The sequence below is a fragment of the Sus scrofa genome, chromosome 6, assembly GCF_000003025.6.
Source record: "Sus scrofa isolate TJ Tabasco breed Duroc chromosome 6, Sscrofa11.1, whole genome shotgun sequence".
Lineage (NCBI taxonomy): Eukaryota > Metazoa > Chordata > Mammalia > Artiodactyla > Suidae > Sus > Sus scrofa.
Genome location: NC_010448.4, coordinates 48,502,704 through 48,781,222, shown reverse-complemented (window position 1 = coordinate 48,781,222; position 278,519 = coordinate 48,502,704). Strand labels below are relative to the sequence as shown.

Below are 278,519 nucleotides of genomic sequence, written 5' to 3'. Positions count from 1 at the left end.
TATGGAGGTTTCCAGACTAGGGGTCGAACTGGAGCTACAGCTGCCAGCCTACACCACAGCCACAGCCATGCCAGATCCCAGCTGCATCTGTGACCTACCCCACAGCTCATGGCAACGGCGGATCCTTAACCCACTGACCGAGGCCAGGGATCAAACTCACATCCTCACGGATACTCGTGGGTTCGTTATCACTGAGCCACAGTGGCAGCTCCTGTGTCAAGTACTTTTTAGGCAGAAGGTGTATCTGAAGGAGTGGCAAAGAGTCGTGAGAGCTGGATCTGAATCCAGGCTCTGCCACTTGCTACCCTGAACCAGTAAGTTCACCTCCGAGAGCCTCAGGTGCTGTTCCTGGATCATAGAGGCAGGAGCCATCACACCCTGGGAGGAGAGACGCAACACCTGTGTTCCCACCTCCAGTCAGTGCATCACACGGATGGATACTGAGCATCCACCGGCTGCCGGGCTAAGAGCAAAGACAAGGCAGACTCTGCGTCTGTTCTCTGAGAGCTGCTGTTTCCTAAGGGAGATGCTGGCTAGCTGTGTGTCCTCGGGCCAGGTACTGTTCTGTGCCTCAGTTTCCCCATTGGTCTCGGGGGGATAGTAATAGTACTGATCTCTCAGGATTGCTGAGAGGAGTCAGTGAGAGCTCAGCGCAGAGGCTGCTAGAGGAAGTGCTCCCTGAATGTCATTACCACTCTGTGCAAAGCCATTCTCCTACCTCTGAGCTGTGGTTTCTCTATCCAGCAAACAGGTGTCAGGGGCTGTGAAACCCTCAGTGTGCTGGTTCTCGACCTACTGTTCTTGGCTCTAAATCCTTCCTCCTCCTTTGCACCCTAAGCTCTAAGGGTGGTGGCTGCTTCCAACAGTGACTACTCAGTTTTTCCTTTCTGCTTCTAGCCCTTCTAACACACTTGAAATAAACCCCTATCTTAAAATCCCCTCTGTCTGAAATACCTCCAGGGGGATCTGGCCCTGCTTCGGGCCCCCCTGTGGCTAGAAAGCCCCCACCTATGTCAGCCAGGCCATACCTGCAGCTTCTTGAGTTGGCTATTGACGGTGGCCAGGTCCCCTCCGGGGTCCACGTCTTGTAGCTGGCTTTCCATGTGAAGGAGCTTCTTATCCAGTTCGGCGAAGCTCTGAACCAGCTGGTCGGCCTTGCTGGCTTCAAAGAGCTGCCTGGCCTTGGCCTGGGTGGTGCTCTCCAGCTCTGCCCAGCACTGCCGGATCTCTCCCAGCTTTTTTCGCACCGAGGCTGCCAGCTCCGGTTTCTCTTGCATCAGTTGCTGGCCCTCCTGCCCCAGACGATGGGAGGCAGGAAATGAAGGGGAGGGAGTGGATGGTGGGGCAACAGAACACAGGGAGAGAGGTGGAGAGAGACAGAGGCAAGGAGTTGGGAAACAACCAGAGAGACAGAGACATGAGGAGGGGAGGCAGAGAAGGGAGCAACCACGGGAAGAGACAGAAGGAGAGACAGACAGAGGTATGGGGAGGGAGACAGAGAGACACACAGGCGTGGGATAGAGACAAGGAGAGACAGACAGCCAGAGAGGGATGGACACAGAGACACGCACAAAATCAGAAACATGGGAAGAGGACCATAAGAAAGAGAAGGGGAGAGAGAGACAGATAGAGAGACAAAGGCAGAGAGAGCAAACCTTCATTAAACTCAAAGTCAAGGAGAGGGGCTCGGAGTTCCCATGGCTCAGCAGTTAAGGAATCCAACTAGGAACCATGAGGTTGCAGGTTCCATCCCTGCCCTCGCTCAGTGGGCTAAGGATCCAGCGTTGCCATGAGCTGTGGTGTAGGTCGAAGATGCAGCTCGGATCCCGAATTGCTGTGGCTCTGGCGTAGGCCGGCGGCTACAGCTCCGATTCGACCCCTAGCCCGGGAACCTCCATATGCCACGGGAGCGGCCTGAGAAAAGGCAAAAAGACAAAAAAAAAAAAAAAAAGGAGAGGGGCTTTACCACGTACCACCATTTATGGGGTATCAGTAGCCATTTAAGGGTTTAAGGCCCACTTGGGAGTCTCCATTTGCATCAGAAGCGCGGCGGGGGGTGGGGTGGGGGGGGGATCCAGGGCTGCAGGTCTAGGGGGCAGTTTTGGGGGTTGATGCTTAAAGCAAAAATCTGCCTGCGTCCCTCTAAAACTGAAGTCAAGCTCCAATGTGTGTTGGCCTAGAGCTGCATATATTATATTGCATATTAAAAATAACAACACCATAGCAATTATAGCTCGGAGTGCTTGGCCTTGTGTTAAACACTTTATGTACACGAGCCCAGGGAGGTAGCTCTATGTATTGTTTCCTTAATTTTGAAGCAGAGCAAACTGGGGCTCAAAGAAGTTAACACACTCCTCCTAAGGCCCCAGAGCTGGTAACTGGCATAGACACAGTGAGAACCCAGAGATCACTGTAGCTAACCAGGGCTTCCCCGACCTGTCTACCTGACTTTCTGGTTTATTTTATTTACTTATTTATTTATTTGTTTAGTCTTTTTAGGGCCGCACCTGTGGCATATGGAGGTTCCAGGCTAGGGGTCAAAGCAGAGCTGTAGCCGCCGTCCTACACCACAGCCACAGCAATGCAGGATCTCAGCCATGTCTGTGACACCACAGCTCATGGCAACATGATCCTTAACCTACTGAGCAAGGCCAGGGATTGAACCCACATCCTCATGGCTACTAGTTGAGTTCGTTACTGCTGAGCCACAATGGGAACTCCTGACTTTCCATTTCAGATGCTCCAAATGGTGTGGAAGGAAGCCTGGTGGGGGAGATTATAGGAAGGGGTGAAACAGTCATCCAGAAAGATGTTGACCATTTCACAGACGGGCAAACTGAGGCTCAAAGAGGTTACATGAATTGCCCTAGGGCACAAAGCTAGAAACAGACATGGAAATGATCTGAACCAGTTCAGAGATATGAGAACAGCAGGCTGGTGGTGAAGGAAGTGAGATGTGGGTTCCTGAAGGCCTCTGGCACCGGGCATGAGCAGAGGGGCCTTCTGCATCCTCACCCTCTCAATCTTCTCCAGCCACTCCTTATTCTGAGCCAGCTCGGCCATGAATGCCTGGTGCCGGAGCCATCTCTTATGCAGCTTGTGGCCGTCTTCCCGAGTGCCGTCCCGCGCCATCAGCATCTTCTCATGGATCCAGCCATCCAGCTGTGCAGACAGGGGGAGGGGCTCAGCCAATCCCCCCAACCTGGCACAGTCCCCCATCCCCTCCACCAGTCCCAAGTTCAAGGCCTAGGCTTGGAGGACTGGGAAGGGAGAAGAGGGTGGGATGGAAAAACCTTTGCAAGTGAGGCCTTTCTGGGGGATGGGGGGTATGCAGCTCAAGCCCTTTCCTAGGGGGTGGAGGATGGATAGACGGGCCACCGGAATGCCTCATCCCTTAGCCCCCCAGTCCTCAGGGCAGCCCTTCTCGACTTCCCATAAGCCCTAAGCCCCAAGGCAAGGTTCCTGAGCCAGTCAGCGTCCTCCCACCTTCAGCCAAATCAGTTCTCCAAAACAAGCCCTCCAACCCAATTTTGTTCATTTCCAGTTCAGCCTTGCACCCGCCCTGGCAGTGACACTTAGACCCTTCAATTCAGTCTCAGTTGTGTCCAATAAGGACCAATTCAAGATCTCCAGCACCTTCCCAAAGGTATCAGGTGAAGCTCCCATATCTAGTCCCAGACCCCCAATATGGCCAGAGGAATACCTTAAAAACCTCCCAACTAGTGTATAGTCCAGTTCCCGCCAAAACCATCCCTCCAGTCTGGGGTAGACCCGTCCCATCCCCCACAACCCAGGTCCAGCCTCCCTACTGGACCCAAGGGACTCTCCAAATCTAGCCTTGAGGATCCAGCCCAAGACCACAGTTCCCCCAAACCACGATGACCCTTCAAATGCAAGCGTCAGGGTTACCTTCTGGTTCCCCAAATGAACCTACCCCCAAATCTAGCACCAGACTCCCCAACATGGACCAGATAGAACCTCTCCAGCCAGCCCCCCTCCCAAACTAAAGCCAATTCTAGAGCCCACACTCACCAACAAAACCAGTCATCCAAAATGCAAGCAGCCAAGCGTGGGTCCCTCTCTCTACCCTCAGCAGGACCAATCGCAAGGCTGCTTTCTGAGCCACCCCTCCCTCTCAATAAGACTTGTCCCCATGCCGGAACCTCTCCACTCATAACCAAACCTGGCACCTGGGACAGTTTGCTCCTCCCCTTTCTCCTCCCTCCCTCAGTCACAAGATCCTCCTCCTCCCTCCTGGAAAAAAAAAAAAAAAAAAAAAAAAAGCAGGGGACTCTAGCTTGCAGGCGTAGCCAAGGACAAATTCCCAGTCGGCCAAACCCCACTCCTTGTCCCCTGAGCATGTATGTGCTCCCCAGGGGTCCAGGACAGCTTCAGACTTCCTCATATGCACACACATACTAGAGCCAAGTCAAAGGCTGGATCCCCCAACGCAATTCACAGGTTCCGACAAGCAGGGAAGAGTTCGCCAATGGCAGCCACGGCTCATAAGGAAGGCAAAGCCCCTGAAGGAGAGGTACTCTGTCATCGAGGTAAAGCCCCCCAAACGTGACCGACCCTTACCACTCAGGGCAAAGCCAGAGTCCCCAACAACCTAGTGAGAAACCCCCAAAGTCAGAACTCTCAAACCCAAAGCAAATCCAAGACCGTCATCGTCCAAGGCAAACCCCCCCGCAAAAGTGATTCGCCCCGAATATCTAAGGCTAAATACAGATTCCGCAAGAATCAGAGAACAGCCCCTCCAAAGACTGAGAGTCCCCCGATCCCTGGGTAAATCTCAGATGCCCCACTGCCCAGAGGAGAGCCTCCTGGAGAGGTTGAGACCCCCTTAATCCCGAGGGCAAGCCCGCACTACCCCGAGAGTAGCCTTGAAAGTCCTCCTTTTTCCGCTCCCCTCCCTTGGGACCGGGGCCCTTAGTCCCGCCCGCAGCAGCACCGCGGACAGCTCCCGGCGCCCGGGCCCCTTCCAACGCTGGGGGCTCCCGCCCCCGCGCCGCCCGCGCCCCTCCCTCCCGCGGCAGGTAGGCGAGCACGCGCCCAAGCCCCTTCCCCCGCCCGCCTCGGCGGGGGCGCGCATCAGCCCCCTCCCCTGGGCGCTCCCGAGACCTGAAGTGGTGGAGGCGTTGGCGGGGCGTCCCTGCGGCGGGCGGGCGGGGTCTCGCCCCTCCACTGCGACCGCGGCGGCAGTGGTGGTGACGGCTGAGGCTCTGGCGGGCGCGCGCCCCCCTTCCCCGCCCCCGCGCCGCGGCAGCGCGCCCGCCCGCGCGCGCCCCCTGCCTGCCTCTGTGCCCGCCTCCGTGCCCGCCTCCCTGCCAGGCCCCAGTTGCGGGTTGAGAAGGAATCGCCACCCTCCCTGAGGCATGGCGGGGGCGGGGGGGGGGGTTCTGCGCCATCTCAGATGATTGCTGCTTGGTCCAGAACAATCTAAAGGGAGAGGGGCCTCTGGGCCAAATCAAAATGCAGGGCAGGGGTAGGCGGTGAGAGGAGGGTAGGCTGGGGCCTGAGCTACCTCCGTTACGTGAAGGAGGGTGGGGTGCGGTGTGCTCCTGAATCATCTCAGATGGGTAGAGGCTCAGATTCCTGGCTACTTCAGCAATACGGGGACAGGAAATATGGGAGGGGGGTTGGTATCTCTCTTATAAGACTTCAGTCCAGAATGATCTCCAGAGGGAAGGAGGGGGACAGGGGGCTCCTGAACTCATCTCTAACGGGCTCGAGTTCCACACCCAACTCTCATGGATGAGTTGGGAGGGGGCTATGAAAGCCATTGACCATTTCATGTGTGGGAAGAACAAGCTACCATGGGGGTTCACCATGGAGGGAATCAAATCATCTTTAACTGGGGGGATTGGGGCCTGGTTCCGGAACCATCTTTGGGTGGGGGAAACTTAAGAACGGTATCATTGCGGAGGGGGTGCTAATGATCCTGGGTCAGGTAGACAGATGCGGCCGGGACCATCTCGGGTTGGGGCTTGGAAAATATTTACTGACCATCTATCTCTTCCTGGGGCCATAGCTTATGTGCTTGGAGCCCAGAAGAGTTTCTTTGGAAAGCAGGGAACGGAGAGAGAGGAAGTGTGTCTCCTCAACCATCTCTAATGCGGAAAGGGACCTGGACCACTTCTGACATGGGACCATCCTTATGGTCTACTAAAAGGGTAGAGCTTGATTCCTGGACACTTTTAAAGGGGTGACGTCTCGGTCCTGGACTATCTCTGACTGAAGCTGTCCTCTGGGCTGCTGACCCACCAGTGCGTGCCCCCACCTCTCTCCCACCTCCAGTCCTTCTCCCCAGCAGGGCGCTTCTCACTAATCTCCCGAGGAAAAGGTGAGATCAGCGCGCGTCCCCGCGGACCCGTATGCGCGGACGCGCGCCGTTGCCAGGGGCGCCCAAGGCCCCTCCCTCCTTCCCCGGGCGCCCGCGTGGGCGGTGGAGCCTTGGGAGGCATGCGCACTGAGGCCAGGCTCCGCACGCCTCCTGGCGGCACAAAGTGAACATCGCTCCGCGACCCACTTAGACGGGGCGTCCCCGCCCCCACCGGCCTCAGACCAGGAGCGCTTCCCTCCTTACGAAAGAAGACCCTGGGTCCAGCACAGCTGGAATTCCTACCTCGTGGCAGTCTCGGAGGAAGTGCTGCAGCCCAAGTTGGTCGTGAAGCTTCTGCATCCATTGTTGGGCCCGTAGTTGGTTTTCTTGGCTCCTGGGGATGGGGAGATAGGAGTTGGGGGAATCCTGGGGCTGGGGGCGCTGGCAGTAGGGCTGTGAAGGCATTGAGTTTGGCAGGGCTAGGAACCTGGGACCTTTGAACAGGCAGAGCCAGGGACAGAGCTGGAGAGAAGATGGGGAGGGAGAGAGAGAGAGTGGGAGAGTGAAAGGGAAAGAATGGGAGAGGGACAGAGGCAGATATCTGGAAAGAAAGAAATACAGACACTTCGAGAGACACAATCCCAGAGAAAGAGATAACAGACCTACAGGCAGAGTAAGAGACACAGAGACAAAAACTTAGAGAATGAGAGACAACTAGAGAGAGGCATCAGGAGGGAGACAGACTCAGAGTTGGGGAGGATGGGACAGGACAAAAGCTTAGAGAGGAATTCCCGTCGTGGCGCAGTGGTTAACGAACCCGACTAGGAACCATGAGGTTGCGGGTTCAGTCCCTGCCCTTGCTCAGTGGGTTAACGATCCGGCGTTGCCATGAGCTGTGGTGTAGGTCGAAGACGCGGCTCAGATCCCGCGTTGCTGTGGCTCTGGCGTAGGCTGGCGGCTACAGCTCCAATTTGACCCCTAGCCTGGAAACCTCCATATGCCGCAGGAGCGGCCCAAAGAAATATCGAAAAGACAAAAAAAAAAAAAAAAAGAAAGAAAAGAAAAAAAAAATTCCAAAGATAAAAAAATTAAAAAAAAAAAAAAGCTTAGAGAGATGAACAAAAACACACACAGACACAAGACCAGAGACAAAGAGAAGCAGAGACCTCAAGAGGGAGTGATTGACAGAGACAGAGAAAAAGAAAGAGACCCAGGGATACAGAAAATAGGAAAAGACAAGGAAAAAAATAAAGTGAGGGTAGTGCGAAAGAGAGAGAGAGAGCGCTCAGTAGAGAAGGAAGCAGAGGGAGGGAAAGTGACAGAGAAAGTCCAGGGAGGGAGGGAGGGACAGCCCAGAAAGGGACAGGTACAGATGTAGTAAGATGCCACCAGTAAAAGACACCACCAGACAGAGATGGCTGCAACCGATCTGGAGAGAGGGTATCAGCAAGGTGTGGGGACATGGGGCTGGAGTCACAGGAAGGAAGCAAGGCGCAGGCCCTTGACCTAAGTGAACTGGTCAGGCTGGACCCAGGCCACACCGTGCCAGAGCTGGCAGGTACTGCAGCCCCAGGCACCCTGGCTTCCTGCCCACAGTACAGGGCAAAGTGCCCAAGAGGCCTGGTGGGGAGGGCTGGGGTCGGGGGGGGGGTCCCACTTTGCTGTGCCTTGAACTAGTGACTCCCAGCTCAGGGCCTTGGCACTGGCTATTTCCTCTGCCTGGAATGCTCTTCCCCCCAAAGAGTACTCAAATGTCACCCTCTTATGGAGACCCCTCCTGACCACTCCCCCACACTTTCTGGCTCTCTCTCCTTTAAGGTTCCCCTTCACACTTGACACTGTCTAACACACTGTGTGTGTCAGGTACTTATCTCATCTGTCTCCCCCATTTGGATGTCATTCCATGAGGGCAGGGACTCTTGTCTAGTTTCTTCACATCTGTATCGCCAATGCGTAGAATAAAGGGCTGGCACACAGTAGGTGCTCAATACACATTTGATGAATGACAGAAAGCAAGAGAGGAGTTCCCGTTGTGGCGCAACAGGATCAGCAGCACCTTGGGAGCGCTGGGATGCAGGTTCAGTCCCTGGCGCTGCCACAGCTGCGGCTTAGGTCACAGCTGCGGCTCAGATCAGATCCCTGGCCTGGGAACTCCATATGCCATGGGGCAGCCAAAAAAGGAAAAAAGAAAAAGAAAGGAAGCAAGAGAGACGTAGAGGCAGAGAGAAAGGGAGAGGGCAGAAACAGCTGTAAAATGTCTGAGAGGGAGAGAGGCAGAAGAGAGAGATGCAGGTGGAAGCAGGAAAAACAGAGAGAGAGGGAAAGAAACAGACATGCGTAGATGTACAGAAAGATGGAGGCGAAGAGGCGGAGCCTGTGAGAGAAAAGTACCAAGAGCACTAGGGGCGGAGCTGAATGCAGAGGCGGGAAGGGGTCGAGACAAGCAAAGTACCAACTCCCTGCCCAGACTCAGCCCGGGAACCAGGAATGGGAAAGGCCTCTGAAATTGAACTGAACTCAGTCCCTCCAGGCCTCCACTGGCCAGTTTGTCAAGCATCCGTCCCAGGGATGAGGAAAATCCCTTGTCTCCGGGAGCTGACCTCTGGCAAGTCTGTTTCCCTCTCTGAGCCTCATGTGCCAAATGCACACAAGAGCACCCTGCATGCTGGGCTGGGCCAGGTTCCAGGAGAGCTGAGGCACATGGAGAGAGAAAGGATGTGCCCTGAATCTCACAGGTTGAAAGGACCAGCTGGGACTAAGACTTGGCCCTGTCTGACCGCAGGGCTCCCACAGCCCCCTGCGTCTCTTCCATCCCACTGCCCGCTCTGCCTGTGCTTCCCACATCCCAGCCCTGACCATTTCTGGCCCATCCTTGTCAGACAGTGTGCAAGCTCCCTGATGGCAGGAATCTGCCCTGGTCAGTGCTGCATCACCCCACACGAGGGCCTGAAACACTACATGGACTCAGTACCTGTTTAACTGGCTGAAGAATAAATGAATAAACAATAGAATGAAAGGAGCAATTACTGACCAAAAAGGAATGGAGGGGTGACTCAGAAGGAATAGCCCTCCATCCTCCTCCTCCTTATTCTGCAGAGCCTGATGTCGAGCAGATACTTAAGAAATGTGGGGAGTTCTCATCATGGTACAGTGGAAACGAATCCAACTAGGAACCATGAGGTGGCGGGTTCGATCCCTGGCCTCACTCAGTGGGTCAAGGATCCGGCATTGCTGTGAGCTATGGTGTAGGTCACAGACGTGGCTCAGATCCTGCGCTGCTGGGCTGTGGTGTGGGCCGGCAGCTGGAGCTCCGATTCGACCCCTAGCCTAGGGACCTCCATATGCCGCAGGTGCGGCCCTAAAAAGACCAAAAAGAAAAAAAGAAAAGAAAAGAAATGTGGAGTGTAGGAAGGAAGGAGTCAGGCCTGGAGCTGGGGGCACTAGATCATGAATTTGCATCTTCAGAATGAGAATCCCCGTAAAAGTTTCCTCTAGAAAACTCCAGCCTTGTCCTACGTGAATTTAGGGGAAAAGGACACCTGATCCCCAGATTGAAGAGGGGCTGGGGTCTCAGGGCTGCGGCTGGTGGTGGCAGGGCCGGATGTGATTTCCATCAGGAGACAGAAGGCAGAAGGAGGGGTCCTGGGCTCTCTTCCTGCCTCACTCATGCCAGAGAGGAGAAAGCTGAGGTCATCAGGAAGGGCAGAAACAGTGACAATGACAGAGAAAGAAGTGAATAAAACCCTATAAAGGACTCTGCTTGAGGGCTGGGATTTTTTTTTTTTTGAGGTGGGGGTGTGGTGGGTGTTGCTGTTTTGCTCATGGCCTAGAATAGTGCCTGGCACACAGTGGATGTTAACATTTTAACAACTAATCAGGCCATCCCAGGCTGAGGGCAGGCCTGGAGAGAAACTCTTTTTTTTTAGGGCTGCACCCACGGCATGCGAAAGTTCCCAGGCTAGGGCTTCAATCGGAGCTGCAGCTGCCAGCCTACACCACAGACACAGCAGCACCAGATCCAAGCCACATCTGGGAACTACACCACAGCTCGGCAACGCCAGATCCCCACCCACTGAGTGAGGCCAGGGATCAAACCCACATCCTCATGGATCCTAGTCAGTTTCGTAACCACTGAGCCATGACAGGAACTCCAACAAACTTCACTGTATATCCTTCTGCAGCTTTCGGGTTACCAAACCCAAGTTACCTGTCCCCAGAACATCAGTTTAAATCAAATCTAAAACAACAGGGAATTGAACAGAAATCAGAGAGGGGCAGAGAAGCAGAAAAGTGATGGAAAGGAAGGGAATTCTAGCCCCCTCACCCTCCCCTGTGCCGAGATTCCACCCCCTATGCCCCTGGGCTCTGAGGGACCTACTTCTCCAGCAGCAGAGCCACGGCCTCCTGGGCCTGCTCCCCGTAGGCATTGCCCTGCCTCAGCAGGCTCTCGGCAGCCTGTACGGCCACCTGCATCTTCTGCTGGTTCAGCTCCATCGTGGTCAGAAAATTCCGGTGCCGTTTCAATGCCTCCTCCACCGACTCCACGGTGCCGGGCAGATCCAGCCCTGACAGTGCCACCTCCTGGGAATGGGGGAGGGGTGATTTTCAGGTCAGCCCTGTGCCAACCCAGGGCCCGGGAGACGCCACCAGCCTGCCTTGCCGTCACTCTCCTCTCCCTTGCTCATTGTGTTCTAGCATCGAACATGCCAGGCATGGTCCCAAATTGAGGCCTTTGCCCATGCCGGTCCCTCTGCCCAGTAGTCTCTCTTCCTGCAGATAGCCCCATTCTTGGCTCTTTCGCCTTCTTCAGGCCTCTGACCATCAGCCAAAAATATCCTCTTCCTCCCTCGGCCACATCCCTTTACACGCCTTTGTTATTTCTTGTAGCATATTCCCGACATGACTTTATACATGCATTTACTTGTTTATCATCTACACACACACACACACACACACACACACACACAAATATCAGCTCATGAGGGTGGGATTTTGTGTTTGTTTCCTGTGTGCTCAGCCCCAGAATAGGACCTGGTACAGAGGGGGCAGTCACTATTTGGTTAATTGATGAAGGCTGACCTGGGTGCTGGATGACTACAAGGGTGTCCTCTCCCTCTCTGGGGTTCATTTTCTGAGTCGTAAAATGGGCGGGTCAGCTTTCTCTTGATCACCAGTACAGGGAGCCGCCCTTTCAGAAATGATCCCCAAGAGTTGGTACCTACTCTTGGAAAATCTGAAAACTGCGTGTTCTATCTTGTCCAAATGCTCATATTCCGTTCCCATCCCAGAAAGATCTCCAAACCGGATCAGCTGACCCAGATTGCCTCTGCACTTCATTCCTCAAGCCATCAACCTTTCCAGAAAATCTGCAAATCGCCCTCCCTAATAAGAAGCTAATCTATTGGGCCCCCACAACCACATAATCCACAGTCACTCACAGACTCTCAGAATCTCTCAGGCTGAATTACCTACTACTGCAACCTTTATCCTGTTATCCACCCCAAGATCTTCTCTGAACCCCATTAACCCGTCACCAATCGCATTCTTTTCTTTCCTTCCAGACAATCCACAAACCCAGGAAGCTGCTCCAATGAACATCCAACCGTTCATCCTCACTCGGAATAATCCACAAACTGTCCCGTCAGATAAGATACCAGCCCACCCATCATGATCCTCAAATTGTTACACGCACCCCCACAAACCCAGCTACCCGCAGATACCCCGACATCAGAAGCCGCGAACCCAGGGGTCCCCGCAAACACACTCCTCCATACATCTCCCTGTCCCCCAAATCCCCCGAGGCCTCAGACCCCACCCGCGTGAGCCCAGAAGCGGGCACCTGGTTGCGCAGCACGGCGCGCGCCTGGCGTAGGTCTCGCAGAAAGAGCTGGTAGACGTGCGCCTGGACCAACGCCTCCCTGCGCACGTCCCACAAGCCGAGCAGCTTGTGCCAACCAAGTTCGAGGTGCGGCAGCCACTCGTCGAGCGCCAGGCCTGGGCCCAGCTCGCCGCCGTCGCCCGCCAGCAGCGCTTCGCTGGCCGCCACGATGCGCGCATAGTCCTCTTCGCGCCGGTCCACTTCCTCCTTGAGCGCGGCGTGGCGCGCCAGCAGCGCGTCCGCCTCTTCCAGGCTGCCGGGCAGGGGCCCCTCGCCGCCGCCCGCCGTCTCCTGGGCCCGCACCAGCCAGTCCAGGAAAGCGTCCAGGTCGTGCAGGAAGCGCTGCAGGCGCCCAGCCGCTGCCACCGCCTCGCCACAGGCCTGAGCCGCGCTGGCCAGAGCGCCCCACTCAGCGCCCAGTTCCTCCGCACCCTGCTGCAGCCTCGCAGCCTGAGCCGGGAAGCGCACAGCCAGCAGGGCCGCCTCCTCCAGGAGGGCCGCCTGGCGCGGCTCTAGCGCTTGCAGAGCGGCCTCCAGGCCGCTAAGGCGCCACTGCAGGGCGCCGCCGGCGCGGGGCGCGCTCTCCACCGCCCTCCGCTTCTCCCGCACCTGGGCGCGCACCTCCGCCACCTCCAGCACGTGGTTCTCCACCAGCAGCACTGCGCTCACCTCCTCTTTGCGCTGTTCCACCAGCTCCACGATGCGGTTCCACCTGCCCAGGGGAAGCAGGGCGGCTTAAGGAGGACAGGGACCCTTCTTGGGTGTGGAGGGCCCACAGAACTCCGCCCTTGTGTGACCTTGGAATGTCACCTTATCTCACCGAGCCCCAGTTTCTGCCTGTGTAAAATGGACTCGACCCAGCACATTTGCTTAGAGCAGCTGTTCTCAAAATGTAATCTGAGCAAGGACAAAACTATCTTCATCAAAATGCTAAGATGCTATTTGCCTTTTCACTCTCATTTCCTCCCCAGTGTACTGTGGAGTTTTCCAGAGGCTGCCGTACAAAGACATGGCAGAAGCAGACCTGAGACCTCAGCTACCTGAAGCCAGACATTTAAAAGGTTTGCAAAAACGCCCAGCAACCCTACTCTTCTCACTACTTTTTTGTTTTGAAAGATTGTTATTTTTTTAATTTTAAAATGTTAGTTACGTTAACATAATAAGTTTACTGTTGTTATTTTTAACAGCTTCATATTTTAAAATTACTCAGTATTAATTTTTAATATAGTAAATAGTGATGGATAGAACCCACTAAAACAAACTCTTCGGAGTCCTTAATAGTTTTTAAGAGTGCAAAGCATTGTGAAACCAGAGTGTGAGAACTGCCAGCTTGTGACATCTGTCCCCTCTAGAATGGACGTACCACAAGGACAGAGATTAGGACTCTGGAATCAGAAGGACCCAAGCTCAAGTTCTGCTCTGCCTGGATAATGCCACGTGAACTTGGGCAAATGATTTATTTCCCCTCTCTCATCCTGTCTCCTCATTTGGAAGATGGGGATAATTATGTCCAGTTTCTTTCTTTCTTTTTTTTTTTTTTGCTTTTTAGGACCGCACTTGCGGCATATGGAAGTCCCCAGGCTAGGGGTCAAATCAGAACTACAGCTGCCAGCCTATACCATGGTCACAACAGCTCAGGATCCAAGCTGTGTCTTCGACCTACACCACAGCTCCTGGCAATGCCAGATCCTTAACCCACTGATCGAGGTCAGGGATTGAACCCGCATCCTCATGGATACTAGTCGGATTCGTTTCCACTGTGCCACGACAGGAATTCCTAAGTCCACTTCGATGCATATTTAATGGGATCATGAGTCTAAAGCACTTGGAACATAATCTCACTAAATGCTGTAAATCATTCTGGCTGTCATTATCTCTTAAGGCCCTGGCACCCTGGGATTGTTGAGGCTGCAGAGGCTTGGAAATCACTGGGTATTGGGATCTTAGAGCACTGCAGTTAAAGGCAGTCTTTGGAGTCAAACAAATCCCACTTCAGAACCAGGCTTGATCTTCTCTAATTTGCAGGGTGACCTTGGGCTACCCTCGCTTCTCTGAGCCCCGGTTTCCTCCTCCCGAACATAGAACATAATTTATACCCCTGCAGACTGAATATATGTGCTCAAGAGCCCCAGCTCTGGAGCTCCCACTGTGGTGCAGCAGGTTAAGGATCTGGTATTGCCACAGCTGTGGCACTGGTGTCAGCTGTGGCGCAGATATGATCCCTGGCCTGGGAGCTTCCATATGTCATGGGTGTAGCCATTTAAAAAAAAAAGAGAGAGAGAGAGAGAGGCCCCACTCTGGATTCAGGTATAGCTGGGTTTGACTCCTACTTACTAGACTGAGTAAACTTGGATAAAGATTTCACCCCTCTGGATCTGTGTTGTTCTCTATGAACCCTCCCCACACCGTAAGAACGGCGGGTGGTGTTCTAGGGGGAAAATTTAATTTGTTACTATTGTTAAAGAGTTCTGAATTCTGGAAACTTTGTCATGGAAATTGGGGTTATTTGGGAGATAAAACAAGTGCTTGGAAAAATTTCTGGCAGATAGTAGATGCTCAATAAATCATTTCTGAACAAATAAGTTCATAGCTCATTGAAATCTACTGTATCCTCATTTTACCACATCATCACTAGCACTGGGTATTAACATTTTTTTCCAAGATTTTGCTAATTTACTAAGTGCCCTTGCCATCTCAGGGATTTGAAATTGCACATTTTTTTTGGAGTTCCCGTCATGGCTCAGCAGAATAAATCTGACTAGCAGCCACGAGGACATAGGTGCAATCCCTGGCCTCACTCAGTGGGTTAAGGATCTAGCGTTGCCATGAGCTGTTGCGTAGGTTGAAGACGAGGCTCAGATCTGGCATTGCTATAGCTGTGGCGTAGGCCAGTGGCTGCAGCTCTGATTTGACCCCTAGCCTGGGAACCTTCATATGCCATGGGTGCAACCCTAAAAAAGACCACCCCAAAAAAAAGAAAAAAAAAGAAAAAGAAAAGGAAATTACACATTCTTTTATTTTTTATAAATTTCTTTTGAAGAGTCTAATATACTGAAACTACACTTTTTTTTTCTTTTTCTTTATTGCTTTTTAGGGCCACACCTGCGGTATATAAAAATTCTCAAGCTAGGAGTCTAATTGGAGCCGCAGCTCACAGCAATGCCAGATCCTTAACCCACTGATAGAGGCCAGGGATTGAACCCTCATCCTCATGGATACTAGGCGGGCTGGTTCCCATGAGCCACAACGGGAACTCTGAAATTGCCCACTCTTGATTTCACAGTTGAGTGAATGAGGAATGATGGGAAGACCTGGTATGGGATACCCACAAGGACTTCCAGCCCCAGGCCCCACCCCACCTACCTGCTGTTGAGATGGTCCTGACAGGAGCGCACCTCATCTGAGCTGGGATGACCTCCTTCCACCAGCTCTTGGACCGTATGGTTCACGTCCAGGACACGGCCCATCAGACTATTCATCTCCTGGTCCAGACTCTCAAATCTGCAGAAGAAGGATGGACACACTCAGAGAATCCTGGACCCTTGGGTCCTGTTCATGGGTTTTTGTGACGCTGCCTTCTCCTGTTTATCCTCCTAATTCTTCAACCTCACCTCCTCAGGCTCCTTTGGTGGCTCCTCTTCTTCTACCTGCCACTTAAATGTTAGATTCCTCAGGGCTTTGTTCTGGGCCCTCTGAGTTTCCCTCAACCCTGCCTGGGCCACCTTACCATCCCCACAGCTTCAGTCCTTAACCCTGGCTCATCACTCGATACCTGACTCCAGCCTCAACCTTGTTCCTTTTGAACCTGTCTCCAACCTTGAAGCCTGCTGTGTACCTCCTCGGGGCTTCCTGCTGTGACTCAAACTGGCTTCAGCATCTCTCCCAGTTTGTTCTTCCTCTCAGTCCCCCCCACCTAGGGACCCGTCTCAGGGACAGCCCCATCTAGGGAGGCCAGTGCCCTGGGCTCTGTTTTGGACAACTCCTGTCCATCTCCACCAAGCCCGTCTGCCCCCATGGCCTATCCACTCGGGCTTCTGCCCTGGTCCAATCCTGTCGCCTCCTACCTGGGTCCACACCCCAGCTGCCTCTCCGGGCTCCCAGCCACCATTCTCACCCCCTCCAACCCACCCTCCACACAGCAGCCAGGGAGATCTGTGTTAAGCTCGCTGTGGTCCTCCCTTGTTTAAAACAATGCCAGTGCTGTGGCTTGGGTAACTGTGGGCACAGCCATGGCAGCAACCAAGCCTGTGTCTCCAGCAATGCCCAGCCCAAGACTTGGAACAGAGCAAAAGCTCAATAAGTACCCACTGAATGAGTGGATGGGTGAACACGCTCAGAGAGAGAAAGGCAGAGGTTCATCCACTAATTTAACAATCCGTTACTAAACCTGCCAACAGACAAATCTGGATGGTAACGTGAGGAAATGTGAAGTGAGGTGAGGGAAGAGAAAGGGACAAGGGCCAAAGCAATTTTATGAGCTAGGGAGGCCACATCTATGCAAGGGCAGTGGGAGTCCCAGGGGAGGGTTCAGGCTGGGGCATCCTTGGAGGAGCTTCAGTGAATTTCTTGCCAGGTGACTCTGAGCCTCACAGTAATAACAGCAAAGCTTCTGGAAGGCTCCCTGGACCCAGGCATTTGCTAACTATTTTCCTGGAATGAAGTCATTTACTGCTCTCCAGAAGCCTGTGAGATCGCCATTGGGATTAATATCATTCCCATTTTACTGGAATCCCTGATTCCGGGTGCGTGAACGTGGAAACTGTTGAACCAGGAAGGCGAGGCTGTGCGTGAGGAAGGGGACCACTGCACACTCACCGGTGCTGCACCACCTCGACGTCGTCGAGTGAATCGGGCACACGCATGGCGAGCAGCCACTGCTCCTTCTCACCGATCCACAGCTCACACGCGTGCACCTCCCCGAACATGCGGTAGACAGCGAGGGCATCCCGAAGCCACTGGCGCCGCAGGGCAGCCACCTCAGTCACCTCGGCGAAGAGCTGCTCGGCCTCTACCACGCGAACCTGCAGGGCCACCACCAGTGGCCCGGCGCCACTGGCGCCCCCCAGGGACGCGAGCTGACGCCGCAGGCCGCCCACCGGCCCCCGATGCGCCTCCACCTCCCCGGTGAGCGCGCGGTGTTGGCGGGCCAGGCGGCGGCTGGATGCCTCGTCGTGGCCGAAATCGCCCGCGGCTGCTAGGCGATAGGCGTCGCGAAGCCAGTCCAGGAGGCCGTCGAGATCAGCGCCAAACTGGTGCAGCGCCCGTGCTTCCTGCAGCCGCCGTTCGCGCCGCGCCGCCGCCTCTTCCAGCCGCTGCCAGCGCCGCCGCGCGCTCGCCGCGCGCTCCGCCAGGCCGGCTAGCCGCACCGTCTCGGCGCCCGGGCCCACGGCGCCACCAGCCGCGGCCAGCTCCTCGCCACGCCGCAGGGCCTGCTGCAGCAGCGCCCGCCGCCCTCCCAGCTCGCCCTGAAGGATCTTGTGCTGTGCCAGGAGGCGCGCGGTGCTGGACAGGTCGTGTGCACCGCCCGCCGCTCCCGCCGCGCCCGCCGCGCCCGCACCGCCGCCGCCCGCCGCCTCTAGGAGGCGCTCCTTGTCACGGGCCCAGCTCTCGGCCTCCTCCAGCTCCTGCAGCAGAGCCCACAGGCTGCGCGAGGCCTCCAGCTCCGCGCGCCGCCTCGCCGCCTGCTCCTGCAGCTCCGCCAGACAGCCGTGCACGTGGTTCACACGGTTGCAGATGACCTGCGGATCGCAGGGCTGGTAACCTGGGCCAGGAAAAGGGGGAAATCCGGGTTGGGCACGGGCCAGGAGGCGCCCGGGAGAGGGTGGTGCGGACCACCTGCCTAGACGTTGGCCCGATTTCACCAAATGCCAGGTTACACGTGCCTTCCTCCGGGCAGCCTTTCCTGACACCCCAAATCTAGAGTAGACGCCTTCTCTGGCTCTCCCAGACTTCGCTTCCCACATCCCAGCCTAGACCACTATGCCTGTTTCTTCCTCATCCCAGCTCTGACCCCTCCCGGCTCTCACTGCCAGTCTGTCTCCCCCACTGGACTGGAAGCCCCATAAGGGCAGGGCCTGGAGCTGTCTCCATCACACAGTGTCCCCACCACTGCCCAGCACAGGGTGGAGCCCACAGCAGTGGCTAAATGAAAACACTGACTTATCGATTGAAAGATGGGTAGAAACTGAAATTTAGAGAATCCTAGAATCTGCATGTTTTGGTGGAAATATATATTGTGTGTTTCCTTCAGAAATGGATCAAATGAAACGTCTCTACCCTTAGGCTATGCTGGGTTCCTTCTTTCATCCTCTGTTGCCTAATCTATTAACCTAGTGATGACCTAAACTCTTTTTTGTCTTCAAATATTTCAGCTTCCTCCTGGACCTCTAGTTTGAGACTGAGAGCTGTGAGATTAACTTAAGGAGTCGCAGCCCCCATTTCCTTAATGAAACAGAATAAAATGAATAGAAAATATCAAAGGCATGGGAAAGCATTGTTTTTTGTTTGTTTGTTTGTTTTTTAGGGCTGCACCTGCTGTATATGGAGGTTCCCAGGCTAGGGATCAAATCTGAGCTAGAGCTGCCTGCCTGCACCACAGCCACAGCAACACCAGATCCAAGCCGGGTCTGCAACCTACGCCGCAGCTCACGCAATGTCAGATCCTTAACCCACTGAGGGAGGCCAGGGGTCAAACCTACAACCTCATGGTTACTAGTTGGATTCATTTCCACTGGGCCACAGCAGGAACTCCGGAAGCCTTGTTTTATAAAGGCTTTGTGTCTGTATGTGTGTGTGTGTCTGCCCATGTGCCTGTGAACTCTGGGTCATGAGGTAAATGTATATTTCTTACTGGGTCAAAACAGTGTGAGAGACACTGTCCTAGATGGCGGGCAGGATTTCTGCATTTCTGGACATTCACTAAAATTGACCCAAATACCAAGGCATCCAACTGAATCATAAACATCAACCATCAACGGTGACTATGTATCCAGGCTTTACTCGGACACAATGTCGTTTAATGCTGATAACCATCCTATGAGGCTAGTACCCTCTTGACCCCCTCTTGCAGATGAAGAAACTCATGCTCAGGGAGGGAAGCTGCTTGTCCTGGATCAGCTAAGAAGTGGTGGCTCAGGAGGCTACACTCTGGACCACTTATCAGGCAGCGCTGCCTCCTGTCACCATGACAACACACACCCTACACTTGCTTCTTTGCTGTTTCCATGGTGCTGCTGATGCCCTGTCACCAGGAGCCAAGACCTCACAAGGAAAAGACAGAGGGGAGCCTCCTGGACAAAGACCTGTAAGAGCAAAGGAAGGACGATGGAGAGGGTCACCACTAATGTCGTGAGGTTGGTGACAGGCTGAGCTAGGATGGGGATGTCTGCACTGGGGCTTGGAAGCAGACCTCAACATTTGCTCTTAAGCTACGACCCAGCCCATGAGGGTGAGAACCTCGCCAACCATCCTGCAAGCCCGACAGCCTCTGCCTTTTCCAACAGTGCCTCAGGATTCCCCAGGGTTGTGGCTCCAGAGAAAGGAGTGAGACAGACCAGTCTCAAAACCCGTGTATCAGCTCTACGGCTCTAGGCCCCGGTTTCCTCATCACTGAGAAAAAGAGCAGCCCTGATGCTGCCAGCGCTCAGTCACAGTTGCTTAGGACACAGCATCAGACAGGGCCACCTGCGATCGAGACGGCCATCCGTGAAGACAGGATTGTTCCCCCATCACGTCTGAGTGCACACAAAACAAGATCACTGCGCAAACCACAAAACAGCCACCCACCTCCCCCCACACACCCAAGGTAAACCACTCCTGCCAACCCCGTTCCTTCCACTACCTGGATTTTTCTCTTTAATTTTTGGCCACATCCACGGCATATGGAAGTTCCCTGGCCAGGGATCGAATCTAAGCCACAGCTGTGACCTACGCCACAGCTGCGTCAATGCCAGATCCTTAACCCACTGTGCCTCCTCGGGAACTCTGCATGATTAAAAATGATTAAGATGAGCAATCATCTAATTACCTCCACTTCCTGACAGCATCCAATCTTCAGCAAAATACAGAACAATAAATCATCCCACATCACCTAACACAAGCCCACATCCTATAACGAGCCCTTCTTAACATCTTCTTACTGGGATGCTTCATGGTTCCCCCTGGTGTCTGCAAAGAGGCAACAAACTCAGCTTGTGGTATTTGGCTGGAGGGCAGTGACATCAGCAACATGAGAGCCTCATGTTTGGGTTTTGGTCTGGGTTTTGCTTATCGGCATCCATGCCCCTGCTTCTGCTCATGGCGCCCCACCTCCCTCCTCAGGTCATGTCTTCGGAGGGAGCTTACCCCATTCTTGGCCCTCAGTGGGCATGTCACATAGATGTGGCCGATTAGATCACCGTATAGCCTGGGGTGATCTTATAATGCTTGGCTGTGGGATGGGAATGGAACCCACAGTGGACTCATGAAAGCTTTCCTCGGCCCTTTTGCCAGAATATTGGGAGAAAGGGACCTGTCCCTTGCTGGGTCTGTGAAGCTGCTGGGATGTAAACATGGGGATGGATGAGCCCAGATTTACCCCACAAGGGGACAGACTGCCCAACATAAACATAAAGACTAGAGTCAGAGAGAGATGGAGTCTGAAAAGTATCACTGAACTATCCCTGGATCCAGCCATACCTGAAGCAAAACTCATCCCTTCCTGCACATTAAGGTACATCAGCCGATACATTCACCTTTCCTCCTTAAGTTAATTGAATTGGGTTTCTATTGGTTGACACTGAACAGGCCTTGACAACAATTACCTTATCCAGCCTTTTTATGGTATTCACCGAGAACCACTTGTGAAAGCCTTAGCACATAACAAGTGCTCAATAAACACCAACTATTACTGCAGCATCTCAAAGCAGGAAGAAGTCACATGGTCCACCCTCCCACCCAAGACACTGATTCCCTTCCCATAATATCCCTGATGGAGTGTGATCCTAGTTTGTGCTTGGATGCCTCCCAAGACAGGGAGCTCACTCCTTCATTCTGTCTCTCAGGAGACATTCTACTTCTATTAGCACCAGCCCTGAAAGTCTCCACCCCGATCTCCAAACCCAGACTCACCCTGCAGCTGGGAGAAACGCAGGGCAGCAGCGTTGAGAGCCTCCACCCGCTCACTCTGGGCCGCGATGTCCCCCTCCAGCAGTCCATGCTTCTGCAACAGGTCCTCAGCCTCCACCAGGTGCTGCCCACACTCCCGGGACAGCAGCTGAGCCTACAAGAAGGGGCAGCCCTGAGCAGATTTTCGGCATCAGCTCTCAGCCCCCCATTGCCCATGCCAGCCCTCTGCTCCGCCGCTTGGACCCTGATCTCTGTCTCTGTGTCTCTATCTCTGTGTTTCTATCTCTGAATGTTCCATCTCTTATCGTCGCCACAATGCTGAGCTCGGTCTCCGCCATGGCATCTCCCTCTCTACGCCTCCACTTCTTTCTTCTGTCTCCCTCTGCCTTCACCCCTTTCTCTTCTCCATCTCTACCCCTCTTTCTCTCTAGGTCTCTCTTTGTGTCTGTATCCCTCTTTCTGCTTCCATCCTTCTTATTTCCAACTTGTTCTGTATCCCTCTATCTCCCGTAGGTCTCTCTCTTTCTCAAATGAATTCCATCTCCTTGAATCTTTCTCTGTAGCCATTTAGATTTCTGTTGCTACCTTTGTTTCTGCTTCTCCAGCTCTCTCTCTCCGATTTCTCTTTTTCTCAAAGGGTCCTAATTTTCCTCTGATTTAATCTATCTGTCTTCCTATTTCTGCTTTTTTTGGCGGCTTGATGTGAGATCTCAGTTCCGAGGCCAGGGATTGAACCCTGGTTGTAGTGGTGAAAGCACTAAATCCTAACCACTAGACCACCAGGGAACTCCCCATGATGTCTCTTTATCTGTTTCTCCAGATATTTCTCTGTCTCTCACTCTTTTTCTGCTTCTCTGTCTCTCTCTGTATCTTCCATCTTCCCCTTTGTTTCCCTTTCTCTATATCTCTTTCTGTCTCCCTCCCCTTCCCTCTCTATCTTGGATTCTTTCAGTATATACCCCTCCCTCCCCGCCTGGCCCGCCATCCCCATCCCTGGCCCTCAATCCGGTCCCCACCTGCATCTCCTCCATCCAGTCCACCATGTACACCATCTCCTGGAAGACTTTCTGCAGGGCCAGGTTCTGCTCGAGTCGTGTCCGCCGGGCACCTACCAGCCCAGTCAGCAGGGCCCACTGGCGCAGGACACTGTCACGCTGGGCTGCCACCCGGCGGGCATCATAGTAGCCTTCAGTCGCCAATGCCTGGGCCAGCTCCGCCACGCCCTGCACCCGCTCCTCATAGGCTGCAATGTCTGCCTCAATCGCTTCATGCTTCTTCATGGCTGCCTCCACTGCTGGCAGCTCATACCCAAAGTTGTCCTGGGGCAGGGCAGGCCACAGACACTCATCCATGTCGCCTCAGCAGTCAACCTGTTACCTGGACCCTGGGAGACCCTCAAAACTCCCCCACCTGCTCCTGTTAGAGCAGTCCCGGCCTTCCTTGTTACCCTGGAGACCAAGCTCACCATGCCCAGTTATCCTGGAGACCAGCCCCATCCATCCTTGTTACATCTCTAACCCTAAAATTGTTACCCAGGAAACAGGCCCCATTATTCTATTCCATTCCCTAGAGACTAGGGACCAGGCTTACCCTATCCTGTTACTTCGGGGGTTTTTGTGTGTGGTTTTTTTTTGTTGTTGTTGTTGTTTTTTAGGGCCACATCCTTGACATACGGAGGTCCCCAGGCTAGGGGTCTAATCAGAGCTACGGCTACCAGCCGACACCCACAACCACAGTAACGCAGGATCTGAGCCATGTCTGCGACCTACACCATAGCTCACAGTAACGCTGGATCCTAACCCGCTGAGAGAGGCCAGGGATCGAACCCGCAACCTCATGGGTCCTAGTTGGATTCATTTCCGCTGCACCACCACGGGAATTCCCTATCCTGTTACTTTGTAGGCCAATTCTGTCCTCCTGAGTTACCCTGGACACACCAGATAACAACATCCTTTGTCACCTAAGAGATAATTAAATCCTCTGCCTATTTCTGAAGAGACTAATTCTGCTCCTCTAGTTACCCTGGAGACCAGCCTCACTCTCCTATTACCCTGGAGAGCAAGCCCACACTTCATGTGTCACCTAGGAGACGAATCCAACACTTCTCTGTTGCTCAGGAGATCAAGTCTCCCTCCCCAGGCCCAGGGCCTAGCCCCACCCTCCTCCCTTTCCCCCGGAGCCAAGCCCTACGCCCTGGTACCTGGGACACCAGGCGCTGGTTCTCATTCAGCCAGCTCTCCCGCATAGCCACCTTGTGGTCAAACCTCTGGGCCAGGAGTTCCAGCTTCTCCTGCCGGATCAGCTCGGCCCGTAGGGCAGCCTCCCGCTCATGTTCTGCCTTCTCCAGCTGGCCCCATGCCTAGGGAGGCAGGAGGAGGCAGTCAGACTCCAACTCGCCCCAGTTTAATGGCCCTGTGTCTCTGTCTGAGGTCAGTCCCAGCACTTATGGCACCTTTGAACAAACTTGGAAGGAAATGCTGCTTCCTCATGAGCCTTTACTGCTGGAAAGCCCTCAGAACGCATTTCCAATCCATGTTCTTGCAGTGTGAATGGCTCCCTTGAGCAGTGCACAACCTACACAACTACACAGAGCAGCCCTTCATCTCCTCTACCTCCTCGGCCTCACCTTGTCGATATCCCAGATGCCGCAGCCTTCCCGGGGCACAAAGAGACGACGGTTGCAGGCACGCAATTTGCTCTGGATGCTGAAGAGCAGCACCTCCAGGTTCCCCTTCTCCTGGAACCTGAGGAGCCTGAGCTCAGGAGCCTTGCTCCCCGCCCCAACCTGCCCCCCTCCCTTCCCAAGCGGGGCCTCACTTGACAGGCTTCTCCAGTGTGCAATAGGCCGTGAAAGCCTGAAGCTGCTGCTGCACCCCACTCAAGGAGTTGGCAAACTTCTGGTTGCTGATGAGGCCCACGGTGCGATGGATCCAGGCCAGCAGCTCGGCCGCCAGCTCCTCATAGCGCTCCATGATCCTGCCCACCTCCAGCACCTGGTCCAGCACCTGACCCGACAAAGGAGGATGGGCTTGGCCTCAGCCCAGACATGCCCCTGTGTCGTTCCCAGGCCCCACCCACCCCGCTCCTCAGCTCCTCATACCTTCCCAATCCGCTTCCCCTCCACGGCCAGAGCCTTCATCTTGGAGAAATAGTGGTAGAAGGAGACCACATAGGTGATGATGGACTTCTCATCTGGAGCCTCCATGTTTACATCTGGCGGGGAAACGAGAGTAAGGGAGAAGTTCCGTCATGGTGCAGTGGTGAACGAATCTGACTAGGAACCATGAGGTTGAGGGTTTGATCCCTGGCCTTGCTCAGTGGGTTAAGGATCCACAGCTCGGATCCGGTGTTTCTGGGTCTGTGGCATAGACGGGCAGCTACAGCTCCGATTAGACCCCTAGCCTGGGAACCTCCATATGCGGTGGGAGGGGCCCTAGAAAAGACAAAAAGACAAAAAAAAAAAAAAAAAAGAGAGAGGGAGTAAGGGAGCAGGACAGCAAGCACCCTGACAGAGGGACTGAAGGTGGAGGGGGGGAGAACTCACTAGCTGTGTGACCTTGGATAAGATAACTAACCTCTCTGTTCCTCAGTTTTTGTATCTGCCCAATGGGAATCCTCCTCACAGGATTAAGTAAACTACCTGGAGGCCAGCAGCTACAGCTCCCAGTGGACCCCTAGCCTGGGAACCTCCATATGACGTGGGTGTAGCTCTAAAAAGAAGAAGAGGAGTTCCTGTAGTGGCACAGTGGTTGACGAATCCGACTAGGAACCATGAGGTTGCGGGTTCGGTCCCTGCCCTTGCTCAGTGGGTTAACGATCCGGCGTTGCCGTGAGCTGTGGTGTAGATTGCAGATGCGGCTCGGATCCCGCTTTGCTGTGGCTCTGGTGTAGGCCAGTGGCTGCAGCTCTGATTCGACTCCTGGCCTGGGAACCTCCATATGCCGCGGAGCGGCCCAAAGAAATAGCAAAAAGACAATAAATAAATAAATAAATAAATAAATAAATAAATAAATAAAATAAAATAAAAAGAAGAAGAAAAAAATGCAAAGGAGGAGTTCCCGTCATGGCACAGTGGTTAACGAATCCGACTGGGAACCATGAGGTTGCGGGTTCAATCCCTGACCTTGCTCAGTGGGTCAAGGTTCCGGCGTTGCCATGAGCTGTGGTGTAGGTCGCAGACGCGGCTTGGATCCCGAGTTGCTGTGGCTCTGGCGTAGGCTGGCAGCTACAGCTCCGATTCAACCCCTAGCCTGGGAACCTCCATATGCCGCAGGAGCAGCCCAAGAAATGGCAAAAAGAAAAAAAAAGAAAAAAACGCAGAAAGAATAGCCTGGCACAGAGGAGAAACTCAATAAATCTTATTACTATTATTTTTTTGGCCGTGCCCATGGCATGTGGAGGTTTCTAGGACAGGGATCAAACTCAAGCCACAGCAGTGACAAGGCCAGATCCTTAACCTGCTAGGCCACCTGGGAACTCCAACAAATCTTTTTTTTTCTTTCTTTTTTCCGCTGTACAGTACAGGGACCAAGTTACACATATATGTATACATACTTTTTCCTCCCATTGTTGTGTTGCAATGTAAGTATCTAGACATAGTTCTCAATGCTACACAGCAGGATCTCATCGTCCAATAAATCTTGATTATCATTTTAATTTCCTCATTGAATGCACCACATTATACCTGGCCCTTATTCTTCCCCATCTCATGAACTGACATCTGATAAATACCCACTATATGCCAGACACTATAAGAAGCAGAATAGGAGTTCCCGTCGTGGCGCAGTGGTTAACGAATCCGACTAGGAACCATGAGGTTGTGGGTTCGATCCCTGCCCTTGCTCAGTGGGTCAAGGTTCCGGCGTTGCCGTGAGCTGTGGTGTAGGTCGCAGACGCGGCTCAGAACCTGCATTGCTGTGGCTCTGGCGTAGGCTGGCAGCTACAGCTCCGATTCAACCCCTAGCCCGGGAACCTCCATATGCTGCAGGAGCGGCCCAAGAAATGGCAAAAAAACAAACAAACAAACAAACAAAAAAAAGAAGCAGAATAGACGAATGATTAAGACCATGAATTCTGGGAGTTCCCTGGTGGCAGGGTGGGTTAAGGGCCCTGTGTTGCTGCAGCTGTAGCATAGATCACAGCTGTAGCTCAGATTCGATTCTCCGGCCCAGGAACTTCCATATGCCATGGGTGTGGCCAAAAAAAAAAAAAAAACACACAAGACTATGAATTCTGAAAATCTTGTTTACTGGGCTTTCACTGTGATGCTGGGCAAGTGACTGCACATCTGAGTCTTCGTTCCTATCACTTTAAACAGGACTTCTAGCCAATCAGGTCAGCGTGAGGATGAAAGGGAATAGTGTTGATACAATTCCCAGCCATGTCCTTGGCACACAGTAGATGCTCAGGAAAAGGGAACAACATGCTGGATTTGGGGGATGGGTGGGGTACGATCGTGGCAACTATTCCAGAGACAGGGGATTGGTATTGAATGTGGTCATGGATTGGGAATGAGGTTGAAGTCAGTGGTGGGATTGGGGACAGTTGAAAATGGGAAAGAGGTTGAGGATGAGGACAGAACTGTGGATGGGGACACACATAGGGATGGGCTGGGAATGGGGCTGGGGTGGGATGGGGATAATGCTGGGGATGGGGCTGCGGTTAGGGAGAGAGGGAAGTTGGGTTTTGGGGGGAGATGACTAAGGATGGGTTAGGGAAGGGGGTCAAGTTGAACACAGGACTAGAGATGCAGTTGGGTTGGAGACAGAGATGGAGAAAGAGAAGGACGTAGGGATGGGAAGGGGGTGGGATTGGAGATGAGGAAGGGGAGGGGCTGGAAGGGAGCTGGAACTGGAAATGCCAGTGTGGCAGGAGGATGGGGTTGAGTGTGGGATGGCACTGGAGTCCCCCCAGAGGAAATCTGGGCTGGGGCCATGCCGGGCTTACCCTCAGGATCCAGCAGGCGTGCCAGCCCCAGGTGCTGCTCAGCTGTGCGGAAGGCTCTCTGCAGGTTGTAGTTGGCATTGGACTTGGTGAGTTTGCTGAAGTCCACGAGATCAGGCCTGAGCAGGGGCACAGAATGGGCAGGCAGCAGGCAGGCTCCAAAGCCGGTGGGCAAATGGGTGAAATGACGTCCTTGTCCGAGTCCCACCCAGGACGAGGGCAAGAGGAATGCGATCCAGCCAAGACCAAAGCCGTGTGTGCCTGTGCATGTCTGTGCAGCATTTAGCTGTGGTGTGAGCACTGCACAAGGGCATGCGTGTGTCTGACTTCATGTTGCACGCGTGTCTACGTGGGTGTGTTTCTGTACACTATTAAGTAGAACTTGTAAGTACGAGGTCTGGAGCCGCCCCCCGGCTCAAACCCCAGCTCAGTCATTTCCTGGCCGTTGCTCTGGTGAGCAGCCGCAGCTCTCTGTGCCTCAGTCTCCTCGTTTATAAAATAGGGAGAGTAATAGGGTCACCCTGTAGGGTCACCGAACATTAAGTGACTTGTCAGAAAGCACCTAGAACAAGGCTGGGCACACTCAGGAAATGTCCCTATTGTTAGCAGGAGCCCAGTTAAGAGCTCGTGCGTTTCTGGGGGTGTAGGTGGGGCTGGGTCTCCCCCCACGTGCATGAGTGTGTGCGTGTGGGTTCTGGCTTTCCTCACACCAGAGCAAGTGGCCCCCAGTCTCTAGGGCTCAGTGTCCCCAGTCTGTCACATGGACAATCATGATGTGGGTGCAATCCAGGGGGCTCCCCTCCGCGGGCAGCTCAGCGCCAGGCCCTGAGGTGTGAACAGGCAGGTGTGCAGGGAGCCCGAGGGGGGCCTGGGGGCTCACCGTGAAGAGCCGCCCACTTCCTGCACTGGCCATGGCACTGGACCATCCGTGGGGAGTGAGTAGCCCATCCTGGGGGCAGCCAAGCTGTAGGCACAGGTATAAGCTGTATATATATATATGAATATATGTGTGCACACACATCCGTGCCAGAGCACACGTGTGTTTCCATGTATGCACAGGGTATGCGGCCTGGCTGGGGCCTGTGTGTGTGCATCTGTGTGTACGTGTGTGTAAGAGCATGTGTGTGAACAGGAATGTGCATGTGTGCAGAGAGGAGGGGGCGGGGCCTGTGTCTGGGTGTGTCATCCGTGCATATCCTCATACAGGTGTGTACCCGAGGGATGAGGGGTGGGGACTGGGGCCGAGCTGCCCCAGGCCAGGTGGTACCTGTGCCGGTGAATGAGGGCATTGAAGGCCAAGCCGTCCCGCCAGCTGGTGGTGAAATTCTGGATGTTGACCTCAGGGTAACTGACAGTGTGGAAGGGAGAGACAGAAGCAGAGATGGAGAGAGTCAGGAGGAAACAGGGAAGGAGGGAGAGAGGAAGAGACAGACAGAGATGGATTGATGGACAGATAAGGGAAGACAGATGACAGATAAGAAGGCAGGCAGGTGGATCAGTTGATGGATAGACAGATGATAGGTAGATAGATAGAGAGGGCCAGGCAGACGGAGAGAGAGAGAGATTGACAGCGAGAGAGACAGGAGAGGAACAAGAAAGAGAGGGAAGCAGAGGGAAGAAGAAAAAGAAGGAAAGACGAAGAAGGGAGGAAGCGACAGAGAGCAAGATACAGACAGAAGCGGGGAGAGGAGGAGGGGAGAGAGGCCGGGAGGGAGGGGAGGAGAGGAACAAGGAAAAGCAGTCCCAAAGGCAGAGACAGACACACAGAAGAACCAGAAGAACAGTCAGACAGACGGACAGCCCCAGGAGGGCCAGGGCCAGAGAAAACCCCGCCCCCATCCACACCTGCCCCTCCCTCCTGCCGCCCAGGGCTCCTCTCTGGAGGGCACTTGAATCTCAGGCCAGGCCCCTCTCGACTGGGCGGAGAGTTAGGGGACCAGGGGACATGCCCAGTGGTGTCTGTGCACCCCTCTTCTCAACCTCCTGCAGGCACCAGGGCCCTGAACTTCCTACCTGAGCTGTCTGAGCCCGGCCGCGTGCCCCCGGGCTGAGGGGGTGGCTATTTCAGGGGTGGGGGCGAGGCAGAGCTCGGGAATAGGGCTGGGGGTCCACACAGGTGCACAAGAGGCCTCTAGAGGTGCGGGATGAGATGGGGGAGAAGAGGGCACAGGCTGGGGACAGCCCACCACCTCCCGGCACTGTGCTCTGAGGAATCTAAGTTTGAACCTGGCCCTTCCACACAAGTGTATTTGTCAAGGTCAGAAGAGGTCATTACCAGCTCATTAACTTCAGATGACACTTCTGACCCTGAGGACTTGGTTGGGGCCCGGCTCTCCGGGGCGGGGGGACGGCAGGCTTACCCAGCCGTCTTCATCTGACACCACAAGAGCAGTGCATCCTTGGCTGAGCGAGTCTCCCTGTTGTCCTCAGTCTCGATTTTGATGACTTGAATCTGTGAGGATACAAAACAGGGCTGCTGGGGCCTGGCACCCCAACCCAACCCTGGCAGAAGAGTTGGGGGTGGGGGCACCACCCCTCTCCCTGTCCCCATCCCCTGTGGCACGTCCACGCCCCCTCCTGAGAGAGTCTTTCCTGTTGGGCTCCCTCTTCACCTCCCTGTAGCCCTACTCTGGTCTAGCTCCAGTCTCTTCCCAATTTTTTCAACCACCCCCAATCCAAGGGGATCTTTCTAAATGTGAGTATGCCCTCCTCTAGAGAACAGCTCTTGAATTTCTCCCCGTCTTAGAATAAAATCCAAACTGCTAATTACAGATCACTTAGGCCCGGCCAACCCTCCTGGCCTCATCTCGGGCCTGCCTGCCGCAACAACCCCCCTCTTCTCTAACCATAAGTCTCTAACCTGGTCTTCTTTCTTTCTTTTTTTTTCTTTTTTTTCTTTTTTTTTTTTTTTTTCTTTTTAGGGCCGCACCCTCTGCATATGGAGGTTCCCAGGCTAGGGGTCATATCGGAGCTGTAGCCACCACCAGCCTGCACCACAGCCACAGCAATGCAGGATCAGAGCCTATGTGCAATCTCCACCACAGCTCACGGCAACGCCAGATCCTTAACCCACAGATGGAGGCCAGGGATGGAACCTGACTCCTTATGCATACTAGTAGGATTTGCTTCCTCTGTGCCACAATGGGAACTCCCATCCTGGTCCTCTGTACCTGCAATACGCCAAGCTCATTCCCACCTCAGGGCCTTTGCATTTGCTGTGCCCCTCCTGCGATGCTTTCTCCCTTCATCACATGTCATTCAGCCATCAGCTTCTCAGAAAGCCCTTCTCTGGTCACCAAGGCTAAAATCTCATCACCATCAGCTGCATATTTTCTATCCTTTTTACTACTTTACATAATTTATTCTTTTCAGAGTTCTCATCGTAGTGCATCGGAAACGAATCTGACTAGGAACCATGAGGTGGTGGGTTCAATCTCTGTCCTTGCTCAGTGGGTTAAGGATTCGTCGTTGCCATGAGCTGAGGTATAGGACGAAGACGTGGCTCAGATTCTGACTTGCTGTGGCTGTGGTGTAGGCTGGCAGCCGTAGCTCCAGTTAGACCCCTGGCCTGGGAACCTCCATATGCTGCAGGTGCGGCCCTAAAAAAAGGCAAAAAAAAAAAAAATTCATTTTTGCATAATTCTTTTTACTTCTCTGCCTAGAATTGGTCCTTTTCCCATATATGGCTTATTTACACATTGGTTTATTTATTATCTATCTACACACCCACCCCCATGTCTTGCTACCTAAAGACAAAATTGGTCTATTTTGTTTCTGAACTGCAGCAAGACTTCCTGGATTTGAATTCCAGCTCCACTACCCAGCTGTGTGACCTTCAGCATATTACTTCACCTCTTTGGGCTTTGGTTTCCTCCTTGGTAAAATGGGATAATTAGAAGTACCTAACTTATGGGGTTGTTGTGTGTATTAAATGCCAAGTGCTTAGAACAGAGTAAAAAATACGCAAAATCATAATGATGTTGGTGATAATGAATTTTTAAAAATCATCTTCGTCCCCACCACCTGGACCAGGGTTCCTGGAGCACATTAGGAATATTTTTGGAGGGAGTTCCCATCATGGCGCAGTGATTAACGAACTCGACTAGGAACCGTGAGGTTGCGGGTTCGATCCCTAGCCTCACTCAGTGGGTTAAGCATCCGGCGTTGCCGTGAGCTGTGGTGTAGGTTGCAGACGCAGCTCGGACCCGAGTTGCTGTGGCTCTAGCGTAGACCGGCGGCTACAGCTCCAATTAGACCCCTAGCCTGGGAACCTCCATCTGCCGTGGGTGCGGCCCTAGAAAAGACAAAAAAAAAAAGGAATATTTTTGGAATGAATGAATGAGTGGGTGAGGGACACCCTCCTGAGTCCCCACCCCGGGAAGGGGGCTGAGCTGGGGCTGGGGTCATGTGGGGATCACCTGGAAGCGCAGAATGATAGTCCAGACCAGCCCCAGGGTCAGCCGGTGGTTCCCGTCCACGATGTCATGCGAGCCCACGTTCTCCAGGTGCACGCGCTGCTCCTTCAGGAACTGCAGTGCCTTGTCCACATTTTCCAGCGAGTGGATCCTCATGCGACCACGTGTGGGCCTTGGCTAGGGAGACAGGGACATGAGGAGATCTGGGGCCAGGCCTAGGGCACCTTGCCCTCGACCTCGCCCCTTCCACCGCATAACTACGCCCCCACCAACTGCACAGCCAAGCACAGGCCACGCCCCTTCAGTCTCATCAAAGACCCAGGACCCAGTCCTTCTAAAGAAGCCCTGCCCAGTTCAGAGCCAGATCCTTTCCAGCCAAGTTATTTTCACAGCTTATTCAAGTTCCTGTTTCGACCCCTTAACCTGAAGCTCCACCTCCAACCTGATAGTCACACCTTTTATTATGAAGCCCCGCCCCCTGCCTGTAGCCGTATTCCCACCCCTTCCATCAGATCTCTGCCCCAGGCCACCAATGTTTTGCCACTAGTTCCATGGCCACATCCCTCACTTCCTTCTCTTCAGGTCCCTGCTTAGCGCCACGCCCTTTTCCATCAAGCCCTGCCCCACCCCAGGACTCCCCTCCTTACTTTTTTTTTTTTTTCTTCCTGCTTTTTAGGGCCGCACCTGCAGCATATGGAAGTTCCCAGGCTAGGGGTCGAATCGGAGCTACAGCCACAGCCACGCCAGATCCGAGCCGCATCTGCGACCTACACCACAGCCCACGGCAACACCAGATCTGTAACCCACTGAGTGAGGCCAGGGATCGAACCCGCATCCTCATGGATGCTAGTCGGGTTCCCTAACTGCTGAGCCACCAAGGGAACCCCTCCCCTCCTTTCTTGTTTAAAAAATTTGTATTGGAGTATAGCAGATTTACAATGTTGTGCCAATTTCTGCTGTACAGCAAAGTGACCAGGTTTTCTATATATGTAAAGAGCATTTGTACCGTCTTTTGTTGTTGTTGTTGTTACCACTCCCTTTCTTATATCACATTCCCTTTCTTATAGTATCTTCCATCTTGTCTATCCCAAGAAACTGGATAAAGTTTCCCCTTGCTCATAGCTCTATTCCTTCCAAGGGCGTTAGTTCCTATTCTTTGGTCATGGCCCTCACAACTTTCTGGTCTCCAGGCTCTGATCCTTTAATCCATCTCTAGCTCCATCAGAAGCCCCTCCTTTGCCATGAAGCCCCATTCAAGCCCAGAAATAAAACTGCAACTCGTACAACGCCCACACAAAGGTTCTGTTTGTCTCCCAGACTCCCGCAACCTAAGGCCCCCGCACCTGATGAGAACCGCGCCCTCCTGCAGGGACCCCCTGAGCTCCACCCAGTTTTACAGCCACGCCTGCTGCCACTGCACTATGGAGGCCAGTCCCTTCCGACAAAGCTCCTCCCTTCTCCAATAGCCCCACCCCTGCCAACGGAGCCCCACCCAAGCCCAGAGTCCCGCCCCGAATCACCGCCCTCCTTTAGGTCAGAATCCCGCCTCCATCTCCATTCGCACACCCCAGGCTCCCCACATCCAAGCGGCACCCCTGTGCCATAGCCCTGCCCACCCGAATGAGGGCCCTTTTATCCACCCAGCTCCAGGCCCCATAATAGCCCAGCCCGTGACCCCAGGTCCGGCCCCTTCCCCGGGCCCTTCTGGCCCCCTCACCAGCTGCTCCCCGGACAGCACTTCCAGGAGCCGCGTGAGCACAAAGCCGTCCCTGAGGTCCGCGTAGAGGTCCCCGATGTGGCAGCCGACTCGGGCGAGGTGGGAGTTCACCCACTTAGTGAAGGTTTTCTTCTGCACGGCCTCCCGCTCATCTGCAGGACAGGCCCGGATGAGCCCCAGTCTGCTCCAGGAACTCCCCTTCCAGCTTCACCGCAGCCCTCCACCGCCCAGCCCGACCCGGCTCAGGCCCACTTTGCAGCTATCAGGGCTTTCTTTGGGCAGCGGCTCCTCCCAGCTGGGAGCCCCCCCCCCCCCGCCACTGCCCACCTGGCGATGGCCTCCCTGTCCTTTAAAGTTCTCCTGAGACATCACTTCCTCCCTCAGGAAGCTTTCCCAGCATCCTACCCTAGTCGGTTCTGTTCACTCGTTGAATAAATATATGAGCGCCCACTAGGTGCCCTGCCCTATTCTAGGCGCTGAATATGGACCGAGCTCTTCTGGGGCAGAGCTCAGTTTGGTGGGGACACAGGTGATGCACTTGGGAGCCACAGAGGGTTAGGAGGGAGAAGGAGAGGATGAGAGTTGGGTCTCGGGAACCTCTCTAGCTACCGCGAGGAGGATGCATCAGAGAGGGCAAGAACGGGAGCCTGGAGCCCAGGGGGAGACAGGGGAAAGGGCCCAGGAGAGAGAGGAAGAGGCCGGACCACGGCAGGAGCTGAGGGGGTGGGAGAAGAGGGCAAATGGAGAATTAGTTTGAGATGAAACAATAAGAGATGGCCACTGACAGGCTGTGGGGAGTGAAGAGGAAGGATGTCGGATGGGAGCGGGCTGGGAGGATGTGCCCAGCTTCCACCTGGATTGCTGACAAAGAAATTGTTTGGACCATTTTTACAGTCCTTTGTTGTTGTTGTTACCATCTCTGTTTTTCGGCCATACCTGAGGCATGTGGAAGTTCCCAGGCCAGGGATCAAACCCAAATCACAGAAGTTCTTGTCCTGGCTCAGCAGAAAGGAATCTGACTAGTATCCATAAGGATGCGGGTTCAATCCCTGGTCTTGCTCAGTGGGTTAAGGATCTGGTGTTGCTGAGAGCTGTGGTGTAGGCGTAGGTCAACATCTACAGCTCTGATTCGACCCCTAGCCTGGGACCTTCCATATGCCACCCTAAAAAGGCCAAAAAAACCCCACGAAACACAAAAAACAAAAACACCTGCACCACAGCAGTGACAACACTGGATCCTTAACCTGCTGTATTACAAGGGAATGCCTGTCTTTTTTTTTTTTTTTTTTAAGTAACAATTTTAGGAGTTCTATTCTGACACAGTGGGTTAAGAATGAGACTGCAGCAGCTTAGATCACTGCAGAGGCACGGGTTTGATCCACAGCCCTGTGCAGTGGGTTAAAGGTTACGGCATTGCTGAAGCTGTGTCACGGCTGTGTCTCAAATTCAATCCCTGGCCTGGAAACTTCCATATGCCATGGGTGCAGCCATAAAAAATAATCATAAAAAAAGAACAGTTTTAGTATGAGCTGTAATTCTCCTACTATAAAATTCACCCCTGTAAGGGGTAAGGGCAGTGGTTTTTAGCATATTCACAGAATTGTGCAACTATCACCACTATCTAATATCAGATCATCTTACCACTCCAAGGAGAAACCCCGAACCCATGAGCAGTCACGCCCCATTCCCCCTCCTCCTGAGTCCAGGCAACCATTCCTCTACTTTCTGTCTCTGAGGATGTACCTTTTCTAGAAACTTCACATAAATGGAATTGTGTAGTATGTGTCCCTTTGTGTCTGGCTTCTTTCACTCAGCCTAACGTTTTCAAGGTTCATCCATGTGTGACATGTGTCATGTTATTTATTCCTTTATACAGTCAAATAATATTCCATTGTATGGATATACTACTTTTTTTTTTTTTTTTGGTCTTTTTGTCTTTTCTAGGGCCACACCCATGGCATATGGAGCTTCCCAGGCTAGGGGTCTAATCAGAGCTGTTGGTGCCAGCCTACGCCACAGCCACAGCGACATGGAATCTGAGCTGTGTCTGTGACCTACGCCACAGCTCACGGCAATGCTGGATCCTTAACCCACCGAGCAAGGCCAGGGATTGAACCCGAAACCTCATGGTTCCTAGTTGGATTCGTTAACCACTGAGCCACGACAGGAACTCCTACTTTTTTTTTTAAGGCCACACCTGTGGCATATAGAAGTTCCCAGGCTAGGGGTCAATGGGAGCTGCAGCTGCCAGCCTACCCCACAGCCACACCCACAGCCACAGCCACGCCAGATCCCAGCTGCATCTGGGAACTACACTGCAACTTCCAACAACACCAGATTCTGAGGCCAGGGTTCAAATCTGCATCCTCATGGATACTAGTTGGGTTCTTAACCTGCTGAGCCACAACGGGAACTCCAAGGATGTACTGCATTATTTTACCGCTCTATCCATCAGCTGATGGACATTTGAGTTGTTTCCACTTTGGGGTGGTTAGGCACAATGCTGGAATGAACAATCAGGTACGAGGTTTTGTGTGGACACGTTTTCAGTTATCGTGAGTATAACCCAGGGAGTAGAATGGCGGGGTCATCTGGTAACTCTGCCAGACTGTCTTCCCAAGCGGCTGAACCATTTTACATTCCCACCAGCTATGTACAAGGGTGCCACTTTCCTCACATCTTCACCGTTACTTGTTTTTTCCCTTTTTTTGTTGTTTATTATGGTCAACCTAGCAGGGAGGCAGTTGTTTTCTCAAAGTGTGTTTTTTTTTTTTTTCAGATTCATAATTGATTGCACAAAATGAGTATCACATGATGAGGTGACATTAGTTTCTCCAGGGATGGGAACTTAACAGATGAGGTACACAGTTTGGAATCCATTTATGGGAGTTCCTGTCATGGCTCAGCAGTAACGAACGCAACCAGTATCCATGAAGACACGAGTTTGATCCCTGGCCTCTCTCAGTGGGTTAAGGATCTGGCATAGCCATGAGCTGTGGTGTAGGTCACAGATGCTAATCAGATATGCATTGCGTAAGCTGGCACCTGCAGCTCCGATTAGACCCCTAGCCTGGGAACATCCATATGCCATGGGTGCAGCCCTAAAAAGATTAAAAAAAAAAAAAAAAAGAATCCATTTATGCTGCTTTCCCAGCTGCAGTTTTTTGGCCTTTAACTCAAAGTATAAGACTCTCAGAGCAATGCCTCCATACGTGGCCAGTACACAATTCATTCCCGCTGTGAGAGTATAAGAATTAAATTTTTGGGGGGACACCAGCGAAATGGAATCGGACCTCCGTTCCTGAACCTGCCATGATTTTGATTTTCCAAAATGCGCAAACTCAGCAGCCTGTCTCAATATGGTTTCGATTTGCGTTTCCCTAATGACAAACGATTTCATGTGCTCATTGGCCATTTGCGTTGCTTCTTTGGTGAAATTATCTATGTAAATCCTTTGTCCATTTATTTTTCTTTTTACAGCTGCACCAATGGCATATGGAAGTTCCTGGACTAGGGGGTGAATTGTGTCTGCAGCTGCTGGCCTACAGCAATGCCAGATCCAAGCCAAATCTTTGACCTATGCTGCAGCTCAGGGCAACACCAGATCCTTACCCCACTGAGTCAGGCCAGAGATCAAACTCGCATCCTCATGGATACTATGTTGGGTGGTTTTTTCCTGTCTTTTTAGGGCTGCACTGGCAGCATATGAAGGTTCCCAGGCTAGCGGTCAAATCGGAGCTATAGCTGCTGGCCTATGCCACAGCCACAGCAACATCAGATCTGAGCCATGTCTGCAAATGACACTGCAGCTCAGGGGCAATGCCAGATGTTTAACCCACTGAGCAAGGCCAGGGACCAAACCTGTGTCCTTATGGATACTATTCCGTTTCGTTACCATTAAGCCACCACGGGAACTCTTACATTGGGTTCTTGACCAAATAAGCCACAACGGGAACTCCTGCCCATTTTTAATCGGGCTGCCTTTTTAATCATCTGTACTACATTTGTAACTTTCTATGCATCTAAAATTATTTCATAAGTTAAAATTTCTCCAAAAAAAAAAAAAGGGAATTGCTGCCTAGCCTTCCTCCCTCTTCCACTGACTCCCAAAGCTTCAGAACCAAGGTACAAAGAGCACTGGACGGAAGGAACTTGGAACCTACACTGACTGCCTGGAGCAGAGCCTCCTTGCCAATGAGGCTGCTCATATAGGGGCTATCAGGAGGGAGAAATAAGCTTCTATCTCCTTTAGGCACCGTATCGTGGGGTCGCTTTGTTATAACCGCTTAACCAGTACAGATACTGCTTACATTTCATAAGTAAAAAATTTAGCAATCACACTTTTTAAGTTTCCCACGAGTATAGAAACCCTGATTTATATTGCCAGTTTGTTTCCATTTTTAACCATTTGAAATTTCCGTATAACTTTTTCCCTAAAATTTACCATTGGTAACATTATCAACTACTGCATTTGACTCTGGCAGTAGAAAATACACATTGCTATGGAGTTCCCTTGTGGCACGGTGTGGCGTTATCACTGAAGTGGCTCAAGTCGCTACTGTGGTACAAAATTGATCCCTGGCCACAGAACTTCCATGTGCCACAGGCATGGCCCGAACAAAACAAAACAAAATACAAATACTGCTGGAAAACATACACTGACTGACCTGTCAGTTTTTGTGCGTCAAGTTGGATCTTGTATGTTTGCCTCTAATTTGGAAGTGAATAGACAGAAACAAAGAGTAAGTCCAAATGGCATATCTTGTTTGTTGAAAGGTGGGTTTTGTGCCGTCGATGATCAAGGATTCTAGTTGGGTTCTTAACCTGCTGAGCCACAATAGGAACTCCTGATTTATGGTTTGTTTTGGGGTTTTTTGTCTTTTTAATGGCCCCACGCATGGCATGTGGAGGTTCCCAGGCCAGGGGTCAAATCAGAGCTACAGCTGCCAGCCTACATCACAGCCACAGCAATGCTGGATCTGAGCCATGTCCGCAACCCACACCACACCTCACGGCAACGCCAGATCCTTAACCCACTGAACGAGGCCAGAGATGGAACCCGAGTCCACATGGATATTAGTCAGGTTTGTTGCCACTGAGCCATGACAGGAACTCCCCTGATTTATTTTTATTTTTATTTTTTTTAATTTTTTTTTTTTTTTTTTGTCTTTTTGCCTTTTCTAGGACTGCGCTCGTAGCATATGGAGGTTCCCAGGCTAGGGGTCTAAATGGAGCTGTAGACACTGGCCTACACTAGAGCCACAGCAATGCGGGATCCGAGCTGAGTCTGCGACTTACACCACAGCTCAGGGCAATGCTGGATCCCACTGAGCAAGGGATCGAACTCGCAACCTCACGGTTCCTAGTCGAATTTGTTAACTACTGAGCCACGACGGGAACTCCATTCCCTGATTTATGTTTTGATGATGAAACACAGTTGGGCTGAAATCAAATATGTCCCAGAGGGCCCCTTCTGACCCAAGCCAACACTGTTTACTGTGTTGGTGAGTGTGGGTGATACTTTGCTGAGTATCTTCCACGGGGCCCCCTGGAGCCACTTGCCCTCTTCTGTACCTGCTCTGGGCCCAGGGAGGGCCCACTGGGAGGCTGGCCCGTGTGGTTTATACGAATGGGCTTCCTGGCCCTCAAAGGCCTCAGACGTTTGGTTGGGTTTGGCTATCGGGAGAGGCAAGAGAAAAGGGCTGAGGAATTAATCCCCCCCTTGCCTGACCAGCTTCCGCCAGGGCCTGGTGTCTCTCTACATCCTCCACTCCTGCTGGGGCGGCCTCTCCCCGATTCCACCACTCCCCACCCCTCGGGGGTCTCCTCTGGCCCCATAGGCTCTCCTAGGCCTGCCCACACCTCTGTACATAGTCCCTTCACTAAACTCTCCTCAATGCTACCTCTCTGAGGGGGCCATCTGCTTCCTCCTGGCACTCTAGCAGGTACACAGACCTTGGGGTTGTCAAGACTCCAAGCCAAATGACAACTGTCCTACCTCTGCCATTGTGTGCATATTATTTTACCATTTATCTCTTCTTTGCCGCTGTGGTCCTCACCAATCACAAGTGAAATGCACTTCCTGAGAATAAGACTTGAATTTTGGCGTTCCCATTGTAGCTCAGCAGATTAAGAACCCAACTAGTATCCATGAGGATGCAGGTTCAATCCCTGGCCTCACTCAGTGGGTTAAGGATCTGGCACTGCCATGATCTGTGGTGTAGGTCGCAGACGTGGCTTGGATCTGGCATTGCTGTGGCTGTGGTGTAGGCCAGCGGCTGCAGCTCAATTTCGACCCCTAGCCTGGGAACCTCCATATGCCACAGGCATGTTTAAAAAGACATAATAAATAAATAAATACATTTTAAATAAAGACTTGAATTTTTTCGTTTCTTCAGTGTATTGACATTTTCCTAGTGCAGGGAATAACGACTTCTTCATCCACTACTGGTTAAGGAGAAAGGATAGAGAGAAACTTAAGAGGTAAATGACATGTTTGGCTATGGGTCTGGGAAAAGTTAGGAAGCCAGAGATGCTAAGTACTGGTAGAAATGTGGGGACTCCAGCACCCTCAGGCCTGCTGGCGAGACCGCCATTCAGAAGGCAGTCTGAGTCAAACTGAACAAGTGCATCCCTGCCACGACCTGGCCGCTCGTTCGCTATGAATGTGTCCTGTGAACGTTCTCACACAGGTTTAGAAGGCGCATGCGTGATGACATTCAGGGCAGTGCTACTGATGGCGTGGGGGGGGGGGGCAGGCTGGGTCTTGCCCACAGGCTGGTCATCTGTCACTGGGAAGTGGAATATGGCAAGTGCACACCACTGATCCCAGGCGGCAGCGACAAGCAACAGGGCAACAGGGTAGGAGTTCCCACTCTGGCGCAGTGGGATCGGAGGCATCTGACTCAGCTGACACAGCTGACACAGCTTACTCAGCTGCCGCACAGGTCGCAACTGCAGCTTGGATCTGACCCCTGACCTGGGAACTCCATATGCTGTGGGGCAGCCAGAAAACATTTTAAATAAATAAATAAATAAGACCATTGTTTTTTCTTAGGCAGCAGGGTAGAGACACACAGAGCCACATGGATGAGTCTTGAGGCGCTAAAGCGTAGGGCTGAATGAGAGAATAATGTGAACATGTGGTTGAGAATATGATAAAACTTGTATCAAGTAACAATACACACAAACATGAACCCACACATATCAGCCTCCCAGATGCATGACAAAGTAAAACTGCAGTTCAGCAGGGAAAGGGAAGTCTTGTCAATAAATGGAGTTGAGGAGTTCCCGTCGTGGCGCAGTGGTTAACGAATCTGACTAGGAACCATGAGGTTGCAGGTTTGATCCCCGGCCTTGCTCAGCGGGTTAAGGATCCGGCGTTGCCATGAGCTGTGGTGTAGGTCGCAGATGCAGCTCGGATCCCATGTTGCTGTGGCTCTGGCATAGGCTGGCAGCTACAGCTCTGATTAGACCCCTAGCCTGGGAAGCTCCATATGCCGCGGGAGCAGCCCTAGAAAAGGCAAAAAGACAAAAATAAATAAATACAATAAAATAAAATAAATGGAGTTGAGTCAACTGGATATCCATGTAGGGAGAAAAGAGAACATTGACCCACGCTGTATACAGTAATAAATATAATAAATACCATTCAGGTTATAAATCTAAATGTGAAAGGAATGCAAAAAGTCTTTTAGACAAAACATCAAAGACCATCCCATCTCCATGACCTTGGAGTAGGCAGATTACTTACCCAAGAAGAAAAATGTTAGCCATATGGGAAATAATGATTAAATAATTATCAAATCAGGTGAATTTAAATTAAGAAATACTGTTCATCAAAAGGCCATATTAAGGACTTCCCGCTATGGCACAGTGGGTTAAGAATCTGACTACAGGAGTTCCCGTCGTGGCGCAGTGGTTGACGAATCCGACTAGGAACCATGAGGTTGCGGGTTCGATCCCTGCCCTTGCTCAGTGGGTTAAGGTTCCGGCGTTGCCGTGAGCTGTGGTGTAGGTTGCAGACGTGGCTCGAATCCTGTGTTGCTGTGGCTCTGGCGTAGGCTGGCAACTACAGCTCCAATTCGACCCCTAGCCTGGGAACCTCCATATGCTGCAGGAGCAGCCCAAGAAATGGCAAAAAGACAAAAAAAAACAAAACACACACACACACACACACACACACAAAAGAATCTGACTACATGCAGGTTGCAGCTGCAGCTTGGAGTCAATCCCTGGCCTGAGATGTCCATATGCCACAGATGCGGCCAACAAGGATGGGGGAGGAAAAAGACAACATTAAGAGAATGAAAAGGCAAGCCATATAGTGGGAGAAAATAGTCACAACCCATATATCTGACAAAGGACCAGTACTGACTTCAGTCCATACTACAAAGCCACCGTAATTAAAACTGCATGGTACTAGTACAAAAAGAGACACACAGATTAATGGAACAGGATGGAAAGCCCAGAAATAAGCCCATGTCGTGTGGCCCTAAAAAGCAAAAAATAAATAAATGAATAAAATAAGACCAGATAGTATAAAAAACTCCTAGAGGAAAACATAGGTAGAACATTTTTTTTTTTTTTTGGCTTTTTAGGGCCATACCTGGGGCATATAGAAGTTCCCCAGGCTTGGGGTCCAATCAGAGCTCCAGCTGCTGGCCTATGCCACAGCCACAGCAACACCAGATCGGAGCCGTGTCTGAGACTTACACCACAGCTCATGGCAACACCAGATCCTGAACCCACTGAGCAAGGCCAGGGATCAAACCCGAGTCCTAATGGATACTAGACAGATTCATTTCCACTGAGCCATGACGGGAACTCTGGCAGAAAATTCTTTGTCATAAATTGCAGCAATATTTTTTTGATGTCTCCCAAAGTGATGGACATAAAAACAGAAATAAACGAATGGGACCTAACTAAACATAAACACTTTTCCACAGTAAAGGAAACCATAACCAAACCAAAAAGGCAACCTACAGAATGGGAGAAAATATTTGCAAATGATGTGATCGACAAGAGATTAATTTCCAGAGTATACAAACAGCTCATATAGCTCAATATTAAAAAAGCCAACAACCCAATCAAAAATGAGCAGAATACATAAACAGACATTCTCCAAAGATACACAAATGGCGAACAGGCACATGAAAGATGTTCAACATCACTAACTGTTAGAGAAATGTAAATCAAAACAACCATGAGGTACTATCTCACACCAGTCAGAATGGTAGTCCCTAAAAGGTCTACAAATAACAAATGCTGGAGAGGGTGTGGAGAAAAAGCCACCTTCCTCCTCTGTTGGTGGAAATGTAAACTGATACAACCACTATGGAAAACATTACGGAGGTACCTCAGAAAACTAAATTCAGAACCACCATATAATCTAGCAATCCCACTCCTGGGCATATATCTGGAGAAAATTCTAAAAGATATGTGGAGTTTCCTGGTTGCCTAGCAGTTAAGGATCTGGCATTGTCACTGCTGTGGTGCAGATTTGATCCCAAGCCCAGGAACTTCCACATGCTGCAGGCGTGTCTAAAAAAAAAGAAGGAATAAAATATACATGCACCCCCAAGGCTCACAGAAACACTGTTCACAAGAGCCGAGACATGGAAGCAAGCTAAGTGTCCATTAACACATGAATGATAAGATGTGTGTATACATACACAGTGGAATATTACTCAGCCATGAAAAAGAAGGAAACAATGCCATCTGCAGCAACGTGGATGGACCTAGAGAATCTCATATTAAGTGAAGTAAATCAGGCAGAGAAAGACAAATATGATGCTGCTTATATGTGAAATCTGAAAAAAATGATACAAATGAACTTATTTACAAAACAGAAATAGACTCACAGACATAAAAAACAAATTTATGGTTACTAAAGGGGAAGGGGAATGGATAAATTAGGAGTTTGGGATTAAAACATAATATATAAAATAAATAACCAACAAGGACCTACTGTATACAGGGAACTATACTCAATATCTTGTGATAACCTTAATGCAAATGGAAAAGAATCTTACAAAGAATATGTATGTGTGTATACAGATATCTATCTATATTGAATCCCTTTGCTGTACCCTTGAACTAACAAATTTTAAAGCAGCCATATCTCAATAAAAATTTTTATTAAAGTTTTTTCTTTCTTTTTATGGCTGCACTTGTGGCCATATGGAAGCTCCTGGGCTAGGAATCGAATCAGATCTGTAGCTACTGGCATATGCCCCAGCCACAGCAACGCTGGATCCAAGCCTCATCTGTGATCCACAAGCTACTCTGCAGCTTGTGGCAACACCATATTCTTAACCCACTGAGCGAGGCCAGGGATGGAACCCACATCTTCATGGATACTAGTTGGGTTCTTAACCCTCTGAGCCACAACGGGAACTCTAATAAAAAAATTTTAGGGCGTTCCCGTCATGGTGCAGCGGAAACGAATCTGACTAAGAATCATGAGGATGCAGATTCGATCCCTGGCCTCGCTCAGTGGGTTAAGGATCTGGTGTTGCCATGAGCTGTGGTGAAGGCTGGCAGCTGTAGCTCCAATTCAACCCTTAGCCTGGGAACCTCCATATGCCGCGAGCGCGGCCCTAAAAAGCCAAAAAAAAAAAAAAATTCTAAAGGTAACATTAAAAGAATGAAAAGGCAAACCATACAGTGGGAGAAAATATTCACAACACATATATCTGACAAAGGACTTGTACCCAGAATATATAAGAACCCCTATAAAACGATCAGCAGGGAAGAAAATTAATAAGAAAATGGGTAAAAGACTGGAATGGGCACTTACAGGAGGATATCCAAATAGTCAGTATATGAAGAGGAGCTCCACTTCATTAGCTGGTTTTTTTTTCATATTTTAAAGTTTTACTGAAGTATAGTTGATTTACAAGGTTTTGATAATTTGTACTGTACGACAAAATAATTCTGTTGTATACATAATGCTTCATGAGTTGCTATTAGTCATCAGGAAAACGCAAATTAAAACCGCAGCAGAGGAGTGCCCATCATGGCACAGCGGAAACGAATGCGATTAGGAACCATAAGGTTGAGGGATCCGAGCCACATCTGCGACCTAGACCACAGCTCATGGCAACATGGGATCCTTAACCCACTGAGAGGCCAGGGATCGAACCCGTGTCCTCATGGATACTAGTCAGATTCGTTTCCTCTGAGCCACGATGGGAACTCCAGACAATTTTTTTTCTGCTGCCCCTGTGGCATATGGAAGTTCCTGGGCAAGGGGTTGAATTCAAGCTGCAGCTGTGGCATAGGTCACAGCTTAACCCACTACGGCACAATAGGAACTCCCAGACAAATTTTAAAAATATCTTCATGCACAAGTTCCCATCAATGGCTCAGCAGTAATAAAACCAAGTAGGATTCATAAGGATGCAGGTTCCCTGGCCTCACTCAGTGGGGTTAAGGATCCTGTGTTGCCTGTTGTGAGCTGTGGTATAGGTCACAGATGTGGCTCAGATCTGGCATTGCTGTGGCTGTGGTGTAGAATAGCACCTGCAGCCCCAATTCAACTCCTAGTCTGGGAACTTCCATATGCCTTGGGTTCAGCCTTAAAAATCAAACAAAACAAAATAAAATCTTCATGCAAAAATAAGTTACAGAAGACTCTGCTCAAAGGTTTGGGTTTAGCCTGAACAGATAAAACCATGAGAGAAGCCGGCAAAAGGATGCAAAAGAAAATGTACCCTAGAGATCTAGTCATATTAGCATTTTGAGCAGCAGCAGCATCCTGAAGTTATTATTAAGCTGAAGTCGCTGCTTTTGTGGTTTGGGTCTGGAGTCCAATATAATGTGTTTAGAGGGAGAGAACTGCAGGCATAAGAGATATAGAATTGTGTGTTTGTGTGCACTTAGGGAAACCATAGGAGTTTCCTGGTGGCTCGGGGGTCAAGAGTCCAGCATCATCACTGCTGTGGCTCAGGTTGCTGCTATGGCACAGGTTCCATCCCTGGCGCGGGAACTTCCTCATGCCATGGGCTCGGCCAAAAGGAAAAAGGAAAACCATAGTTCTAATAATTTAAGTAGACACAAGGAAGTTTTGAGAAATGCTTTTTTCTCCAAGGGATTTCTGTGGACTAGATGCTGTCTGAGGTATCTGGGGCTGGTGTACGCAGAACCAGTGGTTCTGAGAGATGAAGAGTCCTTGATCCTCAGGTTACCACATCCCGCCTCTGTTTAAAATCTCACCAAAGCTGCCCTGTGCCCTCAACACTCTCTGGAATGTCCTACAAGGCCCTTCAAGATCTGGATTCCACTGGCTCCTCTCCCATCATCACTTACTCACCACCTCGCTCCAGCCACTCCCAACTTCTGGAGGTCTTGCCTATGCTGTTCCCTCTCTCTGGAACACTGTTCCACTCTCTTCCCCCGGCTTCACTCCTGCTGGTCTCTGAGGGCCCAACTTAGCCACCTCCTCCTCCAAGGGTTACTCTGATTCTTTAGACGGGATTAGGCCCCTCCTCTGGGCTCCCATAGCCCCTGGGCTCCCACACCTGGCCTCTGCCCTGTGCCCCTCCCAGCCCCGCCCTGGTCCCTGTGGGTCCTCACTGTCTGGCTGGATCTAACTTTCCCACTGAACTGGGAGCCCTGGAGGAGCAGGACCAGGGCTGCCTCAGTCACCACTATGTCCCTCACATTGTCTGATACAGGCTAAGCACAGAGCAGGCACTGACTAAATATTTTGTGGATGAAATAATACAAATTCAAGAATCCTCAGTTGATATGCTCCCAAGTTTTTAATTCTAAGAGGCCCCAGGAATTTCTGCATGCCACTGGTGTGGCCAAAACAAAAACAAAAACACCCATAAATACAAACAAACAAAAGTTTGTTGGATGTTTACATCACTCCAGGTGTCTAAACCAGAGGAAGCTAGCAATCCATGGGCTGAATCTGTTTCAGATATTGCGGCTGACACATAGATTTGGTTTGTGGGGGGTGTTTGCTTGTTTTGTTTTAGTTTGTTTGTTTGTTGGCCATTTCTGTGGCACGCAGAAATTCCCAGACCAGAGATAGAACCTGCACCACAGTGGTGACAAAGACCCAGCAGTGACGACTCTGGATTCGTCACCCATTGAGCCAAGGAAAAAAACTCAAGTAATTTTTTTTTAATTGGGAAATTGCAGGTAAACATCAGAGCTAGCAGCTCTGGGCCCACATTTCCCCAAGACTAGAGCTGGCGACCAGGATGCTGTTCACCAGTTGACCGCAGCCCCCAGGCCGCCCACATGTGTGTCACCTTGCTTTCCAGGAGGCACTTGAGTTCACCAACCTGCTCATCATCTTATAAAGTTCTGGGAACCTTAGTATTAAAGAGCACATGACTGTCAAATGCAGAGTCACCAAATTCTGAGATTCTGAGGGAACTGATTCTGACCTCTGGATTTTAAGATTTCATAACTCTGACAATACACATTTTATGTGTATAGCACCCCATGTTTCTGAGATACTAATATCCCAAGGGTCAACGTGCTGGGGTCTAATGGTTTTTTTTGTTTGTTTGGTTCGGTTTTTTGTTTTTTTTTTAGGGCATATGGAATTTCCCAGGCTAGGGGTCGAATCGGAGCTGCAGCTGCTGGTCTACACTCCAGCCACAGCAACATGGGATCCACGCCACGTCTGTGACCTATAGCACAGCTCACAGCAACGCCTGATCCTTAACCCACTGAATGAGGCCAGGGATTGAACTCACATCCTCATGGATGCTAGTCCTTTCCACTGAGCCATGACCAGGACTCCAGAGTCTAATGTTTTAAAAGCTTACGATTATGGAGTTACATGTCTCTGAAGTCTCGTTGCTCCTAAAGCTTTAATGCTGATGATTAAAGACTTCTGAGGTTCTAAGCCTCATGAATACAAAGTCCTAAAGTTTAGGGCCTACAGTTCCATAAGTCTAAGGTCCCAAAGCTCTATATGTAACTATACAGTTCTCTGGTCTTTGCTTATATTGTTTTAAAACATCAAAATAGGAAAAAAAAAAATTAGGAGTTTCCATTGTGGCGCAGCAGAAACGAATCCGACTAGGAACCATGAGGTTGCGGGTTCGACCCCTGGCCTTGCTCAGCGGGTTAAGGATCTGGCGTTGCCGTGAGCTGAGGTGTAGGTCGCAGACTCGGCTTGGATCCTGCACTGCTGTGGCTCTGGCGTGGGCCGGCAGCTGTAGCTTTGATTCAACCCCTAGCCTGGGAACTTCCATATGCCACGGGTGCAGGCCTAAAAAGACAAAAAATAAAATAAAATAAAAACTAAAAAAGAAAACATCAAAGTAGGGGACCAACCATTCCAGTTGTCCTGAGACTGAGCGTTTCAGTGGGGAAAGCATGAAGCTGTGGTCTTCGTACCTCCAAGTTCTCAGCATCTACATTTTGAAACTGAAATTCTGAAAGTGCATGATTACAAAGCCCTATGTGCGTTAGAGTTCAGGTTTCTGCAGTTCTCAGATTCTAGGAGCCAACGATTAAAATGCCTAAGGTCTGTGAACCTTATAAAGTTCTAGTTACAAGAGCCTTCGTTTTTAAAGGTCTCAGCTTCGAAGAATCTCGGTGTATGACATTCCCAGGTCCGAACATGCAAGGCTTCTGCATTTCGGGATTCTAAGGCAGTGTGCTTCGAAAGTCCCACATTTCTGGAATTGTACCTTCCTAAGGTTCTACGGCGACACTGCTTCATACAGCAGCTACAAGCCACTTCTGGCTATTTAAATTTAAATTAATTAAAATGAAATCAATTAAAAATTCAGTCCCTCAAGTAGCACTGGCCACGTTTCAAGTATCCGCAGCCACAAGTATTAGTGGTTAGGATATTGGATATCACAGACAGAGAATATTTTTCCATCATCTTGGAAAGTTCTACCGGACAATGCTGGTCTAAAGATTCAAGTTCTAAGGGTCTATAACCCTCCTCCCATCCTCTAGGCCATCAGGTTCTCAGGGATCAAGGTACACAGATGCCACCCGGGCATCACCCTCCCTTCCCATCCTCCCACCCCAGCCCACCACCTCCAGGTACCTGCCAAGGCCTTGATCCGGGAACACTCAAAGAGCGAGGCAGCCACGGTGGAGGCTGCTGGTTGCTCCCGCTCCCAGCCCCGATCGGGACTCTCCCAGCGGGCTGTAGGGTTGTTATTGTTCGGGGCTGGTAGCCCCTCCATGTTATCCACTTCCCCTGGTACCTGCGCCATCGGGGAAGATGAGGCCTGGAGATGGAGAGAGGCAGGTTAGGGCTAGAAACAGGGCCTGAGTTCACAGATTCCACTTCTAACAGTGACTGGCTGTGAGTCCTGTCCCTTCTCTCACCTTCAGTTTCTGTCTTCAGAAGGACCTGATAATAATGACAATAATAATAGGCTGAGGTTAAGCACCCAGCTTATCACCTGGCACGGGATAGGGGCTGGAAAACTGTCACTGTTATTATTATTTCTGTTTTGTTTTTGTTTTTCAGGGCCACACCCATGGCATATGGAGGTTCTCAGGCTAGGGGTCTAATTGGAGCTGTAGCCACCGGCCTACCCCAGAGCCGCAGCAACGCAGGATCTGAGCCGCGTCTGTGACCTATGCCACAGCTCACAGCAACGCCGGATCCTTAAACCACTGAGTGAGGCCAGGGATCGAACCTGCGTCCTCATGGATACTAGTTGGGTTCCTAACCCGCTGAGCCACAATGGGAACTCCTGTCACTGTTATTACTGTTAGAATGATAACCTTGTTATCAACAGAACTCTATAATGCAGTAAGAACAATAATTAACATTTATTGAGCACTTGCACTGTGCTCAGTACTTATATGCACAATCTTTTTTTTAAATGATTTTTATTTTTTCCATTATAGCTGGTTTACAGTGTTCTGTCAATTTTCTATTGTACTGCAGGGTGACCCAGTTACACATACATATACACATTCTTTTTCTGACATTATCCTCCATCATGCTCCATCATAAGTGACTAGACAGAGTTCCCAGGGCTGTATGGCAGGATCTCATTTCACTCCAAATGCAATAGTTTGCATCTATTAACCCCAGATTTCCAGTCCATCCCACTCCCTCCCCCTCCCCCATGGCAACTACAAGTATATGCACAATCTTATTTAATTACCTAAAGAAAAGTATTCTTAAGCCTATTTTACAGAGGAGGAAACTGAGGCACAGAGAGGTTAATTCACTTGCCCAAAGTCACACAGCTAGCGAGTAGCCAGGATTCAAATGTAGGCACTGTGATCAAATAACTTCATTAGCAGCCTCAATTCTTCATCCTTTTGGCCACACCCTTTGCCATGTAACTCTTCGGTGTTCTGCTATGGAGAGGAGAGGAGCAGAAGAGGGAGAATAGGGGGACATGCCCTATCCCCTGACTCTGGGTTTGGCCAGAGACCGGCTTTGGCCAACAGAATTAGATGGAAATGCTGGTGAGCTCTGAGCCCAGGACTCAGGAAACCTTGCATGTTTTTGCTTGTGCTTGACCTGTGGCCATGAGAACAACACTGCTCAGCTAGTCCATGTCCGAGGCCCTCATCACAGCCAAGACCAGCCAAGACAACCAACATCCCCCTTCCCATCCCAACTTGTGCATCAGCTCAGATGAGCCCAGCCCAAGTCACTGACTTCAGACTTGAGGCGAAATATATGCTTAGTGTTTTAAGACACTGAGTTTGGGGGTGGTTTCTCATGCAGCATTATTGTGGCAATAACTACCTGACACACTGAACACTGTCTGATTCCAGAGCCATGTTCTAGAACACTGCCAGATTGTAAATATGAAATTTAAGGGGGTGGGAGACATTAGATTCATCTCCTCCACCCTCTGGGACCCCAGGCCTGATTCTAAGACTAAGAAAGAGGGGAATTTGGAGGAGGTGAATGTCCCCCTTCTCAAAATATCCAGACAGTTGCCACCCCACCAGATTTTTAGGGAGGCAAGGTCTAGGTCTTGGTCAGTGTAGTGGAGATTGTCCCTTTCGGTGGACTCTCCGGAATCCAAAATTATTCTTCCCTTCTTCCCTGGAAAGCTGGAAGTGGGCACATGGTTACTCACCACCTGTGTGACCTTGGCCAAGGCACTTCCCCTCTCTGGGCCTCAGTTTGTTCATCTGTAAAATGGTAATAATAGTGCCCATTTCCTAGGGGCGTTTGAAGATGAGAGCATTACTAATGCAGGGAACATGGTATCTAGTACACAGCAAGCCCCCGATTCAGGGGCCTTGCTATTATTATCCATCCTCTAGTCACATATCTTAGCAATTAAAGTGTCTGTGCTGGAGTCAGACAGAAATGAGTTCAAGCCCTGCTTTATTCTTTCTGTATCTTTAAGCCCCATCATTTTTGACTTGGCTTCTCTGTGCCTCAGTTTCCCTCCCTGTCAAATGGTGAGCACAGCTGTTTCCTCCATGGAGGGTACTTGGGAGATGGAGAGACACTTAGCACTTTGGGAGCTCTCAGGCCCGCGAGGAACAGCCTTGGCCATTACGTGATTCAACAGAGAAGGAAGGGAGAAGGCGGTGGGGGAGGTGGACGGGGGTGTCCAGCAGCCCCAGGAAAGCCTGGCCCGGTGCGAAGCTGGGGATGGGACCTGGAAGCGGATGCTTTAACCCTTCCAAGGCCGCGCCTCTCTCTCCCTGCAGTCCAGTCACCGTCCTCAAGGAGGGGGCCTGGGAAGGACAAGGCTTGGGTGGAAGACCCACGCACGGCGCGGAGGCTGGACGGGGTTGAGGGCTGGGGGCTCCCTCTGCCATTGACCCTCCACCTCCCCCAGCCGTGGAGACCCTGAGGGGTCAGGCCAAGCCCAGCGTGCGCGGGGAAGGGATGCTCGGGCAGGTGGGGAGATGCCGGAGGGAGGGACTATCCGCCCCCACGCCACCGCTCACCTGGGCCCGCGGCGGCCGGTGCCGCTGTCCCCGCTGCTGGCAGTGCCCGACTGCCCTCCCTGTTGGTGTCCGCGGCCCGGCCCGGCCCGGCCCGGCCCGGCTCTGCTCGGCCCCACCAGCCCCGCCGCTCGGCCAGATCCGCATGCGCCGCCGCCGCCGCCGGCGCGCCTCCTCCGGCTCGCGCGGCCGTCGCGCTCGGCGCGCCCCCGGACCCCCTCCCGCCCGCGGTCTCCCGCCAACCCCGGCCGCCCGCGGCGCTGGCCCACGCGCGGTCACACACCCGGCCACAGCGTGCGCTGCACAGCTGCAGGGGCCGGTGGTAGCGTCACACACACACATTCCCACGGGGTCGCACACTCCCACACGGCCACACACATACGGGGTCACATACAGCGTCACAAATACTATTCATATCCACACGCTCACGCTGTTACCCCCTTACATGGGGTCACGCAGGGTCAAATATTCAAACTGTCTCACGCAGTCACAAGCTCACACGAAGTCGCGCCCTGGAACAGTGCCCGACAGCGTCACACACTGTAGAACACTCGAATAGTGCCACCACCATTCACTTGGAGTCATATACAAACACACATATGTCACACACTAACATGGGGTCACAAAGAGTGTCATACACATCACACACAGCTTCACCATCACACAGTGTCACACACTTTTTCACACTCAAACTTGTCACATCAGTTGCACACTCACATGAAGGTCACACATCCTGCACCGTCACACTCATACATCACATAGAGTTCACAAATAGAAACACAACAGTAACACCCACAGCCACACTCAAATGGTGTCAGTGTCACACACCTCACATGACACATGCAGTGTCACACACTGTCACACTCTGAGTCACATACTCGCATGTAACACATCGCACACGTGTTCCACACTCACACAATATACCCCAGAGTCATGGATGCACACAGCATCACAGACTGACACACTGTCACTTAGTGACACTACAAGGTCACACAATAACTTGCCACACGTAGCGTCACACAGTCTCACACTGTAATAAGGTGTTGTACACAGCAGATGGCACATGGTGTCACCCACAATTATGGTCTCCCTTGGGGTTGTTTACAGAGACACTCAGGGTCACATGGGCTCACAGACACGCAGTTACACAGTGTCACACCCACACCGTCCTCCCTCCCTTTCTTCCCTTGCAACCTCGAGGAGGCCCTGGGGCTTAGTGTGAATCTCCGATCTGCCTTGTGGCCCAGAGAGAAGGGGCGTGAGTGAGGAGAGAGCGGTGGGCGTGGCCCGAGCTCGCCCCGCCTCCCCCTGGGAGGCTGGAGCGCGGAGGCGGAGCCCCGGGGCCACTTGAATCGATGGCCGGATACAGCCACGCCTCCCAGTCTAAGTGGCGGGCCCAGAGGGCGGTGCTGGCCCGCCCCGCCCACCCTATTCTTAGCTGGAGGCGTGGCCTTTTGGACTCGCTCCTCAGCCTAAGCCTGAGGCTGGAGGTGGGCTGAGGCGTGGCCCTCGGGGCGGCCCCGCCCCGTTCCTCCCGCTAGGGAAGGACGCAGAGGGCGGCCCAGCAGCCAGTCGGTTCCCGCGCGTCCTGTGACTCCGCGGCCTCGCAACCCTACGTCCCTGCAGCATGTCTGTCAAGAAGATTGCGATCTTCGGCGCCACTGGCAGAACCGGGCTCACCACCCTGGCGCAGGCGGTGCAAGCAGGCATGAGCTGGGGCGGGCATGGGATGTCACCGGGTGCAGGGCCAGAACTTTAGGAAGGGACATCATGGGACCCGGTGTGCCTTGGTGTGTGAGGACTCAGGGGCAAAGCAAGTGGCCACGGGGGCAGAGGTTGGGGACAGTATGAGGTCCAATTTTATGTGAGTCCAAGGGAAAGGAATTGGCCCTGGGAGGCTAGGGGACTGTGGTGACAAGTTTAAATCCAATGCTCTTATGAAATGCTGTTATGGTGGTGGTGGTGGTGATGGTGGTGGTGGTGGTGGTGGTGGTGGTGGTGGTGGGCGGTAGTGGTTTGCACACCCAGCAAGGGCTTAACTAAGCCAGGCATGGGACTCCCAGCTCTGCCTTCTCTTCATTTGTATTAAATAGTCCCAGCTCTCAGGTGAGATGGGAACTAGTATCACCTCACTTGACAGATGAGAAAACTGAGGCCCAGAGAGTGACTTGTCCACTGTCACCCAGCCAGAAAGTGGCAGTGTTGTTATTTGTACCCAGCACATGCTCTCAGCTGCTAAAAGTTCTTGGTTTGGACACCAAGGCTTAAAGTTCAAGAGGCTGGGGAGTGTGTTGCCGTGAGCACCTGATGGAAGGTAGGTCACTGAAGACTTGGGGACACTGGTCCTAGGAAAGCCAACGAGGGCTGAAAATATGGAGTTGCTCCAGGAAAGGGGATAAGCCATCCCCTGCCCCCACCTTGCAGAGTTCACCAACCCCCAGTGGAGGCTGGCTCTTCCAGATAAACGGTCCCACCCTTGCTGGTCTTGGTGATGCTGAAGATATTGACTATCTGGGTGCCCCCAAAGGGTGGAGGCTGCCAGGATCCTACTCTCAGCTGTCTCCTAGCCCAGCTCTCCCTTGCAGGGACTCTGCCTGAAAGTTCCCCATTAGGCCTGCAGCTCTCCCCCTTCCCCAGGAAGACCTAGGGAGGATCTTGACTTGTGGGGAGAGGGGAAACAAATTTGCTGATACACGTTTCTAGAGGAGGAAGTAGAGGACGAAGTTGAAAGGTGCTGAGTCACCCTGATGATCCAGATTTCCACGTGACTACCTCTCCCTTAAACCAGGATTCTGTGGAATTTCATTTATCCACACTGCTGGTCACAGCCGGAACTACACCTGCCTTCTCAGTGACTCTGCCAGGTCCCTTCAGAGCTACGGGCGAGCCAGAACCTCGCTGTCCCCATCCAAAACAGGAGGGGCTTAAATGAGCTGAGCTTTTATTTAGCTCATTGATTCTGTAGGGCTGAGTTCTGACTAGCACAGACTCTGGTGCCCATCTGTCCACTTTCAAACCCCAGCTCTACTGCGTACCACCGGTGTGGTCGGATGCCTTGTCATCTGTGTACCTAGATATCTGCAAAGAGGGGATGGAACTAGTGGAACTTGACCTTGGGCTCTTGTGATGATGAAATGAAGTCATATATGGAAAATACCTCAAAGGGTGCCCAGCATATAAAGGGCACTTAATAGGCACTCCTTGGCTGAGTGAACTCAGATTATAGCTGTGTGGTCCTGGCCTGATTACCTAAAATTGCCTCAGTTTCCCCCATCCTCAAAATGGGCATATAATACAACCTACTTTGTGGGATCGTTGTAGTCTGCAGCTTTTCAAACTATGGATCCTAGTGCAGTTCTGAGATATATTTAATTGGTCACAATAATATCAATGTATCACATGTTAAAATGGGTTTTATGAAACTTTTGTTTGAGTTATATACATAGAGTTTTTTTGGATACTGGATTAGGCAGTGAAATCTATTTTGTACTGAGGGTTGAGATAAAAATGGCTTAAAAGAGGCATAATCTACAACTTACCCTCACATAATTAGGGGAACATTTTGTACACATATATAATTATATATGTTATGTGTATTATTATATACACAAGGAAAGAAAGATAAAGCAAATATGAGAATCAAGATCGTACAACTTTCCTGTAGGTCTGAATTTATTTCAAAATAAAAAGTTAACAGGAGTTCCCTGGTGGCTCATCAGGTTATGGATCTGGTTTGTCACTGACATGGCTTGAGTTCCTTCCCTAGCCTGGGAATTTCTGCATGCCCTGGGTGTGGCCAAAAAAAAAGAGCCAAAAATTAAGAGAAAAATATGAAGTAAAGGATTTGGAAAAAAAAGAAAAGGAAAAGGTTTGGAAATAAGTCTTTGCAAATGTTGTTTTCTTTGTAAAAGGTAAAATCTGCAAATTCTAAAACTATAGTTTGTGATGGTAGCCATTCGCCACATGTGGCTATTTAAATTTAAATGTGAGTTGTTATTAAAATTTTTTGGAAAAAAAATCATTTATCTGTGGAAAGAGCATAGCACAACACTTGGCACATAGAAGGCTCTCAATAAATGCCACTAATCGCCAATAAGGTAACACTAATGGGCACTCTTGTGCCCGGCCCGTGTCAAAACTCTCACTGTTTGCGAGAACATGTTTCTCCTCCAAAATACCCACAATTTATGAACCTGACTAGTATCCTTGAGGACGTGGGTTCAATCCCTGTCCTCACTCAGTGGGTTGCGGATCTGACGTTCCCATGAGCTATGGCGTAGGTCGAAAATGTGGCTCGGATCTGGCGTTGTATGGATTTGTTTGTTCCGGGCCATTCACATAAATGGAATCATACACTACGTGGCTCTTTATGACTGACTTCGTCACTAACTAAAAAATATTTTTTTCCAAGTTTGTGCATGTCGCAGCATGTATCGGTGCGACGTTTCTTTTTATTGCCGAATACCATTCGGTGGTATGGCTATACCACATTTTATTTATCCCTTCGGTTAATGGAAATTTGCATTGTTTCCCCTTTTTGGCTATGATGAGTAATGCCTCTATCACCATTCACTTACAAGTTTTTGTGTGAACCTAATGTTTTCATTTCTATGGGGGGCATACTTAGGAGTGGAATTGCTGGGTTGCATGTTAACAGTATGTTGACCCTCTGGAGGACCTGCCAGGTTGTTTTCCAAAGCAGCTGTATCATTCACCATTCCCAGCAGCAGTGGATGAGGGTTCCAGTTTCCCCATGTGCATGCCAGCATTTATGATGGCGTTTTGGTTATGCCATCCTCATGGGTATGAAATGGTACTTCACCCTGGTTTTGATTTGCATCTCCCTGATGGCTGATGATAATGAGTATCTTTTCACGTGTTTAGCGACCATTCATTTATTTTCTTTGGAGAGATGTCTATTCAGATCTTTTGTCCAGTTTTGAATACTCATCTTTTACCATCAAGCTATAGGAGTTCTTTATATAGTCTATTTATTTTTTATTTTTCTTTTTTTAGTCTTTTGAGGGCCGCACCTGCAGCATATGGAGGTTCCCAGGCTAGGGGTTGCATTGGAGCTGCAGCTCCCAGCCTACATCACAGCTCACGGCAATGCCGGATCCTTAACCCACTGAGTGAGGCCAGGGATCGAACTTGCATCCTCACGGATGCTAGCTAGTCAGGTTTATTACCTCTGAGCCACGACACGAACTCCTCTTTATATATTCTAAATAGAAGTTTCTTGGAGAAGATTTGATTTGCAACCTCCCCCCCCATTCTGTGGATTGTCTTTTCACTTTCTTGTCTTTTTTTTTTTTTTTGGCCTAACCTGCGGTATGTGGAAGTTCTCATGCCAGGAATCAAACCCAAGCCACAGCGGTGACAATGTCAGATTCTTAACTGCTAGGCCACCAGGGAACTCCTAGAGGCTGTTTTAGCTCAGGCTGCTATAACAAAATGCCATTGACCGGGTGGCTAAAACAATAGACATTTATTTCTCACAGTCATAGAAACTGGGAAGTTCAAGATCAATGGACCAACAGGTTTGGTTTCTGGTGAGGGCCCTTTTCCTGGCTTATCGATGGCTGCCTTCTTGCTGTGTCCTCATGGTAGAGAGAGAGCCCTGGTCTCTCCTCTTTGAAGGACACTAATCCCATCCTGGGGGCCCTCCCCTGGTGACTTCATCTAAACCTAATTACTTCCCAGAGGCTCCATTTCCAAATACCATCGCATTGGGGGTTAGAGCTTTAGCGGATGAGTTTTGCAGGAAAAGGGTAGGGGGGAGAAGCATTCAGTTCATTACAGAGACTCCAATTATTTTTTTTTTGGAGTACAAACAAACAATATATTTTGCCATTGTTTAAAACAAAGGAAGAAATATGTTGGTTGTAAACTTGAAAAAGAGTGGGAAAAAAAAGTAAAAAATTAAAAAGGGGTGTAGGTATGGGAGGTGGGGACACAGAGTCATCCAGAATTCATTTGGGAGGTGACATGCCGAGGTGATGTTTATCATCTTTAGCGATCACTTAAGACAGTGCCTTGGAGTTCCTGTTGTGACTCAGCAGGTTAAGAACCCAACTCGTACCCATGAGGACGCAGGTTTGATCCCTGGCCTCACTAAGTGAGTTAAGGATCCAGCATTGTGAGCTGTGATGTAGGTCGCAGGCGCGGTTTGCATATGGTGTTGCTGTGGCTGCGGTGCAGGCTGGCAGCTGCAGCTCCAAGTGGACCCCTAGCCTGGGCATGTGCGTCCCTTAAAAAAAAAAAAACAAAAAAAAAAACAAAAAAAACAGACAGGGCCCAGACCTTCTGAAATAAGGCCAGGGGAGCAAACCCAATGATGGACAACCTTTGGGCAACTCATGTCCTTCTCTGTACCCCAGCGTCCTCCAGGACCTGAGGGTAGGGGCCATAGACCAGCGGGAGGCCAGGCATTAACCCTTTAGTTGCTGGAAGGTGGGGAAGTTGAGGTGGGGGCATGCAGAGGAGTCCCCCAGAATCATAAGGGCAGGTTATCTATGACCCAGCATGAAGGTATCACCCTGTTTTAACAACCAGCTGAATATCAATTGTGGGGATGCCGGCAAAAATGTTTGAAGACCATCATCCCAGTACAGGAGACCCGGGCCAGGGATTTGGGGGTTCATCGCACCCTCCAGGACCCAGCCCCTGGAGCCCAGGAGTACCCGCCCACAAGCCCACTGACCTGCCTCTCTGCCCTCTTTGCCTGCAGGTTATGAGGTGACGGTGCTGGTGCGGGACGTCTCTAGGCTGCCTGCAGAGGGGCCCCAGCCGGCCCACGTGGTCGTGGGCGACGTTCGGCAGGCGGCCGATGTGGACAAGACCGTGGCCGGGCAGGACGCCATCATCGTGCTCTTGGGCACCCGCAATGACCTCAGTACTGAGCCCCCTCTCTGCCCACGGCCCACCCCTACACCTCGGCCCCAGCGCCACCCCCTCCCCAGCCCCGCCCCTGCCACCCCGCCGCCGCCGCCGCCCAGCAGTGACAGCCACTCTCTGTCTCCTCTAAGGTCCTACCACAGTGATGTCCGAGGGTGCCCGGAACATTGTGGCGGCCATGAAGGCCCATGGCGTGGACAAGGTCGTAGCCTGCACCTCGGGTGGGTGGCAGGGTCATCCGGGTGGGGCTGAAGAGTGGGGCTTGGGTACCGGATGGGCAGTCCCAGGGGGCTTCCACGAGGTGGCATGGGAGCCACCCTAAATTACTGTGCATTTATTGAGCACCAACGGTGTGCCCGAATCTTGCTGGGTAATGCCAGAAACACAGTACAGCCCTGGGCCCTGCCCTTGTGAGTCTCACAAATAGGAGGGAAGTGGCAGAGGAGCCCTCATCAAACAGTGACCGGCCAGAGCAGTCAAGGCCAGGGTTGCCGGGTGCCTGGGCAGAGGCATCAGGGCTGGGGTGAGGGAAGCCTCGAGGGCTCTGGGGGCCCAGAGGAGGTGTCTGACCCAGGCTGAGAAGAGGTCAGGGAGAGCGTCATAGAGGAAGTGGCAGAGCCCTGGCTACACCGGCCAGTTCTCTACCCTCAGAGCTCCCAATTTATGAGGAGATCGGATTATACAAATAGTTGCCCTGCTAAAAATGAAATGCAATAAAAATTTAGAAGAAGGAGTTCCCATTGTGGCACAGCGGAAATGAATCCAACTGCTAACCATGAGGTTTCAGGTTCGATCCCTGGCCGTGCTCAGTGGGTTAAGGATCCGGCATTGCCCTGAGCTGTGGTGTAGGTCACAGATGCGGCCAGGAACCCGCGTTGCTGTGGCTCTGGCATAGGCCGGCAGCTGCAGCTCCGGTGAGACCCCCAGCCTGGGAACCTCCATATGCCGCGGGTGCGGCCCTAAAAAGAAAAAAGACAAAGAAAAGAGTTCCCTGAATAATCTGAAAGGAAGCCTTCAGGGTACACAAGAGGAGCAGTCAATGCTACCAGCATTTGTTTATTGAGCACTTACTGTGTGCTGGGCACCCAGTGCCTAACCAATGAATGCCACTTAATCCTCTCAAAACTCCTTTGAGTAGTACTTCACTCACAGTGGCACATAGTAGGTGCTCAGTAAATAGCAGCCGTTCTTAGTGCCTCCCTTGTATGGTAAGGGAGTGGAGGCACAGAAAGGCCCATCAGCTTACCCGAGATCACACAGCTTGTGGCTGGTGGTGTGTCTCCACAGTCCACACGTCTCACCTCTGTTTCATCACACCAGTTGCCTCCCAGGGAGGGGAAGTGACACGAAGGAGGAATGCGGAGAGCAAGGGGACTCCAGGCAGAGGGCTCAGCTTTTGGCAGGGCTGCGCGGCCAAAGCGTGGCTGTAGCAGACTAAGTGAAGGGGCGTGTTCAGCCGCTAGGTCAGGGAGCAGATGGGGCCGGGTCAGGTGGGGCCTCCTTGGGCTCCTTTGCTTTTATCCTGAGGAAGAAGGGGCCACAGATGAGTTCCAACCCCTCTGGGTGTTCACAGGCCCCCTGTGGCCGTGCCCAGGGAACAGAGGTGGCAGTAGGAGCAGGGAGACCAGGCAGAAGGTAGGTAGGAGCAGGTAGGATGAGAAGTGATCACAGCCATGTGAGCCGTGAAGAAACTGGAGCCTAGGATGGCACCTGTGTTTCTGCCTGGAGCAACTGGAGGGTGGCAGGGAGCCCCAAAGGGGCTTGTCCTGGAAGGAGACCTGCAGGCTGTGGCCTGGCCAGGCTGTCCTCAAGCCTTGGCTGATCCTGCCCTGTGTCCTCCCCCACCAGCCTTCCTACTGTGGGACCCGTCCAAGGTGCCCCCCAGACTGCAGGACGTAACGGATGACCACATCCGGATGCACAAGATACTGCAGGAGTCGGGCCTGAAGTATGTGGCAGTGATGCCACCACACATAGGTGAGTGGGCAGGGACCCAACTGCGGGGACCACCAGCCTGCCCCCTCCTGTCCTCTGGGGAGATCTGCCAGCCCTTCCTGGCCTATTGAAAACTGCACACCTGGAGTTCACTGGTGTCAAAGAGGGTTAAGGATCCTGTGTTGTCAGAGTTCCCGTTGTGGCTCAGCAGTAACGAACCAGACTAGTATCCATGAGGATTCGAGTCCAACCCCTGGCCTCACTCAGTGGGTTAAGGATCCGGCATTGCCGTGAGCTGTGGTGGAGGTGGCAGACAAGCTTCAGATCCCACATTGCTGTGGCTGTGGTGTAGGCCGGCAGCTGCAGCTACAGTTGGACCCCTAGCCTGGGAACCTCCATATGCCCCAAGTGTGGCCCTAAAAAGACCCCCCAAAAAAAAGGATCTGGTGTTGTCACTGCAAAGCTCATGTTGCTGCTGTGGCTCAGATTCAATCCCTGGCCCAGGAACATCTGCATGCTGTGCACTTGGCCAAAAAGAAAATAAATTTAAAAATAAAATAGCAAACCTTCCCTTCACAGTGTTTGTTCTCTTTCCCACTTGATTTTATCTTGTTTTTGTTTTTTGGGTTTTTTTGGTCACGCCTGTAGCACGCAGAAGTCCCTGAGCCAGGGATCGAACTCACACTACAGCAGCAGTCCAAGCCACACACCAGTGACAATGCCAGGTCCTTAACCCACTGAGCCACCAGGGAACTCCACACCATTTCTTTCTTATATAGTGTGTGTCCCCCTCACTAGAATTTTGAGGTTTGAAGTTTTGTTTGAAGGCATGGATTTTGTCTTTTTTTGATCACAGTTGGGTTCCTAGTGCCCAGAAGAGGGCTTGGTGGGTAGTAGGTGCCCTGTAAGTTATTTGTCCAATGAACCAATACCAGGGAAGACGCCTCACCTCTAGGTGGTGTTGTGGAGGGAACCCTCTTTTCCCCTCCCAGGCCTGGCCTCCACGTCCAGAGAGACACAACATCCGACTGGGAGACATTCATTCATTTGCAGATGTCCCTTGAGTGTGTGCATTTCTAGTGTGGGCCTGGCCACCAACACCAGGAACAGCGATGTCATCTCTGCTCTCGTGAGGCTTCCATTTCTAGCAGGGGAGACAAACGAAAGATGACTCATATTACCGCTGTGGGCTGCTCTGCTGAGTACAAACACGCAGCTCCGTGAAGAGAGTCGTGGCGCGATGCTTTTAGCAGAGGCTCCAAGAGATGGCTTTGCGGCTTTGCGCCCTGAGGGAGGGGATCAGGTGAGCGTCTGGGGGAAGGAAGAACATTCTGGCATGAGGGAACAGCCGTGCAGAGGCCCCAGCCCGGCGCTTATATCTCCCTCACGTGTGTTGTTTTTGTTTGTTTTAAGATCTGGGCAAAGTGCTTTTTTTTTTTTTTTTTTTTTTTTTTTTTTTTTTTTTTTACTCCATGAATTTATTACATTTATAGTTGTACAATGATCATCACAATCCAGTTTTATAGGATTTCTATCCCACAACCTCAGCATATCCCCCGCCCCCTCTCCCTCACATTTGCCTGCCCACTGGACGGAGCAGTTCTGCTGTGGCCTCCGCCTTCTGCCTGGAGGAAGGGGAGGCCTGTACACCTTCTAAAGGTTCAGAGAAGCTCCGGTGATGAGGTTCAATGCAGGACCCTGTTGGGAGGGCATCCTAAGCTTTGACTCAGCAGGGAAGCTGTAAGGTGGAAAAGCTGGGGGGAGGTCCCAGTCCCAGCCCAGTGTGGACTTGAGGCCCATGGCCTGAGCCTCAGTTTTCTGATCTCTGAACAGGGCTTATATTACTTCTTGACCTCCCAGGTGTGAAGTGAATATCCAGAGAGATCAAGCCTAAAAATTGTTCAACAAAGAGGAACCCCCCCTTTTTTTTTTTTTTTTTTGGCTTTTTAGGGCTACACCCACAGCATATGGAAGTTTCCAGGCTAGGGGTTAAATCAGAGCTGCAGCTGCTGGTCTACACCAGAGCCATAGCAACAATAGATCCGAGCCACGTCTATGATATACAGCACAGCTCACAGCAACACCAGATCACTGATCGGGGCCAAGGTTTGAACCCGCATCCTCATGGATACTGGTCGGGTTCATTACCACTGAGCCACAACAGGAATTCTGAATACCTTTTTTTTTTTTTTTTTTTTTAATTTTTCTTTTTCGTATGTGTGTGAAAAACTTTGGATTTGGTGGTGGTGGTGGCGGGTTTTTTTGTTTGGGTGGTTTTTTTCTTTTTTTTGCCTCTCCCAAGGCATATGGAAGTTCCCAGGCCAAGGCTCGAATCCACACCACAAGAACAACCCCAGCCACTGCAGTGACAACACCAAATCCTTAACCAACTGAACCACAAGAGAACTCTAGTGTGTGAAAACTGTGAAACCTCCAAAAAAGTTAAAGATAGTAAAAACGTTTATTTATTTTTGTCTTTTTGCGTTTTCTTTAGCCACTCCCGCGGCATATGGAGTTCCCAGGCTAGGGGTCGAATCGGACCTGTAGCCACCAGCCTACACCACAGCTCATGGCAACGCCAGATCCTTAACAAGGCCAGGGATGGAAACCGCAACCTCATGGTTTCTAGTCGGATTCATTAACCACTGAGCCACGACGGGAACTCTTTAAAAACGTTTATGAATGCCCATAAGCTCTTTGTCTAACACATCCATTTTGGCCTATTTGCTTTCTTTCTTTCTTTTTTTTTTTTTTTTTTTTTGGTATATGGCCACACTAGTGGCATGTAGAAGTTCCCAGGCCAGGGATGGAATCTGAGCTGCAGTTGTGATCTATGCTGCAGCTGTGGCAACGCTGGATCCTTTAACCCACTGCCAGGCAGGGGATTGAACTCACACCTCTGCAGGAACCCAAGATGCTGCAGTTGTATATTTTTGTTGTTGTTGTCTTTTTAAGGCCACACCCTCAGCATATGGAGATTCCCAGGCTAGGGGTCCAATGGGAGCTGCAACCGCCGGCCTACGCCACAGCCACAGCAACACAGGATCTGAGCCATATCTGCGACCTACACCACAGCTCACAGCCATACCAGATCCTTAACCCACTGAGTGAGGCCAGGGATCGAACCTGCATCCTCATAGATGCTAGTTGGGTTCGTTAAGTGCTGAGCCACGGGGGAGCTCCTGCAGTTGGATTTTTAGCCCACTGCACCAGAGCGTGAACTTCTGGCCTGTTTTCTTTCTTCCTATCTATCTATCTATCTACCTACCTACCTACCTATTGTCTATGCCTGCATCTAATGTGTATATATGAATACATATGTGATATATATATGCATTTTTAAATAAGTTTGTGTCTGTGTGTCTGTTTCCTTTTTCTTTTCTTTTTTCTTTTTTTTTTTTGCTGAACCATTCGAAAGCAGGTAGCAGACATCAGCACACTCTACTCCTAGAACCTCTTGACAGGCATCTCCCAAGAAGAAATATTTGGGAACAAACCATGGTACCATTATTGCACCAAGGGGATTGAATTAACTCTATCACATCATTTAGTATCCATGCCCTATTCAGATTTCCACAATTGCCAAAAAATATCTTTCAGTCTCCCCTTTCCTCAAAATCAAGATCCAATCCAGAATTATGTGTTGTTTTTTTGTTTGTTTTTTGTTTTCACTTTAAATGCATGAATTGTCTGGTATGGGAATTCTATCTCAATAAAGCCTTAGTTTTTTGGGGGTTTTTTTGTTTTTTTGTTTTTTTCTGGCTGCCACATGCAGCAGCTTGATGTGGGATCTCAGTTCCCAGACCAGGGACTGAACCAGAGCTGCAGTGGTGAAAGGGCCAAATCCTCACCACTAGACCACCAGGGAACTCCCTATTTTTTTTTTGAAAGTGATTTTCATAACATCAAACATAATAGGCCAGGTGTCTCTCCTTTTTTTTTTTTTTTTTTTTTTTTTTTTTTGACTTTTCTAGGGCCACTCCTGCGGCATATGGAGGTTCCCAGGCTAGGAGTCTAATTGGAGCTGTAGCCACTGGCCTACGCCAGAGCCACAGCAATGCAGGATCCAAACCACATCTGCGACCTACACCACAGCTCACGGCAACGCCGGATCGTCAACTCACTGAGTGAGGCCAAGGATCGAACCCGCAACCTCATGGTTCCTAGTCATATTCGTTAACCACTGCGCCATGATGGGAACTCTGGCCAGGTGTCTCTTAAAGTATCCCACATTCTGGGAGTTCCTGGTGGCCTCGTGGGTTGAGGATCGGCATGGTCACTGCTATGGCCTGGGTTCGTTCCTGTCCCCAGAACTTTGCATGCCTCTGGCTTGACTAAAAAAAAAAAATCCCACTTTCTGGATTTTTGTGATTGTTTTCTCACAGACTAAGTTTAAACATTTTTGGCAGGGATGCCATATGAGTAAGGGTGTGTATTTCTTATTGCATGTGATTCCAGGTTGTCCCTGTGCTGGGACACTGCAGGTCACTCTCACATATTATTATTTTGTCCTTTTGGCTGCACCTGCAGTATGTAGAAGTTCTCAGGCCAGGGACTGAACCTGAGCCACAGCAGCAACCTGAGCTGCTGCAGTGACAATGCTGGATCCTTAACCCACTTATCAGATGCCCCTGTAGCTGCCAGGTCATGCCTCTGGAAGGGCAGGGGATCCCAGAGCCACTGGGAAGTAAATGACCCTTTGCAACCCTGGGATGTGACTTCCTCTCTCTGAGACTGTTTGCCCACTTGTAAGATAGAATTAATAGGTCCTAGCCCATTCTCTGCTTCATTTCTCTCCATCTAACATATTTCTCACCATCTAACATATTCTACTTTTTACTAGTTGCCTTGTCTATTTTGTCCCTTGCTGCATGCCCAGCACCTGGTACATAATAGGTCATCAATAGGATTTGTTGAAAAGGAGTTCCCGTTGTGGCTCAGTGGTTAATGAACCTGACTAGTATCCATGAGGACGTGGGTTCAATCCCTGGCCTCGCTCAGTGGGTTAAGGGTCTGGTATAGGTTGCAGACATTGCTGTGGCTGTAGTGTAGGCCGGCAGCTACAGCTCCGATTCAACCCCTAGCCTGGGAACCTCCATATGCCGTGGGTATGGCCTTAAAAATAAAAAAAATAAAAAAAAAAAGTATGTGTTGAATGAATGTAGTAAAGGGTACAGATTAGCACCCTGCACGTGGGAAGGGTTTCATGGCTTTTGGCTCGTTCACCATCTTCTACCGTCTGGACTGGGCACACCGTAGACGGTCACTGGTGTGACCCTGCGCAGGGTGACGGGGGAGGACATCTGTTTACCTGGCCCCTCAATCTTTACCTTACAGGAGATCAGCCGCTGACCGGGGCCTACACGGTGACCCTGGATGGACGAGGGCCCTCTAGGGTCATCTCCAAACATGACCTGGGCCACTTCATGCTGCACTGCCTCACCACTGATGAGTACAACGGCCACAACACCTACCCCTCCCACGAGTACGAATAGGGCTCTGACCCCGTCCAGGAAGACAGCATCCTGTGGCTACAGCAAAGGATGGGAACAATAAATCTCAAGCTAAGAGCTTCAGTTTATTCAGGAGGACCCAATTCTATGTCTCTTCCTCTCCCTGGCTCTGTCAGGGTGTCTTCACTGTCCTGTCTGCCTCTGTGTAAGGTTTTCTAGGCAGGAGTTCCCATTATGGCTCAGCGGGTTAAGAACCCGACGAGTATCCATGAGGATGCAGGTTTGGTCCCTGGCCTTGCTCAGTGGGTTAAGGATCCAGCGTTGCTGCAAGCTGCAGTGCAGGTCTTGGATATGGTTTGGATCTGGCATTGCTGGCTGTGGCGTAGGCCAGTAGCTACAGCTCCTTAGCTTAGGAGCCTCCATGTGTTGTGTGTTTGGCCCTAAAAAGACCAAAAAAAAGAGAAAAAAGATTTTCTGGGCATTCATCCATTTGTTTCCTCACCTGGCCCTGTGCTGGGGAACCAGTGAAGACAGTGGGGACCCTGTCTTCATGGATCTCACTGTCCAACGTGGAAGACAGCCCTGCCCCTGACAGTGACAACACAGAGTGAGTGGCCAGGGCTCTGATGGAGGAAGCAGAGAGAGCCGAGGGACCCAGCTTGAGGAAGGTTCTGTGGAAGATGAGCTGTCCCACCTGAAACCTGGTTTAGTGAGAATGAGCCAAGGGAAGGTTCTAAGGCGTGATGGCGTTCCAGGCAGAAGAGGCCACATGAGCACATGGCCCCTTTGAAGAACTAAAGCCCATCCCCTACAGTTAATACTTTGGTCAGAGGGGAGGAGCGATCAACCCCAAGAGGCTGTTCTATGGTGCTAAACCGGCCAGGGTCCTTGTAAAAGTTTGAGCTTTAGTCTAAGTTTTTATGCAAAGAGTGGAGCAAGGGAGAGGTGGGGAGGGGGGATCACACTCAGGTTTGTTTGCTTGTTTAGGGCCGCACCCACGGCATATGGAAGGTCCCAGGCTACGGGCTGAGCCCAAGCTGCAGCTGCCATCCTACACCACAGCCACAGCAAAGCCAGATCCTTCACCCACTGAGCAAGAGGCCAGGGATTGAACCTACATCCTCATGGATACTAGTTGGGTTCATTACTGGTGAGCCGCACGACAGGAACTCCGGGTTTGTGTTTTATGAAGCTTCCCTGGGCTACTGTGTGCGGGTGGATGGGAGGGTGCAGAAGTAGAGACTGGGAACCCAGAGGGTGTCCTGGGACCTTGAGGAAGAGAGGGAGAGTGGGCGGGAGCCTGAGTGGACAGTTGGGAGGGGAGGGAGGCACCAGAAGGAAACCTAGGACTGAATCCTGAAAGTGGGGTTGCAGTAGGGCCACCCTGAGACAGGAAGCCTGAAGGGGCTGATTCGGCACGGGGAGGGGAAGAACTGCCTCTTCCTAATCATGTCCCTTCTTGGAATCTACTCTCCCCCACCTTTGTCCCCCAGAGACACCTTTCCCAGGACTGAGCAAACCACTCCTCGCTTACCTAACCCCCAAAGCTCTCCCCCAACCCCAAATCCATTCCCATCCTATACTCTTCTCCACACAGCTGGACTACATGACTGACAAATTCCAACCGGCGAGGACTGGTCCAAAGAGCCTTAAACCTTCCTTCTCCGGAGCGGCCTGGAGAAAACTCTCTCCTCCCGTGGGCGGGAACGTGTTGTGGGGGTGGGGCAGGGCTGGTTCAGGCTTTCTGGGCACCGGCCGCACTCATTTCCTCCCGCTTTATTTCTTCTGTTACAGTGTCTGCATTTAACAAACTTTCTTTCACTGGGCGCCTGCCTTGTGTCCGGCCCTGTGCTAGGTGATGCTGGGGACCAAGCAGTGAGATAACATTGGTACGTGTCCCCAGGAGGCCCACAATCCAGTGACGGCCAGGGCCAAGGTCGGGGAGACTCAGGCAAAGGAGTCAGGGTCGCGATGAGGGAAGCACAGGACCCTGTGGGAGGCCAGAATGGGTCTGGACCATCCCTGGAGCCTCAGAACTGAGAGGAAAACTTTGAGAAGAGTTCTGACTCAAGAGGCAGCCTGGGAATTGAGGGCGTATTTTCAGGATGGGAAAAAGTTTCAAGATCCAGAGGTCTTTTTAAAAGTATCCTTGATTTTGACTTACAATGTTGTGCCAGAGGTCTTTTTTTTTCCCCCCTCATTTTCGAGAACTTGATACGAACCTGGCATTGTTGTAGGCACTGAAGATAAGGCAGGGAAGAAAACCGAATCTCTGTTCACGGCGGTGGAGCCATTTTAGAAAGAGTGAGTCAGTCGGTGCGGCAGGATTGTAGAGAGCAAGGGAGAGTGCATCAAGCCAGACCTGAAGGGCTTTAAGGCAAAAAAAAAAAAAAAAAAAAAAAGTAGTTTGGACTTTGTCCCCACGACAGTGGGGAGCCAAGAGCGAGTTTCCCGCAGCAGGGGTGCCATCCTGAGGGAGGAAGGGCTAAGATCTCCCAGGCAACACAGGCCGCACCAAACTATTGGCTGGCCTTCGGTGCGTCATCCTCCTCCTCCGCAGGGTCCGCCCTCCAAAGCTAGGGGCGCGGCCTTCGTGAGAGGCGCAGCGGGGTCCTCCCGGTAAGCGGGGTGGGGCCGGGCGTGCCTGTCAATCTTCCTCCGCGACTGGGTCCAGGCTTGGTATAAAGGGGTCGCAGAGAGCAATGAAGACGGTCTTGGAGCGAGGACAGTAGCCGAGTTGAAAGAAACAGTTTTGGTGCAACATCCACCCTAGAGAGGTGGCCCTGCCTCCCGGCAAGTCAGAATCCTTTAAAAGGTCCGCGGAGCGAAGGAGGGGAAGGCGGGTCCGGCGTCTCCAGGCGACAGGCGGTAGCTCCGCCTAGCCAATCCGCGCCCTGCGGTGGGCAGGACTCCAGCCAATCATGGTTCGCGGCTCGGCTCCGGGCGGAGCTGGGTGGGCCTGAGGCCAGACCGAGAGGCCCCGGGGTGGTGAGCGCGGCCCCTACCCAGCACTCGCAAAGGAGGGTCGCAAAGCCGCGGGCGTTCCCGGAGGTAGTTGTTGCGAACCTGGCAGTTGAGGTGAGGTGTGGCTGCCTGGCTTGGGATCCGCCTTGGGTTGAGGGAAGTGGAGGCGCTCCGGAGAGTTGTGGAGGCGGGGTATGGGTGGGAGTAGGGGGCGCAGGTTTGGAGAGACTGAGTTTCGAGATCCTGAAAGGAAGGCGAAGTTTTGGGGACAGGGTCTTCAAGTGGAGGGAGTCTGAAGCTGGGACACGGGGTGTTTGGGAAGCGAGAGAACTAGGGAAGGAACTTTTGGGGGCAGGAAATCTGAAGATTGGGATAATTCAGGTCTCCGGGACGAGTTAAAGTCGGGCACTACTGTTCAGGAAAAAGTTTGAGGCGTTGCGCTGTGATCCCGAGCATTTGGAGAAGCGAAAGAAATAGGGGCAAGGACTCGATCTCCTAGACGCAGTGGTGGAGAGGGGTCCTGGGGAGAGGAGAGTTCCCAGTCAGGTCTTGGAGCCGGAGGGGGAGTCGGAGATGAGGTTGAGAAGCATTTGAAAGACCGGAGAATAGGGGAAAGTTGACGGGGAGGGTCTCAAAATTCAGATACCTAGCGGCCCGAACAGAGCGCATCGGAGAGCATTTGTAAGTCTTTGAGCGATGTGTTGGGGCCTGGGTCTCTGGACCCGAGAGTAGTTTGATGGAAGAATTTGGGACTTTCTACGGTCCGCAGGACCGGTAGAAAGCAGTTTAGAATCGGAGTCGGGTGGGGGAGGGGTGTTTCGGGCGTGGAGCTCAGACCCGCAGCCCTGAAGGCAGCGGAGGGCGGGGCTCGGCGGGCGCCGGGCAGCTGGACGTCCGGGTTCCCTTCCCCCACCCACCACGGGCCGCTTTGCGCATGCCCTAAGGGAAGGCGGGGAAGGTGCGTCCCTGCGGCTTGCTGAGCCCTCCGGGGGTTGTAGTGCGCGTTCAACGTCAGTACGTGTACCTGGAGGCTATTGGCCCACATTTCCCATAAGCCCCAAGGACCAAGTTGGGGCGTGTCTGGGTTCCGAACTCGAACTTCGTCGAGGGGGCGGGGCCTGTAGAGAGCGGGGGCCTGGTTGGATGGGCTGGTCGGGGGCGGGGCTTGGCGTGAGTAATGTTCTGGCGAGTTTTCCTACCGGACTCATGCTGGAGAAACCTGAAGGCAACCACAGAGGGAGTGAGGGAGGTATTTTCACTGTTGTTGCGAGAGCTCCCAGTCAGGAAAAATATTTGTTCTCTGTAAAAGAAGAGTCTCCACAGATAGGTTCCCTATCAGGGTTCCAGGTGGCTAGAATATAGTAGACATTCAAAAAAAAAATTTTTTAAGTGATTGTGGACCTGTATTTTATTTTTTGTTTCATTTTGTTTTCAAATTAAAGAAATATATATATTTTTGTCTTTTCTAGGACCGCACCCGCGGCATGTGGAGGTTCCCAGGCTAGAGGTCTAATCCGAGCTATAGCCGCCGGCCTTCGCCACAGCCACGCCAGATCCAAGCCTTGTCTGCGACCTACACCACAGCTCAAGGCAATGCTGGATCCCTAACCCAATGAGCAAGGCCAGGGATCGAACCTGCAATCTCATGATTCCTAGTCGGATTCGTCGGGAACTCCTCAAATAAAAATATTGAATGAGGAATTCCCGTTGTGACTGGACGGTAAGGAACCCAGCTAGTATCCATGAGACTGGTGTTCAATCCCTGGCTTTGCTCAGTGGGTTAACGATCAGGCGTTTCCGTGAGCTGCGGTGTAGGTCACAGATGTGGCTAGGATCTGGCGTGGCTGTGGTGTAGGCCAGCAGCTGAAGCTCCGATTTTGACCTATAGCCTGGGAACTTCTATATGCCACAGGGTGCCGGCCTAAAAAGAAATTTTTTTTCAATAAATAACTGGCAATGAACTCTTGTTCATTGTGCGTGTAGTATCACTTCCCAAGATCTCACAGCTGAGCAGTGTGAAAGGCAGAAGTCAACCCTAGGAATCTCTACTTGCAGGCCAGGTGTCTGTACTCAGTATCTGTCTTGTGTGTGTCGTGTTTGAAAATAAGAGTATTGTGAAAGAACAGCCTTAAGACTCCAGAACTTGAATTAAGATTCCTTGTAGATGAGGAAATTGAGTCTCAAGGAAGTAAATTCACTACTGGAGGCCACATGGGCCAGTAAGTGGGATTCAAACCCAGCTGTGTCTTGCGTCCAGATCTTGTTTTGTTAATCACATACATATACTCTCTTCCTTAGCCTTGTGAGATTTATTTGGGCCATTAAAAATCAACAGCCATACAGGAGATTCAGGATTTGAACTAACCCTGCTGTGTCTCACTTGCCCCTCTTCTTACCACAGGGCATCATGGTAGGCTTGAAGAGGAAACACTCAGATTTGGAGGAGGAAGAAGAGGATGAGAAGTGGGACTGGAGTCCCACAGGCCTTCGGAGCTACCAGCAAGCCCTGCTCCGCATCTCCCTAGACAAAGTCCAGCGAAGCCTGGGCCCCCGAGCACCCAGCCTTCGAAGGCATGTCCTCATCCACAACACCCTCCAACAACTCCAAGCAGCGCTTTGCCTGACGCCTGCACCTGCCCTGCCCCCCGAGCCCCTCTTCCTGGGCGAGGAGGACTTCTCCCTGTCGACCACCATCGGCTCTATTCTCAGGGAGCTGGAGACCTCCATGGATGAGACTGAGCCCCCTCCCAATCCAGTGGCTCCCCCAGGTCCCCAGAATGAAGTATTGCCCCAGCCCGATCCGGTCTTCTTAGAAGCTCTGAGCTCCCGGTACCTAGGGGACTCCGGCCTGGATGACTTCTTCCTGGACATTGACACATCGGCAGTGGAGAAGGAGCCTGCACTGACCCCACCCGAGCCTCCTCACAACCTCTTCTGTGCCCCAGGTTCCTGGGAGTGGAATGAACTAGATCACATCATGGAAATCATTCTGGGATCCTAAAACTTTGATGGGGAGGGGGCGCTCCTTCCCCATCTCAGCCTTGGTGGGCTGAAATCCCTGGATGCAACTCTGTGTGTGTGTGTTTATATGGAGGCTTTAAGCAGTAACTGTGGCCTCCTTTGCTCCCATTTCAGGGTTCCACAAACTGTCTTGCATGTGTGTGTGTGTCTGGTTATCGCAGCCTTCTGTGAAGGTGGGTCTTCCTGAATTAATTTATCTGTTGCAAATGCCTTAATGAGACTCTGTTTCTGGGAGTCTGATTTCCCACGTCCACATTTCTTCTGCCTTTCCCTCCAGTTCCTACTCCCCTCGTGTCCCCTGGGGCCTCAGGGAAGATAAGCTGGGCCTGTCAAAGGATGACAGGGAGGTGCTGCCTGGTTGCTATGGAAACCCAGCTTCTGCCTCTTGCACCTCTAGGGAATGGGAGGGGCTGGCCTCCTCCCCAGGCTGAACCCCACCTCCTTCATAGGACCCCAGTCCCAGCAGCCTCCTGATTCATGACCAGGCCGGACCACGTGCAATAGGGTGGAAACCAAACTGCTCCATGCCGCATTATTTAATAGAAAGGCAGGTTTTGTGGTGGGTTTTTTTGTTTTGTTTTCTGATTGTAATTTTTTTTTTTTTAATAAAAGTATTTTGGAAGGGGTGGTGTTGCCTAAAGTTTCTAAACTTTAGTGGGTCAGTGGGAGGGACCTGGTAAGTTCCCTAGACTCCTGCATCTCTGCCCTGTCAGAGTTGGAGCAGGGATACGAAATAGATCCTGGAGTTCCCGTTGTGGCTCAGTGGTTAACAAATCTGACTAGGAACCATGAGGTTGCAGGTTTGATCCCTGGCCTGGCTCAGTGGGTTAAGGATCTGGAGTTGCCGTGAGCTGTGGCGTAGGTCGCACACGCGGCTTGGATCTGGTGTTGCTGTGGCTCTGGTGTAGGCGGGTGGCTACTGCTCCAATTCGACCCCTAGCCTGGGAACCTCCATATGCCACTGGGGAGTGGCTCAAGAAAAGGCAAAAAGACAAAAAAAAAAAAAAAAAAAAAAAAAAAGATCCTGTTGCCATGTTTTCCATGGGAGGAGCCTGAGGTGAGAGGCCAGGTCACTTGCTCAGGGTCGCATAGCTAGGAAGGAGCAAGGAACTAGAACTCAAGTTCAGTCTCCCTCCAGAGACTTCTTAACTATTGTATTTGTTGCTTCGTGATAGATTTAGACACCTCAGCCACATTGGTGGACACAGGAGGGCAAAACGGGCCCATGGGTTACATGTCAAAGGCTAGGGCTCTCTGACACTTAAAAGTCAACACTTTCATTGTAGAAAATGTGCTGCTGAGGCCCAGAGGAGAGAGAAATGCCCAGAGACCCCATGTTACTAAAAGCAGATCTTTCTAGAAAACTGTTGGCTAGGAAGCAGAACCTAGGCTAGAGTGGTTCTGATGATTTATTTAGGAGATGTGAGCCAGGCTGCTGAGAGGGAGGGAGCGAGGCCAGGGAAAACACCCTGTGACAGACTGTTGCACTGGCTAGGCGGCCACAAAGACCTTCAAAGACAAGGCAGCAGGTATGTACACAGCATTAGGGACTTTTCTGGAAGGCGTGCGAGGAGGAACCTGAGTGTAGTCCACAAGCAGGGAGAGGAAGGGGATTTTTGCCCTTGCTTTCTGGCTTAAAGGCAGGTCCTCCTCCTGAGCATCGCATCTAAGTCTAAAAACAAGTCACTTACCACGAACAGGTGGGGCGGTCTGGAGAGGGGCAGTCTCCAGCCTGGAGAGAGAGCAGCTGGTCAAGGGCATCTCAAGAAGGCGCGTGAGGTCCCCGTCTCAATGTGGATGCCCACTGGATCATGTCTTCCTCCAACTTGAAACTGGTGACTTCTCACACTCAAAATAAAACCCCGACTTCACCGAGGCAGGCAAAGCCTGACAATCTTGCTCCTGACTTACCCACTTTAATCTCATTCTCCCCTCCCCACTCAGCTCCCTGCAGGGCTTTTGCACTTGCTGTTAGCTGCCCAGAGACACTTCCTGGCTAGTTTCACCAATCCTCTCCTCTCACAGAGATCTTCCCCGCCCTTCCCAGCTCAGCACGTCCGGGCACACCTCCCCACCGCCACCACTTCGCATGGTTGGATTTTCTTTGTAACATCAATCCAGTCTCAAATTATGACCTTTTTATGCTTAGCCTCCTGTTGGAGTCCTCGAAAGGGAGGTGTTATGTTGTACTGCATAAAGAACTATGCTTGGGGAGTTCCCACCGTGGCTCAGCGGTTTATGAACCCAAGTTGTATCCATGAGGACGTAGGTTCGATCCCTGACCTTGCTCAGTGGGTTAAGGATCCAGTGCTGCCATGAGGTGTGGTGTAGGCCGGCAGCTGCAGCTCTGATTGGACCCCTAGCCTGGGAGCCTCCATATGCCATGGGTGGGGCCCTAAAAGGACAAAAAACAACAACAAAAAAAGAACTATGCTTGGTACAGGTGGGCACAATTTTTTTTTTTCCTGTTATTAAGAAGTCCCAACCTTGCAATGGCCAACCCTCCCTTCCACCTGTTTCAACTCATCTCTACCGACACTATTTTCTGATGTTCTTCAAACACACCATGTCCTGCCTCAAGAGTTGGAATAGGAGTTCCCTGGTGGCTCAGTGGGTTACAGATCTGGCAGTTGTCACTGCTGTGGTGCAGGTTCAATTCCTGGCCTGAGAACTTCTGCATACTGCAGGTGTGGCCAAAATTTTTTTTTTTTTTAATAAAAATTAGGGCATTCCTCTTGTGGCTCAGGAGTACCTGACTAGTATCCACGAGGAGACGTGTTTGATCCCTGGTCTTGCTCAGTGGGTTAAGGATCCAGTGTTGCTGCAAGTTGTGGTGTAGATCACAGAGGCAGCTCAGATCTGGTGTTGCTGTGGCTGTGACTCTGGCTTAGGCTGGCAGCTGCAGCTCTGAGTCTACCCCTAGCCTGAGAACCTCCATATGCTGCATGTGTGTCCCCCCCAAAGGAAAAAAAAGTAAATAAAAATTAAAAAATAGATGAGATGGGCAGAGAAGGCCTCACTGACAAGATAACACTTGAGAAAGACCTGAAGGAGGTGAGAAGTGATCCATGTGAATTTGTGGGAAACAATCCTGGCAGCAGGAGGAGCCAGTGCAAAGGCCCTGTGGTCAGAGTGTGAGTGGCATGTTCTTGGGACCATTTGGAGGTCTGTGTGGCTGGAGTAGAGGAAGCAAGGGAGAGAGTACTAGGAGAGGAGGTGAAAGTAGAGGGGGCAAATCACGTAGGCTCTTGTGGGAGTCCCTGGGGGACTCGAGGTTTACCCCAGTGAGCTGGAAGGCACGGGTGGACGCTGAGCAGTGGAGGAAGTAGAGCTGACTCACTTTTACAAAGACCGTCTGCCCTAAAGAGACAGGAGTGAAGAGGAATCCTGGAGCTTGTTGGTACCACGAGGCCAGTATGAGGAGCACCCCCACTTTCCAGATGATCCAACTGAGGCTGAGAGAGGCCCGTTCCTGCCTTGTCAGAGAACGGAAGAGAAAAGTGGAAAGGCTGGCCCTTCAGAGGGAAGCGGGTCCCTGAGGGCAGAGTCCACAGTTCCCCAATCTGCCCTCCCCCGCTGTCCGCGGTGGGGGATGGGCCCCGGCCACCTCGGTCCCTCCCACCTGCCCACCCTCCGTGGAGGGGGGGGCTCCCCGGGGAGCCCGGCCGGCGCGGGGCGGGGCGCTCCCCCGGCCCCTCCCTCCCCAGCTGGCGGAGGCTCCTCCCCCGGCCTGCCCGGCCCTTGGCTTCGCTTCTGGTTTCATTTCCCAAGGCCCGTGCGCTCGCCTTCTCCCTTCCCCCAGCCCTTTGAATTCCTGGCTCCTTCTCCACTTTCTGGTCTCAGCTTCAATGTCACCTCCTCAGGGAGGCTCTCCCGGACCACCTCGGCTACAGGGCACCTGTCCTCCGGACTATGATCACGTCTTATTAATTTCCTTCAAGTCACTGAACAGAAGCAGAAATTATCCGCATTTGTTCATCTTCCTGGGTCTTCTCATGCCACTCAGAATGAGAATAAAGGCCCATAGAATCTCTAAAGGGCTGAAAACTTCTTGACCTCCTACCTCCCTCCGGTCTAAGACAGCTAGCACCTCCCACCTCAGGGCCTTTGCACTGGTCCTTCCTTCTGGCTGGAACACTCTTCTTCCAGAGTTTTACTGTCTCTCTCGTTTCATCAGGTTTCTGCCAATGTCACCTCTTCAGAGAGCCCTCCACTACCATCAGCTCCCTGTCGCAACTGCACTCGCTTTCACTATTCTCCTGCTCAGCCTTTCACTTGTCACCTTCTAAGACATCAATAATTGCTTTATTACGTTTATCGTCCACCTACTCACAACCAGGGATTTTTTTCTTTTCTTTTCTTTTCTTTCTTTTTTCTTTTTTTTTTTTATGCTGCAGGGGCATGCAGAAGTTCTTGGGCCAGTGATGGAATCCGCACCACAGCAGTGACAAAACCAGGTCCTTAACTCTCTAGGCCACCAGGGAACTCCAAGAGTTATTGTTTATAATCCTACTGCCATAACTTCAGTGCCTAGAACACTGCCTAACACAGAAAATGCTCAATTAATTCTTTTCCATATTTCCTTTTTTTTTTTGTCTTTTGTCCTTTTAGGGCCGCAACACAGCATATGGAGATGCCCAGGCTAGGGGTCGAATCAGAGCTGTAGCCACTGGCCTACGCCAGAGCGACAGCAACACAGGATCCAAGCTGTGTCTGTGACCTACACCACAGTTCATGGCAACGCAGGATCCTTAACCCACTGAGCGAGGCCAGGGATTGAACCCCCCTCCTCATGGTTCCCAGTCAGATTCATTTCCACTGCGCCACGACGGGAACTCCTCCATATTTCTTTTCTTTCCACGCTGTCCCTTTATCCATGAGAAGAGAAACTCTGTGAGGTATAGCCAGTGATGTACCCTCATTGTTTACAACTGTACCTCAACACAGTAGGTGTTCAATACACATTAGTCAAACTCCTCAGACTCCTAGGAGCTCTTCTTCCCTGTATGACCTGGAAAGAGCCACCTGGAGACTCCTTTTTTACCAGGCCCAAAAAATAGGTTGTGAGAGAAATTATGTGAATTTGCCTAGCAGGGATCTTGTTGTAATTAGCATTTCACCTTTTTATTAGTAAAAATTTCGAGTACATAGAAGAGATGGGGAAAAAACCGCATGTATTCTGTGCACCTGAATATTCTCCCATCTAGATTTAACATTTTGTCTCCTTTATCTTCATTTGTGTATCTGTATACGTACTTTTTTTTTTCTGAACCAAAGGAGAGTAAATTGGAGACATTCTACCCCTAATATAGTAGTTCAGCAGGCATCTCTTTTTTTTTTTTTTTTTTTTTTTGTCTTTTTGCCATTTCTTGGGCTGCTCCCACGGCATATGGAGGTTCCCAGGCTAGGGGTCGAATCGGAGCTGTAGCCACCGGCCTACGCCAGAGCCCCAGCAACGCGGGATCTAAGCCGCGTCTGCAACCTACACCACAGCTCACGGCAACGCCGGATCGTTAACCCACTGAGCAAGGGCAGGGACCAAACCCGCAACTTCCTGGTTCCTAGTCGGATTCGTTAACCACTGCGCCACGATGGGAACTCCAGGCATCTCTTTAGATTAAGGATGCTCACTTATTAATCCATTTCACATCTAAGAGAATTTAAAATTCCGCGATATCATCTAGTATCCAGTCTATGTTCAAATTTCCTCAATTTTCTCAAGAATATCTCTCATAGGAGTTTCTGCCCACCCCAGCCCCCAATCATGATTGAATGCAGATTCAGATGCCTATTTGGTTTTAATAAAGAAATTATATAGTCTCTGGTATTCTGAAATATCTACCTCCCCCAATCCCTTCTTGTGTTTTCTTGAAGTTGAATTTCTGATAGGATAACCCTGTGGTGCTGTAGGCAGCCTACATTGTGTATTTGCCTGATTGCCTTCGTGTTTAATTTTTCACTCTCTGTTCCCTAGAAATTGGAGTTGGATCTAGACACTTGAGATTGAGCATCCATTGATAATCGCTGTCTGAATCAACCAGTCTAGTTAGCATTTTTGATGGCTTACTTTGGTCAAGGGCTTTATTCACAAACAGTTCTTCCCATAGGGCCTGAAGAGTTAGCAAACGAGCTACTGAAGAAGGTAAGACCCATTGTCAGTTTAGCCAACAAGTATAAAACTGCTGTCTACCTTCATCCCATCCGGCGTGTCTCCCCTTGAACTGTGCTATTACCACAACAGCCATTACTACGAAAGGACACGTTGTCACACACCACTTCCAACGTTTTGCACCAATTGTTTTTTAATCCTTAAAACAACCCTCTGGAGTTCCCGTCGTGGCGCAGTGGTTAACGAATCCGACTAGGAACCATGAGGTTGCGGGTTCGATCCCTGCCCTTGCTCAGTGGGTTAACGATCCAGCGTTGCCGTGAGCTGTGGTGTAGGTTGCAGACGCGGCTCGGATCCTGCGTTGCTGTGGCTCTGGCGTAGGCCAGTGGCTACAGCTCCGATTCGACCCCTAGCCTGGGAACCTCCATATGCCCAAGAAATAGCAACAACAACAACAAAAGACAAAAAAAAAAAAAAAAAAAAAAAAAACAACCCTCTGAGCCAGATGCTATTTGTCTGATTTTAGAGGTGGGGAAACGGAGATGCTCCTAAGAAACTAAAACATTTGTGCAAAGTCACACAGCTACTTAGGGAAGGGAGCCCAAGAAGGGGCTCCAGGGACATCCCACCCCTCCCTTCCTAGTTCCTGTAACCACAATTGAGTACACCTGCCCAGCATCTGTAGCGTCTGATATAGTGCTTTTACAGAGACGACCTTATTTTAATTTTACTAACTCTCAAGAGCTAGGCAAGAAGATCTCCCATTTAACAGACTCAGAGATGTCAAGCGTCTTTCCAAGTTCTCGCATCGAGTGAGAATTTGAACCCCGGGTCTATCTGGCTTAGAGTGTAGACCCCTGTTGGGGCTGGGTGAGTAAGAAGTTCAACTGCTGGAATTGGCGGGGCCGGGGGTAGGTGTGAGGGGGCAGCACAAGGAGAGACACAAACGCCACCCTCTACCGTCCCACAGGGCAAAGAGCCACCCCACCTTCTCTCCCCGGTTCCTTCACGAAGCTGCCCGGACATGCGCCCTGAAGACCACTTCCCCTCCTTTCGAACCTGCCCCCTATAGGCCCCGCCCATCGCCATCTAGGACCAATCCCTGAGTGGAGGGCGGGGCCTCCAGGGGAGTGGGCGGTAGCTAAGAGGAGTGGAGAGCCTGAAGTCGTGCGCTGGAGTCAGAACTCCGTCTCTCAAGCCAGGCTCCGGTTGCTGGAGGAGAGTGAGCGAGCAATGCTGCCGCCACCGCTTCCTGATTGGCTGCGGGTGGCTCCCTCTTCGTCCTGATTGGCAGTTTGTGAGCTGGGTATGTAAATGAAGGGAAGAAACCAGGGGAAAGAAGGGGTACTGGCCGCGGGGTCCTTTGGCAGGTTCGATCCCTGCGTCCGGCAGGTGCGAACCAGGGCTGTCTGGAATCGAGACGCACGGGCCTCTAAGGGCCGTCCGCCCCGGCCGGGCCGGGTGAATCACGCCGCAGCCCGGGAAGGGGGCGGAGGCGCCGGCTCTCTGGCTCCGGCTGTGTGACTCACCCGCCCCCGCCGCCGCCGCTTCGGGAGGAGTCGCCTCCACTGCCTTCCGGAAGCGAGCGGAGGCCGAGAGAGCAGAACAGCTCTCTGGGTATTCCGGCTCGCACGGTCCCGGGCGGCTGGCAGGAACGTTCACGTCCCGCGCGGCAGCATAAAGGGTCCGGGGGGGTCTGAGGAGCCGGAGTCCCCGGAAGAAAGCCGTCCTGGGGCCGCTAGGGGGCGCCGGAACACGGGGGAGGAGTCGGGGGTGGGGGCTGAATTCCTGCGGTTCCGGACTCCCGGGTCGGCTGGGAAGGAAGAGAGGACCCAGTTTTGAGTAGTGTGAGCGGTCCGTCTTAAAGTCCTGCTAGGCAAGGATCCCAGTACCCACTGTACCCTGCAGGCTGCCCGATTTAAAAAATCAGGTTGGGCCAGGGCACCACCCCGGGCAAAGTGTGGGTTCTCAAACTTCTCTCGGTGACCCCTGTGCCTATCAGGATTGTCCGGCAAGCTCTGTCCATTCTGCCTCTCAAATAAATCCTGAATCGACCAACTTCCTTCCATGGCCACTACCGCCTTTTACTCCCAAGTCACCATCATCGCCCACCCCAAGCCTCCAATGGATCGCAGTGCCACACTCTTCCAGCCTCCCTCCCTGTCCCTGCTCCCCAAAGCAGCCTAGGGGATCTTCTGGAAACCTAATCAGTCCACAACGCGACTCTCTTCCCTGCTCAGAACTCTTCAGTGACTGCCCACCACACTCACAATAAACTCCAAGCTCCTTGCCTCTGCCTCCTCTCCAACTCGCTCTTCTCCCTCCCTGCCCCCATGTCGCCCTGTGTACTGACCTCAGAGTTTTTTTTCAGTTCAAGCTGTTCCAGCCTCTAAGACTTTCTTTGCCTTTGCGGTTGTCCTTTATTCCCGGAATGCCTTCCCCCAGGTTCTTCCATGGCTACTTCCTTCTCATACTTAAGGGCTCATTTCAAATGTCACCTCAACATGCCACAGGCCCAGCCAACAAACAAACAAAGATTGTCAAAGTCACCTCGGAGGGGGAGCCTTCCCTGACTATGCTCAGATCCTTTTGGTATCTTCCTAGCACCTTCTAACACTTCCTGTATTTGTTTATGTATTGGTTGTCTGATACTATTAGTAGGCACCCCAATAAATATTAGATTAAAGCACGTGAAACAGCTGCCTCGCAGGTTAAAAGAAAGTTTAGACTATTGGACATTTTACATGTTTCACTGAAGAAATAAATAATAGTTATATTAATAGTATTATTTATGGGAGTTATTGTATACGTATTCACTGTTGTAAGTTCTTTTCGTATCTCACTTATTCCTTAAAACACCTCTAGGGGAGTTTCTGTCATGGCTCAGGGGTAACAAACCCAACTCTTATCCATGAGGATGAGGGTTCCCTCCTGGGCCTCGCTCAGTGGGTAAGGATCCAGGGTTGCTGTGACCTGTGGTGTAGGTCACAAATGAGGCTCGGATCCCGCATTGCTGTGGATGTGGCCAGCAGCTACAGCTCCAATTCAATACCTACCCTGGGAACTCCCATATAATGCTGGTGTGGCCCTAAAAAGACCAAAACCAAACAAACAAAACCTCTTGGAAATAGATACAAATATCATTCATATTCTAAAGTTTCCCTAAGAAAGGCTAAGGTCAGAGAGGTTAAGTGATTTGCCCAAGATCACACAGCAGTTGTCAGAACTTCACGTTGGCTTTCCATAACTGACTGACTGTCCTTCCTTGCAGATGATGCTGAGCAAGGGCCTGAAGCGAAAGCGGGAGGAGGAGGAGGAGGAGGAGAAGGAAGCCCTGGCAGTTGACGCCTGGTGGCTGGATTCTGGCCACCCAGCAGTGGCACAGGCACCCCAGTCGGTGGCCTCCAGTTCCCTCTTCGACCTTTCGGTGCTCAAGCTCCATCACAGCCTGCGGCAGAGTGAGCCGGACCTGCGGCACCTGGTGCTGGTTGTGAACACGCTACGGCGAATCCAGGCGTCCATGGCACCCGCGGCTGCTCTGCCACCTGTGCCCACCCCGCCTACATCCCCTGGTGTGGTGGACAACCTGCTGACCAGCTCGGACGCCGCCCTCTCGGCCTCCATGGCCAGCCTCCTGGAGGACCTCAGCCATATTGAGGGCCTGAGTCAGGCCCCCCAGCCCCTGGTAGATGAGGGGCCACCAGGCCGCCCCACTGGGGGAGCCCCACCCAGCCTGGGTGCCTTGGACCTACTGGGCCCGGCCACTGGCTGTCTGCTGGACGATGGGCTTGAGGGCCTGTTTGAGGACATTGACACCTCCATGTATGACAGTGAACTTTGGGCACCAGCCTCTGAGGGCCACAAATCCAGCCCGGAGGGTGGGCCAGGCAAGGAGGAAGCTCCAGAGCTGGACGAGGCCGAGCTGGACTACCTCATGGACGTGCTGGTAGGCACACAGGCACTGGAGCGGCCACCAGGGCCGGGGCGCTGACCCCCAGGGATGGAGTGGTGAGCTGGTGTCGAAACTGAGCCTGGTGGCTGGACCAACTCTCCTTAAAGACACAGCCGGCTTCCCTAGAGAGGGACTTTGGAGAGAAGGAATCCTGTCCTGGGCAAGTTTACCTCCACCCTCCATCCCCTTCACTTATGGCCGATGGGGGGAGTCTGGGATGGGCTCCTGTGATGAAATGCCAGGACCTGGTGGCTGGAATGTGATTGGACCAGGCCCAGTGTTGAATTCCCAGAGGTCAAAGCCTAGTATCCCTTTTCACTGATGTGGGAAGAGACCCCAACCAGTTCTGTGAAATTAAAGCCGGTCCTGGGAAGTCTCAAATCTGTGTACTGCTTTGTTTCTGGGCTAAGGCGAGGGTAAGATAATAACCTATAACATGGATCAAGCGTGGACTGCACACCCAACCCCAGCACCGTTCTAAGCCCTTGATGTGTGTTAACTCATTTAATCCTCATAACCAGAGGGGCATTATTATTATCCCCATTACACAGCTGGGAAAATTGAGGCTCCAAGAGGTCCTCTCTTGAAGAGCTAGGTTTCAAACTGTACTGCTTTTTGGTCTGAGAAGTAGACCAGTTGGGTCTGGTAACTGGTCCCCTTAGAAGACTCCTGGAATATACTCAGCCAGGTCTCCCTGATGTGCCTGTGTGTGTACGTAACAGAGGTGGCGGCAGCAGGGGAGAAGCCCCAGGCCACTGATTAAAAATGAAATCTGGTCCTTGTCTGGAATCTACTTCTGTGTCTTGGGGCCTGGGGGTGGGAGCAGAAGGGACCTTTCAGAATGAGCCAGAAATTCAAGCACAAACGCTGGAGGCTGGATGGAGTCTCTGAGGGCCAGCTCTCCAGGAAAATGGTGAAAAAACCAAGAAGACCAGCGACTTTTGAACCAAATCCACTCCCAGGTCTCCAGTCTCTCTTTGGGCAGGGGATAAGGGAGCCTGGAAGCTGATTCCGCAATAAAGCCACCGGAGGTTGGTGCTGACTTTATTTCGGAACGGCAGGCGAACCTGCTTTCCTTCCAGAAGAAGCGCAGGCCCCGGCGAGCGGGGGCCACCTGCCTGACAGCCTGTGCGGCAGGGCTGGCCTGAGCGCCGGCTGTCTGCGCCGCCCCCGCCGTCCAGCCGCATTCCTGGCCCGGCTGGGAGGGGCCGCACACTCAGAGGCCTGGCACGGGACCCAGGCGGCGTCCTTCCTGGCGGCCGTGGGGGCAGGGCAGCGCCCCGGGTACGGGTCGGGGGAGGGGCGCGGCGAAAGCCGCAGCGGGGCGGGGTTCGGGGGGCGAGGGGCCCAGGGTCGGACCTGGACCCCAGGGACGGGCTGGACCGCGAATGCGGGAAACCTCGCCAAAGGGACACTAACATCGCGGGGCCCCGGGGCCTCCACTCTGGCCGGAAGCGTCGGGGAGGCTGTAGCAGGGGTGGGACGTGGAGGGGGGGAGGAAGGCGGGCAGCTTCGATCCGCCCCTCCGCCTGGAAGGGGCGGGCAGAGGGGAGCTTCCTGGAGGAGCAGAGGAAGTCGTGACCATTTCTGGAAGTGGATGAGGTGGCCCCGGGAGGGGAGTGGAAATGACCCAAAGGGAGCTGGTGCCCAGGGTGAGGGTCTTCCGAGTGCCTGACTCCAACACCTGGTGACCGTAGCCCCTGGGCAGTGGTGTTCAGATTCGGTTTTGACCCAGGCCCAGACTTTGGGAGTTTAGGCTGAGCTCAGCAATGCCCCCTGGTGCCCAGTCTGGGGGGTCTGTGTGCCCCTGTCTTAGATTCTCTGGAGATCTGACCAGTGGTCAAGAAGTCCCTCGTGTGAGGTCAAGGATGCCTTCTCTTTACAAAACCCCGACGACCTGTTTCTGATGTCTCTGGGTGCTAAACAGGGATAATCTGTGATACCCACTGATGCAGACAGCCTACCCGTCTATCAGGGAGGCTCCCCTCTTCCCAGAGCCTCTGTGTACAGTTGCACGGGTTGTGCACTGTACATAGGCTCCGTATTGAAGGGGCTACCACATGTCTCAGGCACCATGCATTTCCACATTTATTAGGACAGTTTCTTAGCAGATGGAGGTCAAGTGCCTTGGGGAAGGGGCATGACTTTTGCACAAAAATACCATATGGGTTAGATCCGCCCTGGTCCCATCTCCCTGGTGCCCTCAGGTTTATGACAGCTCATGCCTGAGGACCTGGCCCACTCTCCCGTGTCTGACCCTTTGATTGTGCAGGCTCCCTGGCTCTGGTGTGCCCCTCCACCCTCAGGCTCAAGCCCAGGAGGCCATGCTACCTCAGCCAGCAGATTCCAGGGCCCACACCATTCCTAACGGAGCTGCCAGCCTTGGCACTGGGGCTGCTTTTCACAGAGCTTCTGTGTGTTCCCACCGAGACTTTCCCCAAGCCAGTTCCCCTCCATGCGCATTCTCGGGGAACCCCATCACACATCCGCTTGCTTCTCTCCTCCAGCACCTGGGAGAGCCGGCCTTGGTTTCCTTCTTCCCCTCCCCCTCTCCTTCCCTCATTCAGCAAAGATTTATGGGTACCTACCTTGTGCCAAAAAGTTAAATCTGATCGCATCTTTCTCCTGCTACAGGCCCTCAGAATGTATCCCAGTATCCCAGTCTTCAGGGATCTGAACCTTGAAAACTAACCTTTTTTTTTTTTTTTTTTTTTTAGGGCCGCACCTGTGGCATATGGAGATTCCCAGGCTAGGAGTTGAATCAGAGCTGCACCTGCCAGCCTACATCACAGCCACAGCAACGCAGGATCCAAGCCATGTCTATGACCTATACCACAGCTCATAGCAATTTGGGATCCTTTAACCCACTGAGCGAGGCCAGGGATCGAACCCACATCCTCATGGATACTAGCTGGGTTCGTTACCGCTGAGCCACAGTGGGCACTCCAGAAAATGAACCTTTCAAGGCTCACCTTCCACCCCTGTCCCACTCACTCATTCAGTGAACACTGTCTGACACCTATGGTTTGCAGTCCCAGTGCGGAAAACTAACAATACTTAGTCAATGACACCCTAAGCCACAAGATGATTGCTGCAACAAAACCTGAGGCTGTGTTGAAAGCCAGACCACCTGTGTCTGAAACTCTGCTTTGCTGTTCTGTGGCTGTGTGACCCTGGGCAAGGTACTTAACTTCTCTGGGCCTCAGGGACCTCACCTGTAAGCTGGGACTGGAGCAGTAACCACCTCAGAGGGCTGTTGTCCTGAGGGGAGAGTGTTCCAGGCAAAGAGACAGCCTTCTGTATGCCTCGGATGCACCCCAAAAAGGGGGGGAGGGAAAGAATGAAGAGCTCAAAACGAGACACTCACGTAAGCTGGATAATGGAGGATGTGAAGGAGCTCCTGCTGTGGCGCTGTGGGCTAAGAACCTAACTGCAGTGGCTGGGGTTGCTGTGGAGGTTCGTGTTCCATCCTTGGCCCAGCTCAGTGGGTTAAAGGATCTGGCATTGCTGCAGCTGTGGCTCAGTTTCAATCACTGGCCCGGGAACTTCCATGTGTCGTGGATGTGGCCATTAAGAAAGAGATAGAGAGGAGAATTTCCGCCGTGGCTCCATGGTTAACGAACCCAACTAGTATCCATGAGGACGTGGGTTCGATCCCTGGCCTTACTCAGTGGGCTAAGGATCCCTGTTGCTGTGAGCTGTGGTTTAGGTTGCAGATGTGGCTCGGATCGTGGCGTAGGCCAGCGGCTGCAGTTCCCATTCAACTTCTAGCCTGGGAACCTCCATATGTCAAGGATGCGGCCCTGAAAAGCAAAAAAAAAAAAGAGAGAGAGAATGTGAAATGGAGTGAGGAACACCGAACAGATGAAATTGAGTCCACAGAGATTTGTTCAAACAGTAAGAGCAATTCCAAGTTTTCAAGGCATAGTCAGAGAAAAAATGGAGATTGATATTTGTTTTCAAAGAAAATATTAAAAAAAAAAGAGCTAGGGTGCAAGGGTTAAGGGGTGAAGGACCCTACAATCTTTTCAAGAATCTGGAGGTTCTGGGTTTGATTGGAAAGAAGGAGGAAAGCGGTGAGTGATGGAGCTGGCGGGGCTGGCAAGGACCAGGGCACACAAGGCCCTGGATGGGGGACTTTCTTTTGTCTTTTTAGGGCCTCATCTGAGGCATATGGAAGTTCCCAGGCTAGGGGTCACATTGGAGCTGCAGCTGCTGGCCTAGGCCACAGCAACACAGGATCCTTAACCCACTGAGCAAGGCCAAGGATCGAACACATATTCTCATGGATACTAGTTGGGTTTGTTACCGCTGAGCCACAGTGGGAACTCCTGGATGGGGGACTTTGCAGGCATGGAGGTAAAGGTCTAGACGTCAGTGGATCTCTTTGGCTGCCGTATGGCTGTGGTGGTGGGAGGGTGAGACTGGAGGACCCAAGTCCAGCGGGGAGGCGCTGGGAGACGCCGGGAGAGATGCCAGAGTGGACAGGCTGTGGGGGTGATGAGCTGTGATGGAGGAGGGGCCTAGGTGAGGCCCAGGGCTCTAGCTGGGGGACCTGGGGACAGTGGGGCCACTCTGGGATGGTGGCTGGGAGGAAGAGCAGCTCTGGGGTTGACACTGAGGCCAGAGAAGGGCACAGCGGGTGCGAGGGATGGGGGACAGCCAGGGGAAAGCACCCAGGCACCAGGCCCCCAGGGCTGGAGCTGAGTAGGGCGGGCAGGGGACCGGAGCCCACAGAAAGGACGGGGCGGAGGGAGATATCAATCTCCCTGGGCTGCACTTGGTGGGACGGGGCTCCTGCTGGGCTCAGACTGGGTTGGGAGAGGGTGGTCCCTGAGGACAGCCTTCCCCCTCCTTCCCAGCCCTGCAGGATGTCCTGTGTTTATTGAGGTGGCCTTGGCCGGAACCCAGACCCGGGTGCCACCCCCTAAACTCCACTTCCCATGGCCACACCCCCCTCGGGTGAGGAAAAGCAAGAGAAAGAGGAAGAGATGAGAAACAGAGATGCAGAGAAGGAGAGGTAAAGAATGAGAACAGAGACAAAGGGAGAGAGAGAGACACAGAGGGAAACACAGACACAGCGAGAGACGTTGTCCTCCGCAAAACTCACAGCAACACAGCAAACTAGCAAAGGAGGCTTCCTTTGCCTGCTAAAGGGCAACTACAAAAAAAAAAAAAAGTACAGCTAGGAGTTCCCTGGTGGCTCAGAGGGTTAAGGACCTGGTGTTGCCACTGCTCTGACTCAGGGTCACTGCTGTGGTGTGAGTTTGATCCCTGGCCCCAGAACGTCTGCCTGCTGTGGGCACAAAAAATGTACAGCAAACATCTTCCTTTGTGACAAAAACTGAATGCTGGTCCCCTAAGACTGGGAACAAGCAAGGATACCTGCCCTCTCAGACACGGAGAGAGACAGGATAGCCTGTTCCTTCCTCCTTGTCTGTCTGACTCTGAACTGTGAGGGGTGAATTTTCTTCCCAGCTCCAGTCTGGCCTGTAGTCAGACTCTTCCCACCCTCAGTTATTACAACTTAGCTCTGACTTTGTCCCTCCTGTGGGTACCCAGGGCCCTCAGGACAAAGCCTCAGTACCTCCTCAAGGCCCGGCTGCGGCCCTCCCCTCAGCTTCCCCTCACTCTCACATTCACCAGTTTCTCAAAGGGACCCTTTGCACGGGCTGCTCCCTCTGTATGAAACCCATGCTTATTTATCAACCACCCGTGGCTTTACATGAACTCCTATATATCATTGTTTTTCTTTCTTTCTTTTTTTTTTCTTTTTTTTGTCTTTTTAGGGCTGAACCCATGGCATAGGGAAGTTCCCAGGCTAGGGGTCGAATCAGAGCTGCAGCTGCTGGCCTACACCACAGTCACAGCAACCCGGGATCTGAGCCGCATCTGCAAACTACACCACAGCTCACGGCAACGCCGGATCCTTAACCCACTGAGTGAGGCCAGGGATCAAACCTGCATCCTTATGGATACTAGTTAGGTTCTTAACCTACTGAGCCACAACGGGAACTCCATCTTATATATCCTTCGGGTGCCTGCTCAAACGTCATCTCTTCCAAGAAGCCCTCCTTGCCCTTTCTGACAGTATCAGAGTGCCAGGCCCCTCTTACAGACCTGGATCCATTTCTCAGAGCACTCGGCTGAGTGTGTAATTACACACTCGCTTCACTGGTCATTTCTTTAATGTATGCCCCCTTGTGGACTATGAGTCCCGTGGAGGGCACAGTCACAGTCTGCTGTGTCCCCAGCACCTCCCAGCCCAGGGATGGATACAGAGGAGGTGTCTGCGAATAGCTGGTGAATAAATGTACAAATGAGAAGGAGATACAGGAATTTCTGTCGTGGTGCAGCGGAAACAAACCTGACTAGGAACCATGAGGTTGCAGGTTCAAACCCTGGCCTCGCTCAGTGGGTTGAGGATTTGGCGTTGCCCTGAGCTGTGGCATAGGTCACAGCTGCAGCTTAGATCTGGCGTTGCTTTGGCTGTGGTGTAGGCAGGTGGCTACAGCTCCAATTCAACCTCTAGCCTGGGACCCTCCATATGCTGCAGGTGTGGCCCTAAAAAGAGAGAAAGACCAAAAAAAAAAAAAAAAAAAAAAAAAAAAAGAAAGGAGACACAAAGGAAAGGGCGCTTGCAGTTGTGGGGTCATAGCTATGACAGCTCTCAGCTCCAGGAAATTTCCTATGTGCCAAGCCCTGTCTGGATTCAGATCCTTTGCATGGGCTGTTCCCTCTGCCCATAAAGCTGTTCCACTCCCTCTTCTCTTACCTAGCTCCTATGGGTAGTTCAAGTCTCAGCTCATAGGTTCCCTCCTCCGGGAAGCCTTCCCTGACCTCCTTCCTAGAGTGAAGCAGGTAGCTTTCCTGGGCTTCCCCAGCCAGGTCCCGACCTCTCAGCCTGTGATTCCTGCACCACAACCCTGGCCGCTCTGGGTCTGCCTCCCTGTTGGACTGTGAACCCTGAAAGCGGGCCTGGGCTATCTTGGTCACATAGTGTCCTAGCACCATCCACCGTGGGGCTGGGCACAAGACCAGGTGCTCACTGACTGTTTGCTGACACTGGATAAATGGGCTGCTCCCTCTCACCCCTCTGGTGCTTGGCTCCTGTTCCTCCCTCCACGCGGAAGCCCCTTTGACCTGGCTCCCTCCTCCTCCAGTTTGATGCCAGATGTCACCTTCTCCAGGAATCCTGTCCTGAGCCTGCTCCCCACTCCTCGTGAATTTAGGTTTGTCAGTGTCCCCAGGGCCCAGCAAAGGGCCTGCCACCAAGGCCTTGTGAATGTTTGTTGAGTGAATAAGTGAACAGAGGCATGTTTGGATGACTCAATCAGTGAGACAGAGCGAGTCCGCGATGGGGGAAGGGTCTCCTCAGGCCCATCACAGTCCTGACCACACTGTCCCTTTTACCCTCCCGGGGAGGAGGGTTCTGGCTGGGTTCTGGCCACACCCCAACCCTTGGTGGCTGCCAAGCCTGGAAGGCATTTCGCAGAGCTCAGCACATTCCTGCCTTCCTCGGTGGCTGAGAGTGGGCCGGGGGCATTTCAGAGAGAAGTGAGGAGGCCCCTAGCATTCTGGGATCCTGCCAGCCCCTTCCTGGTCCCCTGTGGCCTCGGAGTAGGCCCCAACTGCTCAGTGGTGGGGGGAGGGGGGCTGGTTCGCAGAGTGGCCAGCTGAGCTGATGTGAGGGGCGAGGTGAGGGCATGGTGGCCGCGCCTGGCTGGACAATGGGACAGAAGCTGCTGACATGCATTTTGGGGGTAATCCCAGCCTCATCCCAGCCCCGGCCCCGGGCCCAGGCTCAAACAGCCAGGAGCGTCCGAGGCAGCGCCGGGTGGGTGTGAGGGGCATGTGGGAGTACCTCTGCTCCCTCTGCCGCCCCCCGGGGTCTGGTGAGTCAGGGCAGGCTGGGGGCCGGGGACCAGGGGATCAGGGTGAGGCCCAGGGGCCTCGGTGTGGGAGTTGGGCAGGTCTGGGTTGAAATCCTAGTGTTACCAATTACCTGCTGTTGGTGACCTTGGGGGGGCATTACCCTCTCTCAGCCTCCTTGTCTGTCATATGAAGGGGACAGAAGAGTGTCGCAGCGTCTCTGGGATCTAGAAGAACTGGGGTTCGACCCCAGCTCTACCACCTCCTGATTGTGTAGCTAAAAACTAGGCATCTGAGTTCCTGTTGTAGCTCAGCAGGGTAAGAGTCTAACTAGTATCCATGAAGATGCAGGTTCGATCCCTGGCCCCAGTCAGTGGGCTCAGTGGGTTAAGGATCCGGCTATGCCGTGGCTGTGGTGTAGGCTGGCAGCTGCAGCTCCAATTCGACCCCTCACCTGGGAACTTCAATATGCTGCAGGTGTGGCCTAAAAAAAAACCAAAAAAACAAGACTAGTCATCATCTGTCCACCCACCTCCTTGATTCCAAGAGCTGAGCTTTGGGTGTCCAGCAGAGTATTTAGTACATGATAGGTGTCCCCCAAAACGGCAAGTCCATTAAACAGAGAAGCAGGACTCCCCCATGCCCTCTTCATTTAGGCTAAAAGCCCTGGGACAGGTCTAGCTGGTCCCCTAATTTGTGTGAATCCCAAAATATGTGTAAGTAGCATCCTCTCTGTGCCAGGCATTTTTCAAAGTTTTTAGTCTCTTTTAACTCATTTTATCTTCACCAAACCCATAAGGTGGGCACTTTTACTAAGCTCGTTTTTTTCATTCAATTATGTATGGGTTTATTTATTTATTTATTTGTCCTTTAGGGCCAAACCTATGGCATATGGAGGTTCCCAGGCTAGGGGTCTAATCAGAGCTGTAGCTGCCACCTATGCCACAGCCTCAGCAACACTAGATCCGAGCCGCATCTGCGACCTACACCACAGCTCACGGCAATGCTGGGTCCTTAACCCACTGAGTGATGCCAGGGATCGAACCCAAAACCTTATGGTTCCTAGTCAGATTTGTTTCTGCTGCGCCACGACGGGAACTCATTTATTTATTTTAATGTTTTCCCCCACACCTTCGGCACGTGGAAATTCTCCGGCCAGGGTTTGCACCTGCACTGCAGCAGTAACCTGAGCCACAGCAGTGACAACGCTGGGTCCTTAACTGCTAGGCCACCATGAAATGCCCCCATCCTTGTTTTAGAGATGAAAAACTGAAGCCCAGAAGTATGCTTTAACTTGCTGAAGATCTCACAGCCAGGATATGGAAGTTTATTTTAGGGGCCCCAGGAACCAGTGGGGGCCTTGCTTGGGTCTGGAAGCCAGGGAATAGTGCTGGTGGGGTGCTGAGTCTCCAAGCGGCACCAGCAACGTGCAAACCCTGGGAGCGGGGCTCATAGCAGAGGGTTCAGCTCAGGCGATGGAGCGGCGGCCGGACTGCCCGACTGACCGCCTGACCGACAGACCAGACCGACCAGGCTTCTCTTCTGTGGATCCCACCCCCTTGCGGGTGGATGTAGCTGGGAAATGGGGATGTTTGTTTCCCCACCACCCACCTCCTGATGATGTCACACCTCGGCAGCCAATGGCCTGGGTCTCCCTCTCCTCCCCCTCCCCATTCCTTTTCCCCCCCAGCTTGGGGCTGGGGCTGAGCAGACCGACCGGGAGCTCTCGAGGTGTCTGGAGGCCCAGTGGTAAGAAATCAGCCGGCCAGTTCCCTTTCTGGCCAGGCTGAGAAGCCATGGGAATGAGACGAAGGAGCCTGGGAGAGGCTGGGAGGGTGCCTGGGGCTCAGGAAGCACAGTGGTGTGGGAGTGAAAGGCACAGACTTTGGAGCCAGACCCCGGGTTCAAATCCCAACATTCTCCTCTTTCTGGCTGTGGAGCCTTAGGCAAGGTACTTGACACTTTGTGCCTCTGCTTTCCCATCTCTAGAATGGGCTGGTGGAGGCCACCTCTCGGGCTAACGTGAGAGTCCATAGTTGCTGCTTACAAAGATCTGTGGCTCAGTGCTAATGAATCTGACTAGAATCCATGAGGACACAGATTCGATCCCTGGCCTCACTCAGTGGGTTAAGGATCCGGTTTTGCTGTGAGCTGTGGTGTAGTTCGAAGACGTGGCTCAGATCCAGCATTGCTGTGGCTGTGGTGTAGGCTGGCAGCGACAGCTCCAATTTGACTCAGTGAGCTGGGACAGGATGCCTTGGTTGGGATAGGCTTTTTGGTCCCTGGAAGAGAGTGGTGAGGAGGCCATGTTGATCCTGTTGGTCAGAGGCTGACACCTGCGCTGGATTTTGTCCCAAAGTTCCTCTTTGGTAGAGGAAAAAGTGGGGCCGCTGTGAGCAAAGGCCGAATATGAGATGCTTTGAGCTGCCCAGCCCCCTGCTCCCCCCACACCTGCTGCCAGAGAACGTTTCTACTACCTGAGCACGTACTATAGCTCGGGATCTTCTGAGCACCTGCTATTAGCTCACAGATCCTCTTACTGGCTCCACTTGACAGATGAAGAAACTGAGGCCCTGAGAGGTGCAATACCTTGCCCAAGTATTCATTCAGACCAGAGAAGGGCTGGAGCAGGGCCTGACTGAGGTAGCCAGAGGCCAGGGTGGAATGCCTCCCCTCTGCCTCTCTAGAGGGTCTCAGACAGTGTCTAGGGACTTGGATGAGGCCGTCAACCCCCTACTCCCATTGCTGAGGGCACCAGATCTCCCGTAGTTGGGGTGGCCGAGGGTCTGAGTGGGGGAAATGCCTAAGCGGGGCTGGCGTTAGTCACGGGGAGAAGAGGGTACAGCGAGGCAAAGCTGGGAGATTCCTCAGCAGGCCCAGCGGGGGTCCAGAGGGGCCCAGGGTACAAACGACAACCCCTCCCCCCAGCTCCCCTGAAGGGCACGGGTGACATCTTTAAGAGACTTCTCAGCTGGGCTTCCCCAGGGGGGTGTTGTGGGGATTCATGAGCCAAGGCAGGGAAGGTGCTTGAGCACATGCTAAGTGCTCAAGAAATGGGGACTCAGAATTCTAGCAGCTCAGGAAGCTACGGGGCGGGGGGGCGGGGTGTGTGTGTGTGTGGAGTGGGCAGTGCCACTGGACTCACTCAGGCAATGGGCTTTTGGCTTCTGGAGGGTCCTGGTTGGCCTCGATGCCCCAGGGGAGCCCCACCAACACAACACGAACCCCTCTCCTTCTGTGACCTAGACCTGATGGGACAGGCTGGCGGGAACACAGAGTGCCTGGGGTGGGGGAGGGGGGCTTCCTTCCGAAGCTGCTCTCACCCCACCCCACCCCAGGAGCTGGGTACGTGGCTCAGGAAGGGCACAGCTGGGCTAAATATAACCTGGGCTGGGCAGCTGTCCCGGGCAGAGATGAAGGAGGGCACTGGCTCTTGCCCCCACCCCGGCTGAGCTTCCTGTGCCAGCCTCTGGGTGTGACCTTCTCTGGCCCGTCCTGGAGCAGGGCGCTAATGGCCCCGGCCCATCCTCTCCTCCATCTCCTCCGCCTCCTACAAGCACCAGGCTTCTCTCACTTCCAGTTCAGTATGCTACCTGGGGCCAGGGACTCAGAGTTAGCTTTTCAGACCTGGGTTCAAGTCCTGACTCTGTCCCTCTGATCTTCTGTCTCTTAAACTCTCATCCACGCATCATTAAAATGGGGCACCATGCATCATTAAAACGGGGTACCAGGAGGCCATGTCTGTGAAGTCTGTAAAAGTCTGCAAAAGTCTGCAAAGTCTGTAAAATCCCCTCAGCCCAGGATTGGCATCAACAAGGTCCCTCTGGAATGCCTCTTTCAGGCACCTTTTATCCCCTCTGCTTAGGCCCAACTCCTGCCCCAGTCGTTTTGCTGCTTGGGCCTCTTCTGGTGCTCAGAGCCACCAATGCAAGTTAAAGCTCAGAGTTGGGGTCAAGGGCACAGGTCCTAGCTGTGTGATCCCAGACAGGTCACTTCCCCTGAGCCTTGGTCTCCAACCCTAAAATAGCTACCATATCCAGAGGGATTTCGAGGCCTAAGGATGCCAGCATACGGGCCAATGCAGAGGAAATACCCCAGATGTGGGCGCCAACACTATCTGGAGGGTCTGGGGGCTCACGAGAGAGGCCAGGGAAAGACACGGAGCCCTGAACACCCAGGAGAGCTGGAGAGGAGCCTTCTGCCACTGTGGATACAGCTGGAGCATTGAGGAGGGGCCCCGTGTCCTCTGTCCTGGCCAGTGGTGGGCCATGAAGGGCCATTGTGCGGCTGGGGGTGGGTGGGCAGGGGCGGAATGTGACCAGGCACAGCAGACAGGCCATTGTTTGAGGGAATGTGCCGCGTGAGGCCTGACCTTTCCCTGTGGAGTGGGGGTTGGCAGGCTGGCATGCCAGGTGGGGGCCGGGAGGGCAAGGCCAGAGTGGGGGGCGGTGGTCCAGGGAGGGAGACAATATCCATTTCCTTTTCTACAGAAGGGCCTGCTGGGGAGGTTGCATGCGAACCCCAGCTCTGCTTCCTTCCCGCTGTGCTGTGTGACCTTAAGCAAGGTGCTTGCCCTCTCTGAGGGGCTGAGGTTTTCTGCGGTAAGGTGGAAAGTGAAGGTCTTAGCACAGGCCTGGCAAAGAGTAACCACTCAATGCCCGTTAGTTATTATTATCTGTATAAACGGCTGGAGCTTTCAGACAAGTTCAAGACCTGGCTTGGCACTGGTGACCCAGGCAAGTGACCTCCCTTCTCCCAGCCTCAGGTGTCGTCCATGTAACAGGCTCAATAATTGTATTTATCTCACAAGGGTGTTCTGCAGTCCACATGCAATGATACCGGTCAGACATTCGACACAAGATCAGGACCACAGGGAGTTCCCACTGTGGCCCAGTGGGTTAAGAACCCAACCAGTATCCATGAGGATGCGGGTTCAATCCCTGGCCTCAATCGGTGGGATAAGGAGCAGATGCAGCTCGTATCCTGTGTTGCTGTGGCTGTGGCATAGGCCGGCCGCTGCAGCTCCGACTGACCCTTAGCCTGGGAATTTCCATGTGCCACGGGTGCAACCCTAAAAAGGAAAAAAAAGATCAGAACCACAGCAAGTTCTTAGTAAGAATCATAACAAGTGCTTATGAAGCGCCTCCTGGGTGCCTAGCACTTTACATTTACAAACACACTTGACCCTCCCAGCAACCCTGTGAGCTGGGCACTCTCCTCATTTTACAGATGAGGAAACAGAGGCACCGAGAGGTGAAGCAATTTGCCCACAGGGAGGTCAGGCAGTGGGTACAATGACTTTATAGCAGATGTGGCCCCTGGGTGAGCTGAGCTGGGTGATGTAGGGGCACTGACGTCAGAAAGGCCTAGGAGCCTTGTTCTGGCCACACTCTTGTTGTGCAGCCATGTCACCCTTGGATAAAGGTCTTCAGAGCCTCCTTTCCCCACGCGTGCTCTGGGGGTAGAGTATTGAGCTCAGTACTCAGGAAGCCAGCCGTGGGGTGAGCTGAAAGTAACGCGTATTATTCTCCTTAGAGCCCCGGACCCAGGAGGCCCAAGGAGCTGGAGGTGACCCTGAGGTGAGCACTGGCTGGTGCCACACGCCCCTCCCTGACCGTCCCTGGCCTGCCTGGAGCCTCATGACCTGGTCTCTCCCTGGCAGGCAGCAAGACCCCAGAGGAAGGGCGCCAGCCCCGCAGACGACTGTGTGCCACCCCAGGCTGGGCTCCTGTTAGGAGGAGGTGCTTGTGCCCAGGCGGCGGTGAGAGGACAGCCCTTCTCCCCTCCCCGTACCCAGCTTGAGCTCCCCCTTTTAGCCTGGCCTTCTCCCCTCCATCCTCTCCTGGCCTCAAGCCTCCGTCCCTGCCCCGGCAGGCTCAGAGGCAGCTGCTCCATGCAGAGCTGAAGCTGGTCCTGCAGCAGAAGGGAGAGAGGAAGCAGGAGCCTGGGGCCTTGGTGACTCCCAGCAGCGCCATGGAGGCCAGGAGCCGGAGTGCTGAGGTGAGCGCCCAACACCTCCTGCCGGGGGACTTGTGGGGCCTCGGTGGGGGAACACAGCCTAGGGCAGCAAGGGGACACGTCCTGGCTTCTCTGCGCCTCACTCTGCCCATCTGTGAACTGGAAATAGCCACAGGGCTACTGTGGCCCTGGGTCACTGCGGTGGTGGTGGGGGGCAGAAATGGTGGTGGAATTAGCATTTGTAATGTGCTTAACACGGTACCTGATACAGACAAAGATTCAAAGAAGCTAACTCACTGAACATAATGGAATTATATTAATAATCACCTAAGGAAAATAGAGTAGAAACTCTTCATCAGAAGAGGAAGGGGCAGGGAATGCCCGTCGTGGCACAGCGGAAACGAATCCGACTAGGAAACATGAGGTTGCTGGTTTGATTCCTGGCTTTGCTCAGTGGGTTAAGGATCCGGCGTTGCCGTGAGCTGTGGTGTAGGTCGCAGATGTGGCTTGGATCTGGCTGTGGCTGTGGTGTAGGTCGGCAGCTATGACTCTGATTAGACCCCTAGCCTGGGAACCTCCATATGCCGTGGGTGAGACCCTAAAACAACAACAACAACAAAAAGAAGAGGCAGGATGGTGTAGGGTTAAAGGCATGGGCTTTGGACCCATGAGCTTAAATCCTAACTCTACTTCAGCTGTGCAGCCCAGAACAGATGGCCTGACATTTCTAACCATCGGTTTCCTTGTCAGTGAGGTGGGGAGTGGTCCTCACCTCTGCGGATGCTGAGGACTCACCTTGTGTCATTTGCACAGGGCCTGGTGCCTACCTAGGAGGCTTCCTTGAATGGTAGCGGCTTTCACTGTCATGGAGATAGAGCACTAGCACTGGCTGCGTCCTATAGGATGCCAGGCACAGAGTGGGTCTCTTTTTACAGGAGCCGAGGGATGGCAGGCAGGGCGTTAAATGCACAGGGGTCACTGCCTACAGGATGGCCTGTGGGCTCTGAGGTCACAGATCTGAGGTTGAGCCCCTCTGCTTAACCTGCAGTACAGCATTAAGCAAGTCAGTTCCCTTCCCCGGACCTTCGTGTCCTCCTCTGGGACTGCCCAAGCTGCGGGACATAATGAAATGAGATCTACACATAAAATGCTTAGCCCAGGGCCTAAGGGTGCTGGGTAATGGTAGGTCCTTTCTCTGCAGCTCCTGCCACAACTCTTCCTTCTCCTTCTCGCCATGCTCTGCCCAGGTCTCTGGTCTTGGGGCCACTGCTGTGGGGCATATAGCCAGACCTGCTTTCCCCTCTCCAAGCCCTGGGCTCGGCCCCATTCGGCCAGCCCCGATGCACTGCCCATGACGGTATCCCCTCACATTCCTGTTGCTTCAGGTCTCAGCTCACAGTCACACACTCCTTCCACTGTGTCCATGTTACCCAACTTGACAGTATGGAAATGGGCCCAGAGAGGGCAAAGTTCTCCCCCAGAGACACACAGCAGACTGGGTTCCTAGACGGCTGTGGAACTGAGGTCTTTCACTGCCTCTTTTGGGAAGCCCAGATGCGGATCCCACAGTGCTGCTAGGCCAGGGCCAGGTCAGCACCATTTACAGTAAATACCAGGAATACCATGTCTGCCAGGCCACCACTCGTTACCCACGCACCCCTCGTCACTGAATTCCCTCTCCCACGAGCGTTATGCAGGGCTTGGGGTCAGAGAGTCCACAATAGGGCACAGTCTTGCACACATTCAAGCCTTCGAGGGGGCCAATCCCGCCCCCACTCCTCCTCACTGCACCATTTAACGGTCAGCCCTTTCTTCGCGACCACCATTCTCAATCCCACCTCTGTTCTGCTGTTATTAAAGCCCCTCAATCCTGTCCTTGGATTATGAGTCCCCTCTGCGCCTCCAAAGGCACACTCCAACTACACGTACCTCTTCCTGGCCGCTGCCGGGTATCCGTGCGTGCTGACGGGGCTCCAAACCCCTAACCCCGCCCCCCGAACTAGCCACGCCCCTCTGGGAAGCACAGCCCCCTCCTCTCAGTGACCCTCTTCCTTCTGGCCTCCCCACCCCGCCCCTCCTCTACAACACCGCCCCTCGCCCCGCCCCTCCCGGCAGGGGCCAGGTGGAGGGGGGCGTAGATCCTCGAGGCCGCTGAGGCGGCTGAGCCGTTGACCCCTTCCGCGAATCTCACAGAGCGAGCGGCCCTCGAGCTCACTTAAGTGGAGATGCCGGAGAGGCTGGGCCCACACCACCTGCCTGAGCCCCGCCGAGGCGCCTGTGCCCGGAAGACCTGTTTAAGAGCCTCTTTAAGCGGCATGGCGGACTCGGGGCGAGGTCGGGCCCTAACACGCCATGGCGACCCCTCGCTCGCCTTCGCAGGAGCTGAGGCGGGCGGAATTGGTGGAGATCATCGTGGAAACGGAGGCGCAGACTGGGGTCAGCGGCATCAACGTAGCGGGCGGCGGCAAGGAGGGAATCTTCGTCCGGGAGCTCCGCGAGGATTCGCCGGCGGCCAAGAGCCTCAGCTTGCAGGAAGGTGGGCGGGGCAGGGCCATGGGGCGGGGCCTCCTTGCGGGGGCGGGGTTAAGAATCGGCCCTGGATCCCGAGCTCGGCCGGGGTCCCGGAGGCGGGGTTAGAGGGACTTGGGGCGGGACTTTGTGTGTTGGCTTTGCGGTTGCTCTGAACTGGGGTTGGGGTTCATTGTTTCGGTTCAGCTCCCGTTCTGCACTTTACTATCTTGTGATCTTTTTGTACCTCGGTTTTCTCGTCTCTAAAATGGGAGTGATTCTAGTTATTATGTGGATAGGGTTATTATGTGGGTTAAATGAGTCAGTATTCGAAAACAGCATGTAGCTATGTGGCTCATGGTAAGCACAATTTAAGTGCTGGTTACAGTTTTGTTGTTGAAGCTGAAGAAAAGAGGCGGGGTTAAGTTGGAGGGGGTGGGGCGGGAGTTTAGTAAGTAAGGGATGTTTAGGTAACATGGATGAGGCTGATGTGATTTATTCATCCAACAACTATTTACTAAGTGGCTTCTATTTCCAGAGATTATTCTGGTGCTTGGGCTATTGCAGTGAGCAAAACAGACAACATTCTCTGCACTTGTGGGACTTACATTCTAGCGGGGAGAGTCATATTTAAGCAAAATATGTAAAATACACAGTAAATTAGAGGGCAACATATGTTTATGGATGCCAGAAGGGAAGCTGTATTTTTGTTTGTTAATCTTTTCTAGGGCCGCACTCACGGCATATGGAGATTCCCAGGCTAGGGATCTAATCGGAGCTGTAGCTGCCGGCCTGTGCCAGAGCCACAGCAATGTGGGATCCGAACCGTGTCTTCGGCCTACACCACAGCCTACACCACAGCTCACAGCAACGCTGGATCCTCAACCCACTGACCAAGGCCAGGGGTCAAACCCGCAACCTCATGGTTCCTAGTCGAATTCGTCAACCACTGAGCCATGACGGGAACTCCGGGAAGCTGTATTTTTATTTTGTATTATTTTTATTTTTATTTATTTATTTTTTTGTCTTTTTTTTGGCCGCACTCACGGCATATGGAGGTTCCCAAGCTAGGGGTCTAATGGGAGCTGTAGACGCTGGCCTACGCCAGAGCCACAGCAACGTGGGATCCGAGCCTCGTCTGTGACCCACACCACAGCTCACAGCAACGCCGGATCCTTAACCCACTGAGCAAGGCCAGGGATTGAACCCGCAACCTCATGGTTCCAAGTCGGATTCATTAACCGCTGTGCCACGACAGGAACTCAGGGAAGCTGTATTTTTAAAAGTGTGAGCCAGGAAGGCCAGAAAGGCCTGCAGGGGGTAAGGGAATGAGCTACGCGGCCATCTGGAAGGGCATTCCAGAGGGAGAGAACAGCCAGTGCAAACGCCCCAAGATGGGAGTGTGCCTGGCCTGCTGGAGGAACAGCAAGGAAGCCAGCCTGGGTAGAATAGATTTAGTGAAGAGTAGAGTAAGAGATGAGGCCAGAGAGGTTTTTTGAAAGAGCAGTTTTTAGAGGACTTTGACTTTTAGTGTGGAAGGGTTGTGAGTGGAGGAGGAACATGAATTGGCTGCTGAGATGCTCTTTTAGCAGTAAACAGTCCAGGGCAGGATGGGGAGCAAGGAGACCAATAAAGAGGCTACTGTGATTATCCAGGTAGGACAAGGTGATGCATGGGAGTTCTCATCGTGGCTCAGCGGAAATGAATCTGACTAGCACCCATGAGGACATAGGTTCAATCCCTGGCCTCGCCCAGTGGGTTAAGGATCCACTGTTGCTGTGAGTTGTGGTGTAGGTCGCAGATGTGGCTCAGATTCCATGTAGGCCAGCAACTACAGCTCCAATTTGACCCCTAGCCTGGGAACCTCCATATGCTGCAGGTGTAGCCCAAAAAAGACAAAAAAAAAAAAAAAAAAAAAAAAGGGAGAGAGAGAGCCGGTGATGCTTGGAGCCAAAACAGTGTTACAGGAGGTGAAGAGAAGGGTTTGGATTCTGGATATAATTTGAAGGAATAGCTCGCAGGACTGGATATGGTTTGTGATGGAAAGAGATGGGTCACGGATGTGTCTGAGGATTTCTCGACCTGAGAATGGGGTTGGTGGTCCCACCCATGGGGAACATTTAGGGCTGGAACTTGTTTGGAGGAAGATCAGGAGTACAGTTTGGATCTCTTAAACAGGAAGTGAACGCCAAGGTGCAGGTGTGGAGGGACGTGAGTCTAGGATGGAGGAGGCAGTGCTGGGCTGGAGAGATACACTTGGGAGTTGTCAGCAGATTTATGATCCTTGAACTCCTGAATCTGAATGCGCTTCCCAAAGGGATGAGTGTAACATGTAGATGGAGAAGAGGTCTGAGGCCTGAGCTCTGGGACCGTATGTCTTTAACAGGTCTAGGAGGTGGGGAGAAACCCTCCCGGGAGGCTGAGAAGGAGCCTCTAAGGGAGGTTCCAGATAGTGTGGCACCCTGGAAGCCAAGCCACGCAAGCAGAGAGAGAGCGAAGCCAGGTTTCAAAGCAGGGGTTCGAGCAGAGGAAGTCTGGGACTTGACCATTGGATTTAGCTACACAGAGGTCACCAAGTGGCACCTTTCGAGGAGCAGTTCAAGGCTCTGGGAGGGGGGCGTCAGAAGTGTGATGGGAGAAGCGGAAATAACGCAGCTGGAGAACTCGATGCGTTCTGCCACTAAGGCGAACAGATAAACAGGGCAGAAGCTCCAGGAGGAGTGAGGTCAAAGACACCCTTTCTTATGGGAGAAAGAATGCTCTGTTGTTTGCTGATGGGAATAATGTGGAAGGCACACTGAGAGTGTGGGGAGAGAGGGGAGAATGGCCGGAGTATGTCCCTGAGAAGGCATTGGAGGGACTGACCCGAGTTAGGACTGGGGACAGTTCCTTCCTAGCATCTGATGGAGAGTAAATCCTCACAGGAGCCCGGGGCGGGGTTGGGGGGGTGGTGGTGAATAATGGGGTGGGAGCTTCTGGACGGTCTCTTCTGATAATGCGAGGAAGGGGGAGGAGTGTAGAAAGGGGGCGTGGCCTGAACGAACTTGGATTTGTTCAGTGAGGGAAGCAGGGCTAAATCCTTGGCTGTGGCCTTGTGCTTAAGTGTCAGAACCTCAAACAAGGACGAACTTTGCATCTCGAGCCGGTGCTCGGGTATAGGCGGGGCCCACATTTGGGGCTTGCGCATGCGCTTTGCTTCGCTCTTCTGGCTCTAGGGAAGTGGGCGGAACAGGCCTGGGCGGAGCCGGGAGATGCCCACGCCCTGCCCACCTCCACCTGGCCTGCAGGGGACCAGCTGCTGAGCGCCCGCGTGTTCTTTGAGAACTTCAAGTATGAGGACGCACTACGCCTGCTGCAATGCGCCGAGCCTTACAAGGTCTCCTTCTGCCTGAAGCGCACTGTGCCCACCGGGGACCTGGCGCTGCGGCCCGGGACCGTGGCCGGCTACGAGATCAAGGGCCCGCGGGCCAAAGTGGCCAAGCTGGTACGCGTGCTTAGCCCGGTCCCGGCCCTGGACGGCCCTAGTGATCCCGTCTCTGCGTCGTGAGCCCCACTGCCCCCACACCGTGGGCCAGCCTTGCCCTCTGTCTCGTCACTAACCCAGAGCTAATCCCACCCTCTCCCTCCTGTTCTCTGTCCCTGAACTCCTCCCTGGGGAGGGGGACCCACCCATCCCAGACCTGGACCCTCACCTACCTCACCAGGGGTCCTGAACCAGAGAGGCCAGGTTCAAGCCTGAGCGCTGCTCCCTTATGTGACCCTGGACAGGTTTCTCTCCTTCCTTGGGCCTCAGTTTCCACATCTCTAGAATAAGGATATTGGGGAAAATTCTGGAATGAGGAGCTAGAAGTCTTGGGTCAGTTTCTCCACTCTTGGTGATTCACTGTAAGGTTCTAAATGAAAGCCCTTGCCTTCTAGGGTGGTAATGGTGAAAGTGACAGGCAGGAAGTGGGATGATGTTTTGAGGACGAGATGCTCAATGCAACACATGCCCAGCCTGGTACAATAGCACACGGGGCTCCCTTGGTCCACCCCAGGCCTCCCACTGTCCTACCGCCTCCTGCCTCTCTCCTCTCTCCCCAGAACATCCAGAGTCTGTCCCCTGTGAAGAAGAAGAAGATGGTGGTGCCTGGGGCCCTGGGGGTCCCTGCAGACCTGGCCCCCGTTGACGTCGAATTCTCCTTTCCCAAGTTCTCCCGTCTGCGTCGAGGCCTCAAAGCCGAGGCTGTCAAGGGTCCCGTCCCGGCTGCCCCCACCCGCCGGCGCCTCCAGCTGCCTCGGCTGCGTGTCCGAGAAGTGGCCGAAGAGGCCCAGGTAGCCCGGCTGGCCGCCGCTGCTCCTCCCCCCAGGAAGGCCAAAGCAGAGGCCGAGGTGGCAGCAGGAGCTCGTTTCACAGCTCCCCAGGTGGAGCTGGTTGGGCCCCGGCTGCCAGGCGCCGGGGTGGCTGTCCCCCAGGTCTCAGCCCCCAAGGGGCGGGAGGTGGCCCCTGCAGCAGAGGCCGCCGGTGGCTTTGCCCTCCACCTGCCAACCCTTGGGCTAGGAGCCCCAGCAGAACCTGCTGTGGAGCCTGCGGCTGTAGGGATCCAGCTGCCCCAAGTGGAGCTGCCCTCCTTGCCCTCACTGCCCACTCTGCCCACACTTCCCTGCCTGGAGACCCGGGAAGGGGCTGTGGCAGTGACGGTGCCCACCCTGGATGTGGCAGCACCTACAGTGGGGGTGGACCTGGCCTTGCCTGGTGCAGAGGTAGAGGCCCCAGTAGAGGCACCTGAGGTGGCCCTGAAGATGCCCCGCCTCGGTTTCCCCCGGTTTGGGGCTCGAGCAAAGGAAGTCGCTGAGGCCAAGGTGGCCAAGGACAGCCTTGAGGCAAGGGCAAAGGTGCCCAGACTTCGAATGCCCACCTTCGGGCTTTCCCTCCTGGAGCCCCGGCCCACTGCCCCTGAAGCCGTTGAGAGCAAGCTGAAGCTGCCCACCATCAAGATGCCCTCCTTTGGCATCGGGGTCTCGCCGCCTGAGGTCAAGGTACCCAAGGCACCTGAGGTGAAACTCCCCAAGGCCCCAGAAGTCAAGCTCCCCAAAATGCCAGAGGCAGCCCTTCCAGATGTGCGACTCCCAGAGGTGGAGCTCCCCAAAGTGCCAGAGATGAAACTCCCAAAGGTGCCCGAGATGGCTGTGCCAGAGGTGAGGCTTCCAGAAGTTCAGCTGCCAAAAGTCCCCGAGATGAAGCTCCCAAAGGTGCCCGAGGTGAAACTCCCGAAGGTGCCCGAGATGGCCGTGCCAGAGGTGCAGCTCCCAGAAGTGCAGCTCCCGAAAGTCCCCGAGATGAAGCTGCCGAAGGTGCCCGAGATGAAGCTCCCTGAGATGAAGCTCCCCGAGATGAAGCTCCCTGAGATGAAGCTCCCGAAGGTGCCCGAGATGGCCGTGCCAGAAGTGCAGCTCCCAGAAGTGCAGCTCCCGAAAGTTCCTGAGATGAAGCTCCCTGAGATGAAGCTCCCGAAGGTGCCTGAGATGGCTGTGCCCGAGGTGCGACTCCCAGAGGTGCAGCTGCCGAAAGTCTCGGAGGCGAAACTCCCGAAAGTGCCGGAGATGGTCGTGCCGGACGTGCACCTCCCAGAGGTGCAGCTGCCAAAAGTCTCCGAGATGAAAGTCCCCGACGTGAAACTCCCTGAAATGAAGCTCCCGGAGATAAAACTCCCCAAGGTGCCCGAGATGGTCGTGCCCGATGTGCACCTCCCAGAAGTGCAACTGCCAAAGGTATCAGAGATGCGGCTGCCGGAAGTGCAGGCGCCAAAGGTCCCAGAGGTGCACCTGCCAAAGGCACCTGAGGTGAAGCTGCCCAAGGCTCCAGAAGTGCCGCTAAAATTTGCTGGGGCAGAGCAGGCAGAGGGGCTGGAATTTGGCTTCAAGATGCCTAAGATGACCATGCCCAAGCTAGGGAGGCCAGTGTCCCCATTGAGAGGGAAGCCAGGTGAGGCAGGGGCTGAGGTCTCAGGGAAGCTGGTGACACTTCCATGTCTGCAGCCGGAGGTGGGCGGCGAGGCTCGTGTGAGTGCCCCCTCTCTCACACTGCCCTCAGTGGAGCTAGACCTGCCTGGGGCCCTCGGCCTGGAGGGGCACGTCCCGGCCGCTGAAGTGGGTAAGGGGGAGCAGGCAGGGGCCCCTGGGGTGGTAGCAGGGGTCGGGGAAGTGGCCTTCCGGTTGCCTTCTGTTGAGATTGTCACTCCACAGCTGCCCACAGCGGAAGTCGAAGAAGGGCAGGTAGAGGCGACGGAGATGAAAGTCAAACCCTCCTCCAAGTTCTCGCTGCCCAAGTTTGGACTCTCAGGGCCAAAGGTGACCAAGGCAGAAGCTGAGGGGGCCGGTCGGGCCACCAAGCTGAAGGTGTCCAAGTTTGCCATCTCACTCCCCAAGGCTCGGGTGGGGACCGAGGCGGAGGCCAAAGGGCCGGGGGAGGCAGGCCTGCTGCCCGCCCTCGATCTGTCCATCCCACAGCTCAGCCTGGATGCCCATCCGCCCACGGGCAAGGTGGAGGTGGCGGGGGCCGATGTCAAGCTCAAGGGGCCCAGGTTTGCCCTGCCCAAGTTTGGGGTCAAAGGCCGGGACACCGAGGCAGGAGATCTGGTGCCAGGGGTGGCCGAGGTGGAGGGCAAGGGCAGGGGTTGGGATGGGAAGGTGAAGATGCCCAAGCTGAAGATGCCCTCCTTTGGGCTTGCTCGAGGGAAGGAAGCAGAAATCCAGAGTGGGCGCGTCAGCCCCGGGGAAAAGCCAGAGTCTATAGCTGGGCAGCTGAAGATCCCTGAGGTGGAATTGGTCACTCTGGGGGCCCAGGAGGAAGGGGGGGCAGAAGGAGGGTAGCTGTCAGTGGAGGACAGCTGTCAGGCCTTCAAGTGTCCACAGCCAGGCAGATGGTCCCTGAGGGCCAGGCTGGGGGACCGAGGATGCCGCTGGGCCTCTCCCTGCCCCAGGTGGAGCTGACCGCTTTGGGGAGGCTGACCTGGGCACCACTCCAGGGCAGCAGGCTGAGTGTGCAGCCCCTCCAGCAGAGGGCACAGCAGGGTACAGGGTCCAGGTGCCTCAGGTGACCTTGTCTCTACCTGGAGCCCAGGTGGTGGGTAGTGAGCTTTTGGTGGGCGAGGGTGTCTTTAAGATGCCTGCTGTGACAGTGCCCCAGCTTGAGCTGGATGTGGGGCTGAGCCGAGAGGCAGCCACAGGTGAGGGTGGGCTGAGGCTGAAGATGCCTACGCTGGGGGCCAGAGCTGGGGCTGGGGGCGAGGGGCCTGGGGACCAGCCCCCAGGGGCCGAGCGTACCTTGCATCTCTCACTGCCTGATGTGGAGCTCTCCCCGCCCACCGTGGGTAGCCGCGCTGAGTACCAGGTGGCAGAGGGCGAGGGCGATGCTGGACACAAGCTCAAGGTACGGCTGCCCCGGTTTGGCCTGGCACGGGCCAAGGAGGGAGTTGAGGAGGGCGAGAAGGCCAAGAGCCCCAAACTGAGGCTGCCCCGCGTGGGCTTCAGCCAGAGCGAGGCAGTCACCGGGGAAGGCTCCCCGAGCCCGGAGGAGGAGGAAGAGGAGGGTGGCGGGGAAGGGGTCTTGGGGCGCCGAGGCCGGGTCCGAGTCCGCTTGCCCCGAGTGGGCCTGGCTGCGCCTTCCAAAGCCTCTCGGGGGCAGGAGGGGGAGGCAGCCCCCAAATCACCTGGCGGGGAGAAGTCACCCAAGTTCCGCTTTCCCCGGGTGTCCCTAAGCCCCAAGGCCCGGAGCGGGAGTGGGGACCAGGAAGAGGGTGGATTCCGGGTCCGGCTGCCCAGCGTGGGATTTTCGGAGACCGGGCCCCCAGGCCCTGCCAGGATGGAGGGGGCTCAGGCTGCCGTTATCTGAAACCCCTGAGCAGAGAGAGACTCCCCTCCCATCTTTCCCTCCCCGTCCCCCTTGTTTGTGTGTGAGATAACTAGCACTAACCCTCAGAGGGCTGGGAGGTGGGCGACTGATGGGGGCGGGGCCAGGGAGGCCGTGCCCAGCGCCTTGGCAGGAGTGCCAAGCTATGTGAATAAAATAATCCAGAGGTAGCTTGTGTCAGCTCTCCTCTGTGTGTGCGTGATTGAGGGGGGCCAGGGCACAGAGAAAGAAGTCCCTTGAGGTCAGTCTAAGGGGATCCTGGGTGCAAGGAGACAGGCTACCCCGGGAGCCTCTGAGCTGAGGAAGTTCCCCAGCAGAGCTCAGCTGCAGGACTCCTCTGCTGGGGACTCTGCCTGTCCTAGGGGACCGACTCTGGCCAGGACAACCCCAGGGGCCTAAGAGAGCAGACAAGGATGGCTGGATTGCCACCTACCTGCCCTCTGCTGGCCACCTCCCCACCTCCAGGAGCACTTCTGCATCCTGGCCTGTCCCCTTCCTGTCTGGCTGGTTTGACTGCCCCGTCCACCCCAGCCCCACCCAAGGAGGCCCCTCCCGATCCCCTCTCCAAGCTCAGGGCCTCAGAGCCTTCACTCCAGACACTCGGCTGCCTCTTAGGACTCAGTCCAGGGTCCTCAGTTCCCTACTGAGGCTAGGCCTCAGCTTCCAAGGACCCATCCCCGCTCAGGAGCTAAGCCTTGGGAGTTCCTGTTGTGGCTCAGCGGGTTAAGAAGCCGACTAGTATCCATGAGGATGCGGGTTCGATTCCTGGCTGCAAGCTGCGGCATAGGTCAAAGATGCAGCTCAGATGTGGTGTTGCTGATGGCGGTGTAGGCCGGCAGCTACAGCTCTGATTCGACCCCTAGCCCAGGAACTTCCACATGCTGAAGGTGCAGCCCTAAAAAGAAAAGGGAAAAAAAAAGGATTTAAGCCTCCCCACTCCCCAGACTCCCCATGCTTTTTTTTTTTTTTTTTTTTTTTTTTTTTTTTTTTTTGTCTTTTTGCCTTTTCTAGAGCCACTCCCGCGGCATATGGAGGTTCCCAGGCTAGGGGTCGAATCGGAGCTGTAGCCACCGGCCAGAGCCATAGCAATGCGGGATCCAGGCCGTGTCTGCGACCTACACCACAGCTCATGGCAGTACCGGATCGTTAACCCACTGAGCAAGGCCACGGATTGAACCCGCAACCTCATGGTTCCTAGTCAGATTTGTTAACCACTGTGCCACGGCAGGAACTCCCAGACTCCTCATGTCTGTGAGGTGCCCTAGAGAAGCTGTTCTGTCCCAATCCCAAATCGCGCCTTGGTGCCGCTAGTTTCCTCTCACTCTCTCCATTCTCTTCCTCCCATTCAAGAGGATGAAGGGGTGTGCCCTTGAGTGCTCAGACTCCCCACTTATTCCAGCACCTTCTCCCTTCAAGCCAGCCCCCCTTCCTCTTCACCCATCAAATGAGGCAGGAGTCCCCTCCCTTCCTGGTGCACAGCCCCGGCCCGGGCCCCCAGCATTTGAGGATTTCCTCTCCCCACAGCTGATCTGTCAGTGGCTTCGGTGGCCTCCCTGTGGCCACGCTCCAGGCCTCTTCTGTCTCCTGTGTCGTGGCTTCTCAGGCTCCTTCCTGAATGCTCTCTTCTCTCCCCCACTCCTCTCTCTCTTTGTGCCCCTCGGGTCCCCAGGGCTCCTCGCCACCCCTCCCTGGGTCACGCCACCCTCCCCTTAGCTTCCACGCCTCACCTCTGTGCTGACAATTCCCCAGTTCTCTCCTGGGTCCACGTGGGCATCCAGTGCATGTCTGGCATTTCTGCCTACCTCCCCTGACGTCCCGGGGACCCTGGGAGGCTGTGTGGGGGCATGGTTCAGAGCTCTGCTGTAGAGCCAGACTGCTCAGGGTCAAAGCCTACCTCTGGCTTAGGCATTTTGGGGGTCACACCCATGGCATGTGGAAGTCCCCAGGCCAGGGACCTATGCCACAGCTGCAGCAACACCGACAGATCCTTAACCCACTGCACCACAGTAGGAACTCTGACTTTAGGCATTTTTTTTAATTTTAACTTTAATTTTATTTGTCTTTTCGCCTTTTCTTGAGCCGCTCCTGCGGCATATGGAGGTTCCCAGGCTAGGGGTCTAATCGGAGCTGTAGCCACCGACCTACACCACAGCTCACGGCAATGCCGGATCCTTAACCCACCGGCAAGGCCAGGGATCGAACCCGCGACCTCATGGTTCCTAGTTGGATTCGTTAACCACTGAGCTATGACGAGAACTCCCAGGAGCCCGTGTTTTCTGAACAGATAGGCCCACACAAACCCCTGAGCTTGGGAAGCTCGCCTCTTCTCACCTCTGCTTAGGAGTGTCTCATCCCTCTGTGCCCAAGGGCCATGATCAGACTCCCCTCTCTGTTGACCCTTCCCCTGTCCAGCCTCGCCAGGGTTCCGCCACTGGGCGGGGGAGGGGGCACTACCTGCCACCCCATCCCCCATTCCAGCCGGGGGCTCAGGTCTCCAACAACAGAACCAGAGCCACTCAGCAACACTGGAACCCATTCGGGGGGGCCTGGGGCCCCTCGTCCCAAGCCAGGAGGGCTTTGGGGGAGGGGTGCAGGCCCTGGAAGACTCCCTGTGTGGCCCAGGGGTCTGGGGGTTGCCAGGGAGGCAGGGGTGAACCTCGCAGGGCAAGGCACGAGAGCGGTTCTCTTTCCCCCACGGTGGGGACCCTCGGGGCCGGCGGCAGGGCCGGAGGCCTCGCAGACAGAGCCCGTGGGGCGGGGGCGGCGGAGGCGGCCGGGCAGTGTCTGTTGGCAGGGGCGCCATGGCCACCATCCAGTCGGAGACCGACTGCTACGACATCATCGAGGTGCTAGGCAAGGGCACCTTCGGGGAGGTGGCCAAGGGCTGGCGGCGAAGCACGGGAGAGATGGTGGCCATCAAGATCCTGAAGAACGACGCCTACCGCAACCGCATCATCAAGAACGAGCTGAAGCTGCTGCGGTGCATGAGGGGCTTGGACCCGGAGGAGGCCCACGTCATCCGCTTCCTCGAGTTCTTCCACGATGCCCTCAAGTTCTACCTGGTCTTCGAGCTGCTGGAGCAAAACCTCTTCGAATTCCAGAAGGAGAACAACTTCGCGCCCCTCCCCGCCCGCCACATCCGCACGGTCACCCTGCAGGTGCTCAGAGCCCTGGCCCGGCTCAAGGAGCTGGCCATCATCCACGCCGACCTCAAGCCCGAGAACATCATGCTGGTGGACCAGACCCGCTGCCCCTTCAGGGTCAAGGTGAGTGTGGCGGCCCAGGGGTGGCAGCGTCCCTCCATCCTGTCTTCTCCCAGCCTTCCTCGCACGCTCTCCTGATGCCGAGGCCCTCCCAGCCCTGAGGTCCCTCCCCACCCCCAGCAGCCACACTGTCTCCCCACCTCCTAGCTCTGAAGTCCCCATCGCCCCATCTCAATTCTGACCTCCTTTCCCAGTCAGACCCGCAATCTTCCCATCCTTGCTCAATTCTTAGCTCAGCTCCTCTGGCCCAGTCCTGTCCTTGTGGGGCTGACATTCTAGTGGGGGAGACAGAGTTGCCAAGATTAATGAATAAAACCTGGTAGGTGAGTGAGAAGGAGACAAGATCCCAAGGATGGAGGAGGATGTGGGGTGGAGAAGAGGAAAACCTGAGACACTGTGGTCGGGGAGGCCTCCCTGAGAAGGTGACATCTGGGGGAAAGCAGCTGGGTGGAAGGAACAGCCCGTGCAAAGGCCCTGAGGTAGAAGCGGGCTGGGTATCTGTGTCTGAGGAGGCCAGTGCGCCTGAGGTGGAGTCACTGAGCAGAAGAGGGAGGACATGGAATCAGGGAGGGGTGGGGCCACAGAGAGGACAAGCGCTTTATCCTAAGTTAGAGGCAGCCGCAGGAGTTCCCGCTGTGGCTCTGTGTGTCAAGAACCTGATGTCTCTGTGAGGATGCAGGTTGGATCCCTGGCCTTGCTCAGTGGTTAAGGATCCGGCATTGCTGTGAGCTGCTGTCTAGGTTGTAGACACGGCTTGGATCCGGTGTTGCTGTGGCTGTGGCGAAGGCTGGCAGCTGCTGCCCTGATTCTACCTTTCTACCTTTGGCCCGGGAACTTCCATATCCTGCAGGTGCAGCTGTAAAAAGAAAAAAGTAAAAAAAAAAAAAAAAAGCTGGAGCCACAAAAGGATCCTGGGCAGAGGAGAGATGTGGTCTGGCACAGGTGTTCACAGGCTCTCTCTGGCTGCAGGAGGGGGACAGACCGAGGGAGGCGGGCACAGAAAGACAGTGGGGGGTGACTGCTTCCGATCCAGGTGGGAGCCTGGGCGGGTGGGACTAGAGTCTGGGGAGTGGAAGGAGGAGAGGCGGGTGGGGCTTTGGAACAGCATTTGCTGGGAAATCTTTCGTGACGTGTGAGAGAGGAGGGAAGCTGGGAGCCTGTTGGGCTGAGCCCCTGGAAGGATGGTGGTGGCGTCCTCATCATGAGTTTTTTCATCAACATTTTCTGGGAGTTCCTATTGTGGCTCAGCGGAAACAAACCTGACTAGTGTCCATGAGGATTCGGGTTTGATCCTTGGCTTCCCTCAGTGGGTTACGGATCTGGCGTTCCTGTGAGCTGTAGTGTAGGCCTGCAGCTACAGCTCCGATTCGACCCCTAACCACAGCCACAGCAATGAGGGATCTGAGCCACGTCTGCGACCTACACCGCAGCTCACGGCAATGCCAGATCCTTGACCTGCCGAGTGAGGCCAGGGATCCAACCCGCATCTTCATGGATACGAGTGGGGTTCGTTACCCCTGAGCCACGATGGGAACTCCTAGGCATAAGTTCTAGTGGAGAGAACAGAGACAGAAGCATACAGACCAGAGACAAAGGCTGGAGTAGACAGACAGGGACATAAATAAAAGATAGATTGACAAATGCAGCGACAGTCAGGTGGCGGATGCAGAAAGACCCCTGGGAGGCTCAGATCTGGCCTCCCGCCCCCGCTCAGGTGATCGACTTTGGCTCGGCCAGCATATTCAGCGAGGTGCGCTACGTGAAGGAGCCGTACATCCAATCTCGCTTCTACCGGGCCCCAGAGATCCTGCTGGGGCTGCCCTTCTGCGAGAAGGTGGACGTGTGGTCCCTGGGCTGCGTCATGGCCGAGCTGCACCTGGGCTGGCCCCTCTACCCGGGGAACAACGAGTACGACCAGGTGCGCTACATCTGCGAGACGCAGGGCCTGCCCAAGCCTCACCTGCTGCACGCCGCCCGCAAGGCCCACCACTTCTTCAAGCGCAACCCCCACCCCGACGCCACCAACCCCTGGCAGCTTAAGTCCTCGGCTGACTACCTGGCTGAGACCAAGGTAGGGGGGCAGGTGGGGTGAGGGCAGTCAGTGCGGGGCTACCGCATGAAGAAAAAAAAACAGTCTAGACTAGATCTCAGGACTGGAAGCTTGGGGCCAGCTATGAGAACTGTCACAGCAGGAGGGGAGCCCCGTTGGGACCAGAGGTAGGACTGAACGTATATGGCAGTTCCTCTGATAACTCCTGGGCTGGTGGTTATCAAACCATTTGGCAAGAGGGTCTGGGCTTGAAGTTCCTGTTGTGGCACAGCGGAAACGAGTCTGACTAGGATCTATGAGGATGCGGGTTCTATCCTTGGCCTCGCTCAGTGGCTTAAGGCTCTGGTGTTGCCGTGAGCTATGGTGGAAGTTGCAGATGCTGCTCGGATCCCACATTGCTGTGGTGTAGGCCGGCAGCTGTAGTTCTGATTCGACCCCTAGCCTGGAACTTCCGTGTGCCATGGGTGAAAAAGTGAAAAAAAAAAACAAAAAAGAAAAAAAAAAAAAAAACGGTCTGGGCTTCACTCCTGTGAGGCTTGACTCCTGGGAAGGCTGAGATTGGATGTGCAATCAAACTGTAGCAGCAAAGAGGGATCTGGATTTTTTTTTTTTTTTCACTTTTTTCCACCCCACAGCATATGGAGGGAGTTTCCGGACCAGGGATCAGATCTGATCCACAGTTTCGACCTATGCTGCAGCTGTGGTGACTCAGGATCCTTTAACCCACTGTGCCAGGCTGGGGATCGAACCTGCATCATGGTGGTGCAGAGATGCCACTGATTTCGTTGTGCCAGAGCAGGAACTCTAAGGGATCTGGATTTGATTGCAAGGAGGACTAGAGGTTCAGGGCAGCCCTTCTGCTAGCCTCAGAAGGGATCTGCAGAGCTGGGGCAAGGTGGGAAACTTGGGTGGGTGGGAGCACTGGTTAGGTGACAGGAGGACCAAAGATCACAGTTGGCTGTCTTTCCTGCAGCAGTAAGAGAGCTCTGGATAGACCAAAGGGGGTCCAGGTGTGGCCCTCCCAGCAGCAAGAGAGCTGCAAGTCAGATCGTGGGCAGAACTGGAAATCTGGGTTCCAATGTGCGGGGTTCATAACCACGAGAGAGCTCTGGGCCGGACTGGAGGGCAGACTAGAAGGTGGGGGTCCTATGTGGGCCCCTCAGCAGGAGAGCCTGGGGCCCAAGGCCCAGACTGGAAGTCAACCCCTGCACCACTGTGTCCCACCAGGTGCGCCCACTGGAGCGCCGTAAGTACATGCTCAAGTCACTGGACCAAATTGAGACAGTGAACGGAGGTGGGGCGGCCAGTCGGCTGACCTTCCCAGACCGCGAGGCGCTAGCCGAGCTCGCCGACCTCAAGAGCATGGTGGAGCTGATCAAGCGCATGCTGACATGGGAATCGCACGAACGCATCAGCCCCAGCGCGGCCCTGCGCCACCCCTTCGTGTCCATGCAGCAGCTGCGCAGCGCCCACGAGACCACCCGCTACTACCAGCTCTCCCTGCGTGGCTGCCGCCTCTCTCTGCAGGTGGAGGGCAAGCCACCCACATCTGTTGTGGCTGCTGTGGAAGATGGGCCCCCCTACTACTGCCTGGCGGAGGAGGAAGAGGCTGTGGGCCTGGGCAGTGCAGGGGGTAGCGGGCCCTTCTTCCGCGAGGAGAAGGCACCGGGCATGCAGAGGGCCATCGATCAGCTGGATGACCTGAGTTTGCAGGAGGCAGGGCGTGGGCTGTGGGGTGAGACGCGCGCCGAAGTGGTCCCCGACATGCTGGCCCCGCTCAAGGCAGCCGCTGCAGTGGGCCGCCGGGTGCCCGACTCTGGCCCGGAGCCCATCCTGGCCTTCTATGGCAGCCGTCTGGCGGGTCGCCACAAGGCCCGCAAGCCACCTGCAGGCTCCAAGTCTGACTCCAACTTCAGCAACCTGATCCGGCTGAGCCAGGCCTCGCCCGAGGATGATGCGCCCTGCCGGGGCAGCGGCTGGGCTGAAGGGGAGCGCCGAGGGGCCTCTGCCGAGCCTCCCGCCATCCCGCAGCGGGAGGGGGATGGGCCGGACATCAAGGACTTGACCATGGACGCTGAGGTGAGCCGGGGGGTGGCCAGGGTGCCAGTGGTTCTGGGGTCAGGGGCCTCCCGCCCAGAGCTCTAAGGATGCGGGCACAGTGAACCAGCCTCGCCTCCCACCCACCTGCATGGCCTGCAGCTGGTTCAGTGTCCAACACACACTAGCTGCCTTCAGGATGTGACAAGGCTCAGCAAACACTCACTCCTATTCAGGCTGTGTTAAAACTCAGATCATGAGTTCCCATTGTAGCTCAGCGGGTTACAAACCCGACTAGTATCCATGAGGATGCAGGTTCAATCCCTGGCCTTGCTCAGTGGGTTAAGGATCCAGGTAGCCATGAGCTGTGGTATAGGTCACAGATGCCGCTTGGATCTGGCGTGGCTGTGGCTGTGGCTGTGGCGTAGGCTGGAGGCTATTGGTCCAATTTGACCCCTGGCTTGGGAACCTCCATATGCTTCGAGTGCGGCCCTAAAAAGCAAATCAAACAAACAAAAAACCACTCAGATCATGGTAATCCACACCTAAGAAGTGACAAAGGCCCAGTAACTCTGAACAAGGCTGTAGCACAGCTCACCCACCCTCAGGAAGACGTGACAGAGCCCCGGCAAACACGCCTTCAGGACACAGTAAGTTCTCAGCACACACACCATTTAAGCTTCCAAACATGATGAGGGTTCAGGATGTACAAAATTGTCCTCAGGAAGTGACAAGGATGATATAGTTGGGGCCGGAAGGAGTTCGCGAGGGGCAGGCTGGCTCTTCCTGGGGTGGGGGATGGGGGGGCGCTTCTTGGCTGATGCCCATCTCTTCTCTCCCCAACAGAGGCCAGGCCCTGAGCTCTTCGACCCCAGCAGCTGTCCTGGGGAATGGCTAAGTGAGCCAGACTGGACCCTGGATGGCATCCGGGGGCCACGGGCTCAGGGGCTCCCACCACGCCACACCCACCCTCATGGTCCACCCAGGGCCACCAGTTTTCTGCAGCACGTCGGTGGGCACCACTGATGGTGACCCCAACCCCTGCCCATCCCTGGGGGCTGCTGGAGTGGGGCTGGCATCCCCCACTCAGAGCCATCCCCTGACCTGACAAATTATTCTTACAGAAAGATAGTTATCCAGAAATTCCCCATTTCCCCCACCCGTAGAGAAGGGCACACACACTCCCCGAACACAGGAGGGCTTTGGGGTCTAGCCCATGTCCCCCTCGGCCAGAGGGATGCAGGAAGGGGGCTGTACCCCACTGGCCCTGAGCACGCCCTTGGCCCTGCTGCCTCTGTTTATTTCAATAAAGAACTTTTCAGCAGTACTGCCTCATGCTTGTTCTCCCTGCCTGAGGCCCGGACTGGTGGGGGGGATGTCGGGAGGGGGTGCTCCACTGCTGTCCCTAGCCTGCCACTGGCTCAGGCTGGAGGCTGTGCTTGGCATGCTGACCCATCCCCTAAATATGCTCCGTGCTTGGCAAGCAAGAATCCACCCTCAGAACATTCTCAGTGTTCAGCAGGTGCCCATCTGAACTTGCCAACTGCCAAGTTCATCATCTGCTGACCTGTCCTGGCCACAGGTTTACAGGCTTGGCATGCACTCATCCATGCTCCGGACATGCGAAGTGTAAGTTCACATGGCAGGTGTAAATTCACGCTTGGTGCATGCTCCAGTGCCCAGACGTGCAAATCCAGCCCTGGGATATGGCAGGGGCTTGGCACGTGCTCATCTGGCTGGTAACATGCAGAGCGTACGGCACACACGGCCACAGGCTGGCTACGTGAGGCTCAGTTCATGCCAGCCCACGAGGTCACAGGTGTCGGCTCAGCACTCTGTGGTCACCCAGGAGGGCTCAGCCCAGACCGGACACATGCTGAGTGTTCAGTACGCACCAAGCCACCCTGGTCACAAGCTGAGGGCTCGGCACACGGGAAGATGTCCCCGCCAAAGGTCCATGCCAGCTGTGCCCTGCTTGACCCCCCTCACCCCTCACACACTCAGTCAGGCCCAGGCTGTACAGACAAGTTATTTACTTCTTATGACCTTGGGCCCTCTATGCCCTGGAAAGTGGGGTGGGCCAGGGGGCCGGGCCCAGCATGCACCCCCACTTCTTCGGGGGCTGACCCCTCCCCCAGCTCAGCTGGGCCCTCTTGGGGCCACAGCGTCAGGCCAGTGGGGGCGGAGGTAGAGGTGGGAGAGCGGGAAGGAGCCTGTTGGAGCCGCAATGAGGCAGACAGAAGCAGGGGGCACGGGGACAGGGACAGAGACCCAGAACACCTGTGGGGGGCCTCGCGGGCGCGGCCTGTCCACTGGACCGGGCCTCAGAGCAGGCGACAGGCGTTGCCCACGCTGTCGGCAGGGGTGTCGAGGTCATGGCTGTAAGGGGAGTCCCAGTCCCTCAGAAAGACGACCTCTAGCTGGCTCCGCAGGCCACCCCGCCCGTTCTGTGTCACCAGCAGCGAGGTGCCCGCCGTCTCAGTAAAGTAGCTGCCAGACCAGTTGGAGGTTCCTAAAGGGCGGGGGGTCCAGAGTGTCAGGGCCCGTGGCGGGGCCTGGACCCCCGTCCACCCTCCCCAGCAGTGCCCGGGACACTCACCAATGTAGGTGGCACGTTCAGTCACCATGTATTTGTTGTGGTTGACGCGGGAGTAAGGGATTCGGGCCTGGGCCTCATCCGCAGGGACCACGAAGAGTTTCTGAGAGGGAGGGGGGGATACAGGCGGGCTTAGCGAGGCCCCAGGGTGTGGGGTGGGGTGGGGAACCAAGCTGCTTCCCACCGGCCCTGGGGGCCAGAACAGGGCCCAGAGGAGTGGGCACTCGTATTCCACGACCCCTCAGTCTGCAGCAGGCACTTCCTCTGGGCTCCCCTATCCCGGCCCTGACCCCTCTGCCTGTGCCCTTGATCTTGACCCTGACCCGTGGTCTCCCCATCAAGGCACTGCCCGTTCTGGATCGTCCATCGCTGTCGGATGACAGGGGAGCCCCATGAGAGCCATGCCTCCGTCCTGCCCTGCACAGGGGCTGAGGGGTGGGCGCTTACCACCTGGATGTCAGAGTGGGTGTGGTTGTCCCGCAGGGCAGCCAGGGAGAGCAGGAAGGCCCGCATAGATGGGTCGGAGTGTCCCCAGCAGCTGACCAGCAGGCGCACCCTGACGCCCCGCTCGTAGGCAGCCCGCCGCAGCCCGTCGTCGATGGCCGGCCAGAACCTGAGGGAGGCGGTGCAGGGCATGGGGGCTTCCCTGGGAGCCAGGCCTGGGCCCCACCTCAGCTTCCCAGAACCCCCAAGCCCCAAGCCCACCCCATCTCTGGCTCCCAGTCCTGATCCCCCACAAACCCAACCTTCCTGTCATCTTGTCTGCCGTCCCCAGACCACCCGCTCTGAGCCCCTGGAGCCCAAGCACCCCGCTTCCTATCCCAGACCCCAAACCCCAACCCTGCCGCCCCCAAACTGCATACTCTTAGTCCTGTCTCCCAAGCCCCTCATCCTGTAACCAGCCCGTACTCCCTGCCTACCTCCAGACACCCCACATCCTGCATCCTCTGCCTTAAGCCTCCAGTCCCCCGTCTCCTCCCCCCACCCCGGATTCTCATCCTTTTTTCAAACCCCTCTTCCCTTTCCCGAGCATCTGCACTCACCCTCCCTGGCGCGTCTCCTCTGCTTCTCACATGGCTTCCCCGCCATCTGTCCCCTGGCCTTGGCCCCCTGCCTGCTTTCTGGGCCCATCCCTCCCTCTCCTTCCCACCCATGGGGACTTCCACACGCCCGGCAGTACCTGCGCGGGTGGGAGAACTCCATGGTGGGCAGGTAGTTCATGACCGCAATATAGATGAAACTCCGGGCGTTGTCCACCACGTTGAGCAGGGCCTTGAGGTCTGGAGTGCGGCCACTCGGACACAGTGGTGGGGGCGCGCTCTGGGGGGGGATGAGGGGACAGTCAGGACATGTGACTTTCAGAGTGGACCCCAGCTATAGACAGCTCATCATGAGCCAGGTCCTGCGGGTCTCACCGAAAGCTCAGCCTCCGTAAAAGGGAGGGATAAATACCAAGTCCACTTTGCAGGTGAGCAGACGGAGGCTCAGAGAGGGTAAGTGATTTGCCTAAGGTCACACAGCTGATAAACACAGCCTGGATTTGAACTTAGGCTGCCTGGGTTCAGAACTTATGCTCTGACCCAGGGGTTCTTGACATGAGGTCCCTAGGTAGACAGCCACAGCATCACCTGGGAACTTGTTAGAAATGCAGATGCTTGGAGTTCCCGTCATGGCCTCAGCAGTTAACAAACCTGACTAGCATCCACGAGGACGCAGGTTTGATCCCTGGTCTCACTCAGTGGGTTAAGGATCTGGCGTTGTCGTGAGTTGTGGTGTAGGTCACAGACGTGGCTCGGATTCTGCATTGCTGTGGCTGTGGTATAGGCTGGCGGCTACAGCTCCCACTAGACCCCTAGCCTGGGAACCTCCGTATGCTGCAGGTGTAGCCCTAGAAAGACAAAAAATAAAAGAAAAGAAAAGCAATGCAAATTCTTGGGCTTCACTGCACATGGCACACAGAATCAAGGTGCACCCCTCATGTGCTCCCCCAGCCCAGGCCCTTCCCCCAGCTCCCTCCATCCTCACGACAGAGGAGCAGACTCAAGCTCTGAGAGTGGAAGTGGTAACAGGGGAAACTTGGATCCCCTGCGGGCGGCTGCTGGGGCAAAGGGCTCCAGGGAATGCTGTCCCTCCATCCAGGCATTAGTGAGGCCACCCTCCGTGACGATGCTGAGCTTGGCCAGGTGACTTGCTCAGAGGACAGAAGGGGACCCAGGGTGGCCACCCCCCACACCAATAGCTAAAACCAGCAGTGCCTTGTCCAGAGCGCCACAGGTGCCAGTCAGTGCTGTCCAACAGGACTTTCCACAGTGAAGGAAATGCTATCTGCACTGTCCAGCCTGGTCGCCACTCACTGTATGTGGCTAAGGAGCCCTTGAAACGTGGTTCCTGGGACTGAGGAACTGAAGTTCTAGCCGTGTTTCTTTTCTCTTCTTTCTTTTTTTCTTTTTTGGCTGCCCCACAGCATGTGGAGCTCCCAGGCCAGGGGTCAGATCCAAGCTGCAGTTGATCTATGCCGGCGTTGTGGCAAGACCAGATCCTTTAACCCGCTGTGCCAGGTTAGGGATCGAACCTGTGTCCTAGTGCTACAGAGATGCTGCTCATCCCATTGTACCACAGCAGGAACTCCCCATTTCATTTTAACTGTTCGAAAATGCAACATGCAGTAGTTTCCTGGTGGTACAGTAGGTTAAGGATCTGGTGTGGTCACTGCTGTGGCTCATGTTGCTGCTGAGTTGTGGGTTCGAGCCCCAGCCCAGGGCATTGGGTTAAGGATCGGCATTGCAGCAGCAGGGGCATAGGCTATAGTTGCAGTTTTCGGATTTGATCCCTGGCCTGGGAACTTCCATTTGCCAAAGGTGTGACCAAAAAAACCCCAAACAACTTGGGGCTATACTAGACAGCTACAGCAAGGGCTCTGCCTGCAGGGACCCAGTCATGGCCCCTCATTAGCCCTAAGAGGTTATAAATATTATGACACTTACTGCCCAGAGAAAACTAAAACGTAAGGAGGCTGGGACATAGCCCAGGCCCCTGAGTGAGCAGGAGCGACAGCTAGTGGTCCGGAGCCCCCATCCCCCCCAAGTCACTGGGCAGGGCTAGATGGAGGCCTGGAGTGAGGCTCTGTGGCCGGGATGTGACAGCCCCTCTTCCCTCGGACTCACTGCCAGGAAGGCCAGAGCAGGGGTTCCATTGAGGCAGATTTCCATCGGTGTCTCTTGATTGTAGCGGGTGTCATAGGGCCGGGGCCAGGTTGATGGGATGGAGCTGCCCGCCTGGCCCAGGTACCAGTAGGCCTCGAAGATCTTGGTCAGGTCTCGAGCCAGGCAGCTGCAGTTGTACATGACCACGCCCAGCTCCTTGACCTGCCAGAGGGGGCGCGGTGCTCAGCCCGGGGCTGGCGGAGGCGCCTGCAGCCCCTCCCCGGCCCCCAAGTCCTCTTTCCTGCCTTTTGCCATTCTACTCCCCCTCTCTCTGCCATCTCCCCTCTTTCTGCCCCGTGGCCCCCTGCTTCTCCCAGCCAAAGTCCTGGGATGGACATGATCTTGGGTCAAGACTAAAATCTTAAGTCTTGGTGAACATCATTCAGTTATTCCAAAGCTCCAGGTTTGAACGTCTGCATAGGCTGTGGCTTCGACCCTCTGCGGAACTCCTACTCAATCTTAGGTCTCAGCTGAGAGTTTCCTCCTCCAGGAAGCCTGCCTTGCCTGCCCAGCCTGTGCCAGGCATTCTTTGAGGCTCTCAGGAGGGCTTTCTTTATCACTCTGTCGGGTGACAAACCCGTCTCCCCACGGGGCTGGGAGGACAGGCCCTGGGGATGTCTCAGCCATGGCTGTATTTTCAGCATCTCCCCGCAGAGCTGGTGAGATTAGGGGCTTGGGAAATATTTGTTGAGCAAATGATTGTTGCCTAAGATGTACCCCTTCTCTATCTCATGCTGCTCATTTCTACAGGTCCTCTAGGTATCAAATTAGCTGTCCCCTCCACTGGGAAACGTTCCTTGATACCCCAGGCTGGGTCTCCCATCCTGGTCCTGACCCCTCTATGTGCACTGCCCCCCCATCTCAGCCTTGACCCTCCTGAGCTGACACTGCCTGGTGACAGACCCATCTCTGCACTGGACACAGGAGGTCCATCTGTTACCAACATGTTCCCAGCAGCAGAACGGGGCTGGGCTTACAGAAGGCAGAGAGAGTGAGTAACAAAGGTGAAATGGATGGACGGTGCCTAGAATGCCCCATAGCGGGGCTGGCGGCTGCCATCAGGGAAGAGAGGGGCTCCCGTGAGCAAGGGGAGGGTGGAGGAGGGCTGGATTTGGGGACCCTGAAGGAGGCCTGGAGGAGGCGGGAAGGAAGCCATTGCAGAGACTGGAAGAGAGGACTCTGGGGTTCAAGTGGGGTACAGCTGGAGTCTGGGTGCCCTGTGGGGCAGGGAGCCGGCAGACCTGGGTCAGGGAGCGCCAGTCCATGTTGGCGCTGCCGATGTAGAAGTGGGTCTGGTCCACCACCCAGAACTTGGTGTGCAGGACGCCATGGGTCAGCTTCTGCATGTCCACCATGCGGACCTGGGCACCTGGACGGGCAGGGGCAGGGGTCAGGAGCAGGCTTGGGCAGCCCCAGGCCCAGCCCACCCCCAGCCGCCCTGTGCTCACCGCTCTGCAGCAGGGCCTGCAGGTCCGCCTGGGGCTGGGGCCCGTTGGGCTTGCTCACGGCAATTCGGACCTTCACACCTCGGGGAGCCAGGGTCTGGAGCTGCCGGAGGACCTCCTCGCCCTGGGAGGAGGGGAGAGCCTCTGAGGGGCTGGACCAGTCAGCTCTCCAACCCCACACGGCACCCCCATGAGTTGTTTGTCTTATTTCATTAGCCAGTGCACTCAGGGAAGGCTTGAATAGGCTAAAATATTAAACCCTTTCTTTATCTTTTTCTTTTAGAGCTGCCCCCATGTCATATGGAGGTTTCCAGGCTGGGGGTCCAATCGGAGCCTCAGCTGCAGGCCTACACCACAGCCTCAGCAACGCCAAATCCAATCCGCGTCTGTGACCTACACCACAGCTCACAGCAATGCCGGATCCTTAACCCACTGAGCGAGGCCAGGGATCGAACCTGCATCCTCATGGGTCCTAGTCAGATTTGTTTCTGCCGAGCCACGAGGGAAACACCTTTATCTTTTATTTTCTCTCTTTTTTTTGGCTGCCCTGCAGAATGAGCGGCAGCTGCTGCAATGCTGCTACAACGCTGGATCCTTAACCCGCTGTGCCGGGCCGGGAATTGAACCTGCATCCCAGCGCTGCAGACCCTCCGTGGATCCTGCTGTGCCTCGGTGGGAACTCCTTCTTTCTCTGTTTTAACAACCGACTTCTCTGAGCCCTGCTAGGGCCTCCCTACCACTCCTGCCTTTGACAGGACTTTTCCAAGATCCTGACTTGCGACAACGCCAGGCACCTCAGGGGCCTCTGGGCACCTTACAGGATGCTGGGGGCAGAGTGCAGGCTGGGGTCTGGGAAGGTTTGGGTGAGGCATGATGATGCCACCCTCGGCACTAGTAACAGCCAGACTCCCTGGTTTGTCCTGTGAGCGGGGCCCCCTCTAAGCCCCTTTTACCTCTGAACGCACTGAATTCTCACTGCTCTCATGGATGAGGCAGGTCCCAGGGTATCCCAAGCTGAAGATGAGCAAACTGAGCATCGAAGAAATCACCGGTGAAGAGAGATTTGAACCCACCCCGTCTGCCTCCTAAGTCTGCACTTGGTGCTTGGAACCACTCCAGCAGGAACCAGCAGAGCGTGTCAGCTTCTACCCTTTTTAAACTAGTGTATATTTTTCCAAGCAGTGCTTAATGAACCCCACAATTTTAATAACTTTTAGGCCTCCTTCTGATAAAGAGAGGCAGCAAGAAAAGGGGACAGATTCACTGTGTCTTTCCACGAAGGGCTTATCCATCTAGGCTTTTCCTTTCCACCTCTTGAAGTTTTATGTGTTTTAACATGTCTGCACACCCTCCCGGGGCTATAATAGCGAACGCTTATAAAGGGCTGACTCTGTCAGGCACTGTGCTGTAATTGGCGGGGATTAGCCTGTTTCATCCTCACAGCAGGTGGCTGCTAGATACAGGCCCCATTCTACAGATGAGGAAACTGAAGGCTGAGAGGAGAGGGGACCCAGTTGGGTCACACAGTTGGCAGGTGGCAGCCTGGCTGGAGGCTGGGCTGGTGCTCACTCCGCGCTTTCTTTTCTTTGTGTGACAGGGTCGGGGCAGCTTGCGGGCGAGCGACATCTGTCAGCCTAATCCCCCGTAACCAAACCCACACCCTGACATTCAGAGGCCTCCCGATGACCGTGACAAAATGCCCCTGGTCCAGAAAGCCGTGTGAAGACAGCTGCTTCCAAACACCCGAGTCCAGCGTGCGGTGTGAGCCCTGCTCCCCTGCCTCTCGGGCTGCCGGGGAACACCTTTCCCTCCCCCCGGGCCTCCCACCACCCAGGTACCTGCTGAGCAGAGGGCTCCTGAGTGCGGGTGTCGTTGTTGGTGAGGGTCCAGTAGAAGGAGGCGATGTCCAGGCTGCTGTGGGCACCGGCAAGCAGGCCCAGCCAGGCCTGGCTGGTGGAGGGGTTGCCCATGGAGGCATTGGGGAAGTCCAGGCCCTCGGGAATGCTCTCCACCAGCACTGCTCTGGGGGGGCAGGGGAGGCAGAATCAGCCATAAGGGGCTGGAATGTGAGGGCTCACTTGTCTGCCCAGAGAGGGCGGAAGACTGGGTGTGTGTGGGAGTGTGTGCCTGTACTATGACTCTCTCTGTCTGTGCCTGCATCTCTCTACAGGTATGAAAGGAAGGATGTGGAGGTGGATATCTCTGTGTGTGTGTGTGTGTGTGTGTGTGTGTGTGTGTGTGTGTGTGTGTGTGTGTGTCTGTCCACAGATGTGGATGGAAGATGCCATGTGTGTCTGTGTGCACCTCTCTGTTCACAGACTGATAGAAGATGATGCTGTGGCTGCCATGGCAACAGTGTGGGGGAAAGAGGGTGGGCATGGAGAGAGGAACCTGTGACGTTCATTTGTGAGTCTGTGATCACCTCACTGTCTCAACCACTGGGTGTGTGTTGAAGTGTCCCTGGCCTGGCAGGGCCCCCCACACACACCTTCTGAGGACCGCCCCCCCCCACTTACTCGCAAGGGTCATAGCAGGGGGCTGGGCGCTGGTTGGGCCCAAAGAGATGCAAGTCGCCGTATTCCCATAGAAACAGCTGAGTCATCAGGGCACCGAAGCCCACAACCGCCAGGATGAGGACCAGCAGGACCCAACGGGCTTTCTGTGGGGAGGAGGAGGAGGAGATCAGCCAGCCCAAGGGGGGCAGCCCAGCCCCTGTCTGAGACAGAGGGTGGAGACGGGCTCCTACCTTTTCTGCAGCCTTCCATGCCTCGATCTCATTCATGGGAAGTTCATTGGCGGGCTCCTCAGCAGGCACCTTCAGCTGGGGGGATGGGGGGATGGTGGGGGGTGACAGGGCAGCTCAGCAGGGCCCCCAACCTCTGCTGGGCCTAGCCCCTCCCCACTGGGTCCCCCCTCCACCTACCTCCTGGTACATCAGTTTAGGCTTCATCTTGCTAGGCAGCCAGGGGATACGCAGATCCCAGGCGGGAAAGTGGGTGTGTCAGGGTCTCCAAACTGCGGGAAACAAAATCGGGCGCTGGGAGGGGTATTCTAGTTTTGGGGGGACATCATAGAACACAGATCAGTCTCAAGCTCACGGGACTCACTGGGTTGCCTTGTCTGTGATCACGGGGGCCACTGGCACTCTGCCCGCCATCCCTAAAGGAGGAAGCTGACTGCTGGTCAGCAGGGATTTCGAAATCCCTCATGGTCAAACGTCTCTGCTGTCCCTTCCCTCTATGGTGCCCCCAAATACCCCTCTGGGTGCCCATGCTGCCCCGCATCAGCGTCCGCGCTATTCCCCATTAGCACCTTCCCTTCTCTGAGCTCTAACCTATACATTCCCCAAATGACAGCTCCGGATGGGGTCAGCAGAGCCCCAAATTTTTGTGCCTGGCTTTTCCCAGACCTGGGATTACCCAGAAGTCATTTTCCAGGTGGCTCCTTTGCCCTCACGCTCAGGTACCCAACAGACAGCTCAGGCGGGAGCCCAGGACCCTCGGGGCCTCCCCGCCAGCCCATCCCCCCCAACCATCCTCCCTTCTCCTACCCCAGCAGGGCCTCGGTGTTACTCCGCAGGCGGCAGCTGCTACCTCCACGGGGCCCCAGCTTCTGCCCCAACAGGCTGAGCAGGGGCGGGAGGAAGGAGGGGGCGGGGCTAGAGGAGGCCCCGCCCATTGCAGCAGGGAGTTTGCGCAGTGAGCACGCAGGTCTGGGCTCACTGCAGGGAGAAGGGGGGTCCGGCCCCCCAGATACGGTCCAGCCAACCTGGGCTGGATAGGGGGAGAGTACATGGCAGAGCGATTGGCTTTGCTATACTCCATCCTAGAGCCCCCGTGTGGGAAAGGGAGCCCACAGGGAAAGAGAGAAAAGAACCCCACATCTCTTGTCTACGAACCTTGTGAATATTTGTACCATGGACATGCATTACCTAGTCAAAAATAAATACATGAATAAAATTAATGATCAAAAAACTTCCGAATGATTAAGGCTGAATAACATGACTCAGAGATGCAGTGAACAAAATCAGCTTAGAAGACACAGCCCACGCTATGGGAGGGGGAGAGCGAGGTGGGGGAAGAAGATGATGAGTTTTCGATGGGAGTCTGTTTGGATTGCAGTCAGTATTTGACTAAAAAAAAAAAAAAAAAGGCAACTGATATTTTGATAGGGATTTAAAAATTTTTGTTTCTTAAATCCAGGCTCTGATCTAAAATCTAAAATCTCCGAAGCAGGATTTAAAGCTACAGCTGGAGAAATAAATTATAAGACCGCTCCTCGCCCACCTTTCTCAATGAAAGACAGGCAGGACCCCCTTCCCCACACCCAGGCAGGAAGTTAACAGACAAATGCAGAAAAGATTGTTGAGAGAAGCTGCAGCGTCAGAAGTGGTTGCCTTGACAGCGGGATTTGGGGGTGGGTCTGGATTGCTTTTTATTGTACGCCTATTTTCTCTTTTTAAAATTGCGAAATATGAGCGACTTACAGAAGGGAAAACATCTCTGTAAGAGTTAAAAAAAAATTATAAAGCGAACACAGGTTCCCAGATTTAGCTACGTTTCTAAAAAATTCATGCGCATGCATGAATGTGATTTCAAAAGAGAAGGCAAGGAGAAGAAAAATCCAAAAGGGAGCTGGGTTGTCCCCTCAGCGCAATATCCAGCCTAGATCAGAAAGAATAATCTGGAAACCCCTTCCCCCCAAAGTCCAGTCCAAGATTGGCAAGGGCAGAAGGGCACAGCTAGATCCCCTCCTCTCACTGCAGGGAGCCAGTCAAATGGGGATGGGTCCAGCAAGAAATGGCAACAGAGCAAGACTACCGGCTCCAGAGGTCACCCAGAGAGGCACAAGATAACAGTCTTAGATGTGGCTGACCGCAGGTTTGGAGGGTGGGGGAGGGGAGGCGTGAGGGCAGGAAACAGGTTTGCCGTTTGTTTGTAAGGCCTTGGTGAGAAAAGTTTTATTTTGTTTATTTACTTACTTTTAATTTTTTAGGGCTCCATGTGGAGGTTCCCAGGCTAGGGGGTCAAATGGAGCTGCAGGCACCAGCTTACGCCACAGCCACAGCAATGCTAGATCTGAGCCTGGTCTGTGACCAACACTGCAGCTCAGGGCAATGCTGGATCCTCAACCCACTGAGTGAGGCCAGGGATCGAAACCACATCCTCACTAGTAGGGTTCGTAACCCTCTGAACCACAACAAGAACTCCTTAATTTTACTTCTGTTAGCAGTCATCACTGTGGCTTCCAGAGCCAGATGCCTGAGTTTTTTCCCATCTTTTAGGGCCACACCTGCGGCACATAGAGATTCCCAGGCTAGGGGTCCAATGGGAGCTGTAGCCACTGGCCTACGCCACAGCCACAGCAACACCGGATCTGAGCCACATCTGTGACCTACACCACAGCTCACAGCAACACCAGATCCTTAACCCACTGAGCTAAGCCAGGGGTCGAACCCATACCCTCATGGATGCTAGTCGGATTCGGTAACCACTGAGCCATGAGCAGAACTCCCAGATGCCTGATTTTTTAATGAGCCTCAGTGTGTACGTGACTGACTTCTGAGAAGTGACAACGCATCTGGGCCTTAGTCTCTTCATCTGCAAAATGGGCATGGTAACAATAGTACCTCCTTTACATAAAGCTGTTCATTAATTTTGCACACATTCATTTATTTATTTATTGGCTGCACCCACAGCAGGTGGAAGTTCCTCAGGCCAGGGACTGAACCCCAACTGCAGTTGGGACCTGAGCCACAGCTGTGGCAATGCTGGTTTGTTATCCTGCTGCGCCACGCGGGAACTTCTTTGCACACATTACCGAGTGCTTGTGCACCAGGTATTGTTTTAGGCACTGGAGGTATCACTGTGAACAAAACAGACATGAGGAAAGACACACCAAAACCATTATCTGCCAGTTTCCATTGTGGCTCTGCAGAAACAAACCCAACCTGTGTCTGTGAGGGTGTGGGCTTGATCCCTGGCCTCGCACAGCGGGTTAAGGATCCGGTGTTGCTGTGAGCTGTGGTGTAGGTCGCAGATGAGGCTCAGGTCTAGCGCTGCTGTGGCTGGAGGCTCCAGCTCTGATTTGACCCCTAGACTGGAAACTTCCATATGTTGCAGGTGCGGCCCTACAAAGGAAAAAAAAAGCTCACCCACAAATAAATAGTAAATTATATGTTAGAAAGTAATAAATGCTATGAAGACTCAGGGAAGGACGGGGGCGGGTGTGGGGCTGGGACTGTCTGCAATTTTATTCCCTTTTTTTGGCCTCATCACTGGCATGGGGAAGTTCCCCGGCCAGGGATCTAACTCACACCATAGCAGTGACCTGAGCTGCTGCAGTGACAACACCAGATGGTACACTCACTGCGCCACAAGGGACCTCCTGCAATTTTAAATGAGGCCATGGAAGGCCTCACTGAGAAAGGGATACCTGAAGAAAAAGACTTCAAGGAGGGGAGCCAATGAATGTCTCAGGGAAGAGTGGTCTAAGAAGAGGGAACAGCCAGTGCAAAGGCCCTGTGGCAGAAGTGTGCCTGTGTGGATAGGGAAGAGCAGGGACACAGGCATGTCTGCAGTGGAATGGCCAGGTGGGGGGGGTGAGTCAGAAAGGTGACAGAACCAGATCACACAGGATGGGGCCTCTGAGCAAAGGAGAAAGAGTGATCTGCTTTAGAGGGTTGTACTGGGTTGAATAGTGGCCTCAAAAATCTATGTCAGGAGTTCCTGTTGTGGTGCAGTGGAAACGAATCCGACTAGGAACCCTGAGGTTGTGGGTTCGAACCCCGACCTCAATCAGTGGGCTAAGGATCCGATGTTGCCGTGAGCTGTGGTGTGGTTGCAGACACGGCTTGGATCCTGTGTGGCTATGGCCGGCGGCTGTAGCTCCAATTTGATCCCTGGCCTGGGAACCTCCATATGCTGTGGGTGCGGGCCCTAAAAAAAAAAAAAAACAAACTATGCCAGATGTGGTCATCACTCCAGGAACTTGTGAATGTGACCTTATTTGGAAAAAGGGTCTTTACAGATGTCATTAGATCAGTGACTTGGAAATGAGATTATCCTGCATTATGCAGATGGGTCCCAAATCCAAGAGCAAGTGTCTCTAAGAGACAGAAGATCACAGGACCCGGGAAGCAGAGAGTGGAGGGGCTGCAAACCCAAGTACAGCTCGAGGAGCAGGGGGCAGAATCTCCCCTGGAGCTTTGGGAGGAAGCATGGCCCTGTGAACACCTTGATTTTGGACTTCTGGCCTCCACAACTGTGAGGAAATAGTTGTTTTAAGCCTCTCCGTTTGTTGTAATGTGTTACAGCAACCCAGGAAGCTAACACAAGTGTTTGCAGGCTCCCCCTGGCTCTGTGGGGAAGAGACTGCAGCGTGGGGTATGTGTGTGTGTGTGGGGGGGGTGAGCAGTGAGCCCAGGGGGGAGACAGGATGGACAGGACTATGGGGGGAGGGGGATGCCAAGGGCCAAGGGTAGACAGAGTCTGGGTACAACTTGAAGGTGGGACTGATGGGACTTCTACATAGACTAGACATGGATTCCCGAAGAAGAAAGGAGTCCACAGTGGGAGTTCCCACTGTGGCACAATGGGATCTGCGGCATCTCTGGAGAGCCGAGACACAGGTTCGACCCCCTGTCTGGCACAGTGGGTTAAGGGTCTGGTGTGGCCACAGCTGCAGTGTAGGTCACAACTGTGGCTTGGATCTGATCTCTGGCCTGGCCTGGGAACTCCATACGACTTGTGGCGACCAAAAAAGAGTCCAGGATTACTCCAAAGTTTTTGGCTTGAGCAATAGCAAGGATGGAGATACCAATAGCTGATTTGGGGAACACTGAGAAGGAGCAAATTTGGGGGAAAGAGCAGTAATAAGTTTTTAAAAAGATAAATATGTGGGGAGTCCCCACGATGATGCAATGGGAACGACGGTGCCTCTGCAGCAGCAGGGATACAGGTTCAGTTCCCAGACTGGGAACTCCGTATGCTACAGGATGGCCAAAAAAGAAAAAAAAAAAAAAAAGTGTGTGTATGTGTGTGTGGCCAGCAGCATGCAGAAGTTTCCAGACCTGGGATCGAGACTGGGACACAGGATAAGCGATGAGGTCCTGCCGTACAGCACAGGGAATTATATCCAATCACTTGTGACAGAATATGATAGAGGATAATAATGAGAGAAAAAAATGTATATATATGTACAACTGGGTCACTTTGCTGTACAGCAGAAATGGACAGAACACTGTAAATCAACCATAATTTAAAAAAATAAAAAAAAAAAACCTGCCACAGCAGCCACCTGGGCCACAGAAGTGACAATGCTGAGCCACCAGGGAACTCTATGTGGGTGGTTTTGAACATATAATATTTGAGATGTCTAAAATCCATCCAAAGGGCTCCTTTGAACTAAAGGCCTTAATACATATCAGGCATATAGAATGGGCACACAGGAGGTTCTCCGTACCTGTGATTGTGTTCAGGGTTCCAAGAGCCAAAAAGAAGAGGCACGATTCCCTCTACCCGAGCCCTCCCCACCCTTCCTCGCTCGCCAAGGCAAGACGGTTGCTTTTTATTATGGGTCTTTATTATTTTTATTTTTTGTCTTTTTAGGGCCGCACCTGTGGCACATGGAGGTTCCCAGGCTAGGGGTCAAATCGGAGCTGTAGCTGCCCGGCCTACACCACAGCCACGGCAACATAGGATCTGAGCCGAGTCTGCAACCTACACCACAGCTCACGCCATGCGGGATCCTTAACCTACTGGGTGAGGCCAGGGTTTGAACCCAGGTTCTCATGGAAACTAGTCGGGTTCCCTACTGCTGAGCCACAATGGAATTTCTACTTACTATTTAAAAAAATGCACATAAGACTTCCATAGAAGTTAAATTATGAGGCTCATGCTCCTGGCTGGGGGGCCCTTTCCCCCACATCCCCGGTCTCCAAAAAAGGACTGTGAGCCCAAGTGGAGAAATATTGAGCAGCCCCGACTCCCAGATCCTGAGGGGAAGCCGGGGATGGTGAATTGGAAGCGGGCCTTAGGCAGCAGGGCTTACAGAGCCAGGCTGGCGGGTGCTGGCCTTCTCAGCTCACCTCAGTTCTCAGGAACCTAGAACCCACCCTGGGGCTCTGGTGCCATGTCCAGGCTGGTCCCACGCTCTGCTTCCTCGCTGGTACACCTCCACCTCCAAATACCTCACTGTCCCCTTGGCTTGGGCCCTGTCTGACTTGGGGTGTGACACCACAGCCCACAGAGGAGGAAGCAAAACCCACTGGGCTTTTGAGACACGTGTTGGGTCACAGCTCCCTGAACACCCTACCCCTGGGGAAGGTGGGGTGGCAGATTCGATCCCTCTTCTATAGCAGTGCTTTGGAATGGAGGATCCAGAGTTCAAATCCCACCTCTATCACTGACATCAGGCACAGGGCTTTCTTTCTCTGAGCCCTGCTGACCTCATCCATAAAATGGGGATCTTATATTCACCTAGGGACTGGTAGCTGGTGGATCGCTGATTGGTTTAAGGGGGTGAGTCTCGCAGTCCCAAAGCCCCGGGTTCGGATCTCAACTCTGTGTGAAAGGGAGAAGAGGCGTCCTTCTCTGAGCCTCTTTTTCTTTTTGTCCTTTTTTTAGGGCCACACCTGTGGCACATGGAGGTTCCCACATCTCCAGCAATACTAGATCTGAGCCACATCCATGACCTATGCTGTAGCTCGTGGCAATGCCAGATCCTTAACCCACTCAGGGAGGCCAGTGATTGAACCCACACCCTCATGGATACTAGTCAGGTTCTTAACCCACTGTGCCACAATGGGAGCTCCTCTGAGCCTCACAGTCATTCTCAGAGCAATGGGGGAGACTAATATAACAATGTCACATTTGTTGGGAAGAGTCAATCAAATGGTCCACGGCAGGCAGGTAGCACAGGAAGCCACTGCTACAAGCTGGCTGGTGAGATGTCTGGATACACCCATGTCTCACAGACAAACTTACAAGTGTCCCCTGAAAAGCTAAGGCTCTGATTTATTCCTCTCCCCCTCAGGGCCTGGCACTCTGGGACTGCTCGATAAATGTTGATTGAAAACCGAAGAGATAGCAGCAGCATAGAAGCCTTGGAAAAAAGACTTTCTTAGATGTCTCTTGATCTAGTGACACTTGGTTTAAACACAATGGTATAAGTAGCTTGAGTTCCAAGCCCAGAGCAATAGGGTAGGTGCAGATAGTGGCACCTCAGCCTGAGGGTAAAGTTCAAGGTCAGTTCAAGATTGAGTCAAGTCATCTGAAAGTGCAAAAGAGGATGTGGGGCTGATTCCTAAGGGAAGCACCAGACAGGCCATACCTCAGGGAATGTTTACGAACCAAGGTCCTTCCAGATGGTTCAAAACAGACCTGTACTTGGGTTTAAAGGAGCTGATTGTCACTTGATTGTGCACTGATGGAACCATCAATTGCCTGGGGTCAAGTCTACAGAAAACAGAACAGAGCACTGGTTCTGTACACTCTTTTTGTTTGTTTTTATTATTATTATTAATTTTATTTACTTTAAAATTTATTTTATTATTAATTTTATTTATTTATTTTTTCCTCAGCATATGGAAGTTCCCAGGCTAGGGGTGGAATCGGAGCTGCAGCTGCTGGCCTACGCCACAGCCAGAGCAACGCTGGACCCTTTAACCCACTGAGTGGGGCCAGGGAATCGAACCTGCATCCTCATGAACTCCCTTGTTTTCAGCAGCAGAATGTTTTTTTGCAAAGGACCCCTAGGAGGTGCCCCTTTTAGGGAGAGAGGATGCTTGGTGTGAAAAACAAATAAGTAAAATAAAATAAAACCAAACAAACCACCCCATCATGAATGGTAAATACTTCTGAACTGAACTTAAAAATCTAAGCTAGGAGTTCCCGCTGTGGCTCAGCGGGTTAAAAATCCAGCACTGCTGCAAGCTGCGGCGAAGGTCACAGATGTGGCGTGGATCCTGCATTGCTGTGGCTCTGGTGGAAGCTGGCAGCGGCAGCTCCGATTTGAACACTAGCCTGGAAACCTTCATGTGCCAAGGGTGCGGCCCTAAAAAGAAGAACTGTTCTCCCTCGCCTTTTCCACTCCTTTTCACTTTTTTTCTCCCCTCCATGGTTCCCAACTGGCATCTCCCACCCAGGTCCCCACTCCAGGCACATCCCATGGCTCCCGACCTCCACTCAACCCTTCCGATTCCCCCTCCACAGAGTCTGACTTGTCCCTCCCCTGCTCAGAACCTCTCTGTGGCTCCCCAGAGTCCACAGGACAAAGTCTCAGCTCCTCACTGTGGCTCCCAGAGCCCTGAATGATCTCCCTTAATAACCTCTCGGGCTTATTCTCTTCCTACCCTTAATGCCCCAGCCATATTTAATATCTTTCGGTTCCTTGAATTGAAACCACACATTTTACCACCAAACCTGCCCACAGCTGCTCCTCCTGCCTAGCATCTCTCTCTCTACCTCCTGTGGCTCATCTCTATCAGTGCCTGTACCAGCTCCTCCAGGAAGCCCTCCCTGACCCCCTGGCTGATCCAGGCATCCTTTTGGGGGCGCTGGCAGTACCCTGGGCTTCTCCATCCTAGCCTGAATCCCGTTTGTGCTTCTCCCAACCTGGCCCTGACCTCACCAGACTGTCACTGCCTGGTGATGGCTCTATTTCTCCCTCCGGACTGTGAGACCCATGAGGGCAGGGCCGGGCTGGCTCAGTCACTGCTGAGTCCCTTGTGTATCAGCTAGCACAAGGACAGTACATGGCAGATGCCCAGTGGTTAACTCATTCATCTATTCATTCAACTAGTATTTGTTCAATGGCTACGGCTGGCAAGCCCTGTCTAGAAATTGGAGATGGCACAGAAAAACAGAAAAATAAATTATCTCTGGGAAAGAAGATATTCTTTCGAGGGAGTGAGACAAATGATGAATGAGTGAAACATACAGTGTGTGCCCTGGAAGAAAATAAACCAAGTGACGAGGACAGTGACATCACAATGAAAACTGCTGACATCTCAATTCAAAAGTTAATACTGCAACACATCTGGGGAAAAGAAGCATTCTTTTTTTTTTTGCCTTTTCTAGGGGCGCTCCCGTGGCATATGGAGGTTCCCAGGCTAGGGGTCTAATCGGAGCTGTAGCTGTCAGCCTACGCCACACCTACACCACAGCTCAAGGCAACGCCGGATCCTTAACCCTCTGAGCAAGGCCCACAACCTCATGGTTCCTGGTTGGATTCGTTAACTACCGAGCCACAATGGGAACTCTGAAAGAAGCATTCTTATCTCTGTTTTTCAGATGAGGAAGTAGGGCTCAGGAAAAGTACTGCCAGGTCACACAGCGTTGGTTTGGTGGCTGGGCACCTGAACCCAGAGCTCGGTTCTGTGCCAGGACTACACTGATTCAGGAACACAAAATGAGGCAGGATGCCTCTGCTCTGCCACCATGATGGAGGCCTGGGCCTGCGAAAGGGTAGGATGTGAGAGAGGGTAGGGCTTCTTGTGTTTATCGAACCAGGCACTGTTCAAAACACTTTACATTCAAGGCTCACAACAGTGTTTTGTTGTTTTTCGGTTTTTTTTTTTAAGGCCACACCTGTGGCATATGGAAGTTCCCACACCAGGGGGCGAATCGGAGCTGCAGCTGCTGGCCTATGCCACAGCCACAGCAACGTGGGATTGGAGCTGCATCTGCGACCTACACCACCAGGATCCTTAACGCACTGAGTGAGTCCAGGGATCAAACTTGCGTCCTCATAGAGACTAAGTCAGGTCCTTAACCCACTGAGCCACAACAGGGAACTCCATAATAGTGTTTTTTTTTTTAGCCCCACTTAATAGATAAGGGAACTAAAGACCCAGGGACGTGAAGTCCTGGCGTAAAGGGACACAGCCAGGAAATGGTGGGGCCAGGATTAGAGCCCAAGCTGCCTCAGGGTCTCGGGTGTAGACAGCTGCCTTTCCTGTTGTTTAACATCTGGAGATCTGTGGCTCCCTCCCTCCCCAGCCCTGTCAACAGCGGCTGAAGCCAGTGGTGGTGCTGGCCTCTCAAAACCTCCACCAACACCCCCACCCCCTCCGAATCTTTGAGAGGGACCCTTGCAGCTCTCTCCAAATACAAAGGATATGTGAGGGCAGCTTTAAGAAGAGGACTCTGGCTGTGCTTCCAACCAGGCTGCTCTTGCCAATCCATCCTTGGTAGAGGTTCTCCAGCTGCTGCTGCTGCTTCATGTCGCATCAGATCACGTCCCTTCTCGCCTCCAAATCCTCCCCTGGCTCCCGCCCCACTCAGAGTAAAGCCATAGTTTTCTCCAGGGCCCACGCCCGCCCCCCATGATCTGCCCCCATCACTCCTCTGACGTCAGCTCCCACCCCTCTCCTCCCTCACTGGCCTCCCTGTTCTTCCTTAAATGCTCCTATCTCGGGACCTTTGCATTTGCTATTTTCTCTGCCTAGGATGCTGTTCTACCTCCAGGCAGCCATGTGACTCTCTCCCCTCCTTCAAGTCTTTGTTTAAATGGTGTATCTCAGAAAATCTTCCCTGACCACTCTTTTTTTTTTTATTTTTTATTTTTGCCATGGTATTCAGAAGTTCCTGGGGACAGGGATCGAACCCTCACCAGGGCAGCGATCGGAGTTGTGGGATCCTCAACCCGTTGAGCCACACGGGAACTCCCCTGATCGCCCTATTTAAAACAATGATCTTTGTATTCCCACCCCTCTTCTATCATGTGACATAATCTACTTACCTGTTTGCTCACTGTCTCTTAGCCCTGCTAGAATGTAAACTCCACCGGGCCTGTTTTGTCCACTGATGTGTCCCCAATGCCTAGCACAGTGCTGGGCATGTAGAACACGCTTAATAAAAATCTGTTGAATGAATAACTTGTGTTTTCATTCCCATGTTGCAGATGTAGCAACTGAGGCACAGAGACCTTAAGCTACATGCCCAAGGTCATGCCACTATTTAAGTACTAAGAACTAAGATTGGAAATGGGGTGTTGCAGCCCATGGAAATACATTGCTAATGACTCTCCTACGTGGCCATGCTGAGCAAGCTGAGGGACTAAGATACCAGCTCTCCCCCTGGGGATGCAGGGTTGCTGAGGTTTGACGACGGTGTGGTGAGCCCTGTCTCTCTCTCTGTACCTTCAATTCTCTGAGTCAAGGGAGGACTCGGTCTAAGCTACCTATAACCGTCCCCCCACCAAGCCCTCCTGGACTCCTGCCATGGCTAAATGCTCTCAATTTGGGGGTGGTTAATCAGTCAATCCAACAAGGTAAAGAGAAAGGGATTATGTATTTACATGAACAAGGTGCGTGATGGTTGATGGGTCACCCCCTCAGATGTGGTGACGTGGCAGAGGTGAGGACAGCGTGGAGATTGCCATGTGGGGTAGCATGGGTTGGCTGTTGTGGCATGAGCATCAGGATACAGGAAGTGTGATGACATCACCAGAATGATGAGGGCAGTTGGGGGTAGGGGGAGAGTGACAATGAGGTGATGAAGGTGACTGGGTGAGGGTGACATGGCTAATAATATTAGCCCAAATCACCATATCAAGTTGGGCATATCACTAGAATAATGCAGAATTCTTAACAATCATCCCTGATGTTGGTGTCCTTGTGTGGATTTTACAGATGAGGAAGCTGAGACTGCAAAGGTGTGATTAGGTCAAGGTTACCCAGAGGTTTAGTGGTGAAGTCAGAATCCTGGCACGCCCTGAGTAAAGGGCTTTCATACCCGGAGTACATGAGAGGTGACTTGGGGAAATGACAGAGACACGAAGAGAAGAAAAACTGTAGGGCAGGGTGGCTCTTCATGGTGAAAACTAGAATCATTAGACGTGGGCAGTGACTGTCAGAGGAACAAAGGTGACGACGAGGAGGGATGGCGACAAAAGGGGTGAGCATGACCTAAGGGAAGCCAGAGAGCGACTTAAGGAGATGGTAACAGGAGGCATGCGAAGGTGACACGGAGGTATGACGACGATTTCTGAGAAGAGTGATAGCAATAAAAGAGGGGTGCAGGCGACACGAGACGGCGACTACGACTTAACGGGTGGGGCGACTTCAACAGGTGCTGATAATGGGGGCTTAAAGCGAACGAAATCTTGTCAAGGGTGATGATGGCGACATAAGGGGAACGGTAACGATTTAAGCAGGATACAACATGCGGAGGAATGGCGACATACAGGGACAGAGGTCGATGTGCAGAGAAGAGATGCATTACAGACGAAGGATAACACGAGGAGGACGGCTGAGGCGCCGCGCCCCCAGATCGCACATTACCTGCTCTCCACGTCTCCCACTCGGGACCCAGCCCAGCACGCACCTTTCAGGCTGGAGCCCCGCCCGACCGCCCCCCGCGGCGCGCAGGCGCACTCCGGCTGGACTGCGGGCCGGCGGGGGCCGGGAAATTACCTTTCTCATTGGCTGCGCTCCTCGCCAGCGAGGGGCGGAGGGAAGCGCCTGGGAGACGGCGGGCGGTCACGTGACAGTTGCAGCTGCGCCCTCGCTGGTGGCTCCCCAGCGGGCTAGAGAAGCCGCGAGCGGGTGAGTCCGGCTTCCGGCGGCGAGGGCGGCGCTTCCGGGGCGGGCAGCCGGGCCAAGGGAGGAGGGTCTGACAGTTGGCGCCGCCGGGAGGGCGGGCAGGTGGGCAGGTGGGTGGTGCGAGTGGGCGCGTGCCCAGAGGGCCAGGTGAGGCGCGGGCCGGGGGTGATGGGGTAGGGCTGGGTGAGGTGGGGATGAATGGCGTCCAGGGTTCCGGAGTCAGTCCTGGCGCCGCTGTACGGCTCTGGATTAGCGAGTTCTTTCTCTGAAACTCAGTTTCCTCCTCTGTAGAATGGGGGTCAGAATCTGACTGTAGCATCTTCTTTATGGGTTGTAGTGAGAAATCAGTTCGTGCATGTCGGAGCTCCTTAGCTCAGCGCCTGGCACACTGCTCACTTCGTTACTATACTATTATTGTTAGTATTGTTGATGATCTTTGCGCTTGGTGTGGAAGATCAAGGTGTGGGAGCGTGAAATTGGGGGCCACAGATTTCAGCTCAAGTCCTAACTACACTTTGTGGTCGTGGACCTATATCTTCACCTGTCTGAACTGAATTTTCCTCGTCTCTACAATGAGGGCTAATAGTCTCAATATCATAGCATCACTGTGAGGATGCTGATGAAATGTGCGTGTTGAGTCCTTAGCACAGGGCCTGACACAGTATTAAGTAGGAGCTCAAAAGATTGAGACGCTAATAATGATTCTCAGAGTCATTGGTGTAAATGGGACTTGCAAGGATGTAGAGAGGAGGAGGAAGCTAAAAGATGGCAAAACTTGGAAACTGGAGTTGGGCAAATTGACATCCTGCCATTCTTTTTTTCTTTGTTCTTATGTCTTTTTAGGGCTGTACTCGCAGCATATGTGAGTTCCCAGGCCAGAGGGCGAATCAGAGCTGTGGCTGCTGGCCTACGCTACAGCCACAGCAACACCAGGTCTGAGCTGAGTCTGTGACCCTCACCATAGCTCACAGGAACCTTCAGTCCTTAACCCACTGAGTGAGGCCAGGGATTGAACCCACGTCCTCATGAATACTACTCATTTCCTTACTGCTGAGCCACAACAGGAACTCCCCTGCCACTTACTATTTGATCAGTTTTGCTTAATCCCATTGTGTTAGGTTTTCCATTTTCTTTAAAACCACGGATGCATTTTCCTCCAGTCAATTCAATTGAGAAGGAAAATTTGTGTTCTTTCCTAATGGAAAAGTAGCATTGCTGGCGTGAGAAGAAGGAAAACAACCTGAACACCAATGGAAGCAGAATGGTCTATTAAATTGTAGACAGAACCTGGAAGAATTGAAAACTTACACTGTGTGATTCCATGTTGTCAGATCCCATGGACCCTGTCAAGTTATCTTATACTCTGTTCTCAGCTCACACTTTGCATATGACTGATATCAGCTCAATGACTGTCCTCTCCTTTCCCTAGCTCACTGAAGGTTTATTTATTTTACTTAATGCACATATGCATAACTGCTGAGCACTGTTTTAAGGGCTGGGTGCTTATGAACTCATTCAACCCCACTAAGCACTTTAAGAACAGATACATTTGGAGTTCCTGTGGTGGCACAGTGATTAACGAATCTGACTAGGAACCATGAGGTTGCAGGTTCTATCCCTGACCTCGCTCAGTGGGTTAAGGATCCGGCGTTGCTGTGAGCTGTGGTGTAGGTTGCAGATGCGGCTTGGATCCCACGTTGCTGTGGCTCTGGCGTAGGCCGGTGACTACAGCTCCGATTGACCCCTAGCCTGGGAACCTCCATATGCCACGGGAGCGGCCCTAGTAAAGGCAAAAAGACAAAAAAAAAAAAAAAAAAAAAAAAGAACAGATACGTCTATCTTTTTTTTTTAAATCTTTTTATGCCAGAACTCTTGGCATATGGAGGTTCCCAGTCTAGGGGTTGAATCGGAGCTGTAGCTGCTGGCCTGCACCACAGCCACTGCAATGCAGGATCCAAGTCACGTCTGTGACCTACACCACAGCTCACGGCAATGTCAGATCCTTCACCCATTGATCCTTCACCCATCGAACCTGCGTCCTCATGGATTCTAGTCAGATTTGTTGCCACTGAGCCACAATAGAAACTCCACACCTATCATTCTTTTTTTTTTTTTTTTTTATAACTGGAGTATAGCTGATGTACAGTAACTCCTCTATCATTCTTATTTTAACGTCGAAGGGAGTGAGATCCAGAACAGTTAAGCCATTTGCCCCAGAGTCAGAGTCAGGAAGTGGTAAAATTGAGACTTGGAGCCACACCTCCTATGGGCTTTAGCACAGGGAATCTGGTGCATGGTAATTACTTGAATTTTGGGAGCTATCATTTCTTTATTATTATTATTATTATTATTATTATTATTATTATTATTTTGTCTTTTTGCCTTTTCCAGGGCCGCTCCCGTGGCATATGGAGGTTCCCAGGCTAGGGGTCAAATCGGAGCTGTAGCCACCGGCCTACGCCACAGCCACAGCAACATGGGATCCAAGCTGTGTCTGCGACCTGCACCACAGCTCATGGCAACGCCGGATCCTTAACCCACTGAGCGAGGCCGGGGATCGAATCTGCAGCCCCATGGTTCCTAGTCAGATTCGTTAACCACTGCACCACGACAGGAACTCCCTATCATTTCTTTATTATTAATGTTTTATAATTTTCACTGTTTAGAAAGTCAGCGCTGGAGATGGGCTTTTAATGGTGGCGAGAGGAAATTGAGTCCAGCAGGGAATTCTGCGGCTGTGGTGGGAGGATACCAGTACGTAAAGGCGTCTAGTAAGTATCAACTGAAACTTTGCAAAGACAGACCACATCACCTGCCTAATGGTAATCCCTTGACCAGTGTTAATCAGAGCCATGGGACTGACTTGGGTTCAAATCCTGGCCCTGCAGTTACTTGCTGTGTGACCTCGGACCTGCCACTCTCACCTGTAACTGGGAGATCATTTCTTCTTTTACTGCTGGTGGTTGTGAGGAGTTGCTAAGATGTGTACACACTCAGTGCCTGGCATGGAAACATTTCGACAGGAGCTACCGAATGAGCTTTGCGATCAGGGAGAACTTGTTTTAGAATCCTAGTAGAGCTGCTTGCTAGATATGGGACTTGGCAAATGACTGCACCACAATGAGTCGGTTTTTCATTGATTAAAATGGGGCTAATTATAGTCCTCACTCATGAGCAGGTTGTGAGGCATCAGCGTGATGCCTGGCACTGGTCCTGGTGCCTAAGTTAGTGCTTGGGATGTGAGATGTTGTCCTTGTGTCTGACTTAAGGGAGCCTCTCCACGCCTTGCTCTGTGAGACAGGCTGGTTGTGTTCTTTTTATCTAGCGGTAAAATTCAGACTGGAGAGGGGAGCTTAGGAACCAAGTGCAGGGTGGAGTGATGCCTGCAGTGATACTCATCACCTGAGTTGGGGCAAAGGAGAGAGTCCCACATCTGGGGACTCTGGGAAGGTGTCCCAAAGCCAGTGGCAGCCAAGCACTGTGAAGGAGAGCTTGTCAGGAAGATAGGAAGAGAAAGCATCCCAGGCACAAGAGACCTTGTGTGTAAAGAATGGGAGGCAGGCCACGCACTTGGGTGTTGGAGGGAAGGCTGGGGGGCACTGGAGGATAAGAAGAGCCGGCATTTCTGGAATACTTACTTTGCACCAGCTACTCTAGAGTGACTTTTTCTTTTCTTTTCTTTTCTTTTTCTTTTTTTTTTTTTTTTTTGTCTTTTTGCCTTTTCTAGGGCCGCTCCCACGGCATATGGAGGTTGCCAGGCTAGGGGTCTAATCCAAGCTGTAGCTGCCAAGCCTACACCAGAGCCACAGCAACATGGGTCTGAGCCTTGTCTGCAACCTACACCACAGCTCACAGCAACGCTGGATCCTTAACCCACTGAGCGAGGCCAGGGACCTAACCTGCAACCTCATGGTTCCTAGTTGGATTCATTAACCACTGAGCCACGACGGGAACTCCTCAAGTGGCTTTTAAAAAAAATTCTTACACTTATTATTATTTTGGCCATGCCCAAGGCATGGGGGAGTTCCCAGGCCAGGGCGTTCTCCCATGGCACAGTGGGTTAAGGATCCAGCATTGTCACTGTTTGCTGCTGTGGTGCAAGTTCAATCCCTGGGCCCGAGAACTTCCATCTGCTGCTTCATGGCCAAAAAAGAGAGAGAGAGAGAGAAGAAAAGATATGTCCCTAGAGGGAGTTCCAATCATGGCGCAGAGGAAACGAATCCGACTAGGATCCATGAGGACTCAGGTTTGATCCCTGGCCTCGCTCAGTGGGTTAAGGATCTGGCATTGCCATGAGCTGTGGTGTAGGTTGCAGACTCGGCTTGGATCCCGCGTTGCTGTGGCTTTGGTGTAGGCAGTGTATCCAGACCTAGCAGTTAAGAATATGGCACTGTCACTGCTGTGGTGCAGGTTGATCCCTGGCCTGGGACCTTTTTTTTTTTTTCTTTTTTGGCTGCCCTGCAGCATATGGAGTTCCTTGGCAAGGGATCAGAGCCGAGCCATAGTCTTGATCTAAACCTCAGCTGTGGCAATGCCAGATCCTTTACCCACTGTGCTGGGCTGGGGATCGAACCTGGTGTTCCCAACCTGTGTTCCCAAGATGCCGCCAAACCCGTTGCGCCACAGCAGGAACTCCTTTTTTTTTTTTTTTTTAATATCCCGGGAGGTTTTTTTTTGTTTGTTTTCTTTTTAGGGCCGCACTCATGGCATGTGGAGGTTCCCAAGGTAGCGGTTGAACCGGTGCTGTAGCAGACGTAGGTCTGTGTAGGTCGAAGATGTGGCTCGGTTTTTGTTTTTTTTTTAGGGCTGCACCCACGCCATATCAAGGTTCCCAGGCTAGGCGTCAAATTGGAGCTATAGCTGCTGGCCTTCACCAGTCACAGCAATGTAGGATCCGAGCCGTGTCTGCAACCCACACTACAGCTCATGGCAATGCCGGATCCTCAACTCACTGAGCGAGGCCAGGGATCAAACCTGCAACCTCAGGTTCCTAGTCCAATTCGTTTCCACTGTGCCACGACGGGGGCTCCGCAGACGTGGCTTGTATCCCGAGTGGCTGTGGCTGTAGTGTAGACCAGCAGTTTCAGCTCCGGTTTGATCCCTAGCCTGGGAATTTCCACAAGCCTCAGGTACGGCCCTTAAAAAAAAAAAGAAAAAAAAAAACAAGAAAAGAAAAACAATTTACTGTATTGAAGTGATTTACAATATTGTGTTAGTTACTACCTTATAGGAAAGCGATTCAGGTGTACACGTATGTGTATTTATATGTATATGTGTATGTGTATACATTCTTCTTCACGTTCTTTTCAGTTCTGGTCTGTCCCGAGAGAGTGAATACAGTTCCCTGTGCTACACAGCAGGACCTTGTCTCTCCACCCTCTAGATAATAGTTTGCATCTGCTGGTTGCAAACTCCTAATCAAGTGCTTTGTACATAGAAACTCATCTAGCCCCGCAGCGGTTCTCTGAGGCAGGTAATATTTGTGCCATTCCAATTTACAAATGGGGACACTGAGGCCTGGCTGGTGAAGTAACTCGCCAAGGTCACATAGCTAGTAAGTGGTAGAGCCAGATTTGAACCCTGCAAGTCTGGTTCTCTAATCCTTATCTTTTACCACCTCTGTTATACCATCAAGATGGGAAGCGGGGAGTTCCCCTTGTGGTGCTGCAGAAATCTGACGAGTGTCCATGAGCTTGCGGGTTCGATCCCTGGCCTCGCTCAGTGGTTAAGGATCCGGCGTTGCTGTGAGCTATGGTGTAGGTCTCAGATGAGGCTTGGATCTGGCATTGCTATGGCTGTGGTGTAGGCTGGCAGCTGTAACTCCAGTTCCACCCCTCGCCTGGGAACTTCCTGATGTCATGGGTGTGGCCCTAAAAAGTGGACAAAAAAAAAAATTACTGCTATTAACGTCCAGGAGAAAATCTCCGTTATGTGCTGGTATGTCTTTAATACTGTTCTGGCACCTGCTGATCTTATCTGAGTGAAAATTGGTTTTCTGTTTCTTCTCTGGGACCCCTCCTGACTGGTGCCCCAGGGACACCCCCTCACCCCCGCACCCCGCCCCGGCTGCTGTTCTCACTGACCTCCTCACTCGCTCCACTGCCCACGGGCTCCCTGCTGCCCTGCAGACATGCCAGATGGGCCCCAGCTCAGGGCCCTGTGCTTGCTGCACCTCCCGGCACACTGTTCCGCTGGAAAACTGCGTGGCCCCATCCCTGACCTCCTTCAGGTCTCTCTGCTTGTCCCTCTAGCGAGCTCTTCCCTGACCACCCATTTAGCATCGGCAGCCTTCCCGGCCCGGGCCCCCTGCGTTTTCTCCGGACGCCGAAGGCTTTCTGACACACGGTAGAGGCAACGGTTTTGCTTGTTTACTCTCTCCCCCCGTCCCATGTCCCCACCTAGATGCCGAGCTCTGGGGTTTTGTTCCCTGCCCTCTCCCCCTCTCCGCCTCAAGTAGGTTCTCAGGAAAGAGGTTTCTCGTGCTTTGCTTTAAATTTTATTGAAGAATCGTTGTTTTACAGGAAAGAGGTTTAGAATGGATGAACGAGTGGGTATTTACGGTTCAGGTCTTGGACATGGGGTGTCTTTTTTCTGTCCTCCTCTTATTCCAGCCAGAATCTTTTTATTTTTTCATTTTTGAAAATTTTTTAGGTGTACAAAGTATTTATTTCATACACTTATATTGCAGAATTATTACCAGCATAGCATGAGCTAATGCTTGGATCCCATTACATACATAATTATCATTTCTTCTAGAGTCTTTTGAGGTGTGTGGGAATGGAGCCGTGGACATGTGCTCTCCCTGAGCCTTGTCCCAGGCAGAAGTGATCGCTCTGGTGGCAGCTCTGCTCCAGGCTGACTTCCTGCCAGCTGCTCCAGGCTATTCCTGGGCTGTGAGCCCCCAGCCCAGGAACTTGCCTCTGGCAGGCAGGCAGGCAGACAGACGGACGGGCAGCCAGGAAGGGACAGACCCGGAGCCGGCGGCCACTCATGGGCGCTCTCCTCTTGTTCTCTCCTCCAGGCTCCAGGGAGCAGCGTCAAGGCCAGGGCCACAATGGTCTCAGTGACAATGGGTGAGTCTTCTCTCCAGGGGGCCCCCTCTCCCCACTGCCCTATTTGAGGTATGACCTTGGTGGGGGAATGGGGTGGGGGAGGGAGGGCCGGTCACTGGCAGGAACAGCTGTGCCCTGAGGAACGTGGAGGCAGGGCCAGGGCCTGCGCAGGACCTGCTGCCTCATCTCTGTGCCTTGGCCTCCTGACAGCCTAGTTGGGCCGTGAAGAATTTGAGTTCTGAAGCCGGCAGAACCCCCACGTGTCCTCTGGAGCCTCGGTTTTCTCACCCGTAAAGTGGAGATACTAACACGCCCAGCATCTGGGGATGCTGGAAGGATTAAAGAGTTTATTGTGTGTAAAATCTTGGGTGCAGTTCTCCACAAATATTAGCTATTGTTATTCTCACAAGCCTATCACCACATTCTCTTTTTAAACTCTCTATTTGGGTCTTGCCAAAGCACAGAGATTAGCTGGTAGCTTTTACATTTTTGGAGATTTGTACCCATAGAAAAGTACATAGAACATATTTGTGTGCTCAGAAGAGCAATTAAAAAGCAAACGTTGGTGTACTTCCTTTAGGATTGCATTTATGTAAAGCACAGAGGCAGGCAGAATCAATCTATGCTGCTAAAAGGTGTCGGCTGCCCTTGTGAGGCAGGGAGAAGTGACTACATAGGGAATGTGAGGCGGGGGATGCTTCTGGGATGCTTGAAATGCTTTATTTCTTGATTTGGGTACTGGTTACGTGAGTGTGTTGGTTTATGAAAATCTGTCAAACTTGTGTGTGCTTTTGTGTGTGTAAATTAATAAAAAAGGTTTTAGAGTTCCTGTCATGGCACAGCGGAAGCAAATCCAGCTGGGAACCATGAGGTTGTGGGTTCGATCCCTGGCCTCTCTCAGTGGGTTAAGGATCCGGCATTTCCGTGAACTGTGGTGTAGGTCGCAGTCATGGCTCGGATCTGGCATGGCTGTGGCTGTGGTGTAGGTTGGCAGCCGTAGCTCCGATTGGACCCCTAGCCTGGGAACCTCCATATGCCTAGGGTTCGACCATAAAAAGCAAAAATAAATTTAAAAATTAAAAAAAAAAAGGTTTGAAAAAGCAACTCCCTGGGAGTTTCCTGGTGGCCTGGTGGTTAAGACTTAGTGGTTTCACCACTGTGGCCCGGGTTCAATCCCTGGTCTGGGAACTGAGATCCCAGACCAGGCTGCTGCACTCTGTGGCAAAAAAACTTATAAATAAATAATAAATAGATAAATCCATAAACAACTGCCCTCTAACCATCCAGGTCAAAAAATAGAATATTACCTGCCCCCCTGAGGGTTCCTCCCTAATCACAACCCCTCCCTCCTCCAGATGGAATAAAAAAATCACTCTCTCCTCTTTGTGAGAACCTCTCCTTACATTTCTTTTTCTTCCTTTTTTTTTTCAGTCTTTTTAGGGCCTCACCTGTGGCATATGGAGGTTCCCAGGCTAGGAGTTGAATTGGAGCTGTAGCTGCCGGCCAACACCACAGCTCACAGCAACGCTGGATCCTTAAGCCACTGAGCAAGGCCAGGGATCGAACCTGTGTCCTCATGGATGCTAGTCAGATTCGTTTCCATTGCGCCACAACGGGACCTCCTCTCCTTACCCTTCTACATAGTTGTCCCACTAGTGAAAACATTCCTATTCTGTAGACTTGGTTTTGAACTTACGTGAATGAACTCGTGCCCTGTGTTCTTTTCGCGTCTGGCTTCTGTTGCTCAGGGCCATGTCTGAGAGTCATCCGTGGTGCCGTGGGTAGTGGGAGTTCTTTCCTTTGCGCTGCTCTCTAGTATTTACCATGTAAGGGTGAGCCACCTCCCTTTGTCTGTGGATGCTGTTGTCAGTGGGTGTTGTATTTGGGTTGTGGCTGTTGCAGACAAACTGCCATGACTATTCTAGAGCATGTCTCCTGATGTGTACCGCAAGCGACACCTCTTTGAATCCAAGACACACATTGTGGCCCAAATTAGTGTTTTGGAAATGTGGGTGCATCTTAACCGCTGGTGCCTTTTTTTTTTTTTTTTTTTTTTGCTTTTCAGGGTCTCACCCATGGCATATGGAGGTTCCCAGGCTAGGGGTTGAATCAGAACTGTAGCCGCCGGCCTACACCACAGCCACAGCAACATCAGATCCAAGCCACATCTGCAACCTACGCCACAGCTCACAGCAACCCCGGATCCTTAACCCACTGAGCAAGCCCAGGAATGGAACCCTCAACCTCATGTTTCCTGGTCAGATTCAGTTCTGCTGAGCCAGGATGGAACTCCTATAGCTGGTGCTTATGATTAGTTACTTGGCAGCATGTTTCTTCTTCAGTAGGACACAGATTGGTGGTGAGGGCTGGACATGGGACTTTTGCAGTTCCTTGACTTTGCTGTAGACAGTTAGCTACTCCTAATCTATGTGGTGCTTGTCCCTCTTAACAGCTTCATTGAGATACAGTTCACTAAAGTGTGCAATCCAGTGGTTTGTGGTGGTTTTTTTTTTTTTTTTTTTTGGCCGCTCCTGCAGCATGTGGAAGTTCCCAAGCTAGGGACTGAACCTGTAACAGCAGTGACAACGCTGGATCCTTAACCCTCTGAGCCTCAAGGGAACTCCACCAATGATCGTATCTGATACCTGGCCTGATAGGTCAGGATCAGTTTGAAAGTCATAGGCAAGATCTTGGCCAAGAGGTCAAGAAACAAATTTGGAAACAATAAAGCTACACAGGTGGAGTATGCTTAGTCTTGGCCTCGGCTCCATGTAGAGTAGTGGCAGAATAATAATAATAATAATAATAACAGCTGCATGGGTTGAGGCTGTCCCCGGGGCCAGGCAGCACTCAAAGCTCTTTATGTAGACCTGGTCTTTCGTCTGCACAATGACCAAGGGCATCAGTGCTCTTTTTACTAGAATGTCTGCTCTGTGAGGGAAGGGACTCTGTCTGTGCCAGGCTATATCCCCAGTGATAGACCAGGGCATGGCATCCGCCACATGCTCAGTACATGCTTGTTGAACGCGTTACCCCAAAATTACAGCTGAGTAAACCGAAGCACCAAGTGATAACCTTGTCTACAGCCCCTCAGCCCGGAGATGGCAGAGCCGGGATTAGAACCCGTGCTCCAAAAGCCTACGCTTATAAACGCCATGCCTTACTCTGAGTCCTGGCTGCTCCTCTGTGTGTGTTGGGCGTTGGGGGGTGCTTGGTGACACCCCTTGGCCGGCTCTGCAACACTTCTTTCTGTCCACCAGCAGATCCTGTCGCTCTCAGGACCTGCCCTGCACATGGAGAGCCGGGTGGCGAACCCAGAGTCCTGGCTGCCCAAACCAGTCATGGGCCGAGCACAGGGCTGGTCCCCGCGGGGCACACTCCAGGGCAGGACGGAGCTGTGAGGACAAGGGCAGTACAGCAGCAAGCAGAAGGGATTGGGGAGTCCACTTCTTGTTAGCAGTGTGGCCTGGGCTGAGTCACCCAGCCTCTCCTTGCCTCAGTTTCCTCACTGGCAAAGTGGGGGCGACAGCGCTCCTGAAGTCACAGGGTTGTCAGGCCCGCTGAGTTTCATCACGTGTGCAGAGCACTCAGACCTGAGGCCGGGCATTTGATGAGCATTTAGTTTGTGGGAGCTGCTGCTATTGTGGTTTTGTTGTTGCTATTCTCTAAAGAAAGTAATGAGAGTAACAAGTCCTATTCCCCCGATCCCCTCCTCCCAGCCACTTCCGAGTGGATCCAGTTCTTTAAGGAAGCCGGCATTCCTCCAGGACCTGCTGTCAATTATGCCGTGATGTTTGTGGATAATAGGTAAGGCTGCTGAGGGGAGCCAGGTTGAATGTGGGGGAAAGGAGGGGAGTCGGAGCTGGCCCACTTGTGGCCTCACTGTTGACCCTCCCCCATAGGATCCAGAAGAGCATGCTGCTGGACCTCAACAAGGAGATCATGAATGAGCTGGGCGTGACCGTGGTGGGTGACATCATCGCCATCCTCAAGCATGCTAAGGTGGTGCACCGCCAGGTGGGTGCTCCGCTTGACCCCTCTGTCGCTGGGTTTAGGGTAGGGTGGAGGGACAGTGGCAGAGCCAACAGGCAGCTTGGAAGCAAAGGCAGGTAGACCTGGATTCTGAGGTCAGTTCCACTGTTTGCTGTGTGACATTGGGCACATTGCCTAACCTCTCTGAACCTTACTTTCCCCACCTGTAGAATGCACATAGGCAAACCTATTTTGCAGCGAGGTTGTATTAAGTTATATGAAGCCCTAGGAAGGTACGAACCGCAGGGCCTCAGCAAAGGCTCTCTGTAAGACTATTATTTCTAGTTCTCATCTTCCTCATAATTATCCTACCAGGACCCTTCTCTGTTCCTAGAATGGGAGCTTCCTACGTGGGACCCATTTGGTGACTTGGCCAACAACATGGTTGCCCCATTCTTGGCCTCTCTGCTGACAGCCCCCTTAGACTGGTCTGAGTGCTCTGCACACGTGATGAAACTCAGTGGGCCTGACAACCCTGTGATTTCACCTCCCCGAGCCTCTGAAGCAGGCGCTTCTCACACCCCTGCTGCATAGGGGTGCTGCGGCTTTCTACCAGCTCATGTATCTGGCACCAAGTGCCAGGCCCTGTCTTCATTCTTTACACATGTTAGCTCATTTCCTTCTCCCTCCACTTGACTGAGAAGGCGACTTAACCCCAGAACCGCGCTCTCAGGTACTCCCCTTTACCAAGTGCTGGCCACTGGGGTTATTCCGTCAATTTTAATAGCTTCCTCCCTCCCAGGGGCAGCGTCATCTGCCCATCATCCAGCACAAGACATCCAGGACAAGTGAGGACTTTCTCAAGCCAGGGACGTTATCTGAGTATCATAGAGGTCACTGAGCAAAGTGTTTGCTTTAGACTTTTAAATTTGAGACCAATTTTGAATTTGTGGACACGTCCCGATGATTGTACAGAAAGTTTCTTTATTTCTTACACCTAGCTTCCCTTACTGTCAGCATCTTACATAACTAGGGAAGGGGCATTAGTGTGCTATTATTAAGTACGCCTCAGACTATTTGGATGTCATCAGTTCTTCCACTATTGTCCTTTTTCTGTTCTAGGATACCACGTGGCCTTTACTTGTCATGTCTCCTTACTCTCTCTGGATTGGGGACAGTTTCCTGGTCTTCCCAGGCTTTGGATGACCTCTGCGGTTTGGGAGAGTACTGGTCCAGGGTTCTGGAGCATGTCCCTGCTTGGAGTTTGTCTGATGCTTTCTTATGATTAGGAGTGAAAGGTTCTGAAATCTCTTCTCTAACAGCTCTGATCTCCTCCAGTTTGGCTCAGATTTCTGAATCCCCTCTTCCCCCACCTTATGTTCTTGTACCCCTGGTAACCCAGGCACCTCTTATTTTTATTTCTACTTTTTATAGGACATGTGCAAAGCTGCCACTGAGTCGGTGCCCTGTGGCCCCAGTCCCCTCCCAGGCGAGACTCGCCGAGGCACCTCTAGCGGTGAGTCCTGTCTGCTCAGGCTTCCTTCCTCCGTTCTTAGCCTCCAGCAGTGACAGGGATGCACCTCCAGCTTGCAGGGGTGGAAGCAAAGCCATCTGAGGCGCTCTTCTCTTAGGGAAAAGCAAACTGGGTAGAGAGTGGCTGTATACATGGTGGATTTTTGTTTGTGGTCATTCTGTTCTGCAAGCCACTATGAACTCTGAAGCAGTGAATGCTGAATCACTGCTCCCAGGGGATATGGGGTTAAGCTCCTGCGAGCCTCTGGTCACAACATTTTCATCATCTGGTAGATACTCAATCTTCTTTTATGTGTGTTTCTCTTTAAAGACACATTACTTAGTATACATTGTTGATTCATTAACATTGAACCCAGCCCATGGCACTAAAACTCAAGCCTAAACGAAGCTTACCTACCACACCTATTTTTTTTTGGTAAAGCACATCACAGCTTTCTTGAACTTAGGACACTAGACAGCCCCTTGTCATCATGCTTGGGGGCCATTTTATTGCATTTTATTTTTTAAAAATTCTTTGCAATTTTTATTTTTTCTGTCTTAGTTGTTTTACAGTGTTCTGTCAATTTTCTATTTCTACTGTACAGTGAAGTGACCAAGTCTCTCTCTCTCTCTCTCTCTCTCTCTCACACACACACACACACACACACACACACATTGTGGGGGGCATTTTATCTATTTGTTTGTTTGTTTCGGCATATGAAAGTTCTTGGATCAGGGATTGAATCTGAGCCGTAGCAGCGGTAGCACCAGATCCTTAACCTGTTTCGCCAGAGCAGAAACTCCCTTGGGGGCCACTTTAAACACCGGGATCACTAATGAGAAGCACAGAAATGACGACAGCACTAAAGAGACCGCAGCACTAAGACCTATTACAGTGCGAGAGCTGCGGCAGGAAGGCAGGGGATGGCCTTGTTTGAGCTCAGTTGGGAACGTGTGTGGGGTGACTCAAGCTTTTTGTTTCTCTGTGCATGTCTGAATGACGGCAAAGCACCACAGGTATTGCTTTTGAGGCTCCCAATGCGTTTATAAGTCTGGAATCTGAATGGTAAGAATCAACTGTATTTATGATACTTTAAAAATTTAACAATCACATTAATTAGCCTTGGCTGCTTCATAAGCCACCCTAAAGCTGACTTAAAAACACAGATTTGGAGTTCCCGTCATGGCGCAGTGGTTAACGAATCCGACTAGGAACCATGACGGTTGCGGGTTCGGTCCCTGCCCTTGCTCAGTGGGTTAACGATCCAGCGTTGCCGTGAGCTGTGGTGTAGGTTGAAGACGCGGCTTGGGTCCCGCGTTGCTGTGGCTCTGGCGTAGGCCGGCGGCTACAGCTCCGATTAGACCCCTAGCCTGGGAACCTCCATATGCTGAGGGAGCGGCCCAAAGAAATAGCAAAAAGACCAAAAAGAAAAAGAAAAAAAAAACACGCAGTTTTTTTTTTTCTTTTTTTTTTTTTTTGGTCTTTTGAGGGCCACACCACGGCATATGGAAATTCACAGGCTAAGGATTGAATTGGAACTGCTGGCCCACACCACAGCCACAGCAACGCCGGATTCAAGCTGTTTCTGTGACCTACATTACAGCTTGGGGCAAAGCCAGATCCTTAACCCACTGAACAAACCCGAATCCTCACAGACACTCCATTGGGCTCTTTTTTTTTTGGTCTTTTTGTCTTTCCTAGGGCTACACTTGCGGCACATGGAGGTTCTCAGGCTGGGGGTCTAATCAGAGCTGTAGCTGCCGGCCTACACCACAGCCACAGCAACGCAGGATCCAAGCCGAGTCTGTGACCTACACCACAGCTCAGGGCAACATGGGATCCTTAACCCACTGAGTGAGGCCAGGGTTCGAACCTGCAACCTCATGGTTCCTAGTCAGACTTTGTTTCTGCTGCGACACGACGGGAACTCCCCCATCGGGTTCTTAACCTTCTGAGCCACAGCAGGAGCTCCCGCTCACTGCCCTGATTTCTAACAGCTTAGGTTGGTTTTGTTAGTCTTTCAAGTCCATATAAATGAAATTAGATAGTATGTATTTATCTCAGTATAGACCTTCTGAGTGTCTTAGTTTAAAACATGTTAAAAAAATTAAAACAGGGAGTTCCCATTGTGGCATAGTGGAAACAAATCTGACTAGTATCCATGAGGATGCGAGTTCAATCCCTGGCCTTGCTCAGTGGGTCAGGGATCTGGAGTTGCTGGGGCTGTGACATAGGCCAGCAGGTACAGCTCTGATTCTACCCCTAGCCTGGGAACTTCCATATTGCCACAGGTATGGCCCTAAAAAAGCAAAAAAAAAAAAAAAAAAAAAAAAAAAATTAAATTGAATTAAAAAAATACTGGTTGAAAATAAGAAATTAAAAGAGAAGGGGAGGAATTCCCTGGTGGTCTAGCTGGCTAAGGATCTGGCCTTGTCACTGCTGTGGCTCAGGTCCTTGCTCTGGCATGGGTTCAGTTCCTGGCCAGGGAGCTTCAGCATGCCACAGGCGCAGCCAAAAAAAAAAAAAGCAAGTAATATGTAATTATAACCATGCCGAGGGTCATTATGAAGGACATCCGGAGGCTTTGAGAGCACAAAGAAGACTTTTGGGGGGGCGGGCGTCAGTAGGACAGAATACCAAAGTCTGGAAGCCATCGCTTTCACTGAGAGCGGTGTTGCTGGGTCTGCTACACAAGGGATGGAAGCCAGCCTGCCTGCTGCAGCTCCCAGCTCCTCCCTCCTGACTGCCCTACCATCCCCCCCCCCCCCCCGCCCCCCGGAGGTCACTTCTTTTCTCGCCCCCGCCCAACTGGAGCCAGACCCACATGGCCCAGGGCCCCGGCTGAGCGACCCCTCCCCGAACCCCAGCTTCCTCATCTCTAAAATTGGTTTGCGTTGGATCCTGCCTGATAGGGGTGTCGGGAGGTCCGAGACAGTGTTCATCTTTTGCATTGATGTTTGCTCAGGGCCTGTGAGGCACCAGAAACCACGGTAGGCACTGGGGACACGGCAGTACCCGACACTGTCTCCTCATGGCGCATGCGTGCCTGCGGGCCAGTCCGCAGTAAACAGGCGTGATTTAATGTCAAGTAATAATAAGGGCTATGAAGAAAAAGAAAGCATAGCCCAGGGTAGAAGTCGTAGAGGTGGAGGGGTGGTCAGGGGAGTTTTCTCTGAGGAGAGGAAAGATAGAGCAAGCCCATTGGTACTGAAGCGGGGAAGAGCTCCGAGTTGGGTGGGAAACTGATGGGAGAAATGTGATGGGAACCAGTCACAGGTGGGCCCCCAGGGCAGGGAGCGGTGGGCTGGTTGCTGGGAAGGCAGGCCCACCCCAAGCATCCCCGATTTTTTTTTTTTTTTTCTTTTTTCCTTTCTTTCTTTTTAGGGCCGCCCCAGTGGCATACGGAAGTTCCCAGGCTAGGGGTTGAATTGGAGCTCCAGCTGCTGGCCTGCAGCACAGGCACAACCACACAGGATCCTTAACCCACTGAGCTGGGCCAGGGATCAAACCCGCATCCTCATGGATACTAGTTGAGTTCTTAACCCACTGAGCCACAGCGGCAACTCCCACCATCCCCGTCTTGACAGTGAAGCCGCAGGGGAACTCTGGCTGCTGCTTTCCCATTCAGCCCCTGGGTCACCTCCCCAGCCTGACCTTCTCAGGGCCCTGCCCCACTGGCCTCTCCTCTTCCCTCCTGGCAGCTGCCTCCCGAATGATCACCAACAGCCTGAACCGTGACTCCCCACCCGGCACTCCCCCCAGGCGGCCAGACACCAGCACCTCCAAGATCTCTGTCACTGTGCCCAATAAGATGGCAGCAAAGAGCGCCAAGGCCGCTGGTAAGGGGACTCGGGAGTTGACGGGGGTATTGGCAGACGGGACCATGTCCCCAGCGCTGCAAGGTGCTTTGAAGGCCCCAGGGTGTCTGCAGTGTCCGCAGCGGGTCAGGTCACTGCGCCTCAGCGGGCCTCACGTTGCATGTCTGGAGAGTGGGGCTGTGACACTTTCCCTGGAGATGGTGTCTCTGAGTGGTTCTCCCACCGCGGCTGCTTCAGTCTTCTTGTATTTTTTTGTTTTTATCCTGGTAAGAACACTTGACAGGAGATCTCCCCTCTTCACAAACTTTTAGGTATTCGATGCAGTATTGTTGACTCTGCGTGGGTCAGTCTTTTGTAACAGAGGTTCCGTGAGCCCTGCCCTGGTGCCTGGCCCTGGGCTTGATGCCTGGGGTCAAAGGTAAAGAAGCCACCAGAAGGATCCTTTAAAGCCTTCAATCTGATCCTTTCATACCTTTGTCTAGAACTTTCCAGGGTTTCCCATTGTTCCATGAATAAAGTCATCTTCCCACGTGGCCTCACTGGGCCCTGCACCATGTGGATTCGTGTCTCGCTTGCCGCCCTGGGCCCCCTCCTGAGGGTCCCTTCTCCCAGCCCTCTTCCTCCACTGGCTTCTCCAGGCTTGGCCACTGTTCCTCTTCCAGGTCTCAGCCCGTGAGAGCTGGGGATGGCATGCTGGCCTTTGGACTTCCAAGCCCTCGTCCTGCCCCTGTCACGCTCTCCTGTGGGCCCATCCTCACAGCAGTGACCTTGGCCCAGGAGGAAACTGAGGCCCAGGGAGGGGGCTTGGCTGTTCGTACGTCCAGCTCTCACGCCCTGTCTGCCTCCCATCACACGTGCTCCCTTTTTGCCGTGTGTGTCATCCTCCTTCTGACCTTTCGATGTGTGTGCCATGAGCAGGAAAATTAGAATTCATTTCTAAAGTATTGAAAAGACGGGAGCCTGGGAGGGACTGACTCTCTCACCCCTCAGCCCCTTTGAGAAGATTCTTTTAACTAATTGAGGTGTAATTTACTTATGCACAGTAAGTGAAACTTACGCATAAATTGGAGGTATGAAGCGTAATTATTTTATTTTATTTTTTGTCTTCTTGCCTTTCCTAGGGCTTCTTCCTGCGGCACATGGAGGTTCTCAGGCCAGGGATCTAATTGGAGCTGTAGCCGCCAGCCTACGCCAGAGCCACAGCAACGCAGGATCTGAGCCGCGTCTGTGACCTACACACAGCTCATGGCAATGCCGGATCCTTAACCCACTGAGCAAGGCCAGGGATCGAACCCGCAACCTCATCGTTCCTGGTCAGATTCGTTAACCACTGCGCCATGACGGGAACTCCTCGATTAATTTTTGAAGAAAGATTTCAGATGTGAAACCACTACCTGGATGGCCTTTCCACTACAGCCTTTCCCCATCTGAGGGCATTCAGGCTGGGCTGGAAGGTGAGCCTGCCAGGGGCAGGAGCAGAACTGCTCTGAGCCTGGGAGGCCCACCACAGCCTTCTGTGACCCCTCTGAGCCCAGACCCCTGAGTTTCCCGGTGCTTTAGTCATTGGCCACAGGGCGTTGGGAAGATAAGGGATTCAAGTCATGTGGACACATGAAGATAAGGGCACATCTGTGCCCTTTGCAGGGCATCTAGCCCCGACCCCAGGAGAACATTCCAGTCCAGGAGGTGCTTACTATCTCTCCCCCCCCAGCAGCCCTGGCCCGCTGCGAAGAGGAGAGCCTGGCCGTGCCCACCAAGCGGCGCCGGGTCACTGCCGAGATGGAGGGCAAGTACATCATCAACATGCCCAAAGGCACCACCCCCCGGACCCGGAAGATCCTGGAGCAGCAGCAGGCGGCGAAAGGTACTGTCCTGGCAGGGGTCACTTTGGGGCAGAGACGGTGTCCCTTTTGCTGCATCTTGCAGGGTTGGTCACATCCTATAGGCACTGGCCCAGAAGCAGGCTGTGATGGGATCCTGGGGGCCTTGGACCAAGGGCACAGTGAGGGCTACCGTAGTGGAGGGGAGTGCATCACCACCTCTGCCCTCTGGTCCTGCACTTAGCGTAGCCTCCGTGGCACATCTCCCACAAGGGACGGCGGCGCAGATGCAGTGCTGGCCTGCCTCTTAAGTGAGTGACCGTGCCCCAACCACAAGGCACTGTTGTTATGAGCCAGAGCACTCTAGTTGAGATTCAGCCTGGAGTTCCCCTTGTGCACAGTGGTTAACGAGTCCGACTAGGAACCATGAGGTTGTGGGTTCGATCCCTGGCCTCCCTCAGTGGGTTAAGGATCCGGCATTGCCATGAGCTGTGGTGTAGGTCGCAGAGGCGGCTTGGATCCTGCGTTGCCGTGGCTCTGGTGTAGGATGGCAGCTACAGCTCCGATTAGGCCCCTAGCCTGGGAACCTCCATATGCCACAGGAGTGGTCCTAAAATGCAAAAAAAGAGAGAGAGAGAGAGATTCAGTCTGGAGTCGGGGTTTGTTAGTATGGAGGTGCTCTTCCTTGCGCTCTTCCTTTCAGAATATTGTATATGTTCTTCTGGAAAAACATTCAGCAGTTGCAGAAGCATATACGGTAAAAACAAACTTTCTCCCCCCACTCCCACGTCCCACACCTATTGTTAACCTTTCCAGGCCAGTATTTTTGAACTTTAATGCAACTCTTTGTATGTTTACATATATCTAGGCATTTCTTTTTCTTTTTAAGCCCAAAGCGCATCATCTGATATGTATTGTTCAATACTTTTTTGTTGAGATCTTTTCCCATCAGTGCGTGTGGCTCTGCTTCATTCTTTTTAACTATGTTCCATTTCCGTCGGACTTCGCCATCATACGGTCATGACCATTCTCCTGTCGATGGCAGTTTAGGCTGTTATTTAAGGAGCGGACTCATTTCCATTCATCAGAGCCTCTTAGAAGCCCATGGACCCAAAAAAGAGGGAAAGGACCAGAGGGATTAAGAGCTCTTCCCGCGCACACGGCTCATGCACGTGTTCTGAGGTGTGAGGGCCGCAAGTGTTGTGTTGGCCAGCGGTCCGAAGCGTGGGGGTCAAGATCAGTGTTGGCCGGCGACAGAGACCGCCAGCCTCGCTCGGCCCAGTGCCAGCCTCTTGGGCCAGAGCTGCTGGCCACCCTGATAGCTCCCTGCCCCGTGCGCACCGTGCTCAGCCAGGCCTGGGCCCCCAGGGGCTCCCCGGCAGGCGCTGGCTGATGGCCTCACCTCCCGCCTAGGTCTCCACAGGACGTCCGTGTTTGACCGCCTCGGCGCCGAGACCAAGGCAGACACGACGACAGGGAATAAAGTGAGTTGGAAATGGGGCAGCCACTCGGGACTCTCAAATTCTTGTCCTCCCAGGATGTTGTTCCTGGCACTTCCCATATCCACCTCACCCCGAGTCACCCACTTTTCCAGGCCCAGGGCCCTTCTCCGAACTGGTGGTTTCCCCGTCTGTCTTCTCGCCTGAGCTCCCTCCCCATTTCAGGCCCCGGGGGCCCGGCAGACTCCCGGATGCCGCCCTTGAACCCTTCCCACCACCACAACCCCAAGCTGGCCTCAGCATCTGCCCCAGGCCCTATCTCGGGTGTCCCGCTGCCCCCATTCCAGGCAGTCAAGCGTCTGATGGCCTGTCTGCCACCTCTCCCTGTCCAGAGAGGACAGTGGCCTCCTCGCTGGTCTCTGCACAGCTCCCGTGTGCCACCCCCAGGACAGGCCTCCTGCCCTTGCCCCCCTTGAAACCCTTCTGAGGCTTTTCACCATGCTCGGGATGAAGCCTGCTCTCCTTGCCCCTGCCTGCCGACCCCAGGCGTGGATCCGGCTCTGCCATTGCCTTGACTGTGTCACTTAAGCCCTTTGCCTGTCAGTTTCCCCCTCTGTGTAGAACCCCCCTCCCAGGGTGGTCACGAGGACCAAGTGGGGTACACATGCAGGGCGGGCGCGGTCTGTCTGCTGTGTGGAAGGCATCTTTAAATGGCACCTTTGATGCACTCTAGCGGAGCTCCCCAGCTGTACTTCCTGCCTTGCTCCCCAGGTCGCACCCGCTCTGGCTTTTCTTGTTTCCTACATCTTATCCTGAGCGTGATAATGACGCTCGGGCTCCGTGGCTTGAAGATGCCACCGTGGGAAGAGCTTGGCACATGGGGAGTGTGCTGTAAATATGATCCCTGTTCCTGCCTTGGGGACCCAGAGAACACAGTTTACTCTGCCAGCTCTGCCTCGGGGGCCCAGCTTAGACATTGATGCCTCCGGGGAGGCTCCCCTCGACTCCCAGGGACCAGAGGCTTCCCTGCGCCTGCTCTCCAGCGCGGCCCTCTCCTCCCGAGAACTGTCTTAAGTAGAGAATTCCTTGTGCCATTTCCATGCTGGGTCTGTCGTCCCTGCTGGACCCTGACTCCCCTGTCTTCGTCACCACTGGGTCCCCAGCGCTCCCCGACACAGGGCCGGGTATTGAGTTGGGGACCGTCTGCCTCGTGAGTGACCAGATTGGTCTTTTCACCCGTGTTCACCTGTGACCTTCATGGTCTTCCCTGCCCCTCCCCCTCTTTATTCCACTCACTTCCTCTTGACTTTCAGATGTCCCTTCTCCAGGGAGCCTTCCCGAGCTTCAGGCAAAGAGGGGGCATCTTCCGGGCTCCCCAGACTTGCCTTCTCAGGGCTCACCACTAGCTAGCATGTCAGGATGGGTGTTTTTCCCAGCCGCGAGCTCCACGAGGCAGCTCTCCGTGAATGCCTGTTGAGTGACTGACTGACTCACTTGTCCTGTCTCTGACCTTCACAGCCCACAGGAGTCTTCAGCCGCCTGGGGGCCACCCCAGAGATGGATGAGGATCTGGCTTGGGACAGTGACAATGACAGCAGCAGCTCTGTCCTGCAGTATGCCGGGGTCCTGAAGAAGCTAGGCCGGGCCCCAGCCAAAGCCAGTCACCAACCCACACTGACTGTCAAAGCCAAGGCCACCAGCTCAGCACCAACGGCTGCCACCCCGACGCTGCGGCGCCTGGCCCTCTCCTCGCGACCCGGGCTGGAGAAGAAGCCAGAGCCCCTGTCCAAAGTCAGCGTCATCCAGAGACTGGGCAAGACTGCCCTTGTGCCTGAGGCCCAGGATAGCCAGGTCACGAGCACCAAGAGTAAGTCTTCGGCCGAGGTCAAAGTCACCATTAAGAGGACTCTGGTGGGGCCCCGGGGGAACAGCTCCAGCGAGGGCCTTGGTGCCCAGATGGACCACGCGGGCACTGTGAGCGTGTTCAAAAGACTGGGCCGCAGGACCTTCTAGCCCACGGGCGGGGCGCAGGCCCCTCTCCAGACTCCTGGCTCGCTCAGAGTCTTCAGCAGGGGGCGCCACCCCCCCCGCTGGCTTCTGGGTGACACTGCTTGTCTCCCTCAGGCATTCTGCCCGCCTGAGCTTTCTGGGCAGGTGCTCGGTTTCTCTGAGTCTGAAAGGGTCCTGGAGGCCCGGCCTTGCTGCTCTGGGATTTTCCCTTCTCTCCGGTCCTCCGTTCTCTCCTCTCTGACCTTGGCCTTGGCAGGACTCACTCCCCTTTCTACCTGTCCAAGCGCCAGACGCCCTTTTCCTCTCCCCCTCTCCCCACCCGCCCCCTCAGCAGCATCCGCTGCCTCAGATCCCACCTCCTGGGCCTCCCTGTCCCCAGAGTGGGTGTCACCTGCGGGAGCTCCCTTACCCCGGCCTCTGACTCCCCAACTTCCTCTCCTCACTCCTCTGCCCCCACCCCCTGCTCTAACGTCCATCTTCCCTCTCTTCACTCTGTTCATTTCTTTTCTGCTTTCCGTCCCCGTGGCAAGGCCCGACTCTCCGCTGCGTCCTGCCTGGCGCTCCTGCACCTCCGGCCTCCCAGCGGCCCCCTCGTCGGCGGTGGCGTCGAGCCTGTAGAGACTGTTAGCCGCCCGCACTCCCAGGCTGGAGGGACCACCCCAGGCCCTGGGCTGCAGCTGGGGCACCTGCCTGGGCACCTTTTCCCCTGAAAGGCTTGGCAGGTAGTGGGGAAGGGGCACTGAGAAGGGAGGCCAGCGCCGAGAGTGAAGAAAACCGCTGTTTTAATATATTTTTGTCTTTGAAACAGTTTCTCTCCCCTCCTTCAGGGTGGGGTACAGGCTGGAAGCCCAGTGTGGGTGGGGGCGCCCCCGGAGGGTTGGGCTCTGTCCTGAGTGTCAAGCTCCCCATGCACATGTGGGCCGCGTCTGCACTGCAGGCCCCGAAGCAATGGGAACAAGGGTCGTGGTCATCATCCAGGGCCTCCTCCTCTTCTCGGCACCTGCAGGGCCTCTGTCCCTCTGCCTCCGCTTTTCTGCCACTCCGCGTGTGAAGGGCTTTCCAGGCTGCAGCCTCCATTTCTGAGACCGTGGGCGCCTGTGGATTTGGTTGTTAACCTGCTCACTGCCGCACCCCTGCTCTGTGCCAGGCTGTTGTAGGAGCTGGGGATCTATCTGTGAGCAAGGCAGACAAGCCCCTGCCCACGTAGCCGACCTCTCTAGCCAGGGAGACGGTTGGTAGGGTGATCACGATGCCCAAAGAATTGGAGGAATGGGAGTTCCTGTTGTGGCTCGGCGGAACCCAGCACGGCGTCCTTGAGGATGCTGGTTCAATCCTGGCCTCGCTCAGTGGGTTGAGGATCCAACGTTGCCAAAGACTGCGGCACAGTTCACAGATGCAGCTTGGATCTGGCATTATGGTGGCTGTGGCATAGGCTGGCAGCTGCAGCTCTGATTCAGTCTCTAGCCTGGGAACTTCATAGGCTGCAGGTGGGCACTAAAAAGACAAAAAAAGGAGTTCCCGTCGTGGCGCAGTGGTTAACGAATCCGACTAGGAACCATGAGGTTGCAGGTTCGATCCCTGCCCTTGCTCAGTGGGTTAAGGATCCGGCGTTGCCATGAGCTGTGGTGTAGGTTGCAGACGCGGCTTGGATCCCACGTTGCTGTGGCTCTGGCGTAGGCCGGTGGCTACAGCTCCGATTCGACCCCTAGCCTGGGAACCTCCATATGCCGCAGGAGCAGCCCTAGAAATGGCAAAAAGACAAAATAAATAAATAAATAAATAAGTGGAGGGACCGGCAAAAGTGAGCAGGGTCTCTTTAGGTGTCGTGGGTCAGAAGGCCTTTCGGCAGAGGTGACCTGTAGGCTGAGCTGTGTGAAGTCAGGAGGAGAGCGTCCCGGCAGAGGAAACAGCCGGGCAGAGGCCCTGAGGTGGGACGGGGAACGTGGAGAGCAGTGTGGCTGGTGAGCCAGCAAGCGAAGGGCCTGAGGAATTTGGACATCCTCCCGAGAGCGTTGAGTCCGGGAGGGTGTGAAGCAGGCCAGTGATGCCTTGATGCCTTTTACGAAGATGGCTTGGGCCACAGCAAGGAGGCTGAATCGGTGGGAGGGCAGGGGCAGGGAGGTGCATGGGGTGGGGCGGTGGTGTGGGGAGGAGGGCAGCAGGTGGACCGGAGAGGGGGCAGCAGATCCTCCCCCTGGACAGACTGGAAGTCGAGGGGGGATGGGAGGCATGGGCCACGCCTGGATGGGGCCTGAGCATCTGAGGAGCGGGGTGGGGTGGGAGGGGGCTCAGCTTTCACAGGGCTGACTGAGGTGAGCAGGCTGCTGGGGCTTGGGGGGCCGCCTGGGCCGGAGCGAGCAGCTTGAGGGGGTGCTCACAAGCATGTTCAAAACTGGGGGCTGGAAAAGGCATAGAGAGAGGAGGAGCCCCAGGAGGCAGGTGGGGTCCTCTTCCCACGAAGAGAGCAGGGTCTGATAAGGAGACTGCCACGGAGTGGTCAGTGGGGCCAGAGGAGAGCTAAGCAGGAGAGCAGGTAGAGGTTAGACGTCATCTTTTTTTTTTTTTCATTGTGGTAAAATACACACAAAATTTACCACTTGAAACTTTTTTTTTTTTTTTTGGCCACCCCTGTGGCATGTGGAAGTTCCTGAGCCAGAGATTATGAACCTGTGCCACAGCTATAACCAGAGCCACTGCACTGGCAGTGCCAAATGCTTCACTGCTGAGCCACAAGGGAACTCCTGAACCAGTTTTAAGTGTACTTTTCAGGGCTGTGAGGTACATTCATGTTGTTGTATATCCATCACCGTCAAAGTCTCTAGACCTGTTTTTTGTCTTGCCAGAGTGATCATTGGATTATTTTTAGTTTTTCAGTAACATTATATCGGGAGGCTACTGTATGTTGAGCATTGTCCCAATCAGTGGGCCTGCGCTGGGAGGGGACAGTGGTAGGGGAGCTGCCAGAGACCCCCTTCCTGGTGAGGGCCCAGGCCAGACCCTGGTGGGACTGGTTGAGGTTGGACCTCAGAGGGACAGCAAATGATGTCAGGAAGATTCCAGAGGCTGCCCTTTTATGTCAGGGCCACAAGGAGGCGCGCACGGGCAGGGACACCCACGCTTTCCTTGCTGATCTTCAGCTCTTTCTTCCCCTCTAGTAGTTTCTTCGAGTTCAACGTCATGTGTAATGTTAGCCAGGGTTCATTGGAAGAGCTCCAGTTACTAAGTTTAAGGGCACGGGGTAATTTCTTCATGTGTAACAGGAACTAAGGTGATACGGAAACATGTAGAGCTCACTCATCATGAAAAGCCTGCCTATCGAGAGGTAAGTCGTGTCACGGTCGTGCCTCACGGAGGCTCAGGGGAAGGAACTGCCAGGTCCTCACCAGCCGGGCTGGCGGCGGCCCTGGGCGTGACGTCAGGGAGGAGACGAGGACCCTGCCCCTTAATCCCCGCCCTGTGCTGCCTCGGTGCAGGTTTGAAACAGGGCCCTTTTGGAGAGGGGAGGGCGGGGTCTTAGGAGAGTGACTTCAGATTTTCCAGAGTCGTCTTTGGGTACCGTTCCGCGGCCCCTGTCAGCTTGCTCTCAGGGGCATTGCAGCCCTTGAAGGCCTCGGGCCTTGAGAGGTGCCCACCCTCCCCGCCTGCTGCCAGACAGACCAGAGCCAGCCGCCTCCCCCTCGGCCTCTCAGCTGCTCCGCAGTGTCCTACCCTGTGATTGGGTGAATCTCCCAGACCAGCCCCAGCCGCTGTGACCCACCGGGGTGTGTGGTTTTCTCTCTGATTCTACCACTTTTGTAAATACAATACACATGGTTCTAAATGCAAAGATGCGGAGGGCTTCGTGGTGAAAATTCTCTTCCCAAGCCTAGCTCCTCAGTCCCCTTCTCAGAGGCCACCAGAGTTACCCATGTCTGGAGTAACCCTTCAGAGATGTGGGTGAGTGAGCGGAGACGCCCACGCGTGCGTGCCTGCGTATAACCAGAGGAACACAAGTACACACAGGCCAGCGTGCACACCTGTGATGGCCTCTCTGACTTAACCAGTCCTTTTTGGTATTTTTGTTTTGGCTGCACCCACGGCCCACAGAAGTCCCTGGGCCAGGGAGCAAACCCAAGCCATGGCAGTGACAGTGCCAAATCCTTAACCACTAGACCACCAGGGAACTCCAAACGTACTTATTTTTCCCTTTTTGGATGTCCCACAGCGTATGGAGCTCCTGGGCCAGGGATCAGATCTGAGCTGCAGCTGCAACCCACACCGCACCGTGTCATCCTTAACCCACTATGTCAGGCCAGGGAGCAAACCTGCATCCCAGTGTTCCAGAGACACTGCTAATCCCGTTGCGCCACAACAGGAACTCCCAAGCAGTCCTTTCTGGACGGGAATGCGGGTGGTTTCCAGTTCCTTGCTGTTACAGCCAGTGCTGCAGTGGAAACCCTTGTTCACAGGTGGGGTCCCTTCCAGGTGAATTTAAAGAACTCCTTTATATCGCTTCGCTTCAAATACTGATACTGGGTCAATAACAAATTGGAATGAGGTGCTCCCCCCAGATTATTGGCATCTTTCAGATGAGTTAGTTATACGTATGTCACCCCATTCCAAAAAGAATTAAGAGCAGTTGGACTCTTCTACCTGGAGACCGCTAGAGGACATGGATCGGGGGATGCTAAGAGCTATACTGGCCACCACCTAGATGCCAAGAAGTACAAAATACAAAATATGTGCTTTGCCAAGTTGCCCTTCGGTTAAGGGCAACGCCACAGAAGGCAGGAACTTCCATTTGCAACCCATAAACAAATGTGGAAATGGAAGTGCAGTGAACCCAAGGCTCCAGCTAAATTGCAGAGCCGGATCTGGGCCAGTCCAGATGGGTGATTCTGTTTGGATGGTGGCTTGGGGGATGAGGTCCCCTCCGGATATATCACCGCCTCTGGTAGTTTACCCCAGTGGGTGCTAAAGCAAGATGGGGACTTGCAGTAGCTGCGGCTGGCAGCCAGGGTCCAGGCCAGTCCCACCGCTCCTTCCTCCAGTGCCCGAACCTGCTGCCACAAGATGGGCCAGGAGTTGGGTGGCCGCAACTGTGACCTCTCCTTTGGGCATCTGAGCTGTCTTGGTTTCGTAAGTGCTGCTCCTGCAGTCCTGCCTGTGAAGACCTGACATGAGTTTTACCTGGGTGGCGAACTCCAGTTTGGGCCTTTGCAAACCTCATCAATTAGACAATACCTCCTCTTGAGGCATCTTTAGATTTACAGAAAAATCAAGTATGCTAAGTGCAGAGTTCTGTATACCTCCCGACCAGTCCCCGCTGTGGTTAACACCTTACATTAAAATGATACATCTTTGGAGTTCCTGTCGTGGCTCAGTGGTTAATGAATCCAACTAGGAACTATGAGGTTGCGGGTTCGATCCCTGCCCTTGCTCAGTGGGTTAAGGATCCGGCGTTGCCGTGAGCTGTGGTGTAGGTCACAGACGCGACTCGGATCCTGTGTTGCTGTGGCTCTGGTGTAGGCCGGCAGCTACAGCTCCAATTAGACCCCTAGCCTGGGATCCTCCATATGCTGCAGGAGTGGCCCTAGAAATGGTAAAAAAAAAAAAAAAAACCCAAAAAAACAAAAAACCAACCCTCCCAAAACCCCAAAAAAAACAAAAAACAAAAAACGATACATCTGCTCCAATGAACAAACTAATACTGATACATTCATATTAACTGAATTCCACAATTTTTTGAGATTTCCTTAGTATTTTACTCAGTTTCAATGTCTTTTTCCATTCCAGGGCGCCGTGTTAGATTTAGGTTGTCAGGTTTGACAGCAGTATATGGCCACATATTTGTGTCGACAGATGAGGGGTTGTCATGTCTCCTTAAGCTCTTCTTGGCTGTGACGGCTTTGTGGACTTGTTTTGATGACCTGCAAAGGTTTGCCCTGCCCTGGGCACGTGTATTACAGGAGGTCCCTCGGCCGCGATGTCTGACATTTGCCTCATGATGACACTGTTCTTCAGAGGAAGTGCTCAGAGGGAATGTGCCATTCTAGCGCATCACAGCCAGGGGCCATAGATTCGTGTCAACGTGATTTACCAGTGTTTACATTAAGCTTGATCACCTTCTATTTGTCAGGCCTCCCCACTTTCTAGTTATTCTTTCCGAGTGGGACTCTGAAAAGAAGTCAGTCTGCGCAGCCGCCCCCGAGGAGTGGGGTGCTCCTGCTCCACCCCCTTGAGGGCACAGCACCAACAGCAACTATTTGGAATTCTTCTGTCTTTTCTCTCTATTCATCTATTTATTTATTTATTTACTCTTTTTAGGGCTGCACCCGCGGCATACGGAAGTTCCCGGGCTAGGGGTCGAATCTGAGCTGCAGTCACTGGCCTCCACCACAGCCACAGCAATGTCAGATCCTAAGCCTACACCACAGCTCATGGCAACGCCGGATCCTTAACCCACTGAGCAAGGCCAGGGATCAAACCCATGTCCTCATGGGTATTAGGCTGGTTTGTTTCTTCTGAGTCACAACAGGAACTTCTCAATCATTAATTTTTATCAGCATGGACTCATGGATATTTTATACTTTATACTTGGGATTGGAATCCTATACTATATTCTGTTGCTCACCTTATTCCAGCTTTGGCCATTGGGAGCTCTTTCAGTTGGCTCATGTGTCCCTTTGACGGACCTTCATTATTGGGGTTGATTTGAAGTTTTTTGTTTGTTTTTTAGCATTTCCTTACTTTCTGGTGCTATGGATACTCCAGGCTCATTTTGTACATTTCCAGCCCTGGTTGTGGAGTCAGCCATTTCTCCTAGAAGCTCTAGTCCCTTTTATTTTAGGATGGCATTAGAAGCCAAGGTTGGGAGTTCTCTGGTGGCACAGTGGGCTAAGGATCCAGCATTGTCACTGCTGTGACTCAGATTTGATCCCTGGCCCGGGAAATTCCACATGCCTTGAGAGCCACAAAAAAAAAAAAAAAAAAAAAAAAAGCCCCAAGATCTAAGCACAAAAAGTGCTTGTTTGCTTGCTGCTACTGGGGCAATACCTCCTTTCAAAAAATTAAATAATCTTGGAGATCCCATTGTTGGGCAGGTTAAGAATTTAACATAAAGTCCATGAGGATGCGGTTCGATCCCTGGCCTTCCACCCTGCTGGGTTACGGATCCAGCGTGGCTGAAAGCTATGGCGTATGTCACAGATTTGGCTCAGATCTGGCATTGCTGTGGCTGTGGCATAGGCCAGCAGCCGCAGCTCCAATTCAAGCCCTAGCCCAGAAACTTCCATATGCTGCAAGTGCAGCCTTAAAAAGACTATATATGTGTATATAGTCTTACGTTTGAGCATGTATTTGTTTATTTTGAATTCATGCATACAATACGAAATTGAAAGGTACAAGAGGATATATACAATAAGACTGTTTTGTGCCTGGCAGACTGGCAAAAAAAATTAGTCTCAAGCACTGGGGAAGGTTTGGAGTCATAGGAGTGTATATACTGCTGTTGGAATGTAACTTGGTATCAACCACTTTGGAAAAGAGTTTGGTAGGTTGTAGTGTAATTGAAGATGGCATACTCTCTGGCAGTTACCCTTCTGGAGAACCTGGCACATGCACATGGCACGTGCATAAGAATGTTCACAGGATCACTGTTGCAACAGCATAAACTTGGAGACAACCCAAACATGCACCAGTTGAAGAATGGAGAGATTATGGCATAGATGTTCTGATTATTTAATGCATAATAATGAATTACCTTGAAACTTGGTGGCTTAAATCAATAATCATTATCTCTCATGGTTCTGGGAGTTGACTGTGCTCAGTTAGACCTGGGTTGTACCTCGGGGGCTCTCATGTGCTTGCTATAAGATCTTGGCCAGGGCTGGTGTCCTCGTGGAAACCTCCTCGGGTGTCTGGTGGCTAACTGGTACGGGCACTTGGATGAAACCTCAGCTTGGGCTGGCAGCCAGAATGCCTACTTGTGGCTTCTTCATTTTGCCTGGGCTTCCTTGCAACATGGCAGCTGGGTTCCAAGAGCAAGCTTCTCGAGAAAGCCGGGGAAAACTCTCACCTTTTCTAACCTAGCATGGGAAGTCACATTGCTTCATTTCTGCCACTGTCGCTAGCCCACCCAGATTCAAGAGGAGGGGCCCTCCTTCTCAATGACAGGAATGGCAGTGTCTCATTGTAAGAAGAGCATAAGGGGTGAGAGATCACCGTGTGGCCATCTTGGAAAATTATACATCAGTATTGGATGTATTTTATATTTGATGTGGACTATTATGCTTCATTGAAAATGAACTAAAGTTGCACCTATCGACATGAATAAAGCAAAACGTGGAGTGATAAAAGCAAACTGCAGAAGAATGTAGTTTTAAAGATGTCAAATAGGAGCTCTCTTGTGGTTCAGTGGGTTAAGGGTCTGGCATTGCCACTGCTGGGGTGTAGGATCACTCCCTGGCCTGGGAACTTCCACTTGCCACTGGTGTGGCCAAAACAAAAAGCGTGCAGAATAATGCATATTGATTATAGATATTTGGAGTGTAGTAAATGTATGAAAGACGTGGGCACGATAAGATCCAAATGTAAGTAAGCGGATCCCTTCAGGGTGGAGTGATGTGACTGGCGAGGCACATGTGGGCATGCAGCAGTGTGGTAGTGGTTTTTATGCTGGGTGGTGGGCGCATAGGTGTTGTGTTCAACTTTTTTTTTTTTTTTTGCTTTTTATGGCCGGACCCATGGCATATGGAGGTTCCCAGGCTGGCGTCGAATTGTAGCTTTAGCTGTTGGCCTACACCACAGCCACAGCAACATAGGATCTGAGCCGTGTCTACAACCTATACCACAGCTCACAGCAACGCTGGATCCCTAACCCACTGAGCAAGGCCAGGGATTGAACCCACAACGTCATGGTTCCTAGTTGGATTCATTAACCACTGAGCCATGATGGGAACTCGTTGTATTCATCTTAATGCTTTTTTGGAACCTATTAATTAAAAAAAAATGATTCTGAGAGTTTCCTGGTGGTGCAGTGGGTTAAGAACTTGGTGTTGTCACTGCTATGGCACAGGTTCAATCCCTGGCACTGGAATTCTACATGCTGAGGGTGCAACAACAGCAACAAAAAATAAATAAATAAAAGGAGTTCCCATTGTGGTGCCCTGGGTTAAGAATTCGACTGAAGCAATTTGACTAGGAACCATGAGGTTTTGGGTTCGATCCCTGGCTTCGCTCAGTGGGTTAAGGATCCATTGTTGCCTTGAGCTGTGGTTGTGGTGTAGGCTGGCGGCTACAGCTCTGATTAGACCCCTAACCTGGGAACCTCCATACACCGCAGGAGCGGCCCTAGAAAAGGCAAAAAGACAAAAAAATAAAAAATAAAGAATTCAACTGAAGCAGCTCAGGTTGCTGCAGAGGTGCAAGTCTGATCCCCTGCCCAGCGCAGTGGGTTAAAGGATCTGGCATTGCCAGAGCTGCGGCATAGATTGTAGCTGTGGCTCAGATTCAATCCCTGGCCTGGGAATTGGGTGCATCCATAAAATTTAAGTTAGAAACCAGGTCTCTCTCCTACTCTGCATCTCTCAGCCATCCAGTTCCCCTCTTTATTTTTATTTATTTATTTTTTTTTCTTGAGCCGCTCCTGGGGCATATGGAGGTTCCCAGGCTAGGGGTCTAATTGGAGCTGTAGCTGCCGGCTTACACCAGAGCCACAGCAACACAGGATCCGAGTCGCGTCTGTGACCTACACCACAGCTCACGGCAACGCCGGATCCTTAACCCACTGAGCAAGGGCAGGGATCGAACCCGCAACCTCATAGTTCCTAGTCGGATTCGTTAACCACTGAGCCATGACGGGAACTCCCAGTTCCCCTTTTTAGAACCAACCAATGTTCCTTTTTAAAACCAACCAAGGTTTTATGTGTCCTTCCAGAAGTATTTCATTTACAAACATAACTAAATTTTCCCACTGAGATGGTAGCATATATAATACTTTGGCACTTTGCCTTTTTTTTTTTTTTTTACTTAACATATATCCTGGAGATCATTTCCTATCAGCACATAAAGGACTTAAAAAAGGAGTTCCCGTCGTGGCGCAGTGGTTAACAAATCCAACTAGGAACCATGAGGTTGGGGGTTCGATCCCTGGCCTTGCTCAGTGGGTTAAGGATCCGGCATTGCTGTGAGCTGTGGTGTAGGTCAGACATGGCTCGAATCCTGAGTTGCTGTGGCTGTGGTGTAGCCGGCAGCTGTAGCTCCGATTGGACCCCTAGCCTGGGAACCTCCATATGCCACAGGTGCGGCCCTAAAGAAAAACCCAGAGAAACACTTTATTGAGATGTAATCCCCATACCCGACAAGTCACTCATTTAAAGTGCACATTTCAGTGGCTTTTAGTTATTTATAGAGTTGTGCATCCATCACCACAACTGTGGAAAATTTTCTTTATCCTACAATTTTAGAAAAGTTTCCTTACTCCTTAAGCATCAATCCCCAAATCCTCTTATGCTCTGCCCCTGACTCCAACCCCTTGGCAACTGCTAATTTGCATTCTCTCTCTATAGATTTGCCTCCACTGGGCATTTCCTATAGAGGAAATCATACAATATGTGGCCTTTTGTGTCTGGCTTCTTTCTTTTTTATGATTTTTATTTTTTCCATTATAGTTGATTTAAAGTGTTCTGTCAGTTTCTATTATACAGCAAAGTGATCCAGCCATACATATGTATTCTTTTTCTCACATTATCCTCCGTCATGTTCCATCTCAAGTGACTGAACTTAGTTCCCTGTGCTATGCAGCAGGTTCTGGCTTCTTTCACTTAGTAGTTTTTTCAAGGTTCATCCATGTTGCAGTGTGTGGCAGTCTTTTATTCCTTTTAATTGATGAGTAATAGTGCATTGCAAGGACGTATCACATTTTATTTACCCAGTTGACGGGTATTTGAGTTTCCACTTTGTGGCTATGATGAATAATGCTGCCATGCACATTCACGTACAAGTTCTTGTGTAGACAGGTGGTCTCAGTTATCTTGGGTATATACGTAGGAGTAGAATTGTTGGGTTGTAAGTTGGTTTTATTTTTAACCAGTTGAGGAAATGGCAGACTATTTTCCAAAGCAGCTGTGCCATTTTTCTTTCCCACCAGCAGTGCATGATGTTTCCAATTTCTCCGTGTCCTCACCAACACTTTATTATCTTTCTTCTTGATTACTGCATCCTTATGGGTGTGAAATAGTATCTTGTTATTGTGGTTTTTTTTTTTTTTGTCTTTTGTCTCTCTTTTTTGTTGTTGTTGTTGTTGCTATTTCTTGGGCCGCTTCGGCGGCATATGGAGGTTCCCAGGCTAGGGGCTGAATCGGAGCTGTAGCCACTGGCCTACACCAGAGCCACAGCAACGTGGGATCCGAGCCGCGTCTGCAACCTACACCACAGCTCACGGCAACGCCGGATCGTTAACCCACTGAGCAAGGGCAGGGACCGAACCCGCAACCTCATGGTTCCTAGTCGGATTCGTTAACCACTGCGCCACGACGGGAACTCCTTGTTATTGTGGTTTTGATTTGCTCTTCTCTGATGGCTAAGGACGTTAAATATCTTTTAATATCCTAATTAGAAAGAATTTCCTTTTAAAGTAACTGCACAGGAGCTCCTGTTGTGGCTCAGCAGGTCATGAACCTGACCAGCATCCATGAGGATGCGTGTTTGATCCCTGGCCTCGTTGAGTGGGTTAAAGGATCTGGCGTTGCCACGAGCTATGATGTAGGTCATAGACGTGACTAGGATCCAGCATTGCTGTGTAGGCAGGCAGCTGCAGCTCCGATTTGACCTCTAGCCTGGAAACTTCCATATGCCACAGGTGCAGCCCTAAAAAGCAAAAAAAAAAAAAAAAAGGGGGGGGGATATACCTTTGAACCACAGCAGTGCCTCTTGTGTACCCAACCGTTTGCTCACATGGGAGCCTATCCATAGGGTAAACATTGAGGAGATAAATTGCAGAGGCAAAGGGAATGCATCTATGTTTTATAAGTTTGAATTTATGTCATTTATATGTTTAAAAGTAAATATTGAGACTAATCGGATTTGTCTGAGGAACATTCTAATTTTTCCTCCAGTATTAATGGCCAGCAGGTTCAGTCAATCAGAATCAGCAGCCATTTTATTTCCGTACATCATTTTGGCTAAATCTTGCAGAGTTCAAGACTGATTTTTACATAGACTTGAATGTCAGGTTGAGGTGGAGGTTCAGAGCACACAGACTTACATTCATTTTTTCCAAAGTTTCTCCCTAAAGCTGCCTTTTCTGCTTCCTCATATTTAATGCAGCGCTTGTTCCTCAGTGATCAACATAGTATATTCTGGGGACTGGTTGGTTTTCGTGATGGTCCGTTATGATTGATAGCTTGAGCTCTGCAGCTGTGTGATCTTGAGCCAGTTACTCAACCTCTCTGTGCTTCAGTTTCCTCTTCACTGAGATGGGAGTAGATGGACAGCATCTACCTCACAGGATGATTGTGAGGATCAAAGGAGTCATGTGAAGGGCTTAAAACAGTGCCTGGTGGAAGTTCCCATTGTGGCTCAGCGGTAATGAGCTCGACTAGTAGCCACGAGGTTTTGGGTTCAGTCTCTGGCCTCGCTCAATGGATTAAGGATCTGACGTTGCTGTGAGCTGTGAGGTGGGTCACAGACACGGCTCATATTTGGCGTTGCTGTGGCTGTGGCTGTGACTGGCAGCTGTAGCTCTGATTCGACCCCTAGCCTGGGGACGTCCATATGTCCCACCTGCAGCCCTAAAAAGCAAAGCAGAAACAAAAACAGAATAGTACCTGGCACAACATGCTTTTCTAATTTAGCTCTGAAACTGACAATATTCAGGGAAGATTTTCAGCACCTGCATTAGAACCACCACTAAAGACCCCTTTAATGACCTTCTCATTGGCTACAAAAAAGAACTCTTGGGGTACTTTTTGTTGTTGTTGTTTTTGTTTTTTTGCCTTTTCTAGGGCCGTTCTTGGGGCATATGGAAGTTCCCAGGCTAGGGGTCTAATCGGAGCCGTAGCTGCCAGCCTATGCCAGAGCCACAGCAATGCAGGATCCAAGCCAAGTCTGCGACCTACACCACAGCTCAGGGCAACGCCGGATCCTTAACCCACTAAGCAAGGCCAGGGATCAAACCTGCAACTTCATGGTTCCTAGTTGGATTTGTCCACCACTGCGCCAGGACGGGAATTCCTTTTATTTTTTTCTTTCTTATTTCTATTTTTTCCTTTTTTTTTTTTTTTTTTTTTTTGGGGGCCACACTCACAGCATATGGAGATTCCTAGGCTAGGGGTGGAATTGGAGTTCCAGCTGCCAGCCTACGCCACAGCCACAGCAACGCAGGATATGAGCCCTGTCTGTGACCTACACTGCAGCTCACAGCAACGCCAGATCTTTAACCCACTGAGTGAGGCCAGGGATCGAACCCTCATCCTCATGGATACTAGTCCGGTTTGTAACCCACTGAGTCATAACAGGAACTCCCCACACATGTTTTTGAACCATTTGAAGTTGACATCATGCCCCTCTACCTTGCAGTACTTCCATGGGCATTCCTTAAGAACAAGAATAATTTATTTCATAAGCACAGTGTCATTATTGAAACCAAGAAATTTAACACCGGGTCTCTTTTATAAATCCCAGTTCCTATTCCAGTTTCATCAATTGTTCCAATAACATTTGTTGTTGCCATTTTTCCCCTGGATCAGAATCCAGTTCCAATCATGTTTAGGTGTCATGTCAGAATTTTCCTTTTGTTGTATTATTTTTTAACTGGTTTTTATTTTTTTCCATTATATATTTCATGATTATTATTAGGCCACACCCACAGCATGTTCCCAAGCCAGGGATGGAACCCACAGCACAGCAGTGACCTAAGCAACGCTGGATCCTTAACCCACTGCACCACAGGAGAACTCCCAGAGTTTCCTTTTAAACAGTGAATGGTTCAGTAACAGCACAAAGGTCCGACTTCCTCCGAGAGGGTCTGAGGCCTACAAGTCCTCTAGGTCCCAGCAGGGCTGGGCAGCACACATGCTGCCATCTTGTGGCAACAGAATGAATAGCGTTTCTGAATCATCAGGTTGGGCAGCTGTGAAATTAATACACTTTCTTAATGACCAAAAAAAAAAAAAAGTGACATTCATATTATCTCAATTTTTCTTTTTTTTAAGGGCTGCACCTGCAGTGCCTGGAAGTTTCCAGGCTGGGGGATGAATCAGAGCTGCAGCTGCCAGCCTACACCACAGCTACAGCAACGCTGGATCCTTAACTCACTGAGCAAGGTCAGGGATCAAATACGATTCCTCACAAATACTAGTTGGGCTCTTAACCCGCTGAGCCACAACAAGAACACCTTATCTCAAATTTTTTTTTCGTTTTGTCTTTTTAGGGCTGAACCTCTGGCATATGGAAGTTCCCAGGCTAGGGGAGCTGGGAATCAGACCTGCAGCTGCCAGCCTATAACACAGCCACAGCGACACCAGATCTGAGCCACGTCTGCGACCTACATCACAGCTTATGGCAACGCCAGATCCTTAAGCCACTGATCAGGACCAGGGATCCAACCCACATTCTCAGGGATACTAGTCAGGTTCATAAACTGCTGAACCACAATGGGAACTCAATTTTTCTTAATAATGTGAGAAACTATGTTTTAATCATTTCTCTGATTCAAATCCACATACTATAATTTAGCATAAAATGAGATTTTGCTGTGTTTCAAATCTGAACCCATGCAGATGAAGTTCAGGGCGAAAGTGTGGGCTTGGCCTGAGACATCTTTGGGGAATGGATTTGGGCGCCGCATTCTGGCTATGTGATATTTTGCAAGATACTTCCCTCTGTTTTAATTGTCCTAATCAAAATCACGTTCCATCCAAACAAACAAAAAACAGAAACAAAGTGGAGTTCCCGTTGTGGTGCAGCGGAAACGATTCCGACTAGGAACCATGAGGTTGCAGGTTCGATCCCTGACCTTGCTCAGTGGGTTAAGCATCTGGCCTTGCCGTGAGCTGTGATGTAGATCTCAGACGCCACTTGGATCTGATGTGGCTGTGGCTGTGGTGTAGGCCGGCAGCTGTAGCTCTGATTTAACCCCTAGCCTGGGAACCTCCATATGCCGCAGGTGCGGCCCTAAAAAGCAAAAAAATAAATGAAAAAAAGAAAAAAGGGCTTTGAGCACATTTCAGAGAAGCTACAGGCCCTTCTCCCCAGAAAGGCACATGTGCAGCTCATATTTATAGCCCTAGGCGGGAAGTTCACAGAAGAGATTAGAAGGTAGAGAACAATTTGGGGTTTCAGGGAATTTTCTCCTCAATCACCCTTGATGTGGAAATTGAGAGACTGAGGCCCCCAAAATAGTAATTAAGTGGTTTGCCAAAGCAACGCAAAGGACAGAATTGGGGCCATTACTTTCCATTTGTCAGCATACGAGTTTGAACCCAGGCTCTTGTATCAGATTGCCTGGGTTCAAATCCCACCTCCTCCCCTTACTTGTCCGGGGACCCTTGCAACTCCCTTATCATTACTGTCGCACGTAACCTCCAAGTTGGTGTTGACAGCAACAGGATAGCATCGGTGGAACTATGTCAAGAACAAAACGTGGTCTGTAACAATAGCTAAATAAATTCTATTGCTGTTACTTTGCAGTGAGGAAAGGCAGGCTCAGAGAAGTAAAGTTGTCTTGACAAGGACACAGGAAAGGCATGATTAGCACTAAGGCCTTAGGAGTTCTCTTGTGGCGCAGCGGGTTAAGGATCCAGCATTGTCACGGCAGCAGCTTGGGTTGCTGTAGGTGCGGCCAAACAAAACAAAACCCCAAAAAACTAAGCCTAATCTATTTCCAAAGTCAGTGAGTGTTGGAAGTTCCAGTGTGTCTCAACAGGTTAGGGAGCGGGTGTTGTCATTTCAGTAGCTCTGGTCACTTACTGCAGCCAAAAAAGAAAACCAAAATGATACCAAAAAAAAAAAAAAAAAAAAGAGTTCCCCTCATTGGCTTAACGAACCCAACTAGGATCCATAAGGACTCAGGTTCGATCCCTGGCTTCGATCAGTGGGTTAAGGATACAGCGTTGCTGTGAGCTGCGTTGTAGGTCGCAGACCTGGCTTGGATCCCGTGTTGCTGTGGCTGCCTGAGGACCTCCCTATGACACGGGTGCAGCCTTAAAAAGACAAAAACAAACAAAAAACAACCCCTCCCAAACAAACCCACAACCAAAACCAAACCAATGAGTGTTGTTCGCCCCCAGACTAGTATTTCTCAAACTGCATGACCCATTAGTAGGTCAGAAAATCAGTTCAGCAGGGTCTCAAACAACACTGAAAGAAAAAAAAAAAAAAAAAAAGAAATATCAGAGTGCCTCTTACATAAGGGTAAGTTATGCAGAGTTCCAAGATGGAGACCCAGCATGGATCCAAGGACTAGTTCCAGCACCAGGTCTACCTTTGGAGAAACTACCTCCGGGGAAACTACCTCCACTGAGCAGAACTTGCCTGAGACACTCTCACAGACTTAGGTAGACCCAGGATTCTTCAACTCCCAGCCAGGCCTTCTAGAAGTATACACTAACCAATGCATACTTGCCAAGCTGCGTAGTATTACTGGAACGCAAATTCAGAAGGTAGGAAGCCCCACCCAACCTATGAGAGGGAGCCAGATGTTTTAACAGCTTCCCCGGTATACTAATAAACGGGCCAGCATCTGTGCAAAGTTTTTTTTACAAGGCGATTTTAAGGCCTTGGTAAGCCCAAGTTACCCTGTAAAAAAGTTATATCCCATATTTAATTGCGTACATATGTCGTGCAAATAGGATCTTAATATTCTGGAGTCATAGCATGTCTAATTGATATAAATCATTCTGTTTACATAAAATAGCCCCATAGCCCAGAGACAGGGCTATGATTATTTCCATTTTGCAGATGTGGTTACTGAGGCACAGAAAATGGTCACAGTCACCGGCAAGGAAATACAAAGCTGGGTTTCTGTGACTTCAGAATCTGTGCTCAACCATGAGAGGCTATACAGAAAAGGAATCCCTTTCTAACGCCCGCTCCCCGGCTCGGAACCGGGACCAGAAGCGAGAGCAGAGTAAAAAGAGATCAAAGCCTATGTAATTAAGGACCAGGGGCTGCCGGGAAATATCACAGCTGTAGCCTCCAGGGAAAGCAGGCGTCAAAGTCCTATTGAGCATGCGCAAATTCTAGCTCGCCTTTCCGTCTGGCGCACGCGCGAGGCACATCCCTTAACCACACCGCCTCAAACTTGCCTAAAGTACGCAGGCGCCCGGCTCTGAATCCGCCACAGCCCCTGCCCTGCGCTTGCGTTCTTGCGCTCCCCGAGTCCCTCTCGCCTTCTCTTACGTCAGTTCCTGTTTGTGGCGGGAGAAGGCGGTATTTCCGTCCAAAGGGTGGGAGGGGGCGGTAAGCGGGGGCTGGGGGAGGGGGCGGGGGGGCCGCGCCGCGCGAGCCGTTGGGCCTGGCTCCGCGAAGGCGTTGCTGTTGCCGCTGCCGCCGCCAGGAAATACAGGGAGAGGGATCAAGCGCAGCGTGGCGATGGGCAGGAGTAGAACCCCGCCAGAGGGGCTGGGCGGCCGCCGGTGACAGGTGAGTGCGCCAGCGCGTGTCCCCGAGCGCTCCCTGCCCCGCGTTGGTCGCGTCCCGACCCCCCGGAAAGCCGCGCTGGGCCGAACCACCGGTACTCTCCGGGCGGGAACCGTGGTCCTTAAGCCCCCCCCTTCCGGGACTGAGTGGGGGTGGCTGCGCGGGGGCGGCTGGACTAGCCCTGAGGGGGCGGGGGCGGAGAGCTGTACCACCGAAGCGGCAGGCGGCGCATATCAAAGTGCGGCGACGGAACCACGGAAGGGCTGGGGGCGCAGACCCCAACGTGTCCGGGCTGTGGGTTGAGTCAGTGGGGTTAGCGGGGAGAGCGCGCCCGGCGTGCGAGAGCTAAGCCTGTGAGGGGGCGCGTAGCGTAGGGGGCTGGACCTATTCGGGGCTGTGGGAACAGCTCCTAGAGCGTGTTTAGAGAGGTGGGGGCTTCTGGGGAGGGAGCGCTATCAAGTGTGGCTCGGGGAGCGCCCTCTGGGTTGTACCACTGAGGTCCCGGGGGGAGCCATCCTTAGAACGTAGAGCTGAGCTGTATCAAAGGAGGGTTGTGATGTTAATCTTGAGGGACCACGCGGGGCGGGGGGACCGCGGCAGTACTTGGGGAGCGCTGTGATGCTGGGTGATGAGGAGGGGGTTCTGCCTCCTGTGTTTGTTGGGTGGAGCCTGGGGGTTTACACTGAGCCGGAGAAGGGAGGATCACCCTTTATTGAACTTCTTACTGACTTTGGGGAGAATTGGATGGTCAGTGGGACTGCTGTCTACTCTAGAACCTTTTCATGATATTAAACCTTATTTTAAGGTGTGTGGGACACCTCTGTGGCAAATTCTTCCCGTGGTTTTGGCGGGGAAGGAGGAGGGGAGTTATCTTAGAAGCCACTTAAGTTTTTCTGAGCTTTTGGCTCCATATTAGGGAGGGGAGACGATATCGAGCTTAGATTTGAGGTTTTGTGCCCCTGGGCCTGCTTAAGACTCGAGAGGAAGGAGTTTTTGAGGGACACTGCTCCCCGAGGGTAGGGTGGCTGGGGACATCTTTATCCTTGGGATTCTGGGGACCCCTTGCCTCTCATTTGGGAGCCACTGGGCTCAGCAAGAGCCCTGGGCTTAATTAGGTCGTCTTTGGTCTGCCTTTCAACTTTGTTTACTCTTCCCCTCTCAGAGAAGCATTGCGAGCCTTGCACTAATAGTGGTTGGTGGTGGATGCCAAGGGTCCAGGCACTACCCAGGCCCCTCCATTCTGGCCATAAGGCCACACACACATGTTTGTGTCTCCTTGGTCAGCAGTCCAGCCGCCCATCATGTTTACGCTCCCCACCAGGCGATAACAGTTGGCTTCACCATTAGGCGGCAGTGAGGCTGAGTGCTGTTTTCCCAGCTGTTCCCCTCCGCAGAGGCCAGGCGGACTTGGGCGGGAGTGCCCCTGGCCCACACCAACCCAGAGAGGAAGGCTGCTCTGAAGGACTGGGGGCAGCCAAATCCCCTATGGATCTAGTTTCTCGCTGTGGTTGTTGGGGGGAGCTGAGCAGCTAGGCCCAGTCGTGAGGCCGCTACCCCTGCTCCCCTGGTGAACTTGTGACCTTGGCTTGCTCTGTCACCTTTGCCCTGGGTCTGGAGTTCCCAGAGGGCTGGCCACAGTCCCTGATTGACCCAGCTAGTGTGGGCTGGTGATGCGGTCAAAGGAGGCAGACAGTCCCTCTGGTCCACACCATTGGCTTCCAAGCCAACTGGCTTCCATGGGTTGTTGCTGGAGAGAAGGGTCCCTGAGTCTCTGAGGCCATGGTAGCTCTGTAGAATGTTTCTACTCTAGGGATTTGTTCCTTGTTTCTGCTGCCTTTTAGAGGGTTTGCCTGATGGGGTTAACAGCAGCAGTAAAAGCAGTAATCATGAGATCAATGGCTGATCTTTATTGAGTGCATTCTGTGTTCCACATGCTATTCAGAATGCCTCACATGGATTAACTTGCTGAATGCTAACATCCTAGAGCTTTGGATACTGTTGTCATGATCTCCATTTTAGAAGGGGTGACTGAGGCACAGAATGGCAAATCATTTCCAGAGCTGGTGATTTTTTTTTTTTTTTTTTTTTTTGGCTGCACCTATGGCATGTGGAAGTTCCCGAGCCAGGGATTGAACCAGTGCCACAGCAGTGACCCAAGCAGTGACAGCACTGGATCATTAACCTACTGTGCCACAAGGGAGCTCCTAGAGCTGTGTGAATTTTATTCGACATTTCCCGTATGTCAGGCATATGACAGACCTTTTATACACATGACCTCATTTAAATCTCAAAACACACCCATAGGGTAGGTATGGTTATGCCCACTTTACAGACTCCGTGAGCTAGGTAGAAGTGTGTACCCATTTTGGGGTTCCTGTGGCTCAGTGGTATCCATGAGGACGCGGGTTTGATCCCTGGCCTTGCCCAGTGAGTTACCATGAACTGTGGTGTAGGTCACAGATGTGGCTTGGATCCTGCGTGGCTGTGGCGTAGGCCGGCAGCTACAGCTCCAATTCAACCCCTAGCCTGGGAAATTCCATATATTATGCTGTGGCCTTAAAAATTAAAAAAAAAAGGGGGGGGAATTGGGGTTCAGAGGAGAAGTGGCTTTGTCCTAGGTCTCTCTGATGCTAGAGGGCCAGGCTGGGGTCTGAAGAAATTTTTTGTTCACAACATCCCAATCTGGAATGGGGTCTCTTGCGTTGGACCCTGCCAGCTGCACCCTTGAGCATTTCCTTCCAACCCTTGGAGCCTTGGGCTGCCATGAACACATCTGCTGGCAGCCAGTCCAGGAGTTCTGGGCCTGCTGATAAAACTTGGTCCCTTCTCAGAGTTGAACCAGGGCATCTTTTAACCTGGGGCAGAGTGTTTCCAGGAGGAAACAGTGGGAGAGACATCCAGGGAGTGACACAGCTACCAGGGGCCCATGTATGATGTCCCTGCACTGGAATGGTGTGGTGGGCGTGTGTGCAAGTTCTGGTGCTTTCACGTTCTGGCTGTGTGACGTGACCTTGCACCACAGTGTTCACCTCTGTGCAGTGTGCTCCAAATGGCATCCACCTTGGGCTCTCTGAGGATTAAATGAATTAAGCCAGGAGACGCTCCCGGAATGGGGCCTAGCACCATGTGCTCTGATGGCAGTCCGAGGGCATGAGTCCTTCCTCACCCCCACTTCAGTCCTCTCCAGGTATCCTGGAATCCAGCCCACCACCCTCACCCAGCCAGGATCCAGGAATCTGGTGGGTTTTTGTTTTTTTTTTTGTTTTTGTTTTTTGTCTTTTTAGGGCCCCATCCATGGCATTTGGAGGTTCCTGGGCTAGGGGTTGAATTGGAGCTGTAGCCGCTGGCCTACACTACAGCCACAGCAACGCGGTGGGATCAAAGCTGTGTTTGTGACCTATGCCACATCTCACAGCAGTGCTGGATCCTTAACCCACTAGCGAGGCTAGGGATCGAACCTGCATCCTCATGGATGATAGTCAGATTCGTTTCTGCTGAGCCACAACAGGAACTCCTGGTGTCCTGGTTTTTAACTCTGTAAAGAGCTGTGCTGAGGTGCTTCCCAGCACACGGTTCAAATGCAGCCCTACCACTTACCGCGTGTGTGCTCTTGATTAAGTTCCTCAGCCCTCGGAGCACCATTCATCATTTTGGTCATGGGATGATGATAATTCTCTCCTGAAAGGTTGTTTCGAAGGTTAAACAGGTTAACTTGTGGAAAGCATTTGTAACTGTGTCGGCATAACAGTAAGCCCGCAGTAAAGGTTTCCTATTCTCACTGTTGAAGAAAGAGCACTTGGCACATGGTAAGGCTTCAGGTTATCTTAGCACTTGTAGTTCTTGTTATTTCTGCTAGGATTATTATTATTATTATTTTTAGGGCCGCACCTGTGGCATATGGACATTCCCAGGCTAGGGGTTGAATCACAGCTGCAGCTGCAGGCTTACGCCACAGCCACAGCAACCTACACCACAGCTCACGGCAACGCCGGATCCTTAACCCACTGAGTGAGGCCAGGGATCGAATCTGCATCTTCATGGATACTAGTAAGATTCTTTTCCACTAAGCCACGACGGGAACTCCTCTGCTAGGATTTTGAAGACCCTTCCCAGGTTACAGAGCCTTGGCAGGTAACACCAGGAAGAGGGCAGGACTGAAATTAGCCTATTTTCCAGCTGAGGACATGGAGGTTCTAGAGGCTTGAGGGGTGGGGGACATATAGTGAGAGACTGGCAAGTGCAGTCCTCAGGCTCCCTTGCTCTCCTACACAGTTGCTGCCTGGAGCCCCTCTGAGGTTGAAATTCTAGCTCCTTTTGATGTCAGGCTCTGCTAACCCCTTTTCCTATATGTACTTTCTTTAATTGACTCTCCTCTGTAGCTTCCAGGAGTGGTGGTAAGGTGAGAACAGCTCGGAAGGCCCAGCGGCAGAAGGGGGGTCCCAACCAGAGAGGCCCCCAGAAATGCCTGTGGGAGTCAGGGGCCACGCTGCCCAGTGCCTCATGGGCCTGGGCAGGAAGTGTGGCTTGGATCCTGAAGGCATTGCAGAGCTGAGGAATCCACCACCAGTTATTGAACACCTGTTGTGTGCCTGGCATTGCTTCAGGTGCTGAGGATATAGGGGTGCATTCCACAAAGGCCCTACCCCTGTGGAGCTGAAGGAGACAAACCCCAAACCTGGGGAATAAACTAGGGGCTTGTTAGAGGGAGGTGCTAGGCAGTTAAGATCAAGTGTGATGGGCTGTGGGCAAGGTCTCTGAACTGATCCCAGATTGACAAGGTGACCTGAGGAGAAGGAACAGCCTTGGGGTGATGGGTGGTGGTGAGGGGGAGCCATAGTGCAAAAATCGAAGGTAGGCCTGAGCTTGGTGAGGGATGGGCTGCATGGAGGCCCGTGGGGCCACCCAGGGTGAGCAAGGGAGGGGGTGGGAGGACAGGCCAGGGGCTGGGTCCCTCAGAGCCTCGTAGACCGCCTTGAAGAGCAGCTTGGTCAGATTTAGGCTTTTAGAAGATGCCTTTTGCCATAAGAGAGGTTCTCAGGCTTTTGCTTGGGGTGGGGGTAGATTTTAGAGCTGGTCAGGGAGTTTCACATGCCTCCCACTTCCCCCTTGAGTAGAATCTCTGCCGTAGAAACAGTGAAGGCCTGATGGTTGCCTCCCTCCTCTGTGGTTTTCACACCGTGTTCCCCAGGGCCCATGGCTGTTCCCTTTAGGGACAGATGGGGGAGGCTCAATGGGCTGATTTTTCTGCCTACCCCTCCCCAGCCAACAGCTGGGCTGATAGCAGATAACTGCACAGAACAACAGTAATTCCTGATAAAAACTGTACTTGCTGATTCTACCTGCATTCAGCCTATGTGCCTAAGGGCCTGCAGCATTCCTGGCACTGCTCTAGAATTTGGAAGGCTGGGCCTCCTGTGCCTGCCTTCTAGTGCAGGCAGGTACCCAGCAAACAAACCTATGAAAGGCCATGAGGGTGTGATTGATGTTCCAAAGGCAAAATGAATGAGGGTCAGGGAGGGAGAGGGTGGGGATATTATGTTTTAGCTGGAATGATCAGGGAGGGCCTCCCGGAGGAGGTGACATGTAGTTAGGGGCTGGTGTGCAGGGAAGAGCCATGGGAGGACTTGAGTGGAGGAGGAATCGGCTCTGGTTCCCACCTTCCAGGAGGCTCTCGGTAACTTGCACTGGGTCCCCCAACACTGACCAGCTTCGAATTTGGGCAGAGTGGCTCCAGAGTCCCCCCAGCCCAGGAAGGCACTTGGTAGCCATGGATGAGGGTGACTTCTCATCCAGCACCTGAGCCTGGGACTTGAGGGTTAGTGCAGTAAGCAGAGCCTTGATTTTCCCAGGCTCGTTCTGGAATGTCTTCCTGGAAGGAGCAGAGCCCTTCAGAGCAAACCTCCTCGGGCTTCCAGAAATCCCTTGGGATAGGGAGATGGACAGGAGTGTCTTTCGCAGTTGATCTTCAAGCCCCTGGGGGCCCCAGGGACACCCCTCCTTGCGCCTCTCTCCAACTTTCAAGAGCTCTCGGTGGAGGGCTCTCAACCACCAGGCCTCTGGGCTGCACGGTGGGGTGGTTCCGTGGCAGGCTCTTCTGGACAACCAGCCAAGCAGCAAGAGGCCCAGCGTGGGGAGACAGCCCTGGGAGCAGGACCAGGAGGGAGGGAGCAAGGGAGCAGTGTGGGAGGGGCGGCCGAGTGGGAGCTCAGCCTGGCCCCTTGGGGGCAGGACCCGCTGCCAACTCGGCACCCACGTCAGGGCCCGGCTGCCCTGGGTGCGGGAACAGGGGACAGCAGGCCAGGGCTGGCCGAGAGGAGACCGCTTGTCAGAGGTTCCCGCAGGAAGTTCCTCAGGCCCAGCTGTCCTGTCCAGGAAGCTCATCTGCAGATGTTGTTTCTAAGGGTGAGGCCAGAAATCCAAGGCTGCCTTGGTTTGCCACTTTGCGGGCCCTTTCTGAACCGGCGGGGGTGGCCGCCACTCCCTTGCCCCCTCCTCAGGCCTTTCTGGCCTGGTTAGAGAGTGTTCATCATTGGGCGGGTGGGTCATTGTGTAGTGGCCCCGGCTGGGGCGGCCAACCTGGGTGTAAGTCCTGCTCCTGGCTCCTCTCTTGGTTGCCATGCAACCCCGGGGGCTTTGTTTCATCTCGCGAGATGCGTTTTGCTCAGCTGAAAGGGGAACATCTCTGCCGAGAGGAACTGTAGGGAGGCTTCAGGGAGCTAACGTGTCAGAAGGTGCTTGGCACAGGGCTTCCAGAGAAGGTACGCAATGGACCTGAGCTGCTGTTGCTAGCGATGGTGAGGCCAAGCACCTGAGAGCAGAGAAGGGGTTCTGGGTGCAGCCAGCCTGGGTTTGTGGGTGACAGGGAGGGGGTGGTGGGTGGATTGGTGGAGGTTCCTGCCGAGGAGGGCACCAGACGGGAATATTCATCACACCCTTTGCTGAGCCCTTGCTTGGCCCGACGCCCCGAGCACTCCGTCTGTGGAATAGGCAGCAGCCACCCATTTTGTGGATCAGAAGCTGAGGTCCGGAGTGCTCCATGGAATGCCGGGATTGTTGAGAGCTGGCAGAGCAGGCTCTCTGTGCCAGGCCCCGCTCCAGGGCTTTAGGTGTCTGCTCTCACCAGTCCCCACCATGACCCGGGAGCTTGGTGCAGCTCTTCTCCCCATTTCGAAGATAAGGAAATGAAGGCCCGGGAGGTTATTGGATTTACCTAAAGCTAAAGTGGGTGACAGACATGATGTTTGAACCCACCTCTACCTGGGGTCAAGTCTGCCTTTTTAAGACTGGCTCATCTGGAGTTCCTGCTGTGGCGTAGTGAGCTAAGTATCTGTAGCAGCTCGGGTTGCTGCAGAGGTGCCGGTTCAATCCCTGCCGCTGTGCAGTGGGTTAAAGGATCTGGGGTTGCTGCAGATGTGGCTCAGATTCAGTCCCTGACCTGGGAACTTCCATATGCTTCAGGCATGGCCATTAAAAAAAAAAAAAAAAGACCTGCTCTTCTGCCTCTGATCAAGGCCATAGCCACTGTTCCTGGGGTGGTTACTGCTTTTCTAATGGTCCTTTCTGCTTTCTCTTCTTCTAGTCAGAGCTGACACAAAGTAGGCCTCAGTTGTCTCAGAAATGACTGTATTAGATCCATTTGATGCCTCCTTGGGAAATGAGGTGTGTCTGCCTCTCTCTACCTTCTAATGCCCATGAGGCGACTTTGGCCAGCCCCATCCTTCCCCAGGGGCCAGGGGGAAGGGGTGAGGGTGGAAGGCACTCCCCTACCTTCAGCCTTGGAGCCTGATTCCTGAATGGCCTCTGGAGCCTGCCCTTGGCCGTTTCTGGTCATTGGTGTTTTCCATTCTTTCACCAAATAACTTACTGAGTACTTGCTCTGTGCCACACGTAGTTCTGTACACCAGGGAGCAGTAGCTGGGCTAGGGGAGGGAGCAGCCATCTGGCAGGACTTGGTGGGAGGGGGTTTGAGGAAGTCTCCCGCGGCAAGGCGTTCAGGCCGCTGCTGCAGTGTGAAAAGCCAGAAGGGTGGGCCGGACTGGGGTAGAAGGTGAATTAAGGCCTTGAGGTGGGAGATGCTTCAATGTGGGGGTGACACTGAGAGTGGGCCACTGTGGTGGAGCTGAGGTGGGGGAGGAGGGTGGCAGGGCCCAGGTCCAGGCAGGCCTGGAGTCCCCTAGGGCGGTGTTTCTCAAACTGGTGTCCAGAGGCCTGGAGCGCAGTGGCGGGGAGGGTGTTGCGCGTGTTTTGGGGTGGTGTCTGTGAGGCGCCTGCTGTTTTTAGCTGTGTGTTTTCACTTAGATGATATTTTCAGAAAGTTAACATGGGCATGTCGTGGATCATCGGAATGATTCTTTTCAATCCGCCAGCGACAGCATTTACATAGCTGCCACTTGCTTAGCTCTCACGGAGGCTCAGGCTGGCCCTTGCCTTTGGGGTTTGCCTTGGTCTACTTGCTGCCTGTCTTCCAAAGCACTGGCCTCATCGCCAGCTGTGCTCGAAGCACGTCTCATTGGGTCCCCCAACGACCCAGGGGTGTCAAAAGAAAGAAAAGGGCATCTTTTTATTTTATGTGTTTTATTTATTTTATTTATTTATTTTTTTTACGGCCGCACCCGCGGCACACGGAGGTTCCCAGGCTAGGGGTCAGGTCGGAGCTGAGGCCATTGGCCTACGGCACAGCCACGACGATACCAAATTCCAGAGGATTCCGTACACTGCGCTGCTCAACCCGACAGTCCCCTTCTCTCTCCAGGCCGCAGCCGCTCGCTCGTGCCCGGCTCCCCTCCACCGCCTCCCGACGGTGTCTCCCACAGGCCTCTCCGTGGCGCTGCTCTTCTGCAGCAGGACCCCAGGTCTTCCTGTGGCCACCTCGTCTCCGTCAGCTTCCCGCTCAGGTCTCACCGTGTCAGTGAGCCCTTCTCTGACCACCGTCTCTAAACTTGGAACACCTCGTCCCCTTCCCACACACCTAGTCCTCTGTGTGCTGCTTTTCTCCGTAACATTGGTCAAATCCTGATGTACCGTATAACTTAGCTGTTGATTTAACGTACTTGTTTTAATGCCTTTGCTACCCCCGCCCTACCCTCTGTACCCTCCCCCAGGGCAGGGAGTTCTGTGTTGGTCACTGCTGCCTCCCCAGTGACCAGAGCAGTGCTGACGCAGCACGGATGCCGTGTTTGTGGAATGAGTGAATGCAGGATTTTTTGTTTTGCCTTCACGTCACAGAGCTCAAAAGCTCTGGTTCTGTTTGCCACCCCACCCTGCATGAAGGAAAGCTCTGGGCTGGGTAGGGCTGAGGACACAGTGTGGACTGAGACAGTCTCTGTCCCTGCCTTGTGGAGCTCCCAGTGTGGTGAGGGAGGCACCATTACCCAGGTGATTATACGGGTGACTGGGCACAGTTGAGGTAAGTGCCGTGAGGGGACAGGAAGCTCCATGCCTCGTGCAGCATGGCACAGACGGGGCAGGCTTCCCTCAGGAAATGAGGATTTAGCTGGCAAAGATGGGCAAGTCGTGTGCCAAGCAAGCAACTAGCATGTGCAAAGGCCCTGGGGTGAGAAAGCATGCAAGAAATTAAGGGAAAAGTGTCGGGGGTGGGATGGGGAGTGTCTGACCAATGAGGCTGGAGAACAGACAGGGGGCACCTCAGGTGGGGCCTTGAAGCTGCCGTAAAGGCCTGTGATGTGATCCTGGAGCAGGGGAGGGTCAGGTCAGAGCTGTGTTTGGAGGGTCCTCTGGCCGAGGCGTGGTGCTCTCGGAGTGTTTGGTGTCTGCGGCCAGGCAGACTCAAATTTGGCATGATTTCTGTAGGTGCTGTAAGAACCCGAGTGGGGATGGGGGGGGCGGCATCGGGTGGTGGCAGGGAAGAGAAAGAAGGGCCTTGTTCAGGTGCTTTTTCTTGTCCCAGTGTCCTTTGCAGCCCACTCCCGTCTTCAGCCTGCCTCCAGTCTTACCTGCTCTGGATAGACAGATGGGGCACTTGGGGGAGCATGTGCTATTTAAGAGGAAAAAAGCGTCTTCAATGCCACCTTCTTTTTTTTTTTTTTTTTTTTATGCTTTTTCGCTCTCTCTCTCTCTTTTTTTTTTTTTTTTTTTTTTTTTGTCTTTTTAGGGCCACACCTGCAATATATGGAGGTTCCCAGGCTAGGGGTCTAATCGGAGCTTTAAGCTGCCGCCCTACTCCCGAGCCACAGCAATGCCAGATCCGAGCCGCATCTGCGAACTACACCACAGCTCACAGCAATGCCGGATCCTTAACCCACTGAGTGAGGCCAGGGATCGAACCCTCAACCTCATGATTCCTAGTTGGATTCATTTCCTCTGCACCATGATGGGACCTCCTCAGTGCCACCTTCTTGCCAAGGAGGCACTTCGGTAAAAATTCACATTACAGAAACGGGTGATGTAGGAAGTGATGGTCCCCATGTCCCTGCCTTCAGAAGAAATGACACCTTATAGGTGTTGAGCCTTCAGTTGCCGCATTGGGCTCTGTTCGAGGGACTTCAGGTGGGTGAACTCGTCTGCTCCTCACAGCAGCCTTGGCGCCTTGTTCTGTTGTTTGCTGAGGAGGAAACTGTGGTGGGGAGGGGGGAAGTGATTTGCCCAGGGTCACAGGTAAGTGGCGGAGCTGAGGTTGAAATGCATTTGGCTCCCAAGGCTACCTTGACTCCCGCTCCCTTTATTCAGCCTCTGTGGGCTCTTTGGCACGGTTCCTTCTCTGTACGTGATACTTCACGTATACCGTGGGCCTCTGGTGGAAGATCCCATTCCCTGAAAGATCCGCTGATGGTCGTATGTCGCTCTTCTGAAAAGGGTGCTGTAGGTGAGGTTTGTTCCGGGATTGGGAGGTGCGTGTCAGTCTCAGCGATGTCAGCCTGTGAAAAGAGAAGTGGATCAGAATTGAGGCGACGTGGTGCGTATGTGCTTCAGAAAGGGGACGGGGCTGTTCTGTTGTTGTGCTGATGGGCAGCATTGGCCTGTTGGGGTGGATTCTGTCTGGTGGGTGGACCCTCACTGCGGCCGGGTGCTGTGCTTGGTTCTCCCCACACAGGAGCCTGTGACGGAGGCACTGCTCTCATCCCCTTGGCACGGAGGAGGGAACTGAGACTTAGGGAGGCCAGAAAGTCCAGGGGCAGGGACCTGAATCCAGGTCTGCTCAACTCCACAGACGCTGCCTGTCAAATGATGGGTTCCTGTTGTCTTTGAATTTCTCTCCTTAGCACATCCTCTGCTGGGAGCTGTAGGTCAAGTGCAGATTACAGGGCAGGTGACAGAGGCTCCTGTGGGTCCTGAGGTGTCAGGAGGGAACCCCCCCACCCCACTGTCTGCAGCTCCAGGAGACGCAGATCCTTTGCCTCCCCCCCTGCCTCCTCTGTCCCATCTGTGCTGTCTGGCGTAGAAAACAGGTCAGGGAGAGGGGGCGAGAGGAAAAGGACTTGACAAGTGGCAAGGAAAGGAATTTAACTTATTTCGAGCCTATTCTGGGCACAGGGCTTCACTCTTGCATTCATTTAGCAAATATTTATAAAGCGCGCACTGTGGACCCAGCACCGTGCAAGGTTTTGAGGATGGAGCAGGCCAGAGCCCCTGCCCTTGCCATGCTCACATCACAGTGCGGAGGGGTGACAGTAAACTGGGAAACAAGGAAGTGTATCTGGTTGCGCTGGCCATGCTATAAATAAGCACCTCTGGCGACAAGTAGAGGATGAGGGAGGTCAGGTAGGTGCCCTCTGGACCATGGAGGGTAGGGAGGCTTCCCCAAAAAAGATTGTGAGCAGAGGCTGTAGAAAGTGGGGTGGGGCCCCACAGCTGCTTGGAGAAGAGTGTTCTGTCGGGCAGCATGTGCCAGGGCCCTGAGGTAGGGGTGTTACTGTGTTGAAGGCACCAGTGCCAAGGAGTGTGTTTGGAGAAGTGAAGTGGGGTTGACGCAGCCCTCACGGGGTCCCAGGGCTCCTGTAAGGACTTGGGCTTCTTTTACTGTGGGTGACATGGGGACATGAGAGGGTTTAGCAGAGAGGGTGTGCTCTGACTCAGGTGGCCTCAGACTGGGGGAGGGGCGAAGACAGAAGCACTAGAGCACTGGCCGCATAACCCCTCTGAGGTGGGGGAACCACAACAGCCCTGATTTTACAGGTGAGGAAGGAGGTTTGGAAGGACCCTTTCTAGGAGCCAGTCTGTCCCCAGGGCTGGCCGCCGGGCTGAGGCAGTCCTCTGAGGGCCTCACTCCTTGGCCCTGCGTCATCCTGTAAATCACCTCTAATGGATGTGACCCCAGCAATGTGAGATGAAGCTCCTGAAGGAGCTATGGTTTGGAAACCACTGAGAGGAGATGGGCTGGTGGAAATAACTTAGTAGAGTGTGTTTGAGACATGCAACTGAATGAGTCAGGGATACCCACGTCCCTAGCAGCTGTTTAGAGAATCAGGAGTTCCCTGATGGCCTAGGCCTTAAGGACTCAGCATTGTCACTGCTGTGGCTTCAGTTCTAGCTAGCTCGAAAACTTCCGCATGCCACAAGCACAGCCAAAATCAGTCAGTTGCATCCTGCCGGTATGGTCACAGGCCCCCTTCTCAGCCCCTCTTCGGTCACTTCCCCTCACCCTGCCCAGCTGACCCCTGCCTGTGATTTCCATTCCCATTCAGCTTTCTTGTGTAAACATTCTCACCAAGACTCCAGCCCCCCTTCTCCCCACCCCCCAGGGGGGATCATTGTACAAATGGGAGCAGAAGGCACAAAAGGGTGTCACTTGGCTGCAGCCACACAGCTGAGAAACAGCAGAACCTGGGGTTGAAATTCGGAACCTCTGGACCCCAGATTATTCATTGGTGCCTGGCCTTGAAGTGGAAATCTAGGCAAGCCAGCCTTGGGGTTGGGGGGAGCCCTGGAGCCAGGAGGCCGGGTTTCAGCTTCCCTGTATCTTTTGAACTCCTAAATGCAGGTTCTTTTTTATTGTTACTTTGTCATAAGATACACAAAACAATGCTTTTTAAGCCGTCACCCAGGGCATATGGAGGTTCCCAGGCTAGGGGTCAAATTAGAGCCATAGCCACTCAGGATCTGAGCCGCATCTGCAACCTACACTGCAGCTCACGGTAACACCAGGTCCTTAGCCCACTGAGTGAGGCCAGTCCTCATGGATAATAGTTGGGTTTGTTAACCTTGAGCCACGACAGGAACTCCCTGTTCAGTGTGTTTTATACTGTACAGTGTAACAGGTGACTGTAAAGCTGGGGTTCCTTGTGACAGTAGAACATTATTAGCTCCCAGAAACCCCCCCCCCATTACTCCCAAATGTAATGACTGTCCTGACTTGGATGTTCGCATTTTTGATTTTCTGCACAGTTTAACTAGTGAAAAACAAATCGTGTCCCGTTGCCTGTTCTGAACTTGCTGTCCATGGACTCCTACTGGATGTGTGATTGTGCATCTGGCTTCTTTCACTCCATGTAAGGGTAGGTAGCAGTGGTTCAGGCCTTTTTCTTACTGAGCAGTGTTGTCATGTATGAGTTTACCTTGGTTTGTTCATTCTCCTGTTGGGGGACACCTGGTCTGGTTCCAGTTTTGAGGTTACTGTGAGTGTTGCTGTTGTGAACATTCTAGCATATGTCTTTTGCTCAACAAATAGGCTCATTTCGTTGTGGGTGTGGTGGAATTGCTGGGTCATAGGTTAGGCACAGGCTGAGTTTTAATTCTTATTGCCAAACAATTTTTCATAGTGGTCGAACCATTTTATTTTATTTTATTTTAGTCTTCTTAGGGCTGCACCTGTGGTATACGGAGATTCCCAGGCTAGAGGTCAAATCAGAGCTGTAGCTGTTGGCGTATACCACAGCCACAGCAATGCCGGAGCCGAGCCATGTCTGCGACCTATACTGCAGCTCACAGCAACACTGGATCCTTAACCCACTGAGTGAGGCCAGGGATTGAACTGCATCCTCATGGATACTAGTCATATTTGTTTCCACTGAGCCATGACGGGAACTCTGATGAGCCATTTTATACTCCCACCAGTAATGATTCCTTTACCACCTTTTTTTTTTTTTTTCTTTTTTGGCTGCACCCATGGCTTGTGGAAATTGCCAGGCCAGGGATCAAACCTGTGCCACAGCAGTGACAATGATGGATCCTTACCCACTAGGCCACCAGGGAACTCTTACCTTTACCTTCTTGACTGCATTTGACATTGTCAGTTTTTTAAATTTTAGCCATCCTAGTGGATGGTTTCAGGTTTTTGTTTTTACTGCTGCACCTGTGGCATATGGAGGGTCCCAGGCTAGGGGTCAGTTGGAGCTGCAGCTGCAGGCCTATGCCACAGCCACACAGGATCTGAGCTGCATCTGTGACCTATGCTGTAGCTTGCCGCAGTGCTGCATCTTTAACCCACTGAACAAGGCCAGGGATCAAACCCTCATCCTCCTGAGCCACGACAGGAACTCCTTGGGTGGTTTCAATTTGCATTTCCCTGATGCTAATGAAACTGTCTTCATTCCTTGGTTGTGTGGTTGTCCTCTCCTATAAGATGCTCTCTTTTCACCTTGCCTCCCAGGTGGCTCACCTCTAGCCCACTGCTTTATCTCCTGCTCGGACCCTCAGCCAGTTGAAGCCAAACACCCTAGGGAGCAGCGAGTGGGGCTGGGGCCCTGCAGGCCCTCCCTGCTGTGGGGCGTGCTGCCCACGAGGCAGCCAGGCAGGCCCCTGTGCTGACACCTGAGGCAGGTCTGGGTGTCCTCCCTTGGCAGCTCCCCAGGGAGCGGGCCATCTTCTTGGCTGTGGTGATGCTGTTTCATCACTGCAGGACTGTGTCACAGACACCTCGGCCGAGGACAGGCAGGATCCAGGCAAATGCAGGGTATCTTCCAGTTCCTCCCCCTGCCCTCGCCCAAGCTGCCGCTGGCTTTTTAGTCGCTGAAATGAGAATGTAAAAAGTGGCTCTGGTGTGCCCAGCAGCAGCCAGGGCCTCCCACTCCTCAGCTGGGAGACCCAAGGTTAATGCCTCCCCTCTCTCAGGCCCTGCCCTCCCCCCCGGCATGGTCACGGCCCTCTGGTGGGGCAGTGGGGGGTGTTCAGGAGAGACTGGGAGCACGGGTGCACTCAAGGCTGCCCAGCTGGCATTGGCGCTCGCACTCTGTAGCCCTGACTGCTCTTGGCCCACACCTGGCTGCCTTTACTTGTCTTTCTCTCTCTGACCATGGGAGCCACGTGTTTGGGTGTTCGCTGGGGGCCAGGCAGTGGGCCGAGCCTCTGCTGACCGCCCTAGTGCTCCTGAGTCACAGAGGCTTGCGGGAGGAGAGAGGAGGGGCGGGGAGGGGCGGGGAGAGCCGAGATTGGACGCAGGCCCCTGGCCTTCCCTTCCACATCCACCCTTCCTCGGGCCTCGGCGTTCTCCATCCCAGCCCTGTTTGAGAACCCATCCCCTTTCTGACCCGAGCTTGTACCAGGGGGAAGCGTGGTGGCGGCCTCTGTGTTGGAGAGGAAGTCCTTGGTCCCTGACTCCCCACCTCCTGCCTCCAGACCCTAAGCCTTCCCCCTGCCCACCATGGCCAGTGCCTTACCCTGAAGCCCCGCTGGCCTGGGTGGCTCACCACACTCCCCAGTCTCCTTCCCAAGCTTCTTCAGGGGCTTTGCACTTGCTGTTCCCCTGCCTGAAATTCGTTCCCTGCATGTCGGCCCTCCTGGTTAATTCGGGTGTGGGCTCACATGTCCCCCGTGCTGTGTGGCCAACACGGCACCTGTTCCCTGTCGGCCTGCCCCCTGCTTTATTTTACTTCACCACTTGACATTGTGCCTGTGTGTTGTCTACCTTCCTCACCGGAATGTGAGCTTCCTGAACGTGGGGGCTGTTTCTTAGTGACACTCCGTCTCTGGCACCCAGAACAGAGTCTGGAGCTTTGAACGTACTCAGAAAAAAAGATTGGTGACCTGAATAAGCTTGGGACTGTTTCCGTGGCTGTGTCTGGTCCTGGGCTGGGGGTCTGTGGAGGGGACTTGGGTTCTTTCATTGTTCACTCAGCGGAGAACCAGGCGCTGGGCTGGTGCCCTGAATGAGAGTGTTGACCAGAGGGGCACCCAGTGCAGCCTCTGAAGTCAGGAGGGCACCCCGGAGGAGGCACGGGTTCAGCCGAGACCTTAAGGAGGAGGGAGAGCTCACAGAGGGCACTGGGGATGGAGGCCAGAGAGAAGGGGCCGAGTGACAGAAGCCTGGCAGAGAGTGAGGGTGAGGGAGGAGGGGTCATTAGCCTCTCGGCTTGAGGGCTTTCTAAGGTGCCTCTCGGCTTATACAGGGCATTCTCATGGTGGAATGGGTGGTGGTCTGTGTTCTGAACACACTAGGGAGCCATGGGAAGGTTTTGAACAGAGCGGGACAGGGTTGGATTTGGATGGAGTATAGGAGTTGAGAGCAGAGGTTGGGAGCCCAGGGAGGAAGCCAGTGAGGGGAGGGAGGTAGGGAGGGAGGGGCGGTCAGGAAGCCGGGTCGATGGGACTGCCGGGCTGAGCAGGGCAGCCGGAGTGCAGCTCAGCAGCGGCCAGGGCCTGAGGAGCCTGGGGTCCCAAGCTAAGGAAGCCAGGGGTCGGATTAGAGGGTTCCTCTAGCTGCTGAATGGGAGACAGATTGGAGGGTGGGAGGCCAGGGAGGAGGTGGGGCAGGCCTCCAGAGGACGGCGCTGGCCCTGAGCCACCTTGAAGGGAGTCTGGGATGGAGACCCTGGTCTCGTTAGAGATAGAAGCGCAGACTGGTGGGATTTTTAGGAGCGAAGGTCTGCTGGTCACGGGTGTGTTCAGTTCCTAGGTGTGAGCTCCTGGAGTACCTGCCGGGGAGGGAGCCCCTTTTGGGCCCTGTCTTTGCAGCTCCGAGTTCAGAACGTGATTTCTCACTGTGCTGTTTACTTCCCTGTCACTGTCCGTCTTGTCTTCCTCCGGCGTCCTCCCACTTACCTCCCTTCCTCTGCCCAGGGCCTGGGCAGCCTGCCACCGTCACATGCAGTAGTGTGTCCGGCCCGCCAGCTCCCCTGGGGCACGAGAGAAAGCTGATGCCCACGGTGTCCCCAGAACCAGCTGCTGCTTCTCTGGGGGCCACCGTAGCTCCTGACCTGCTGTCCGCAAATAGCCCCAGGCCAGGAGAGGCGAAAGGCGCCTTGGACTCCATGGCCCCTGTCCAGGCCTGTGGCTCCAGGTAGGGGCCCAGCTGGTGGCTGCCTGCCCCCCTTCTCCCCTCCGCCCCGGGAACCTGAGACGAAGCAGCGGCCTCGGCGTCCGTCAGTCTGTCGGCTGCTGGTCCCTGAGGACAGAAGCAGAGGTCTTGGGGAAGGGACCAGGGCCTTGGTTGAGCCCCCAGGACTGTCTCCTGGACCCCAGATAAGTGTGTGGATTGCTTTCTTGTTCAAGATCCGGAGTGCCAAGATCTTTTTTTTTCTTTCTTTCCTGTTATCTGGTGGGGACAAGGAGGGAACTGAGGCTGAGGCAGCGACACGAGGTGACCTGGTGCAGTACTTGGTTTGCTAAAGGTGGCAGGTTGATGACTCTGTGGTTTGGAGAGGAGTGTGTGTGTGTGCGCGCGTGCGTGCATGTGTATTTGGGGATGGCAGGCAGATGCTGGTGGCTTTGAGCACTCCCTCAGGTGCTCAGGGCTGTCTAATTCATCCCAGGTGACCTTAGCACTGGGGCATGGGAATGCCGCGGGGGGTGGAGCTGCTCGGCCCAGCCAGGAGTAGGGGTTCATGGGGGGCTGCCTCTGCTCAGCATAGGTGTCCTGAGTGCAGGGCCAGGCTAGGGAGCTCTGCTTCTCCCAGAGTAGGGCTCTAAGGGCAGGTCGTGTCCCTCCCCCCAGGATTGGGGTCCCTGGGGACGAGGCCCCCTCTCCCCCTCAGTCTGGGCCCGGGGGGCAGGTCTCCCTACCCTCCCTGGCTCCAGCAGGTCAGAGCAGCCAGAGGGGCCTGGGAGGCAGGCTGTGCTGGGCGGCGGGGCCAGGGCGAATCCCCCTCCCACGCTGACGGACTCCTCTCTCTTGTCTTGCAGACTGCGCTCTGTCCACCACGCCTCCTGCATGTCCTGCTGCCCTGAGCTGTCCCAAGCTAGGTGACAGCGTGTCACGCTGCCACCATGAATGAGGTGTCTGTCATCAAAGAAGGCTGGCTCACAAGCGTGGTAAGGGGCTGCTTGTGCCCAGAGGATTGCGTGTCTCCCCCGCCGCCTGCCCCAGGCCACAGCTCCTGACAAGCCCATTTCATGGAATCTTTGAGGGAGGTCTGGGCAGCGGAGCTGTGACGATGCTTGGGCCTGAGTGTCCAGGTCTAGCTGGACCCCCTGCATGAGCCCCCCAGCCAGGCCTTGAGTTCTGCCCCTGCATCAGAGGTCCTGTCAACTCTCAGGAACGGAGGGTTGGCCAGAGTGGCTGGAGAGCGGGGAAATCCCTTCACTGAAGTAACACTGCCTGATGCTCTTCAGCCTTTATTCAATCGGCAGATACTCGTGGAGTGTGTAGGAGGCCATCTTGGCCATCCCAGGCTCTGGGGACGTGGTGGTGCCACCATGGAGTTTGCAGTCCATTGGGTGCTGGGGACAGACAGTAAACAGATAAACAGATCCATGCTGTCAGGTGGTGAAAAGGAGGAGCTCTGAGGGAAACAGGCTGGAGAAAGACGGGGTTCAAGGGACGCAGCTCTGAGGAGGGGACAGTGGACCGAGGCCTGGCAGTGAGGGAGTGCGCCATGCAGATAGCTGGGCAAGGGTGTCCCAGGGAATGGGACAGCAAGCACAAAGGTGGGATGTGCCTGCGACGGAAAGTTGGCCAGAGGGGCCGGAGCAGAGTGAGTGGGGGAGAGCTGGAGGAGGCCGGCGGAGTGGTGAGACGGCCTCGGACCCTGGCGCCCAGGATGCCGTGAAGCTGATCTGCTTGTGCTGGTGGGCAGCGGGGAGCGAAGTCAGGGAAGAGACTGAGAGACCCTTAGACTCCAGGTGGGCCCGTCTCAGAACCGCCGCGTGCAGAGGCAGCTGGGAAGAAGCCTGCGCGCGGTCGGCCTGTGCAGGCGCCACTGGGGAGTGGAGGAGGCAGACTGTCCGGGCTTCCATGGACCCTCCCTGGGGAGGGGGGTGCCGGGCCTGGGGGTAGCCGTGCTCCTTGGTGCTTTCATTCACTCAGCATACATTTATGGAGCCACTCCTGTGTTCTAGGCACTGGTCTAGGCCCTGGGGATACAGAGGCGAACCAGGAGGGCAAAAGTCCTCCACCTCCTATGGATTTTTTTTTTTTTTCATTTTTAAACATTTATTGATGAGCAGTCAATGTGTACATACCCCGTTCATGTCTTACCTTAGGTAGGGAGGGCGGCTGGCACCCAAGTAGACCACTGTGTGGCATGGTGGTGAGGGCCAGGGGGGTCGGGGGGGTGAGCCGGGGAGGGGGGCCTGATCTTAAGCGGGGGGATCAGGGAGGGCCTCCCTGAGGGGGTGTTGGAATAAAGATCTGAAGGAAGCAAGGGCACGAGCCCCACAGTTAGCCAGGGATAGGGCGAAGGGACAGCTGTGAGTCCGTAGAGGGGATTGGGCCAGGCCTATTTGGAGGGGGCGAGGAGGCTGATGGGCTTGGCCCTGTAGGAACTGGGAGAAGTGCCCGCCCATCCTGCCCTGTCCCAGCCCCCTGACACGGAGCGGTGATGAGGGGCGGAGGTGGCTCCCCCGGCTGGGCCTCCCCATCAGCAGCGGAGACCCATTTCCAGGCAGGGTGGCATTCGAGACACTTAGGCCTACCTGCCCAGATAGGGCCCTGAGTTTGGGGCTGTTAGAGCTTTCTGAACTTTGGCAGGTGTCAAGGTTCTAACCCTGGTTCTGCCACTTCCTCTCTGTGTGACTGGGTAAGCTCTGTCACCTCTCTGACTTTTGGTTTCACATCTGTAAAACGGGCTAACAGCTCAGGCCTCTGAGACTGTCAGCTTCCCAGGGGCAGGAATTTTTACCTGGCTTGTTCACTGAGATATCCCCAGTGCCCTAGAAAAGTGCTTGGTGTGCAGTAGGCACTCAGTAACTGTTGAATGAATGATTGGGATTGTGTGTGTGAGTGTGTGAGGCCCCCTCCCAGGCCTTCAGTGTCTCCTTTCACCTACTTACTGGGCGGAGGCAGATGAGCTGCTGAGAAGGCCACCTACCCTGACACCATATGTACTGGTCTCCCCAGTGTCTCTCATTCTGAGTGGCAGCTCACAGAGGTGGGCAAGGCAAGGTGGGCCCTTTAGTTGTCTGTAAACCTGTGCTACCCCACCCCTCTGCTGGTGGTTAAAATAACAGCAGCTCTGGTTTACTGTGTGCCTGCTCTGTGCCAGGCCTAGGGCTCTGCTTTAGGCAGGCCTAGTTTTGTTCCTTTTCTTTCTTTTCTTTTTTTTTTTTGCTGCACCCAAGGCATGTGGAAGTTCCTGGGCCGGAGATCAAACCCACACTACGGAAGTGACAATGCCAGACTCTTAATCCACTGTAAAGAATTCCACCTTTTTTTGTCCCCCCCATTTCTATCCCTGTCTTGTGAGATAGGCACTGTCTTGCAGACCAGGAAGCCGAAGCTCAGCAGGAAGACTGACTTGCCCAAAGTTTCAGCAAGGAGGTGGCAGGGTTGAGGTTCATGCTTGGGCCCATGAACTCCTGAGCCAGCACCTGGCTCACATGCTGCCTCTCACTCAGCATAGTCCACGCAAGGAATGGGTCCTTCATGCCATGTTCGAGTCCCCTTTCCAACACAGCCTCAGCACACCCTCTGCCAGACTCCGGCGGGCCAGGCCCTGTCTGTCAGTTAAGAGGCAGGCAGCTCAGTGATCAAGAACATGGGCTCGGGACAAAGCGAACCTGCTTTCTAGGCCTGACTCCCCCAGTTAACAGCTGTGAGCCTCAGGCAGGTGTGGGCCCTCTCTGCCTCAGTTTCCTCATCTGTAAGGTGGCATTTTTGTGAGGGTGTTTTTGCCAATAAGTTTCTTTTTTTTCATTCCTGTTTTATGGCCAAACAATATTCCATTGTATGTTTACGCGTATGTGGTACCACAGGTCAGTGCCTGGATTGTAAGCTCACCCCAAAACCTGCGTCCAGTTCAAAAAATAGAATAAGTAGGTCCCAGGAGTTTCCCAGTGGCCTAGTGGTTAAGGATAGGCATTGTCACCCCTGTGGCGAGGGTTCTATCCCTGGCTGGGAACTTCCACATGTGTGTGTGGTCCAAAAAAAGAAGAAAAAAGAAGTCAATCCCCAGATGCCCCTCTGCCTCTCCCAAGCAGTAACCACTCTCCTGTCCTGACCTCCCCTGTATAGGTGAATTCTTCTGGTTTTATTTTTCTTTTAAAAATTGAGGTAAAATGTACATAACACAAAATTAACTGTTTAGTAGGAGTTCCCGTTGTGGCTCAGTGATAACAAAGCCAACTAGTATCCATGAGGACTCGGCTTTGTTCAGTGATTTAAAGGATCTGGTGGTGCCATGACCTATGGTGTAGGTCGCAGTTGCAGCTCTGATTCCACCCCTAGTGTGGGAACCTTCCATATGCTGTGGGTGCATCCCTAAAAACGCAGGAAAAAAAAAAAAGTTTAACTGTTTTAAAGTGCTCAATTCAATGGCCTTTAGTACCTTCACAGTGTTGTGTAACCACTACCTCTGTCTAGTTCCAAAACATTTTCGTCAGCCGAAAAGGAAACCCTGGACTTGATAAGTAATCAGTTCTCAGTCCACCTCCTCCCAGCCCCTGGCAGCCACCAGTTTGTCTTCTGTCTTTTTTTTTCTCAATCCCCTTTTTTTTTTGGTCTTTTTGTCCCTTTTTTTTTTTTAGGTCGAACTCTTGGCATATGAAGGTTCCCAGGCTAGAGGTTGAATCGGAGCTACATCTGCCAGCCTACGCCAGAGCCACAGCAATGCCAGATCCGAGCCGCATCTGCGACCTACACCACAGCTCACGGCAACGCCGGATCCTTAACCCACTGAGCAAGGCCAGGGATCGAACCTGCAACCTCATGGTTCCTAGTCAGATTTGTTTCAACTGCACCACTATGGGAACTCCTTGAGTATTTGTTTTCAGTTTTTGGGGGTTATACACCTAGAAGTGGAATTGCTGGGCTGTGTGTTCTATATTTATAATCTACTATATCCTATATAATTAGATAATATATATATCATTTATGATCTGTGACATACATTCTGTATGTACACTCTACAATGTTTTCTGTATTTAACTTTTTGAGGAACTTTCACAATTACACCATTTGACCTTCCCACCAGCAATGCACAGGGTTTCAATTTCTCTACATCTTCACCCACACCTGTTCGTTTAGAGTTTTTTTTCTCTTTTCTTTCTACAGCTGCACCTGTGGCGTATGGAAGTTCTCAGGCTAAGGGTCAAATCGGAGCTGTAGCTGCTGGCCGCAGCCACAATCACGGCAACACCAGATTCTTTTAAACCACTTCACTGGGCCAGGGACTGAACCTGTGCCACCATGAGAATGCTGGGTCCTTAACCTGCTATGCCACAGTGGGAACTCCCAGTGCAGAGCTATAGCTGCCAGCCTGCACCACAGCCACAGCAGTGCCAGATCTGAGCCACGTGTGTCTGCAACCTACACTACAGCTCATGGCAACTCTGGATCCTTAACCCACTGAGTGAGGCCAGGGATTGAACCTATGTCCTCATGGATACTAGTCAGGCTCATTAATGCTGAGCCACAATGGGAACTCCCCATCTTCTATTTTCTTGATAGCATCCTTTGCACAGAAGTTTTTCATTCAGTGAGTCCTCTTTATTTTTTTCTTTTGTTGCTTGCACTTTTGGTGTCAAATCTGAGAATTTGTTGCCAAATCCAAGGTCACGAAGATTTACCCCAGTATATTCTTCCAAGAGCTTTATAATTTTAGCTCTTATATTTAGGTAGATCCATTTGAGTTAATATTTTTATGTGGTAGGCAGAGCTTCTGTGCCTGCCCACTAGCATCTCTCACAAGTGTCCTATCTTAATAAATCTATTTCTTGCCTAAAATAAATAAATAAATAAATAAATTTGTGTGGTATATGGTGTGAGGTAGGGATCCAACTCTGTTCTTTTGCATATGGATATCCAGTTGTCCCAGCACCATTTGTTGAAGAGGCTAGTCCTCCCACATGGAATGGCCTTGGTACTTTTGCTGAAAACCAATAGATCATAGGTGTGTAGGTTTAGTTTTTGACTCTCAGATCTAGTCCACTGGTGTCTATATGTGTCCTTATACCACACTGATTTGATTATTGTGGCTTTGTAGTAAGTTTTGAAATCAGGAAGTATGAGTCTTTTTACTTTGTTCTTTTTCAATATTGCTTTGGCTGTTTGGAACCCCTCGCTATGTGAATCTGAATTCCATGTAAATTTGAAGGTCCTCTTCATCAACAGCAAAGGTGGCTATTGGAATTTAGATAGGGGATGTGTTGAGTCTGTAGATTGCCTTGGGATAGTATTGCAATCTTTTTTTTTTTTGACGCATCTACAGCATATGGAAGTTCCCAGGTCAGGGATCAAATCTGAGCCACAGCTCCTTAACCCACTGTGCTGGGCCAGGGCTCGTACCTACCATGATCTGAGCCACTGTGGAGACGATACCAGATCATTAATGCACTGTGCCACAGCGGGAACTCCAGTATTGGCAATCTTAATAGCAAGTCTTCCAACCCATGAGCACAGGATGTCTTTGCATTTAAGTCTTTAATCTCAGCAGTGTTTTGTAGTTCTTGGTGTTTAAATCTTTGCCTCCTCGTGCTGTTGTAAACGGAATTGTTTGCTTAATTTCTTTTTTGGGTTATTCATTGCTGGTATATAGAAGCACAGCTTGTTTTTGTTTGTTTGTTTTTGCCATTTCTTGGGCCGCTCCCGAGGCATATGGAGGTTCCCAGGCTAGGGGTTGAATCAGAGCTGCAGCCGCTGGCCTGTGCCAGAGCCACAGCAACGTGGGATCTGAGCCGCATCCGCAACCTACACCACAGCTCACAGCAACGCTGGATCCTTAACCCACTGAGCAAGGGCAGGGATCAAACCCGCAACCTCATGGTTCCTAGTCAGATTCGTTAACCACTGCGCCACGACGGGAACTCCAAGCACAGCTTGTTTTTGTGTGTGGCCTTTGCCGGATATGTTAGTTCTAGTAATTGTTTTGTGGATTCTTTGTGATTTGCTATTTATAGAATCATGTTATCTGCAAATATAATTTTACTTAGTCTTTTTCAAGTTGGATGCTTTTTATGTTTTTCTTTTTCTCTGGCCAGAACTTCTATCGCAGTGTTTAATAGAGCAGGATCCCCCTGATCTCAGGGGAACGCTTTTGGTCTGTCATTGGTGAGTGTGGTCACAGATGCCGTCTATCCCATGGAGGAAATTCCCTTCGCTTCCCAGCTTGCTGAGCAGTTTTATCAGGAAAGGCTGTTGGATTTTGGCAGATGCTTTTTCTACACCATTGGAAATGATCTTGCTGCTGTTTTCCCCCTTTATTCTCTTGCTGTGTAGCACATTGATTTCCACATATTTGAACCACCCTTCAGGCCTCCTTGGTTATGGTGTATAATGCTTTGATTATGCTTTTGAACTTGGGGTTTTGCTAGTTTTTGAGCGTTATATACACAAATTTAGTGTCTACATCTGAAAGAATTTAATAAGTTAAAACCTGTTTAGACACGTGGGACAGTGTCTGGCCGAAAGTACCACGATGGTATTGTCTAGTCATCAGCATTGATGAGCGGATTTCCTGTTAGAGGAAACAAAGATGTAGAGAATTGAGGTGACTGACTGAAACCCACCCTGCCATCCCGCCTCCCCACGTGCCATGTGAGTCAAGGGCCTGGCACACTCTGTGCCTGCCCAGTGGCCTGATGAAAAAAGCATTTTATTGATTTCTTGGTGTACTGGGCCCTAGCCAGGCTGCGCGTTTTGTGTTTGCTTTATGTTTGCCATCTCTCTCTCGCTTTTTTTAGAATCTGGAGATATAATTCACACGTCATATAATTCAGCCATTTTAAAGGGCTGTTCTGTGACTTTTAGCGTGTTTAGAGTTGAGCGTCACCGTCATCCATTTCAAAACATCTCAGTGGTCGAAAAAGGAACCTGCTCCCTCCCCCGCAGCCATCACCCTCCCATTTCCCCCCAGACTCCGCCCCCCTCGAGCCTAGGCAACCACTGATTTACTCTTCATCTCTATGGATTTGCCTATTCTGGACATTTTATAGAAATGAAATCATATAATTTATGATCCTTTGTGACAAACTTCTCTCGTTTAGCATAAGTTATGGTTCATCCACCTAGTCGCATGTATTAACACTTCATTTCTTTATATGACTGAATAATATCTCATTGTGTGGATAGGCCGCATTTTGTTTATCCATTCATTAGTTGATGGGCTGTTGAGTTTCCGCTTTTTACTATTATGGGTAATGTTGCTGTGGACGTTGATGTAAAGTTTTTGCGTGGATATGTGTTTCAGTGTCTCATTTTAGTCCTTAGCAACCCTCTAAGGAGTGGGTCCTCGCCTCATAGCGTGTGTGCGCGTGTGTGTGTGTGTGTGTGTGTGTGTGTGTGTACACACACAGGGTGCCAGGTCGTTCATGGTTAGAACAAATGAAAGGGGTCAAGGGGCACTCAGAGGGCATAGCTGTAGTTCGACCCGGCCTGGCATGGTGTTTTGACACTTGATCCACCTGCACAGCTGTACTGGTGAATACTAGCCCATGGGATTGGGCCTTTCAGGGCCACAGGGCGTGTGTGTTTGGAAGCCTAGACCTCCCGTGGGACTGGGCCACGTGCTGGCGAGGATGGCTCACTGCTGGCCACATGCTGAGGCCTTGGGTACTGCAGCAGGCGCCTTCCTGACAGCCATGACCTCTGGATCACTGGGCCCAGCCCAGGCCCAGCCTGCATCAGCCAGGGCCCTCCATCATCCTCATGTGGTGCCCCTTGGGAGGCCCTAGGTGCACTGGGCTGGCTGCCCTGACCTCTTCCCTGCCCCGCCTCGCTCAGGTGAATACATCAAGACCTGGAGGCCCCGGTACTTCCTGCTGAAGAGTGACGGCTCCTTCATTGGCTATAAGGAGCGGCCCGAGGCCCCCGACCAGACCCTGCCCCCCTTAAACAACTTCTCCGTAGCAGGTGCGTTTCCGGGGCTCAGGGAGTGGCTGGCCAGTCTTGGGGCGGCGGGGGGGCACGTGAGGCCTGATTATTCCTGGGCTTTGAGCTTGTCTGGGGCCCTCAGATGTGTTTGCCACCTCCCCCTGCTCCAGCCCTGTGTGGTCTGGGCTTCAGAGGCTGTGCTGGCCGGCGATGGAGAGCGGGAAGAAGAGAGAAGCTGGCGCATCTCCCAGCCTTCCGGCCTCTCGTGGTGCCTGAAGTGGTGCCTCTGGCCGGACACTGACCAGTGAAAGCTTGGCAGGTTCAGAGCCCTTGCCTGGGCCTCACAGAATCACAGTCCTGCCCTCGACCCCCTGCCAGCTTCCTTCCCTGCTGACCTGATGGGTCACCACGTCCTTGTCCCACCTCCTAAGAACATTTCAGAGACACTTGTCTCTACTACTACTTTGTAGCGCAGGCCACTGTCCTCTCCCAGCTCGCCCCCTGCTCTAGCCTCTTCCCAGCCTCACCTTCCAAGGCCGCCCCCACCTGCTGGCTCTGGAATCCAGTCCCACTCACCTCTCTGTTGTCCTGGTTGCTTTCCTACGTGCTGGTGACCCCAACATAGCTGTTCCCAGCCCTAGGCTTCCCACCTGAACCCCCCATGTGTCCTGTGCAGCTTCCTGCTCGTTTCTCCCTGGATATCTTCTCATGTGCCACCATGGGCTCCCTGCATGTCCCAAACTGCCTTTGAGCCTCCCCTCCCTCCCCAGCCTGCTCCTGCTCCCTACCTCCCTCTCAAGGGAGGGCCCTATTGCCCCTCATCCTCAGGCCGGCAGCCAGGGCCTCATTCCAGATGGCTCCCCCCACCCCGCTGTGGCCTGTCTCCCCGCCTTTCCCTCCCCTCCCCCACTCTGGGGAGTCCCAGCCTCCTCCCTGGTCCCCATCTCCATTCTCTTCACCTTCATCATGGCAGCCAGAGGGCTCTGAATCTGTTCGCATCCCTTCCCTATTTAAAGCCTTCCATGGTCGCCTGCTGCCTTCAGAACCAAGTCCAGATTCCCCGCCATGCACTCCGAGTCCCGCAGGCCCGTCTGGGCTCACCTCTCACTCCTCTCTCCTCGGCGCAGAATCTGCTCTTCCCTAAGTGTGCTGGGGCCTCTCTCACCTGTAGGCTTCTGCACACCACGCACCCTCGTGCCTTCAGGGCCCAGTGCAGAGATGCACTCTGGGGCACCCTCTGGAGCCCCTGAGCTGGGTTTGCTGCCTCTTGGGCTCCCCCCCGGCACAGCCCTGACCACGGAGCCATCACTGTCTGGTGGGCTGCCCGCTTCCACACACGCACTCACTGGACCAACCTTGAGCCCTGTGGGGGCATGACCAGGGCTGTCTCGGTCACCGAAGTGTTACATGGCTGACACATGAGGTGGCTCGGGGAATGTGGGCTGCAGGCTGGCAGGGCTGCCCCTCACCCTCCCTGCTTGCATCGCCGTTCTGCAGAATGCCAGCTGATGAAGACCGAGAGACCTCGGCCCAACACCTTTGTCATACGCTGCCTGCAGTGGACCACAGTCATCGAGAGGACCTTCCATGTGGACTCCCCGGATGAGAGGCAAGTCTGGGCCTCTGCGTGGCCGCCCTTTAAGAGGGACCCCAGGCTCCGTGTGAGGAGAAGGGACGCGGGTGGACAGAATTCCCTGAGCCGCTGCTTAGGAGTTTCCCTTTTGTGAGCTGGAAAGAGCAGGGGTTCTCAGTCTGCAGCCCCCTCTCTGTGTCCTCAGACGGGAGGATACATTGGAACACGGTGGAGCCTGGTAACAGTAAGGAGCTCCGGGCCACTTCAGGGCCTCTGACTGTCGAAGATCTGCAAAGGATCTCAAGGAGCTGCTTTTGATTTTTGAAAGATATGTTTAATAATCAGAAGATAAGGAGTTCCCGTTATGCCTCAGCCAGTTAAGAACCTGACTGGTATCCATGAGGATGCGGGTTCGATCCCTGGGTTAGGGATCAAGATGTGGCATAGGTCGCAGAAGTGACTTGGATCCGGTGTTCCTGTGGCTGTGGTGTAGGCCAGCAGCTGCAGCTCTGGTTTCACCCCTAGCCTGGGAACTTCCGCATGCCGCAGGTGAGGCCCTAAAAAGAAAAAAAAAAGATCAGAAGGTATATTTATTCACAAACAGCACAAGGAGGTGTGCAGTGAAAGCTTCGCCCTCATTTCAGCCCCATACGTCCTGTCCCCCACCCCCAAGTTAATTGCTGTTTTTGTGTGTCCTACGAGAGCTTCTTCACAGCGAGCGGACAGGCTCATTCAGATAGAGGCTTTTGTGCCCTACTCCCCTAGTTTTTTCTTCTTACACAAAAGATGGCATCGTATACAAACTGTTCTGAACTTGCTTTTTATACATAATGCATCTTGGGGACGCTCTCTGCTTCAGGATATATAGAGCTGCTGCTCCTGCTGACGCCATTTTTTTTTTTTTTTTTTTAGAAACAGGTACACATCTGTGTCCCCAAGTTTGTTTAGCAATTCTGTATTAATGGTGACTGGGGTTGTTTCCAGGCTTTGGGGCTCATTAGAAGCAATGCGATAGTTTAAATGCCTTGTGCTCATCTTGTTTGACCTCTGTGCAAGTAAATCTGTAAGATGAGTTGTCAGATGTAGGATTGCTGGGTGACAGGGAATATGCATTTGTAATTTTGAGATTTCTTCTATTAGGCCGTGTCGTAGAGTGTCCTCACAGCCTTGTGTTTTCAGACATAATTTTTATCAACTTGATCAGTAGGAACTGGCCCCTCAGGGTGGTTTTAACTGGCCTTTTTTCTTTGTTGAGTTTGAGTGTCCTTTATGTGTTCACAAGCCATGTGAACTTTCTCTTCTGAGCTATCTGTTCATATCCTTTGTCCTTCTTTCGGGTACTTGGTCTTTCTTATTTTTTCTGTAACCTCGATATATGGGAGAGCTTAGCCCTTTGTAATGAGTGGCAGATATTTTTCCCCCACTTTGTCCCTTTGGTCTTTACTTTTTTTGTTTGTTTGTTTTGTTTTTTTTGTTTTTGTCTTTTTGGTATTTCTTTGGGTTGCTCCCGTGGCATATGGAGGTTCCCAGGCGAGGGGTCGAGTTGGAGCTGTAGCCACCGGCGTACGCCAGAGCCACAGCAATGAGGGATCCGAGCCGTGTCTGCAACCTACACCACAGCTCACGGCAACGCCGGATCCTCAACCCACTGAGCAAGGGCAGGGACCAAACCCACAACCTCATGGTTCCTAGTCGGATTTGTTAACCACTGCACCACGATGGGAACTCCTGGTCTTTACTTTGAGAAACAATCCTTTAGCTTGTCTGTGGGTTGAGGATTCAGCTGATCCTCTGGAGAACCCTAGAATAGTGCTGTCCAGGAAGAGTTTCTGCCATGATAGACATGTTCAATGCCTGGGGTATCCAAGAGGGTAGCCAGTAGTCACATGTCCTTTTGAGTATTTGAAATGTGAGATGTGGCTAATACGACTGAGAAATGGAATTTTGTATTGTATTTAATTAATTTAAGTTTAAATAGCTACATGTAGCTGGTGGCTACCCTTGGGGACATTGCATTTCTTGAGCGTGCACAAAACAGTATCATAAGATGTATTACCATTAACCTATACTGTAATCACTATTACAAAGCTTCCAAAGGTTAAAACATACTTGCCCTGGAGTTCCTGTCGTGGCACGGTGGCTAACAAATCCGACTTGGAACCATGAGATTGCATTTTCAATCCTTGGCCTTGCTCAGTGGGTTAAGGATCCAGCGTTGCCATGAGCTGTGGTGTAGGTTGCAGACTCGGCTTGGATCCCGAGTTGCTGTGGCTCTGGCGTACGCCGGTGGCTACAGCTCCAACTCGACCCCTCGCCTGGGAACCTCCATATGCCGCAGGTGCAGCCCTAGGAAAGGCAAAAAGACAAAATAAATAAATAATAAAATAAACTATACTTGCCCCACCAAGGGGGACAGAATGACATCTCAGGCCAGCTGAGGTGTTACTCAAATGAAAACTGGACACAAAAAACATGGACTGCCAGGAAAGCAAATTGAGACCAGTAGGTGCATAGAGTCTAGGTGTTGGGCTGAGTTTTGAGGAGTGAGTAGGAGTTGGCCATGGAGATGGGAAAAAGAAGGTGGCTTCAGGAAAGGGACCAGCATAAGCAAAGGCCTGGAGGCGAGACAGTTTGCCATCCCAGGGACCACAGAGGGTTATGCGTCACTAAAGAATCAAGGGCTGGGGGTCTTGGAAGAGGGGAGGTGGAGGCCTTGAAGCTGGCGAGCTCAGCCGGCACCTGGACTCCAGGTGGAGATCCTTGCGGGGCTTGGCAAGCAGTGAACGGATTGGGGTTTGTCACAGGGTTGCTGAAAGATTCAGGGGGGAGTGGTAAACAGGAAGCCCTCGACTCAGCCGTAGCTGGCATGCACTGGGCAAGCCTGGAGAAGGAGCAGCGGGAGCCAGCATTGAGTCGTGGTAGGCGAAAGACCTGCTCTGGCTTCCATTTTAGCAAGGTCCCATGCTCTTCAGCTTGGGGAAGAATCCATTTACTGAGTGTGGGGCTGGAGAGCTTCCTTCCCTTAGCACCTGCCGTGCCTCTGGAGAGAAATCTGCTGGGATTGCCGAGCCCCAGCCCCAGATCCCTGACCTCAGGCCCAGGGAAGGTGTGAGCTGGAAACTCAGAAGGGGAGGCTGTCCTCCCTGCCCAGCCCAGGCCTGGGGTGGGGGTGGGGGGCGGTGGGGCAGAGGGCTGACCGGGTTGGGACGGGTTGTCACCTGGGTGCTGCAGTGGCCTGCTCCCTGGGCTCCTGCACAGCAGCCTCCCATGCCTTCCCCAGGGCAGCTAGAGCGATTCCCCTGCTCACTTTCCCAGCTTGTTTCCAGGGAACAGAACAGTTGAAAGAATAGTATAATGCCTGAGCAGCTAGATCCCTGTGTCCAGGTTCAGCAGTTAAGCATCTGTCACGTTCGCCTCGTCTGGTGCTATCTTAGGCTGAATCCTGACCTTCTGTTCATACTTGGTGACACTTTCCCCCTTAATCCGTCAGAAAAGCCCTAAGAAAAAGAGCTTTTCCCTACAGAATCATGGTGCCATTATCACAGCTGAGATGATTATAACACGTACTTACTAACGTCCTCGCCATATCCATGCTGTAGTTGAATTTCCCCAGTTGTCCTCAAAATGTTTTTCAAACCAGGATTTGAAAAACCCAGGTACATGTTGTTTCTGGCCTCTTTTAATCCAGCCTTTGTCTCTCCACTCCCTGCCCAACGACATTGAAATTTTTTTTTTTTTTGGACAAGCCAGGCTAGTTGTAGGATGTCCCATACTCTGAATGTGTCATATTACTGCCCTTGGGTACTGTTTTCTTTGTTCTTTTGTGCCTCTGTTTCCTGTAAACCAGAAATAAGATCTGAAGCAAGGCTGGCAAATGAGGGCCCGGCCTCCTATTTTTATAAATAAAGTTTTATTGGGACACACCATGTCCATTCATTTGCCAGTTATCTCTGGCTGCTTTTGCTACCCAATGGCAGAACTGAGTCATTGTGACAGAGACTGTGAACTGCAAGGCCTAAAATATTTACTATTTGGCCGTTTTCAGGAGAAGTTTGTAGACCTCTGGTCTTGGCAGGTATACTTCATAGTGCATCACATTAGTATGATAGATATTTTTCTTTGACCTCAGTATGCAGCGGCTTGATGTGGTATCTTATTTCCTAGACCAGGGATTGAACCCAGGCTGTAGTGGTGAAAGCACTGAATCCTAACCACTAGACCACCAGGGAACTCCTGCATTAGTGTGATCTTTTAATGTGAGTCTTATCCTGTAATTTCACTGTTTAGACCTCCAAGTGGCTTTTATCCCATTTGGAGTGAACTCCCAAGTCAGTGCTCTGTTCTACAAAAGTCCTGTGTGATCTGACCTCTGCTCCAGAATCATTTCCTACTGCCACTTCCCTCCCTTTGGCCACCCTGTCTCCATGCTGTTCCTTAAACATTCCAAGCATACTTCCTACCTTAGGACCTCTGCGCTTGCTGTTTCCTTTATTTAGAATCCTCTTCCCTCGGCTATGATGACAGTTCTCTTTTTAATTTGCAAGGTCTCTGCTCATGTGCCACCTTCTGAAGTGACCCGCCCTGCCTTCCATGACTCTGTTACCCTTACCCTGCTTTATTTTTCTTTATAGCACCTACCCTACCAAGTGTGACATTTTGTATTTATTTGTGTGGAGAATGTAATAGGTGTTCAGTATGTGTTTGTTAAATGAATAAAAGAATAATTGAACTAATTCCCTGTTAAGCCAGACTTTACTCTGAGGCTTTTACATATATTAACTCATTTTATCCATACAGTGTTTCTTTTTGTGTGTGTGTGTGTCTTTTTTTTTTTTTTTTTTTTAGGGCTGCCACCCAAGCCGTATGGAGGTTCCCAGGCTAGGGGTTGAATCAGAGCTGCAGCCGCTAGCCTACACCACAGCCACAGCAATGAGGGGTCCGAGCTGTGTCTGTGACCTGTGCTGCAGCTCACTGCAACACCGGGTCCTTAACGCACTGAGCAAGGCCAGGGATCGAACCTGCATCCTCATGGATACTAGTCAGATTTGTTTCCGCTGAGTTGCTATGGGAACTCCCTATCCTTACAATATTTCTAAGAGAGAGTTCTTTTCACCTGCTAAACAGGCATATGATGGTGAAACTGAGGCACAGAGAGTTACAGAATAAAAGAAAGAAGACCTGAAGGACCTGGGTTTTACCTACTGGGCAGGGCTGGGCCCAGGTCAGCCAGGTCAGCCCATGTGTGGGTGTCTTAACAGAGGGGGAACCCCAGATGCCCTCCAGCTGTGAACACACCCCTGGATGGGAGGTTAGGGAGAGAGGTCCCCATCTGCCATCAGACCAGCAGTCAGTCACTGTTCCTGAAGCTTCGATGAGGACAGGCCTGTGCATTGTGGGCAGCCCTGGCCTCTCCAGTTCACCGAGCTGCCTTCGGGGGCACAGTTTGGTCTGCTCAGCAGTGTAGCCCGGGGCTGGAGTCAGATCAGCCACTCCGCCCCTTTCTCAGTGGGGCTCGGTCCCCCAGCTGCTGTGAGGAACACAGAAGGAGATGTGAAAGCCCCTGGCCCGGGGCATCCCACGCCATGGAGCTCCTTTCTCCCCTCTGTCGCCTCTGCCGCTGGCACCTCTCACCACGGGGCTGCTGTTGTCTCCCTGTGCTGCTTCTCTCACTCCAGGCCTGGCCTCACCCAGCAGCTGCTGACTTCAAGCAGAAATCAGATCCTGTCCCCCCTGTAAACCCTTCCACAATTTCCTGTGATGATAAGGATTAAGACATAAATCTCTTACGGTGGCTGTGGAGCCGGGAGTGGCCTGTGCTCCCTCCTACCCTCATCCCCTCGTTCCTCTCTCTCTGTTGGCTCCAGCCACACCCGCTGTGCCTTCCTCGGAAGGCACCCATGCGCATCCATGCGCCCTCCTTGTGCCCTTGGCCGTGCTGATAGCTCTGCTTGGTTTCTTTTCCCTCTTGGTACTTCGCTGGGCTGCCCCCTTCCTGTCACTTCCCTCCGTTTTGTTTATTTCATAGCGATGGGCCAAGTGCCTCTTCTCGGCACTGGGGACGTCCCACATTCCAGGGACATCTTTCAGGCCCTGGCTTATATACCACCTCCTCAGAGAGGCCTTCCCTGACCACCCTCTGAGAGGGGGCGTCCTCTGCAGTCCCTGCCTTGGAGCCTTTATGCACTTGTATTCTTCTGACGGAGCTTGTCCCTTGCGGCACCCTCAGCACCCAGAACAACGCCTGGCACGCCCAAGGCACTGGGGGAAGTTGCTGCCCTGCTGGCTGGCGAAATTCTCTCAGCCCTCTTGACATGTTTGCTCAGCCTTCACTGTGCCCTTACACGGGCCCTTGAAGCACAGGAAGGTCGCGCAGCCTGCCCAGTGTTGCCTCTGGGAAGGGGCAGAGCTCAGACTCACTCCAGCCCATCAGGCTCCAGAGTCCGTGCTCTCAGCTGCCGCGCCGGGTCCAGGGGCCGTGGGAGGCAGACGGAGGCCAGGTGAGGCCACTCGGGGTCCCAGCTCCCTGCTCCCGGGCCTAGTGCTGCTTGGCGGAGCGGGGCTGGACGTGTGCCCCCGAGCCTCTGGTTGCTGGCCGTCACTGGGCAGACGCTGGCCTCTCCGTGCCTCGTCTCCATGTTTGTAGGATGAGGCAAATGCTAGTTTCTGCTTCACACACAGGGTTGTGAGGAGGACTCTAGGAGTCAGCTCGCCTCATGTAAAGCATCCCTACAGCGTCTGGCTGTGGTGTGCTCTGCGAGACAGGGCGTTGGCCTTGCTGGTTAGTGGGGAGGCCTCCTTGGACGGGTGTCCAGCCAGGACTCCCGAGAAGGGGCTTTGCTTTGCCCGCTCCTGGGCTCCTTGACACAGTGACCCTTATTCCACAAGCCTTCCCTCGAGCACAGTCTGGTCTGGGAGGAAGCTGTGGCTTTCATCAGGGCGTAGCTGGTGCTGGGAGGAGGGGCCATCTGGGCTGGGGGCTCTGCTCCACTGCTGTGACCTGCACGGGTGACTCCATGGCTGTGTGCCTCCGTGTCCCCCCCAGCCCCCTTGAGGAGCATGGAGTGAGGTGGCATGTGGTTATTTCCTCAGCGTGTCCTGCAGGGGGCAGGAGGGTTTCTCCTGCAAGCTCTCCTTTGAGGGGTGGAAGGTGCTCAGCCTCAGCTCTGGGTGGGAGCTCCCCTCTGCCCCAGACACATGTTGCAAACCCTTGAGGAGTCTCCTGGACGGAGGCCCTTGCTTTTTCTCTGGAATTCTCAGTGCTGCAACCTTGCCACCCCAGTCCAGTTGGCACAGGATCCGGGGCTTGTCAGGCGGTGGGAGAGAACCAGCCTCCTGCATCCCAGTGGGTTGGGATGGTCAGGGCCCACCAGTATCTTTAACCGCTTCCGTGAGTTGAACACGTCCTCTGGGTGCAGGCTTGGGGCACAGCAGCGGCGGGAGGCCTGAGTGCTGCCTGATGGCAGAATTGCTCTGTGAGCCGTAGCTCTGCTCCCCAGCCCTGAGGCCCAGAGAGGCCCCTGGGTATTGCTGCTTGTGCTGCCTCCCGGGCCGAGGCCGCGCCGAGTGGTTCACCCAGGCTGCTCTTCTCCCTCATGGACAAAGATGAGAGCACACTGCACATCTTGGTCTGCAAGTTGCTTTTTTTAGTATGTGGGGGTCCCTCAAGATCTGTGTATGTTTTTTGTTTTTTTGCCATTTCTTGGGCCGCTCCCGCGGCATGTGGAGGTTCCCAGGCTAGGGATCCAATCGGAGCTGTAGCCACTGGCCTACGCCAGAGCCACAGCAACGCGGGATCCGAGCCGCGTCTGCAACCTACAGCACAGCTCACGGCAACGCCGGATCGTTAACCCACTGAGCAAGGGCAGGGACCGAACCCGCAACCTCATGGTTCCTAGTCGGATTCGTAACCACTGCGCCACGACGGGAACTCCGCATTTTAAAATTTCTGAGAGGACAATTATGATCTGATAAATCATATCATGGGATATACTCCCCCTCCCCCAGTTTTTGAAAAACAGGAACATAGTGTAAGGATAGGGATTTATACTGTTATTTGTTCCAAAGAGGGCATGGGGAAGGCAGATTGAGAAATGCCAGCCTGAGATGCTGGGTCAGGGAGGGAAGAGGCTCCAGCCGCTCAGCCGGGGTGTGTCCCGGGGCTGGGGCCGCTCTGGGTTTTGGCTGCTCAGTCTTGCCCAGGCACCTACACAGTAGCCCGGGGGCTGGGTCGCAGCATGGATGAAGGGATGTAGTCTTTGCCTCCTGAGTGAGGCTGACATCCGTGGCTTATCAGGAGGGCCCCAGACTCTGCTTGGGCTTGGGGAGGGCTGGTGTGCCACGCTTGCTATTGCACTATTGTGATGCAGGAAAACTCATTTAAATTTTTTTTTTTTTTTTAATTTTTTGTGTGTGGTCTTGTTAACTTACTTCTCCTAGATGCGTTTTCCTTCTCTACAGACAGAACTGTTTGCTGGTATCCAGAGAAAATCCTTTCCTGGCACGTTCTGAGTCATGAGTGGCAGAACGAGTCGATCATTCTTAAGCCCATCTCCCATGTGCTGGGGCCTGCTTCCCTGTCTGCCCCTTCTCTCCCACGTTCCCACCCCTCCAGGACAGTCCCTGACCCTGGGCAGGCAGACACCCCCAGGGAGTCGTCATGTTGGTCAGCTTTTGGCTTGCGAGGGCTTCGGTTTCTTCAGCTAATGAAGGCTTCCTTCTGTGCATGGTTTTCTTTTATGAAACACTGGTCACTTGTACTCATGAGCTCGTCCTTCATTCCAGGGGACTCAGAGGGCAGCGTCTTTCTCCCTTGTTCAGGGCTCAGGCTGGTAGCTCGTTTTCAAGGGGCCGTGAGAAAGGCAGTCTCTCCTCTAGTTGTTTATGTGCTGCCTGACCTCAAGTGGCCCTCGGGCCAGGCCCCTCCGCAGGCTAGATGGTCTTTGTCCTTGCTCCCCTCTTGGCCTCTCCCACCCACGCTGGCCAGAGGGCCTATAAGATTTCAGTCTGGTCCGCAGCTCTCCCCAGGTCAGACAGATCTCCATACGGTGGCCCGAAGGTGTTGGGTCATTTGCTTGTCCATTGTGGCTCGTGGGGCTCAGCGCTTCCTGCCTGAGGCCTGGCGCCCCAGGACTCATAGGTGTCCCCACACAGGGAGGAGTGGATGCGGGCCATCCAGATGGTTGCCAACAGCCTCAAGCAGCGGGGCGCAGGTGAGGACCCCATGGACTACAAGTGTGGCTCCCCCAGTGACTCCTCTGCTGCTGAGGAGATGGAAGTGGCAGTGAGCAAGGCTCGGGCCAAGGTGGTGAGTCCTCAGGGTTCGGGGGGAGGCGGGAGGCCGGGGTGGGGTCGGGGGTTGCAGCACGGGGAGCATTCCTCTCCCTCCCAAGTCTGGCCCTGCCGCCCTTGGTTTCCGTACAGAGCGTGTGGCCCAGCCGCCACCCTTCCCGACTGCCCCGTAGGGTAGGGCATCTCAGCACTGCTCTGGGCCCCTGGGCTGAGGCAGCTTCATCCTGGGAAGTCGTGAAGATCCCTCACCCCCGTGGCAGAGCTGTGGGCCCAGCCCCCGCAGGGCCCCATGCCGGAGAGCCAAGGAGCTGGAGAGCCTGGCTCCGCAGGCCACTCCAGAACAAACAGTGGCTGCCCAGAGCCTCCCTTCCCGCTCATGCCTGAGTGTTTGGGCAGCAGTGTCCTTTGACTTTCTCTCTGTTAAAATTTCTTCCCGTGGGCCCTATGCCAAGCCCGACTACCCGACTCTCTCCCCGTCCCGGGCAGACCATGAACGACTTCGACTATCTCAAGCTCCTGGGCAAGGGCACGTTCGGCAAAGTCATCCTGGTGCGCGAGAAGGCCACCGGCCGCTACTACGCCATGAAGATCCTGCGGAAGGAGGTTATCATCGCCAAGGTGGGCCCTCCCGGGGGACTGGTGGCCGCGGCCACGGGCACACAGCACCAGGCCTGACTGTGGTCAGGAGCAGGCGATAAAGAGCCTATAGGGAGGCCAGAAGGGGTGAGGGCTTGGCTCTGGGTGTCTCCGGAGGAGGCTGGGCCAGGGTTCTGTTCCTTTTTCCCCCTTATTTAAAGTTTTTAAAATGGAAAATTCCTAACATACATACACATTTTTAAAAAGAACAGCACATGCAGTGGACTCCCACGTCACGGGCATCCAACTGCAGCAGTTACTAACATTTGGCCGGTCATGTGCCATTAGGTCTGCCTCCTCTTTTTTTGTTCTGGGGCATTTTAAGGCATGTTCTAAACATCATATATTTCGGCCATACATACTTAGATGTGTATCTTTAACAGATGATGATTTGAAAGACGATAATTGTGGTCCCACCATGATATCCAGCAAAGCTGACAATCCCTGATGTCATTGGTCCAAGGCATGGTTTCTCAACTTGGGCACTGACATCAGGGCCTGCAGTCTCTGCTGTGGGGACTGCCTCGTGCCCCACAAGGTGTCAGCAGCATCTCTGGCCTCGATCAGGACCGCCCCCCCTACTCCCCCCAAGCTGTGACAGTCAGCAGGATCCTTAGACATTATCAGCAACATTATTACTTTATGTCCTGGAGGCAGATTCGTCCTCTGGAGAGCCAGTGTCTGGGCTCTGCAGGCCAGATTTGTAGCAGCTGTCCAGGCGACTGCCGTGTGCTCCGTTACCAGGCTTGAGTCTGCGTTGGAGTCCTGGGAGGGGCCCCCCTGCCCCGAGTTTCTGACTCATGGGCATGTAGAGGGGCCTGATAATTTGCTTTTTTTGGACTTCCCTTGTGGCACAGGGGGTTGCAGATCTGACATGTCACTGCAGCAGCTTGGGTTGCTGCTGTGGCAAGGGTTCAGTCCCTGGCGCAGGAACTTCCACATGCCAAGCATGGCCAAAAGACAAAATTGCTTTTTTCCCGGTTCCCAGGAGACACTGATGCTGCCAGAAGGGGGACCACACTCTGAGAACGGCTCCTCACAGCCTAGAGTCCTGGTTAGATCCAGGCCTTTATTTCAGCAAGAGCATTTATAGGTGGTGACACCCACAGTCAGTGGATCACCTCAGGGGTCTCAGAATGTCTACTTGTCCTCCTCTCCCTATGATGTCAGAACTGGCCTGTGGGTTCAGGTGGTGACAGCCTGATCCTCGTGAAGTCCCCGTCAGCTTTTCACCTTGTGCTTTTGAGAGCGAGCCGCTGATTGTCCTTGTCAGGGCCCACTGTTTCATTAGGGCTTGGGAATGACAGCGTTTTGCTCCTGCCCTTCTCTCCGCACATTGGCTCTGAACGGAGTTGGGCTTCCGCCGACATTGCTCCCATCTCTCAGGTTGGGGTGGGGGTGGCCGGCATGCCGTTGTCCACCAGCCCCTCAGCCAGGCTCTGTCTGCAGGATGAAGTCGCCCACACGGTCACCGAGAGCCGGGTTCTCCAGAACACCAGGCACCCGTTCCTCACCGTGAGTAGCACTCTTGTCCCAGGCGGGCCAGGCCTGCCTGTGCGCCCTGTGGGCTCCCAGACTGATCCCTTAGGACAGAGCTCAGGGCAAGGGCCTGACCCCTACCACTGTGAAGCACAGACCGGATATTGGCCAGGTGGCTGGGGTGCGGTATTGCTGGTTCAGGGCAGCTTCTTCATAGATGGTGGCTTTGTGTCAACACCTCTGTAACGGATGACATCAGATTACAGATGGCCCCAGGGGAGCATGGGTGCTGTCTTTATGGGTTAGAGGTGCTAGCCCAGCTGGTCCAAGTGGAACATTGATTTTTTTTGTTTGTTTTAACTTGTTTATGGAGGTAATCCTAGAAACAGAGGTGTTACTATTGCGCTGCCTCTCACCTCGGGCTGAGCAGACACCTCTTTGGGCTACAGTCTCCATCAAGGCCAGCAGCCAGCGGTTGAGTGGACCAGGTTGAGGTCCATTTCCCTAGCTCGCTTGCTGTCCAAGAGTCCCATTGAGCCGTAGCACTTGTTCAGAGGGAATTTGACAAGGTTCGTCAGTGTAGACGACAGGACGCAGTAGAGGCGTTGTGAGGGGGGTCCCTGAAGGGCTTCTGAGAAACTCTCCCTGGGGCTTCTTAGAGCACAGTTTGAGAACTGCTCGTTTGTTGGTGGACCATCTCTCCGTCCTGTTTTGGGGGTTGACTCCCAAGCCACTGCCAACTGCTTGCCAGCAAACCCTGTGTGTGTGTGTGTTTGTGTGTGTGTGTGTGTGTGTGTGTGTGACATTTGACTGTGAAATGGGAGGAAGAGGGATGTGAAACAGCTCTGGGTGCTCGGAACACACTCTCTCCCCTGGCTGGGCCTCTTGGAGGCGTCATCGAAGGCAGAGGACAGGCTCGCTGGGCGCAGTAGCCCTTTCCCTGCCCTCAGAGCTGCGAGCTCACTCACCTCCCACGAAAGGCGGAGCTAAGGTTGGAAGCCTGGCTGCCTGATTCCCAGGGCCCAGGCCAGGGCAGGGATTGCATGTGCAAAAGCGGCGGTGCCCCTTCCCCTCACAGCTGGGCAGAGAGCCTTCCTTCCCCCCACCTCCCGGCCGGCCGACTGGCCACCTTCCTTCCCCACAGGCGCTGAAGTACGCCTTCCAGACCCACGACCGCCTGTGCTTCGTGATGGAGTACGCCAACGGTGGCGAGGTGAGCTGCCGCCCCCAGCCTGCCTTCCCGGGTGTTGGAGGAGGCCAAGAGAACCCATGGCTGAGCCGGGATTTGGGGCGCAGTGGAGACTTACTGGGTGTCATCTCGTTCCACGCGCCCCACCCCCAAGGCAGCCTCCACTGTGCGGGGCAGGCACAGGCCCTGGGAGGTTGGTTAGGTGGCTTGCCCACATTCACACAGCTAGTGCGTTGGTGGACGGGATACAAACCGGGGTCCAGGAGCTGTGGCGAGGGCTGCAGAGGAAGTTCACAAAGGCCTGTTGCTCTTCATTCTCATCCCTTGCTCCTCACCTGAGCCCTTCTCTGCTCACTGCCCCTCACTTGGTCCTTCTCACGGTCACTGGTTGGTTCATGGAGCAGTGTCGCTGGCCAGGGTAGGGTGCTGGGGCCATGCACAGGGTCCCATCCTTCCCTCTTCTGGGCCAGGGTCTCACCTCCCCTGTCCCTGCTGCCTGCAGCTGTTTTTCCACCTGTCCCGGGAGCGCGTCTTCACGGAGGAGCGGGCCCGTTTCTACGGCGCGGAGATTGTCTCGGCTCTGGAGTACCTGCACTCGAGGGACGTGGTGTACCGCGACATCAAGGTGAGCGAGCTCTCGCCTCAGCCCAAGGCACATGCGCGCACTGGGCAGGCCATGCCCAGACCGCCTGCACATCTGCTGGCTTCCCCCTCCTGGGAGGGTCTGTCTGTCCTGTCCTGGGAGCTGAGCCTCCCCACCGGGCCCACCGGTTCCACAGCAGGCAGCCCCACGTGGGCCCTTCCAGGTCTCCCTCAGGGCAGCTGGAGGGCGTAAACGGATCTAAGCCCTTTAGAAGGTGGTCTAGACGCATGCGTCCCCCGTGAGCCAGCATTGTGCCCTAGGAGCAGGCGCGGGAACAGATCTCTGAGTCCGTCTTAGAACATGGACACACGCGCTCCTGGCAGCACTTGTTTACACCAGCCCGACACTGGAAACAGCCCAGTGTGCCCTGGGGGAGAATGGATGAAAGACAGCATGGTGTGTCGCACAGCGGGACTCCGCAGTGCAGGAGGGCAGGCTGCGGTCACCACGACCGCCTGGCCCGGCCGCGTCCTCAGGCCAGTGCTGAGGGGAAAACCCGAACACACGAGATGACGCTCTGTGGTTTACAGTGTAGACGTAATGAGGAAAATGGTAGATAAAGGCAAGGAAGAGGCGTTCCTGTCATGGCTCAGCAGTTAATGAACCCAACTAGCATCCATGAGGACGCGGGTTTGATCCCTGGCATCGCTCAGTGGGTTAAAAATCCGGTGTTGCCATGAGCTGTGGTGTAGGTCGCAGACGCGGCTCAGATCCCAAGTTGCTGTGGCTGTGGTGTAGGCCGGTGGCTACAGCTCCGATTGGACCCCTAGCCTGGGAACCTCCATATGCCGTGGGTGCAGCCCCAGAAAGACAAAAAGACCAAAAAAAAAAAGAAAAAGAAAAAGGAAAGCAAGGAAATTCCTTCTCTGTTGGAAGGGGTGGCAACTGACAACAGGGAAGAGCACAGGTGGTCTTTCTTGACCTCGTGCCAGTTACGCAAAGGCCCATTAAATTGCCCGTTGGTGTGACGTTTAGGGGAAAAAAGGAGAAAGATAGTGTTCCTTGCATCCGCAATGTGACAGCCGCAGCCCAGGATTTGGGCTGGGCCCCTCATTGGCCCTCCCTGCTCTGGTGCCCACAACTGGGAGCAGGCTGGACAGAACCTGGCTCCTAGTTCTCCCTTCCTTGCTTCTTTCCAGCTCCCTGGAGGGCCGCTGGAGGCTAGGGAGGTGTTGGGACTGGCCTCCCTCTGAGCCTCGAAAGGCCCAACTCTGGGCCTGGCCCCACCTGGAGCCCCTGGCACAGCAGCCAGGCCACTGCCCCATCAGGGAAGGCTCGAGGCCTGGCAGGAAGGCCTGGGATACATTGTGTCCCTGACACATTGTTTCTACAGCTGGAAAACCTCATGCTGGACAAAGACGGCCACATCAAGATCACGGACTTCGGCCTGTGCAAAGAGGGCATCAGTGATGGGGCCACCATGAAAACCTTCTGTGGGACCCCCGAATACCTGGCACCCGAGGTGTCTGGGGCTGGAGCTCCCAGGGGCGGAGGGGGCGCTCAGACTCGTGTGTTTCCCCCGCCTAGATGCTCGGGGGGCAGGGCTCCAATTCCCTCCGTGGCCCCCCGGCTCCAGGCAGGACCATGTCCCCCTTGGGCCCCTCTCAGCGCCGTGGCCCTGGGGACATGGGCCTGGCCCCTCATTGGCCCTCCCTGCCCAGGTGCTGGAGGACAACGACTACGGCCGGGCCGTGGACTGGTGGGGGCTGGGCGTGGTCATGTACGAGATGATGTGCGGCCGCCTGCCCTTCTACAACCAGGACCACGAGCGCCTCTTCGAGCTCATCCTCATGGAGGAGATCCGCTTCCCGCGCACCCTCAGCCCCGAGGCCAAGTCCTTGCTTGCGGGGCTGCTTAAGAAGGACCCAAAGCAGAGGTGAGGGCTGGCATCTGCCCCGCCCAGCCCAGTGCCATCTGCTGCCGCTTCCCTCGGCCTGGAGCGGGCAGCCCATGGAATGCCTGGTGTGTGTGATCCCTGCACAGACTCTGATGGTCCCCACAGCTGTCCCTTAGGGAGCTTTCTCTTGGCCAGGCCTGTACTTAGCTCTCTGCCCGCGCTGCCTTGTTCCATGGGGACACTGAGGAGCAGGCTGGCCCTGTGCCTGGCCTCGGGTGGTAGAGCCAGGATGTGAACCAGCTGTCTGCCAAGCCCGCCCTCTCAGCTCACACCCTGCCCCCGGCGCCAGGTTGCAGCCTCCCAGCTCTGACCCTGGGCATGTGCGCTTCCTCCTCTGGGAAGGGGTGGTCTGTGGCCGCCACAGAACCAGTACACGCTGTTCAGGGCCTGCACCAAAAGCCCATCTCCCAGCAGCCGGCTGCCCTGGGAGGTGGGTGCTCATGGCCATCTCTGCCCAGGCTCGGCGGGGGGCCCAGCGATGCCAAGGAGGTCATGGAGCACAGGTTCTTCCTCACCGTCAACTGGCAGGACGTGGTACAGAAGAAGGTGAGCACCTCTGCCGCCTGCTCCCTGCAGGAGCCCGGCTGCTCCCGGTGACCTGGGCTGAGGCCTCCTCTCCTCAGGGTCCTGAGCCTGAGCGCCTCTCCTCCACAGCTCCTGCCACCCTTCAAACCTCAGGTCACATCTGAGGTCGACACTCGGTACTTTGACGACGAATTCACCGCCCAATCCATCACAATCACGCCCCCGGACCGCTGTGAGTGTCCAAGGACCCCCACCCAGGGGCCTGGCTGGGCGGTGGGTTGGGGGAGTTGGCGCTAGGAGAGGAAACGTGCAGCTTCCCTTCCACGTGTGGGCGGTTTGCCTGCAGTGTGCCTGCCAGGGCTTTGGCTGTTCGCCCTCCATGGAGCCACGGGCCACAGCGCTTGGCGGGAGCCTGGGCAGGAGACACTTGAGTTGTCAGTGCCCGCGGTCACCCGGACCTTTGGGGCTGGATGGGTTCATTGATTGATTAGCTATTTGAGTTCTTAACTCCCACCCGCCCCGCGCTGGGCTCTGCTGAAGGCGCAGCAGTGACCAGACAGTCCTGGGCCCTGCCCTTAGGGAGCTCAAAGTCTGGGCGAGGTGACAGCCCAGAGTGATGAGGCCTGTGGCATTAGGAGCCACAGGGTCTGGAGAAGCTCAGAGGAAAGCCTGCCTTGGCCTGTGAGTCAGGGAGGGTTTCCTGGAGGAGGAGACCTGGCAGCCCAGACACGTTCCTGGCTCAAGGAGTGCATGTGAGCTGTCCGGGAGCCTTGCAGAGGGCAGAGTAGCTGAGGGAAGGGTAAGGGCATCAGGGCCAGAACTGGGGGATCTTGGGGGCCACCGGGAGGAGTGCGGAGCTGCAGTGCTGCAAGCCCCCGAGGGGTTCTGGGGGAGGAGGGAGGGGCTGCATTAGGGCTTTAGAAAGTGGCCTCCCGCCCCCACCCGGCTGCCTGTTCGGGGAGGATGTGTGTATGTGGGGGGGTGGGAGTGGTGCCCAGGGCCAGTGAGGTTGGGGCTAGACCCTGTGTGGCCTGGGGCAGAGGAGCACGTGGGACGCTCAGGAGACGGAGTGAGGCTGTCGGGCCTGGGGGCCAGGGCTCAGGCCTGGGGGTGGCGCTGCGGTGGGGGCTGCAGCAGGGGAAATGGCTGAGCCTCTGTCCCGCTCTCGTTCTCGGGTTCTCCTCAATCCATTTCCACCAACGCTGCAGATGACAGCCTGGGCTCGCTCGAACTGGACCAGCGGACCCACTTCCCCCAGTTCTCCTACTCGGCCAGCATCCGGGAGTGAGCAGTGCTGCCTGCCCGCCGCCGCCACAGGACACTCGCACGGCTGCTGTCACTGCCGGGGGGCTTTTTCTTTTTTTTTTTTAAACTTTTTATTTCGCCCTTTTTGTTTGTGTCCCCATTCCTCATCTCCTTACCCCCGTTTCCAGTTTTTTCTTCAGCCCTCTGCCAAACGCACCTCAGCGGTCCCAGTGGCCCTGCCTCCAGAGTCCTGTCCTGCCTTCTCCTTTGTGCCCAGACCAGGGTTCGGGAGACTCTCCACCTCCTGCCCCAGGACCACCGGGCCTTTGGGCGGTTGGAGAGATTTCAGTTTTTAATCAACCCAAAGCCCAACACAGAGTGAAGGGCGAAGCGTGGAGCCGTGGGGTCTATGCGGATTTCTGGTCGGGGCGCCCGCAGGCTGCCTGCCCGTGCTGCTGCTTCTGTCAGAGGCTCCCTTCTGGCGGGCCGCCTGGTGGACAGCGCCCTGGTGCTGCCTTCCTTGCCCTGTCATTAGGCTCCCAGTGGCCTGGCGTGGGGCAGTCCAGCCCCCTTCTCCCATGGGGGCAGAAAAGCAATAATGTCCAGGGACAGGGGGTGAGGATAGAGGGTAGGGATGGGCCTTCTGGAAGCTGCGTGCAGGATGGGGGCTTAGGGCTCCCTCACGTGGGTGGCGCCCCATCCTTCCTGTGGGGAACTAGGAGGGATTCTGGGGGGTGGGTGCTGCCTGCTGGGCCTCCCCTGCCACCCGCACCCCCTCAGCTGCTCTCCTGACCCTGTGGAGGAGGCTAGCCTCCCCGCCCACCAGCCCCGTGCCTTACCAGGGCTTCCTTCCAGCCGGCCTTACCTCCTGTTGCACCCCCGGCCTGGCCCTGGCCCCTTTTGAGGCGGGGGGCACGGATCGTCCCCCTTCTCTCTGTCTGGGGCGGAGGGGTGCCAGCCTCAGCTGTTACACATCTCGCACCGAGACAGTATTGGGCCCTGTGGACTTGGGTCAGAGAAGGGGTAGGGCAGGTGTCTGGTACGTACTGGGTTGGGGGCCTCTGAGAAGGGAGGCTCCAGGCCGCCTCCCCACCCCTTCTCCGGGCCCCACATTCTGCAGCCTTAAGGTGAACCTGTCAGCGCTGTGGGCACTTGGTGTGTGCCTCGGACTGTGTGTGTCTGTGGGTGTCCCTGTGCATCTGGGATGCAGGTGCATGTGGGAGGTGTGTGTGCGTGTGTGTCGGGTATGTGTGTGTGAGGGCAAGTGTGTCCTGGCCTCCGGTGTCCGTGGTCTGTGTGGCCCGCCCCACCCCCCGGCCCAAGCATTTCATCCTGGCGGGGGGGATGTGCTGGCCAAGCAGGGGAGCCGTGCCTGAGGTCCACTCGTTGCCCTGTGCCTCCCCTCCCCCCAGCATCTCTGGGTGTTTGGAGTTTTTGTGGTTTTGCTCTCCCCACCTCGCCTGTAGGCAGTTCACAGAGAGACATCGTGGGGTGGGGTGGGGTGGGGCTTGGTTTGGACGGGTGGGGTTCTTTTTTTTCTTTGTGTGTGTGTATGTCGTTAATCTGACAGTTCTCCTTCCTCCCCACTGGCCTGTCCTCGTCCCTCGTGTTTGTACGGTACAAGCAATAAAGACACTTGTTTCAGACCGAGGCCCACCGCCCTGGGCCTTTCCTTGCTTCCAAAGTCCGGTTCCAGGCACCTGCTCCCGTGGCTTGGTTCACAGGGCCTGTGGAGCCTCGAGGCGGGGAGGTTAGGGGGGTGGGGGCACTGGGGGGCGCTGCTGAGGAGTTAGGGGAAGGTGCCTGGGCTGGGGGTGCAGTGGACAGAGGCCATTCCAGCCTCTCAGGAGCTGTTTGGGCAAAATAAGGTGGAGAGACGGGTGGGGAGGTGTGAGGTGTTGCTGGGCCCTGGGAGAACAGCGGCAGGAGTGGGCTTCCCCTGCCCTTGAGCCCTGGAAGGGCACTGCCTGCACACCTGTTCTGCCCACTTAATGGCACCCGGTTCCAATACAGCACCCTCGCTGGGTCGCTGGGGTTGGCGGTGGCTGTCCGCTGGGAGCAGCCGTCCCAGCTCTGAGAACGCTCTCCTCTGGAGCTGTCGCTGTCGTCCTGGAGTTCCCCTGGCCAGGGCCGGCACAGGTGAATGCAATGTCAGATTTTGCCTGAAAGTGTAGGGTTTCCCACACATGGAGTCTTTGAGATCTTAAGTGAGGGTCCCGGAAAGTCAGGTCCTACAGCCAAGACTCAAGGAATTTTTTTGTTTTCTAACTTCATGTGGGCTTTGTTATTTATTTCGTTACAAAAGTACGTCCTAGGGGTCTTGCGTAAATGGCAGAGAGGTGTATAAAGAAAAGCCTTTTACTTTCCCGTCTAGTGGTAGTGCCTGGAGGCAACCGGTGCTAGTTTCTTCTCCTGCCGCACTGTCGCCCAGACCTCCGTGGGCCGGTCCCTGTGCCCACCCAGGCGGGCCTTGGTCGTCTCACTCCGTGGCTGGGCCTCCGCAGGTTCCCCAGCTGCTGCCTCAGTGGAATGTGGACTCTTAGGTGAGCTGCTGCTTATTTCCGTAGGACAACTTTGCCGAAGAGGGAGTTTTAGAGGGAAGAGTTTCCCTAATAAAATGTTAGCAAGCAGGAAAATTAAAATTTTAGGAGATTAATCCACATGTGTGCCATGTAGACAACATCACATTTTGTGACTGTGTGTGAAGAACAGTGCAAAACAATAAAAGGAGGAGGAGGAAAGTCACAACCACCCCCGGTCTTGATCAGTCATTCTGTTCCTCACATCACCTCTGTGCCAGGGGACCTGGCATCGCGAGAGGCTGTCCCTCTGCCCCTGTAATGCCTTCTTCCCGGTTGATGTCAAGCCGCCGGGCACTCCCCTGCCGCATCTTACCCACTCCTGGCAGCAGGCACGTCCGTGTTGGGTTCTCGGTAAAAACAAGATCCTCTTGGAGCCACTTTTCTGTGTGTGTGTGGGGGGGACTCCCCGTGGACACTGCTGTCATGCTTCCAGCCACTTCACATGCTGAATCGGTTGGCTGGGCCTCAGCTGATTCAGCTACCCCCTGTTGACAAGAATTTACTTGGTTTCCAGTTTGCTGCTCCCAGCAGTACTGTAGTAGATTTTAGCTCAGCGGCGTAGTCCATCTTTGCTGTGCTTATACTTTTAAGTTTGTGTGGATTCCATTCTTGGGTTGCTGTATTTTAGTACATGTCAGAGAGCTTTCCCTGAAAGTGTAGCGACCCCCCCCCCTTTTTTAGGGCCACACCTGCAGCATATGAAAGTTTCCAGGCTAGGGGTCAAATCGGAGCTGCAGCTGCTGACCTGCACCACAGCCATAGCAATGTGGGATCCTTCACCCACTGAGTGAGGCCAGGGATTGAACCCGATCCTCGTGGATACTAGTCAAGTTTGTTACTGTTCAGTTACAACGGGAACTCCGTGATTCCCATATTTTAACCTTAATTTTGAAACAATTGCAGACTTGTGAAAACTTTGAAACTTTCAAAAATAGTACAACAATGACTCTAGTACTAGAGCAGGAGATGTACACAGTGAACCTGGAGCAGCTTGTGCCAGAAAGTAAGGACCTGCTCAAACCAAACCCTTACTGATCAGAGTGGGTGAAGGGACATGGGAGCCAACAGGAAAGGACCCAGTGGCCACAGCTGAAGGCAGTCTGAGCAACAACAAATAGCTTAGTATTGGGTTACGCCCAAAGAGGAAAACTGAGTTTGTGTTGATGGAGATGACAAGGGGTGAGAAGAGACGTGTCTCTCTGCAGAATTCCAGGTGATTTCTCTACATGCTGCACCTTCAAGGAGGGAAAGTGGAAGCCTCGCTCCTTTGGTGTGGGCTGCACGCGACTTGCTTCCAAAGAGGACGGTGTGAAAACCGGCAAGGGCAGCTTCCCCAAGGGCGAAGTGGAGCCTGGCCAGCCGGGTGGTCAAGGGCAGCATCACAGCCGTGAGTCACACCGTGGTGCGTGCTTTTGCCAGGAGGTGATTAGAATGCTGCTTTTCCCTGTGGTCCTTCTTCCTAAAACACACACTCTCCGTCTAATAAAAAGAAAACAGGAGTTCCCATAACAGCTCGGTGGAAATGAACCTGACTGGCGACCATGACTCCTCAGTGGAGTAAGGATCCGGCGTTGCTAGGAGCTGTGGTGTAGGTCGCAGACGCGGCTTGGATCTGGTCTTGCTGTGGCTGTGGTATGGGCCAGCTGCTACAGCTCCGATTCAACCCCTAGCCTGGGAACCTCCACATTCTGCGGTTGCAGCCCTAAGAAGACAAGAAAAAACAGGAGTTCCTGTTGTGGCTCAGCAGGTTAAGGGCCAACCTAGTGTCTGTGAGGATACAGGTTTGATTCCTGGTCTTGCTCAGTGTATTAAGTATCCAAGATAGGTCGTGGATGCGGCTTGGATCCTGATTTCTTGTGGCTGTGGTGTAGGCCAGCAGCTGCAGCTCCGATTAGCCTGGGAACCTCCATATGCTGCAGGTGTGGTCCTAAAAAGGAAAAAAACAAAACAGTCCTCAGACAAATTTCAGTTGACGGACGTTCTGCAAAAACCTGACCACTAGTTCTCACAACTGTCAAAGTTGTTCAAAACGAGGAGAGCCTGAGAAGCTGTCACAGCCAAGAGAACTTAGGAGACATGGAGACTAAAGGCATGCTGACGACGATCCTGGGACAGAGGAGACGTTGGGCTAACACCTCAGGAAATCGGCCTCGAGCAGGGGATTTCCTGACACCATATCCCTGCTTGTTCCTTAAATTCTGACAAGCACCTCGCACTAGTGTAAGGTGTTCATAGAAACGGGTAAAAAAGAAAAAGAAGGGGGTGGGTATATGGGAACTTTGTCCTCTTTGCAACTTTCTGTGAATCTATTCCAAAATGTATAAAGTTTTACAAGGAGGGATTCCCCGGTGGCTCAGCGGGTTAATGGTCTGGTGGTGTCACTGTTGTGGCTCAGGTGGCTGCTATGGCCCGGGAACTTCCACATGCTGTGGGCACAGCAATACGAATTTTCATCTTCACACAGGTTCCCCGTGATATTCTTCATTGACTTTATGCTTCCCTCATATTTCTGTGTATGTCCCCAAACAAGGACAGTCTCTCATCGAGGTTAGAAAATTAACACTGAATCAAATGCTTTTCTCTTGAGCCTTAATCAAATTTTACTAATAGTCACATTAAATACACTGTATGCAAAAGAAGAAGGGAAAAAAAAAGTCCTGGCTGGTAATTCCGTCCAGGCCCACATGTTCTATTCAGCTGCCAGGTTGGAGATTTAGAGCACAAGTTAATTTGCAGAATTCTCTCAATCAGGGTTTGTTGCCTGATGTTTCCTTGTGGTTATATGTAAGCTGTTTTTGACAGAATTCCCAGAAATAAATGTGCCTTTCTCCGTGCATCCTGTCAGGAGGCACGTGCGGTGATCTGCTCTTTGCGTGGTGATGACTCTGAGCCCTTGGATAAGGTGGTGTCTGTCAGGCTTCTCTGTGAAGTTACTGTTTTCCCTTTGTATTTATTTGGTACAGGCACATCATTTCATTGTGCTTTGCAGATACTGCTTTTTTTTTTTTTTTAAACAAATTCAGTTTGTGGTAGTCCTGTGTTGTCAGATAATGGTTAGCATTTTGTGTGTGTTTTAGCAATAAAGTATTTTAAAATTAAAGTATGCACATTGGTGTTTTGTCTTTTAAGGCCAGGACCCGTGGCATATGAAGGTTCCCAGGCTAGGGCTCCAATCAGAGCTGTAGCTGCCAGCCTACACCACAGCCACAGCAACGTGGGATCCTTAACCCACTGAGGGAGGCCAGGGATTGAAACTGCATCCTCATGGATGCTTGACAGGTTTGTTTCCACTGAGCCAGGAGGGGAACTCCAGAAAGTATGCACATCATTTCTTTAGACATAATGCTATTGGACGCAGTAGACTGCAGTAGAGTGTAAACGTCCATATGCGCTGGGAAACACATTTGTGTGACTCAGTTTATTAGGATATTTGCTTTACTGCAGTGGTCTGGGATTGATCCTGCGGTATCTTGGATGTGTGCCTGTACTGACTCTGAGAATACACCCTGACAATGAGCCCCAAGGGGAACTCCAGACCATCATCTTTACGTTACATCCGGCCTGTTCATTCATTCAGCAAACATTTGAATACCAATTATGTGCCAAGTCCTGTTCTAGGCACTGAAAATACCAGCCAAAAAAAAAAAAAAAACTAGATAAGCCCTGCCCTCACGAGGTCCACATTCTAGTCCAGAGGGAGACAATAAATAAGGCAGTAAGTGCGAAGGAGAGAATAAGTGCACAGAATGGGCACAGGAAATGCTCAGGATGGCACTTTGTATAGAGAAGGTAACATTTGAGTAAACATCTTATAGGAGGTGAAAGGTCTCTGAGGGAGGAGGTTCCAGGCAGAGGGAAGAGCTGGTGCAAAGGTCCTGAGGTAGGATTGTGCTTGACATGGGTGAGGATGAGCCAGGAAGCCAGTGTGATGGGGGAGGAATGAGTAAGAGGGATAGGAGATGAGCTCAAAGGTGTGTTTGGGGTGGGAAGATGATATTGGGGCTCTTGGAATTTCTGAGGGTTATGGAAACTGGGATGTGCTGAACAGAGGCAGTGTGAGCTTACTCCAAGTGTCAAAGGGTCATCGCTGACTGCATGGATGTAGCAGGCTGTAGAGGATGGGGACAGGAAGAGCAGTGAGCAGGCTGCTGCACTAGTCCAGACTGGTCCCTGGTGACTTTCCCTGATCACTTTGTTGTAGTCTGTGGGCGTGGTAAAGGCAGCAACCACAGGTGACAGAGGAAGAGGCCCTCCATCAATATTTGTGATGGGATTTATAGCTCCCATGCCTTGAGCTTTTGCTGTATTAGTCTCTGTGCTGGATATTTAACAAACACGATCTTACAAATTCCTCAGGACAGGCCAAGGGTCAAACCCACACCACAGCAGTGACAATACAGAATCTTCTTTTTTTTTTTTTTTTTTTTTGGCTTTTTTTTAGGGCCACACCCGAGGCATATGGAGGTTCCCAGGCTAAGGGTTCCAATCGGAGCTGCAACCACCAGCCTACACCACAGCCACAGCAACGCCAGAGCCTTAACCCACTGAGCATGGCCAGGGATCGAACCCACGTCTTCATGGATGCTAGTCGGGCTCGTTAACCACCGAACCAGGACGGCAACTCCACAAGGCAGAATCTTTAATGCATTGACCCACCAGGCAACTCCCTCTTGTCAAGCAAGTTTTTAAATCCCTACTGTTGGGGACGAAAGGGAAGATCAAAGGGCCTGTGTCTGGTCAGATAGTGAGTAGCAGGACAAGGATTTTCTCCAGCTGCCCGTCCTACAGGATTGTGAGGGGGCAGAGCCAGCCTGCGTAACCTTCACCATTGCCTATGCACCTGCCCAGGTGAGGCGCTCAGCGCGCGTGCGCCCTGGCGCTTTTAAAGCACCAACCTTGACCAGGTTCTCCGCTTCAGCGGGAAGAGGCGGGCGCTTGGCTTGAAAGATGCTGGTGAGCTCAGAGGAGCCAGGTTCCCCCCTCCCGGCTCAGGCCTATCCCCAGGCTCTGACCCCAGCCCCTCTCCCTTGCAGAGTCCAGCTGGCTCCCTCGAGCCAGAGCCTCGGAGCACCCCAGTCCCTGACGGGGTCCCGGCGGGCAGGGGCGTCTCCCCAGGACGCCTGGAGAGGCGGTCGGGGCCGTGCGCGCCGCCGGGGCTGGAGGAGGCTCTGAGCGCGCTGGGGCTGGAGGGGGAACGCGAGTACGCGGGAGACTTCCTCGCGGAAGTCCTGGTGAGTGGAGCCGGGGCGGGACACTCGGGGGCCAGCAGGCCCGAGGCAACGCTGGCGCCACCCACATCCCTGGAGGGCAGCAGAGGGGTTGGGGTTAGACGAAGCCAAAGCGACGCAACTCCCACCTCGCCAGCCTCAGCTCTCACCTCAATTCCCAGACTTTGCAGCCCTTACACCCCCCGCCCCAGCTTCTTGGCTTGTTTTTTCTGCTCTTGTTTTTTCTTGGCTTGGTTTTTCTTACCCTGCAGCTTCCACCGCTGGAAATGCCCTTTCCCATCCTCCCCAGGCTGTTGGCAGCCCCTCCTTTGATATTGTGTGACTCCTCGTACGTGTGGCTCCTTGTACTTGTGCCTCACATTTACTCATTTATCAACTGTTGAGGGAGTTATTAACAAATGTTTTTGAGCGTGTCTAGGCCCTGGGGATGCTGTGATGGACAACATGAGACAGTCTGTCTTCATTGTGGGGAAACAAGCGAATGTAGGCGATTGTTTCAGAAGGGCCACAAAAGCCGAAACACAGGCTGTGGTGGTCCACAGATCGCTGTCTGAGGCAGGCACCGCCAGAGGAAACACGCATTTATTTAACATCTCGTGAGCGTCTCTTCCAGGCCGGTGTCTCTGTGAGGGACCCAGACACAGCCGTGTTCTGGACAGACTCCTTGCCCTCATGGGGGTGGCAGCCTGTTGGGGGCAAAACCCTAAAACATTCGAGCAAACACTGGTATCTCCAGATTGAAAATACTATGAGGAAAATAAATTGATGAGCTGGAGATGATGGGGTGCAAGGAAAACTACAGAATAAGTCAGGGAAATTTTAGCTGAGACTTGAAATGACTGAGAGGTCAGCAATGCAAAGAGTGGGGAATGACCTTTTCAGCTGGAGGCAGCAGTACAGAAGCGCAAATGTCCTGAGGTAGGAACGAGTTTGGCATAGTCTAGGGCCAAAAAGAAGGCTGGAGTAGCTGGAGTGTGGGTTGGGAGGGGAGAGAGGGAAGAGGTGATGATGGCAATGGGCCTGAGAGAGTCTGAGGGGAATTGGAATCTCTCCTAAGGGTACTGGAAATCCATGGAAGGGTTTCATGCTGAGGACTTCCTCCGCCAGATTCGTGATTTATTATTATTATTTTTAATTTTTTTTTTTTGGTTTTTCTGTCTTTTTAGGGCCGCACCCGCGGCATATGGAGGTTCCCAGGCTAGGGGTCCAATCGGAGCTGTAGCCACCAGCCTACACCACAGCAATGTGGGATCTGAGCCGTGTCTGCAACCTACACCACAGCTCCGGCAACACCAGATCCTTAACCCGCTGAGTGAGGCCAGGGGTCGAACCTGTGTCCTCATGGATGCCAGTCAGGTTCATTAACCGCTGAGCCATGACAGGAACTCCCAGATTGGTGCTTTAGAAAGACCCTTCTGGGTGCACTGAGTGGGATGGGCTGAGGGCTGCTGACTTAAGACTGGAGTCTGGAAACGCAGGAGGAGCTGCTCAGAAAGTCCTGCGGCCATGGGGGCTGGATTGCAAAGATGGAGGCGTCCAGAACAAAGGCCAGTGTTCTAGATGGGGACACGGAAGAGGAATATTCAGAGACGTTGGAGGCCAGTTTGTGTGTGGCACTGGTGTGACATCCAACTTGGGCGAGGAGATTCCTGGGCTGGAGCACAGGAGAGAAGCCGAAGCACAGGTGTGGAGAGTGAGGCCGTCTTGCCCCACCCCAGGTGTGCCGCGCGCTGCCCGGGAGGGCCCTGCCGCGCACTGTGACTCCGGAGATGCGCGCGCTAGTGGTGGACTGGCTGGTTCAGGTGCACGTACGTAATGGGGAGAGGGCAGGTCTGGGCCTGACTCTCCGCCTAGAAACTTGGTGGTCACCCGCGCCCCTCCCCAGGAGTACCTGGGCCTGGCGGGGGACACGCTCTACCTGGCCGTGCACCTGCTGGATTCCTACCTGCGCGCGGGCCGAGTGCGCCTACATCGCCTGCAGCTGTTGGGCGTGGCCTGCCTGTTCGTGGCTTGTAAAGTGGAGGAGCGCGTGCTTCCCGAGGTACTTCTGGGGTGGGGCTTGGGAGGGTGGAGCCCTTTCTCGCCACATCACCGATTAATCGCCTACTGCGTGCTCAGTCGGCGCTTTACCTACCTTTGGAATACCAAGATGTCTGTAGGTGGTGGAGGATACCAGTGTGTCCCCCTAACAGAGGAAGATATTGAGCCCAGAGAGAAAGGCATTTGTCCAAAGTCAAGCAATCGAGACTTGGATAGTTACAGTAGTTATAGTCCTTCTTGAGTAGTTACAGATAACGTGCACAAACCCAATGCCTTATCAGAACTGCCTGAAGTAGGGAGCATTATTTCCGCGTTATGAAGAAGTAGTTTCTCACCTTCAGTGGATCTCCCTGTCACAAAGTAAGTAAATGGTAGAGTTTGAACTTGAAACCAGGTCTGTCTGACTCTGAAGCCTATGCTTCCCACGACTTCCAGGCAACAAATCAATGGCCCCATTTTATAGACCAGAGCACAGGTCCAGAATGGGGACTGAATCGATCCCAGGCCCTCAAGGGCAGGGAGCAATAAGCCAGGGTCCAAGATTCTCCCACCTCTTTCCCCTAAATCCCCAGCCCGCCTCCCTCTGCCTTCTGGGCGATGGGTCCTTTTCGCGGGCCGAGCTTCTGCGCGCGGAGCGCCGCATCCTGAGTCGCTTGGATTTCCGGCTGCACCACCCGGGCCCGCTTCTTTGCCTCGGACTGCTCGCGGCGCTGGCCGGAAGCGGCCCCCAGGTGCGCGGGGCCGGGGCGTGACCTGCGTGGGGAGGGGCGTGGCTCGCGCAGTGGGGGCGTGACCTCACGTGCTGCCCGCCGCGGTGGCAGGTGCTGCGACTTGCCACGTACTTCCTGGAGCTCTCTCTGCTGGAGGCCAAGGCCGCAGGATGGGAACCGGGTCGCCGCGCAGCTGCGGCGCTGAGCTTGGCACACCGGGTGTTCGACGGGGCGGGCTCCGGGCTGGATCCAGCGCTGTACAGGTATGGCCGCTGTGGTGGGTCTCTGTGACTTCAAGGACCTCTCTTCTGGGTCGCCGTCTTTACCGTCTCAGAGAATGTCAGACAATTTTGTGTGTGCGTGGGGAGGGGGAGGCTAGACTTGGTTTCCTGGGTGCGAGAGAAAATGAGGTGTCTGCCTAGTCCAGCTGGTCCCATTTGCTTTTCTCTGGTGGTGTCTGAGAGAATGGAGTGTTCAGATTTGGGGACCCTTAACCTTGCCCCGGGATGAAAAATAGGATCTCCTCAGGCCCCGAAGATGCTCTGCGTTGCAGGGTGGTGAATGAGATCCCCCAGATTTCCCAGCTCCATTCTTGGCCTTTAGCTGTGAGAGCCCCTCACTCTTTGCATAGCCGCGCCCTGCGGGAAGAAGCGAGGGTTTGCCCCTCCTCGGCGCTCTCCAATCACCCTAGATGGTGAGCCGCGCGTCCGACCTCGGGAGAGCCCCTGAGCAGTCCTCGGGAACCCAAGTCAATTTGTCTTCTCAGCCTCGAGCCTCAGGCTCCGAGGTCGTCTCTTGTTCCCTGCTACGTCTGCTCCATCCCAGTTTCCCCGTATCCCCGCCGCAGCCGGGCGGAGCTGGGCCCGCTGGAGCGGTGCATGGTCCGCGTCGCTCTCCGAGGCCCCGCGCCGGGCCGTGCCGCCATCTTCTTCAAGTACGCACGGCCGCAGCGCCAGGGCACCAGTCTCGCCGCCGCCCGCCTGCTCCGCCACCCTCTGCCCGGGTCTCCCTGAGCCCAGAGACCCCACCAAAAAAAAAGACTCCGTGTGCATCTGTCTTCCACTTCAATAAAAGAGTTTTTATTATTTAGAGCGCTCTTTGTCCTCAGTGGTCGAATTCTGGCCCCTCTCTCGCTTTTGATTGGTCACTTCCCGGGCCTCTCATCCACCTGATTGGATGTTTTCACCAAGTCCCTTAACGGCCCCTGGGAGACGCGATGAGAATTCTGGATTCCGCCACCAGAGGGCACTGGAGGGCTTCCGCAAGTGCCGCGGAGCCGGGTAAAATGCTTTGGGGAGTTAGGAGATGCTGAGAGGAAAATCGTAAGGCAAGCTGAATGACCCTCGGTCTTCGGGTTGGGGAGAGGCTGGAGGCATGAGGACCGCGAGAAAGTGAGACTGCCTGGCCTAGTCATGAGGAATACTACCTTGATGTTGCCAGATTTTTAGATTTCGTTTGTGAAGCTTAAAATCTGTGATTCCATAAATATCTCTGCTTAGGTATTGGGGGAACGAATTCGGTGTTTTTTAACAGATTGCGCAAACCCAGCACGTCACATCTGCTGGCCTGTGAGGTTCATCAGTTTGTGATAGTATCGGCCTTTGATAGCAAGAGTTTGTTAAGTGGGATCTGATTTACTTAACCTCTGAAATGCCGTCTGTCAATGGGTATAACTAAGAGCACCGACCTCATGATGTGAGTTAACATAAACATAAAGCTTTAGGACCATGTCTGACATGTAAGAGGTGTTGTGAAAGTTCTAGCATTGCATCCTAGTGGGACTGTGGTTAGGTACAGTTGTCTTCTGTTTTTACCTAGCTCTTCGCCGCTTGGTACGTGGTCAAAAATATTGTTATGAATCAGTGCGTCTCCACGTTTTAAATTAAAACAGAAACACGCCTGAGGTGCAGAAAGGTGACCGATGCTGTTTTGGAACCGATCTCAGGAATATTAGACTCTAAACCAAGCCTGGGTTTGGAGATACGGAGAGGAGGAAGTTTCCACCACTGAGGTGTTCACATTCAAAGGATCAGGGATCAGGGAGAGACTTGGCAAAGTACAATAAAATATAGAAGCAGATGCTGAAGTTTGGATAGAAGGTGTCATGTTCAGGTTTGGGCCTGCAGGGTGGAACCTGCCACAGGACCTCCAGGGGAAGGGTGTGTGCTGGGAGAGGGAGGGGACAGTGGAAATGCAGGCTTGGGGCTTGGGAATGAGATCCAAGCTAGGGTCTTGGGGTTAATGCCATTCATTCAACAGCTATAACACTGGCTGTTATTTGCCTATTACTGTACCAGGCCCTGTGCTACATGCTTTACCTGCATAGTATAATTCAATCCCTACAGCTACTCTGAAGTAAGCTCATGTGTCATCTCCATGTTACAGAGGAAGGTGGAGGGAAACCAAGGAGCTTGGCCAAAGTCCCAGTACCTGAGAAAGAGGCTAAGGAGGGTTGAAGGACAATCATTCACCCTCAGTTTTTCCCTCAAAAGCATCTTCCTCTCCCCTGTGCTCTTTTCTTATTGTGCTCCTCACTCCGGCTGTCACTTGATTGATTTCCCACTGGTTTTCCTACCCAGCTAATGAACTCAATGTGGGCAAGATTTGTCTTGCTCGTCGAGCTCTCTCCTCCTCCAGGAAGTCTTCACTCACCACCTCAGCCTAGGCCGGGAGCCTCCTCTAGGCCCTCAGAGCCTGCCATGCTTCCCTCACCCCAGCCCTGACCCCTTGGCCTGTACCTTCCATGCTGGCCCACTTGGCTGCCACTGTCTGGTCATTAGTCTGTTTCCCCACTTGCCCAGGGACACAGTGAGGGTAGGATTTGAGGCTCTCTCAGTCCCTGCTGTGTCCAGCATCATCCAGCCCCAGAGCTGGGCACAGAAAGATGTCAGTGAATATTTGCTGCATAGATAAATGAATGGGTTCCAAGTTTCCATCATAGGCCTGTGTTACTGATGAAGATACAGAGTGCCAGGTAATTTAGGTGATTTGTCCTGATCATATAACTAGTGAGAAAAGAAGCAGGGACTTGAATCTGGGAAACTTGAGTCCATAGCCTGCTTTCTTATCCAATATGCCAAAAGCCCAGCGGGCAGAAAGCCAGCTTTCCACGAGGTTGTTTTGTTCCTGCTCTTCCCGCAGACTTGTACTTTCCTTCTAGAAAGGTTTAGGCGCTTTGGGCGTGAGAGAGGAGAGCAGGCAGGAGGGTGAGGAGGGTAAAAGGGAGTGGGAAGAAGGGATTTGAAGGAGAGAGCGGGGAAGTCTCGAGGGGATTCCCTAGACCCATAGGGGGCAGCTGGAACCGGCTGCCGGAGGTGCGGGGGCGGAGAAAGGGTGGGGACCGGCCTCGCGGGGGGCGATGCGGTAGCTGCAGCAGCGGCCGCAGGAGTTTCCCACAATGCAGCGCGGCGCGCTGTCCCCGGTGCTGATGCTCAGCGCTGCCCCGGAGCCTCCGCCGCGCCCGCCTCCCGCCCTTTCCCCGCCGGGCCCCGGCCCCCGCCATGGGTCGGCTCGGTCCGTTCCTGCCCCAGAGCCGTCGGGGGGCCTGGGCGCGGCACTCGACAGCAGCTTGCGGGCCGCTGTGGCGTTTAAAGCGGAGGGCCAGCGCTGCTACCGAGAGAAGAAGTTCCGGGAAGCCATCGGCAAGTATCATCGGGCACTGCTGCAGCTGAAGGCGGCGCAGGGGGCCCGCCCTGGAGGCTTGCCCGCCTCCACCTCCGGGCCCGCCACCAGCCCGGGGCCGGCCCGCCTCAGCGAGGAGCAGCGGCGCCTGGTGGAGAACACGGAGGTGGAATGTTATGACTCTCTCACGGGTACGGGGCCATCGGGGGCGCAGAGGGTGCATGTGAGAGGGGTAGGAAGTGAGGGCCAATCGTCAAACCTTGGGGGTGTGTGGAGGCTTGAAGGGGTCGGGGCTGGGGTCTGTGGAGGGAGACCTCAGAGCTTGACCAGGGAGAGTGGTTGGAGTCTAGGGACCACAGAGTTGGAATGCTGGAAATGGGCCTTGGGCTACCACCCGCGAACGTCAGGTGAGAAAAACATCCCGGATGAGCCATTCAAGGACCCATCCCTCACCTCTGAAATCACTCTTAGTATTCTCCCCTATAGAAACCTCCTAGCTAAGCCCCCCATCCCCTGTCTGTGTTTTTCGCGCCCTCTAGCGGCGGCGCAGATTGACTCCATCCTGATTGGCCGGGAGCGTGGCGGCTCCCGGTGGCCTGGGCAGTCCCTTAGGCTGGGCTCAGTCGTGGGAAAGGGCAGGGGTTCCCAGCAGCCCGGAGGCCAGACTCCTCGCGGTCAGGCGAGGTCTGGGGGTATTGACAACCTCTGAGAGCAGCGGTCCTGGTGCCCCCCGCAGCCTGCCTGCTGCAGTCGGAGCTGGTGAACTATGAGCGGGTGCGTGAGTACTGTCTCAAGGTGCTGGAGAAGCAGCAGGGCAACTTCAAGGCTACCTACCGCGCCGGCATTGCCTTCTACCACCTGGGCGACTATGCACGCGCCTTGCGCTACCTGCAGGAGGCCCGCAGTCGCGAGCCCACAGGTGAGGGGTGGGCTGGGAGCAGGGAAAGGGGCTAGAGAGGAGGAAACAAAGGGGGATCAGGGCAGAGCTGCTTCAGGGAGCGCTGTACCACTCCTGTCACACTTCCACTCTCCACCTGTCTACTCCTCACACACCCACCCCACCTTCTCTCATCTACTCCATCACTAGCCCATCCCGATGCCTCCTCTTCACCTACTCAGCCACTTCCCTAGACACTCACCTCCACTCCATTTCCTACTGCCACGCCCCCAAGCTCATTCATCTACTCATTCACCCACTCACTTATTCCTTCACCTGGTTTTTGGCAATGCCAGGAAATTGGCGGGGGCTGGGGTTGGCAGAGCCGGAGGCTTAGTCCTTGCCCAGTGGGAGATCATAGGGTGTGTGTGTGTGTGTGTGTGCGCGCGCAGACACAATACTCAGTTCTGTGTTAAGAGCCAATTAAGAGGGAGCACAACAGGTGCATGACACAGGGTGTGGAAGCAGAGGCAAGACGAGCGAGTTGGAGAGAACAGGCTTCTTGCAGATGTCACTGGGGAGTGAGAAGTGTGACAGGAATCTCTGAGCAGAGGCATGCCTGGCGGAGGACAGAACAGATGCACAAGTATGGACGTGCTGTCCCGGCTCTGCCCTTCCATGTCCCTGTCAAGCAGCGTGGGCTGCATGCTGGGGGGCCCTGGGGGTCTTGGAAAGGGCTCTGTCGGGGCCAGCTGTGCAGGGGTGCCACTGAAGGCTAGGAACAAGGAGGTGTGAGCTGAAGTGGAGATGTCACCTGCTGCCCAAGGACATCCAGATAATGCCCTGCCCACCTCCCCTGCAGACACCAATGTCCTGCGCTACATCCAGCTGACTCAGCTGAAGATGAACCGTTGCAGCCTCCAGCGTGAAGACAGTGGGTCTGGGGCCGGGTCTCGGGATGTCATTGGCTGAGACCAACCTGGGGGAACTGTCCCTATCCCCGCTCCCCCCACCTCATGGTGTAAGTTCCCCTGACTCATGTTTTCCCTGGTAAAGCATCTGTCACTGGTGCCTGGAACCTCTTTGTGTGGTGTTCTTGTGGGGACCCGGGATGGGATGTGGGCCTGCACTTCACCCCCTGGACTTCAGAAATCCAGAGAGGCCCAGGAGGGAGCCTGGGGTCAGGGGTGTTGCGTTAGGAATGACCTAGGGCCAGGGCCTGGGAAAGACACACAGCCAAGCGGCAGGTAGGGGGCAGGGGTTACCTTTAATGCTGCATTTTGTGCCGAATCCCCCGTGATGCCCTGTCCCTGAGTATCCCTGCCCACCCTCCCCCCTCACCGCAGGGCGGGCACAGGGCCCCACCCCCTGGGGTACAAAGAAATAAATTAAGTGCCCTCCCCCCCTTCCCCAATAAATAGAGTGGGTATCCTGCCCAGGGCCTCCCCTGCCTTGTGGCATGGTGGGCTGGGGCGGGGCCTGGGGCGCTACATTCATGGCTGCCCAGGCGGGCGGTGGTGGGCAGGCCTCAGCGGGAGCCGTGGGCCCCACACAGGGGCACCGTGCTGTCCTGGCTCTGCCCTTCCATGTCCATGTCAAGCAGCGTAGGCTGCATGCTGGGGGGCCCGGGGCTCTCCGGAGTGTCCGGCCTGCTGGGAGGCGAGATGCTGAGTATCTGGCCAAAGGAGACCAGTTTCCAGGGGTCCAGACGGGGACGGCTGGCGGCTGGCCGGGGTCTTGGGGCGAAGGTCAGGGTGGTGGGGCGGCCAGGGAACTCGGGGGGCCGGCGGCGGGTGGGGAACAGGGCCTGGGGGTCGGGCAGGCGAGGGAAGTCCAGGGGATCTCGAGGGCCTGGTAAGAGAGGATCAGATGAGGTGAGTGGGATGGGCCAGAGGGTGGATTTTAAAAGCCAGGAGCATTTATGTGAAAAGAGTAATTTGACGTCTCTTGAAAAATCTGGTTTTGTTGGACCCACTTTCCAGCAGGCCTGGACATTTACCTAGCTCCCCCTGCCACTCCTAATCGCTCACTCACCTGGTGAGACTCTGGGCACAGTGCTTAATCCTTTCAGAGCCCGTGTTCCCTTGTTGCCACTCTAGACACAGCCCCCACTCCGCCCACCTCTCCCACGCTGGGCCAGGCGCACAAAGGCCACAGAGGCACCTGAGGCATGCCAGTCTGAACCGGGTGATAGCACCTTGCTACACAGGGGAGGAAGAATGAAATAATGAACTGTAAAGCAAGGGGCCGGGTGTCTGATGGGCAGCACTCAGCTCCTATCTTCTAATCCTTGGCCTGTTAATTAGCGTATAGAGAACAGTGCCTGGCATATAGGTATTAGCTCTAGAAACTGCCGTTGCCTTTAGTGGTCACCTGCCTGGCCCCTCTAAGTCTGCCACCTCTGCTTCATCCCGCGTCTCAATTACCGAGGGACTTGAATGCCTCACAAAGCAGCAGGAGCGGTGAGGACACAGCCCCTTCCTTCCCAGGCTAAGCGGGAGGAGGCCGCCTCGGCCTCGGGGAGTTGGTCTCGGGGCTGGGACACAGGTGCTTGGTGGGGGCAGGGGAGACGGGCCTTTTTCTGCGCCCCAGGGCCCCGGGCGCCCGCGTGCAGCCTCACTCACCAGGGACGAGGCCCGAGGGCTCGGGCGCCCCCCGCTGCCCCAGCGCCCCATCCGACGGTGTCCGGCGGTGCCCGCGGCTCACAGCGCGCGCGGCCGTGACGTGGGTGGGCGTGAGCGACTGGCGGGGGTCCTTCTTGAAGCTCTCCAGCTCCAGGTCCACCAGGGGGTTGGTGCTGGGCTGGGGCGGGGGCGCGGGTGGGGAGGGCGGCGGGGAGGGCGCGGCCGGCGCGGCCTCGTCGCTGTCGGAGCGCAGCAGCGAACGCGTGGAGTTGCAGTCGGACACGGACGACAGCGACACGAGGGTGGCCGAGGGCGCCAGGCCCGGGCCGGGGGCCGCGTCGTCGCGGCGGCCCGGGGAGCGCCCGGGCGGGCTGAGGCCCCGCGGGAAGCGGCCGCCGCGGGGGAAGAAGAGGCCGTCGAGCCAGCGCCGCTGCTCCTCGCCGTCTGCTGCGCGCGCCTCGGCCACGTCGGCGCCCAGGCCCACGGCGCCCAGCAACGTGGCGCAGCCCAGCAGCGCGAGCTCGCAGCGCCGCCGGGAGCTGTGTCCCGGCCGGGCGGGTGCCGCCGTTTCCCACGGCGCCCGCGCCCCCGGGGAGGGCTGGGCGGGCAGCGGCACCGTGAGGTAGGACGGGGTGGTGTAGGGAGAGGGGGGCACGCTGCCGCCGCCGCCGTCCGCCTCCGCGAACTCCTCTGCAACCGGGAGAGGGCCGTCACTGGACTCCGTCAGCTCCGGGGCTGGCCCCGGGCCCCGCGGCCCCCAGGGACCCCGCCAGCAGCGGGACCGCCAAGTCCCACTGAGCGTGGTTCTGGAATCTTTGCACCTCAACCTCCCCTGCCCCTGGGAATGGCCCCCATAGCCGCGGGAGCCGCGGTTTCCCACGCCGGGAAGGCATCCTACCCCCTGGTCCAAGTGAAATCCAGCTCCCTCCCCTTGCAACCCTGGGGAGGGTCACCCCTGGGTTCCCTTTGCCAGGGAATGTCCCCTCTCCAGCCCCCTCCCCTTTAAAGGCGCCCTCACCCGCTTACCCATCTCATTGAGGCTGGCAAAGCCGGGGGCGATGGGTGTATGTTTGGGGGACTTGCCCAGGTTGGGGGCACTTGATGACCACTGCTTGCTTCCTTCTCCCAGGGCCTTCAGCCTGCAGGGGGCACCGGAGATGCGGGAGGGTCATGGGCCTTCTGGCTGCCCAGGGCCCCGGGGAGGCACAGGGCCCAGGTGGGAGCCGGTACCTCTCCTCTCCTCCAGCCCGCTCCTTCTGCAGGGTGGAGCTGGGCCCCCAGGTCCGGCCCTTCTTCTTGCCACCAACCAGTTCTTCCTTCTTGGGGGGTCCACTGCCACGGCCCCATGTCCCACTGCCACCGCTGCTGCTGCCACTGCTGCTACCACCACCACCATCCACAGGAGTCACTGGGCCGAGAGAAGCCACTTGGTTACAGGTCTTGGAGAGTCTGTCCCGGGTGAGCGTCTGGCCTCTCTCTTCCCACCTTGGTTCCACCCTCCACCGGAAGCCCTCAGGACCTGGATTCCAACTCCAATCATGCCACTCCCTTGCCGTACATCCTTCCGTAGCTCCCCACTGCTGTCAGGACGAAGTCCCAGCTTCCTCAGTCTCACCACCCGTCACTTTCCACAGCCTGACCTTTAGCCATCCCTTCATTCCCAAGTGTTTACCAGCACTGGCTATGTGCTAAGCCCTTTGGCAGGGGCTGAGAAGACAGCGGTGCTCCAAGCAGACCAAAGTCTGAGCAAAGACTTGAAGGCGGTTGAGGGATACAGGCAGAGGGAACAGCAGATGCCCAGGCTCTGTGGCTGGACATGCCCACCTGGGGTGTTCACTGAGCAGCCAGGGGGCCAGTGTGTCTGGGGCGGGGGGAGGTGAGAGAGATGGAGGTGGGAGACTCGGGCAGAACGCAGTAAATGCTGTGGCTGGGACCCCACATCTGTGGGCTCCCAGGTGGGTGCTTTGTACAGGCTGTTCCCTTCATGGGAATTCTGTTCCTTTTCAGTCTCTTTGCTTGCCTGGTTGGCTGCTTGCCCTTCAAGCCTCCAGCTCTGGAGCAGTTTGTTCCCTGGAGAGTCAGTTCTCTCTCTCCTCTGTCCCCATAACCTGAGGCTAGCACCGGCTACCACTGTTTGGCCACTATTTGTCCATGTGTTTCCCCCCCCCCCCCCCGCCACAGAATGACCTCCCAGGCTTGGTACAAAGCAGGTGTCCAAAGACACGTGTGTGGGGGGTGGTGTGTGGGTGAGGCCAGGGGTGAATGATGGGGCAGAACAGACTGGGGAGCCAGCTGGGTAGCCTTTAACTCATCACAAAGCCTAAGGGCTGTACCTCTGCCTTGTGACTGGCTATCACCCCCTCCAAGGCCCCGGACCTGGTCCAGCCCCTCATCTCACTTGTCTCCCACCTTTACTCCTTCCCTCCTCAGAGAAGCCAGAGGGAAGAGGTAAATTTTATCACGTCACTGCCTTGTTTACAGCCCTCCAGAGACTCCCCCATCATGTTTAACATGAAATCTAGATTCCTTATCCCCGTTCCTTTTTTGTTGTTGTCTTTTGTCCTTTTTAGGCCGCACCCGTGGCATATGCAGGTTCCCAGGCTAGGGGTCTAATTGGAGCTGTAGCCGCCAGCCTACGCCACAGCCCCAGCAATACCAGATCTAAGCTGCGTCTGTGGCTACACCACAGCTCATGGCAATGCCAGATCCTTAATCCACTGAGCGAGGCCAGGGATCAAACCTGCAACCTCATAGTTCCTAGTCGGATTTGTTTCCACTGTGCCAAGACAGGAACTCCATTTATCCCAGATCCTAAGGCCCAGTGTGATCTGGTGCCTTTTTGAACCCCTGGCCATAAACCTACTGCTCTCCCTCCCATTCCTTCTACTCCAGCCAAGTTGGCCTTCCCTGCTGATAAACACCATGCTGTTCTTGCCTCTGGGCCTTCACCTTTGCTGTTCCCTCTGCCAGGGATACTGTTCCTTCAGATCTCTGCATGTGTCCTTACCATGCGTGTCCCAGCTCACACCTCAGCTTTCTGATAGGCTTTCCTTGTGATTTTAAAAGAGTTCCCTGGTGGCTCAGTGGGTTAAGGATTCTGGATTGCCATTGCGGTGGCTCAGGTCACTGCTGTGACACAGGTTTGATCCCTGGCCCGGAAACTTCCACATGCTGTGGATGTGGCCAAAATAAATAAATAAATAAAACAGCAACTCTTCTGTTTTATTCCCTTCCCTGATTTCCTTTATAGTGCATATCATTACAGGAGATTGTCCTGCTTACCAACTTGTTTACTTGTCTGTTGTGTTTTCCCTGGTGAGCCTGAGGGAGGGGACCCTGCCTGCCTCGTCCCCTGATGTTGCTCTGGGTTGGTGCCAGGTATGTGTCTGGAGAAATCTGTTCACTGACTTGGGTCAGGGCTTGGGGAGATACTCACGGCGGATGGCCCTCAGCCGAGGGATGATGCTGGGGCTGGCGGGGGGGCTGGCCCCATTGGATCCTTTCCGCTTGTCCAGGGTTGGAGAGGCCTGGACTGTGATCTTATGTTCAAAGCCTGTGAAAAGAAAGAGACTTCCCTGAACACATGGTTCCAGGGGTAGCCAAAGAGAAGGTCCCCTTTGTAGAAGGATAGAAAGAATGCCGCCATTCTGCCTTCCTTAACGCAGTGGTTCTCAAAGTGTGGCCTCAGACCAGCAGCACCAATGTCAGGTGGGAACCTCCTGGAAATGCAGCCTCTTGGGACCTCCTTGAATCAGGAACCGTGGGCGTGAGGTGGCAAAGCCCCTCAGGTACCTCCGATGCACATGCAGGTTTGAGAGCTGCTGCCTTGAGGATCTAGGCCTGAATATCCAGCATGGAGGCCACGCCGCAGATAGCAATGGAGTGCCTGAAATGTGGCTTGTGCACCAAGCAACTAGAGAGTTTTACCTTTATTTATTCAATTGTAATTGATTTAAATTTACCTGTAAAGGTGGATACTCAGTTCAGTTACTGGAAACATTTAAGCATATTTAGATCTACTTGGGTATGTGAATCTGCTCTTTCAACTGGTTTTTTTTGTTTTTGTTTTGTTTTGTTGTTTATCTTTTTCTTTTTAGGGCCATACGTGCAGCATATGGAAGTTCCCAGGCTAGAGGCTGAATCGGAGTTACAGCTGCCACAGCCACAGCCACAGCCATAGCCATGGCAGGATCCGAGCCATGTCTGCAACCTACACCACAGCTCACGGCAACAGTGAATGGATCCTTAACCCACTGAGTGGGGCCAGGGATTGAACCTGCATCCTCATGGATACTAGTTGGGTTGTTACCACTGAGCCACAAATGGGAGCTCCCTCAACTGTACATTTTATGAAATCTAAATACAGGTCAAGAATTTTTGATGAAAATTTAGAGCCGAGATGGAGATGCACCTGCAGATATAAAATCCACACTGAATTTCAAAGATCTAGTGTGAGAAAAAAGAAGGTAAACGATCTCATTGTGTTGTACTGACTACATGTGGAACTATAACATTTTAGGTTTACTGGGCTAAACACAGTAATTATTAAAGTTAATTTCACCTGGTTTTTTTCTCCCTCTCTTTCATGTTGCTACTAGAAAGTGTAAAATTACACACATTGCTTGCATTATACTTTTGATGGCTGGTGCTGGTCTAGGTACTGTTCTAGGGCTTATAACATCACAGAGAGGGACTATCGGCACAATGTGCAGTCTTTTAAAAAAAAAAAGAAAGAAATCAAACCTGAATTTGAAACTGATTAAGCCTGGACAGCCCACTATTAGGTTGATCCACGTGAAACGTCTTTTTTTGTAAGTCAGAAATAGCCAGAGTTCTTGTCATGACTCAGTGGTTTACGAACCCGAACAGCGTCCATGAAGATGTGGGTTTGATCCCTGGCCTTGCTCAGTGGGTTAAGGATCCATCACTGCCGTGAGCTATAGTGTAGCTCACAGACATGGCTCGGATCCCGCCACACTGCTGTGGCTGTGGCAGGCAGCTACAGCTCTGATTGGACCCCTAGCTTGGGAACTTCTATATGTTGTGTGTGCGGCCCTAAAAGACAAAAAGACCCCCCCCCCAAAAAAAAAGGACAGAAAGAAAAAAGAAAAAGAAATGGCCAAACACCAGCAATTTCCCATGGTTTAACCTAATACCAATTTTTAGGAAATTCAGGGGACAGAGGGACATGTTATGAGATCCAGGGAGATGTAAGCAGCAAAATCCTAACTGTGGGAAATGCTACAGAATAAATGATGTGGTTCCTCAACAGATTATTGGCAAAGGGGGAGGAAGAGGCAGATTAAAAGATATTAAACAAATAGCTGGGAAACAAAACTATAGAGAAAAGTAAGGGGAGTTCCCATTGTGGTGCAGCGGAAACAAACCCGACTAGTATCCATGAGGATTCGGGTTCAATCCCTGGCCTTGCTCAGTGGGTTGGGGATGTAGGGTTGCCGTGAGCTGTGGTGTGGGTCCCAGACAAGGCTCAGATCCCACGTGGCTGTGGCTGTGGTGTAGGCCGGCAGCTGTAGCTCTGATTAGACTCTTAGTCTGGGAACCTCCATATGCCGTGGACGCGGCCCTGAAAAGAAAAAGAAAAAATAAGGATACGAGTACTCTAAAGGTCAGGACTAAAGGTCATGGGGTGACTCTTAGGGGGTGGCATCGGGATGTGTTTGGAGGGGGCTGGTGGAAGCATCTGGGGTAGCTGTAGTTTCCCTCTGTTTTCATGGGAATGAGTATACTAACTCATTACACTGTACAGTTTGTTGGTCATTTTCTGTAGGTGTGACTACTTAGCAATTAAAAGTACAAAAATAATTAAATAAAAGGAAGCGGTAATTCCTGGGTTAGGGATGCTCAGGGCATGGGGCCAGTACCGGAGGGCAGGCTGATGTGGCTGCTGCCTTCCCGCAGCTTAAGCAGGCGGCTACGCTTGAAGTTGCCCTTGCGTTTGCGGACCCGGGGCTTCTCCTGGCTCAGCTGGCACATGAGCAGGTGCAGCTCACGCTCCACGATGTCCATCTCGCGCTCAGCCAGCTCCTGCTCCCGCCGCCGCAGCTGTTCCTCCTGGAAGCGTTGCTCCTGCGCCGCCCGCAACAGCTCCTCCTCGCGGCTCCGGAGCTCCTGCAGAGGAGGTGGGTAGCGTGGAAGAGGGCTTAGCTACTCTGCCCTCAGGCATGGCTCCAGGGAGCTGGGTCTGGTTGGTCCCCTGCACAGGGGTGTTCTGCCGTGGGGCAAACTGGGGGACACAATCCAACTCACACTTCACTTGCCAGGCTGGGTGCCAGGGCAGGGGACTATGTTAGGCCAAAGAAAGGGATGGCTTTTCTTTCTTTTTGTCTTTGCTTTTTTAATTTTTTAAGTCTTCAATTTGGAAAACTTCAAACATCTACAAAAGCAGAGAGAGAAAAGTGTACCCCATGCACCCATTGTCTGACTTCAACAGCTACCTAGACTTTGCGAAATTTTTTTTCATGTATTGCCTTCCTTTTCGCCTCTCTCCCTCTCATTTTTGCTGTCAGGTTGGAAAGCCAATCCCAGACCTCACGCAATGTCACTTGTAAATGCTTCAGGGCGGGGTGCCTTTTTCTTATCAATCTGCCAACAGGAGGCTGACTTTTCTTAACATGCAAAAAAGACTTCCTTGGCCCTGCATGGACCCAGAGACCTGGGGCTCATGGGAAGGGACTCTGCTCTGTGCAAGGCACTGGAACTCAGGGCTCTCACTTATCCCTCCCTCTTTTGACAACCCTGCCTTCACCTTCTCCTTGGTCCGGAGGTCATCGAACATGTGCTGAATCTCCAGCTTCCAGTCTTCCTGCAGTGAGTGGAAAGACTCCAGCGGCATCTGGAACAGGGCTGACTGTTCGATGACTTCAAGTTGCTTCAAGATGCTACCAAAATCTGGCCGCCCATGGGGGTCTGGGTCCCAGCATTCTGGGGTGGGGGTGGGAATGGAAATGTCAGTAGCCATGCTCTGGGGCATCAGCCTGCTCAGTGGAGGCAGGGGTCCAGGGGACTGAGGACAAACAGCTCCCGTGAAGCCAAGGAGAAGGAATTCAAAGCCAGATTCCTGGCAATGTCTCACTTGGTGAACCCCTGGGGAGAGAAACTCAGGGCCCTGTTCCGTGACTGGTGGTAGGATCAAGGATCAGGGAATCCCAGGGCCAGTGAATCCTAACAGGTTGCCCTCAAGAGCTGCAGGCCTGGCCAGAACAAAGGTCTGGAGGCCATGGAGCCAACTGTGGGGAGACTGTTCATGGCCCGATGGTTCCAGCCCCTTCTCCCTCACTCCTGGGCCCACTGGTATGGATGGGTGTGAAGGGGTGAGGTACCGGGCCTGAGGGCCCCTGCCACCCCAAGCTGAGCCTACCCTCTCCACGGGGCCCTGGCTCACCCTCCAGTAGGCGGGCAAAGGGCTCGGGGCACGTGGAGGGGATGGGCAGCGTCAGCTTGTTCATAGCCACGCCATATGCCACAGCCAAGGCGTCGATTTCACGGTAGGGGACCTCACCCGTCAGCAGCTCCCAGAGCAGTACCCCGAAGCTGCAGATGGGGAAGAGGGAGGGTGATGCCACAGCCCACCCCAATCCTCACCTACACCCCACCCCCGCCTCTGGTCCCATGGTGGGCCTCCCTCCCCACAACATCCAGCCCTGGCCAAAGAGGCCACAAGTACCTGATTTGACCTCCTTCGGCCTATCTCACGTGGATGTAGTTGGGGCTGCCTCTCTGATGTCTCTCCTTTGCTCTGCCTCTCTTCCCCCTCTCCTGCCCGAAAACCTTCAGTGGGTTCCCTGGGACCACTGGGCAAATCCACCCCTTTTTTTTGTCTTTCTTTTCTAGGGCCTCACCCACGGCATATGGAGGTTCCCAGGCTAGGGGTCTAATCGGAGCTGTAGCTGCCAGCCTACACCACAGCCACAGCAATGCGGGATCCGAGCTGTGTCTGCGACCTACACCAGAGCTCACAGCAATGCTGGATCCTTAACCCACTGAGCGAGGCCAGGGATCAAACCCGCAACCTCATGGTTCCTAGTCGGATTTGTTAACCACTGAGCCACGATGGGAACTCCAAATTCACCCTTCTTAACCCTGATTTTTCGTTTGTATTGTTTTTGATCATGCATGCCTGTAGCATATGAAGTTCCCAGGCTAGGGATTGAACTTGTGCCATAGCAGTGACCCAAGCCACTGCAGTGACAATGGTGGATCCTAATCCTGCTTTACCACAGGGAACTCCATTGGCCCTGATCTTGACAAGCCCTCACCTCTAAACACTCTCAGCTCCCATCTTCATCCTGCAGCCACGTTGAACAGTTGAACAAACCCTTGTTCTTCCTAACCTCTGGCCTTTGCACATGCTATTCCCTTTGTTGAGAACACACTTCCCTTTGCCTAACTGTCCTTTAAGTCACTACTCAGGTGTACTCTCTGCCGGGAAGCCTTCCTTGATTCCACAGCCTCCAAAGCTGGGTTGGAGGCCCCTCAGAACCCTCCGCACTTACCTCTAAAAACAAGTTAACACTGTTTAACATTTATAAAGCCTTACTCCAGGCCAGTACTGCTCTGGCCTCACAACAGTCCTGTAAAGCAGAAGGCATTGGTATGAACCCCATTTTATCCCATTAATAGAGCAGGCTCAGAGTGGTTAAGTTGTTTGCTTACGGTCACAAAGCTCATAAATGGTGGAGCCACACTGGGACTCGGGTCTGCCTGATGCCTGTGACAATGTCCTTAGTGGCTACATGGTACCAGAGCAGGCCTCCCTGTGCTGCCATCACCTGCGCGTCTCTCTTTTCCTGTAAACTGTGCTCCTTCTTGATCCTGATCACTGGCTACGCAATGCCTCAAAGCAGATCCCTGTGCTCCCCCACGTCCACGCATGCATTCGTTCACCACATGCCTTTAAACGTCTGCTGTGTGCCAGGCACTGTACCAGATACTGGAACAAGATAGACACGACCCCTGCCTCCATGCAACTGACAGCCTGTCTTTCTCAGTGAGGGCACTGGTAAATTTGAGCTGGGCAGATGCTGCCTGAAGTAGTTTTCGGTCCTTCTTTGCAGCTAAGTATGCCCGTATGACAATGGTTCTGGCCAGTGGGACACAGGAGAGTGTGTAGTGTGCAATTAACTTCTAGGAAGCATCCTTAAAGGGACGCTTCTTCCTATTAGTTGGAATATAGACATAAAAGCTGGAGTGCAAGCAGCCAGTTTGGACCATGAAGTGAATGTGGGAATGGAGGCCATACAAGTTCGACAAAAAGAATAGTGGCTTGTGGAGCTCCCATCCTGGTGCAGTGGTTAACGAATCTGACTAGGAACTGTGAGGCTGCAGGTTCAATCCCTGGCCTTGCTCAGTGGGTTAAGGATCCAGCATTACCACAAGCTGTGGTGTAGGTTGCAGACGCGGCTTGGATGCTGTGTTGCTGTGGCTGTGGTGTAGGCCGGCAGCTACAGCTCTGATTCAATCCTTAGCCTGGGAAACTCCATGTGCTGCGGGAGCGGCCCAAGACTGGGGGAGTGCTACTGACCTTTGGTGGCTGGAAACCATAGATACTTAGCATCCTGAAAAGTAGAGGACAGCACCACACAAGGAAGAAACTTCCTGCCCTATGTCAATGACACCCTGCTAAAAACCTTAGCATAGAACCCTGAATCCCTCCTGCCGAGGGTACTGTATCAGTCCTGGGCTTTACGTGAGAGCAAAAACATCAGTCTTGTTTTTATTTTGGGTTTTCTGTTTCTTGCCACTGAAATATGGCTTCCGTCAATGTTATGGACCATAAATGAAGGCTGATGTGAAGCCAGTCTAAACTTTCCCCCAAACGGCTGTCCTGCTCTAGTTGAGACTTCCTGTCTGATTTGTCTGCCCCAACACCTTGACTTTGCTGCTTGGCCCATCTGGAGCCTCAGCCAGGGACTGATCTGGGTCTGGCTTCTCCCCAGAAGATTGAGTCTCTGCTGCCACCAGGTCTCGGCAGGTGAAGAACAGCCTCCTCATTGACCTCCTGTCCCAGCTCTGGTTCTGGACAATCCATCAGCCCAGGGAGCCCGTGCGATGCTCCATCAGATCAGGTCATTGCCAAACATCTCTCATGGTTTGCCAGTGCGCTTAGCATAAACCTGGGGCACGCGCCCTCACCCGCAGGGCTATCGGCTCGCTCCCCGACATCATTTCCCACCACTTCCCTCCTTGCCTGCTCTGCTCCAGTCACTTGGGCCTCATAGCCGTTTCTGGACACACCAAGCTCGTTCTCACCTCAGTATCTCCTTTGTGGGAGCTGTTGCCCTTGCCTAGGAAGCTTCTTCCCCCAAACTCTGCATGGTTGGCTCCTGGTCATACAGAGTTCAACTCAGGCACCATGTCTCAGAAGAACCTTCCCCAAAGTCATCTCCAGCCCTCAGAGTGCTTTTTGGTCTATCTCCCAGCTCATAATACTGCCTAATATTTTTCCTGGTCAATTAGCTTATTATCTTTTAAAAATTATTTTATAGTTTTCTTAACTTAAAAACAGCCATTTCAGCTTCTTGTGTATGTATGTATGATGTATTCATTATCCCTGTGGCAGTAAATGGGTCTGTTCTTTTGTTTTGTTTTGTTTTGTTTTTGCTTTTTAGGGCCACACCCGCAGCACATAGAGGTTCCCAGGTTAGGGGTCGAATCGAAACTACAGCCTATGCCACAGCCACAGCAATGCTGGATCCTTAACCCACTGAGTGAAGCCAGGGATCGAACCTGCATCCTCATAGATCCTAGTCAGGTTCGTTAACCACTGAGCCACGAAGGGAACTCCCAGGTCTGTTTTTATATACTGCTGTATCCCTAGCTCCCAGCACGTCAGATGGAAGGATGGATAAATGAATGAATGAATGTGACCTCCAAAGGTCTCAATTTCCCGTCTGACGAGTGGGGGCAGTGTACTGGATGGTTGGAGGGGCCTTTGGTGCTGACAGCCTGTCTTTATAACTTTGGTATTTTAAACTGTAATCCAAGTCCTCCTCAGCTGCCACTTCTGCTAGCGGAGCAGACACCTGCTTTGATGCCTGTCTGATGGTCTGATCTTGCTACTGGGTCACTTTGCCAGGCCTAGATCCCAGCCTCAGTAGCAAACTGTCTCTCCTACCCTGCCCACTCCCCCTTCCTCCCTCCTCCATCTCCAGGAGGCCTCCCCATCCCACCCGTCAGCACCTCCAGACGTCACTGCTTTTGGAGAAGAGGGAGAGACGGATAACCTCCGGAGCCATCCAGGCGTAGGTCCCCGCGGCGCTCATTTTAGTGGTCTTGTGCCACTCACGGGCGAGGCCGAAGTCCGTGATCTTGAGCACCGTGTCTGCGAGGTTGTGGTTCTCGATGGCCTCCAGAATAAGGACTGTGGGGAAGGAAGAAAGAAAGAGGGGATCATCCCAGACCTGACAGGCTGCAGCCTGAGTGTCCTGCCCCCACCCCACCCTGCTGGAATCTCCTGCTTGTTGTCTCCCGGCCGGCCCTGGGTGACCGTCTCCGCAGAAGCTCCTTTCCTGGCCTTGAAGACCATGAACCCTGGTCTAATCTCTGCCCCAGGCTCCTATGAGGGGCTGGGGAGCTTCTCCCGAGGTCACTGGCCTCCCGGCTCCAACCTGGGCTCTGGGGAGCTCAGCAAAAGGTCGATGGCCAAGGCCTCGGTTTTCCTTGATCCAGGCCTGAGCTCCCATCCACCCCAGATGTGGCACCTACAAGCCCTGAGTGGAAGCGGATGGTTTCCCTCTCCTTTCCTACCCACTGTGGGGGCCGCAGTCGGCGCCCCACTCGTACTCCTTTCTGTGCCGCAGCCTCTGCCACGTGACTTGGAAGTTCTTTCCACTAACGAGGCAGCGTGTGTCTCCCACCATTCACTCTGGGTGGGACAGATAACTTGCTTCGTCTGATAAGTTGAGGCAGACGTGGCCAAGTACCAATTCCAAGCCTAGGCCTTAAGAGGCCTTTCATGTCAGCTTGCCCCCTTGCCCTCTGCCATCACCTAAGAACAGGCCTCGGCCAGCCTGTTTGTCCAAGGAAGAGGAGAGATACCTGGGGCCAAACCTAAAAGCTGAGCCTTGACTAAATCAGTTTACCCGCTGGCAGGCCTTCAGATGTACGGGCAGTAATAAAGGACACTGAGTTTAAAGACACAAAGTTGGGGTGGGGGTTGTTACCTAGACAAAATCTGACTGATACATCCCTCAAGCATATTGAATGATGCCAACTCACTTGCTGCCTAGGGTTATTACTAACAACCATCATGGCCAGTGTTAACAGAAGCTAGGATATGGCAAGCACTATCCTAAGCCCTTTACACAAATCAACTAGCAAGCAACCCATTTTATTGACTAGCAAACTGAGGCTCCGAGAGATGAAGTCACTTGGCTAAGATCACACAATGGTTGGACAAAGACCCAAACTAGATCTGTCATCAGAGCCCAATCTCTCTCTTTTTTTCTCTTTCTTTCTTCTTCTTCTTTTTTTTTTTTTTTTTTTTTTTTTTTGCTTTTTAGGGCCACACCCACAGTATATGGAGATTCCCAGGCTAGGGGTCCAATCAGAGCTACAGCTGCCAGCCTACCCCACAGCCACAGCAATGCCAGATCCAAGTTGTATCCGTGACCTACCCACAGCACAATGCAAGATCCTTAACCCACTGAGTGAGGCCAGGGATTGAACCTGTGACCTCATGGTTACTAGTCGAATTTGTTTCCGCTGAGCCATAATGGGAACTCCACCAACCTCATAACTGCTATGATATTCTACTATCTTTGGTCAAAGAGAGCCCCCAAAGAGCACAGTATCCTGCCTGGGTTTGAATCCCAGCTCTGCCATTTATTAGCTGCACAACCTTGTGTAATTTACCTTATTATTTTTGTCTTTTTAGGTGCGCGCCTGCGGCATATAGAGGTTCCCAGGCTAGGGTTCAAATCTGAGCTGCAGCTGCCAGCCTACACCACAGCCACAGCAGTGCAGGATCTGAGTCGCGTCTGCAACCTATGTTACAGCTCATGGCAATACCGGATCCTTAACCCACTGAGCGAGGCCAGGGATTGAACCCACATCCTCATGGATACTAGTCGGGTTCATTACTGCTGAGCCACAGCAGGAACTCCTAGTTTACCTTATTAATACTAGGATTTCTCCTCTGTTAAATGGAGATGACAACGGCATTTACCCTGTACTGATTTGTCTGAAGCAATAGTAGGCCCTCTAAAAGTGTTAGCTTTTATTATTAGTGTGGATGTCGCCGTACTTGTTCCTTATTTCTCCATCTTTATCTTTGACCATTCCTGGCTACTCCTCCAGTCATTGCAACAATGAGGCAATTCTACTATCATGCCCTTTGGCAGATGAAGAAGCAGGGCTAGAGAGCTCAGACCATTGCCCAAGGAAACACTGTTGGTGATCTCGTCCCTTCTTTAAAACCCAACTCAAATGTCACCTCTTCCTGGAAGCCTCTCGAGACTCTCTAGCATGTGACTCCACCTTCTAGAAGTCCTCCCTTCTTGAGTCATTAACTCTCTTGTTTCTGGAGTGACCCCATGACAGAGGGAACACCCCATGGTCTTACACTTGCATCTCCCAGGCTCAGCCTAAATCAATTCACCTAAAAATATCTATACCTGATTATGTGACCACCCCCCCAGTTTAAGATCCTCTAATGGTTTCATTACATTGAATAAAATACCCCAAGGCCCCCGAGGTTCACAAGATCTGGCCCAGCTACTTTTGTGATCTCGTCTTCTTCCACCTCTGCCTCACTCCTGCTCTTCCAACTCTCCAGTCTCCTTGCTGTCTCTCCAGCAAGGCACACTATCCCACCTCGGGATCTCTGCTCTGCCCAGATCTTTGTAAGACTGGGTCCTCTGGGTTCAGGTCTCTGCTCAAGTGTGGCCCTCCCTGACCATCTGATCTAAAGGGCTCCCTCTGCCCCATTCTTAATCAGCTTTATTTCCTTCGGAGCCCTTGATAGCCTTTGAAATTCTGCTCTCTATTTAAATATCAACCATCTATTTCTGTCCACGAGACTCTTAACTTCCATAAGGGGAGGAATCTTGCCTTGTTCACTACTGTAATCCCAGGACAGTGCCTAGGACACCTAATTCTGCTTTGGAATTATCAGCTGAATGAACCAATGAATGAATGACATCAGACGAGGGGCTCCTTAAGGGAGACGGACTGGGAGAAGCTGTGCTGTGGAGGCCCTGCTTCCTCCATCTCAGGTATACAGCAGTTCCACTGCCTAAGCAGGAAGCCCTGACCTAAGAGCCCCACCAACCCTTTGTCCAAGTGGCATTGGCTACAGAAAAACTTGGGGCCAAGGGAGTGTGTCTTCATACCCCACCTGCAGGCTGGGAATCGGCAGGGTGAGGAAGGGCTGAGAAGGGACCCAGCCTTCGAGAGGAGCAGGTGGGCAGGCCCACTTCCATTTACTCAGCCTCTCAGAGGAGTGAGAGGACATGAACATCGATGAAGATGGGCACCATCTGTGTCTTGCTCAGTTGCCCGGTCCTGGAGCAGGCTTGGCAAACCTGGGCACTAGGTAGCTGTCTGCTGAATGTAGGGATGCCAGGCCTGGGAGGTAAGTAGGACTCAGCCCTTCTGCTTTAGGGGCTTGCAGTTGGGGGGTGAGGGCTAGCAACTAACATGAAAATAGTGGGATGGAGTCAAACCAACGTCAAGACATAGAATTGACAGGAATCCAAAACAGATGAGATGTGGGGGTTGAGGGCAGAAAGGAAACCTTCACATTTCATGTGAGGGCAGGGAATGTGCTGGCCCTACTCACTGCGATCCCTCTTGCTTAGTACATGATCTGGCCCAGTAAATACGTAATGAAAGAATGAACAAATAAATAGAAATGAGAGGGAGTGACATGGGGCAGAGAAAGGATGGGAGAGCCAGGAAGGTAGAATTTTTTCCCTGCTGGATCCTAAGGGTCAGGACAGGGGCTGGTACCCAACGGTACTCGGGAAATATCTGGAAAATGAATGAAATCCCTAGATTGTGAGTGCCATAAGGATAGACACCATGGCTGTTGTGGTCTTTGTTGGGCTTCTAACTTGATAGGTGCTCAATATTTGCTGACATCATGAGACGCTCCTTCATCTAGATATGGGTTCTGGGAAATTCTGCCTTCTTCCTGGCTCCAGGCCTCATTCAACCAACCAGTCAACTCTGGACAGTCTAGGGTAGGCCAGGCAGCTTGGAAGCTTTTATGTAAGACACACCCCTTTTCCTCCTCTCATCTTTCCCAGTTTGTCTTGGCTAGCTGGGGCAGAGGCCTAGGAGGACTCCAGGAAGTGGTTCTCAACTGAGGGCTAATTTGCCCTTCAGAGAACACTTGGCAATGTCTGGAGACATTTTTGGTTGTCTTTACCAGGGGGTGGAAGTGGGTGGCAGGGGATGCTAATGGCGTTTAGGGGGTAGAGGCCAAGGATGCTGCTAAATAACCTACAGTGCACAGGACAGCTCCCCTGCAGTCATTCCGCCCCAAAGGTCAGTAGTGCTGAGGTTGAGGAACCCTGACTCCAGGCCAGGTTCTTTCTCTCTCTGCCTGGTGGACTACGACAGTGTGGCTGGACAGTAAGTGCTATGAGGGCAGGCACTGCACCTGTCCCGCTGACAACAGGGAACACAGGGCCTACCTATCATGGTGTTCAGGGATATGTATCTATTGAGCTACTGTGATCATAGCCTAGAAAGCAGGTATTCCTTCCACCTTTCCGGGCCTTCTTTTCCTCCCCTAATGGAACAAGGACTGCCTCACCTGGCCCTGAAGGTAGACTGCTGCCCCAGGCAATGTCTTCTGGTGTCCCCATTTCCCACCACCTAGGTTTGGCCTCACAAAGTTCTATAGAAGCAAGTTTTGGGGGGAGGGCGCCACTTACTGTTGATGGACTTGAGGTCCCGGTGGATGATGGGCACGGGGGCATCATTGTGTAGGTAGTTCATGCCCCGGGCCACCTGCACGGCCCAGTTGACCAGCACGTGAGGGGGCACGCGGCGCCCTGCCAGCACCCTGCTCAGTGCACCCCCCCTGGCATACTCCATCACCAGGCAGAGGTGTGGGGGGCTGAGGCAGGCGCCCCTGAGGGCAATGATGTTGGGGTGCTGCAGGGCTCCGAAGAGCCGGGCCTCCTGGCGCACCTGCTCTGCTGTCACTGCCGGGTCCCGTTCAGGGTCCAGCCGGGCGGCCTTGACCGCCACCTCCTCGCCACGCCACAGGGCCCGATAGACCTTGCCAAAGCCCCCTACACCGATGATCTCTTCTAGCTGCAGCTCGTGGAAGGGGATCTCCTGGGGCAGCCGGAGGCCCGCGGGCGCGGCGGGGGTGCCGGGGGCCACGTAATTGCTGGGGAAGACGCCCACACGGCCGCTGGGTAGCTGCCCGGTCCACCAGCCCTCGTCGCCAGACACGGCACAGTCCTGGGAAAGCACCTGGACGCGGTCACCCCTCCGCAGGGTCAGCTCCTCGTCGCCCGCCGCTTCGTAGTCGAACACTGCGGTCCAGACAGGCCCCGCGGGGGTCGTGCCCCACTCCTTGGCCGCCCCCCCTTCCTCCTCCTCCATGGGGGAGGGGCCGGGGGCTGCGGGAGGCCGCTTCACACAGGCTGCCCGCCAGACGCAGAGAGCCGGCCCCGGCGGCCAGTCCCTGCGGGGTCTAGGGGGCTCCTGGGGGCCATGGCTGGGGGACCCTCCGCAGGAGCAAGGAAAAGCCTCTTTAAAAGGGCAGGGTCGTCCCCCTCCCGATTCAGTTGTCCAGGCAGGGTAGGGTGGGGAAAGGCGGCGGGTTCACCTGTGCCCCCTAAATGTCAGGGCGCTAAGAAGGCCTGGCCGCACGGCTGCCGAATTCCTGCCGGGGCCCGCCGGTGGGGGACGAGGGTGAGGGAAGCAGGCAGCCCCCTTCCCCGCGCCTCTCACCCCGCGCAGCTCCACCGGCGGCCCCCGGCTCCGCATCCCGGGCCACGACCGCCGGGCGGGGCGGGGCCGGTGGGGCTCCGGGGGCGCCCGCCCCAGGACAGGGTGGCGCGCCCCTCGGCCTCCTCACGCACGGGGCAGCCTGGCGGCCACCATCCTCAGCACCGGCCTCCGGGTCGGCCCCAGCCCCTGCCCCCGCCCGCGCCACTTCCCGGGGCCGCCGGCGGTGCCTGAGTGACGTGCTCGCTCCGCCGCGCCGCGGTGCCGCCTGGGAGTTGTAGTCTCCGGCAGCACGGCCCCGCGGTCCGTTCCCAGTCCCCGAGTCCCCAGAGCCCCGGTGCCGGCCTCCGGCCGAAATGGGGACAGCGCGGGGCCGAAGGAATCCTCCCGGGGAGATCAGCCTGGCCTCGGACCCTCCCTGGGACGCAGTGGACGCAACGCCTGGAGGAGGAGAGGAGAGGGCCGAGCTCTCCTCACAGACCCTGAGGGGCTGTGGCCCAAAGGTGGGGTTGGCGGTGACTGACGCGCTTCGCAAAGCGAAAAGTAGGAGCTGCGTGAATGGTGGTTACTGCCCCGAGTTTCTAACACGGCCAGGACGCGGTCCCTGCGGCTGGACTGCCCCTTGGGGTCGCGACCCGAGGTGCACGCCGGGAAGTGTAGTTTGTTCTGGGACCCGCGCTGCGGGGAGACAGCACCCCAAAAGAGAGCCAGTTGGTGGTTCCAGCAAGCTAGGGGGTCGGGCTGATGGTGCAGCCTCTGTGGGGAAGAAGGGGGTGGGAGGATGTGCGTAGTGTCCCTGGGTAAATCACAGCCACGTCTGTTTTCCCCACCAGCTTTGGGTTTCCTCTACCCCCGCAGTCTTAACTCTGAGAATCCCCCGCCTTCGAAAACGAGAACTTCACTTTAATGGGGCTTAAAGTGCATCTTATGCTAAGTGTTTTGCGTAATAGTGTCATTAAATTCTCGCAAAGCGCCCATTTTACAGATGAAGCATGGAGAAATAAACTTGCTCGTCCAAGGTCACAGCTATAAATGGCAGAGCAAGAATCAAAAGCAGGTTTTTGTTTTATTTTATTTTAATTTTAGGGCCGCACCTCTGGCATATGGAGGTTCCCAGGCTAGGGGTCGAATTTGGCACCGCAGCTGCTCGCCTACACCACAGCAACGTCAGATCCAAGACACGTCTGGGACGGCAACTCAGGATATTTAACCCACTGAAGGAGGCCGGGGATTGAACCCACGTCCTCATGGATACTACTAGTCCCATTTGCTACTGCTGAACCATGACGGAAACTCCCAAAGGCAGATTTTAAAATTAAAACCAAACCATCACCACGACAACCAAACACTTTGCCTTCCGGGAGTTCCTGTGATGGCTCAGCGGTTAACGAATCCGACCAGCATCCATGAGAACAGGGGTTCGATCCCTGGCCTCGCTTAGCAGGTTAAGGATCCGGCGTTGCCATGAGCTGTGGTGTAGGTCACAGACGCGGGTCGGATCCCCCCTTGCTGTGGCTCTGGCATAGGCCGACGGCTGCAGTTCTGATTGGATCCCTAGCCTGGGAACCTCCATATGCACACACCTAAAAAGACAAACAAAAAACAAACAAACAAACCAAAAAACCCCATTGCCTTCCCATTTAAAAAGTGAAGAAACAGTGCTGCAGAGGTTGAGTGACTTGTTCAGGATCTGTGCGCTCCTAAGTGGCATTGTGGGTCTTTTCACTTAGCGTTTCCTGAGTCGGGGGTCTGGGAGGTCTGCGGGGTCTGGGAGTTCTGTGGGGTCTGGCAGTAGGAGAAGAAGGTAACTATGATGGGCTCTGGTGCTCAGACTCCAGAGTACTGCCCCACGGTCTCCTGGGAAATTATTCCAGGCTCAAAGGGAAGTGGGTGGCTGAAAGAGAGGCCCCACTTGGTTCTCAGTACAGGCGTTTCTGCTATAACCTGATGCCTGCTTTTCTGAAAGACCCGGAGTTCTGCAAAAGAGTGCACTAAAATAGCAAGGCTCTATGGGGAAAATAGAATTAGGGACAGATTGCTCAAAATGTATGCAATTTTATAAGCAGAGTGCTACAAACCCAATAACGATTCCAGTAGAAATACCAGCACAGTTAAGTTTCCACTGGCATTTGGACTTAGCCATACTTTCAGTGTCTTCTTTGCAGTCTTAAGGGATGGGGCTTGTACTGCCTTCTCTGAGGTGCCAGTCTGGAGGTAGTAACTTCTAATGGAGACCATTTTCTTCAAAATTAAAAATCTGATCCAAGGTGTAATCTTCTTTATGACTCTGTTATTTCCATATGGGAAAACATTGTTGCAGTTTCTTCATCTGCGTTCACAGCATTGCCACATACCATACCACTGCAGCAGGCATTATGGTCTTTGAACATCTAAACCAACCACTGTGGATCTAAAGGAAGACATTTCTGTAGAGTTGAAGCTTTTCCCCTTACCATCTTCTTTTATTACTAAGGCCTCCCCTTTATCTGTGAGAAACCTGCCCCTGATTGCTTCAAACCATTAACCTCCTAGAGAAAACTGCAAATTAACCAACATGATTGTGTTATGCTGACATCATCACTCTGTTTACCAGTAGCTCATGAGGTGATTCAAGTCAAAGAAGCAGGTGTGCAGCAAAACAAGCAGTCTCCGAGCAGATGCGTAGAGTTGGGTGAGGAAAGTTACCTGGCTTAGTTCTAAAACTGGTGGGCTCTCTAATGGGAACAGGGAGTGGGATGACATTTGTCAAATCCATAAAAAATCATTCATATTTTGAATGGGATTGTAATGTATAAGTTATTAATTTGTAATTCGAATCTTCCATATTTGGACTTAGGTATAATTTTCTCCTGGGATATCTTGTACATGCTTTCTTTGGTTCACTCACTGGGACTGTACTGTTTTTATTATTTCCTTATGGCTGGGATTTTGTTACTCTTTCCTAATCAGTTACTGCCGTTGTGTTTTTTTTTTTAATTGAAGTAGAGTTGATTTACAATGTTGTGTTAATTTCTGATGCACAGCAAAGTGATTCAGTTATACATACATACATTCTCTCTCTCTCTTTTTTTTTTTTGTCTTTTTTTTGCCTTTTCTAGGGCTGCACCGGAGGCATATGGAGGTTCCCAGGCCAGAGGCCTGCGCCAGAGGCACAGCAACACCAGATCTGAGCCGAGTCTGCGACCTGCAACACAGCTCACGGCAACGCTGGATCCTTAACCCACTGAGAAAGGCCAGGGATCGAACCTGAAACTTCATGGTTCCTAGCTGGATTCGTTGGTCACTGAGCCATGAAGGGAACTCCTTTTTTTTTTTTTTTTTTTCCTGCTTTTTAGGGCCACACTTGTGGCATATGGATTTTCCCAGGCTAGGGGTCCAATTGGAGCTGTAGCTGCTGGTCTATACCAGAGCCACAGCAACACCAGATCCAAGCCGGGTCTTTGACCTACACCACAGCTCACTGCGACACCAGATCCCTAACCCACTGAGTGAGGCCAGGGACCAAACCCAAATCCTCATGGATGCTAGTCAGATTCATTTCTTTTGAGCCACAACAGGAAGTCCTATACATTCTTTTTAATATTCGTTTCCATTATGGTTTATCACAGGATATCGAGTACAGTTCCCTGTGCTATACAATAGGACCTTGTTGTTTATCGATTCTATATATAATAGTTTGCATCTGCTAACCCAAAACTCTCAATCCCTCCTTGCCCTCTCCCCTTTGGTAACCACAAGTCTGTTCCTATGTCTGTGAGTCTGTTTCTCTTTCACAGATTAGTTCATTTGTGTCATATTTTAGATTCTACATATAAGTGATATTATATGGTATTTGTCTTTCCCTGTCTGACTGACTTCATTTGGTATGATAGTCTCTAATTCTATCCATGTTGCTGCAAATGGCATTATGTCATCCCTTTTCATGGCTGAGTAGTATTCCATTGCATATATGTACCACATCTTTATCCATTCATTTGTCAATGGTCGTTTAGGTGTTTTCATGTCTTGGCTATTGTGAATAGTGCTGCTATGAACATGGTGGGGGCATTACCTTTTCAAATTATAGTTTTGTCCAGATATAAGCCCAGGAATGGGATTGATGGATCATATGGCAAGTCTATTTTTAGTTTTTTGAGGAACCTCCTTACTGTTTTCCATAGTGGCTGTACCAACTTACATTCCCACCAACAGTGTAGGAGGGTTCCCTTTACTCCACACCTTCTCCAGTATTTGTTATTTGTAGACTTTTAAAAAATGGTCATTCTGATTGGTGTGTGGTATTGATTTGTATTTCTCTAATAATTACCATCTTGTGTTTTCAGTACTGAGCGTGGATCTGGCTACCTTGTTGAACACACTCTTACTTGTTCTAGAATAACTTGACAGATTATTCTCTACACTGTTCTAGCTAGATGATCCTGTTGTCTGGTGGGGGCGGAGGCTGGGGGCGGGGGGGTGGGGGAGGGAAGGAAGACAGTTTAGTTTTTCCAGTCTTTACAGCTCATTTCTCATCCCTCTGTCTTTGGTTAAGAGCTCCAGTACAGGACTTGCCATGTGGCTCACAACATAACTACATGGTGTTGCTTCTACAGTGGCTGCGTCTCCACCTCTAGCCTGGGAACGTCCATATGCTGCAGGTGCAGCCACTTGTTTAAAAAAAAAAAAAAAAAGAGTTCCAAACAATGTTGAATGATAGCGGTGATAATGGACAATCCTTCTCTAGTTCTAGACTTTTTAAAGGAATGCCCCTAAGGGTTCATCATTAAGGAAGCCCTTCATCAAATTTTATTCCTAATTTGCTAAGAAGCTGTTTTTTCTTTTCTTTTTTTTTTTTTTTTTTCTGTTTTTTCATTTTTGGCCACCCTGAGGCATATGGAGTTCCCAGGCCAGGGACTGGATCTGAACTGCTGTTGTGACCTGCACTGCAGCTTCTATGGCAACACCGGATCCTTTAACGCAGTATGCTGGCCTGGGGATTGAACCTGCATCCTGGAGCTGCAGAGATGCCACTGATCCCGTTGCACCACGGCAGGAACTCCAAAAGTTTTTTCTTTTCTTTCTTTCTTTTTTTTTTTTTTTTTTAGAGCAGTTATTGGCTTTCTATGCATTTGTCGATGTGATAAGATGACTTTTCTGCCTAAATCTGTTAATGTTGAACCATCTTCCTCTCTTTACTGTTGCTGGATTTGATTTGATAACATTTTCTTTAGGGTTGTTATGTGTTTGTTTTCATGAATGGCATTGACTCATGGTTTTCTTTCTTGTGCTAGCCTTGCCCAGTTTTGACATGAGGGAAATGCTAGCCTGTTCTGTGATTTGGAGGAACCACCTACCTTTTCCTGCAATCTGGAATGGTTTCTGATATATTGGAGTTATCTGTTCTTTGAACATTTGGTACAGCTTGACTGTATGGTCATCCATGCTTGGTGCCTTTTTGGTAGGTCTTTGACTACAATTTCAGTCTCTTCCGTGGATATGGGTTTATTCAGATTTACTACTTTCTCCCGGAATAAAGTTTTGTAACTTATATTTGCCTAGAACAATATGTACTTTATCTAGGGTTTCAGATTCATTGGCATAACTTTATTATGCATATCATTTCTTATCAATCATTTGGATCTGAAGTTATATTTCTTGGCTTTCCTGATATTTATTTGTTTCTTTTCTTATTTTTCTGGATCAGATTTGCCAAAAAATGTAATAAACCCCAAATTTTATTGGTCTTAAAAAAAAAAAAAACCCAAGGATTTCACTTGTGGCTCAGTGGGTTAAGGATCCTCCATTGTCACTGCTGTCGCTTTAGTTACTGCTGTTGCTTGGGTTTGATCCCTGGCCCAGGAACTCCTGCATGATGTGGGAGTGACCAAAAAAAAAAAAAAGGAAACCCCAAACCAATTTTTTTAAACCAGTAATCTCTTCTACTTATTTAATTTTTTTATTTTTAATTAAAGTCTAGTTGATTTATAATGTGCCAATTTCACTTCTGTACAGCAAAGTGACCGAGTCATAAATATATATACATTATTTTTTTAGTATTATCTTCCATCATGTTCTATCCCAAAAGACAAGATATATAGTTCCCTGTGCTATACAGCAGGACCTCATTACTTATCCATTCTAAATGTAATAGTTTGCATCTACTAACCCCAAACTCCCAGTCCATCCCACTTCCTCCCTCTTCTACTTTTTTTTTTTTTTGAGGGAGGGCTATTTTATTTAATTAATTTCTTCCTTAATTGTTATTATGTATACTCTGGGTTTTGATATATAATGCTGTCATTGTCATTCAGTTCCAAAAAGAGTGTATTTTTAATTCCCCATAACCCCCAAATTATATAGAAATGTGGTTTTTAATATCTTAGATATTAAATATTTCTTAAATATTTACAGGATTTTGTTGTATATTCTGGATATTAATCACATTTTTTTTTAAGCTGAAAATATCTTCTCCTGGGTTGTTATTTATTCAGGAGCGCAGCGGAAACGAATCTGACTAGGAACCATGAGGTTGTGTGTTCGATCCCTGGCCTCACTCAGTGGGCTGGCGTTGCTGTGGCTGTGGTGTAGGCTGGTGGCTACAGCTCCAGTTGGACCCCTAGCCTGGGAAAATCCATATGCTGAGGGTGCAGCCCTAAAAAGACACACACAAACACACACAGACACACACACACGCACACACATGAAAACCTTTTCAATTATGTCTCTGGAAGAAATCTTTCATCTTAATATAGTCAAATTCATCTCATTTTCCCTACATAGTTTTATGTTCTCTTGATTTCACTATATGGTTTATTCACTGCAAAATCATAAAAAATATTCTCCATTTTTCTACTGGCTGTTCTGGGTTGAATTGTGTCTCCCCAAAATATATGCTGAAATCCTAACCCTTGTACTCCAGAGGTGCTTTTATTTGGAAAGAGAATATTTGCAAATGTAAATAGTTAAATTAAGATGAGGTCATACTGGAGTAGGGTGGGCCCCTACTCCAGTAGGGCTGATGTCTTTATAAGAAGAAAACCATCTGAAGACAGACAGACAGAGGGAGAATGCCATGTGATGAGAAAGGCTGAGATTGGAATTACGCAGCTGCAGGCTGAGGAACTCCAAAGATGGCCAGCAAACCACCAAAAGTTAAGAGGAAATGAAAGATTTCCCTACAGGTTTCAGGGGGCCATGTGCCCATTTTGAAGGTCTAACATCCAGAACTGTGAGACAATATGTTTCTGCTGTGTTAAGCCACCAGTTTGTGGCACCTTGTTCTGGAAGCCCCATGAAACGAATGTACTAGCTTTATAGGTTTATCTTTCATATTTAGGTCTTAGTCCTTTTATTTGACCTTTATATTATGGTGAGAGGTAGGGAACCAACTTTTCTTTTCTCCCTCTAAGCAGCCAGTTTCCCCAATATTATCCTTTCACAAGCCATCTCTTCCCTTCTAATTAGGATGCTTATTCTGATACATCTCAAGGTCTTTTATGTACACGACTCTCCTCTCTGGTCTGTTCCTTTGATCAGTTTGTCTATTTATATGCCATCCCACCTTTGCTTTCTTTTCTTTCTTTTTTTTTTTTTTTAGACTGCACTTGCAGCATATGGAAGTTCTCAGGGGTCTAATTGCAGCTACGGCTTGCCAGCCACAGCCACAGGCAGAGCAACTTGGGATGCCAGATTCTTAACCCACTGAGTGAGGCCAGGGATTGAACCCACATCCTCATGGATTCTAGTCGGGTTAATTGCTGCTGAGCCCTGATGGGAACTCCTGTTTTGTTTTTTTTAAGCTCTGGCTTTTTGATGTATATGATACAGAAAATTTCCCCTCCTTTTTTTTTTTTTTTTTTTTTTTGCTTTTTAGGGCTGCACTGGCAGCATATGGAAGTTCCCAGGCTAATCGCAGCTACAGCTTGCCGGCCACAGCCACAGGCAGAACAACTTGGGATCCGAGCCGTGTCTGCAACCTACACCACAGCTCACGGCAATGCTGGATCCCTGACCCACTGAGCAAGGCCAAGGATCAAACCCGCATCTTCATGGATACTAGTTGGATTCGTTTCCACTGCACCACAATAGGAACTCCTCATATGCTTTTTTGAATCCATTTATTGTGTTTCTCGAAAAACTTTATGGAATTTGGGCTTACATAGAATTTATAGCTTGATTTATATAGAAGAAGCACCTTGATAATATTAGATTGTTGCATTCATGAACATGGTGCATCTCCCCTTTTGTTAGATTTCTTTTGTGTCCTTCAATAACATTAAATTTTTTTCCTTCATAAATGTGTTGGGGATTGACAGGTTAATTCCTAGATTACCTTTAAATGTTTGTTACTAATTCTGAATGGAACCTTATTTTTCGTAAGAGTTCCTAGTTTATTATTATGTAGAGGAATTCATTTTTCCAATTCGATCTTTTATTTGGGCAATTTGCTGATGCTCTTATTAGCTTTAATGGTTTGAAGTTTCTGTATGGTAAAACAAATCACATTCAAATGATAACAGTTTTGCCATCCTTTCTTTCATTACGTGTGTGTGTGTGTGTGTGTGTGTGTGTATTTGTATTTATTTACAATGATTTATTGCAATGGTCAGGACCCCTCAGAGTGAATAGTAGTAGTGACTGTGTTCAGCTGTATTTTCTTCCTGATCTTAAAAGACATGAGTTTAAGGTTTTATGTTGAGTTGTGTGGGGTGCAGTAGATTTTTGGTAGATAGTCCTTATCAAGTTATGGAAGTTCTTCTGTATCTCTGCTTTTCTGAGAGGTTTTATCATAAATAGATGTTGAAGGAGGGCTTCAGAGGGTTAAGGATCTGACATTGTGGCTCAGAGGGTTAAGGATCTGACCTTGCTGCAAGCTGTGGTGTAGGTCACAGGTGCGGCTCGGATCCAGTGTTGCCCTGGCTGTGGTGTAGGCCAGTAGCTGCAGCTCTGATTTGACCCCTAGCCCAGGAACTTCCATATGCCACAGGTGCAGCCCTAAAAAGAAAAAAAAAATAGTTGAACTTTACCAAATGTTTTTTCAATCTGTGGGGTGAGCATATGACTTTCCTTCTTTATTCTGCAAAGTAGTGCATGGCATTAACTTTCCTGATGTTTACTAAAACAATGATGACTTATTTTTATTTTTCATACATTGCTGTATTTGCTAATCTAATATTTTGTTTAGGAATTGTATTTACACTTAGAAAGTAAACTGGACCTCTAATATTCTTTCCCCAAATGGTCTCTGTTCAGTTTAGGAATCAAGGCTATGCCAGCTCTGTAAAATGAATTTCTGTTTTTCCTGTAGTGATTTGTATATAGCAGGTGTTACTTGTTCCTTAAAATTTGGTAGAATTCCCCTGTTAAACCTTCTAGGGCTTCTTTTAATGAAAATTTCACATTCTTTAATTGTTATTGGTCTCTTCAAAGTTTACTATTTTTTGTTCCAGTATTGGCATTTTCTATTCTTGTGGAAATTTATCCATTTTCGTTATGGTTTTCAAGTGTACTGGTTTATGTAGTTCAAAATGTATTCTATCACTTAAAAATACCTGCATCTGCAGTTTTTTCCCCTTTTCAGTTATGCATTTTGGTTTTTTACATCTTTCTTTTTCATCTCTATCAGTCTTACCTGAAGTATTTCTATATTATTAGAATTTCAAATTGCTAGGTGTTATTTTTGTTGATCTTTCTTCCTAAACTGAGGCTTCCTTCATTTATTTTCAATCTTTTGATAAAAATGTTCAAAGTGGAGTTCCTGCTGTGGCATAGTGAGTTAAGAATCCAACTGCAGTGGCTCGGGTTGCTTCGGAGGCATGGATTGGATCCCCAGCCTAGCGCAGTGGGTTAAGAAAAAGCATCTAGTGTTGCTGCGGCTGCGGCTTGGGTTCAGTCTCGGACCCAGAATTTCCATATGCCTTGGGTGCAGCCATTAAAAAGAAATGTTCAAAGTAATAATTTGCCCTTGAAACATTGCTTGGTATTACTTTTTTTTGGCTGCATCTGTGGCATGTGGAAGTTCCTGGGTCAGGGATCAAACCTTTGCCATAGCAGTAACCAGAGCCACAGCAGTGACGACGCCAGATCCTTAACCCAATGACACTACTCCATGCTTTGGTAGTGCTTTTATTGCCATTCAGGTATAAGGATTTATTTCTTTTATGTTTTATTTTTAAACATGAGGCATTTATATTACGTTATTTAAGTTATGGGGTTTCTGTTTTTTGGGGTTTTTTGATGTTGTAGTTGTTGTTGTTGGTCTTTTAGGGCCGAACCTGAGGCATGTGGGAGTTTCCAGGCTAGGGGTCAAATCAGAGGTGCTGCTGCCAGCCACAACCACAGCAACATCAAATCCAAGCCTCGTCTGCAACCTACACCATAGCTCGCAGCAGCGCCACAGCCTTAACAGACTGAGTGAGGTCAGGGATCGAACCTGCATCTTCATGGATACTAATCACGTTCTTAACCCACTGAGCCACAGTGGGAACTCTTGCATTTTTTTTTAAGAGCCATCTACACTAGGATAGATAACTATGGTATAATAAAGAGAGTCCAGAACACAATGCCTCAGAAGATATTTGTTTCACAAAATGTCCCAGAGTAGGTAGGGGCCCTCCCCATCCCCCAAGGGTCACCAGGTCCCACTTCCTTCTTTCCCTGCTTTGAGCATCATCCGACTCACATGGTTGAAGCCGTCTTAGTGCCACCAAGTCTGTGTTCCTCTATGTGAGACGATAGAATGCAGAATTATGGAACAATTAGCTTCATCTTTAAGGACATAAATCAGAAATTGCCTGCCTTGCTTCTGCTCCTCTACCACTGGCCAAAAATTAACCATATGGCTACAGGAGAGAAAGAGTACTAACTGGGATTTGGTCAGAAAAAGACACTGGAGTTCCTGTCGTGGCACAGCAGAAACGAATCTGACTAGGACCCATGAGGTTGCGGGTTCGATCACTGGCCTTGCTCGGTGAGTTAAGGATCCGGCGTGGCTGTGAGCTGTGGTGCAGGTCACAGACACCGCTCAGAGCCCATGCTGCTGTTGCTGTGGCATAGGCCAGAGCTTTAGCTCTGACTGGACCCCTAGCCTGGGAACCTCCATATGCTATGATGTGGCCCTGAAAAGCCAAAAAAAAAAAAAAAAAAAAAGAAAGAAAAAAAGAAAAGAAAAAGAGAAACTGAACCACTTATGCTAACAGAATTTTATGGAAGGAATTGATTGAGTTGGTGAGATGGCAAAATGCGGATGCTGTACTAAGCGGATAACAGATGCAGGAATCAGCTTTCACCCCTAGGACTAAGGCAATAAAGGGAAGAGTTTGGGGTTATCAGTATCTAGAAGGTTGATGGAGTGCTCCTGGAGAGACGGAACCCAGGCCTCTGACAAGGGGACAGCTGGTCTTGTTATGTCAGAGAGAGAAAAATGAGAGTGTAGAAAAAACAGGAGTCACCTGCTGCCTTCAGGGGGATGAACCCTTGCTGGGTGATGCCGGCGGGAATAAGAAGCAAAACAGGAAGAAGCCCGAACTTTCTCCATCCAGCCTTTTCTCTTGCTTTCTTGTGCTCCCTCTAGGCAGAACCAAAGAGGGAGCTGGCAGCGCCACAAGGCAGAGTGTAAAAGGGTGGCTCTGAGCCAAGAAACAATGGATCAGTCACCAACAGAGTTCACCTACCTCCCTTTTTGTCTCTTTAGTGCCACACCTGTGGCATATGGAAGTTCCCAGGCTAGGGGTCTAATCAGAGCTGTAGCTGCTGGCTTACACCACCACCACAGCCACACCGGATCCTTAATCCACTGAGTAAGGCCAGGGATCAAACCCGCATCCTCATGGATACTAGCTGGGTTGTTACTGCTAAGCCACAGTGGGAACTCCTCACCTAACTTTTTGACTACCCAGAATCCGTACATACTTTTTGCACACATTTGATCTTCCATTTATTTTTTGTTTTATTATTATTATTATTATTATTTGTCTTTTTGCCTTTTCTAGGGCCGCTCCTGTGGCATATGGAGACTCCCAGGCTAGGAGTCTAATCGGAGCTGTAGCCACCAGCCTACACCAGAGCCACAGCAACGCGGGATCCGAGCCTTGTCTGCAACCTACACCACAGCTCACGGCAACGCCGGATCCTTAACCCACTGAGCAAGGCTAGGGATCGAACCCGCAACCTCACGGTTCCTAGTCGGATTCACTAACCACTGAGCCACGACGGGAACTCCTTTTTGTTTTAACTTTTATTATTTTATTTGAGTTTTGCTTTTTAGGGCCACAGCTGAGGCACATGGAAGGTCCCAGGCTAGGGGTCCATTCGGAGCTGCAGCTGCCAGCCTATGCCACAGCCACAGCAGGGTGGTATCTGAGCTTCATCGTCAACCTACACCACAACTCAGGGGACAGCAGATCCTTAACCCACTGAGCGAGGTGAGGGATCGAACCAGCCTCCTCACAGATCCTAGTTGGGTTCGTTACTGCTGAGGCACAACAGGAACTCCCTGAACTTCACTTAACAACCATACATCACCATTTTTCACCTAATCTTGCACAAAGATGCTCTCATCTGCTCTACAAAGAGGGGAGACAGAGAATTCCCTCAGTCATATTGTCCATTCCTGTTGTGCTGTCTCTCTTGTTCTCCTTGTGCTTCTGGCATTGTTTCGCATTGAGTCTCCAAACATTTCCATTTCCTCTCTCTGCCGTATGGGAAGCCGGACACTTACTTTCTGTTCTTTTAATGGTTACTCCAAAAATATCATCATGTGTCTCCCCCGACAAGATCTTCTCCAGTTAGAAGTTGTTCAAGATTCTACTTCTTTGTGTAACACCAAAATTTGACATTGTTACTGTGCTTTTGATAGTTTTGACATTTTTGATGTGTTTAAACTTTTCATTTTTGTTTACTTTTTCTTTTCTTATTCTCTCATGTTTCAGGCCTTTATTCGAAGATTAGCTTCCTTCTTCCTGAATTATATCTTTTCGAATTTCTTTTGAAGAGAGTAATTTGGGAATCGATTCCTACCTTTCGGTTTGTCTAAACAATAATCTTATTTTTGTTTTTGAAAGATATTTTTCTGGCCATGCAATTGTAGTGTGACAGCTGTTTTATTTTAGCACTTTGAGGATCTTATTCTGCAGTCTTCTGGCTTCCATCATTAGCATTGGGAAATGAAAAGTATGAGTTCCCTGGTGGCCCGGGGGTTAAGGATCCAGCATTGTCACTGCTGTGGCTTGGGTTGCTGCTGTGGTGTGGGTTCGATCCTTGGCCTGGCAACTTCTGCATGCCATGGGTTGCAACCCCTCCCCCCAAAAAAAGAGAAAAGAAAAAAAGAAAAGAAAAAGAAAAGTAATGCTTTGGCTGTTCTAATGATTTTTCTCTTCAGTATACTAAGATTTATTATATGTCTAGTGTGGATCTTTTAGAAAATATTCTGTGTGGGATTCATTGGGTTTCTTGAATTTGAGGAAGAATCTTGCATCCATTCTGAAAAATTTCGAGAAATTATCTCTTCTAATGTGCTTCTCGCCCTTCTATTATCTTTTTTTTTTTTTTTTTCTTTAAATGGCCGCATTTGCAGCGTATGGAAATTCCTAGGCTAGGGGCCTATGCCACAGCCACAGCAAAGCAGAATCTGAGCCCTGCCTCCACCCTAGGCCACAGCTCACAGCAATGCCAGATCCTTAACCCACTGAGAGAGGCCAGGGATCAAACCTGAATCCTCATGGATACTAGTTGGGTTCTTAACCTGCTGAGTGAGCCACACTGGGAACTCCTCTTTCAGCATTTTTTAAACACCATCTTCAGTTTCTTTCTTATTTATTTATTTATTTATTTATTTATCTTTTTACGGCCACACCAATGGCATATGGAGGTTCCCAGGCTAGGGGTCAAATTGGAGCTGCAGCTGCCAGCCTTCGCCACAGCCACAGCAACACTAGATCTAAGCCACATCTGCGACCCACACCACTGCTTATGGCTATGCTGGATCCTTAACCCACTGATGGGAGGCCAGGGATCAAACCTGCGTCCTCATGAATGCTAGTATGGTTTGTTAACCACTGAGCCATGACAGAAACTTCTTCAGTTTCTTTAAACATTTAATATATTGATTTTATATTCTGTACCTTATAATTCCAATATTTGTACCAACTGTGAGTCTGATTCTGAGGTTTATTGCTTCTGCTTGTGTGGGTTGTGGAACGCATTGTTCTTTGGGATTTTGTCTCGGAAAATTCTTTAAAGCCTGGGCTTAAAATCCGTTTCCCTGGATAGAGTTAGTGTTTGCTTATGCCACGTACCTGTGGGAATAGCCAACTTGGGATCACTCTAAAATTTTGTGTGGAAGTCTTTCGGGCTATGCAGATAGTACCCATTTAGCCTCTAAATCCACAGAATATGGGCTGTTAGGAATTCTCAGGGGAATTTTCTCTTGCTAATTACTCATTGTAAAGGCAGAGACAATCATACATTCCCACTGTCTTTTTCAGAGCGAGGGTGTTTTTTTTTTTAAAGTACCAACTGGAGTTCTTGTCGTGGCTCAGTGGTTAATGAACCCAACTAGTATCCATGACGATGTGGGTTTGATCCCTGGCATCGCTCAGTGGGTTAAGAGTCCGGCATTGCCGTGAACTGTGGTATAGGTCACAGACGTGGCTTGGATCCCGAATTGCTGTGGCTGTGGCGTAGGCCAGCAGCTACAGCTCCAATTCGACCCCTAGCCTGGGAACCTCCATGTGCCGCAGGTGTGGCCCTAAAAAAAAAAAAAAAGCCAATAAATAAATAAATACAAATAAAAATTTAAAATACCAACTGAGGGTTTGCCCTCAGGTTCTAGAATTTTATATATAGTTCTCTGATCTTTCCTCTCACTCTGCTAAAGTCCCAGGATTTTTCCTCTGTGAAAATGGCCCATTAACACCCAGGCTTTATGCAGGTAACCTCAGGAAAAGTGCTGAGTCCAGAGCTCTCTTCACTGCTCTGGATTCATGCTTTCCTGTTTTGGGGTCTGCAAGGATGCACTTAAGGCATGGCACAACCAAGAAGAAGTGTCTGGGCCCCCAGGCCTCCCCTGCTCTCATTGGATTAGAGAGCTAGTTTACCTACAATTAATTGTATCTATTCATTTTTAAATTAATTATATCCTGTCCCTAGCTTTCAGGGAGAACAAATTGAATTACTCATTAATCTAATAGTTACTGCTTTTATTCTGAGCAGTACTGAAGGTCTGTTACTATCCTAAACCAAGGAATGTCTCTGATGGGCTGAATTGCGTCTCCCCAATCTCCACCCCCAAATTCATATGCTGATGCCCTAATCCTCAGTACCTCAAAATGACTGTGTTTGGAGAGGGGGCCTTTAAAGAGGTGATGAGGTTAAAACGAGGCCATTAGGGTGGCTCCTAGTTCAGTCACAACTGGTGTCCTTGTCAGAAGAGGGAATTTGAAAGCAGAGAGAGACGCCAGGGTTGTGTATGCAGAAAGGCAAGAAGGTGATCTGCAAGCCAAGGAGAGAGGGCTCAGAAGAAGCCACCTCTGGAATTCCCATTATAGCTCAGCAGGTTAAGACTCTGACAATGTCCTGGAGGGTGGGGGTTCCATCCCTGGGCTCGATCAGTGGGTTAAGGATCCAGCGTTGCTGCGAGCTGTGGCATAGATCTCTGATGAGGCTCGGATCCCGTGTTGCTGTGGCTGTGGCGTAGGCCAGCAGCTGCAGCTCTGATTTGACCCCTGGCCCAGGAACGTCCATATGCTGCAGGTGCCGCCTTAAAAAAAACAGAGAAGAAGGAGTTCCCGTCGTGGCGCAGTGGTTAACGAATCTGACTAAGAACCATGAGGTTGCGGGTTTGATCCCTGGCCTCCCTCAGTAGGTTGACGATCCGGCACTGCCCTGAGCTGTAGTGTAGGTTGCAGATGCGGCTCGGATCCCACGTTGCTGTGGCTCTGGCGTAGGCTGGTGGCTATAGCTCCCATTCGACCCCTAGCCTGGGAACCTCCATATGCCCCGGGAGCGGCCCTAGAAAAGGCAAAAAGACAAAAGAAAAAAAAAAAGAAGAGGCAAAGTCTGCCCACACCTTGATCTTGAGCATCTAGTCTCCAGAAGTGTGAGAAATACATTTCCATTGTTGTTTTAAGCCACCCAGTCTTTGGTACTTTGCTATGGCAGCCCTAGCTGACTAATACTGTCTCCCATGCTGTGTAACCTCAGACAGCATCTTAGCCTCGAGGGAGGAACTACGATTTGACACAGGGGCCTTTCCAAACCTGTTCCGATCACACCCATAGCACAGCCTGCTTCAGCAAAGAGACTTACCAAGTCCAGACCCAGGATGTGTCTCACTCATGCATCTCGTTTCTTTTTTCAGGGTGTCGCTGGAGTTCTCCTGCTCAGGAACGAATCTGAGGACAGGCAACATCTTGGTGATGCTCCAGACTTTCCGGCTGACTTGGTTTAGAGGACCTGTGGGATGTGCTGAGAAGGAGGACTGGGGAGAGGTGAGAACAGCAGGAGTTAGGGAGGGGGAGGAGGAATAGACACCCTCTCCCAGGCACCAAACCAGATTCTCTCCCTAAGTGTGGGTGAGGCAAGCATTTTATGAGGTTCAGAAACGCAGCAGGACAGGCAGGAAGGGCCTGATGTCCCATGAGGTTAGGACGAAGTGATTCAGAGGGGGCCCAAGTGTCAGGCTTCATCTCCCTCAATTATTAACTCAGGGGGCGGATACAATCAAACAGCATCGCATCAACTCACCGTTCTTATTTCCTTCCCCCAGACTTCATGTAGGACAAATTCATTCTCTCACTGACAAAATATTTACTGAGCACAACCGATGTACTGGGCAGGTCGCCGCGGAGGAGCAACCTGGCCTTGACGCCGCCGCAGCTCTGGAAGGGCCGGCGAGGTTCTGAGCCGGCACTTAAAGAGCGAGTGTCACAGAAGGGACAGGAGGGGACGCTGCGGGCAGTAGGGGGCGCTGCACATGCGCAGAAAGCACCAACTAGACCTGAAGGCCTTGGGAGGACGTTGAGACCTGAAAAGTGAAGAGGAGGGAGAGGAAGAGCGTTTTAGGCAAAGAGACCTGGGTTGTGAAAGCCCTAAAATATTTAAAGTGTCAATTCCTGGTACTGAGGAAGCCCCACGTGGCTGGACTGTGGAGTGACAGGGACGTGGTGGGGCTGAGGCCGCAAGCAGAAGCCTGCTGGGAAGGGCTTTCTGGGAAAGGATTTGATTTTATGTTACTGCCTTTTTTTTTTTTTTTTTTTTTTTTTTAAGGGCCGCACTGGCGACATATGGAAGTTCCCAGGTGAGGGGTCAAATCAGAGCTGCGGCTGCTGTTCTGCACCACAGCCACAGCACAGCAGGATCCAAGCCGCACTGGTGACCTATAGCACAGCTCACGGCAACCCTGGATCCTTAACCCACTGAGCGAGGCCAGGGATCAAACCAGAGCCTTCATGGGTCCTACTTGGGTTTGTTACCCCTGAGCCACAATGGATTGGCTGCTCTCCCCACCTCAGCATCTTTAGCTTAATCGTACCGGCAAAGTCTCCCTTTTGCCACATAAGACAGCATATCGACAGGTTCCAGGCATCAGGACGCGGACATCTGTAGAGGGTCATTTTTCTGTCCACCACAGGGAGCAAGTTGGACACGCGCTCCCGGGCATCAGAGCACTCTTTGTGTCCCTCTCCGGTCTCCCCAGCTGTGTGCTGATCTCATCTCTTTCTTTCTCTCCTTTTCCCATTTTTTTCTCCTGCTTTGCAGCTCATTTTAAAATAGATATCATCAGCTAGAGACATTTGCCCCAGATTGCCCAATCCTTAAGAACGGTGGTCCCAGTTATGGTCCCCTCTGAGTATGTCCAGTAGAAGGAGCTTGATCTGACCGAATCTCTGGGGGGAGCTTCTCGAACTGCACAGTCCAAGAGAAATGAGCCACACATGCAAGTTGCATGTGTAATTTCAAAATTTCTAGGAGTCCCATGGGGGAGAAAAAGGTAAAAAGAAATAGATGGAGTTAACTTTAATAACATATTGTATTTAGGAGTTCCTGTCGTGGTTCAGTGGTTAATGAATCCGACTAGGACCCATGAGGTTGCGGGTTCGATCCCTGGCCTTGCTCAGTGGGTTAAGGATCTGGCATTGCTGTGAGCTGTGGTGTAGGTTGCAGACGTGGCTCGGATCCTGCGTTGCTGTAGCTCTGGCGTAGGCCGGCAGCTATAGCTCCAACTCGACCCCTAGCCTGGGAACCTCCATATGCCACGGGAGTGGCCCAAGAAATGGCAAAAAGAAAAAAAAAATATATGTATATATAGTATTTAACACAATGTATCAAACTTATGAACATTTCAACATGCATTTAATATAAAATTTATTAATGAGATTTTTTATATTAAGTCATTGACATCTGGTGTACATTTTATCCTTCACATCTCAGTTGGGACTAGCTATGTTTCAAGTTTTTAATACTGGTCATATTACATTGGACAGTGTAGGCTTAGTACATAAACCCTGCAAGGGCCCCAGGGCTTAGAACAGTCGCTGGCACAGTGGGCACTCAGATCTGTCCAGCACAGGAATAAATGGACTTCTTCTCTGTTGGTTTTAGGCTCTTTTTTTCTTTCTTTTTTTGGCTGTGCCCATGGCATGTGGAAGTTCTAGGCCAGGGATTGAACCTGTGCCACAGCAGTGACCACAGCCACTTCAGTGACAACACCGAATCCTTGACCGGCTGAACCACAAAGGAACTCCACTGTCTCTTTTTCAAAAGACCTGGGCCACTGACCCAAAGAAGGAAGCCTGAGTAGGGGGTTCATTTGCATCTAATATGTATAGCCCTTCCCAGATGTGCTTGCTATCTTGATTCCCACTGGGTCCACTCTTACCCAGGCAGCCTTGAAAAATGTACTGAGCTGTGCTCCGTGCTTAGTCCTGTCTGGAAGGTAAGGGACAGAAGGGGGACTTGCCATGGAGCCAATTCCCAGGAGACCTCCAGGGGCGGGTGGGTGAAAAAGGAAGCCCCAAACATGTCTTCCAAGGCCCTTTGTGATCTGGTTCTGGTCCCTATGTACCTACTGCCTTATCACCTTGTTATGGACTGAATCATGGCCTACTCCCCTCAAATCCATACACTGATGCTCTGACCCCCCCCCCCCATTGTGACTGAATTTGGAGATAAGGCCTTTAAGAAGGTAATTAAGCTTAAATGAGGCTGTAAGGCTGGGGCCCTTCCGAAAAGGAAGAGATACCAGGGCATGCGCACATGGAGAAAGGGCCGGTGAGGATACAGAGGCCTCCAGAGAAACCAACCCTGCTGGCACCTTGACGTTGGATTTCCAATCTCCAGAACGGTCACAGAATGTATTTTTGCTGCTTAAACTACCCAGTCTGTGGTAGTCTGTCATAGCAGCCCCAGCAAGCTATACCTACCTCACCTCTCACCAGTCCTCAGTGCTGCCCTTGGACTCCACTCCAATAGCACTCCTGACTGAAGCCAGTGGTTCTTTTTTTTTGAGAACTTTTTTTTTTTCTTTTAATGAGTGATACACAGGAATTAACAGTGCTAGCTGCTCAGCTGGGTGCATTTTAGGAAGACAGAGCTGCCCCAGAACAGGTAAAGGAGATAGCAGGTGTGCTTGTTATATGCCAGTCACTGAACACATTACTCCCTTTTAGGGTGTGGGTTTTTTTTTTTTTTTGGTCTTTTTAGGGCTGCACCTGCGGCATATGGAGCTTCCCAGGCTAGGGGTTGAATTGGAGCTACCGCTGCCGGCCCACACCACAGCCACAGCAATTTGGGATCCAAGCCATGTCTGTGACCCACACCACAGCTCACGGCAACGCTGGACCCTTAACCCACTGAACAAGGCCAGGGATCAAACCTGTGTCCTCATGGATGCTAGTCAGATTCGTTTCTGCTGAGCCACAGCGGGAGCTCCTCCCTTTTAGTGTTTTAAAATAAAACTCTATGAAGTGAGTACTTTTGACCACATTTCAGAGAAAATAACTCCGACAGTGAACATTTATGCTCTAAGGTGTTGAGTGCTGAGCTCCGCACAGCACGCGTCACCTCATTTAATCTTTGCTGTGGATGGAGGAGGTGGGAACATCATGACTGTCCCCGTTCTGTGCAAAAGACAGGCAGGCCCCGGGGAGCTCCGTCACTTCCGAGGTCCACAGGATGGGCAGCTGCCAAACGGAGCAGTCTGACTGCAGAGTGCTCACGCCTGCCCATCATACTCTGTCCAGGAGTCAGTGGAGAGTCAGGTAACCATAAGGTAACCCCCATAATTGTCTGGGGGCTGCATTGGAACTCAGTTTTATCAAAATTATTATTATAATCACTCAGCAAATGTTTGACAGGTGTCCACCCTAGGAAAGATATTGTGCCAAAAATGTGGAGTCTGAAGACCAAAATCCACAGTTACTGCCTAGAAGGAGGATCCGAATAGTGGAAAGAGAGTCATGCAAACCGTTATGATCCAACTCACTGGAGGAAGGCGTTGAATTCAACGGGATCCTGTAAACAACCTAGAGTTTGCCTTGGAAATCTTTACCTCACAGGGCAGGTTTGTTTTTTTTTTGTTTGTTTGTTTTTGTCTTTTTGGGTCGCACCACCCAAGGCATATGGAGGTCCCTAGGCTAGGGGTCCAATTGGAGTTGTAGCCGCTGGCCTATACCAGAGCCACAGCAATGCAGGATCTGAGCTGCATCTGTGACCTCCACCACAGCTCATGGCAACACCAGATCCTTAACCCACTGAGCAAGGCCAGGGATCGAACCTGCGTCCTCATGGATCCTAGTCAGATTTGTTTCCACTGCGCCATGACGGGAACTCTGAATGGGGAGTTTGTACTGGAGAAAAACCGAACAAGGCTGGTCAGTAATCACTTGATTGAAAAAAAAGTCAGAGAGGCAAAAGTGAAATCACTCTCTTAACCACATGACTACATAAGGATCTAAATAGCCTTTGAATTTAAGAACAAGCTTGGTAAATTATTACTAAATCCCATTATCATCCGATAGGATTTTATAAACCATCTCTAATTTTTAAACCAGCCATTGCTTTTCATTTATAGATTTCATCTAAAAATGTTTCAAGCCTTAAAAAGAATGCAAGTATAAATATCTTTAACAGGAAAGAAAAACTAACAAGTTTCATTAGCACTGGGAGTGTTCTTATCTTTTTTCTCCTCGGGTGTTAGAAGCTTGAGAACAGTAAATACTGTGGAATTAAAAAAGACATTTGCTTCGAGACTGTCTTTGGCTTTCAAATCCACCTACCACTGTATTGATTGAAAACTACCTTCCATTCTTAAAGGGGGAGCATACATTTCTGATCTTATGTTCTCCTCTAAAGAAGAGATTTGCTTTTTATTCGGATGAAGGAATAGTATATTCAAAGCACAGTGACTGGAAATATGATTTACTTTAGGAAACACAAAGATTTAGTATTTCCTTGGAGTTCCTGTCGTGGCTCAGTGGTTAATGAATCTGACTAGGAACCATGAAGTTGCGGGTTCGATCCCTGGCCTCGCTCAGTGGGTGAAGGATCTGGCGTTGCTGTGAGCTGTGGTGTAGGTCGCAGACGTGGCTCAGATCTGGCGTTACTGTGGCTGTGGCATAGGCTGGCAGTCGTAGCTCCAATTTGACCCCTAGCCTGGGAACCTCCATATGCCTCGGGTGCAGCCCTAAAAAGGCAAAAGACAAAAAAAAAAAAAAAAAAAAGAAAAAAAAAGATTTTGTTGAGGAAGGGGCTGTAACTGAAGATAACTTTGAAGAGCATTTTTCCTATCTGCTGCATTAAAAAGTTGGAATTTCGGAGTTCCTGTCATGGCTCAGCAGAAACGAATCTGACTACCATGTGCAGGTTTGATCCCTGGCCTTGCTCAGTGGGTTAAGGTCACATCATTACCATAAACTCAGGTGTGGTTAAAGGAGCTTGTGATGAGTAATAAGACATCCCTGGAGTTCCCTGGTGGCTCAGTGGGTTAAGGACCTGGCATTGTCACTGCTGCAATTCTGATCACTGCTGTGGTGAGGCTTCAATCCCTGGCCCAGGAACTTCTGCATGTCATGAGTGTGGCCAAAAAAACCCCACCCCAAACAGTGAAAAGACATTCCTTTCACTATTATCACTCTGATCCCTTAGGAAATCCAAGGGCTTTAGGGACTCTGTGTCAGGAAAGGGACAAAGACCAAAGAAACATTTCTTAATATAGATCTCATCATGAGCAGCTATTGACAACATTTTGGCAAGAGTCTGAAAGGATCAGTTGTACCTATTTATAGTTTCTCTCACCACAGCCCTGAGGATGGATCGCAGAGAACCAGGACAGCATCAGGAGTCGGCATGATTATGAAGTTACTGTCTCTGAGCTCCCAGCCTGCCTTCCTGTGCTCTGCTTTGTGCCGGTAAGCTGGGAAACGGCATTTCTGCTTTGCCGGTTCGGTTCTCTTTTGGACCCCGGCAGTGCGGTTTGCTAGATTGCAGAAGTGGGGCGATGAACGTGTTCTGCTTTGCCCAGGACTCCCCCCGTTTTAGCACCGAAAGTTCCGCCTCCTGAGAACCTCTTCCCAGGACGGTCGGTAGGTCACCTTATGCCGAAGGGACTTGCCTGCTGTTCTTGTGTGTTACCCTAGCAACACTTCTGCGCTCCTGTGTCAGCAGCAGCTGCTGAATCGACCTGTCGTTTTCTACCACGTGCAAAACCAGTTTCAGCAGAAACATCAGCGCCAGCTGGCTTCTGCATCTTCGTTCCCCCAGCTCTAGGTGTGGGACCAGCTTCCTGCAGTTGCTTCTTCTGTGCTCTCTTAGAGCTGTGGTTCTCAGAGTGTGGTCCCTAGACCAGCAGCAGCAGCAGCAGAAGCATCTGGGAACTTATTAGAAATGCAAGACCCCGGGCCCCATCCCAGACCCAGCAGAGACTCCGGAAGCCATCCTCAGCAGTCTGCCTTTGAACAAATGCTCCAAGCAGTTTTGGCTAAAGTTTAAGAACTGCCTTAGAATTCTCTTTTTGCCCTTTCAGTTTTCTAGATAACAGCTTTATATCAAGTTGGCAATTCCTTGTATTATAGTCCATATTTAACGTAGTGTCTCTGGGAAAGGACCTGGTGTGGTTTCTCTCCCACAGACCCTGACGGACCCAGAGCCCCGCCGCCGCAATGCCCCCCCACCCCCCCACCCCCGCAATGATACCGGTTCAAGATGAGGACCGTCTGAACTAGGGGGCAGGAGTGGGCTGGAGAAGAGCGGACACACAGGAGCTGTTTCAAAGGTCACCTTGCCATTGGGGAGGAGGGAGGAGTCGAGGGCAGCTCCACCTTCTTGGCCTGGGTGGCAGGGCACCTATTCACAAAACACAGGTGCTATAGGAAGAGGGGGTGGGGGATGGTGGTGGAGATGATCGACTCGCTTTTGGATTTGACCAGGTTCCAGGAGAGATACTCGGGTGCAGACCTCCCCTTGGCAGGCGGCCCTAGGGTCTTGAGCTCAGGATAGATGTCTGAGTGTGACTCGAGGTGGCGGCTGACGCCATCGGCCTGGATAAACCCATCCAAGGAGACAGAACAGCACAAGGAGATCCCTTAGCCAGGTGTCAGAGGATTAGGGACCAGGACACAGACTGAGAAGGGGAGTCGGGGTAGTGGGAGGAGAGCCAGAGAGGTGGGAAGTTACGGAAAGTAAGGGCCAAGGGGGTTCAAAGTGGGTCAGATGTCGTGGTAGCAGAGAGGCCAAGGAGGTGTATTAACCAGGTCTGTTAATTAATTAATTAATATTATTTAAAAAATTTTAATCCCTGCATGTGGGATTGCTGGGTCAGAGGGTAAATTTGCTAGATGTTGGCAAATCCTCTTCCATGGAGGTTTGACGTTTTTTTGCTTCCCACCAGCAAGGCGTGAGAACCCCTGCTTCCTCCCAGCACTGCCAACAGGGTGTGTCAAACACTTGGAGTTTTGCTAGTCTGTTAGGTGAGAAAAAGGATCTCAGGGTGGTTTGAGTTTGTGGTTTTTAAAAATTGTAAGCGGCGTCGAGCATATTTTCGTGTATGGAGGGGACATTTGCACTTCTTTTGATGTGAACTTCCTCTTTGCCTACTTTCAATAGGTTTCTTGGTCTTTTTGGCCTCGATTTTTAAAATGCTCCCTATAGTTCAGGTATATTAACCCTTTGTGATA

The 278,519-nt window shown here is 52.7% G+C and overlaps 11 protein-coding genes and 1 long non-coding RNA gene across 43 annotated transcripts in view; 8 read left to right on the top strand and 4 right to left on the bottom strand.

Moving 5' to 3' along the window:
* SPTBN4 (spectrin beta, non-erythrocytic 4) overlaps positions 1-51,384 on the bottom strand; it is an 82,961-nt gene extending 31,577 nt beyond the window's left edge. For 2 of the 4 annotated variants that reach the window (XR_002344657.1, XM_021094395.1), the window contains exons 1-19: positions 48,421-48,592; positions 33,384-33,535; positions 31,670-31,843; positions 29,612-29,703; positions 28,519-28,599; positions 27,255-27,370; positions 24,409-24,521; positions 24,126-24,313; positions 23,935-24,052; positions 23,509-23,667; positions 22,325-22,627; positions 21,312-21,462; positions 17,019-17,964; positions 15,567-15,704; positions 12,165-12,915; positions 10,704-10,906; positions 6,629-6,719; positions 3,016-3,162; positions 1,029-1,292 (exon numbers count right to left, since the gene is read on the bottom strand). Coding sequence is in view for 3 of the 4 variants with exons in the window: in XM_021094395.1 (XP_020950054.1) it covers positions 1,029-1,292; positions 3,016-3,162; positions 6,629-6,719; positions 10,704-10,906; positions 12,165-12,915; positions 15,567-15,704; positions 17,019-17,964; positions 21,312-21,462; positions 22,325-22,627; positions 23,509-23,667; positions 23,935-24,052; positions 24,126-24,313; positions 24,409-24,521; positions 27,255-27,370; positions 28,519-28,599; positions 29,612-29,703; positions 31,670-31,843; positions 33,384-33,535; positions 48,421-48,592 (4,359 nt within the window). In the remaining variant the exon portion in view is untranslated. Of the gene's footprint in view, positions 1-1,028; positions 1,293-3,015; positions 3,163-5,124; positions 5,262-6,628; positions 6,720-10,703; positions 10,907-12,164; positions 12,916-15,566; positions 15,705-17,018; positions 17,965-21,311; positions 21,463-22,324; positions 22,628-23,508; positions 23,668-23,934; positions 24,053-24,125; positions 24,314-24,408; positions 24,522-27,254; positions 27,371-28,518; positions 28,600-29,611; positions 29,704-31,669; positions 31,844-33,383; positions 33,536-48,420; positions 48,608-51,266 lie in introns of those variants that run through there. The other 2 variants (XM_021094394.1, XM_021094396.1) reach the window with 2 other exon arrangements.
* BLVRB (biliverdin reductase B) lies at positions 52,790-65,683 on the top strand. Its single transcript, XM_003355917.4, has 5 exons — positions 52,790-52,969; positions 57,994-58,158; positions 58,292-58,381; positions 60,009-60,137; positions 65,433-65,683. Exons 1-5 carry the CDS (start codon positions 52,891-52,893, stop codon positions 65,588-65,590), a joined length of 621 nt encoding a protein of 206 aa, XP_003355965.1. The 5' UTR covers positions 52,790-52,890; the 3' UTR covers positions 65,591-65,683.
* LOC102158315 lies at positions 59,063-68,039 on the bottom strand. The gene is made up of 3 exons (XR_001303673.2): positions 67,771-68,039; positions 61,045-61,239; positions 59,063-59,682 (listed from the first exon to the last, which is right to left on the bottom strand). It is a non-coding gene; the product is annotated as an uncharacterized LOC102158315 (long non-coding RNA).
* On the top strand, positions 68,110-72,159 carry SERTAD3 (SERTA domain containing 3). 2 transcript variants are annotated; one of them, XM_005655821.3, is made up of 2 exons: positions 68,110-68,167; positions 70,914-72,159. In XM_005655821.3, the coding sequence occupies exon 2, from the start codon at positions 70,920-70,922 to the stop codon at positions 71,511-71,513; it is 594 nt and encodes a 197-aa protein (XP_005655878.1). In that variant the 5' UTR covers positions 68,110-68,167; positions 70,914-70,919; the 3' UTR covers positions 71,514-72,159.
* On the top strand, positions 78,775-82,342 carry SERTAD1 (SERTA domain containing 1). Its single transcript, XM_003355914.3, has 2 exons — positions 78,775-78,948; positions 80,914-82,342. The coding sequence occupies exon 2, from the start codon at positions 80,914-80,916 to the stop codon at positions 81,631-81,633; it is 720 nt and encodes a 239-aa protein (XP_003355962.1). The 5' UTR covers positions 78,775-78,948; the 3' UTR covers positions 81,634-82,342.
* On the top strand, positions 89,463-105,993 carry PRX (periaxin). Its single transcript, XM_003355926.5, is given in 9 exon segments — positions 89,463-89,489; positions 95,002-95,045; positions 95,129-95,227; positions 95,341-95,466; positions 97,804-97,960; positions 101,220-101,416; positions 102,016-104,776; positions 104,779-104,904; positions 104,907-105,993. Coding segments are annotated over 6 exon segments (4,167 nt in total). The 5' UTR covers positions 89,463-89,489; positions 95,002-95,045; positions 95,129-95,227; positions 95,341-95,439; the 3' UTR covers positions 105,806-105,993.
* Positions 108,246-114,497, top strand: HIPK4 (homeodomain interacting protein kinase 4). Its single transcript, XM_013988572.2, has 4 exons — positions 108,246-109,089; positions 110,801-111,157; positions 112,364-113,215; positions 114,020-114,497. Exons 1-4 carry the CDS (start codon positions 108,625-108,627, stop codon positions 114,197-114,199), a joined length of 1,854 nt encoding a protein of 617 aa, XP_013844026.1. The 5' UTR covers positions 108,246-108,624; the 3' UTR covers positions 114,200-114,497.
* Positions 113,829-135,876, bottom strand: PLD3 (phospholipase D family, member 3). Of its 7 annotated transcripts, XM_021093386.1 has the most exons (14): positions 135,704-135,793; positions 130,750-130,874; positions 124,316-124,348; positions 123,341-123,432; positions 123,164-123,238; positions 122,934-123,076; positions 122,256-122,439; positions 120,421-120,541; positions 120,214-120,341; positions 118,934-119,134; positions 116,950-117,089; positions 116,217-116,382; positions 115,773-115,872; positions 113,829-115,685 (listed from the first exon to the last, which is right to left on the bottom strand). In XM_021093386.1, the coding sequence occupies exons 4-14, from the start codon at positions 123,365-123,367 to the stop codon at positions 115,498-115,500; spliced, it is 1,473 nt and encodes a 490-aa protein (XP_020949045.1). In that variant the 5' UTR covers positions 123,368-123,432; positions 124,316-124,348; positions 130,750-130,874; positions 135,704-135,793; the 3' UTR covers positions 113,829-115,497.
* C6H19orf47 (chromosome 6 C19orf47 homolog) lies at positions 135,861-158,393 on the top strand. Of its 7 annotated transcripts, none has more exons than XM_021094392.1 (11): positions 135,993-136,111; positions 138,631-138,735; positions 142,986-143,037; positions 146,736-146,823; positions 146,919-147,033; positions 148,423-148,504; positions 152,203-152,340; positions 154,034-154,183; positions 155,553-155,623; positions 157,097-157,445; positions 158,119-158,393. In XM_021094392.1, exons 3-11 carry the CDS (start codon positions 143,019-143,021, stop codon positions 158,214-158,216), a joined length of 1,110 nt encoding a protein of 369 aa, XP_020950051.1. In that variant the 5' UTR covers positions 135,993-136,111; positions 138,631-138,735; positions 142,986-143,018; the 3' UTR covers positions 158,217-158,393. The 7 variants fall into 7 exon arrangements, with proteins under 7 accessions (XP_020950049.1, XP_003355961.2, XP_020950050.1 ...); XM_013988570.2 differs by having other exon boundaries at positions 154,031-154,183; XM_021094390.1 differs by lacking the exon at positions 135,993-136,111 and adding an exon at positions 135,861-135,967 and having other exon boundaries at positions 154,031-154,183; positions 157,097-158,393.
* Positions 160,751-225,438, top strand: AKT2 (AKT serine/threonine kinase 2). 11 transcript variants are annotated; one of them, XM_005655819.3, is made up of 15 exons: positions 175,025-175,210; positions 188,549-188,658; positions 193,220-193,348; positions 201,192-201,320; positions 202,779-202,890; positions 212,005-212,158; positions 212,629-212,760; positions 214,228-214,293; positions 215,402-215,470; positions 215,949-216,071; positions 217,423-217,551; positions 217,751-217,965; positions 218,445-218,532; positions 218,641-218,743; positions 219,720-225,438. In XM_005655819.3, the coding sequence occupies exons 5-15, from the start codon at positions 202,790-202,792 to the stop codon at positions 219,797-219,799; spliced, it is 1,260 nt and encodes a 419-aa protein (XP_005655876.2). In that variant the 5' UTR covers positions 175,025-175,210; positions 188,549-188,658; positions 193,220-193,348; positions 201,192-201,320; positions 202,779-202,789; the 3' UTR covers positions 219,800-225,438.
* LOC100522141 (tetratricopeptide repeat protein 9B) lies at positions 226,849-271,225 on the top strand. Of its 6 annotated transcripts, XM_021094385.1 has the most exons (8): positions 226,849-227,291; positions 227,372-227,569; positions 229,285-229,374; positions 229,452-229,607; positions 230,179-230,337; positions 230,428-230,579; positions 270,707-270,836; positions 271,115-271,225. In XM_021094385.1, the coding sequence occupies exons 1-8, from the start codon at positions 227,286-227,288 to the stop codon at positions 271,145-271,147; spliced, it is 924 nt and encodes a 307-aa protein (XP_020950044.1). In that variant the 5' UTR covers positions 226,849-227,285; the 3' UTR covers positions 271,148-271,225. The 6 variants fall into 6 exon arrangements, with proteins under 6 accessions (XP_020950044.1, XP_020950046.1, XP_020950043.1 ...); XM_021094387.1 differs by lacking the exons at positions 270,707-270,836; positions 271,115-271,225 and adding an exon at positions 234,674-234,842; XM_021094384.1 differs by lacking the exons at positions 270,707-270,836; positions 271,115-271,225 and adding an exon at positions 231,164-231,407.
* MAP3K10 (mitogen-activated protein kinase kinase kinase 10) lies at positions 236,063-254,604 on the bottom strand. The gene is made up of 10 exons (XM_021094377.1): positions 253,341-254,604; positions 248,638-248,818; positions 244,841-244,989; positions 244,205-244,380; positions 243,321-243,567; positions 240,875-240,991; positions 238,669-238,846; positions 238,465-238,577; positions 237,439-238,128; positions 236,063-236,665 (listed from the first exon to the last, which is right to left on the bottom strand). The coding sequence occupies exons 1-10, from the start codon at positions 254,020-254,022 to the stop codon at positions 236,343-236,345; spliced, it is 2,856 nt and encodes a 951-aa protein (XP_020950036.1). The 5' UTR covers positions 254,023-254,604; the 3' UTR covers positions 236,063-236,342.

What these genes read in the sequence shown, in the direction of transcription:
- MAP3K10 (XM_021094377.1), bottom strand. Translation starts at nt 254,022, where the DNA reads ATGGAGGAGGAGGAAGGGGGGGCGGCCAAGGAGTGGGGCACGACCCCC. An exon ending in AAAAGCAGTGACGTCTGGAG is followed by an intron (nt 244,990 to 248,637) that starts GTGCTGACGGGT and finishes CCCCATCTGCAG; the next exon opens with CTTCGGGGTACTGCTCTGGG. An exon ending in CCACATCAGCCTGCCCTCCG is followed by an intron (nt 240,992 to 243,320) that starts GTACTGGCCCCA and finishes TTCTTTTCACAG; the next exon opens with GCTTTGAACATAAGATCACA.
- LOC100522141 (XM_021094384.1), top strand. An exon ending in ACTGGCTGGTTCAGGTGCAC is followed by an intron (nt 229,375 to 229,451) that starts GTACGTAATGGG and finishes GCCCCTCCCCAG; the next exon opens with GAGTACCTGGGCCTGGCGGG. An exon ending in TGGCCGGAAGCGGCCCCCAG is followed by an intron (nt 230,338 to 230,427) that starts GTGCGCGGGGCC and finishes CCGCGGTGGCAG; the next exon opens with GTGCTGCGACTTGCCACGTA.
- HIPK4 (XM_013988572.2), top strand. Translation starts at nt 108,625, where the DNA reads ATGGCCACCATCCAGTCGGAGACCGACTGCTACGACATCATCGAGGTG. An exon ending in GCTGCCCCTTCAGGGTCAAG is followed by an intron (nt 109,090 to 110,800) that starts GTGAGTGTGGCG and finishes GCCCCCGCTCAG; the next exon opens with GTGATCGACTTTGGCTCGGC. An exon ending in ACTACCTGGCTGAGACCAAG is followed by an intron (nt 111,158 to 112,363) that starts GTAGGGGGGCAG and finishes GTGTCCCACCAG; the next exon opens with GTGCGCCCACTGGAGCGCCG.
- AKT2 (XM_021093205.1), top strand. Translation starts at nt 193,304, where the DNA reads ATGAATGAGGTGTCTGTCATCAAAGAAGGCTGGCTCACAAGCGTGGTA. An exon ending in GCTCACAAGCGTGGTAAGGG is followed by an intron (nt 193,356 to 201,191) that starts GCTGCTTGTGCC and finishes CGCCTCGCTCAG; the next exon opens with GTGAATACATCAAGACCTGG. An exon ending in AAACAACTTCTCCGTAGCAG is followed by an intron (nt 201,321 to 202,778) that starts GTGCGTTTCCGG and finishes GCCGTTCTGCAG; the next exon opens with AATGCCAGCTGATGAAGACC.
- SERTAD1 (XM_003355914.3), top strand. Translation starts at nt 80,914, where the DNA reads ATGATGCTGAGCAAGGGCCTGAAGCGAAAGCGGGAGGAGGAGGAGGAG.
- C6H19orf47 (XM_021094390.1), top strand. An exon ending in GTGATGTTTGTGGATAATAG is followed by an intron (nt 146,824 to 146,918) that starts GTAAGGCTGCTG and finishes CCTCCCCCATAG; the next exon opens with GATCCAGAAGAGCATGCTGC. An exon ending in AAAGAGCGCCAAGGCCGCTG is followed by an intron (nt 152,341 to 154,030) that starts GTAAGGGGACTC and finishes CTCCCCCCCCAG; the next exon opens with CAGCCCTGGCCCGCTGCGAA.
- PLD3 (XM_021093383.1), bottom strand. Translation starts at nt 123,367, where the DNA reads ATGAAGCCTAAACTGATGTACCAGGAG. An exon ending in CATGGAAGGCTGCAGAAAAG is followed by an intron (nt 123,077 to 123,163) that starts GTAGGAGCCCGT and finishes TCCTCCCCACAG; the next exon opens with AAAGCCCGTTGGGTCCTGCT. An exon ending in AGGAGCCCTCTGCTCAGCAG is followed by an intron (nt 120,542 to 122,255) that starts GTACCTGGGTGG and finishes CCCTCCTCCCAG; the next exon opens with GGCGAGGAGGTCCTCCGGCA.
- SERTAD3 (XM_005655821.3), top strand. Translation starts at nt 70,920, where the DNA reads ATGGTAGGCTTGAAGAGGAAACACTCAGATTTGGAGGAGGAAGAAGAG.
- BLVRB (XM_003355917.4), top strand. Translation starts at nt 52,891, where the DNA reads ATGTCTGTCAAGAAGATTGCGATCTTCGGCGCCACTGGCAGAACCGGG. An exon ending in GGGCACCCGCAATGACCTCA is followed by an intron (nt 58,159 to 58,291) that starts GTACTGAGCCCC and finishes GTCTCCTCTAAG; the next exon opens with GTCCTACCACAGTGATGTCC. An exon ending in GGTCGTAGCCTGCACCTCGG is followed by an intron (nt 58,382 to 60,008) that starts GTGGGTGGCAGG and finishes CTCCCCCACCAG; the next exon opens with CCTTCCTACTGTGGGACCCG.